Source organism: Leuresthes tenuis, unplaced genomic scaffold, assembly GCF_036924035.1.
Source record: "Leuresthes tenuis unplaced genomic scaffold, fLeuTen1.0.hap1 SCAF_9, whole genome shotgun sequence".
In the NCBI taxonomy this organism is placed as follows: domain Eukaryota; kingdom Metazoa; phylum Chordata; class Actinopteri; order Atheriniformes; family Atherinopsidae; genus Leuresthes; species Leuresthes tenuis.
The window spans coordinates 4721052-5009409 of record NW_027325363.1 but is presented as its reverse complement, the minus strand read 5'-3'; the positions used below and the strand labels follow the sequence as shown (position 1 = coordinate 5009409).

Sequence of the window (288358 nt, the reverse complement as noted above, 5' to 3'; positions counted from 1 at the left end):
GCAGAAATATTCTGGAGGGCAGGCTGCTCCACGATCAGCTCAGGAAATATATTCTTCATCTTGATGGACTGAAACAGTAGGGCTTGATCCCTGAGAGCCAAAGCAACATCAAGGTTTATCTCAGTGTTTAACTGAAGATTTTCAGAGACATTTCTGTAAAAAGTCATATCAGATTCAGAAACTGGCCATCGGTTCCACTCATGAGAGCAGCAGACCACGCTGGCAGGACAGACCTCCAAGTGTGTGGCCAGCCTGTGGCGCAGCATGGTGAGAGGACAGCCATAGTCAACATTAAGGCAAGGGACCATCTCATTGGGGCATAGGAGCTGGTGCTCCTCTTGTTTGCACATATGAAAGGCAGCACCACAGTTTTTACCACAGTTGATGACCATGCATGAAACAGAAATCTGTACCTGGACTTGACAATAGACATCATAACACTTGTTACAGTGCTCATGATGGCCCACTGGCTCCTTTGTGCCTTTTACCTTAAGAGAGAAAAGGTAGTAAAAGTATAGGCAACATTTCTTGTTTTTTTGTGGAATATTTTTAAGTAATTAATCTATTCTATCAGAAAAAGACACTTTCTGAAAAAATATATAACAAACGCACTTACCATTTTGACTTATAGACACAGAAGTATGACCATTTCAGAAGAATTCAAGCTGGACAAACTGTGAGAGAACACAACACAAATACTGCTTGGTAAACAAAGCCATTTCCAAGAAGCATGTTGTTAATATACAGACAAGTTTTGATTAGCTGTGCAGTCACGTACAAATTTGAAATATGTAATTCATATGTTGAAATGTACATTCAGGTCAAGAAAAGTTTGAGTGGACAGCTGAAACAATAGCAGTAAATATTCTCACCCTTTGTTCTTCTGTTGCCTTGTGTTCACTGGCACCTCTGAATAACCTCTGCACTGTGTCTGGACATTATAAATAGACACAATGGAGGGGCAGACAGGCAAGTGGGACGGGGCACCATTGTCACAACCATTAAAAGCAAAGGTCAAATTACAGCCTCCACCACTACTTCAGTGTGAGAGGGTGGTGATAATAACAGGTAATCCAAGTTCTCAACAGTTAAACTACTGTGAGTTCAACACAGGATCCACTTTACATTTTTAATCCATGGTACACACAACCTTTCATTCAAGCCTTTTATTCCATCCCCTTAACTTGCTTTATTTTGGTTTGATTTCCCTCTCAAATGACAATTAAAAAGCAAAATCCTTTTATAAAATCTATACAACATGATGTTGGAGATGTGCGATGTGAGATGTACTTTTTTTAAAAGCAATAAATGGTTCATTTCATGCATATTAGTGATTTATTCCTTTATTATAATGTAAGAAATATAATGTTGGACCTCAGTGTTTCAGTCTTATCAGTTCTAATCCATGTCTTCCACTAGATGTCAGTCACACACTTCCATTTAATCAACATATCCCCAGCAGCTGTTTCTGTTTTAAGAAATAAATAAATCAATATATAAGAACATGAATTAGTCAGAGACTTTACACGTATGATGTGAGATCATAAGGGTAATTTTCCTAAATGTTTACAATGGTGATTTCTAAGGCCTTAAATTCAAATTCACCCCATACCTGTTTAAACTGAGCATTGATTCAGTTTTTTTTAACATATGTGACTTTTAGAGAATTAGTGATGAGAAACTTGTGTTCATTAAGCAATCATTTGGTTCACTATGGAAACTGATAACCAGCAGACAACTCTTCCACAACAGATAAAATGGGCATGCCGATGTTCAGTCTTTGTCATAAAAAGGTCATCACACACGCATCCCCGTCATTCATTTACAGGCTGTGTTGTTCAACATAATGGGGCGCTGATCTAGTCTAACCAGCTATAACTAATTACCCTCATTTACATTAAGTCTGCCTCAAACATCCTCCCCTTCACTCTCTTCACATCACCCTGAAAACTCCCCCTGACACCAATTTTGTACCCAGTGTAAAATGCACTAGATCCACGCCTGGCATCTGGAAATCATCATGCTTTCTTTCCCCTACTGGCACAGATTACAATGAGCAGCTTATCAGTGGCAGCTGCTTTGCTCTCTATAGGCTCTGCAATCAGCATACATTACAACAACGGCGAGACAGAAAGATCAAGATGGAAATGTTAGTGAAGAAAAAACATTCAATATCAGTGGGTTGATGCTGCACAACAGTGGTACAGCTGAAGCTGGCTGAGTCTCGTTGTGAGATTGGATTCATCCAGTGAAAGTTTTTTTAAAGCACTTCAAAATATATGTAAAGAAAAGGATTAGTTCTGTAAAACCACTTCTAAACATCAACTATTTAATTAACTGCTTTTGTTAAAAGTTAACTTTAGCTGACCAAAGATTATAAACTTAACAAGCAAGCCAAACACTCCACAAACTACTTAGAACTAAGGAAGGCATTTCGCTGAGAAGTGAAATGTCTTCCAAGGACCAAGAAAAAAGCCCAGTTGCCATTTATTCAAGCTGTTTGGATTTGGACACCCTTTAGTCATTCATATTCGCATGCAAAGATAGTTCAGCATTTGCAAGAAGCCGATGTGAGCCCTTTCCTGGCACAGAGCAAGACAAAGAATGTCCATCATAAAAACTGTTTGCATACGGACTACAGCTGCTTACTGTAAGTGTAACTGGAAACAGGGAAACTGCTACGTTTGGCACATTGCAACAACATTTACATTCGAGCAGCTTTGAAGTTCAATTATTAAGTCATTATTTTAATTTAATTTGTTTGCATATGCAAAAACCAAACCGTGAGAACAATACAGCAATTTTACAGTGTTCGAGGGGTGCGCTATTTTTTCTAACCATACATCTTGTGGACACATAATCAAATTACTGCAAATAATCAAGCACACAATTCCACTGTTGAGTGGTAGTTTTTCACATTTTCTCTGCTTCTTGAACATACCAAACAAATCAAGTGTAACATGTTCCTATATTAATTGGAATATTTATAAAAATGTTGCTTGAGACTGGAGGAATTGTGCAAATGGATCATGGTGTTTGTCTAACTTGTCATCACTGGCTGTGTGCAACATGTGCATAATGTACAATATGGACCGTGTCCAACATGTGTAATTGGTATTGTAAGTAGGGATGGGAACTGTTAAGAATTTAGCAATTTGCGTCCCATTATCGATATCGCTTATCGATTTGGTTCCATATCGGTTCTCTTATTGATTCTCATCCAGTTATATATAGTACAAATATAGTACAAATGGCTTTGGTTGCAGTAACACTTTAATTTCAAGTATGCGCCAACATTTGAACTATTTTCGCCTCTGTCATTTTACTTTTCCCTGCCTCGATGAAAGGGGTAGCTACAGGTATGCGGGAGCCTGCCTCTGAGCCTGTCTCACTCTTGCAGTCCTCGTCAACTAAATGTTAATGTCAGATGGAAATTATTCATACAATCAACAAGACCTAGAAGTTTTACATTACAGGGCTCTCAAGTTTTGAATGCAGGCAAGAGTGGCATCTGTCCTGCAACAGCTAAAACTGCTCTGCTCAGACTCATGGGAGACTTGTTTCCTGTCGTTACCATAGCGGCGAGCCAGATAAATTTATAGTTTTTTTTTTCCAGCGTGAGAAATACCATGTGTGGCAGGAGTGCGTGATAAAAGACAGAGGCGTGACTGCCACGCACAATGCATGGGTCTTGAGAGCTCTGTCACAATCAACAGCACCTGGAAGTTTTACTTACCTGGGACTTTTGAGACGGAAGACGCTTTGCCACAGGCTCCCCGCGAGAGTCGCAGCCATCGCTTAGCAGCGTGTCAGTGACTTTACATTCGTGCAAAGTAATTGCATGTTGTGTGGTCAAATGTTTTGGCATGTTGGAGGTATTTCCCTCCTCTGATGTGATCAAAGCTCTGCAACTGGCCCTAGTATTGTCCTTTTTTGGTGAAGTATAACCAAACTTTGGAGGGCTTCTGCTTCGCCGCCATGTTGGAAACATTCTGAGACAAAATACGAAGCGTGCAAATGACGTCATCGCGCAAATGCGTCAGACAGTAACGGAACCTAACAACGGGATCAGTCGGCAGGCGGATTAACGATTCCACGGAATCAAACTACTGGGAGACGGTTCTCAAATCCCATCCCTAATTGTAAATGCTACTACTTTGTATGTTGTTGTGCTTTAACTTTTTTAATTAATTAATTAATTTACAAAATATATTGTATATCTGGGTGAAAGATATATTGTACTTGTGCAGTTACAAATGTGAGTCCAATACAAATTTTGATAACACATTATCATCACAACATTATTGTTAGCACTAGTCTGGCAATCTGAGTTAAAATAAACTCTCACGTGAGCAGTAATCCAGCTGCCAACAGTGTTATTAGATGTTGATTTTTGGCTTAATGTAGGTTTTGTGATGATTTTTAATTAACTTTCACCTGAATTTAGAAGAAAGCTGGATTTCTGCAATGTTGTTAAAATCATAATCATAAGAGAATCCATCTATTCAGTGGAAGAGTTTAGAATAACAAAGAGTTCTGAAGGACTCGCGTCGACAGGATCGTTGTTCTGCAGTTATTGTGTATTCTTTCTTATAAGTACAGCAATAGACACCCTCAACACTTACATCAGTCTAAAACTTATACATTTGTGGCAACAACAAAGTAGTTCAGATCAGCCAGCATCTTAATTACAGCTATGGAAAGACTTTAAGTATAACAGTTGTCCATTGCGGTGGCTCCTTTTCAAGAGTGTAGCTCTATTTGTTGAAGTATGGAAAGTGCTCTAACCTTGCAGTGATGTAAGCACTGAGTCTCCAGTAGCAAGTTTACATAAATCAGTGTAACTCTTCTGGTAATATCTGGCACAAAAATAAGAAAATCCATTTAAGGGCCAATGGCTTAATATATAATAAAATAGCTTCTCCTGCATCTCCTACGGCCCACTCCGTAGCTGGCCCTGTGTTTTCCCTTTTTTTTCCTTTTGGCCGGGGTCTCCATCTCTTTTTGGTTCATAACTTTATGGGTTAACCATTAACTTTTTTTCCCTTTTTCCTTTTCAGTGGCAACTTTTTAATAAATTATTTTTTCTTTTTGCAAATATTGTGTGGCGTCCTTATATGCTATGGTCTCATTGAGCATATTTTAATTTAAGGCCGTAACAGTCAACTAACAAGTGTCCAACAAGAAAAAAAAAAAGCAATAGTATCAAATGGTAATTGTTCCGTGGTGACTCTGAACATGTCATTATTATTTAAATGAAGCATAGGCTAATGTCACCAGCTCCACTTGAACCAGTTAAATGGCACCCAACATTTCGTTGATATTGGTGAGCTGCAAATGTTTATACATTTGTGGATGTGTTGTGTGTTTATTAGCAATGCTATATGCAGAAATAAGGCCACAAAAACGCTCCCATAAAGTCCTTGTTTATCATTATGCTATGGGTGTTGATATGAGAGTTTTTAATAGCCAAATCATGTGGATAGTGCTTCATGAACAGTTTAGAATGGGGGGGTTATGATGATGGTTCCTTCCCAAACCATGGTCTGTTGTCAAACACTGTCTAAAGATGGATTTCTTTAAAGAAACTGCCATCTGTCACCTGGCAAGAACCTGAAACTGAATTTTATAGTTGTGTTTTCAGTCAAAACCTCTCCAAAAGGAGGTGAGCTCCTCTTGCTGGTTACTAGTTGGCTGCTTGGGTGGGAGCTGGGGTTTGGTGTGGCTCTATCTTTAAAATAAAAAATAAAAAAAGGCTCAGTGGAAATCTCTGTTCTTTCAGTTGATTCAATTTGCTCCCAGTTTTGCAGTTCAAAAATACAAGTTTGTAACCAATGCTCTCAGGTTGATGAACCACGCTTGTGGATTTTAATTAATTTCAAGGAGTTTTTCTAAACTGTGTGCATGTGTCGGCATTCCTTTCTCTCTGGTAGGAAGAAGTCATTTGGTAATTTAGTGAGCATAATCTACCAACTCGATCACACAGTTTGGAAAATCTAGGGCATGGATTATAAATCTGGGCCCAAGGATTAGGAAACTGAGCACAATTTATAAACTGAGAGATAAGAATCCACTTGTTCTGTTTCTTCTTCTTTTTTTCAGAGGTGGCACTGGACAAGCTTCACTTCATGCATTCTGTAAAAGAAACTGTATGCACTGGATTTAGGAATCCATCTTGAAGCAAAACATCAACATTAAGTTGTGAACTTTAACTGGAATCCAGTTCCAGCAGCAGAAACAGGAACATAGCCTAAGGCAGTGTTTCTCACTACACTGGCCTAAGGTTTCTTTAAAAATCTTTTTTTGTAACTCTCCTCAAGTGTGTTTTCTGTGAATGTGAAAAAATGACGAACACAGCTTCATAATATGCTTAAGTTTTTTTAATTTAATGCATACCTACTTGGTCAAAAATATGATTATAAACTTCATAGTTTAATCATAAAGAAGCTCAAAATGCTGATAATTATAATAATCTATTTGTAAACTTTGGAATAGGTAAAAAAACATTTGAAATTTCACACTTGACTTGACTTTTATGCAAAAATGGAGATGATAATTACAACGTGTCCATTTTCTGTAGCATGAATTTGAACAGTTCTGAGACTGTGAGGTTAATGAATCTTTAAAGCTCTGTGTCATTAAACTCCAATTAATGTTCTGAAATATAAGTGGACATCATTAGATGTCAGAGAGAAAACTTGATTAATATTCAAGCCTTTCCAAAGCTCCCACACACAGCAGGACTAATGAAAGTATCACCGGTTTTAAGTTGAACGCTTGGCTATTTCCACCAACACACTAATGTCTCCTTTTCTTTTAAATCTCAAGACATTTCTTGAGAAATTCTCTCTTATTTCTCCTCCCTTTTAACATATTAATAAGCTGAAACCACTAAGACAAAATGTGCTACTGCTGAATTGTAGAAAATTAAGGAAACTACATTGACTGTGATTATTACTGATCCCCGCCAAACAGATGCCCATTAAAAAAATCTTCAGGCAGCTATTAAAAGGTGCTATTAAAATGAAAATACAAAAACTCTTGCAATATCTGGACTGGATATCTGGACAAAATTTGATATAAATCTACAATATACTGCTTGGAATGCTTATAACTGAATGCATATTTCAGTTCATATGAAATGTCAATTGGTGCTGAGCAGGAATAGAAAACTGTTCTCTTAAAGCAAGCCACATATCTGCATTTAATCCCAAACAATCAGTTACAGCTCAACAGGGCCGTTTAACTGGATCATCGTCCTTGTAACTGTTGCAGCAGCATACACAGGTTGTGGAATTGAGCTACTGACTCAAGTATGTCTGATACTGCAATGCTGTGGACTGTGTGAGATAATGTTTAGGATATTCTGCTGCTTCTAATTTTCTCTGTTGGTGATCATTTTACATAATTGAATTCACTGCACAAATGTTGTCTTTGAATTGCTTGAATGCTGATGTTGTCAGTTGATCCTGCAGTTAATAAACACAGGATATTTATAAAGCTGAGTGACAGTCTGGAAATACTTTAAACTACCATGAGCTGATGGTAAAAGGGAAAGAGCTGTTCTGTTCTTTTAAAGATAGGAAGAAAAATGAACAGCCACCATAATAAAAACCATCACTCCAGCTCTGAAGACAGCTCTGTACGCATTTTATCATTTTCTAATTTAGATCACTACTGGCTGACAAAGAGGCTGTTTCGAGGTCCATCCTACACCTAAGGGCCAAGTAGTCAGTGTCCCACTTGGCTTTGTTTTGCAAGGGGAAAACACCTCCACTCCAGTGACAGGTTAGATCAGTGTTTCTCAATTCTGGTCCTCATGACCCACCGCCCTGCATGTTTTCGATGTTTCCCTCCTCCACCACACCTGATTCAAATGAATGGCTCCTTATCAGGCCACTGACGAGCTGATCATTTTAATCAGGTGTGGTGGAGGAGGGAAACATCTAAAACATGCAGGGCAGTGGGTCACGAGGACCAGAATTGAGAAACACTGGGTTAGATACTTTCAGTTCCCTTATTGCTCCCTGCTCCACAACATCACAGCAGGCTTTATTTAAAAAAAAAAATAAAGGAATCTTCCTAGCATTATAAAACGTGAGACTTAAAGGACAGTTCAGCCACATTATCTCTGTTTGCCAAGCCACAGCCTCTCCCCTTTGTTCCTGTGGTGCAGCTCATTCGTCGTGCCCTCTTCACTGACAGTGCTTCATCCTTCTCTTTGAAGGGTGTAAAAAAGAAGGCCTACCTTTTGGCTTCTCACTGTCTTTATATGAAGACAACCCAGCAGTTATCCAATCAGTTGCCATCAATCATCAAGTCCAGATGGCTGTCAGCTGGACAGGAAGTGCAATCTGCCTCTCACATGGACGAGGTTTACTCACACAGCATTTTAATCAACTAAAACGTGAAGAAAAAAAATGACGAAACTAAACCCAGCCCAGCGTCTAGTGAAATACCCTGAAATACGAAACAAAATGGCTCTCAGTAAAGTATTCCCCCCGCAGGCAGGAGGAGGGATGTGGGAGGGAAACAGGAGCTAAAGGAAGATTTTCAACATTGGAGCAGATGTCATTCTCAAGATTTTGGTTTAAGAAGATGCAAAATCTTTGGAATATTGAGTGATGGCAGATAGAATAGGGGCTGAATTACATTCAGTCCATGACAATACAACACTGTGCTAAGACATTTCTGTCACTACTTGGTTTGGTGCATCCGATGATGTCTCTGGGTTATGGTGCAAAAAACAACCATGGTTACATCGGGCCTCATTCACCAATATCTTCTTAAGTGTTTTCCTAAATTCTTTCTTAAGTTGTTCTTAAATATATTCTTTAGAAAGCTTCACATCAGATTCTTAAACCGTAAAATTGTTTACATTTTTACTCTTAGATCGATGTCATAAATTAAAAGAACATGCCAGCTGTTTCTAATTTGCATAGGTGAAAGCTAAAAATGCCCACTAAAGGGCTGCGTGCAGGCACAAGCAGAATCTTTTAAAGATGCCTATGGTGCAGTCGATTGTGGAGCAGGTGCATCCATGCATCTGATTAAATTAAACCTCCTGGTGAGTCAGAGGGCCGGGTCAGAGGAGTTATAAACCAGGGGGCCAGGCCATATCCTCGATCTCCTGAAAAAACAAATCACAAAAAAAAGACACTTTTGAAGAAAATTTCAATGATTAAAAGATATGTACCAATGAGCCACGTGTCACCAGCTGCTTCTTGTTCAGTAAATATGCCTGGAATGAAGAAAGGCCATGTTTGGTGCATGAAAAAGCTGGAACCAATAGCTGATGTTTCCATTTAATTTAATGTAAATTAAAGTGTTGCTCTACAAAATGTTTTGTATATTTCCAAAAGTTATTTTGAAAACTCTGACTCACTTGGTTAAGTAAGGTTACGCTTAAATATCAAGACTACTTGGGTTAGGGTTTGGAAAACGAACCTGTTTAGGACTAAAGTCATTTATGTTGACAATGTGACCGTCACCATCATGAAGGACACTTTCTACGCTTGCATGAACATGGAAAATAAGACAGACTCAATAAAACTTGCGGTTTAGAGCTTGCTGTCCCTTTAAGAACCTTTTCCAGAATGTCAAACATACAGCACCATGCGCTTTTTTTTTAAGTTTCCACTCATTAAAACCTAAACTACTTACATCAACTTGAAGGACTAAAGTCTTTTAAACCTGACACTGCAAATTGTTTAACAGCTGGGGGAAACATTTGTATAATGGTATAGTGTTTAATGGTATATGGCTTTGGGTAAGTATTATACCATGAATCCCTTCTGGTTGGCATATGGTCAGGGAGAAAAAATATCAATACCCAACTTCACAAGCAGTTTTTTTGTATTTTCTCATTACCCAGCTCCCCATTTCCCTCTGCAGGTAATAAAGATGGTGTCAAGCATGTTTTCTTTGAAATCCTTCATTTGTTCAACTCTCCTGCCTCATGAACCTGCCTGAAAAACAAGGAGATGGTTTGCTAGCCCAGACCAGTGAACACGTTAATGTTTATAACCATTTTAATTTAGCTTTAAGCCTATCTTCACCCAATATTTTGCTTTTAATTACTAAGACTAATTAAAAGTACCTTGTAATGACGTCTGTGTAGGTCCTCCCTGCAGGACTGCACACCTCGTCTCATTTTGTATCATGAAAGCAGAATACACTGAAGACTGACAAAATCTCAAAAGATGTAAACGAGACATATCACTCCACTTGTTCTGCTCAAATCAGGAGCTAGTAACGGTAAAGAGAGGGAGAACACAGTGTCGGAAGTTTTCAGCACCAAATCATTTCATGCCCAATATACAGCCATCATAAATGATATTCATAAAAAAATCATGAAAGAAGTAAAGCAGCATGTTGTAGACACGTTGAATAATAAAGTTTTGTGAAGCCATTTATCAGCTCTGTCTTGCACCTGTAGACTAGAATTTATAAGGCATATGGTCAAAACTTTCATTTTCACATGCACAATTGGTCTGAAATGAGGTGTCAAAGGTGTCAAGTGAAATATCTTCTGTTCCACCTCTATTATGTTAAATAACACTAGAACAACTTCTGCCTTTGTGGCTGTGTGGATACTCTCAAATTTTACTGTATCTCAAGCAAAATAGGGTCCAGTTTTAAAAATCTACTTCTTGATTTTATTTGCAACAGTTGATTTGATCTCCTGTCATACTTTTATTTGTTCAAGGATAATTGGAAAATGTCATTTCAATAAATATCCATCACACCTCTTCCTGTGTTAGTTATGTCAGTAACTTCATTCCTTGGGACACCTTCTCACCTGCAGGTTTATCAGAAGACCGTCTGAGAGGTTGATGGGAACAGTGCAACTCAAAGCTGCTGCAGCTGCACTCTGCCTATAATCTGTAAACATGGATATATCCCTTTTATAACTTTTTTCGATTTGACTATTCATTAGTGGAGCAAATTAAGGACCGAATAGACTATTTTTTGACTCAATACTGTTAATGGCTGCATTATAGTCTGCACTGATGTTTCTATTGTTTACTTGGCTTAAACCAAAGAGCAATCAAAATTCAATAATATGGTAATAACACAAGCAGTTGCTGTAAGTATATTCAACTTAAAAGATAGAAAACAGTTAGATATCCAAACCTAAACCGGCAACAGGTAAGAAAAAGAAAAATCATCTGAACTGTGGGGTTGCATTTTTATATAAGAAACTGTGCAGAAATATTTCTACTTTATCAACTTCCCTCTTGGTTTGTTCAGTGATGCATATGTTTATCTGAGATGCAAAGAAAAAAATGAATGAAATGTCATGCAACATATGTTGATACAGATAATGTCCTCTCAGGTTAATCTATAATAGTTTCTGTATGTCTCTGCTGCTGTGGGGCTGAGTGATAAGCAGCAGCCACTGATAAGAGACCTCAGCCAAACCACAGGTTGTGACTCCCACCGTTAAACGTTTACTTTCCCAACAAGTTCAGTAATACTGTCTACAGGTGTGTTCACATGTGTCCAGAGATACAGCACATGCTTCGATGTTATCATCACCAAAACACAAAGGTTTTGAATGTTGATTTGCAGCATTTGTTGTTGCAGTTATACACATGTATCGTACTGTAAGGGTTGTGTTTCCCCCCCGTTGTGTTCCCCCCCACACACACAAAATTAAACAAACACAGCAATAACAACATCTCTGTGAAAAAGTTTGAACCTAAAATTAACTTTAAAAACCTGATAACAGTAGTTTTTCTGATTTATTTATATGCATACTGCAACTTTTTTGTTTTCTCTTTTAAAGCCTAGAAAAGACATACTGGTAATGCAAAAAGAAGACAGGAGAAAAAAACGACTGCAGATTAGTTCTTTAAACACCTGTAGCGAATTACTAATTATGCTAATTCAATCAAATTACAAACACAGTCTTAATAGATCCACTGGAACTCTGCTAAATTAGAGAAAGTGATGGACAACAACAGCTTGTTGTGTTAGCAGCCAAACAAGTTCTTCGTAGGTTCAGAGTTTACTCAATCAATCAAGTAAATTGTGACCTATAAAATACACGACTGTACATGCTGCCTGTGTAACAACGGCACCTCAGGCAACTCTGTGCAGAAACTGGAAAAAACTTTGGCATACAGATACTCCTTTCTTGTCACCTGAAAAAGTCAGTATATTCTCGAATGAGAACAAAAATATGTGAAATTCCCTGCTGCGCCGTTCGCCAATTACTGTCATCGATGTTTACCCCTGAATTGGCCCAGGCTCTCACAGCATGCCCTGTTGGTCTCAGGCTCATACAACGGTTGCCTGCAGCTCTTCTCCAAACGGGGGCGTGACTCAGCCACATATCTCCAAGGGAAATGCCACTCTCATGCTCCATTAGCCTGTGCGTCCCCAGTGGTATGAAGAAAAATGTATTCACTGCTGAGATACTGGTGGCACAGACATCTAAATAGCAGCCATTTGTCCTTTCTGCTTTGTCCTCGATGTCTGGGATGACCACATAACTGGATCCATGCTTGTGGTCAAGTCAGTGGAGGGGAAAGTACGTTTATAATCACAGGATGTGGAGACCTGGAGGTTGGCAACGATTGTTTTATGCTGAGGATGTGTTTGGTATCTAAATGTGCACCAGTCCTTTGCATATAAAGATGATTATTTCAGCAAAGCAGTGAAGTGACTTTCAGTCACGACTTCAAGGATTTACCAGAAGAGATGGGATGGTGGCTTTAGAGATCAGTCGTATGTGCATGCTGAAGTCGCCATGTGTCCATGGGTCTATCCACAGGGAAATCATGAAATTGTCTGTGTCAGACAGCCAACCCTGTAGCTCTAAATGGGACGAATTACAGAGCAAATGCTCAGGTCACTGCAGCAGTATTGATTATCAATGGAAGATGTCTGATTCTCTTTCTCAAGTCTCAGTCTTTTACAGTGCCACACACTCACGCTCAGCCACACACAAGCACACGACTGAATTAAACTTTGCTCTAAGTTTGAACTCATTTACAGTCTGACAGCATTTTCAAAATGTTTATGCACAAGCTGGAAAATCTGCAGTCAACAGCACATACTGTACATGGTGAACTCAATTTCCAATTTACAGTGAAAGTCCTTTGCAGCGGATGTTTGTTGAACATTGAACAGTATCATTCATTGGGCAGACATTAAATTTGAAAGCTTGGTGGGGTGTTTATTGAAGTCCTGACCTCGTCCCTTGCTCATTAAATTGATTCATGGATTCAATAAGTGGGGCACGGGGGCAGGTGTGCATGTCAGTGTGCACACAAGGCTCACAGGCATCCATCACACTGATCAGGTATCTTCAGCTTTTCTCCATCCAGCACTCTCTCAAGACCCCTGCAGATGTTGCTGGCTTACAGCCCAGCCTGACCTGAGGCTAAACAGAGTGTAGACACAAATACACACACACGCGTTTCTGCATACAGAAATGCAAAAAAAGATGCAAGAGCAGACACAGACATCTACATACGCATAATTGTTTTAGTAAACAAACTATACAAATGCAAAATGAGGTCAAGCTGCCCTCTAAAAGGAGACTATTCATTTTACCCTGGACATCCTGGCCTGATATTAATGAAACCCCTAAAAACTCATTTCTGTTTATCAAAATGTTTCTTAAGAATGTTTTTATGAAGTTGCTTTCCAGGGAATTAACCCTTTCATGAATTAGAATGACTTAATTCTACACCATTGCCTCATTAAGTATGCACAGGACTATGAGAATGCAAATTGGCTCCTGCTCATCTTCCCTGCTTGCCTGCAGCTGCTCACACTCAACTCTGCTGAAACACTGTGAAGCTACTCTGGTACTTTAACAGCGACTTTCAGTCATACCATGCATAAGAGTATCAAGGTATGTACTGCTATGGATCATTAGAAATGTAGATTCTGATGGTGTAGAGCTTTGGTTTGATGACATTATCAAACAGCAACTAATGTCAGAAATGTTCAGTCATGGTGCTAACTTCTTCATTTGCTCATGATATGCCTTCTAGCATGTAAAGATGCTCTAAGAACTTATCAACAAGGTTTAAACTTGATTTTCATTTAAATGATCCGTCAGTCGCCTTTATTCTGGTGCCATTGACTCTTTGGGGTTTGATGAAGCCTTCAGAGGTAAACTCACATCTAACATTCAGAGTGTGCCAAAAACAAACAGCCTGAAGTCAGCTGTCACTTGACATAGTCGTAACATCTGTGGCCAGCGTCTGCTTGCCTGTAAAACTGTTGCATTTTCTCTGCTAATAAGGACGACGTGCCTATTCACAGAACCACATCCCTATTAAAGCTCATCATCGCAGTATACTCACATTATTCTGTGAAACAAAGTGATCTAAATCAGAGGCATCTTCACATATTCTCATGTTTGGTCTGGTGATAATGAGATAGGAGATGCTATGGGACTTCATATGGTATTCTGTGGTGAGGAAATAATGACCTGCAGCATTTCCAGCTCAAGCTCCAATAATCCAACTGTACTGAGTGACTAATGAAAATATTCCATTACAACTTGCTCGTTAGGGGCTCATTCGCTTTTCAAAAATAGCTTCTTATAAAGAGCATTCTGCTACCTGAGATTTTGACTCATACCTACGCAAATAAATCAGATCCCATAATTGATGCAAGATTCATGCTTTGCTTGTTACTGGTAAACAGTCCTATTTACAGGCTGCCATCCATTAAGATGATTTTATTCAAAAAGTCTCCATGCAGCAGTGTTCTGACAGAATTACCAAAAGCAGCAGTAATAGGAATAACTTTTAAATACTGATGGAAATAATGTACTGAGGAGCGACAGAGGACTGCATGAACATTGGTTACCAGTAGGTATTATTGGCATTAATATTTGGTTCCATTCCTTTATTTATTCATTTATTTATTTAGTACTTATCTATTTAACTGAAGCTAGATGGAGATGGAGCCCTACTTATACAACAGTGTGTAGTACCATAAGTACACATGCTAAACATATAATGTGACAAAAGAAGCTTATAAAACAGTGTGTACACACATCTTTACACAGTAAATCCTAACTTTCTTCTCATTTTTTACTTTCCTGGTCTTTTTTCTTGTGCCTCAGTCCTTCCCACCTAAGATGAGGGTGAAAGAAGTAAGGAAAAGACAAGGAGAGAAGAGTTAAAGCAACATACATTTTACAAAATGCTATATCTTTGCTTCTGACCATGATTTTAAAGCAGCACCAGAGAAGTGGGTGAATCTAAAACCAGGTGTATCTACTCGTTTGGGGTACGCTGACATTAATTATGTTCACTCCCGGGCCAGAAACTGCATGGGAGCACCTGGGAGCTGAGATATTACACTTCACAACTTCGGTTTCCAGCCCAGTAACTATTTCTCAACAATTGCATTTTGCTTCACTTCACACCATAAAGACACTTTCAGCATGAACTTCTATTCAAGTAAAAAAAACTGGGAAAAACACTTTTGCCAAAAGGGGCACACACCAGGGTGAAGAGACCCAAAATAAAGACAGCAAGAAACAGAAGAAGAGTAAACATGAGGCTGGCTTTCATTCGCTTGGGAGCTTGGAGAAAAAACAGCGTGTAAGAAAGGTGACATATTATCAGTTGCATGTTCTTGTGCCCGGCTCTGCTGGTAAAACTGTCGATAGGTTTATGAAAAGGTTCTGATCATTTTGACAGCATTTGTTGAATTGTAGGTTTACAATGTGGCATCATATGCTATTTTATGTCTCAGCTACTGAAAAGACCGCTGAAAAGATCCATCTATGCATCCTCGCTCATAGTCCTTCTGATGAGCCCCCTCTCTCCTTGATCTTTTCCACTCCAGGTGCATTTTAGCAACTGATGCATCCTTCAAGATGTTGTGCTGAGATTGATGTCTGTGTCATGGCTCAGTTATTGGCCAGAAAATCTTTGAAGTCCCTGAACACACATTTCCTGCAAATTCTTCTTTCATGCAGTCCTCAGGTTGTGACAGTGTAACCATGTAGTGTTACACACAAGAGTCACAGCAGAATCTGCATTTTGCTGATTAAGGTACACCTTGTCCAAAATGACTGTAACAATCAGGCGTATCAGCCACCCAGGACACAGCTTTGTTAACTTGGTCTGCAGTTTGAAAAGAACTTTAGCTGGGATATGAGGCGTACTGACTGAGAGCAAGCGGTCACAGGCTTTATTTCAAGAATTTGTTAATTTATACAATCAGTGAGAGCAGATGGTGATGAAGTGCCAGGTGAGATGACTGGGGAGGTCAGAGTGTGTGCAGCAGTGACTGTGGCGTCTCCAGTGTGCTCTGTGTTGATGCCACGGCTGTACTGCGTGTTCATGCAGTGTTTTCTTACCTGGTGATACAAGGGGAACATAAGCACTCTGTTCTGCTATGATTTTAAGCTATTTGATGCTTGCTGGATTTGTACAACTTCTAATGATAGTTATTAGATAGATAGCTTCAGTTATCCACCAAAATGTGGTTTGCATCCCCAACTTGCCCTGTCTTGAAAATATCCATAAGCATGGATCAGAGTGGTGGGACATAGTGTACACCCCTTTCAGGTCCTATTTTGTGCACATGTTCGTCTGTAAGTAACCAGCCAGAGTTGTAAAATACTTAGAGTATTTGCACCATCACAGATTTCCATGAAGCTGCATTATGTTTGGTTGCACTGGATTTGCAGCTCTTACTTGGCATGATATGTAGGAGCCTACAAGCTTTGCTTGCTGTAGCTGCTAAGTTTACAGTTCAGCCTGTAAGAAAGCTTTTGGGATTTTACCAAAAAGAACCACTGTGACGCCTAAGCTTCAGACCTCAGACAAAAGACATAAAAGATTCCTATTCTTCTCTGATGCCCCAAGAAAAATTAATTCTGAGTCCATAGAAGGCCTCAGAGATAAAGTTTATTTACAGTCCCAGGAACAATGATATCAAACTGTACAGGAGGGCTGCAAAGATTTGCTCATCTTTAGCACTGAAGAATTTTTCACATTGAGGTTTGAGAGTCTTATCTACTGTATGCTGGACTACTGCTGTCACTACAGTTCAGTCAGTTCTTTGCCGCAGGCTCACCATGCTCCTTTGCTAAAAAGGGCTGAAGACAGGAGAACCCAGTGGTGTCTTCATCAATGCGAGACACTTACAGGGTCTGGAGCTTTAGGCCTAAAACCACAATTAAAAGGACATGCACAACCTCAGGTTTCCTTTGAACATTGCATCTTCCTCTTACTGCCTTGCCTGTCTCTGTGGACAAATGTTAACACAGCACTCTGCTTGGAGCTTTGTGCACTCAGCATGACAGCCTCCTTATACTTCTAGTTAGAGGCAAGGGTCACGCCAGCCTCCTTACTGTCCTCCTGCTCAGCTCAAAGACTGGCTCTCACCACTGTCAAAGTTCAGCAAGTCAGCTGTCAAGCTTCTGAGCATCTCCAGCCTATGCAAATATACCATTTTAGTACTTTGGGAACTACGTGGAAATAAAGAAAAACATGCTTGGAAGACATGAAACATTTTAACTTTAAGTTGTTTTCACAACCAGATTGAAAAGGCAACTATTAAATGTAACACCTTCTCCTTTACGGTAAAGTTGGGGTTACTCTGCTAATTCCTGCCTAACATACATGACATTTAGAAAAATAAATGTGCTCAATGTGAAATTTTCTTTGAGTTGCTGAACAGGTAAGTGTTAAAAAAAAGAGCGACATTCAGAAATTGTACTTAATCTAGAGAGACATGAGAATCAATTTAGTTTAAATAATATTACACTTAAGGTGTATGATTTAACTTGCAATAACTGCAGTATTTGGTTTAAAATTGACTTGCTGGAACCAACGGGGGTTCATATCTAATTATGCAGGGCTGGTGTATCCCCCAGCAGTGATGACGGCTCAATCTACGTCTTTACTTGCCAATGTAAAATATGTAAAAGAAATTCACAGTGGAGTAGAGATACACACACACACACACACACACACATAAACAGCAGCGGCCTAGTATCAACTGAGACACTATGTCCAGAATATGACAGGCCTAAATTCTGTGGTGAAGGAGACAGCCTAAGGCTCTATTTTTGGAATATAATAACCTCATCCCAATTACTTTCTTTGGCAACAAGTTCTAAATCTAGATTAAAGTAGCTCTGGAAAGGGTGTCTGTTTTCTCTCAGGCAACTGAAGTTAGCAGTGCTCAAGTAGAAAATGTCTAAGCAAGTATGTTTCAACACCTTTGGCAGCCAGTGCAAAACCTTTAAGTAAGATATTATAAGCTGAGGGGAAAAGAATTAATAAAAGATATCTGTGACTTATTTTTCCATTATTTGCTCAGTTTTTTCCCCGTAATTGAAGTTCTTTCTTAAGTTATTCATGTCTTGCCTTAGACAAGGACGGAGGTCTGAAAACTGACCTCACCTTGATTTCTCGTGTAACTTTAACCTGGTGGTAAATGCTGAAATGCAGCGAGAACCACTGCCTCCTTTTAAATTTGAGTCATTTTTACAAGCACCAAAAGAATTTCATGGTGAATTACTGTACAGGCAAACAGCTGAGTGGTATTTCTGAGAAAGATTTGATTGGACAGCAAAAAGAAACATGTTTTACTACAAATTATTATAAAAAAAAGTGTCTCCAAATGAAAGTGCAAAGACTGAAATGTATTCATAACAAAAGCATCTCAAAGTTATACTGAAATAAATATGCGGGTATATTTTCACTTTTTATACACCTTAAAAACTTGAACTAAAGAAAAAAATCAGGAGAAACAGCTCAGCTTTCCAACATGAGCTGTTTAATCTATAGATTTCCTGTTTCTTCTATTCATTAGTTGTTAATTAAATATATTTTGTTGTTGCACTTTATGTCCTGATCAACAGAAAAACTTGTTTCATTGAAGTTTCATAAACTCAGTACATTACAAATAGTATGTGTGCCCTGGCTGAGGACATCTCTAATCATGCCTTAAAACAAATGACGTGTGATTGAGGAGTCAGCTCTCACCTGCACATAAAGATCTGCAACTACAGCCATCTTGACTCGTATGCTTCTCACCATGCAAAGAGCACCTCCTCCAAATCAGACTGGCTAGCTTCCTGGTCTTGTTGGTGTTGGTCACTGTTGCCTACCAGTTATCGTGCTGCCTGTGGAGTGCTGCTTTATGATCTTCATTCTGGTGAAGGGCTTTCATGTCTCACCATGAGTACCAAGCTAAAGCTCCCCAAAAAATCTTCTGTTTGCCCATGTCTTTAAACTTGTGGCTGTTTGGCTATTTGACGAGGACTAGCACGAAGCATGCCTGTCTGTCTGGTGATTGGCAATGCCAGGAGAGTATTGATGGAGCCCAAGGCTATATGTTCTGATGCCAGTTCCAGAGCTCAACCACGGAAAGGCAAATCCAACAGGGCCAGAGATACTTCATCTATCCCAAAACTAAGGCAGCTGTTGTATTCTATGCTAATTCAGCCTTGTCCCTCATTAGATTCTGAAAGCTATCTGTCCAGATGACAGCGGCAGGTGTGTCCTTTTACCTTAGGATGTGAGCACTCTTTCTACCAGGGGCATGGCAATGTGTCTGTGTTGTGTAAAGTTGGTCATCAACACACACTCTTGTTAAGTTCCACCATTTGGATGTCAAAGCCCCTCAGGTAGCTTATTTTATTGTTTCTGCTGGTTCTCTGTTGCATTACGGTGCCAAATTTGTCCCAAGTTCAGTCGCTGCTCCGTGGGGCGTGTGTCCATGTCCCATAAACTGGGTGAAAACATCACCATATTCATCATATTCATAGCAGGAAATAATTCAAATCAAGGCAGGCATGTATACAGCTGTATCTGGGATTTAAAACTTCAGATTCTTGTCTTTCTGCTGTAAGGAGCAATTCCCTAATGTGATAGAAAGGCTCTGCATACTTCAGATTAGCGCACTGCGATGGTGATCAGAATGTTTTAATCCTATATACTGCTGAAAACGGGGCTGTCTTCATCTGGAGCACAGTTGGTTTGTGAACATGAACCAAGAGTTCTCCTACACAGACACGGACGCTTTCACCCAGCGATACTATAGTCGTTAGGATGAAGGCTGCTGAATTACTTGTCGTTCAAATAAGTCATTTAAAACCCAGAAAAGAGAGAAATGCATCATTAGTGTAAAAATGTCACACAAGATTTAGTGTCAAGGTCAAATCATTAAAAGAATATATCAGAAACTTTATAACTTCCATATGAGCGTGGTGTACATGGACTTTTGCAACAAGCTGTTGGAAATTAGTTTTCAAATGTATTAACTTTTAAACTGTGTGCAGTTTATGTGAACATGAAATACTGTTAGATCAAAGATGGTTAATCAAAATCGAATGTATCTTACAGAAAAGCAGCTGAAAAACCAGATTTGAGGAGCTACTGCTTGTAAATGTATTCCAGACCAATACTGAGACTGTGATTGCCTTTTATTTTACTGATAAGTTACTAATCTACTCATTGTCATTTTTACACATTAACTAAATATTATTGCTGCTTTTTGGACATATTTGGCATTTGATCATAAAACCAGGAAAACTAAATAGGGTGTTTCTAAAATACGTTTGCCCCCAATAAATTGCCTCATTCCTCATCTTAGTAACTGTTACATGAATGTCTGGGTGAACATTATGGTTATTGATGGCTATGATGGATGTCATTATACATGCTGTGTGCAGCATATGCTCCTTCAGTGCTCTTGAAACTCCCTATGGGTTGAAAAAATAAAAAACACACTCCTGAAAGGACAGAGATGTTGGCACCTTACGTTAAGTTCCCTCTAATTTTGAGGCGACTGGAAGTATGTGCGTCTTTGAATATTCTTTTGCTCATTATGCTGCTGTTAAATTTACAGAGCATGAAAGATGCTTCACAATATTAATAGAATTATCGCAAGTGAGAAGGTTTTTTTCCAGTAGAAACTGGCTTAGCACAATTTTAACATGACAGCATAAGTGTAAAACTCAACAGTTAATGTTCTTCGAACTGAGATGAAACATGTGCCCTTGTTATATGTCACACACTGACATTACACTCTGGTGTGCTGTGAACTATGTCTTTGAGCAAATGTCTCACTGTTAAAGGTTACCTGATTAAGTCAGCTATGGTATAATGAATCTCATGTCTGTATATAGCAAGAATTTGTTTAACTCTAAACAAAGTCTAACAAAGTCAAAGAAGAGATTGAGCAGAATAAATCTGTATCCTGTCATACAAACGCTCTCTATGTTATTTGCTGAAATGGGAAAACAACAATATGTCATAATGCCTGTCAGTCATTACTGGATAATATGTCTGTATCTACTTTCATGGTTGTTGATTTTCAAACACTTGTTCCATTGGGGAGGAACAGACAAAGCAATTTCAAGCTACATTTCTTGCACACAACTTAAAAAAGCTGTGATGCTGTCAGGAGGGATGACTGAAAACAGAGAACATGCTGCTGAGCACCAAGAATTGTTTCACTCTTCTTTCAGAGCAATATCTCCAACTTTGATTGAGATGTCAGAGGTGAGCAGTCGACTGCAGATTAATGGATGCAGCTTGAGTTGTGGGGAATTTCAAGCCGAACTACAACAGAGGGGAACAAGAAGGCATGCTTGGTCTAAAAGTTTTGGAATAATGTGCTTTCCCATTACAGTGAGCCACATGGAGCCATTATTTTCATATACATTTATTCATAGACCTCTTCACAGATACATTGGCTGGATAAAAAAAGTATTTTGGATTTAATTAATTTTTCCTCCTAACCTTGGAACAAAGACTTTTTTGTTTTTCCATTCAGTTTTGATTGCAACATATATATATGTACATATATACAAGTTACTTGCATCTAAAAGTAATGTTTCTTTACAAAATTACCTTTTGTTTAGAGTAATAAATTAGTCATTACTTTTTAGTTATTTTTACCGAAATAAACATTTAGGACAAGGCATTACAAAATGAAGGTGCGCAATATTTTGTGATGGCGAATTGTCCTCAATTAACTGTAGTTTCTCTATAATATGGGGGGGGGTATTGCATCTGCAAGTAGTGTTTACCATGAATAGCTGAATTACAATAATGTAATGATATAGAAGAATTAAACAACCAAAACTTTTACATAACATGACACAAACTCTTTTCCAACGCCCCATTTATGTTCATTACCGCCCACAGTCTCATTGTAAAACATGGAGATGTATTGTTTTACTATTCACCTCTGGTCTGGAGAAATCCAACTTTCGTTGTTTAGATTTGCTCGCGCCGTCATCTTCCGTCTGTTTGCTAGCAAGAGGTTGTTTAGCGTCTAGCTGAAGGTTGCTGTGCACTCTCTCCAGGTGTTTCTTGAGGTGACTTGTACTATTTTTAGCCGTAAACAGTTCCCTCGGCCTCTCACCAGCACATACAGTGCACCTTACTGTGAGGTTCTTATCCATTTCTGTGTCAAATTCAAAATAATACAAGTAAAACCACTTGGAAAACGTTGAAAATCAGTTGCTGTTGCCATCCTGCTGTCTTCTTCTTCTTCTTCTGTTGATGTAAAACCGCCTTCTTCTCCTCTTTATTTACGGCTGTTACACCTGAGTTGTTTTTTCGAAACCTCCGCCTGTGCAACATCTCAGATTGTAACGCGTTACCGGACTTAGTAACTGTAATAATATTACCAAAATAGAGTTAGCAACGCGTTATATTACTCCGTTACTGCCTAAACGTAATGGATTATGCGTTACCCCCAACACTGTATATATATATGTGTGTGTGTGTGTGTGTGTGTGTATGAACACATATTAAATTTATGTACAAGCTCATTTATTTTTAGGTCTTCTGGAGTAGGTGTACATGTTACCTTTGTCTAAAATTCTCAGTTTTTGCGATTGCCCTTTTAAAGGGATACTTTGTCGTAAATTATATTTTGAACATTGAAATCTAAAGTCAAAATCATAAAAAAAAAAAAAATAGACGTTTCTAATGCCATATGTAGTGAATTTTAAATAGTTTACTCTGTCACTATTTCTCAACCGAAGAACATAAAAGAATGGAAGGTGGCAGCCATACTTATCCTCCTGCTTATCTGTGACTCAAGTCCACTGGTCTAATTCTTAAATACCAACTACGGGACAGTAAGGATTAATTGAATGCCTGGAAAAGTCATAGTGCTTACCATCTTTTTAATCTTAGCAAAAGTAATGCCTGGCAGTAAGCTACTGAGAGAGACTCTGATCTGATCAGTGTCAGGAAACATTTACTATCCACAGTGCATGCAAAAACCTGGAGCAACACAGACATTCTTAGTTGTGAAAACAGTGATAAAGTAACTACAATCTGATGGACAACACTGAAAGTTTTTAGCTTTGAGTTGTTGTGGATAGAGAAAATGAGCTTTTCTGTGGACCCCTTGTGAGCAGCTCTTAGTTTAGCTCCCTGTCAGACTTTCTCTCTGATTCATCAAACTGAGAGCAAACTGACAACTGCAAGCAAGTCAGTGGCTACTCACAAGTATTTCCCACTATGCTACTTTTAGGAAAAAAGAAAACAATCCCTTTCAGGCCACCCTCCTCAGGGGCCAAACTGCTCAGATTGGTCAGCGACTGATAAAACATGTCTTACTTTGAGGTATACCAAACTGACCAGCAGTGAGGTATGATGTAAATATGTTCCACAGTGTTACAGGTAAGTAAAGCATGGAAGGCCTTGACTACAAACATTTCAGAATCAGCATTTTGGTTTGAAAGGGTAAATCCCTCTCATTTTGGATTTTAGGCATTGCAACTTTGTACATGTACTAAAACATATTGAAGGAAATGGGGAAGCCAAAAGACCATGAAATAGTCCCTATAATACATGTGATACAAGTATATTTTTTATTAGCCTTGAAATATGTGTAGTTATTGATTTGAATACCAGCAGTGATCACACAATTCCCGGGCCTTTACATAGCTGCAGATGTATCATGCCAATTTAGAACCCATACTGGGCTGATTTAATTATGATTTAACAGTGCTTGATTTTGTACAAACTACTGCCAACCAATGATCTGGCGTTATTTCACATACCTGCTGAGGATAATGTTCCAAGAAAGGCAGCAATGCATCAACCAAGGCAAGACAGGAAGAAATGTTTTAGTGAGTGTAAATAAACCTTGGCTTCATTAGAAATTCAAATGAAATTTACTGACAACAATGAGGCATCATTCTAATCAGTTTGGGTCTGTGGTGAGTTGAAAATAACTAAAAACATCTGACTTTGAGCAAGTCTTTTTAGGATTAGCCTCACAGGTGATTGAAGCATTAAGGATGTAAGATGAGATGATATTAGGCACTGCGGCTTCTCTGTGTAAGAAAAGAGAAGGCAGCGTGTATAATTGTCAAAACGAACACCCACACAGGCCACCTGCTCTCTGGCGTCAGGCCAGCTCAGTGTTCAGCTTGAGACAGAGATGTGAAGAGATCTATGGTTTGTTTGTATTAGCGATGCATCAACCCCATGGACTGTATGCTCAAAGCAGACAGTCTTTATTGAAGTGGCTTATTGTATGCACTTTGAACAGTGAAATGTGGCATGCCGTTTCAGTAATAATCTTTCTGCCAGTTTACCACTTTGGTGGCAAACTAAATCTTTCAATAACCATCGGGTGGATTGCCATGAAATTTTATTGACATGCTTTTGGATCCCAGAGGATGAGTTTCACTGAACAGGGCTGTTCCACAGTTGTGGTGTAAAACATTACAGCATGTAGAAACTTAAATGACAAGGTGACAGAATAAAGATTTGTATGAATTCCATCTTTATTACCCTCACTTTTCTGTTTTGAGAGAGTTATTTGTGAATCTGCTGGTGATCCTTTGACATTTCATCAGTTGATATTATTGGATGAAAATTCTTCTCTGATAATAAGCAGATAAAAGCAAGTGACATCCTCATGCAGAGCCGGTGCTTGTGAAACTGTGAATGTAAATAAAATATGTAATTTCTGCTGAATAAAAAGATTACCAAAGATTAAAACGTCTACTTTCTGACCCTGTTGCTGCTGGTGGAACCTATGCCAGGGGGGAATTTTTTCAGTTGAAAAACCTTGTGTTCTCACCATTAACATTGATTTGACTGAGATTACCACAATAACATTGGCATTTTTTATGACTTGTTGAACCTACAAGTCCAGAAATATATGCACACTGACAACATTTTTATTCTGATGTTGTGTAAGATATAAAAAATTTACAGAATGCAATTATTCTGCAAATTTCATAATCCAATATTTTGTTCAGAAAGGGACCTTTCATATCAGATGCTGAAAGTGAGACATTTTACAATCATTTGGATGTTTTTACATGTTTGTGAGTTTATGCAGTCACTTCCAACATGGAATCAGTCTGTTTTTATTGCTGTGCCACCTGCGGAGCCTTAGATCACAAGCGTCCAGTATTTTTCAGCCAAACGGTTTTTCTTTGAAGCATTATTTGAAATTTGATGACAATACTTACTGTAGACGATAAAATCTTCAACATCATTCTGTAATTGCTTAACTGTTTGTACATGCATGTTTCTTTTTCAGAAATCTAACTATTGCCCATCTTTACTCCTGAGAGACTCTGCCTGATGCTCTTTTTAAACTCAATCTTGTCACTGACCTGTTGCCAAATAAACTAAGTAGTTGAAACTTTTAGTACCACTTACTATGCCAGCCTTTCGTTGCTTTGTCATAGCTTTTTGAGATGTGTCGCTGCCATCAAATTGAAGATGAGCAAAAATTTCTCATGAAATAGTACAATATGTCACTTTAAACATATATTTCTTCTATGTTTTATGTGCATAATGTGCATAAAACCATCAGCCATTTATGTGCATTGGCTGATCATTGGATTATATCTATTTAGATTTTACACAGAATTCCAACTTTTCAGGAATTGGGGTTTTATTAAATACGAACTCAAAGTGAAGACACTGCTCTTTTTGGATCCTATGACTCCTAAAAGGATTTAGGAGCTCTTTAATATGTAGGACCCTTTTTAGAGTGCATCAGGGGCAGGTGTTGACTATTCCTTCATTCTTTTATCATGACGTTTTGCATTGCTGGTCGCCTGTTGACTATTTGTTTTTGATTGTCACTTTATCAACAAAACGTCACAGTGACAATGACAGTTAAACACATGCACTGACTGCACACAATTTCAGTTATGTAACCTCTATGCCAAGTAAAAGCCTACTTATGTTAATTAGTTATTATCAACAACTGTCCTGACAACAAAGGTCTCTCCAACCACATAAATTGGTTTGAGATTTGATCTTTTTTCTTCAATAACAACATCCAAATACAAGAGAAGTTTTCGACTGCTGTTAGTATGCACAGTCTGGGTGCTCATAGTCTGCTGTGTTTAGTCATAGGCTGCTTGTGAGTATGAGCACAATTTTCCCTCAGGTGGAAGAACAAAAAGATGTCATTTGAAATATATCAGAAAGCACGTAAATGTAAAAAACAGAAAAGAATAACTTTCCATAAATCAGATCTTGAATGCAGTTTATTTCTTAACTAGTTTACTTGTTTTATCTCATACTTTTTAAGGAAGTCTTTTTGTATTAGATTTGGCTTGCTGTTGTTTTTTTTTGCTTTTAAATGCTTTTAATGTATCTCTGCTTTTAGTTTTAGTTTTTGTTTCTTGTCTGTTTTATGTTCTGTACAGCTCCACAGTGGATGTTTTAAAGAGGCTTCATGAACATATTAGATTTGACTTGATATGATTTGATTACAGATGATGTATCTGAACTCATCTGTATCAATGAATGCAACACATTTCTCAGCCCTGGAATCACGGAGGGCAACATGGAGAACAATATTACGGACAAAAGGTGACAAAAATTCTCTGCTTGTGCTTTTAGAGAATGTATCTTTACAGAAAAAGCACCAAGTTACCAAGACTGCTACCACAGCAGCCAGTATACAGAGCTTAGTGATGTCTCCACACACAAATCCAATCTGATCAGTTGCAAATAACTGGAAATGTATCAGCTTGGCCAGAAATCTGAACGCAGCTACATGATAAATGATAAATACATGGATTTGAACCATTCCAACATTGGTTTAATAAGTAGTCTCAAAATAAGTTTATATGAGTCCCAAAAAAAACATCTAAAATACTTCAATATGAGTATATCTGTTGTTTTTGAGCTAATTCAGTTCTTTCTCTAGCAAAAATAAAATAATAAATGAAACAATTTCACTTTATCTACAACTATGAAACAACTGCACTACTCAGTTCCCTCTTTGATAGTATTGTTCAAAAGAAAGATGATGCAACACAGATGTAAAGACTCTCCTGCCGCAACATATTGCAAAACAACTAAGTGAGTTTTTTTTGTTTTAACATTTAACATGTTGTCCGTGGACCATTTTCAATTAAATGTTGTGTGTAAATATTCAGCAGATCATTAGAGTATTTGTTTTTGCTTTCATTTTACACCGTGTACCAATATTCAGCTTTTAGGGAAACAGGTTTTTCAAAGAAATTAGTTCTATTGATTTAATTTGAAATTTTATATCACTGATGTCCTCTTTAAGTGATGATTTACTGACAACATAAAAGAAAGTTCGTATGCTGTGGTCCCAGATGCTTTGCCCAGACCTTGAAATATTATTTTCCCTTTGAAATATCACTTCCAGCAATGAGTCCAATGAGTCAAGTCCCTATCTGCAGCATGAGCAAACATGAGTTTGCAGGTGCATGAACATACAGTGTTTAAAGTAACAGCTATCTCAAAGTAGTTATTGGAATATAGAGTGCTCCTTTGATAGTGTGTTTGCTCTTGTGCTTACATTTGCTGTCCAGTAGAGGTTTGATTGTTCTCAAGCAGTGGCAGATTTATCCTCTCCTGCCAACATAACAGAAGCCCTATTTTCTTGTTCAGTGAAGTAGAAGTGGGTGTTTCAGCACTGTTTGCCAATGTAATACTAAGCAGATCCTATACAAACACAATTAGAGCAATGGGTGAATCTGTTGTGCGGAAAATTGATTGACAATTGGGAAGCAGTATTAGTGAGAAGCACTCTGCAATTCTATGAGCTATTATTTTTTGGGAAGCGGCTGAAAAAGGTATGCCGACTGTGAAGTTGAAAACCTTTCATCAAAGCTTCAACCTATTATGCAAAAAAAAATCTACTCACCTCCAAGATTATTAGAATTGCAGAGCTGCTTTGGCCAAGCTTGACATCCTACTTTTACTGAACTCTCGCTATATAATCTCACCACATAAAATAAGGGAGAAATATGTTAAAATATGGTCAATTCGACAAGCAATTTGTGCAAAGACATGAAAAAATACACATTCCCAGAGACGCAAGCATAATGTTGAACAAACTGAGTATTGTTTTCTCGTTTGTCCATTTCTGCTCTGCTTCATGCCTTGTTCACCGAACAATCTGCATTGCGTGAGACAGGAAGCCCCAACCGATTGTCTGTTTAATGCTGGTCAGCAGATGGAGCTTACTGATATATACTATATTGATTGCTGTGAACCACAAGCATACCTCCTGCTGATCTGGGTTTCTTTCCTCTTTTTATTTTCTACTTCTTTTACAATTTCATTGACAATATTGATGCATTAAAAACAAACAATTTTGGCAACAAATATCAGACAGCAAAATTAAGACTCTTTCTTTTCATCTTTTTTGAAAGAATTGTTTCCCAAAAATAAGTGGATTCGACGCTGTAGGTGGCTGTCTTTGTGCTTTTATTTTGTTCCAATTCAAATCCTCATGAGTTGACACTTTTTTATATACTCCAACCTTAATTATTCCACATAGAAATGCATATTTTTGAAGTTGTTTTTCATATAAAATTCAAGTTAATGACTTATTAAGTCATGTAAGAGCTTAGACGTTTCTCCACCAAACAGCCTTATTAACACTTTACACTGTTAGTGTGTTTTCCTCTTGCTTCAGCGACTCTGCTTCAGAGCCCAATCAAACTCTTATTTTAGTTTCCCTCTTGAGCTTCGGTCAGATTGCTATCCAGTGAGAGCTGAACTGAAATTTGCAGCCACAGGTGTAATAAATATTCACTGCTTAGATGATTAATTGTGCTTCAGGTGTAAATTACATGCCAATGGTTTCAGTGATAATTTGAAGAAAACAAGGTATTGTCTTCACTGAAGAAGTATGAATCAAATATTCTATGAATGTGTGAGCCAGTAGAAATTTACACACAACCACTGCAAAACTGAACAATAAATGTTTCAGTTCAGTTTCAGCTTTGAACTGAAGACGGTGGCTGTGCCATTTCTGCCAACAAATTTTGATCTCCCGGTAATGTGAAACTTATCTCAAGTCAAATATTTGCTTGCAGATGCTGTTGAGGAGAGTAAAGAGCCAGAAGATGATGAGAGACAGCTCTCTGCAGGCCACTCTGTTTGCTCAATACTCATGGGAAGTCCTGATACACACAAGTCAATAATGGAGGAGGCACCAAAGCAAAGAATGTCTGCTTGAGGCAGTACTTTAGAATACCTCTCAAAGGGCCATGCCATCCAAATTAAAAATAGTTTTCCTGACATGTTCTACTTCAAACACGATAAAGGATATGACATGAAATAACAGAAAAATAGTAACACGAGTAATTATCTGTTATTTTAAAGTGCACTTGAAATTATCTATCATTTTCTAGTATTTTCTGTATTTTGAATTATCGTAAATAATAAAATAATCATAAAAGTATAACAGTAGGTTTTATGTAATCTACCATCATCTTTTACATACATCATTTATGTATCTACCATCACTCTAAAGGTAAATAACTCATCTTTTTATTTTTCTAATAAATCCCCATAAATTTGAACATACTAGAGTACTATGTCACAAAATATAAATGTAGCTTTATTCATAATTTTAAAATAGAGTATTAAAATAGAGTAATACACAGCATTGAAAATCCACTCTATATCTAAACCAGCACTGTACAGCATAGCAGTATAGTATTTCAGATAATACTATTTATAAAAACATTTTTAAAAAGTCTTGTTAAATCAGTTGTATTGATTTCTGCAATGACCGTAAACACAACAGGATGTGTGGACATGCACAATGACAAGATACATCAGGCAGAAACAGCACAAGACAAGAAAATTCCCACAATGAAACTTAACTGGTTCTCTATTTCCACACAGTTTAACATAACATAAACTCTGTGTTTTGCTGCTGATTGCACAAAAAGAATGCACACCTGGGCAGTTATCGCCTCGTATAAGCTGTCAGTCAGTGAGCTCTCGGCCCTAAATACGACTATTTCCAGGTCTCTCTTCACCACCAGTGGAAATGATAAAGGGTGACTGTAGCTTTGTGTTCAACATTTAGAAAATGTAACTCTTTGAGAAATATGATGTTGTTCTGTCGTGGGCGTTTAAAATAATTCATCTTCAACAAAAAAAATATTTTTTCGATTTGCATTTGCATTTAAGAATGGGATCAAATTTAAACATGTTTCCCTGTTCTGCTCTCCCATTAAATTGTAATGTTATATATTGTGTTTTTTTCAACAGCCTGTGGAAACATCTTCCAGGGAAGTACACAAAGAAGTTATAGGGAGAAATTCTCGTAATCGGTTTAATGGATGTGACAGTTATGTGGGTTCCCAGTGCCTCTTCTTCTGCTCCTGTTGATGTGTTTTTATGCATCTTTGCCAACTTCATTGTGCTGTGTAAACTTCTCAGCTACTCCCTTAGTGAGTGATATCAGAGTCTTGTTTTACTAACAGACTAAGTCACACAGAGATGCATCCATTCACATGAGTGCGAAACAAAAAGGAAAAAGAAATCTGCAAAGCAGCAGCTGAGACTCTCACACAGAGATGAAAATAAACACAAGACTTTGGTCTGACTGTGATAGAACTCAGCTAATAAAGTGTTGCCAAATGGCAAACGCTAACGTAAGATAGACTGTGTTCCAGATCACCAGCCTTAAAACGCTATCCCCACCAAAGTTACTGGCAGAACTTTGGTTTGTTCAGGCTGGTTTCACAGAAACACTTTAAATGAGCACAACTTGTGAGTCCCCATTATGTGATGAGGCCTTGTTATGTGTTGAAATTACATGCATACACTATGACAAAGGACAAGCTTGTCCCCCATTTTTCTCTACATTGTTAAACAGTCATGCTAGTTTAATATATGCATGTCAGACCAGCCTGTTTGATTGTCCGGGTGATGAGCACAGCACAGGCGTTAGTGATGATACCATGGCTTCTGTTAAAGGGTAAGAGATTTTCTCAGTCACAATTAATTCCACTCAAGAGTCAAAGCAGGGTGTCTTGTTGTAAGTCTTTTATAAATACCTCTCCTTCACTCATTTTTGGTGTTGAAAAACCAAGTAAAATATTTAAATTGACTGGTTAGCACCGTCACCTCACAGCAAGAGGGTTCCAGGTTCGATCCCTGCCTAGGGCCTTTCTGTGTGGAGTTTGCATGTTCTCCCTGTGTGTGCGTGGGTTCTCCGGGTTCCTCCCACCATCCAAAAACATGCATGTCAGGTTAACTGGTGATTCCAAATTGTCCTTAGGAGTGAGTGTGAGCATGCATGGTTGTTTGTCTCTGTGTGGCCCTGTGATGGACTGGCAACCTGCTCAGGGTGTACCCTGCCTTTCGCCCGATGACTGCTGGGATAGGCTCCAGCCCACCCGCTACCCGATTAACGGACTGTCGGTATAGAAGACTATAGATGACGAACTGACAAAAAGCTTTCAGAACAAAGTGTAAAGATAAAGTGGGTGCGTTTGTATTTGAATTAATCTGTTTATCCCTTCCAAAGGAGTACTCGATTTAGAGTACAAGCTGATGAAAGAGTCTGCCTTAAGTCTGCCACATAATAGTGGCTCCGACATAGTGGATAGAAGCTCTGCTAAAAATCATCCTATTCACTGTTTTTAGTGCCCAAATAAACTTGAGCTACGAGTGCATACTTGTATTGATGATAAATATGGCACATAACACACTACAAATTATATTAAGTAATATTTAGCATGGATATACAAATGTATAATGTTCCATACATGGAAATATGTTTGCACATGTTGGCACACTTTGTTCTTGATTTTCTTACTCATGTACATTGTAGCTTTATCTCACCTTCAAAGACAGATTTTTCTGTTTTTTTCTGTTGCATTATGCAGGGGGGCATTGAGCAGGAGAGGTCTTGGATCTGGTGACTCACAGGCTCTTTGTCCTCCATTTTATTTATTCTGCTTTTATTCATTTCACTGAGCATAAAGCACTTACTTGATTCAAGTGTGATTTATTTATGTATACACAGACACAATGATCCAGTACCAGTGCACAGAATTTATTTTTATTTCTTATAAACCCTTGAAAAAGATAAACCTATTTGAAAAGATTGTCTAAATTCAAGGGAGATTAAAACCACAAGAGCTGACCTGTGCTTTTTATTGATGCCAATATTTTACCTAAACTGTCCTTCCTGACATACAAAACGATTGCTAAAGGGGTCAGTGTATTTGTCTCTAATCTGTAATACGCAGCAGCTTGACATTACAACCCGGATGTTTCCAGATGATGACCTGATGGTAAGTGCTTGCAATTGGTTCCTATGGGTCACTGACCACTGACATTACTGGTCTGCTGAGCCAAACACAGAATATCTGCATGAAGACATTGAAGTTCCATGGGAACCCTCCATCTAAGACATGGGACTGAGATACACTTAATATGAGAGAGATGCTGATTATGAAAACAGTAGATCTGAAATGCAGGATGAACTATAAGGATGCATGGAATGGTGAAAACATCAACTACATACCAGGATAACATCTGAATGATCTCCTCTATAGAAACTGTTACTTGTTAAAAGTTGTCTGCATTCTCGTAGCTAATATTATTCATCCCACTCCTGTCATCTGTTTCTTCTCAACTCACTGTTTGACCCACTTTGTCATATTCTGTAGTAGAGGAGGACTCAAACACAGAAAACAGTAGGCAGCTGGTAGATGAAGCAATAGAGCGTTTTAATAACATACTGACTGAACAAAACTGAAAGTGCTGCAGGGCAGGGCTTCCAGGAGATATAGATCCACAAAGACCAACTCCCCAAACAGCTACACAGACACAATAGAAGGAGGATTGAAACAACCCTGAGATAAGACGATGATCTGGCAACAAGCAAACAAAACCTGGCAGGGAGGCAATGACTAACACGAAACAGCTGAATGGCAATCAGTGAAACCTGATTGGACTTGAAAGCAGGAAGCCAAACCAACTGAAATGAACAAGGGAAGCTTAGGATCCGGTCGAAAAGTCTTTTTTTGCTTAGAAAGGTTTCTAACTGAAAGAAATGACCCAGAATACCAGGGAGGGGGTGCTTCTTTTATTATTCACTTCAGCATAGGTAATAAAGAAGCAACTTTCATGAAAAAGGAGAAATTCTGTCCAACAATTTCTTTTTCAATGCTTGATTGTGTTCATCCAGTCACACATACTGTGATGTGTGTAGATAAATCTGAGGGCAGGAAAGTGAGTGTGAGAAGAATATGACTACAATTACTCGCACTGTTGTGCCATTTTCTTTTTATATCACCGACATCAATGGGAAAGTGATACTTTGCATGTCTTGATACGATAAGGTTGGATTAAACAAAGTATCTAAAGCGCTTTTTGTCTAATATTTTCTGATCATTGGTAGTTTCAGTGCCGCGGACCCACATCAAAGCTTCCTGTAAGTGTGGTCGGATTCTCATTGCAGCGCAGTCATTCACTCATTGAGAATTGTTGAGAAATTCTCCTGCCATCTATCCTTAACCTCATTATGTTTTCCAAGGTAGTCACGGAAAAGGCACTATAGAAATAAACTGAATTATATTGAATCTGAATTGAGCATAGAAAAACAGAAGAGTTTTTTTTTTTATGCAGGCTGAAAGGACGCAACATGTAAGCGAGGAGGCTGAAATGAGAACAATTTTCCTTCATCCTTCATCAACCAATCCTTCATCTGACCAGTACAACACATTATATATAAGCAAAATGCTTCATGATCACATTCAAAGACAGTCCCTGCACATACAACAGATAGTTTATGGTGTGTTGTGATCTGTGGATTTATGGTATGCTTTTCATCCTGTTTTGGCCTTATTCCATTGTACTAGTTTCCTTTATTTATGTGTTAATCTTTGTTAAGATCATATTTGAGTTTTCTGTTTTATTCTGTGACTCGTATTGCTTCAGCCTGAAGGGTATACTACAAAGCAAGATCTACACAACAAGGCTTTTCTTTTGTTAGCTGGCTTGACAAAAGCAAAACCTCCACTTTGGCATAACAGGAATTACTACAGTGGTGATGATTCTTCTTTGTTAACTCAGGCTTTCCTCTTCAGAATCTGTGCACGCTCACATGAAGTGGGTGTTTTAGATGCACTGTCCACACAAAATACTCCAATAACCTGACATATCATTGATTGAAAAAACAAAACAGCAGGTTTTATAAATGGAGAAAAGTAAAAAACTTAAAAACTATTACAGAAAAAACACACTTGATGCAATTAAAACAATAGAGAACTACTGACAATTGTTAGTTTTGCAAATTAGTACATTTATACATAAGTAGTACATTTAACTCTGTTAGTGTCCAATGACAATAATAATAATCTGTGAAAATCCAATAAGTCAGTGAAGAAATCAAAGGGACATTTAATGTGATCCAAACCCACTCTGCTTCACAATCTGAATACATGGTTCCCAAGGTAACAAGAGGCACAGCCTACATGTTGTTTTACTGTTTGTTAACAAGTTTACATATTTAACATATATCTTCATCTGAATATCTATTTCAGGAGTTGTTCATTTGATACTGAGTTATATCCAAAAGGGCTGATGATTACTTTGGGTTAAAATCCACAGTGAGTCAAATATTTCTTGGAATTAGATACTGAAAATATGTCATTGTAACAGCTTTGAGTTGTGGTTAAATTTGGCGATAAAATGCTGAAATTTGATCAACATTCGTTTGTTAAAATGTCACGCATAAAGTTCCAGTATTCTGCCTGATAACATTCAAATGTTGCTTTCAGTCCAAGTTTGCTGTGTGGGATATCATCAAGACAAGAATCAATGAAAGTCTGCTGTTTTTTTCATATAATTACGTCTGAAACTCTGAACACAAACTACTCCAACCAGATTCGAACGTCAGTTACCATGGTGATCTTGCCAGGTTAAAAGAGAGGCCCCTTTGTGACTCAAAGAACTCAACACTTCTCTGTCTTTTTTCTGCTCTCCCAGCACACTCGGACTCTATTTCACAATTATCACACCTGCCTTAAGTTATTCATTGTCTCCCTCAGTGCTGATACTCCCAGGAGTCCTTTGTTCAGTGCCAGATCTCCATCAACATTATCACTGTCATCATCGTTGTTGCTGTCATGCCAGCCTTTGGACAATAAAGTTTTTGATTCCGATACCTTGCTGGCCTCTGCCTGTTTGTTACTGTATTTAGGTCCTTTACTTCCTCACAACATTTTTCATGCCAGTGTGCATAATCACACATCTCTAATGGTGGTTGATTTGCTTTTCAGATTTATACTATTGTAGAAAGAAACCATGGATGAGGATGGGATTAATGTTTTTAGTCTTTGTAGCAGCTTTAAAATGATCTACATTTTATAGCTCATTCACTGAGTCAGGCCAGTGCTTTTAGCAATAGAATGACTTACCTAATGATGACTGAATTTGTTTAGATAGGTATTGCTTGGAATCTGCAATATACTACACAAAGAGCTGTTTAGGGAACATAATGCAAAACAGTTAACAGCTGCCCAGGGGTCAGGTTCATGGATATCACTGAGTTAGTTCAGGGTGTTCCTCTATCATCTTTGAAATAAGACAGGACATGAAGACATGTAAGAAAGTAACCATCTTAAAAGAGAGATGAGAAGAGACGATATTGATTTATGGCCTCCCGCAGCTTTCCTCCCTCATTCATCATGCTGTCCGTGAGCACACTGCCATCACTCCCCTGTAGGGAGCTTGTCTTCCTCACCATGCAGCCGACCACTCATCCTCATGTCTGGGTAACAAGCTGTGTACTCTGCTCAGACCCCCGGCATCCGCATCCAACCTCTTTTCATCCCTGCTTTGCAGTCACACTCCTATACCCAGAGACTCACCATGACAGGATTACTCACAATGCATGGAGCTCTGAATGTGACAGAGCCAGATATGTGCAGACAAAAACCTTCTGTCGTGACCCAACAGCCATATCATTAGATATTTCATTTCAGATCAATCGGAGAAAATTATTTGTCAATTTGTTTTATTTTTAAAGCAAGATTTGATGTAACAACAAAGACCTGTTTTTAATACTTTTAATTGTCACTTAGCGATAAATATCAGTCAGTATGAGCATGGTAAACGGGTGCTGACATGTGAAACATAAACAGCATTTATTTCAAAATTTGAGGTCAGTTGCACACACTTTGCAGTTAACCAGGTCAGTCATACACACTCAAAATGGGTCCTTTCCAACCAGGAGGCAGTGTGTGTCAGACAGTTCTATAAGGACATGAATGGGAAGAAAATTTCTGTCTGACTACACCCTGAGTGTATGGCATAAAGGGATTTCAAATTTGCAGTGAGCCATGACAGACCGGTGAGCCACACAACTTAAAATTCACTGGGTCAGTTGGATGTCTCCTCATTCTTTGTTCACATGCAGTACATTCTTTGACCACCCATACTTACTATTTGTGATGTCGTTGTTACATTTTGTTATTTTTGTGAGGTTATCCCAAGTAATCATATCAGGCCAATCCTCGTATGTGTCTCTGTATTCAGATGGAGGTCCGTGGTGCTAAGGCAGTCAGGCTTTGAAGACAACGGCAAGACCAGTTCATGGTGGTACTTAAGTGAGGAATACCATCAGGGGAAATATTACTTTGTCAGACAGACTGAAGAGGCAATCAGCTTGTGGCACATCAGGCCTTTGGCTTTACAAAGGGAGAGCAATAGAGCAGGTGCCCTATTTTGCCATCTCTTCTTGCTAGTCAATCTATTGACAAGAAGAAAATGGTCCCATTTCACGTTTGGGCCAAAAACAGCCAAATTGTCTCTCCCACCTTGTCACACAGTCAATTTGTAAGCAACATGCAAAGTTCTGAAAGTTGTTTGAGTGCCTAAACTTAAAATGTTGTTGGGCCTCACATCTGATGAGAACGATGTGAGACTCACAAAAGAATAAACAGAAGGTTTAAGAATACTGTGCGGTTTGGTAATATAGGCAAGTCATTTTCAAATGTAATCTTCATTATAAATGTGTAAGTCTATTGCAATCACACATATAGTAATAGGTGTTTGGCTTTTGGATTCCGCTACATCTAAATCCAAACTGACATGTGCAGGCACAGAGGCATCTACTTCTGTGCACTAAATATGAAAAGTGATCTGGTTATGCCTGTCTGTAGGCACAACTAGACTGTTAGCTGACTGTATTTGCTAATGTGGGGTATGTGTGTACATGCAGACAGATGTGGCATATGTAACACTAAAGGTGTGGCACACATACCCAGCCAACCTGTGAAAAAAAGATCACTAGTGCATAACCCTCACCATGTGTGATGCCTTTGTCTTAGATGTTATTTTTCAGATATTTCCGAGGCACTCAGAGGTTTAAAAGCACTCATCACATGTTTGGCATTAATTTGCTGACTTATTTGACGCCTCATTGAATGTCCTTCAGATTCTACGGCCATTCCTGCAACCCTCTCTATGTGGACCTGTTTGATGCTATATAGGACACACTATTGTGCACAGGCATTGCTTTACAAAGCATGTGCTTGTGCATCTATGGTCATGCGCTAATACTGAGAAACATTGAGATTATATGTACCCATGGATGAGAAATGTTGGAATTGTACTTTTTATGTAATATGACACCATTTCTTTCTGCTGAATGGGTTGTGTTAGAAGGATAGACTAATTGCCATCTTTTTAACCCTGAGAGTTATTAACGGCTCCCCAACTGTATGGCCAACTGTAACAGTTTTTGGTTCAAGGGTTAAGAGACAATGAAATGTTCTGAAACACTTTCCATAATTATCATCAAGCCAAAGGGAGATTTTAAAAAGTTCTCCTTATTCAAAACTATACCAATGTAAATACCAGCCTTATGACTGTATTATTTCCCTTCAAGATATTTCACTTTGAATACAATAATAAACTAAACTGTTACATTTTCCTTTCTAATCTGTTTTTAGGCTCCCTGTTGTTGTAGGTTTGTTACTCAGGAACTGACTTGCCCAGTGCAAAGTACTGCAGTGGATATTACAAAGATATGTGCACGTTTTCCCTGACAAAGAGTAAATTTGACTCTCCTGCACAGATCTTTACAAGCTTTTTAAGCAAGTATCACTTCCTTGATTATTCAGCAAAGCAAAGTGACAAATGCACCTATGTGATACTGGCTCACCTCATCACACTGCAGCAGTCTGATGCTAATTAGCACCATTTCTCACTGTGGGAGGTCTAAATAATTTAATTGTGCAACTTCATCGCTACATGCAGTATGCAAAGACTCTAAAAGGTTTTATTATTCTCTCAAATTTAATGACCCCCTTTAGAAAGTCTTATAATTTCATTGTATTGTTGCTGCTACTTTTGTTTATAAAAACATTTTGTGTTTCATTCGAACACAGAGGTCCACAGAAAGTGCTGTTCATGAATATTCAAATCTGGTTTTGCCCTTTTAAGATGAAAAAAGACGGCACAGCCTTCAGAGATGCGCTGTCAAGGAAGAGAACATTTTTCTCCAGGATTGTAACAACACTGAGCTACATGCTATTTTTTACTTCTTTCTTTGTCTAGCTCCTGTTTTGCATCTTCAAAAAAAACAACATAATGACATGAACCAAGCTCACACTATTTTTTTCTCTCAGTTCACTGATGAAAATGAAAGTGTTTCCACCATTTGATTAATATTTTCTTTTCTTCAACATTGATGTATATGGTTGGGGTTATCTGCCTTTCACCTGTTCAAGGGTTTTATGAAGTTTTGCAGCCTTCTCCATTTACCATTGCCTCCCATCTTCCATGAATATAATCTTGCAACGAAAGAAACAGCACATTCTCATTCTATCCCCTTTCCCGTCCTCAAGGCCCTCACAAAGTCAACCTCAATTTATTTGCAAAGGATGGACTCATCTTCTCTCTGGCCGGCCTCTCTAAGCTGCTCTCTGCATGGGGATAGCAGAGCCATGCTGCTCATTCACATGCAGCTGTTAGTTCTGTATTTCATATATCTTCAACTCCTTGTCACAATGATCCCAGGTCAGCCAGACGAAAATTAAAACGGCAGCTGCATTCAGATGAAGGGGCAATTAATAATTTGAATGATACAACAGGGTTACCGTATATGTCTGCAGATCAACAGTATATCATATAATTCATGTTTTATTCTGTATGGTGCTTCACTTAATCATCCTGGCTTCAGGACAACATTTACAGTTCTGTATCTATTGCATTAATAATCTATAATTATCCATCTATGTTGATAGTATAGTGTTATGCCCCTCTGAGTCTATTTGTTACAATATGCTTGCAGGCCTCACATAAAATAGACAATTGTATTTGGCTGTCTAAATAATAGTTTCTTTTGAATAATAGACAAGTGGTGTTGAAATCTGAGTGTTGCAATGAAAAGTCATCAGTTCAGACAGTTCAAATAATAAAGCTCATGCACCTCCCAAAGTCTCTTAAACTGTCACTGCAAATCCAGTGGGGATAGACAATGGGGTGTAACTCCCCACTTAAAAGGATTCCTCCAGGAATTTTTAAATTAAGATGAATACCCTCTGCATCCTTGTCCTGTCTGAGCTGTCAAATCCACAAGACAAAGAGGAAATGGGGAAACAAGCCTGGAGTGCAGCAGCCACGGACTAACAGATAGACCACGCATAGTCCTCCCATTTACCTGATGAAGCCAAACAAAGTTGTGAGCCATTCATAAATATGCTATTTGACTTTGTAAAGAATGCCAAAATACTGAGCTCCTGCACGTTACTTACATATTAACAGTGTACTATTTTAACAGGAGCTGCCCAAACATAAATGCATGCACTTAATTTATAAGGATCTAAAGACACAATGTTACCATACCAAAGACTCAAAATGGACCTTAGCTGGAGTATTTAAAAAAAATAAATTAGCTTTACATGTATGAACTGGATTCATTTTGAATTTAATGAATTAGATTTCATTAGATTACGATTCTATTACAGTGAATTGAACTGTGTCTTTGAAGTGGCTTGAGATGACATTTGTTGTAATTCAGCACTAAATGAATAAGATTGAATTGATTTGAATTGAACATCTTTTTTCTGATTCTTGTCATGACATTCAAAACAAGTGCAAAATAAGACAGAAATATCTACAGGACATAGCTGCGAACTGCTGGGAGTAAGTGAGGAAATATGTTGTTTGAGTCTGAATCAATCAGTCTTCGTTCTACTTTCAATTTGCAATTTGCAGCTGTAAGAGGCTTCTCATGCTGAGTAAAACAACAGGTGTTTAAAACTGTGAATAAAGTCAAATGGTTTATGCCAAAGAACAGTTGAAGCACTGAGAATACTATGGCTATTTTCCTCCTGACTACTGAGTGGAATGTAAAGCCACCAGAGAGCTGATCATCCATCTCCCTGTTTTTTTTCCCTCTGATTTTTATGAATAAACAATCCATGCAGGGATAAGGATGAAATGCAGCCCCATGCTCAATGTTTTTCATTTCAACTATCCTCTTATGTTGAACAAGTGAGATTCTCCACACCATCTTCAAAATCTCCCCAGAAACATCATGAGAGACCAGAAATGTCAAATCTTTTCAATGGCTAAAAAATGCATTTCATATGCACAGACTGGATTTTGTGCTTGTTCACACAGTGAGCATTGTCAGTTTTTATGATTGTTGTCTGAATGGTATCAACGTGGGCCAGTAACTGCTGCCTCTGGTGTGTTGACTGACTTTCAGTGCAGAGAAAAAAGAATGAAAAACATTGAGATCTTCTAAGAGATTTTAGTGTACCCAGATACAGTCTATCTATGTCAGTTTGGTGAGTTTTCTGTCCTACAATAATCCCAGGCAGGCCAAGCAAAGCCAAGCTGATTCAGAGCCACCCAAGCTGCACAAACTGAGATCAGCATTCTTTCCAGTCCATCTCATAATGTTCTTTTTGGGATTTATTTGTAAGATTTTCTTGCATTAATGTGTGACTGGATGCTCTACTTTTATGGGCTCCGGATGCCAAAAGCAAGGTTTTCTTTTCAAATGAAAATCTTCGTATTTTTTTATTGTGCATCAGGTCAAACTTTTCTACCATTGCAGTTCAAAACAAGGGAAATTTGAACATCTTGCTGCTAAACCTAATTGTGAGCGGATACATTTCAAGGTAGAGTTCATGCTGCCCGCGCCACAGTTGTCTCTGGGTGATGGAAAGCATGTGTCTGTGTCCACGCGCACTGTTGAGTGTTCCAGATCACCCACTGCAGGCGTGACCTTCCTTCTCTTGCTGCTTAACCTAATCAATTATGGTTCAGGACAGAAGCCAAGAGAGTGGGGAGACAGAAAGCCCACGACCTTGTCAGAGTCCTGAGGAGACTGTGAATAATTCCCTTTGAGCCCCATAAAGATGGTTTCCATGGCAGGAGGGGAAGAGTAAAGGTAGCTTGTTAAGGAAGCTGAAAAATAAATAACGTGTAAAATACAAAGATAAGATCAGGAGCAGCTTGATAATCTGAGGGAAATGAAAACCTGAATCAGTTTGAGTCATGTGTTGTCAGGCCATGGCAAACAGTTAAATTACCTGAAATATAATGTTTTCACGGCAGCCATCACAAACCTGCACCAAGTGAGTAAAAGAAGAAACAAAGAAGATGAGAAATTAGTTTCAACATTCGAATTTGTTTGAGGCTTGTAATAAAGGCTGATGTAAAAAGCAAAAGTGCATAACAAAAACAAACTAATATAAATGTAATATTTAAAAGAGAAATCTTGACAAATCTACATGACGTGCTTTATTCATTTATACCAAAGGTGTAACATTAAACTTCTGTAACTATGCCAATTCCTAAAACTTCATCAAATAAAATCTATCCACACAATTTCTTAATCTATTTCACTTACAAATCATAAAAAATTATCTGGTGTATTTTTAATCGCCCTATTTTCACACAGCTTTCTATTTGTGCCTGTAATTCTGCATGATAAACAGTCTATATATATATATATATATAGAAGGACTGAAAAGTGCTGCATGCTGGGAGTGAGGCCAATTCCAGTTATATGAAACACTTGCAAGGAGCATTACAGCAACAGAAATAATAATGCACAGAGAGAAATAAGTGTAGAGCTGGCCTGATAGGTTTGCATTTAGTCCAGTAGAAAACACTGATAAAAGATGTATGCACCACTAAAACTTGGATTTCTCAGTTGTGATTGAGATTGTGCTCAATTTGACATTTCACAATCAATCAGATAGCCTGTTAGCCTGTTAGATCATTTTCCAACTTATGACACACTCTACTGTCTCGCTGAACTCCACCACAAATATTCACATTTTTCTACGTTCTTCAGACAAAGTCTGGACTGAAATAAACAGGTGTGTCTCACAATTACAGGAGATAACTGAGGTACCTATGAACTGAATGGACTGCTGGCTAATTTACATACATAATACAGAGGTTTCAGAGGTCAAATTATTGCTTATGGTTCCTAACTGAGTTAAATAACCTCAAACTATCAAGAAAGCAGCCATGATAAGAGCTGTTTGAATTATCTAAATACTTAGGAAATGAGCTTCAGTGCTTTCTTTATCATCTCCTTTGGCATAGGAAACACTGGGACGTCCTTTATGAAAAACAGGAGAAAATTCTTTGAAAGCGACGCTCAAATATTTACATACTAACTGTGATTTGTGGGGATAAATATGAGGACAACACGGTGTGTGTGAGCAGCCTGCAACAACAATATCTTTCACTTCTGTGCCTTTTTCTTTTTTTTTTCTATAGTCCCACTCCAGCAGTTATTACTCCCCTGAAAACCAAACTCACTTCCTAAAATTATATATATAAAAAAAGAAGCTGTCTTGGATATAAATTTAAACGTTTCCTTATTCAGTGACTGGGAAAATACTGTACTCTGGATATACAGATCTGCACCCCCCCCCCCCCCCCCCCCCTCCCCTCCTCGTTTCCAATCAGCAATAAATAAAAGAGTGATTCTTAAGAAACGAAACCTAAATTATACAAGGGCATATGCAACTGCAAGTATTGATATGATGAGAGCAGGGGAAGGGAAAAAGATTAACTTAGTACTACTGCTTGAACCTGCTGTGTCTCCTGGCTGAAAGATTTCAAAATTTGTGAAGCAATTAAAATAGAATAGAATAGAATAGAAAAATACTTTACTCATCCCTCAGTGGGGGAAATTCAAATTAGTCGAGAAGCTCAAAAAATTATAAATATTTACAATGATTGCATACTAGACAAATTGCCCCAAGAAATTAAGACTGGTTTGTGTCCACGCTTGCATTTTTGATGGGTCAGTGTGAAGTCTCTATCTTCTGTCTTTGTTTAACATCTTTTGGTAGGACAGGCAGGCTGACAGAACCTAATTTTGTGCTATCACTAAGTTCTCAACCTAACTTGTGCTAACTTCCTCGTCCTAGCTTGAACTAGTTTTGTAATTTTATTAGTACCTCACATCATATGCAAATTAGCCACAGAGCTTTCCCCAGCAAGTGATCAGGGTCACTTGGTTCATTCTTCCAAAAGGAAGGTACCGGTAGACTGACATCTCCTTTGTGGGACTGCAGATTTAGAGCTGAAATCCCCAGCCATAGTGTTGTTGGCTGACTTTGCTCATACATCCTAAAGAACATCTTATGTACATTTAATTGTACGTTTAATTTTATGTGAAGGAGTCAGGGCGGCAACCAACCATTTTATTACCTCCCAAAACACTCCAACCTAATCTGCAAAAGCCTTGGAACAAACTCCAGCAGTGAGTTCATAAAGTGGTAAAGAAACTAGAACTAGAAGTTCCAGTATACCATATGTTAAATCTTAATTAAACAACAACAAAATAAATTACCTTGTGGAATATAAATGACTGCAACATGCACAAACATACACAAGTATCCTCCTCAGATGAAGTAAAGTTATAGCTTTTCCTGCCTGAATGATGGATACTCTTTGGTTAGGAGGTCTCCCACAAACTTTAGGCTAGTTTTAGTCTAGATAGATTTGTTAGCTGTTTTAATTTTTAAATTTTTTATTCTAACCTTTATTTAACCAGGAAGATCCAATTGAGATTAAGAACCTCTTTTTCAAGGGAGACCTGTCCAAGATAGGCAGCAGCAAATACAAAACACAGTTACAAATTACACAGATAAAAACACAAACAAATGAAAGAAAAAGTATTTAATTTACAAGCAGATTATGAAAAACAAGTACATGTAATGGAGTCAGCCTTAAGTGTTCTCAGTTTGGATTTGAAGGCACTCAAAGAGATTAACCCTGTTAGTTTCCAGTCATTCTTCCATGCTAGAGGTGTAGAGTAGCCAAAAGCCTTTTTACTCAATTCATATGAAACAGAAAGCAACACGAAGTCTTGAGAACGGAAGAATAGAATAGAATAGAAATACTTTATTCATCCCAAACTGGGAAACTTCTTTGCAGTAGCAGCATATGCACTCGAGACGATGAAATAAACATAGAAAGCACAACCAACCTAGATAAATAAAAAAAGCACCTACTATTAAGTAGTAGTATAAATAAAAGTGTAAAATTCAACCTTTAAGGACCGGCACCTCTCTGTGAAATTAAGGAACAAATATAGGAAGGCAGTAGACCAAGTAATGCCTGATATATAAAAGTATATCAATGACTGAGTCTTCGGGTGGCCAAAGCAGCCCATCCAACTCGAGTGTATAACTCTGAATGGCTGTACCTTTGATTTAACTTTCTGCTCAGTCATTTTCCAGGGCAAAATATTGCCCCTTTCAAATGTTTAGACCAGCTCTTGGAATGCAGAAGGGCTTTAGAAGAACAGGATTCTATTTTACTGAAGTCTGACAGCTTTACCTTAAGTCATTTATCGTTTCACTCCCCCTAGACCACCTGGATACAGTTTGTCATTGTTTATGGGTTTTAGTTGTCTTTATTGTGTTCTGATTTCCAGATTTTCTATGTTAGGTTTTGTTAAGTTCCTCTTCTGTTTCACTGGCTCCTGTTTAATGTCCTTAGTCTGTTCTTTCATTTTATTAGGTTAGTCTTGCTTTCTGCTCCCTCACACACCAGGTCCCAGTTTAATCATTTCCACACCTGCCCTGTGACTGTCATTAGCCTCCTCATCTGTATAAATACTCCAGGTTTTTCTTTGTTCAGTGTCTGATCCTTTTTGTTACCTCATGTCTCCTTAGTTTGACTTGTAAGTTGGTTTTCAGTTTCTGGTTTTCCTGCATTTTTTGTGCCTTAGGTTGATGAAGAAAGTCTGCTTTGTCTTTCAAATGGGTCCTTCTACAACACTCTTCAAGGGTTTTCTATGTTTCCCTGACTGACAAACTAACTAGTCCTGGTTTCACGTTTTATTTTATATCTTTTTAACAGAAATTACTTTGGATATTTTCCACGTTGACAGTGCTTGGCATTCACTGCTTAAAAAAAGAAAAAAGTGACATACTTTCATATTTATTTGCACCATATTTTGCTTTGCTTAAGACAAACATACTCCATGGGATAGTTTTGATAAGTTTTGAGTGTAACAACATTTCTTTTTTTATCCAAAGTTGCTCTAACTTTTCACCAAGACCTAGAACTGAAGATGGGAGAGCTGGACCGCTGAATAGAGTAGTGTCTTTGGCACATCCCAAAAATTCTCAGTGGAGTGAAGATCTGCACTCTGCAGTGGCCAATTCATGTGTTGATATGATGTCTCATGCTCCCTGAACCCCTCTTTCACAATTTTGTAACAAGCCCATGTCATTAGAAAGAAAAATTAATCTATTATTGGAAAATTCAGTATATTCAGACAGATAGCTGACCTGGTTTGTTAATATCAAATGTCTAAAACAAGGTGCTTTTTATAAAGATAACCTATATTTAAATCTAAAATAAAACTAATAAATAAATTGTAAAATTCGGCTCATTTGGAAACTTCAGATATCGCCACCTATGACAGAGTTTTGCTTTGATTTATTTCTAAATAAGCTATTACTTGTTCAGACAATGTTTTCTGAGTGTGCAGGCACATTTTCTGCAATGCTTATTTCACACTCGGCCAGCTCCACACACAGTTACATCTGGAAGCTGTCCAGTACAACCACAGTCGGTGCTGAGATTAGCATTCAGGGCTCAAGGGGGTCATTTTTAAAAGATACAAAGGTGGTTTGTGTTGCAAGAATTTGTTTGGGGATTTCAGCCAGCAACCTTTAACATCTTGTTTTACCCACATTACTCAGGTTAAACATAATAATCTGGGATGACTGCAGAGCACTACACAAGATTTTAATATGACACTTTAAAAAGCCTGGGCAGAATTTTATGAGTTTATGTTTTACACAGCAGTTATTCATTTGAAATTGTTTCGCTGAAGGGTCGAGTGGTAATGCAACTAAGAGCTATTTCAACAGCTTGTCTCTGCATGAATTCTTGTCTTTAGAGCAGCTTATTACCTTTCGCTGCTGTATTATAGCCTCGGGAGGGCAAAATGTTGAGTTTGCATTACTGTAAAACACGTTTCTAGAAGGTTTTCACATCCCCCACAGTCCAGTGGGTATTTTAAATCACCAAAGCATTTTTTAATAGTCAAATACAATAGCAAAACATGCAGTGAAAGTGAATATGGAATGTGTTTTCAAACATGCAAAAATACACTTTCAAATGAATTATGTCCTGCCCCTGTTCATCTTCTCCTCTCTGCGTTTTTTTCTTTGTTTGGTGCTTTGCAGCTCAGTGAGCCAAAGGCCTAATGCAACCTGATCCAGTGTCAGATCTAAACTTAGGACACTGAACCGATAAAGTATTCATCTTTCTCTAAACACCCCGACCTGAAGAGCTGCAAACCGTTGATTTAAACCTTTCATTTTCTAAATGTTTCTTTGAAAGTCCTTGCTGTCAAAAAGAACAATTCTCAGAGGAGCTCTGAATTAATAAAAATAGAACCTGGTACAGATGGTTTCTGCTTATTTCACTTCATCCTAAGCTCTTAATATGACTTTGTGCTGCAGATTTTGTTTTTCCCATCTTGCTTTTTCTATTTTGCCCTGTGTGTCCAGACACCAGTTCAAGTTTGCACTGGCTGACACTACTCTTCAGAGCACTGCTGCAGGTCCTTTAACCAGCTGAGTGAGCATGGCAACATGCTGCCTGTTACATATTAATTGGTGAAATCCATGAAATGGTCAGGGGTACTTATTCTGACAGAATAACCATTTGAGCACTAAGCATAACTTCTTTTAAAATGATGTACTTGAGATTCTATGAAGCAAAAAACTTTTATTTTCACTTGCATGTGTCATTAAATGACCCCCCCTCAGTTGTAAGGAAAAAAAAGCATGTTTAAAAAGCAACCCATATGAATAGTCTGTCATGCCTGCAGACAATGCACATATGGTGAAATCATTGCACCGTCTGCAGTTGGTTCACCTGCAGTTTGCAGTCTGGTCTCCACACTGATTCCAGTAGCAGCTGATGGTAGTGTGTTTGTTTCTAACACATCAATCACAGTCACCTCCTAATGACTTATTCATTAACTCTGCCAAAACACACATATTGTTGATGACACTGGAAGGAGCGTGTTTCAAGACACGCAGTTGCAGAGTTTGCAATCAGCATTCTGTGGAATTAAAGCCACTATTAATCAGTTTTCGTCGAGATTGAGGATTTCCCAGATGCATGATCCTCTGTGTAAAACATTTAGAAATGTGTTGATGAAGATTTCCAGTCATCCAGGTCATGGTAATAATAAGAGCTTGAATGTGGGCAACTGGACTTCTTGGATCTTGAAGAGGTTTTAACTCTCATTATGAGCACTGATAAGCATTTGAGGCATGAAATAAATACTCTACATTTCTATGAACACACAAAACAGAATCTAATTAACTGTCCAACATAATTTCCTACAATTTGTGCTGCTTAGTTAGCATTTTTCTGCCATCTTTCTGCCCCCCCCACCTTCTTTCGTCTTGCTATCTTTCCTGCTCTCTCTCTTCTTCTTCTCTCTCCTGTGCGATGTGAACCAAGAGGCAAACAAATAAATTAAAGTCTGACCACAGATATAAACCGATCCATACCAGTTTAGGAATTTTTTGTGATTTTTGTGATTGAATTGAATAAAATTAGCTCAGTCCGAGGTAATCAGTTGGGTAACGTCAGTTGACTTTACTCTTTCATTAACTTGGTGGTTTGTTAAGAAAAAATAAAACAAAACAAAAAAAAATCCCAAAGAGCCAACACTTCCATTCGTTCTCTCTTTTGTTAATTGAATACCAAAGAATATATAGAGTAGTTCTGCTTGAGTGTGGGAGCAGTTGAAGCAAAGACAGCCCATACTAACCATCATCACCACCTTTTCTGAACCTCGCTTGTAGTTTACAAATCACATTTATCATTTTCCCATTGCATGAGCAGATGTGCACAGTTCTGCACACGAGCGTTGCTCCACAGATCCAGATAGTTTAACTTCAAGCTTGTAATTGGAGTTAAACACTCCCCATGTGTGTTTCACACAGCAGAATGTGTTCTGTGCTGATACAGTGGGCTGCTGCAGTGCAGTGCAGTGTTGTTGTGCTTCAACAACGTGTCCACTGACACTCATGATGCGTAAAACTATGAAAACCCAGGGCAGCTTGCTTTTTTAGAACTAAACAATTAACAACAAAACAGGATGGCAAAGACTAGGATCTGGCACTGCCTTTTGCCAGAGGCAAGATGTTGGGGATTTGAAAAATCAGTCCAGGTGTGCAAGGTGAGCAAAAACTAAACCTCACTAAGAACACACTGAGGAAATTAAACAATACAGGACGTGAAGCAGAGATGAAACAGGAATTAAACCAAACTAACACAAACAAAAAAGGAAATCTTAATGACACAGTAGCACAACCATGAAAGTGGTATACAGAGAAAATACTGGTTGCACACTAAATATTTCCAAAACTTTCATAGCCTGTCTGAGAAAAAAAAGTATGTAGTAAAGCACTTTGTTTATAGGTGGTGAAATAAAGACCAGGAGGAAAGGATTCTGAGCTGCTGCTTCTAGTACAAAAGGAACTGAGTGTATCAAAGAAAAATATAAAAAAATGGATGTTTTGCAAGTAATTTTATCATGAAATGTGTCATTCAGAGTCAAAAATTATGAAGGCCTTGGGCCTCGGGACAACCCAAAGTGCAAATCTAACAGCAAAATTGGATGATTGAAAATGAAAAGATGAAGTTTCTAAAAGATATCAGCAAGTCATGAAATAAACCCCTTTGACAGCCTTTGGAAACATCTTAAATCTACAATATAAACCTTAGAGCCTGAATACATAGAACTGGAACAGCAGCTAACTTTATGTGCACACAGGTGCAGGAAAAAAAGGTGGCCACAAGAAAGATTTAGAGGCTCTCATTGCTGCCAACGATTCGAATCAGTTTCCATGAAGGCTGCCAATTATTGCTCTCGGGGTGCATTTTGTTATAGTTTTTTTTTTTTGTTCTAATTCTTGTACATTAAACCCTCTTTGTTGTTGTTCAATAACTTTGGATGTTTGACGAAATTATTTTACAGAATTAATTAATTTGCATTCATTTCTGAAGATATTCCAAATGAAGTGAGTAGAATACAAAGCAGGGCAAAATCCTGTATCTAATTTTTTTTCATTTGGTGAAGAAGAGCATATTCCACAGTTACATTCACGAAAATTCTGATTAAATAACGGTGAAAGTCACACGCCTCAAATATATCGTGATTGGCATCGCAGGCGGCTTCATGCTCAAGGCTTTTATGTTTATCCATCTTCGGTAAATGGTTACTACTGTGATTAAGGATGGATTTTATTCAAAATGTAGGTCTGGGGTAGAGAGAGAATTTCCTGAGCTTACTGCAGGGACGGGACAATAGCATGTGTCCAGCTGTCAGACACAGCTGCCGGTCTCTGAAGCGATACCCTGGCTAGGTGTAGTGGGTGGCTGCAACACAGCTCCTAAGGTGGCCCCATCAGTTGGGTTGTGACAGTGCAGTAGCCTTGTTAAATAAGTGTCCGTGGACTGTCCTGCTGTGCTACTGTTATTGCTCTTGCATAATGGAAACACTAAGGCTTCAGTATTTTTTCTTTTGATGTAATCCATGTCATTTGGTATAAAATTGCATATAGCTCCCACAGAACTGAATGAATACATTTGGACTCCAGGGTAAAATACTTCTTTTAGGAGAGTTATTTTAGAACAGGACAATTCAAAGAAGCCTTTATTGAAGTGGCTAGCATGCTTTTCTCAACCCTGTGGGAAAAGTGTTCAGTTTTCTCTAAACCAAGTTTTATTGTATAGGTCTTCACTGCAGAACCAATTTTGCCATAACAGACCTGCAATATCTTGACTATAACAATTTGTGATGTGAGATGCTGTCAGTGGCTGTCCTATATTCCTGGTCCTACGCTTGGTTTATCATCTGTGATCTGGAATGGAGTCACAGGTGGAGTGAGCACTGTTTCTCTCATTTAAGATGCTCTTGGCTGTGCTGTGACACATGGATAATCCAACAAAGAATCAATCATTACATAGTTATTGAGGTAATAGGTGAGCAAATATGTTTCCTGGTGGCTGTCCTTATTATTCTGGGGCTAGTGGGCCCCCAGGAGAACGCAGAGCCAGATGGAATTGAGGTGTTGTCACTACTGAGTGAACAGGTAATGAATTACTCCAGGACAAATGGGCCGCCACATGGGAGATGAGGAATCTTCCTTCAGAGAGAGAGAGGGTGCGTGGTAGCATCCACCAACACTCTTTCCCTCAACTTCTATCCTGGATGTATGTATTGGTTCTATTTCACATTGACACAGAGTCAGTGAACAGTGGAGCGAGTGAATTGCTGGAAGAATTAATTCAAGAAGCCCTTTGAGATGAAGAAATGGCTCAAAACAAATATCTTCCAACCAATTTGACATCAATTTTAGATCCAACCAAAGGGATTACAACTCTACTTTTCATAATTGCATGAAATTACATGATAAATGTTACTGAATCTTTTCGATAATAAAGTCCAACACTACCTATTTTTTTTCTGGCATCTCCTCCTGAAACCAGCAGATTCGTTATGACATTAGCGGAATTGTTTTTCATTGGTGACAGTCATTGGTAAGGGATATGATTATACTCTGGTAATTATGATTGTTATTTCCAATCACAACTGAATGGAGTCGGAGTGTGTTATTTCAGAGCACCAGAATGACTGCACTGGATGATTCTGATGGGGGAGATTTTAGCTGCAAGCTCTGCTGACATGAGCACCAACAAATGCATTCTGTATTTCTGCAGGGAGACAGTAGACAATCTCCCATCCTCTGCAGGTGGATCTCAAGGTTTCAGAGCTCCTGTATGACACAGCACCTCAGCGAAGAGAGGGTACCATGTGACCTCATATTGAAAATAAATCCAAAAATGTATGCCAGATTCTTTTTATTCTGTCTCTGAAATAGATTAGCTGCATGACAACTACTTATATTGCCTTAGTAATCTGAAATTGTGGCATATTGGATAAATTCTTGGTTAAGAAAAATCTAAACGGAGGTCATTTTTAAAAATGACTTAATTATTTTCAATCGAAGTCCATTTGGTGAACATGTCAAGGTTAACGCTGGCATTCATTTGAAATCCTGTGCCTACCCAGTGGATGCAACTCCTTTATTCTTCCAGGTTTGACTCTGTGTTTGTCCTCCACCAAGGACTGAGGTGAAATATCTGGCTGTTTTTCTGCTGAATACTCAACCCCTGACATAGTTTATTCACCTTTTCATTAAGCTACATACATATGTCCAACATGCAGCAATAATTCAAACTGCTGTCAGTTCAGTAACAAGCTCAGTCAGTTGCTTGCAGCTTTAACAGATTAAAAGTGAATCTCAGTTGAGCTGACAACGACTCAGGTGAATGGAGCTCCACTGCTTGAAGGTACTGAAAGACTGTGATTTGGTTTAGTTAAGCCAAAATGGAATGGAAAATTAATTGAGAAAAATGTGTTCGTACTTATATTGAACACACTGAATGTTAACCAGCTAGCTGTTAATTTTGATTATCTGATGTTTATTTAAAACTTAATTTTCAGCTTGATATGGATTTATAGGACTTCATAGATGAAAACAGGGGCCTGCTTCAACAGACAGTGAAATTCTTACCCAGACAGTTGAACAATAAGCTGAATAAGCTCTGTTGAGCTGAAATGGTGTTTACATTACATACAATCACACATCTGATTAGTTAATATTCTCACCATTTATTTAAATTGATACATTTTAGGCAGAATGATTTACTTTCTTCTTATTGTAGTGAGGGTCCTTCTAATCCATCCAGTTTTCTCTGTTGGGATCCAGCGTGGGCTGTCAGAACAACTGGCTGCAACTGACAGGTGGAAGAGGCCAAAGGTACTTCTATGTAGGGATGAAGACTGCTGCTCACGATTCTGACACACTGTCCATATGTCGACACGTTATTTTCCTTTGCTGATTGCATTCACTAAATTTGCATTTATATCCTGTGTTACCTCTGACCCACAAGTCTGACCCACTTGGTGACTCCAACAGATGGAAATTAGCATTGCTTTCACACAGTAGTTATGTTCTATCGTCACTGGGATCAATTTTCATTGGTCATTTATATCACAAACATCACATCTCATCTTTTTGTTTTCTTTTCTTCTTGTCCCTGAGCGCAGGTACATTTAATTTAATGAAACCAGCCATGCCTGTAGTCTTGCCTCTATAGTTTTTGACTTGTCAGCTCAGTCATATGGGATACAGGAAGAAGTAATTATTGGCTGAGGAAGTGTGCTGAACAGTCAAACCTGCCTGTATCCATCCTGCTCTTTTCTATGAAAGAATGATCCAACTCCCACGGTTTATGTAAGTAACATAAACTGTTACAGCATTACAATTTGCAAACATCATCCAGCTTCCCTGAACATTATTCTTTGTTTTTGCATCATAGATTTATATCCTGTTATGTTTTGAAAGAGCTTTTCATTTGTGCTTTTATATCAGTTTCGTTCCCTGCATTGGTCAAACTGCTGTTCACTTATCCCATTAGTCATCACCTCTGTGCTGTACTCCAAAGTATCTCTGTTCTCCGCCAGCTCCTTGTCTTTATTACTGGTGTTGCCCTGCTCTGCCCTGTTACGCACAACTTGTTTTATCTATATTTGATTGCTCTTTTGGGTTACTTGCCAGTTCCTGTACTTGCAGTACCTTATTTTCCAATAAGTTGTATAAAGGTTTTTGTGTTTCTACTCCTGCAGAATTCCCTCACATCTCTGCTTACTCCCTTTGACACACAACAATGAGCTTCCATACTGGAATAACAGCTTATGACAATAATTTAACCTCTAAGTTTGAAAAGCAATGTTAATACAGACTATTTGCGATTTCCTTCCAAGATAATGTGATATCCACAATGTTCTCTAAAGCAAAACCAAAATGCACCGTAGTTGTATCCTACAAAATTCATTGTTCTCCAGCTTTTGTTACCTCAGTTGTTAAGACTTTCCTGTTGAAGACATAGTCTCTCTTAGTTATGCCAACTTGTCAGCCTGCTGGCAGGTTTTAAATCTGTATTAAATCAAAACTCTTCTCAGATTTTTTATTTCCTATCGCATTCTCTAAACAGGCTCTAAATCTTTCATCCCTCTGTGGGAGGTTATGCAGCCACTTGCATGCAGTAACGTTTTACCCAGCAGATGTTGATACTGCCGGTAATGAAAAGAATCAGTCTACCAACCAAATTATAATCAACCACCTCTATCTAGTCAGCATCTGCCGAGCAATGAATACAAATTGCTGAAATTTGCTGGATATGTAACTCACCATCTGTACTACTATCCCTTTATATTTTCCCTGAAGTTGATAAGCAAGATAACTGTAAACAGACGGATGCAAGACTTCCATTTAGCCAATAAAACATGCACACATGTGCTCACATGAAGATAAACATACACACAAAACAGTAAAAGACTACTTGTCTAACTCACTGTTTGTACTAGTACACCTGAATGTTTTTCCTAAAGTTGACTGTATGGGAAGAGACTGTGAACAGACAGAGCAAGACTTACATTCAGCAAATAAAACACACACAAAGATGTTCATAGACTCAAATTCAGTGTAAATAAATCACAATAACCTCTCATCACACCAGCACTTTTGCCAATTTAGAATAAACAAACAGTGATTAGACACATTTCCTGGATTTCTCAAAACTATGTGCTATATTTCATGTTGGAACATAAATTCTTGCAGCATTTTGATTGGTAGTGCAGTGAAAAGCAGCGTGGCACAACAGGGTTCTCAGTGTGCAATGAAGATAAATTAAGACGTTTAGTTTGGGGATACTGCTGTGCTAGCTCAGATGCTGAGGATAGCCATCTCTTTAGCCCTTTCTTGGGAAATTAAGAGTCAGTCAGCTGCAACATCACATACCACCCTCCAAACCACAGATGTAACACACTTGGGTTGTTAGAAGTGTAAAAGTGCTCATTCGCAAGCTGACAGAAAGAGACACAGATTTGAATGATGGAAGATTATGTAAAGAACAGGTTCTGCCAAGCGTTATGACTGATCAGAGACGTACGTGTTCCAGCCAAGACGTTGATTTAAAAAAGACAAAGCTACAGCGGCTCATATGACTGACTGACTGCTGCAAGCACAATTCTTGCTTCTTGATCACAAAAGAGAAGAGTTAAAACAGTTCCACTCTGGTCTCATCCCAGACATACATAACCCTCATTTTCCAGCATACCCACATCAAATTTAAGAATTAGCTTTGAACTGGTGAACATTTTATTTCTGATGGTTTCCAATACTCTGACAGCAACTCACAAATTGTACCTGCCAATATCAGCCCCGCTTAGCAGTTCTGAGGTTTGCACTGTGTCATACATGTCATGCCACCATTTGACACTTGTCAGGCCCTAATTTATTGTGTCTTTCTTACTGCAACGGACCACCTCTCTAATTATATCTGACAGCTGTCTTCCTAGAAACATGTTGTCATGTTTTCCTTCTTAGCTAAAATTGCATTTCATAAGTATATGCAGTTGGTTTCAAGTCTGGGAGCTAATGCTTGAGAGAAAACACCATAAAGGGGGATAAAACTGTTTAATGTCAGCATGGGAATTAAAAAAGGAAACAAAAGTCCCTTGTTTACACGAACACTTCAACTTTGCTTTATCTCCCATGTTTTTAAGATGGTGTGTTTGGCCCACTGGTCCTTAAAGTAACTGCAAAAGATTTAATATAAAAACTATGTGAAACTATGTAATTGTCCAATAGAATTATACATACTTGAAATTACGCTGCACCAAGTCACTGGGTCTCTGCTTTTTGCGGATGATGTGGTTCTGTTAGCGTCGTCAGGCCGTGACCTTCAGCTCTCACTGGAGCGATTCGCAGCCGAGTGTGAAGCGGCTGGGATGAGAATCAGCACCTCCAAATCCGAGACTATGGTTCTCAGCTGGAAGAGGGTGGAATGCTCTCTCCGCGTCGGGAATGAGTACCTTCCCCAAGTGGAGGAGTTCAAGTATCTCGGGGTCTTGTTCATGAGTGAGGGACGAATGGAGCGTGAGATTGACGGGCGGATCGGTGCGGCGTCTGCAGTGTTGCTCTGCACCGACCCGTCGTTGTGAAGAAGGAGCTGAGCCAGAAGGCGAAGCTCTCTATTTACTGGTCAATCTACGTTCTCATCCTCACCTATGGTCACGAGTTGTGGGTAGTGACCGAAAGAACGAGATCGCGAATACAAGCGGCCGAAATGGGTTTCCTCCGCAGGGTGTCTGGGCTCTCCCTTAGAGATAGGGTGAGAAGCTCAGTCATCCGGGAGGGGCTCGGAGTAGAACCGCTGCTCCTCTGCATTGAGAGGAGCCAGATGAGGTGGCTCGGGCATCTGGTTAGAATGCCTCCTGGACGCCTCCCTGGGGAGGTGTTCCGGGCACGTCCCACTGGGAGGAGACCCCGGGGGAGACCCAGGACACGTTGGAGAGACTATGTCTCTCGGCTGGCCTGGGAACGCCTCGGGGTCCCCCCGGATGAGCTGGAGGAAGTGGCCGGGGACAGGGACGTCTGGGTTTCTCTGCCCAAGCTGCTGCCCCCGCGACCCGACCCCCGGATAAGCGGCAGATAATGGATGGATGGATGGATACTTGAAATTACATAAACATGTGACAAACAAAAGTCAAAATTGTGTGAAAATACAATATTTTTAGTCATCAGCTGCAGAACCTTGATCTATCATCAGTTGGTTATAGGATAGGAAATCAATTGGTTCCTATCGGCTGTAGCTCAGGAGGAAGAGCAGTCGCCCGGAAGGTCGGTGGTTCGACTCTGGCTTCCCTAGGATACATGTCGAAGCGTCCTTGGGCAAGACACTGAACCCCACGTTGCTCCCCCAGTGTATCATTGGGGGTATGAATGTGTGTGAATGCTTAGAAAGCACATAGTTATGTGTGTCTTAAGACGTGCTGTATGAATGTGTGTGATTGGGGTGAATGCGGCATGTAGTGAAGCGCTTTGAGTGGTCAGTTAGACTAGAAAAGCGCTATACAAGTACAAGTCCATTTACCATTTATCATTTAATGTCTGAATCTGACCACAGAGAATTTGAGTTCGGAAAGCTCACCTGCCATACACTCTGGGTAGGATTAGGTATGGACTCATTATCCACTCTAAAATGTAGACATGGTTCTAAGTTTCCCATTTCTTGACCATTTTGGTGAAATGTTTCTGTGGTGCCAAATGATTTCTTCTTGGAAGACAACATCAGACAATTGCAAAAATACTTGGCCTTGGGTAGCAAGGCAATAATAATTGGCTCAGTAAGAGCCAAACCTCATTCCTTGAAAGAGTCTGAAAAGGAAACCAAAAAAATAGAGAGATGGCAAGAAAAGACTTTCAGTGTCAAAGACTGAGACTGTTGCCAATGAGCGATCCTCCAGAAATCCTGATATAGACATTTATAAACTTTCTACAAAAAAACTCTAAAAAACTGCTTTGTTATTGATTGCTGGAAAAAGAACAATATTAGACAGTATAAAATTGTACAAGAAACATTATTTCCATCTGTGACACTGTATCTTAACTTTGTCAGTTACTTAACTTTTACAGCTAGAAGACAAAAAAACTTATTTTTATTCTTATTATGAAAACTTATTTCATGAAACAAGATGGTTTCTCTGTCAGTAGTAGCTACTGTACATTCACTGCTGGAAGAGTAAACATAGAACAGTTCTCTTTATAATATATCTGAAGTACTTTTAATATAAAAGATTATGTACTCAAGAGCCCTTGAACTACAAACCCAGTTCTAAAAAAAATTGAATACTATGTGAAATGTGAATAAAAAACAGAATTTCACTTTAGATGATTTGCAAATCTCATATACTAATGCCTTATTCACAGAAGAATGTATTAAACATACTGAATGTTGAGAAATGACATTTTAATGTTTTATGAAAAACATTAGCTTAATTCGAGTTTGATGGCAGCAGCACTGCTAAAAATTGGGACTGGGGCAACAAAATGATGTGAAAATGACACCAATAAAAATAGGCTGCAGCTGGAAGCTGGAGGTTTGCAAAAAGAGCACCTGAGAGAGGCAGAGTCTCTCAGATAAAAGATTGGTAGAGGTTCAGAGAACTTAATTTACAAATTGTGGAGAAATTTCTTCAACTTAGAATTGTAAAGACTTTGAATACTCAACTCTCTAGAGTGCATAATGTCATCAAAGATTAGGATGTGTGCAAGGTGCACGGCCAAAAATCAACGTTAGACTGATTTTGTGGCCCTCATGCAGCCCTGCACTGATAAAAAGCATGATTCTGTAATGGAAATCACAGCATGGACTCAGCAACACTTAGAGAAATCATCATCTGTGAACACAGTTTACCGTACCATCAACAAATGTAGGTTAAAGCTCTGTCATGCAAAGAAGAAGCCATGCGTTACACGATCCAGAAACGCTGCTGTCTTCTCTGGGCCCCTGTTTTTTTTAATGATTTGAGGCAAAGTGGAAAACTGTTCTGTGGTGTAAGGAATCCATTTAAGATTATTTTTTTAAATCACAGAGGCTTTGTCCTTTGAACAATAAGGAGAGGGACCATCCAGCTTGTTATCTGACGGTATGGGGGTACATTAGCACCTACTGATTTTATTAATCTGAGATTATGTCTTTTTCAGGGAAAGATGCATGTATCAACAAAATATGCTAAACCACATACTGCATCTATTCCAACAGCATGATAGTAGAAGAGTCTGCTGGACTGACCTGCCTGCAGTGCAGACCTTCAACCAACTGAAAACATTTGCTGCATTATGAATCAGAATATACAACTAAGAAGGCCCAGAACTGCTGAGTCGCTAGAGTCCAACAACTGTCACATCAGTTCCCATATGTTGACAGACTACTGCAAGAGGGGATGCTTCACAGTGGTAAACATGGACTTCTCCCAACTTTTTGAGCCATCAAATCTAAGATGAAAAAGTAAAATGTCTCACTGTCAACATTTTATATGTTCTCTATGTTTTGTTGTGAATAAAGAATTGTTATTTGTAGACTATTTAATTATATCTTTATTCAAATTTTACACAGCGCCCCAACTTTTTTGGAATTGGGATTGTACAAAGTTTTAGGTAACAGATATCAACAACAACTTGCCTGTCCTGTGGAATACATCTCGTACTAAACATGATCAGCAAAGCTCTCCAGATTATATAATTGTCAATGAGTAAGGCTGGAAAGAGGACTCTTAAAATGCTACTTTCCAAAAGATGTAATCTAAGAGCTGATAAGAGCTACAAGCGCTGGGATGGATCAATCGCGCAATACGAAGAGCACTCAGTCATGGGTACTGTTTAATTAATGATGGAGGACAGAGATAGGCTGTTAGCTCCATGTTGTCAAAGACTCAGAGCAGAGGGTGGCAATATGAGCTATGTAACTGATATGAGAAACAGAAGGAACTAATCTATACTTTCAAGTCTAGAGCCATTAATGTTCTGTTAAGAGTGCAAAGATGCTGCTGCACGACACATTTATCCAAACTCTGTCTACATATTAACGAAACTAGAGTTAAAGTTAGAATTTTTTTACCAAAGATTTGAAAAACAAAGCAAAACAAAAATGGAATAATTTGAATTTTTTTTGTATATGTCAACACATATAAACTCACACTTAACGAGGTACGATTAAATCTTTAATAACTGCTGTAGAACAAGGACATGTGTACGTTGTCTCAAGCTTCAAACAAGTCCCTTCTATTTTATGAACCCCCTGATGTGACTTTTATACTCCACTGGCCAGTAAAGTGGCTTATTGATTATTATTATTAGTCTACTATCAATAAGCACTAATGAAAGGTTAAATGGCTAATTATGTAATGCATAAATAGACTAACTTAAAACAGTATTACATTTAATACCATATATGAGCATACATCTATAATCTGTAAAGGGAATCTGTTAAGAAAAGAGATTTCTCAAGTGAGACTCAAATCAGCCTCGGTGCTGATTCGGCAAATGCTCCAAAGTTCCATCTTTATACAGTGGAAATGTATGTTAACAGCCAATTAAGTTGCTCTCATTCACATATTTCTATTTGTTTTGTCAGAAATTGTGATTGAAAATCAGCTCATAAAGAATATGTGTCAACCAATAAACTAATAAAATCCTGATTAGATAACCACAGCATCATTCTACAAAAACCATATATACAAAAATTTTATATAACTTATATAAAAGACAACATCAGAGCACAAAGTGAATGAATCTTCAATGTTTTCTTGCACAGTCCACAGTATCACAGCATATTCCTCAAGCATTCTAAACACCGATGCATCAGACACTTTGTCTGTTATTTCTAAGGCAAAACTAAATCACATTTTCACAAACACTGGAGCTCACAGGGAATGAGCAAAGAACTGATTCCAGGCTTTTGTTGCAGTTGCACTAATACATGCACTTCATGAGAAATATTCTCCACAGCAGCGCCTGGGTGGTGCGCAGAGGGTGCAGAACATAATGCGAAACATGGAAATTGTTGTGTGTTTTTTAAAGTGCAATAAATGGTGGGATGATGTCAATAACCTGTGTATGGACATATTCCACAATATTGCTGAGTCATGTGGCAGGAACTCAAATGTCAGAAGAAATTAAAATGAATCAATAAGTCTTATCATCACACACTGCAGCTGTATTCATATTTTCCCGACTTCTTACAAGGTACTGTAAGTGGCTGGGTTTTCTTTTCAAGAAGTTGAAAGTAGCGTCACAGACCTTTGTCCTCTCATATGCAGTTCACCTCAAACATGTTTAGACAATTTCAGGGCTGCAGTGCATCTGTGAAAACAGATTAAATGAAGAATGCTCATTTTTTTATGTGTGCCAAAACAACTTCAAAGAAAGCTTTATGCAAATGCATTTCATGATATCATTGAAAAGTGACCCGCACAACAAGTTAGGCATATCTGACAGTGTAAGTGTCCCCGTTGGTGAGGACTATAATTTTGTAGACCTACGAAACCTTTTAATGCGCTTAAGGGAAGGGGAACATCGAAGCATTATAAAATATCTTTAAATAAAATACCCCTGAACTATTCCATCACCACCCTTTCCACCTCTTGATGATAAACATTGCCTAACACCACTTAAGCCAAAGGACAACAAGTTAATCTCAGAAGGAGTTTAACACCCTGGGCATGAGGACAGGTTGGTAATCTTGCACTGCCCAGACAGCAAAGACAGTTTGGTCCAAACATTGACCAAATCACCAAATCTGCTGTTTCTTTTGGCCCATCTTTGGCCCTCACAACATTTGCTGTAATACACACAAATGCTGACTTTTAAAGTTTGGGCCTTATGTGACCCATCACACACATGTCATATATTCCAAGTTAAAGGCCCACTGTGATCTAAATTTCAGCTCCAACCGTGTGCAGCCAGAACATGTGCTGACTGATCGTATCAACTACCCATACACCTAGAATCATTTCCACTCAAACGAAGCAAAAATCCTTGACAAAAGCCTTGAGCTCAGTCTATGTCTTTTGAGTCACATCTTACCCGTATAACACTTGTCAGTGATGTGTCTGAGACATAAGTGCCAAAAGAAGCCAATTTAATGCAAAAATGTTAGCTAACTGGGTGTCAATTAACAAAAGTGGGTTGACAAGCTAACTAGTCCAAAAAGCATGCCACAAGAAATTTGACAACCAGGATTCTATTTGTATTTGTATCTATTTGTATGTATTTCTAATATTAAATATTTTTTTCTACAACAATGATTTCTTTAAATACTGCCCTCTGGTGGTCACATTACAGTAAAACTAAATACCGAAGTTATTCAAAAACGTTGTTGCAGCTTGTAATCACCGGATGACAGTTTTACATTTATTACTATTATCATTGTTATTATTATTATGATTATTATTATTTTCAAAGTGAGTCCGTTATACCTTCTTGCACTTGAAATAAATCGAAAAATAAGTGATAGGCAGCGATTTTTGTCGCATTTAATTAGATAGCAACCAGAATCCTTCTCAAGTCTATCATTATTTTTAAAATAAGGGGCACTAATCTCAGAAAACCCATTGGAAAGTATAACATTAATTTAGGAAACATGTTCAGTTGATTTCTCCAACTGAACATGACTATGTGTAAACCCGAGCTGTAGGTTGATATAACTGCAATGTCCATCTGTTTCAGCACAGCGTTTTCACATAAATTGCTTTCACTAAATAGAAATAGACTCTGATAAAGATTGCTCTGCATGAGCGGAGAAACCAAATCACTGCCACTCCTTACAACTAACTAGGGGCCACCTTTTTTGCCTCAGCACCAGTGAGGTGGGATGCTGCGCTGCAGAGACAGCCTTAGTCGGCTGCAGCGGTGGAGCGGCTTGAAGGAGAGCAAAACAAAACAGACCTCGGTCCACCACGACGTGCGGTACAGACGTAGAGCTTTCCAAAGTGGAGCGAAAGGGCTGGCTTTGGCACACGAGTAGGAAATAGGCTGACATAGAAAGAAACCTACCTGCTAATTTAGTATAATTTTAAGTGAGGATGTGCTGCCTGCGTTGGCTAACCACATAGAGCGACAGAGGGGAGGACCCGGACTTCACTGGATACTGGTGAAGCCGCTGCCATTCTGCGTTTTGGGTCGGGGGAAGGAGAGGCTGTACAGCGGTCTCAGCAACCAGTATCATTCAGGAAGGGAAAGAAAACGTGAGCCGAGAAAGGACTTTTTCCATTTCTGTGAGTACAGTGTGTTACTTTTCTTCTGTTTTTTTTTTTTTTTTTGTCTTCCCTCCAGGTTGTAGTGAGCGCAGCTTGCTTTAACCACAAGTTCTGCTGACGAAAGGTTTGTAATAATCCCCAATAAATCAAACGGAGGCAGTTTTAGTCGGGCTCCTCTCGCTTGATAACAGTAATCAATTATCTTGATCTGGAATTATAATGGTCATAGTTGATTAATTATATATGACTGTTCTCCTCATATTGTTTGAATAAGTTCCCTCTTTTCCCTAAGAGTGAACGGAGAATGAAGCATGTGGGTGATGGAGCTGGTGAGTGTCCAGATGTGCACACTGCAAAGTGTCCAAATGAAACATCTCTGCTATTTATCACGCCTCGAGCGAGTTCAAGTATTCTTTTCAGTTTTAAGCGCAAATCAAAGGTGGCCTGCTCTAAATCCCCAACTGCCTTGAAAACAGATACACTTTGAAATGTACTTTAGACAGAAGCGGGGTCGAAGTGTAGCTGCTTTCAAAAGGAGGTTCAAGGGATCATGGAAATGTTTAGTGGAAGAGAAAAAGCTCTGCTGTGAGGGCAGATGCAAGTCCTTTTGTTTGCAGGAGTGCATATTTTGGTTTGCTGAGCAGGAGGCATCTAATACACCACTTACCACACAAGTAGACCCACAGGAATGTTCTAATCAGAGATATGCAAATTACCAAACTCTAATCTTGTGGTGTTGCTGCGGTTGAATGTTTAGTGTAATGCTATCATCTGACAGTGCTGGTGACAGTTGGATTCTGCATTGTGGCTTGGGGGCTCACAGACTTTTGTTTGATCTTATTGATTCATTTTTTTTCAGAGCTTTGTGTGGAGACTGCACAGAGAGTTGGAGGTATTACTTAACCATTTCCCAAATGGGATATTATTTTCAGTTTTTCTTGAAGTTTGTGTGACTTTCTTTCCAGTGACACCAATTAGCGAAGCAATGCTAGATCCAATTAAGTCTGACAATATGAACATACAGCCTTTAAAGATCGGTCTGCTGTCAGGAAATCCTCCTGCTCCTTTGGGTCTTCTTCATTTTTTATGTACTGTATGTCCACTCGGACACCACTTAAAGCAACGTTTCTAATTTAAAGTTGCTAAGTATGTCACTACAGTATTCAAGACTCCTGAAGGTTTAAATAACGAACCTTTGAACCAGTTTCGCATTCTAAAAATACAGATGCTGGTTAGTGGTCTTCATGCTTCAGTCAGAGCAGAATGTGACACTGCAGTATGTGCAGATCAAGTGGCACTTGAGAAACAGCAATGATAAAACGTTACAGGTACAGTGTCAGAGAAAGGGGAAAGAGCAGATGTACTCTACAGTTCCAGTTGCTGTGTGGAAGCTTTAGTTTCACAAGAAAACAAAATTTCCTAAAATTAAGTAGGAAGTGTATTGAAGTAAGAAAAAAACATTTCCTCTGTGCAGGAAATTGCCATTAATGGTGATGTTCAAAATTCTCTTGTAACACGTCCTGACCCAGGACTCCGCAACAGGCATTGTTCGAGGGTTTGTGAGTTCAGCACATTGATCTTACTGTTACTCTCTGCTGTATTTACTGTGATATACTGCTCACAGAATGGACCGTCAATAATTAAATTTGCTATTAAGTCAAGAAATTCTAGCCGGCTCAGCAAAGTAATCTTTTTTATGGCTTACAACCCGTAACTACTTTACTTTCTTAATTTCACAATGAGACAAACTGTTAGATAATTTTTGCTTTAGATGCTTGCACAAGAATTTTGATTAATGACATGTCGTTTGAGTCAATACAAGAATAGCTTTATCTTTGACCCGTGGAACTGGAATCATGTATTATATTAGTTTAAATTCTGAGAGTTAAATTCTCTAAGATTATGTGAAATTGGCTCCTCGCACCTATGGATTTATTGTTGAAATCACCAGATGCAGTAATCCATGGGCGATTCAGCTGCATATCAGGAGAAAAGCTGGTGGAAAAGCACAGCTGTGCTGGTTTCTCTTGGCATAAAATGAGTTTACTCCTGTCCTTATCTGATGTAAATCACTTATTTGCTTGCAATGCATGTTTTAAAATGTTTGTAAATCCATGAAGGGACAGGTGTGAGATGAAATGCAAATTAGCATATCTACTAACCTTGATTTAAATTAAATAAATCTTGAAGTTCCAGCTGCCTCATCCTCTTAAATGAAATTATTATTGACACGGGCCAACAGGCGGGCATTTAGAGTACAGCTAATTGAAAATGACAACTCTGATGAAGGCGAGCCTTTGGGGCACTGGGAAAAAAATGCATCTATAGTGACAAGAGAAGCCAGAGATAGAAACTGTCTCACGTAGACAACGGCACCCAAGGGAGCCCTGTTTCACTAAGAAATATGCAACATCTATGATAAAGGGAAAATAAACAAAAGTGTTTTGGAGATATGCTGGCATTCAACATGTCCCTGAAGAATTTTGAAAGAAAATTAAATGGTATCACACAAAAGCCCAGCACGCTAGTTATTCTTCCATGGAGACAAGATTGAAAAGGAAAACAAGAAGAGGAAATTACTGGGCATTGTGGAATATGTAAAAAAAAACTGGGTCCAGAAGATGCAAGTTCTGCTCTCAAAACACAGCAGTGACTAAAAATGTGTGCCCTGGTAATATTTCCCTTCTAAGATTTGAGATGACATGCATTTGTTGGATTAAAGAAATTCCTTTTAAGCAGTGTTGGTAATCTTGACAGAGGCAAACCCTTTCTCCGCAGCATTTTCATCAAGCATTTTGTTTGTAAGGGAGGCCCACTGGTCTAGCAGAGCCTGGAAGACAAACGTCCCTCATGACCCATCTGACAGCTTAATTTATATAATTGCCTTGAAACATCTGCCTAAGAAAGACTGACTTTCAGCACCCTCCTTCACTTGTCACAGTTATAAATGACTTGGATTTGATGTCCAATGAGTCAAACAGGCTATCTGAAGTCACACTAATGTCATGCTAAAGCATGTGTGAGCAAAATAAAGCACTGTTAATCCTTCTTTTAGTTCAGGATCATATTGTTATCTTGGAGTCTTGTCAATGTTCTGATCTTAGTCTTGTCAGATTGTTGTACAACGAGTCCTTGCACCGTGTCAAATGTGTGCATCTGTTAAGCAGCAACACAAGTGGCATGACAGCATCGCTGTTTGGCCTTTCTCTCTTGTTTTTTCACAGCTTTTAGCATCTGATCCGAACGGCTGAAATTACTTATTTTTGGTGAGCACACATATCCCACTGCCTCAGGTTGTCTAATTATGCAGCCCCTTCAACTGTTTGTCTTTGTGCTGTCCTCATTGTGTTAACTTTGAGCAAGTCATTTGTAGATAGCCGCAGGCATCCCCTGGGCCACCATTTAAATGGCTGGTTTGAAAGTGTGAAAGTGTTAACAGCATGCATGAAAACAGGCAAGAGACAAAAGCAAATCCCTGATTGAAATAGTTGAGCTGATTTTTGAAGCGTCGAGATTTGGTAGTTAACGGGGCAACGAGACAGATCTTTTGCCTATATTAATAAAATCTACCCAGAAGCAGCCTTTACTTAAATACATTTAAGTATTTAATATTTAAAATGTGTTGAAATAGGTGGTAGTTGGTTGGATTGCTGTGGAAACAGTTTGTCAGTATTTGTAGAGATGGTATGGTGAGACTTGAGATGATGGTGATGGTAGGGAATCGCCTTAGGGCGGAGTGTTTTTCACGAGGCAGCTCCTGATTTTATGTGACAGTAAAGGGCCTTATCTAGCATGACCATGATGAAGCACAACACTCTTTGATTTTTTATCTTCCAAAAGTCTAACAATCTCATGCTCAAGTAAGATTAGTGAGATGAAGGTGTGAAATCAGGCTATGCAGTTTCAGGGGAGTCAAATACAGCGTCTAAGGCTATATCTGCATCGTGCTGATAGTACAAAATGAAAGATTAGTTGAAATCAGTGACACACATTTGACCTTCAGAATGAAGAATGTCAGAAAATACGATTAATCTTTCAGTTTTTGTGTTCGTAAAGACTTGGTGTTGAAGAGGATGGCTGTTGAGAAAGAGGATAGAATGCAAAGGTTGTGCATAATATCCCTGTCCCCTAATCTATGCCTTTTGAGACATTTGTAATGCAATCTAGTTCTCATTGTCTTTTGTAATCTGCACATAATTTCTCTTTCTCATCTACTCTGACAGGTGAATTGACTAAAGCCCAAATCTCTGTTTCTATGAATGGATAAAACCTCAAAATGAAGTACAATTTCAGTGTTGACAAAAATAAAAGGAAATGATATGCAAATGAAAAAAAATATGGATTTATTTAACATTTGGTATTCTTCATAAAAATTAAGAATGAGCTTTTCTGGCCTCTATAGGCCTTTGCAATAGGTTGCTTAACAGCGTGTTTCAAAGTGACTGTAAAGCCGACGTCATTCATCAGTTTGTTTCGACGCCATTTTGTTTCATACTTTTGTCTGCACAGACACTAAATTCTGACTTGTCTTTCAAACTTTTGGATCAATTTAGAAATTCCAGGCTCAGTCCTTTTCTGCTTCTCATAACCAAATGCAACCATATGTCCACTGCTTGTTAGAAAATATTATCAGTGTATCTTTATTATCAGTGTATTGCACTGTTCTATGCTGTTGCCTGCTGGGGAGTTGCACTACAGACAAAACCTGCAGGCGCCTGGACAAACTGGTGAAAAAGGCTGGCTCTGTAGTAGGCAGAAGGCTAGACCCTCTCAGTGCTGTAGTGGAGCAACGGATGAGGAGGAAATTACATTCTGTTTTGGAGAACAATAAACATTCTCTCCACAGCATCCTGGCAGGACAGAGGAGCAGCTGCAGTGAGAGGCTCATCTCTCTGCGCTGCAGGACTGAGAGGTTCAGGAGGTCCTTTGTCCTCACAGCCATCAGGCTTTTTAACAGTGACTGCTGACATGTTCTTCTCAAATTTATTTGAGATAGGAAGATTAGATTTTGAAACACCACTAGCTTGTTAAAAGCAGCTGCATTTAGCAGTAGTGTTGAAATTCTTTTGGAAAGGTCCATCTTCTCAAGACCCCGAACTCATAAATAAGTCATCTCACAATGCTTTACATTGACAGAAACCCCTCAGTTCCAGCTTTCACCCAACTAGCAACTTATCAAAAGGAACCCTAAGCACATGGCTAATTAACATATCATTACATGTGCCAGTTTCTCAACCTACTTTCACACACTAGTAACTGAATTGAGCTAATGTACTTGTAGTTAGCCACAGCGATCCCTCCCTCCATTGTCCATCAGTTGTCTTCATGACTATGCAGTGATGTTTGCACTTAAACTTTATACTGGATCCACTGTAGCACTACGGACCTCGACTTTGTGCAACACTTTCAGGGTTTCATATGCCATAAATTGCACATGCACTGTCTCTTCCCTCTGCTACTGCCTAGCAATCAGTGTACTTATTCTTGTAATTTAATTGTTTCTTAGCATAATTGAACATCAATGTCATTAATTCGTCTTTATATTTTGGATGCACTGCACCTAAAAAATTGGAACATCAGTTTTAGATAAACTTTACAACATTTACTTCAGATAATTGAACACTGAATGTAAGCCAGCTTAATTACTAAATTATGGGGTATAAGGGTCTTGATGTGTGGTATTTATTGTGTATTACACTGAAGACCTGCTGCTCTGTCAAAAGCTTTTTTACAATAAAAAACCTCAATTAAATAACGTTGCATGTTTTAAATTTCTGACAGTAACAATTATAGTTATCATACCAGCTGACCTCTATCATGCTACATTATTCATGTAATTTAGAAATGACTCACAGGTCTTTTATAATGCAAACATTTATTTAACCTTATAAGTCATTTTGTACAAGAGTGTCCTATGTAAATATGTCAACTGAGGAAAAAGCACCAATGCTGTATATTAAAAGACTATCAACAAGGTTCTAGGGTCACCTGTGCTAAGGATGCTAAGTCGTGCATCCTCAGGGCTCACAATGATTTGCAAGGTTCCACTCTCACGCCTGCTTTCTCCCAAGAGATGAAATATGCACAGAGAAATCTATCAAAATACAACCAAGAGGGTTGCTATCCTTAGCTCTACTTGTGCAGTACCTTCCTGTTCACTGTTGTGTGACAAACACAGAATTTATTCTACCCATATGAGGAAGATGTATTAATCTTCAGTATCATTTTGTTATGCAGTGATGGAAGAGATGTCACCTCAGTGGATAATGACTGATGGGTTTTGGTTTGCATGTTATTGTCAAGTATCTTAAAAATATAATAAAATATAATAAAAAACAGTTGAGAGACATTTGTTTAATACAAATGACTGACCATTTCCTGTGTACTAACTGGCATCAGTACACAGAAAAATGATTGATATTTAAAAGGATATATTAGTATACAGAATGCATGATTTAATAAATGTAGAACTTAATACCAGTAAATGTCCTCCAGATATTAGGATGATGTGAAGCTTCATTAAACATTGCAACAGGACAGATGCATTGATGCATTTTACTGGAAATAAAGGCAAGAAAACTGTGCTTTCAAGCTTTTCCTCAATGCTACCATTGCATGCTGAATGCTGATGTGTAGGTTTACACCATTTCTTCATTTCAGCTGTCAGCTTGCTATGGGTATAACATTATGACTGCACTGATGATCCTGAAAAACAAAACAAAACAGAAGAATGTTACATTATTGGGCTCCGAAAACATTAGTGTGAATGTTTTTCTGATATGAATTATTTTTGTTCAGCATATTAAGCTTTCGGTGCCATTACTTCAATAATGCAATCATTTATTCCCATTCCCACATTTTGATTTACAAGTCAAAGCTTGTCACAGCTTTCCTTTAAACGTCTCTTCAAATGATTAGCTCTTGATAAAATGATTAAATAAGCAATCTTTGAGTAATGGGTGAGTAGATGCTGAATTCTAACATTTACCAGCATTCCTGTTGATTAGTACAGAGCAAAAACACTTTTATTTATGTTCAAATACTGAAATGTATCAAAATAGCAAAAACAAAGACAAAGACCTTAGCTGACTTTGAAAAAGTTCCCCACGTTCACTTAACAATGCAGCTGTGGAATTACTGAGATGAATTCTCATTTGAGCGTTTGATAAGCACTTTCAAATTGCTCAGCAACAGGAGGTTTATAATTAATCAGCAAAGTAAAACATCTGCTGCACAGGAGAGTATTTTCTGATCTTCTCTGTTTCTGAGCACATACACATACACCTACAGTATCTGGGTAATTTAATTAGTAAAGCTTCAAAGAGGGAACATTTCTGAAATGGTTTCAAAAGGACAACTCTTTTTTTTCCTGTCATATTCCTGACAACTATTAATAGTTCATAATTTATCCATAATTGCCCACCATTTATCAACCATTTCCAAGTGTTACTTGGGTTTTGTTACTGAAATGTGAACATAAACTGATGATTTCAGTAACGAGAGCTGTGAACGCACCCATTTTTTTGAGCCAGTGTGCATTCAGTTAACTTCACTCAGGCTTAAGTTGATGAATATGATGTCAACTGATTGGTCCAAATCTGTAAACATGGTTGTTTGTCATTGTGGAGGCATTGATGAAAATATGCAAACGACATAAAGTCAAGAATCAGTGTATATCAGTATCAGTGTGCTCTCCATCAGTCAGAGCCAAATAAATGCATTCTAAAATGAACTAATTTGATTTGGAATGATAAGAAATGCTGGATGTGGTAGTCAATTAGAAAAAGAATTAAATGTGAAGTACACATTTCAAACAAAAACTGGAATTCAAATTGAAATGAGCAGTTACCGGCATTGCCTGTTGTTTCTCTATGAATGCTAAATAGGAAATATTATTTTTATCACTTTTGTTTCATCCACTCAAAGAAATAATCATGCCTATTATTGTTGTTGTTGTTATTAATGTTATACATGCTTTGAATATTTTGTCAGATCTACTGTGTTAGATACTTAAAACATACCGATGTGGCATTCATTCACACAGGCAGAAACAGTCAATAATTATGTTAAAAACATATATGATCTCTAATGGATGTGAGCGCTGTTCTTGTGAACAGTAGGTAGAATTGGGTTAGCCGAACGGTTTGAAATGTTTTCGCAGTGATCAGACAAATGTATTTCATGCAGAATTTTCATGACGTCTAAAGAATGTTTTCATGTGTCTTGAATTTTATCTTGCAGTGCCACTATAGCGCACCTGTGAGCGACCTTATGAGCTGCTTTGGTGTCACACAAGTCAAATGAGGAGTTAAATCTTTAAGCCATATTGATTGTTTGTATAATGATGGTGCTCCATATTCATAATATCATCACATTTGCCTTAACTGTTATCTGTAATTAGTCAATTACAATTAATGATGAAGGATTAAAGAAATTATGTCAAATGAAAATCCTCAGACTGAATTACTAATGATAAGCAGCAAGTAGCGTCACTGTCATTTGACATTTTATTACCTATGACAGCAGGCTTTGGTGATCATTCACAAATAAACTAAGGATTAATTAGATTTAAGTGTCAATGCCACAAAGACTGCACAGAATTGCAAAGTGGATGAGCATATGGCATAGAGCCACATTTCAGTGGATGTTGGACTCCAATTTCCAGCCGTGCATTTTCAGACCTGGCAACTCATTAAAGATAGTCATCACTGTTGCAACCTTATCACATTTCTATGAAACCAGGGTTTTCTGCATGCATCTTTACAACCAGCTTCAATTCTATACACTACATTCTAGTTACCATAGCAACATCTGCCCCTTGATTTGAACAGTGAAAGGAGGTCAGATTTTTGCAACATTAGATCTGACCTATACTTCATTTTAGAATCTAATAACAGGTTTCCATCTTCCTGACCACTATCATATGTGCATATTCAAACATAGAACCATCTTCGCTTCTTACATCATCACGTCTTGCATCGTTAGATAAGCTGTAAAAACACCTTCTCTTGCTGTTTCTGAAGTATTTGAGTGAATGCTTGATTTTGGCCCCTGTGAATGGGGACAAATCATTCATTTTTATCGCACCAGATTTTTAAAACATTTTTTAAAAAACTAAGAATTTATTTCTTATTTTTACAGGTTTCAATAGATAACTATTGTTACGACCTATTAGCAGAATTTGATCTTTCTAAATGTTTCTAACTCACACTCACACACATATTATGGTATATCTAAAGTTATGTCCAGGCGTCTCTCACTTGGTCAGTCCGAGAACTTTGGTAACTGCATTCACATTTTTAGGATTAAACAGTTTAATTCACTTGTTAGAAAAAATTAAGCCTAAATATTTGGTTTAGTTTTTGCTGTTATGCCATGTGTATATATAAAAAAATTGAGGATAAAATTGGGGATAAAAATTGAGGATATACAGCTACCCAGCCAAAAAGCATGCTGTTGTTTTCTTGACTTTCGCGGTCTGTCAGATGTGTTTGTGATTAGTAAGATTGTAACTGCATCAGTCTGTTCATTGAAGGTGAGACACAGGCTCCCCCCTTTAATGCAGACTCTCTTTGGAAACTGTCGCCCATAGATAAGAAATGAAGGCTAAAGTGTGGTGTTAATCAAATGCTAATGTTGCTTCTTTTTTGAGATGGCGGTATCAGAGATATGCAAATGTAGCTAAAGCAGAGAATACGTGAACGACTGGGCACTGCTGGGGTCAGAATCTATTGATTTGATGTTTTTCTGCAGGTCTTTTAACTAGATTGTATGGTCTAGATTTCTACTATTGTAACAAGACTGTTTTTGTTGGAATTGCATCAATCAGTTGATTACCAGGCAACTTCAGTGGGGACATTCTTCAATTTTGTAATTTTCTGTTTGATTGTTGTTGACTTTGATTGCACCTGCTTTGAATTCTGAGAATCTTGCCCTTCGAGTGGTATATCGATTGCAAACCCATTTATACACAGTAGTTGTGTATCCTAAACTGGATTTAGGCTAAATTACAGAGCTTGAATAATAAAGATCTATAAATAACGATCTGAACTTAGTTTTTTTTCTTTTCACTTCTTGCTTTGCTATCAGGTAAATCTCAGAATGTAACACAGTGTCCCACTTTATATGCTTTGTTTGTTTTATTTGCTTTCTTCATATAATAAAATGTCATGGGAACCTTGGCTCGGTTGCTCGGTTCCAGATACATTATGTTTTTGTCATTGCTTGTCATTTTGTTGTTAACTGTGCAAATGGGTGTTTTAATTGTGCTGACTGGCTCAGTAGAGATACAACAATGGGCCTCCAGACAGTCCCCTCATGTGCCACATCACTCTCATTAAATCTCAATTTCCAGCAGAGCTTGTGTGAAGCATAATTGTGTGGCACATGGAAACTGTTCGGCCAGGGATAGACTGAAGTTCGAACTTTTAGGTGCTTGAAACTGGGGTGGGTGTACTCTTGTACAAATATCGTTCTAATGACCACCTTTAGTTTAAAATAGTTGTGTTCATCTATCCATCCTATCAGTACAAGCGCACATTCATTTTCTGCAGCTGATCCCGGACCAGGTCGCAGCGGCAGTCTAAGTAGATATCTCCCTCTCCCCAGCCACCTCCTCCAGCTCTTCCGGAGGCGTGCCGAGATGTTCTCAAGCCATCTGAGAGATCTCATCTCTCCAGCTAGTCCCGGGTTTTCCCTTAGGTCTCCTCCCCATAAGGCGTAGTCTCCCACACCTGTCACGGGAGACGCTCAGAAGGCATTCTGATCATATGCTTAAACCGCCTTAACTGTTCCTTTTGATTTGTGCAAGCAGTGACTCGTACTTTCAGCATCCCCAAATGACCGAGCAATGCAAACTCATTTCTGCCACTTGTATTCACTCATCTTTTCGGTCACTTCCCACATTTTGGCCTGCCCTAACATTCTCACAAACCTTTAAAGGATCTTCGACAGTTTTTGGGGTAAAGATTAGAATTATGTTAAGGTCATGTTAAGGCTCTTAGGGGGTATGGGTTCTGTGTAAGTCAATAAATTAATGTCCTCACAAAGACACCAATACAAACGTGTGTGTGTGCTGCAGCCTCACATTTGTTTTTATCTGCAAAATTGTGTAGAGGGTACACAAATGTGAATGATTAAGATAATGATAAATGTTAATGCAATCTTTATGATGCTCCATATATCATATATTAATGTTTGTTGGATCCAAACACAACTTCTTCCTAAAAATGAGGGATTTTACACAGGCAGACTTCCACTTAATGACTTGTTTAATATGTGTCAGCCACTGCCTGTGGCACAGCAGTGTTTTGTTACTGTTTTAGGTTAGAATATATTGATTAATTCATCATGTATCCACCATGGAAATTAACTATCCTTACAATCGTATAACCAGATGCTTTTTAGGGATTGTGCCTTCAGGCAGACTTTGGTGTCACGCTGTAAATGTTTTTAATTTATGGTGTGAGAAAAGATTTTAATTACAACAATTAAGCAATAGTAAAATGTAATTTATAATGAGCTTACACTGCATAATCTACAAATCATGCTTTGGGTTTGATTGAGTATAGGCAGATATATCTCAGCAAGCCATTTTAGATGCAGTTAATTCTCCACAATCCAAGATGTCTCAGCCCCTCTAATCTGTTAGGAATGTAACAGAACCTTTTCATACGCCTCATTCAGGAATACCTGGAGAGATTTCTTTCAAATATGGCACAAACTTTGACTTTTTCCAAAGGATGATCTTGTTAGATTGTTGTGGTCAGAGGTCCAAACAGTTGTGACCTCACAAAACATATTTTTTACTCCTGTGTATCTGTGTTGTGCCTGTGACGGACTGGCAACCTGTCCAGGCTGAATATTTAATAGAATGAAATTAGAAAGTGACAATATTTTAAAATCAAACTGCAAGTTGTCAAGATTTGACAAACCTGGCTGTACACTGCAACTTGATTGGGAGGCATCTGCGAGGAAGGAATTCTGGTTTGGTTTTTATTAACACAACAGCTGGAATCTTTATATTGAAATGACACTATTATGTGTGAACTTGAAATCTGTAAAGTATACTTTTTGCATTCAACTATGACAGGCGTTGCAGATTATACAATTGAACAGCCACATTACAGTTTACTTGCTTACTTACTCAGGATAAGATGTAGAGACCAGTGTTGCTCAAGTTATTTGGAAATAGTAATTAGTTACTGATTACTTCTCCAAGAAAGTAATCCAGTTACTCTACTGATTACTTATTTTCAAAAGTAATTACTTATTTTAATAATCACTTTACTTAGTTACTTTTCAAAAACAGAATGCACAACCTGAGTAGCTATAAAGCAATAGACCTTTCAGCCTAATTCTATTCTTTCCGCATATTCCATTGTATAGAATTGAATCAAATAAAAAAAAATTCTCTTTTTCACCTTCAGTCTATTTCCAGCTGTTTAGCAGGAGAGGGGCCGTCGAAGGTTTACCCGGTGGAATCGGATGTGGTACCGCAGCGGCCATGTCAGTGGGGGGGTTTGGGGGTAACCGGGGGTTTCTCAGTGAGTTTCACATTCTTGTGCCAGCTTGCTGGGTGCTTGCTCAGATTTGAGGTGGAATTTTTCGCTGTAGATAAAAAATTTTCTTCCAACGCAGAGTGTACAGCGGACGCTAATGTTTTTGTCACTTTTTACAGAGTCAAAGTCAAAGTAATGTCGATACTTCCAAATATTAAACACTGCACGGTCCAGCGTTCCATGTCGATGTCACACCGCTCATAGGTGACTGTCACGAGACACTCTCACAAACAAAATCACGGTTTAGTAACGCAGTAATGCAGCCTGCTTGCGGGAAAGTAACAGTAATCTAATTACTGTTTTTGCAATTTGTAATCTCTTTCTTTACTTGTTATTTGAAAAAAGGATTACATTAAGGCGTTACTTCTAAGGCGCTACTGCCCATCACTGGTAGAGACATAACTAAATAGCATTGCCTTCATGTGAAGCCCTGAATGAGCCGGCCTTTCTCTGGGATGTAGGTGCTGGAAATGTTTCATTTTGTAAATTTCATTGACAACATGCAATCATAACAGCAGGTCGGCCATCAACTGTAGCACGTTCACTCACCAGTTTCTTCAGACACCATCCGGAGAAACAGGTTTTTCGCTTCATGTTTTATTTTGGAGTATTTTTTATTTATTTTTTCTCAAAGGCGCTCAATACCGAATTATTACTCAATACTGAATACTGGATTGAGAACTTCAGTTATGACCAGATGACAGATTTTCATGCTGCTTTATTTACTAAATATGTTGCATTTGTGAAGTTATATCTATTTATGTGTCTTTGTTTCAGTGTTTTTAAGAAGACTAGAGATTAGAATAATTTTACCAGTGTTTCATTCATAAAAGTAATTCAGTGTGTTAGACACAACTTGCATGACTTTCAGAGTATGGATTGATTTTTTTTGCTTTTCACAGACTATACAAACTATACACGAGCTACTAGATAAAATTAACTGACTTTTTGTTTATGCTTCATCGCTACAACATGGTGTGATGACGCCACACTTCGACAAATTCCAACAAAAAGAGCTTTAATCAGTTTCTGATTTAGTTTTTCAACTCAGTCCAAAGCACAGTTTGCACCGAGGCAAGCATTTCACCAGAATTTGCTTCTATTGGGTTTAAAATACAAAGATAAACAGAAGACGAGCACTCATCTTGCTAAAACGAGTAAATATGGCATATTCGAGGATCCCAAGGGAAATGTGTAGTGTTCAGAGAAGTGGGGGAAAAGGCTCATAAATAACAAACAAGCGTGAGTGGAGTCTCCTCCCAGGGGATCATGTTTTACACAACTAATTCGTAGGTGAATGGAGACACAGATTTTTGGAAAAAATGGAAAATAAATGCAAATTATCTTCAACGTGACCGGTTTTTCATATATTTCGATGATAGGTTTACCATACTGCTATAAAAAGTGATGGAACATCTTTCATGAGCAGCAAACCTTTTTAAACCAAATTCTTTCCTGAATCCCACTCATTGATAATGAAGGGGTTGAGTGATACACAGTCATAATTAAGGTTAATATGATGTGACATCATGCAATTTGGAAAGATATCAGGAAATCAAAATTTGTAGGATTAACAACCAGTTTGTGCTGACATGCTAAAAACAGCCACATCAATAAAACCACTGATTTGAAGTGAGTGATGTTGATCATCTCGTCAGGATGCAACATCCTGCAGGGAAATCTCGGGCCCTGACATTCATGTGTGACCTTGCAAAACATTGCAGCAGATCAGGCACATATCTCCTTTCCATCAGCACTCCTTTCTGAATCAACTGCTCTGAAACAACTCAAGGAACAAAAACGGTGTCCAAGGCATTGAGCTGGCCTCTGAACTCCCTGGATCCTAATCAGATCCAGTGTCAGCAGGATGCATCTGATGCATGTCAGATCCACAGAGGCTGCCAAAACAGCTCTGACCTGTCGGGGCGTGGACACAGCATCTTTGAGGGTGTCCTGTGGTGTCTGGGACCTGGAACAAGGACATTGACAGCAGATTTTTTGGGTCAAATCAGGCTTGTTCCAGTGTAGTCAGAATGTCAAGGATATCCAGCTCACTGAGTGCTGTAGGGAAGAGATGGAGTTGCACTATAAGTGAGAGAAGAGAGATACACATGCGGATTCAGTTTTATCAGAGAAGTTTTCAAATGCAATACTGATGTAAACAATATCCTCTCATTTTGTCTCTCTCTTGAGAAATATCAATATATCTTTAAAAGTCAAGATAAAGCGCAGCCCTGTCACAGAATGGGAACACTGCTGAAAGCCGCTGACATGCTGAGCCCACACTGATACAAAACGGTGTTAAACAACATGATGCCCTACCACCGGCCATGACAGCTGCATCCACTGAGCTGAGGATGAAAATAAAGGCCTGAATAAACACAGTCAGCCCTGGGCTATGACTCCCCTGGCTCACTGACAAAGTTCCATCTGAATAGATACTTGCATTAACACAACTCTATTCACTATCCCCTCATCACTGTCATAGAAACCAACAGAATAAACTTGTGTACTTTACTGAGGCAGTAATCTTGGATACTGGGACATAAGATCAAGAACGCAACATGCCGAGGGTGACCTCCATGGAGGTGAAAGAAGCCCAGAGGAATGTTTGTCAGCTAACTGAGGTGCAGTACAATGAGAACTGTTGAAATGAAATTGGAACATAGAAAAGACAGAGCAATGCCAACAAATCACCAGATGCTCATTGGAACCAATGACGCAGAGCAGCGTTATCTCCTTGATTAAGCTCAGGTGTGTGTATTCAGGCTGTTGCTGCAGGTTAACACGTGTCATTCATAACTCTGAGTGCTTTCTGGTGCCCTTGCCACGCAACAGTCTGCTTTTGCAGTGTCACAGATGGCAATCCAGAAATATAATCTGCCAAGCACAAAAATAACAACTCAAAAGAAATAAGGCCACTTGAGATGGACTCATGCTAATCACTGGTCACTCCTACATTTTCCCATAATGGTTTGGCTTTATTTGATGTAGTACTTGATTATTGAAAGAACAATAATATCTAACAGAAAATGACTGGTCAGTCATTTCGCAGTGCATTTTTTGAGTATAACTACTGAACAGAAGCAATAGCATTTCAGTAAGAAGCACCAATCTCTCGTGTACATCTTCTGCTTCTTTTCCACTTGTTGGAGTAAATTGTTGTGCCAAAGTAATGGTTTCTCTTTGCCTCTCACTGGGCATATTGTGCTGCCTGTTGGGGGCTTTTAAGCACTTACAGCAGGTGAGTAAGAAAGATAACATGTTTTTAATTTGTTTGTTTAATGTCACGCAGGGTCTGCTTTTATTGAAATACCAACAACTGTGTAAAGTGTCCTCTGGATAATTTCCTGTTTTTCAGCGGAAATATCGGGCAGGTGGGGTAATGCTAATGCTAGGTGAGTAAGACCAAAATTAGGCAATCTGCTCTGTTTAGCCTCAGTTTGGAATGACATCATTTATTATATTTAATGTGGGAACCACAAAAATACATGATTTTTGTTGTCCTTGTTCACTAAAACTAGACAAAAACTAATAAATTAATCAGTTAATTAATAGGAAAAACATTGAAAAGTATACTGACACTGAATCAAGAAAGATCAGTGTCAGTATATTTACTAAATGTAAATATGCTTGAGTAACTTTAAAATAGATATTTTATATATACTTTTATATATACATGCGTTAGATTCTTATGATTCTATACTAGAACTTCCCTTCAGGATAAATAAATTTGTTTTTCAAATTTTGATTTAATTTGATAACATAACATTTTTGAGTTTGTTACACGATTCATTCTTGTTGGTTGTAAATCAAGCATTTGAAATAAAATACCTTGTCGAATTAAATTGAACAAATTTCCATACAATTATGTTTTCTTTTTCAGCATTAAGCAGTATAGTTGAAACTAATTAATGTGATTGTGTCCCCGTTTAACTGGGTGGGCAGAACTAATTTTATATTAGTTGTTAATGAACCACTGTAGGTTTTTATATGGTTTACTCATCTCAGTTGTTTCAGTTAAATCTGTCTCACACAAGTAACATAAAAGATGTTAAATGTTGAAAAAAAACGACAACATGAAATTGTGAGCAAATTTGTTCCATGACTTTACGATCATTGAACAAGTACATTTCTAAGTATACTCAGTATTTTTTTCAAAAGACTAAATCTCTGTCATCATTGGGTGCCAACATGAACACAGTACCCACTTAATGTAGCTGGCTGCAACATGCATGAACCATTCACCATCCAGGCAGGTCCGGGACTGTAACACTATCCCTCCCTCTAGAGAAGGGATGTCCAAAGTCGGTCATCAAGGGCCGGTGTCCTGCAGGTTTTAGATGTTTCCCTGCTTCAACACACCTGATTCAGATGAAATGGATCTCTTCAAAAGATTAAGTTCTGCTCAAGCCTGCTAATGATGCATTGATCTGAATCAGGTATGTTGAAGCAGGGAACCATCTTACACCTGCAGGACAGCGGTCCTCAGGGACCGGATGTGGACATCCCTGCTCTAGAGACCTATTCACAATGGTCAAAAAACAACCAACATCTTCCTTTTCAGAGTAAAAAGAAAGTGTTTTCCCTGCATTCTGTTCCGCATCAAATGACTCTGTACTAGTCATTTATCAGCTCTGGCTCATGGGATTTTGAAGGGAACACAACACCTGGTTGCCCGTGCTAATTTACATTGAGGAACCTGCAATTGGGGCTACAGATCTGGGCACCTCTTGCATTTTCTTCACACAAATAAATGTTGACCAGCATTCCCACTGACAGCAATGACTCCCAGACAAAGAGAGACAAGATTCATGAATTTTCAATAATCTATCATTAAAACAAATGACAGATAATTCTTTTTTTTTGCTGTGTGGGCCTAATGTTTGCTGTTCAGCTACCAGCCAGTCTTCAGTCACAGCCACAGAGCCGATAGGGAATAATCTGGAATACCGAACATTTTAAGTGGCGCAATCTCTGAATTAGCATACCAAACTACTGACATGTATGGTATACTGCCTTTGTGACGTTTGTACGATTTAATTAAACTATCTAGATTCATCAGCTCTCAAACTTTTTACCCTTAATATAAATATTTCAAACATGGATCCTTTACTGTATGTCAGCTTCATTCATTTTCTCCCAAAACAGTCATCTGTGCAGCCAATCTCTGGAGTTTTCAGTTTGAATCACATGTAATTGTCATGATTTATTGACAATGAGAGATCAGTGTTGAAAAGTATGAAGTATGAAATGTCTTTAGACATGTTTATCTATTAAAAACACAAATGTTTTTTTATTTTCTAAGTTCGACTTTCAATTAAAAAGATGTCTCCTGTACACCACTGGAAACCCACTCTCATCTTAGACTGTTGACTTACAACTGATACATGATCACACTTGCTTAAGTTGCCAGTTAAATCAAACATGGTCGTGATGTTGCAGATCATATTACCTCGAACTCAGATTAAGATGAGCACATATAAAATGTCCTCTTGGAGTAGATTAAACAGAAAAGAACCTTTTAGTTTCAAACTAAAGGACAAAACATAAATAATGGCTAACATCTTGTGAGCTTTCTCTAAGCTGCTGTTTATTCTGTTGACAAAAAACTGTTTTGTAGAGAATAAATCCCTGTGTATGAATGAGGAAAATACACAATATTGCCTTGACACATTAGAATTGAAGAGATTAAGTTGCAGCTGCATGACTCCTCCTAGTCGGTTCCAATATGTTTTAATCTAAGTGGCTTTTTGTTCCAGTTCAGGATTTTTTCTGATTGATTGTTGAAGATAATGTACTATTACTTGGTGTTGTCAGTAACTCTAAATAACATTTTGCTCCCTGTTGGTGCTTAAGTCTTGTACTACTTATAGTACCATACCATTACCACTAATAGTACTTTTACAGTGAATTCCCTGTTAACACACAAAGTAGCTGCTTACTGGTGCCAGTAAGTTTTAGTGTGTCTTGATCAGCAGAGCAGTTTGGCATTTTGACTTTTCTGGGACTGTGGTTTTGGTACTTGAGACTGAAGTGCTCATTAAACTGCACATCAAAACTGTATGGTTCAACATAGTAACAAAAGAAAGAAAAATGTGTTCACCACAACACTGGGATCCAGAAGCCTCGGTCAGTTAGTTTGACTTACAGGCTTAAAGGCTTTGTGATTGTGTGTGGTCCCCCTTGGCAACCATACTAGCCTTAGATCATCGTGATTCCCAAGGTTTACCCTGCAGTGACCCCAACATTAAAATGACTTGACATTCTGTTTAATACAAGTTTCATGTTCAAGTGTGAGTGAAAAAATGTTGATCAGATGTAAGATGGAGGATATAGTTTTAGGTTATTGTCATATTAATGACTGTGTGACTTTAAGACAAGGCAAATGGTGCCTAAAAGTGACTTGTTATGTTACTGTTTTATACACTGACTTGGCTCACTTGGTGTGTTACGATGCATCATGATTATGATCTGCCACTGAATACAGTTTGCACAGTCTCAAATATATTATCCCAAACTTAAATGTGCTTTTTTTAAATTCATATTCAAAATGGACTGTTTGTATCTTCATAAATATACAAAATACCACTTTGCCCTTCCCGTGATCCCCAACAGCTGCAGCGATGATAAACACTTCTGTAGCTTACTCCTCCCTCAGTGCAAGAAATGACTGTCATTTCACCAGCCTCAGTGCTGCATTGATTCTAAGAGCGATGATGGATTTTACACAGTCAGACAATGCATTTCATGATGATATAGATTTGTGGAATACACCTCATTTCTGCTGCAGTAACAATGTGCACAATCAGTATTCATCAGACTCCTATATTCTGCAGGAATGCTTTTATTTACTTACAGAATAGTAATGTTTAAGTGAATATTGTCTGTATGCTTTCAGTCTCTCTTAACCTATTTTCCAACTCATCTCAGCTTGCCCTGAATTCCTCCACAAAGCTTCATACAACCTTGCTGGTTTGGCTTTGAAGTGTCAGTGTCTTCTCAAACTCTGTCTTTGCTAAGGACACACAAGCATTTCAGGCACACACTTAATGCTCACTTTGTCTTCCCGACAGCCAGGCAGCACATGTAATTTTATCACTGTGAAAAGAAGTAGCTCCATTCAGGTGTGCTCCATCTCATAGTGAAGACAATAATTGCCTGTGCTGCTATTCCCTTTGGTAATTGTCTTTTGATTGAGGTCATCAGGACAATTAAAACCATTGAGGGGTGAAAAGTCATAGCGTGAGACTTCAGACAGCTACGCTAGGTGGTAGAGAGGATGAACAATGTGTACAGAGAAGATCATTGTGTATGGAGAGACCGAGGGAAGTCAGGAGAAGACACTGTACAGAGTGATGTCTACTGCTTTATCACAGTCAATTAGTTGTATGCGTCTTTCAAAAATCTGTTGAAGGTGGCACGGTGTGTCATCACTGACTTAAGGAAGTGTGAGGAAGTGTGAGTGTTATTAATGTTCTATGTTTGTTTCGTAATGAATGCATTTAGAAATAAGATCAAATTTTACACGTGTTTCACATTATAGGAACGTACACTCAGTACAAAAACGTACAAAAAGCTAATTCTATATATGGGGATCTATCCAGCATGGAGTCTAAGAAAGGGAATGTGAAAATAACAGTGCTGTCTCCCAGGAGCTCAGGTAACATCCACTTTCTAAAATCCAGAAACAGCGGTTATTATGAGAAAAATTGCAAGTGATTAATTACTTAATTCATGCTGGGATCCACACAGAGCAGGTGATATGGTTTTTCTTATTTGCTGTTGGCGTCTTGGGCAAATCACTGTAATTCTGTGAGATAGTTTATGTTGAGACCAAGACGCATCACTCAGACAAGCTGTGTCAAAATTGGGTCAGTAGTTTCTGGGATGTCACTCGTGACGAAGGAGATAGAAATGGATAAGCTGTTCAGATAATGAATAGAAAGCTGTTTCTTAGCATTCACACATCATTTGCCTCAACTGGAACAGTCCTGTGAATGTCAGGTACGAAGCCAGAGTAAGAAAATATGCACTCATCCCAGAAAACTTCTCCTGTGTTCTGTGACAGTGACATTTTCCTCTTTTTCTTTCCTTTTTTAAAAAAAAAATCCACGGCAACTATTGGATGTGTGTCAGTGAAGAGCCAACAGAACTAAGCTGTCTTTTCTTTTTCTTTGTGGGTGAGTTAAAGTAGTTGTTCTCTCTTGAAAGGGTCAGGATGAGGCAGTAATTCTTCAGCTCCTTCCTGCAGCATTATTATTATTATCATTTTTGTCCTATACAAAACCGTTCTGATTAATGTAAATTATTATCACTAAATTTAATGTCTTAATAATTAGCTTTGTAAGATAACAAGAGAAGTGTTTCATTCTATTGTTTTCATTTAAGTAGAATTCCACATGAATGCATGAAACAAAACCTAAACTACGAGTGGTGATTCATTTGCAGCTCAGATGGCAGCCGACAGGAGTAAATGTTTTTAACATTTAGGATACTAAAGTTAAAGCTTCCTCCTTTTTCTTTTTAATAAAGAACTATTTTGAATCTAGACTTGATTCAGATCTAATCAGGACAACAAGAATGGGAACCAATATTATTCCTAAGCGTTTTGCTTATATTCACCCTTATCTATTAATTACTAATCATCAACGTGTTTGTCCTATTTCCCTTAAAATTACACTGAACGTTATTTAAAAGGAAGAATTTAATGAAAGATGTTTTCTCTTAGTAATGCTGATGCTTCTAATTCTCATAAAAAAAGGTAATTCTGAGTAGGAGCACAGATTTTGCTCTTTTACACTTGAATGTTGTTACATCTTTCTGAATCAGCGTCTGAACAGGAACTGAGACTGAAGAGGGTGTAAAGTAAATTTCTGTTTGAAAGCAACTGTTTTGTGTTACCTGCAAAGAATGGTTGCAGAAGTATGCAAGTTCTCATGACGGAAATCCTTGAAGGAAAATCCCTCTCTTAACAGAACACTAAGCAGTGTTATGGCATTCAGGTTATTATCAGCACATTGAGTATCTGCCTAACTAAACCGTAAAGCATCAAGACTTAAATCATGATGTCATCCAGTAACCTTTTTGGAGCTAATCCAGCAAGGCTGAAATGATGAATAATGCTGTGGGCTCAGAGGATTTTAGTCTTAAACAATGCAAACAAATTAGTTGCATTTGAGGGCAGTGTTGTGAATCAAAAACATTCTCTGTGTCTCTGTAAAATCAATGTGTGAAGTGCAATTCAGCAAAAACTTCCTTCTCAGTGGTCAGTAAATGAAATTCAGATTAGTTCTGCTTAACATTCAGCTACAGGTTTTACTTTGTTAGTAATTAAACTGAATGCTTCTCTTACAAATTCACACAAAAGCCAATACACACTCAGCCTTGTTTTGGTATTTCTTTACCAATCCCTCAGCATAAGGTTGGGCATCACACCGTGCATTTGCCTTAAATTTATTCACAACTCTTTTGTCATTCTTTATCTGAACACCAGAAGTCAGTTCAGCGCAGGCTTAATGACAGAAGTGGTTCGGCTCAGTTTCCTGTTTCACTGTACAGGTGCATGTTGCATCATCTGGACTATTTTTTGCACAAAAAGCTCACCGCTGTGTATCACTTGTGTTATGGTGTGAGAGAGTCCTGCGAGTCAGGGTCAAAGAGGAAGCAGAATACTCACTAATCAGTGTGTTACACAGAAATGCTATAATATTTTCCATTTTATTAGTTATTAGCACAATTAAAGGGCACAAACCAGCCTTCCTATGTGGTTAATTCATTTTGCCAAAAATACAATTTACCTAAATCCATTTGTTATCCGTATTATATTATTGGTTATACGTCATGAGTGAAGTTTAAGGCTCATGAATTATCTATCTTTATTTAATAAGGGCGTCATATAAAAATTTAGATAACTTTTTCAAGTGACATCACAAGAGAAGAGTCATCTAACAAACATTTTAACAAACAATATTGACATAAATGGCATTAGTATGAAAGAATTAACAAGAATCTAAGTTAATTCCATTTAAAAGACACGTGGGGCTTGTATCCTTTAATGATGTTAATGTGCTTTTCTGTGCGAACAAAGCTGTTTAATCAGAAATTCTATAAACATTGTTGTCAGTCAAAATATTTTTAAGACTGGTGTACGAATATAAAGATAACAAAACATACAGATATCCATTTGTAAGATCATACATTTGAACAATCTTCTTATTCATTTTCAATCCATCCATCCATCTTCTATACCGACAGTCCGTTAATCGGGTAGCGGGTGGGCTGGAGCCTATCCCAGCAGTCATCGGGCGGGGTACACCCTGGACAGGTCGCCAGTCCATCACAGGGCCAAACAGAGACAAACAACCATGCATGCTCACACTCACTCCTAAGGACAATTTGGAATCACCAGTTAACCTGACATGCATGTTTTTGGATGGTGGGAGGAAGCCAGAGTACCTGGAGAGAACCCACACATACACAGGGAGAACATGCAAACTCCACACAGAAAGGCCCCAGGCAGGGATCAAACCTGGAACCCTCTTGCTGTGAGGTGATGGTGCTAACCACCACCCCACACCAATCATTCATTTTTTGTACCTATAATTTTTCCATTCATTTATGCCATATATTTTAAAGCATGGCAGCACAATTGTGCTCACAGCAAAAAGCAAATGTCTTTTGGTTTAGCTGTTAGAACTGAGTTTGTATTCTTTAGAAGAGGTTGCACTGATATAAGACTCCCACAGGACTTTATCGTCCCAGTGCATTCATGTGTACTTTAATAGCTGCAGGCGATGATGTTGGAATGTTCTAAATGTACATAAAAATAATGAATGTAGCTGACAAGAAGATTGAGATGATATTCAATTGATAGGTTGGATCCCAGTCCCAATGTTGAGATGACCGAGAACTGAAAACCAGTGATGGATTCTTTGTTTATAGACATCTCATCAAACCCCACTTTATGAAGTGCTTCACAGAAGCTACAAAATAAAATAAGCAAGTGATAAAATCATTGAAACATAACGGCTAATTGGTTATGTAAAAGTTAGGGAGATATCCAAAGGAAATAAAAGACAGCTCACATTAGATAAAAACTCAGATAAAATATGGAAAAGGTTTTTGGATAAGGTTATGCTTAAATTAGACACTTGAAGGACATCACTGACCCAGTAAACCTGATTTCCTCAGGCAGATCATTCAAGTGCCTCAGGGCCCTGATTATTAGTGCTCTGTTTCCTTTGGAAATGACAGAGTACCTCTGCCCGAGGATGTCAAAGTACATACAGCTTTGTATAGTACTATAGGGTCAGAAATACAGCTGAGAGAAAGCATACGTAAGTCAATCCTGCTGAAGCTGCAGTATTTAACCTTTTTTAAACAAATAAATCAACAGCAAGTCTTTGTTTGCATGAAATTAATTTTGCAGGATTTTTTTTGTTTCTGTTCAAGAAGGAACATCTCTAAAAGAAACACCACATCAGAACAACTGAAGCACCATTTTAAAACCACATGAACAGTGACAATGCTCGCATATGAGTTGCATTTGCTGCTTTCAACACCTTCTTCACCTTTGATGACTTTATTGATGCCATTCAACTCACCCTGAGGGTACATACATAGTACTTCTAAGCAGACATCTCTTTGTGATCAGTGACAAGTGAAAGAGAGATCTTGACCAGCTGAGGGGGTGGATAGTGGGACGAACAATGTACTGCATTCCTCAAAGCACAGAAATTGCTCGATATAGCTTTCGTTCCATTTTTAAACCTTATTTACTCCAGCAGGAATGCTCATTTTTAGCACTTCCTACCAAGCTGCTTTACGGCTCCTTGGTCATTTTCAAGTATTAGAAAGATTTAATTGCTAGTCATTATGTGAACCCCTACAAGTACAAATTCAGGCAATGTACCTCGCTTGAGGTTATGATCAATGATTTTAACAGTTGGAAAAGAAAACTCAATGGAAGATACTCATCTACAATGCTAACTTCATTTTTGCTCTCAGTACATGAACAGGCAAAAGAGTTGCATGAAGAACCCACTTCTCTGCCATTCACTTAATCCCCCTCTGCACCTGGTCCCTTATTAGTTGTCTGTGAGACTTTGCTTTGGCTTTAATGTAACTTAACGACAGGCTTATCTTTAAAAAAAAGATGTGCCATTAACAAAGGGCCTGTCTTGGTCAAAGGAGTGAAACTGCGGCGAGATTAATCCTGCCATTATCAAGTTATAACTTCCACCCTGGCATTCAGATTAAAACCTCCAAGATGTGGAAAACACTTAGTGCAAAGAGCTTAATAGCTTGCACTGACTGAAATACAAACATATCTCTAAGCAGGGTTTTCTGGAGCACACACTCTTTAAAGTAACAATCACTTTCAGTTTCAGGACAAATTTTGTACATGTAAAATATATCACTTATATAATCGATGTCTTTAAATCTTTTTGATGTTTTTTAAAGAGGTTCATTCATATATATATATATATATATATATATATAGTACACTATGATAAAAAAGACAAAAACAATCACGATATTGTCACAATATTTCTAATTTTACAGAAATTTAGTGCAGTAACTTGGGATTGCGTGTAACAACCCTTTCAAAGCTTGTGCAGACGTCTCTGTGACAGATGGCTGTTGCGTTGCATGTGCCATGTAACCTTTACTTTTTGTTCACGTCACAGCTGTGAAGAAACAGTTACATGGGTTGAAACAGGACTGAGATCAAGAGAATAACTTCAAGGTAAAATCTTAATTTACAAAGGAAACTGTAGGGGGAAAAGGATGGAGAGACGGTGTTGGTTTGAGTGTCAATGTGAAATTAATTTTCTGAAGCTGCTTAAGCTGAATAAATACTTCCAGGCACTGATCTCTTTTAGTGTGGCTGCGCTTCGTGCTTCTGTGCCTGGTTTGTTCCAGGTCTGTTTCCACTTTAAATGTGTCCTAATGTATCTTTAGGCTTGCCTCGTTCACTATAATGTTTCAGCTATTTATTACATGAAATATATGGCATCTATATGAAAAGTGTTTACACTGAACTATACACAAATCAGTGAGCGACCTCAGTGAGGATAGAATTGGAGCATATTTTTAGCATGACTATATAAAGAACTTGTTGTTGACAATATCGTTGATATTTACTGGTTGTGTTGTTATTACTGACACAGTTGCTTTAGCAATTCTCTGTTATTACCACAATGCTAATCATTAATCTTTACTTTGGATTTTCCTTCGCAAAGATTACACATTGAGGGAAAAAAGAACCGAAAGCACAAAATATGTTGCACACACTCCATCAGAGTCATTGCTTTTTATGTTAGATTTGTTAATTTTAGGAAAAAAAACAACTAAATGAGAGTTGTTGTCCACATCCTCCACAAGGTAGTTCACAGTCTAGATGAAATTAAAACAGTATTTTTATTTAATTTTGAATTTATTTGCTGTCATATTTAATTAGTTTTCCATGCCATTATGTGCACTGGTCTTTGTAACTTGTAATTTGAATTTGAATACATGTGAATTTCTTGGTACAAAAACTCTCAAAAGCTAAATGTACATGGCATTTTAAATGTTCTTATCTGAACTGCTCATATTTTGATGTCTTTTTTTTAAATGTCACTTGTTTTATCAAATTATTAATAGCATCAGTGTTTCAGGAGCAGCCTTTGTTTATTGCCACGAGTTACTAGTAGTTCTTGATTTTATGAAGAAGCAGTGATTACATTTGGCTCCACATGGGCTTCAGGAGGAGGAGTTTGAAAACAATAATTACAATGAATCTGAATATATATATTAGCCATTCATTTATCATCAGGTCCCAACATGCCTTCACGACTCAACATTTGCTGTACTGAAATCTTTGTTGAATAATTTAGACTTTAACTTTACAACATGATTGATATACTGAATAAAATAAGAGGCAACCAAACTATTGAAATATTCAAAAAACAAATTGGCCCAGAGATGAGCAAAATGTCGATTCTGATGAACATCGTACATGTAGAATGTTGCAACAGTGCATGTGAACATATATAGGTGAAAATAAACCTGTGCATTTTGTGTTCCACTGCGCTGTAAGTGAAAAGTAAAGTCATGCAATATTTTAAAGATACTTTAAAATACTTTGTCCCTGCCTGGTATTATCTTGAAAGTACACATTACCTGTTAGCAAGTGGTTATTGAGAACATAGTTATTGTGGGAATATTTTTCAGGAGGTATTTGTGGCTTGGTAAATCATGTCTGCATTTTTTTAATGTGTAACACATCTTGTGGAAATGCTATAATAAGAAGAATAACAATAAGGGCTTTGAGTTGACTTTGTCCTCTCAGATCTACATCATTATTAGTTGTGAGGCTGAGCTGTGATCAGAACCGTGGAGGAATCCAGCCCCACAGCATCTCAATGTATACAACACACTTGGAAAGGTTGCAGGGAACTGTGGAGTCGTGAAACCTATTCTGGCTTTTTTGACAACATGTCTCAAGATATTAAGTCCTGTCACACATGATTTCATTAAAACAGCTTGTATCTTTTAGTTAAAACAGAAGAATATTTCAAGATTCAATGTATTCCTCTAAATCTGTCATACACAACAACTGCTGATGGAGTCCCATGCCCACCACAAAATAAATTGATTGGAAAAAAAACAAAAAACTTTTGTCTTACATGCCAAGAGTAAGTGGATGGGAGAATCAAGGAAATAAACATGAATAAATTACTTTGCTGCTTGTCTCCTATTAAATCTGTTCTCACAACGTATTCCTAATTACTGGAGCCCAGTTTGGCATGCAGATATACTTTAAAGCCAACACAGTTTGTGTTGTCATATGTGTTTCTCTATTGTAAATCAAAGATGAAGTCACCATTTTACTGGTGTGTAAGATCCACGGCTGGGTAATTGGAAGCCAAGTCCACAAATTACATTTTTTTGCAGATTGTCTGCCTGGAAAGATGCACACATTTGTTTGATGTACACAAAGAACCACTGTTCTCTCAAAATTGTGTAAAATTTTTTTTTTTAAAAAAGCTAACTGTATATTTTCAATCTGTGTGACTATGAACTAAATTTCACGATTAAGTTATGTGATGTAATTTTTCAGGGACCAAAATGAACCCCATTAACTGGATTTTAATTATGAACTAGAAAGTTTAGATGTATTTAAAAAAATATTCAATTAAAAGAAAAGCATAAATATAAGGAGACATGCTTTGAATTTATTCATTTTTAACTTTTTCAATAAAAAAAAAAAACTATCATGAACTGAGTTGTGGGCTGCACATTGATGTGATGGTTAGCACTGTCGCCTCACAGCAAAAAGGTTCCTACTTTGAATCTCAGCTGGGGCCTTTCTGTGTGGAGTTTACATGTTTTCCCCGTGCATGCATTAATTCTCTGCTGGCACTCCAATTTCCTCCCACCGTCCACAATCATGCATGTTAGGTGACAATTAGCTGACAATTCTGAATTGACCCTGCGAGTGAGTGTGAGTGTGCATGGCCCTGCAATGGACTGGTGACCAGGATGCACCTTGCATTTTGCCTGATAGCAGCTGGGGTAGCTTCCAGTCTCCCCATGATACTGATTTGGATTAAGCAGTATGGAAAATGGATGGATGGAATCAAGCTGTTTCACTTCAACTGTTATTCTTGCCATATTAAGAACACTGACAGACATTGATAGTGCCAAATAGTAGTATCATATCACTGTGCATGATCAACAATTAAATTCACATTAAAAAAAGTCAAATAAATTGAAAATTTTCAAATTTTTAAAGTTGTGCCCCAGCATCTGACCTCCAACAACTCAATTGCTTTCCATTTAGTTCGTTTAGCTTTGCGTTACCACATCACACACCAGCAGCAAGACAGATGAGGTAAAAAAGAAAAAAATGACACAGGATTCTTTAAAAATATCTGGCAGATACAGCGACTAGACCCAAACACAACACTATGAGAGGAAGTAAAGAAGAAGAGATAAAGTGCACAAGCAAGAAATGGGACAAGAACAAACATCAGATTGGATTTTACTGCCAGAGAGAGCACAGAGAAAAAACAGGATAGGCGAATGCAAAATTAGCTTCGTTGTTGCTATCGTTAAGTAATAACTGATTAGCTCTCTTGTTCTGTCATGTTTGTTTTGCTTGGTTCTGTCAGTGAAGCTGCAGACGTGCAGGTTTAAACTCATGAAAAAAAAAACAATCTTGATCTTTTCTCCCTCTGCTCTATGTGGGCTGTAAATCCGAGGAGATTGAAGCTGAGGTTGATTCCTTTAATAACACTAATGAAACATCTTTATATACTCTAGACATTTACTTTAGTGCTCTGTATCATGATTAATGAGACATACAGAATATTACAACAACTGTGTGTTCAATTGAAAATTGAAACAAATTGAAACAGAAGTTATAACTTTACATTACTAAGTTCTCATGTAAAAATGTTTCACACGTGCCACATTCAAATCCTTCTAAAAATGTAAACCAAAAAACAAACTATCACAGATGAACTTGTATCTCATAGTATGTGAAATATGCAATCTTATTCTTGTTAGGAACTGTGACATTATTGTAGCGACTAAGTCCTATACAGTAGCACTACTGGCTGCTAATTGTTTGCTGGTAGGCATTGATTTTACATGAACTCAGGTATAAATCACGATGAGATTCCTCTTTTGTTTTTGAGATCATGTCAATGATTTCTTTTTTTTCAATGTCAGTTTATCTTTCCATTTCCATTAAATAAAGCAAAAGAAACTTAAACCGAGCACAGTAGAAAACTGTTTGCCCCTTCCGATTAGCAACACCTGAATAACATGACAGTTGACCATTGTTAAATAACCATCTTAAATAACCCAGCATGACCCTGGGCCAGAATACAAGAAATTATATACAACCCTCCAGTGGTTTGGGGGGAAAATTTCACAAAAGCTCTTACAATTATCCTGTCTTGTCTCTTGACATTTTCGGGTCCTTTTTCTTTTCTGGCTGTACAGCATGACAACAAATTTATGTGTACAGTTGTGCACATGCAGGGCTCAGACAGATGTCTGTTGTTACTATGGTGGCTGTAACGAACTGCAGGGGGAGACAAAGTGCAAAAAAAATTGCCAAACGTTTTAGCAATGCTTTAAGGACTGTCTGCCTAGGGAAGAGAGACAGTCTCACAGGCATTTGTAGTTCTAGAGGGAGCTTTGTGAGAAGTCTGGCATGGTATGCAGCAACTTCCCCCGGAAAAACCTGCTTTTCCAAAGGCTTTTTGTGCTGTGTGCCACGGACATACTTTAGTGTGTTTTTCAGGGGAAACGGCAAACACAGCCTGGTAATACAGCCGGTTTGCGGCTGGGCTGCTAGCGGCATTGCTCGTGGCTTTTCCCCTGTGGCGTGAACTGCAAATGAGAATAGGACAGGGAGAAAACACATTAGAAAAATACACTTAGGTGCCCTCTCATATTTGCTGGGCCTCACAGATAAATGGCTGGAACTGCAGTTTCAATTTGAAGTTTAGTATTAAACTTAGCTGTTTTTGGGTCAGATTTTTTAAATGGCTTTTTCTGCAGACTATAGACTGGTGTTCTTCCTGGTATTTTTGATGGGATGCTGTGCAAAGAGAGAGTTCAAATCTGGAAAAGAAAGCAATGAATCAACTTAATTTACGGATTTATCGATTTACTCTGTATGTTAGTCTTCAGTGGAATTGGAAAAGACACAATAATCAAATAGTTCTTTAGCTTGTTGAAAAGTGCTTTAGGTAAAAAAAAGGTCAGTGCTTGTACTAGCATTTTTTTTCTTATCCATCTTCCTAAACCATGAAAAAGAATGTATGTGTAACTTTCATCCTGCTTTTTTGCAAGATCTATTTTGCCTCACTATAGTTGGCACTTGATTATATTTTTAAAACATACAACACATGTTGGGCTGCACAGTGGTGCAGTGGTTAACACTGATCTAACAGCAAGAGGATTCCTGGTACAAATCCCAACTGGGGCCTTTCTGTGTGAGGTTTGCATGTTCTCCCCAGGTACCCCCACCACCCAAAACCAGGCATATCAGGTTAATTGGTGTCTCTGTGATAGACTGGCTACCTGTCCAGGGTGTACCGTGCCTCTAGCCTGATGACAGCTGGGATAGCTTCAGCCATGACCCTGATGGATGGATGGATGGATGGATGGATGGATGGATGGTTTGACAACATATGTTTGGTCTGAGATGCTATGCAGAAATATCCTCCACTTACTAATGGTACAGCCCACCCAACACCCCGATGTATGCAAGCAATACAGAAATATTTTGTAATACCAGTGTGATTGTGTGGTTTGGCATTATTTTGATCCAGAAGATGACAGAGAAACAATAAACTGGCTTAAAACTGCTCAACTGAAGCAATGTGTGATTACATTATTAAAGCCATTTGAATGTTGATCTGTGAGTTAATAGGGCCACTAATGCTGGCAACGCTAATGTTAGCCGCACTGTGCATGCCAGTGTATCAGGGTTTACAATTTGATTTTAATCAACAGAGTTAATTAAAGTTGAATCAAATTTAGATTTCTGTTAAACAGACTACAAATGAGTTATATCTGTCAGCTCAACAGAGTATCTAATAAAAGACAGAACCACTCTGTTTGAAGGGTAGGCTGCTGCTGCTGATACAAAAATGTCCAATTGTGCTTCTGATGTGCACAAACTCAAAACTGTCAAAGTTCTCAGTTGAATACAGAATAAGAAACGTCAGCCAGAGTAAAGCAGACTTTGTGCTTTGCATGGCTTCGCTAAATTATCATAAGTAAGAAAAAAAACAGGACTAAATGGCTCAAGCATTTAATTTATACTAATAGCTGCAGAACAAGTGGTTTCGCATCCCACACTATAGAAGTAAGAGAAAACTTCATGATACATATCATGTGCAAAAAAATTGTATGAAGTTCTTACCTTGTAGATTCTTCTTGATAACTGTACGTTGTCAGCTGGTGATAAAACATATGATCCTCTGAGATTCTAGCCATAAGCACATCACAGATGCTGAAGCTGGTGCAAGAGTCTCCTATCAGCTTAACTGTGCATTGGACCAATGTAAAATTTACTCCCCAGTAAATTGACATGCCAGCCAAATTATATTTGGTGAATTCTTCAAAAGTATAGCATTTGATGGTAACCAATTTCTATGATAGAAATGTTAGATTAGTTTCTGCTTCAACTAGTGCTTCATGTTTGTAAATATGCTAGTATTTATACCATGTATGGCTGTATCTATAGTACCTTAGACAAAACAGCACAGATGTCTCTGCAAAACATGCTTCAAGTATGTCAACTAAACAGAGAAGCTGCTTGTGGATTACAGCAGAAAATTACCACAGAGATGGGCCACTGATTTACTTTACCATCTGCGGGCTGATGTTGAAGACCCTCAAACCAACAAGATTCCTGGAGTTTGTAGATAACCAAGACTGCAACAATTCATTGGTTATTACAGTGGCAGCAAGTGTAATCATTGGTGAAACTGGTGATAAACAGAAAAATGGGCAGAGGCTTGTTTTGTTACAGTGGAAGGTAAAGGCTATGAACACAGGAAACTTCTGTATGTTTTCTGTCAAGGTGTTTTCACGCATGCACTAGAGTCCTGAAATGTTCAAGAGATGTTCCAGTGCTTTGACATGTGCAAATGCAAATTTCTGCAAGATTCAACTTTGACTCCGTGCAGAGATTTCCACCCAACCTTATAGTAAAGTCTACAGAGCATCAGCAGGGTGAGACAATGTGTAAAAATAACACATGTAATGTGCATGTTGACGAGCATTGTTTCCATTCTCCTTTCTGCTTAACTGTTTACTGCTTTCCACCTGCTATTGTCTATAGCTCTGACACATGCTGTGTTAATATCTACACAACAATGGTCATCAAGGAGTCTCACCTCCTATTTCTGACCAATTAGAGAGAAAAGCATTGTTTAAGCATTTCCAAAGTGTACTTACATTTACATTACACTTCCAGTTTTGAGAGTGCTTCTATTCCAGAAAGTCTCCCACTGTGAATTGTTTTTGTGATCAGCAACTGCGGGAATAGAATGGACCAAACCGTCTGCACATTCTCCTGAAGATCTCTGGTGTTCATGAGCTTTACTTTAGTAAAGAATCAATGTTGAAAAGGCTCCAGTAAAGCTTTTTTGAAGATTTATGATGCTAATTTTAGCTACTGCAAGCTTTTATCAGGCACCTGTCTACATCTCACAAGTCAGTGAGGTAAAGAGATGGGAGGTATTTCTCTTTGTAGTTTTTATTACATTTAATTGTTGTTTGCGTTCTCAAACTGATCTTTGGTTTAGCAGCTTTTTTTTTAATTTCATGCCAATAGTCCTAGACGGTTTGATAAGAATTTTCCCACAAGAGAAACTTGAGCAAAATCTGTCAAAATCCTCATATAATTTATTTTTTTGTGGTGCATTTCCCTGTGCTGTTATTTTATATAAATAGTAAGAAACAGTAAGAAACAAAAACAACTAGGCAGTTATTGAGTTGTTTTAAAGAGCTCTTTACAAGACCAGTTAAACAAATGTAGATGTTTTCTTTTCATCTTGTTTTATGACAAAAGACAGAATACTTAGTGCTTGAGTTTTTAACTTTCTTTGTTTTTGTATCCTTAAAAAACAATACAGCAATCTCAACCATATACTCAATAACAATGTAAAGGGAATGAGACACTTCTTTTCCCTCGATGAATTTTGGGTTTTAATGTATGTGTTAGGTTTCTGCTAATGGTCTCACACAGCTGTTGCAAGTTATATGCTTAGAGTTGTAAAGGACTATGACAACCATTTCCAAACCAAGAGTTATACTGTGAGACAAACAGACAGCAAAAATTAGATATATTACAAGGAAGAAACAACTATGTTAATCATCTTATTCTATTAATTTATTTTTGCTTCTCTTACTTTTTATTTATATATAGCAGACAGCCTTATTTCTTAGCCATTCTTTTTTTTTAAACCATGTTGTACTACTGCTGGTGCATTTAGCATTGTGGGTCAGCACATGAGGTGAGGCTAACAGACGGAAGCATAAATGATGAATGTGCAGTGACTGCCATAGCTGACTGTGCTACTGTATCCAAGTGGCACAGACTACTTGGATGAAGATGGGAGACAGTGGCAATGAGATGTGTTAGATAGAGAACAAAACAGAGTTCAAATTAAACGCATCCCATTCTCAGATGAATGGAATGAAACAGCACGTATTTCATGGAGATGAATCATGCTGAAATGGAATAATAAGGTCAGCACAACTCCCTTCATGATGTTGGCCTACAAAAACAGCAAAGTAGCATCAGCATAGTCTCCATGGCTTTGAGTCCATATGTATAGGTGCAGTATACATTATTATCTCCTTAAAAAAAACATTTATTTTGTTACAATAAACTATTATATTATTGTGGCCTTGAAGATTATATCAGTCAAGTATGATGAAAACTTATCAAATTTAAGAATTTAAATATTATTTGTAATGAACGGTCTCAGATTTATCTTTTGTGGGTGCTGCACATATTCCTAACCATTACATTGTAAATCATAGATAAGTAAAATGTGATTCTTAATCAGAGGAGACTCATTTCGAATACTTCTAAAATGGTATGCACTATATATATGTGTTATAAAGATTTATAGCAGGTAATACGATAAATCCTCTGATCTCTATCTATCATCAGCTAAATTTAACCAGTTTAACCGCTTCAGGTGAATCCTGCCAGAAAATTGGAGCCATCATTCCAGACAGGTTTCCAGTTTGACAACTTTTGTGTTTTGGACAAAAATTGATAGCTTGGAGCTCGAAGACAGTGTTTCAGCACATCTCCCGAGAATCCAACTGCCTTGTGAGGCAAATAAATGAATAAATAAATAAATAAATTCTCTATACAGGGTTTTTTTTCTAGGTTTAAAAAATGATTGACAGCATATGTGGAGTCAATAAGAAATAGGATCTTCGTCACTTCAAAATCAACTCCTGCTGTTGTCAGTTTATTTCCGTGGAGGGGAGAATCTGGTGGGGATAAGTGTGCCTCCTGAAGAGTCTCGCTTGGAGGTGAAAAGAAGTTTAACCAGTTTTTCAAATTCACTGTTTAAGGTGCATTAAGATTCAACTAAACATAGGTTTATTTCAGTGAATATCAGCTGTTAAGCATAAGATAAATACACTGTTTGTTCAGTGTCCTTAATGCATAGCTGCGATATAAAATCTCTTACCCTGCAATCCCGGACCATACTGCCAGTCACAAGCTGTTCACATACATGCATACAAGCATACATGTGTCACTTCAATGGCTCTGTTAGTGATGTGACTGTCAGTTGCAGTTTGACTGATTCCATGATGCATGTTTGATTTTTCTCAACTCACGATGTGCTGGGAATGGGAATTTAAGAGCTGTGTAGGCTGCATGTGATTAGAAAGGCATGTGGAGAAGCCAGAAAGGGAGAGTAGAGTGTAACTCACTGTATAATTTTAAATGATCTGTGAAGTGGGAGCTGTCGTGTCATGCGTAACTCTCCTGTGGGCCAGATCTTTAGGTGTGAACATCTTTCTGATTATGAGACAAGAAAGGTAGATGCAGTGATTTAGATGAACAACTATGGGGATCTACAGTGTGCTTCCAGATGTATGTTAGAAGCAGAGGTACATCTTCCCACCGACTGATTTTTCTCTCACTCTGTTGGTAGGCGCAGCTTTAATGAAGGAGCTGACTTGCTAACATTCTCGCAGAAGGGACCCTCTTCAACAAGGATGGGGTCACCATGGAAACCATTTCTTCTCCTGTCTGTCATCAGTGGCCTCTCAGGTAAGGAATTCAAAATGTTGTGCCAGAGATATAAGTAATAAATCATTTCAGTGAATATTTTAAACACCATTGAAAGAAAATGTATAGTATTCATTGACATCTACTGCAAATACATGACAGTTGGGCTGGGCTGGGCTCAGTTGGTGGTACTGTCCTTTCCATGGATAGAGTACGGGGAAAACTTTGGAGAGGAGGAATCCATATCTATGGATTCTTAGTTTTGCTTTGACTGAAAGGTTTTCTCACTACTGCAGTTGTATTTTGTAATTCTCATTCCTAACTATTGTCTTGACATAGTTTAACTCGTACATTTATTGTTTGCCAAATATTATTTGAGAAAGACTATTTTCTGCCTCACACCTAAGAAAGAGAAAACAGAACTCACTTAGAAGAAAAATAACCTTCAGATTATCTTTTTATTTTTTGTGGTCTAGCAGCAATCAAACCTTTAACTCCATTTTTAGAGATCTCTGGTATCATATCTTTGCCAGTGTGATGAGCAGTGAGCGCATCAATTTAAGCTCAAGTGTCTCTCTTGGTCAGTCTGGAGCCTGCGTTTGCTGATCAACCCTTTAATCACCTGCTTTACTGTTATGTAAATCTCATTTCTCAGGTGCCGTATATACTATATAATATACAATATAAAGCAACAATAAAGTAATATTTAATTTCTTATTAAAAAGCACTCTTATTATTATTACAACACTTATTATTTTGGCCCTAGGGAAATTAAAACCTGTGAATAAATATTTTCCCATTGCTTTTTTTATCACAGTGTTAATGGATTCTGCCCTTTTGATGGCTCTTTCAGCCCACAAGTAGGGGGGTCAAACAATCTGTGGCTCTCTGCAAACTTTTTTGAGGGAGTTAAAGAAACAGTTCTGACCTCACTTGTCTGCTTGTTAAACCATACTATTAGATAGCAACAAATGTTTCTTAACTTTTGGATCTCAAATGAATTGTGGTTATTTTTAGTGGAGAGAACCTATATAATGCTGTACTCAAGCAAACTGAGGCTTATGCAACACTCGTTATTCCTTTTTCATTTGCTGATCTGTTCATAGCCATAGAAAAAATACATTTGATGAGCAAGTTGTTGAGGAAATAGCAGAAGCAACTCTGTTTTTTGTTATTTCTGTTTCTAAAGGATAGATTACTTGATTGGAAATGCTCCAACTGCTGCTCCATCATTAGTAACTCTGATGATTTTGTCAGTCACGTCGTTGTTGTTCAGAGAACTATGTCTCTAGTCTGCTTTGTGTTTTAATTGTTTTTGAATCATGAAACTTTCATGTCTCGTAGTCAGATATGTTCATGTTATTTATAACAACTATTAAGAAAATATTGGGATACTCTATGAAATGTAACTTAAAACAGAATTAAATGATTTGCAAATAATTTCAATCAGTATTTTATTCACAAAAGAATAGAGTAGACATCAAATACTGAGAGTGGAGCCTTTTAGTATTTTATTGAAAAATATTATTTTTATCTTGAACAAATCTCAAGACAAACACTAGTTCATACTTCACAAGAACTAGCTTAAAGGTCAATTCACATGGATTAAAACTGAATGAGTTCATGTTCACCATCTGAACTATGTTCAGAATCTCAAAATACACCAGTTCACATTTATCTCTCACTTTATATGGGCTTCATAAATGCTATGGAGTAGAGGAACATGGGTCCACAGCCATCTGAACAGAAAAGACACACATCTCTCAATTTATCTGTTACTAACCATCCTAATAACTCAAAATCAATTTGCCTCGCCTACTTATTTGGTCATTTTCACACACCGATGAAATAGGGCTGGACAATGAAACAAAGAAATTTTATTATAGTGATAATACTTTTTGCAATGTCCTACAATGAAAGCATTATTGGCCAGCAGAGGCCCAGTGACAAATGCTTCAGTCACACATTTAATATCACTCAACTTAAGGTAACTTTAGTAGGTGTAAAAACAGCTATTTGAAAAAGAACCAGCAACATCATGTGAAAGGCCTAAAATAAAGTAAGGAAACAGACCAGCAGCTGTGTGACTGATCATGCCCCCAAGTCTAATGTGAGAGCACAGCAGCAGATAAAATCAGACTTAGTGACAGTGCTGGACTGAAATGATGAGTTGATGAACACGCAGCTGCCTGCACCAAGGCAAAAACTAAAGTCTAACTTACATTACAGGTGCTCTCCTCTGGCTTTCTGCTGTGCAAAGTTATCCGTTACATCCCTCAGATTTAGCTGGCAGGCCTCACTCTTTTCATGCCCATTTACAGTTGTGTTCTGACATCTCCTTTTGTCGTGGTAGGTCATGGTTTGTCAATTTCTGTTGAACTGTCCACTGTGTGAAAGTTGCTGCATAGCTCTACAAATCTACTTTTTAACTACACATATCTGTAATGATTATATTGCAGTTGCATTAATTGTATATGTGGTATTTATGCCTGTGACTGGTGTAGAAATCATTGTGTGGTTTGTGGCTCCTGCTGAAGCATGCACCTGGAGGATGCGTGCAGGTACAATTTATTATGACACGTTCACTGTTGACAAGAACGTTGCTCAATGCCACAAGGGAAGGCTGCATTCACCTCACGTTTGTCAGTTTAAAACTGCTTTATTCCATTCAAAATCATGGAAAATATGGACGTTGCTCAAGAATTCCCTCATTTTTACATGTTCATGCACAAAATTGTTTGCCACTGTGTAGCGCCCCTTCTTTTTTAAAGGAAAGTTCACAGACAACTGGTAACTGCAGGAGACCTTTGGGGGAAAAACATCTTATTTATGTCTGATTCAGGATTCCAACTGCTCAACATTTCATGCGTCATATGCCACATTTATTCAATTGGTGAAAGGTCTGAACAACAAGCAGTTCAGCATGGACCCTCTGAAGTCGTACTGTTGTCATAGATGTTGTCCCTGAAAAAGAAATCATCTAGACGGGAGCACATGTTGCTTTAAAACCTGCATATACCTTTCAGTATTGATGGTTCCTTTCAAGATGTGTAACTTGCCAGTTCCATAGGCTCTAATGCACTGCTGTACCATCAAAGATGCTGGGTTTTTCTGTACTTAGCACAGATAGCAAGCTGCTTCCTTTCCTCTCCAGTCTGGAGGATGGGGTGAGCATGATTTCAAAAATTAATTTCATATTTGGATTCTTCTGACCTCAGAACAGTTTTCTACTTTGCCTTAATCCATTGTGAATGAGCATGGGCCCTGAGAAGATGGTGGCATTCCATATGGCTTCCTCCCATCCCACGATAGAGCTTTAACCTTCATTTATAAATGTATATGCAGACAATGAATTTTGGAAGTGTTCCTGAGCCCATGCAGTGATTTCCATTGTAGAATCATGTCTGTTTTAATGCTGCTCTGCCTGTGGGCTTGAAAATCACGGGCATTAAATGTTGATTTCCGGCTTTGTCTCCTGTGCAAAGAGATGTCTCCAGATCCTCTGAATTTTATGACCATATTATGTATTGTGGATGGTGGAATTTTCAAAGCAATTTTAAATCATTCTGAAAATGCTCCAAGTTGCAGACAGTTTTATGCAGATTGCTGAACTCTGCCCATCTTTACTCCTGAGTGACTCTGCCCTTCTAAAGTCTTTTTATGCTGAGTCATGTTACTGCCTTGGTGTCAGTTAACCTAATTAGTAGCAACATGTTCCTCAAGTTGTTTAATTTTAGAATCACCTAATTTCCCAGCAATTTGTTTCCCTGTTTCAACTTCTTGAAATGTGCTGCAGCCATCAATTTCCAGATGGGCTAATGAATTTCACAAAATACCTCAATTGAAACACTTGACATGTTTCGTTTTTGGCTCTATTGTGAAGAAGAAATTTAAGTTAATCATTTTTTTCTAAAGCGCAGCTTTTGACATTGTATTGTAACAATTCAGGTTGTTAATTCAATAAATTTAAGACAAAGCAACAAGTAAACATAACAATAAAACTGGACTAAATGCTATTATTCAAGGGAAGGAGCAGTATAAGGGATAGAGATAACCAGTTGTATGATGTCTGTCATTGGAAATGCAAAACCAATAAGTCATTATAGTATCCTGTGGGGCCAGATGATTAGCACTCTCAGTAATTATTACAAGAATACTCTCAAAATAACAAAGACAAACCAAGTAATGAGTCATTTATGATAAATTTCTATTTGGGTCAGCCTTTATCCTCACAGTCAGCCTGTAAAGCTTCAGCAGCACAAATATGTTGCAGACAAATTGCGATACAACAAGGAAAGAAAGCAGAAACTCTCTGAAAAAGAAAATACGAGCAGTCCAATGGGAGCAAATAATCACACAGAGCAGTTTTACCATTTGAAGCTGACAATCTTCATAGCAGGGTAAACAGCAGAGTGGTATATGGAGCAAGATAAGCTCACAACCTTTGTAGACAGAGACGAGACACATACCTTTTACAACTCCTGAAAATATGTGAACATTACTATTTTAAAACACAGCAACCTTTTCTAACATTGGAAAACTTTAACCTCCCACCAAGTGTACAAAGAATCAAAGTCTTGGAGGAAGGCTAGCTAAATAAGGTTCTTGTCGTAATGTCACTTTAAAACAGCGGGCCAATGCATTTATTTGTGAAAGCACACGAAGAGATGTTGTAGTTGAATCATGAACAGTTTAAACTACTAACTGCAAAGTGTAATGAGTGGCTCCCCAGTGATTATGTTAGATATTCATGGGTGTGTGGGAATATGTGAAAAGAAAGAGTAAAGCTAAATCAACTACATGCTTATCACTACTACTGTGTTGCAGTTTATAATCAAACCTTTTCTTCATTAGAAGTAGCATACCCCAAAAACCTTAATGCAGTTTCAAGAACTCATATCTTCTTAGCCTCAACACAGTGCTCAGTACTATACTCAGCAAAGCTTTTACTATAGATCTAAAAAGCTGGAAAAAGATTCTGATATATTGTTACCGGTGATGAACTTTTCTAATTACACAAATGGAAACTTAAACAACTAGATTTATAGCTGTGTTAATTAATGCTCTGTACAATATTATTCTATTCTCTCCTTGTTTTACTAGTCTATCTTACTTAAAGTACTCCAACTTAGTAGATGCATTTGGCTCAACCGGTGAACACACTTCACCTAAAATTGATACAAATTCCGTAAGTATTGATGCTTGAGAAGATACTGCTGGAGATAAAGGAGTATGGTGGTTACAGGCACAGGTTCATCTGTTGTGGGTGTCTGTTGCTGCTTTTTGTGACGTAACAGGAAGGGCATTGCTGCTAGAGCTTCTGATGTTCCAAAGATTAACACTGAAAGGAAAAACTTTGTTATAACAAGGCCCATATGTTCCAATGTATGGTTCCATATTTCTGGTGATTTTTTTACATCACATGCACTGGGAATGTTCATATAAAAGTATAAAAGTTGGCTAGATTAATTCTAAACTTTAATTATAAAGACAGCACAGACTCATTCAGATTCCTCAGTCATGGATGCACAAATAATATCGGTGACCTCATCTATACAGAATGTATAGCCAGTATATGACAGATAAATCCAGACTCCCACGTTCAACAAATAAAGTAACTATGAATATATAGATAAGTTGATGATATATTTCAATGAATATTTTTCAAAGGACAATTTCTATATCTTTTTTTGAGAGTACCTTTATTTCCTGATTTCATATTTATTTGTTTTACGGAGATTTTATTTTTCAGTGCCACTTTTATTTCCTCTCTGCTGTCTCACTCAACCTCCCTCAGATTCTGTAGCTTACTGTGCACATTAACTTCCTTTTCATTTTCACTACATCAACGTATCTATGCATTAATATTAACTTCATGCATTGGCTTCATTTTTAGATTTATTTTCAAGTTGGATTATTCATTAAAAAGCTCAATTTATCTATTTATTCACTGATTAAAATACAATTTTACACATTTGGTTTTGGCTGTAATTAAACCGTGACTCACACAAAAATATGACCAAGAGAATCACCTCAAATCTAATGTCCTGTTTGGTGATATTGAAAATCAGCATCAACCACTGCATCCTAAAATAACTTTTGAAAATAAAGACTTGTAATTTGTTGGGCTGGCTTCAGAGGAACTAAACTTTTTGTCGGAAATGAACTGCAGAATTAAAACTGTGGAATAGCACTTGCTGCTTTCTAAAGACTTTTTTTTTTTTTTAGCTAAGCCAATTCTGCTCATTGACTTTTGTCCTCCCCGAAAAAAAAGTTCCAGGATTTACATGGCATGGCATCTGACTGCTGCAGTCCAGTCCCAGATGAGCAGTAGAACAGCAGAAGATGGATGGATAAATACACTGATGGATCCTGTGGATGGTTTATGTTTTTGTTCATTTCACTGAAATATATTTTGACAAGTGTTGGAATAAGTAGAGTTTTTCCACAGCATTCAGAGGTGCAGTGAAATTGGCACTAGAACTATCAGAAGCATTGCCACATATTAGTACGAGTGCTCCACTTCAAACTGGTTTCCATTATCAGCAGCAGCAGGAGCCACTAGCAGCACTGACATGATGCTGTCTTTATCTATTTTAATACTTTTAACAAGATGTTTTGTGTAATGGATTATTGACCTACTGTTCACTCTAAATACTGTGAAACTGCTGACTTTGAAGACAGTATATCCTCTGTTCTATTTTCTTTTCTTTTGTAGCTTTATCCCTGTCAAGTTCTTTTTACTCTATAGATATTTAAATTGCATAGAGGCAGAGAGGGCAGTGCAATTAGATTTCTCTCATGTTTAAAAGTGGGTTGGGTAGGTATGATGTCTGGGAACAGTTTTTCTCCTCCAGAGTCATCCACTGATTGAAATAAAACGTTGCTTGGAGTGCTAAGTGTGGAATGGTAATTCAGCTGTTTCTCGGCTAACTGTGAGGTATCTAAATATTAAAAGTGGGTTGCAGGGAATATAGAAGTGTAGTGCTGTATAAGTAATGCATGAAGTCATTTTCACCAAGGGCAAAAGAGTCAGACCAGAAATATGGTTGTGAGTGGAGAAACGAATGACTATTTGCATGCATTACACAGAGCTGGACCATACAATGAATATATTGCTTCGATAGTACAACTTGGAAAATAAACATTAGAATATAAAAAAAAGAGCTTGATGGTGGAAAAAAAATCAGCTACAAGTCATAAAGGGTTTGCATTCCCCAATCTCCCATTGTCTTAAAAACCTAAATGAACAAGTGAGCAGCAGCAATAGGCATTAGACAGTAGTCACTAGTCACAAACTCTACTGAATACAAAAAGTATGGATTGTATCTTTAATCCTACCATCAGGGACTAGTGGATTTCCTCCAGCTGGCAGTGGAACCCTATTTGTTCTAGTCTCTCTGGTGTGCAAAACACAAGAGAGAGAAAGAAAGAAAGAAATTTGTCCAACTGACAACTGTCCCCTTTTTCTTAAAACACTTTAGATGCTTTTATTTTAAATGCCAGTTACAACTGGGAGAGTAATACACAGATATTCACATGAGAACCTCTAATAAGAAAGAAAGAAAGAAAGAAAGAAAGAAAGAAAGAAAGAAAGAAAGAAAGAAAGAAAGAAAGAAAGAAAGAAAGAAAGAAAGAAAGAAAGAAAGAAAGAAAGAAAGAAAGAAAGAAAGAAAGAAAGAAAGAAAGAAAGAAAGAAAGAAAGAAAGAAAGAAAGAAAGAAAGAAAGAAAGAAAGAAAGAAAGAAAGAAAGAAAGAAAGAAAGAAAGAAAGAAAGAAAGGAGCTTGTGTGCTGGTGCCAAAGATTGTAAATTGTATTGCTATCATGTGTCACATAGGCTGAGACCAGTTAGAAAAGTTTGTTGCCATGTACTGTATATAAAATAATTAATGCATTTTGATGATTTTGTGGCTTTTTAATTTAGGATTATTGTATATCCAATAAGAAAGAAAGAAAATGAGCAGCAGTAACACTGAGTGTGCTGAAGACTCCCACACTTCCCATTAGGAGGCACAGCACATTAATACCATACATTATACAACACCTCTGCGGTTTCATTGTTTCTCTACCAAGGTTGAGACAACTCATACAATCCCCTTGGTACACCAAGATACATAAAAAAGACAGGGCTTTAGCAAGTAGTCCAGTGTGATAGGAGGTGAGGTGAGGTTGCATATGATGTATGGATTGTTCTATCTGTAATGATATTCCGCTGAATAAATGGTCTCAAGCATAATCAGCTTCAGTCAATATAATCTTCCTGTGAAGGTCTTCATTAATCTTACAGGCTATGGCTAATCATGTCCGTCTACTTGAGCCCCCATGTGTGCCTCACCTACTTACTGTATGTTATTCTAATTAATTTTTCACATCACAGCCCAGAGGCTGCAGCCAAAGTCTCACAAGATTCACACATTGCAGTGTCAATCCTATAACCCAATGCAAGTATGAGTATTCCATGCTTCCCCAGGTCTTGCTTCCATTGTCTTGAAGATTGTCATCCTCCTTTAGCCTCACCTTCACTTTTATTGTATATTTGTTCCCTCGTCTGTCCATCTTCTGAAGCTATACAAGTGTCCTCAGTTGGTCATACATACTGCACGATAATGTAGTCACCACTAAAGCAAATCTGCAGTCTAATAGTCGAACACAAGTATGATAATAAGGACAAGGCAACAGGATCGTTTGGCTTTTTGTTCTTTGTGTAAAATGGCTTTTGCTGCCTTTGTTGATGTTATCGTAAAGGTGGTGTTAGGACCTGAGATGATAAGCGATGGCATTGTGGTAGAGCTTGCAGAAATGCAGCAGGTGCAGCCCTTTCAGCAACAATGAGTGCTTCAGATTTTATGCCCTCTAAAAGATAGGGATCAGTGGAACCTGCAAGGGTCATTGCTTTTATCAGATGAAGGTGACAGCTGACGAGAGCAAGTGCCTATCGGCTTCAGTAGTCAAACAAACAAAAGAGACTTTTTTTTGTATGCTCTATGTCTTTATGATTCATCCACCGAATAGAATGTTGTTTTTCTGGAGAGTGACATTTATAATCCCCTCTGATAAAACAGTAAACAAACATATATGGTCTTCTTGGCAAAATGTTTATGCATCCTTGTCATAATCCATAACAGACATAAGGAGAGATGTGTTACTGCACAGCTTTTTGATGCAAATTGCAGTAATAGGCTGTGGCTGTGTACATTTCTCTATGGCTTCTTAAAGTTAAACAAATTACAATCCATAGTCTATGTAAGTTTACAGCTTTAAAACACAGAATTCTACCAGCATATCCTCAGTGACCAGTTTCTACAATGACAGTCAACCTGGTTGTCAGGAATTGTTACTAGCATGCCAGTCAGGGACACTAAAGCAGCTGACACACATTCACTATTACACTGAGCTATTCCAGACTTCCAAAGTGGCTGCATTTGACAAAAGTCTGCATCAGATAAGCTAGACTTGAGTCATGTTCTCCACAACAGAGTGTGCACTCTTTTACCAGGGATCAACTACTTCTGTCGATCTTTTGTCACTATCCAGCATGCCTTTATTTTCAACTCAATGGCTAATACTGATAAAAACACATATTTGTTCTACCTTATTGCAGGGCGATCACATCTCTCCTGTAGGTAAATTAATATATATATTTTTTGTGTTGCTATGGTGGTCCAATTCCAGAAGTAAATTAATGTAACTTGTGTCACTAAATTCAGGTCAAAGTGATATCTAATTCGAAGCCTTTATCAGCTATAACAGATGACGTGATATCAATCTGCATCCCTAATTTGTTCTGTGATAAGCGCTCCTGTGTTATTCTATATTGCTCCGATCCAGTCTGAATTGAGAGCAGAAGACTTTGCATCAGCAATATTGTGAAAAAGATTTGCTTTTCAGATTTTTTTTGGTTTGAATTTCTATCCAAATCACTAACCTGATGCTTAGTGCTTGGATCCTGAATATTCGGTAACAAATTGAGGCATTTGCTATTGTACAATTATTAATCCTTATTTAAAGCCTGATAAATATATTTTCTTATTTATAATGTATTACCACAACAGCAGTATAACTGGCATTAACATGTAGAGTATATTGTCTGTGAGCTAAATTAGCCATTTGTGCTGACAGGGATTTGAACCTTGGCAATATGAAGACAGTGCAGCCGTCATCTTTTAACAGCATCAACCTGCTGTTTAATAATCCGTTTCCTTCTCATCACTCTCAGCTCTTCTCAACCACACTGCAAATGTCACAGCACAGCTGTCATTCAGAGAGGTGTAAAGTCACATCCATATATGTATAGAACAAATGGCATGCATGTGTGACTGAAACTATTCTAGGTTGAGTACATGCAATTAAAAGGGAATGTAGAACAATAAGGGCTAACAATGGGACAAACTGATAGAAATTGGTTAACATTCTTGGGTGTGGGTTCTTTCTTTTTTTATGTATTGTATATTACACTTTTGTTGTTTTAATCAAACTTTTTCCATTTAAAATGTAAAAAAAATGTCTGTCATGAGACCCACAACCTACCACATACTCACCACTAGCCTGCAGACTGATTAAATGTTAGAAAATCAGTTGCAAATCATTGTTCAGCTCAAAGGTTTAATGAATTTGTATTAAACATGATAAAATGTGCTGATATGGCCTCATTTCATTACCAAGATGGCACTTTTTCATACTCATGGGAGACAAAGAAGAGTGAGCTGTGGTACTCTGAGATACATTTTCTTATCCTTTCTTTTGTCTTTTTTTACTATCTAAAGCAAATTCTTAGTTTTAAAACCATCCAAGGCAATTTTTCAGCAGGAATGATAGGCTCAGCACTATAACAAGCATGAGCAGTGGGGAATGTGGTTTACATTCAACTGAGCTGATTCTCAGTATGATAAATTAATTGACAACCATGACTACAACTAACTACCAATTGCTTTGCTTTTCAATTTTCAAACTCACAATACTTTTCATTTCAAACGAAGTTCCATATCATGCTGTACCCGAGAATGTGTTACACAGTAATTGCCTCTCTCCATTTTTAGATAGCAGTATTTTTGCAGCTGACAAGTCCCCAAGGACACATAATTACTTTTCTTTTTTATTCAGTTCTTTTATTGCACTTTATCGTGTAGTGCAAAACTCTCCCATCCGCCTTTGCTGAACTGTGCTCAGACTCTTCCAGTGACTTGAGCTTTTTGTTTTTGCATTTCAGTCTGAGCATCATAACTGCATTGAAATGGCTCCAGATAATTCCCTCCATTTGTTTGTGCTGTATTCTATTGCTGCTTTCAAAATTATGCACAGCAATCTGTTTTCATAGGGAAAATTGTTTCTGTAACTTTGATTTGTTATATTTATGGCATCATAAAAGTACAACACAATGTCACATTACCCTGATAAAGTGACTATATTCCACAACATTAAGTAATAGGGAAATAGTGGCAGTAATGATGAGCGACAGCCTCAACTGTTTTTTTTTTGCATTTTCAGAGAGCACAGTATTAAGAACCGTTCCTAATTTTTACTCTTAGGGAAATATTTATTCCACTGTTGGCAAACTTCATATTTTTGTTCAATTTTAAGCCTTTGATGACAGGCTGCAGTGTATCGTGGTTTCTTGTTCTTCTATAAAGAACAATAAGGGCCTTTGTAGACTGTACATCAAATGGCTTATGAGAGCATTTAGCCCTCATGCAGTAAGAAAAAGATTAAATGCAAAAATCCCATATTGTTCTTGAAATGGAGAAAACACAAAACAATTTTTCTCATTTAAAGGTCATTTTATTTAGTTTTGGAAAAAATATTAGATGTAAAGGTTTCTTTGAAGTAGGGCTGTTTGAAGCATTCGTGAGTAGTCGGTGTCTTATCTGAAGTAGACGCATCGCTCGTAGTTTGGAGAATCATCAGGTTTCCTGATGGACGTGATACAATTAAAAGCTACTCAGAAGGGGGTCACCAGAAGAGCGACTGATTCGGTATATAAAACAACTCAAGCCTCAAACATTTCTTAGAGGTTTTAGCAAGAGCTATTTTTATGGATTTTTATACCACATCACTTTTGCAATTGTCGACAACTTTGACACTGCACTTTTTAATAGCAGAACTTCTTTGTGGTATCACTACACGCCGTGTTGCAACTTGGACTTCATTATGCAGACACACTCCATCACTGTCTAATGCAGAAGGGATACTGTAAAAATCCACAATATAGCATTCCTTTGAACTGCTTGATAGCTTTTAAAGTTTTAGTTGTTTTAGATGGCAAAATAATTTGCTCTTCTGTTATAATTAGCTTTCAGCTTGAGGTCGTCCATCAGGTTATTATCATTTTCCAAACTCAAAGTACTCTGACTGCTGCCTTCTGCGGTTAAGACCCTGACTACTCAAAATTACTTACCACAATCCAACCTTAAAATACACTGAAATATTCATTTTGAGTTGATTTATCTGTATTAATGGGCGTGGCTCAGAGGTTAGAGTGGGTCGTCCAATAACTGGAAGGTTGGCGGTTTGATTTCCACTCTCACTGCTCAAAAGATTGGTGAACTGACAGCTGGAGGGCTGGCAGTCCACCTCCTTGCCACAGCCGCACCCCCAAGCTCCCCAGGTGCTGTGAATGGCTGCCCGCCGCTCCAGTGTATAGCATCTGTCTCCATCAGTGTGTGACCCTGTGCATGTGCATGTTCAACAGGTAATTTGAACACACACGGAGGAGTCATTTTGTGTATCTACATTATTCTCTTAATTAAGACTTCAAAAATCACTAAATCTTCCCTTTTTTTCAATCTATTTCTGTGCATGTTCAAGACAGAACGATGTTTCCTTCCACCTATTTCTTTCAGAGAGCTGTGTCTGAATTGTGACACTTCTTTCCTGAGCTTCTTCGTGGTTTTTTTGTTAGTTTTTTCTTGTTCCTGTCTTGTCCTTCCTTTTTCACAGAATGGAAACCTTGTTATAGCTCATCAGTTTTATTGCACGGAGGATGGGGAAAGAAATACTGCTATTGCACTATTCTCTGTAGTATAATGTAGAATTGTGTTGTTTTTAAACAAGCTTGCATTTGCATTGCTTTCATGTTTTATAAATCAGACTTCAATGTCACTGTAGAAATGACTATAAATGTGACTCTGAGCTGTTTGTCTTCTTCTCTTTCTAGACTTTGCAAGAGCTGTTGCAGCACGGCCTATATCATATGCAGCAGTTTTACGAATGAAACAAGACAGCTCCTCATCAGTGCTCAACCCGCGCAGCAGACCTCGACAAGACCTCGGTGGTGGACTGGCGACTCCTGACTGGCCTGCTTTCTCCAGTCATCCCCTGTCAGCCCTGAGTCTGCTCAACTCTCAGGAGGACAACAGGAGTGGAGGTAAAATTAAAGTAGCAGTTGAGAATTTGCTTTGTTTGCTCTTGTCTGAACCACAGTGGAAGAGTTCTGTTTTCTGGTTGGTGAAGTTTACTTTTACTCTCAAAAAACATAGTCTACAAGGAAGGAAAAACAAGTTTAATGGTGATGTCATGTTTTTCTACAACTTTGGCCAAAGATGATGAACACAAGTGCACACTGAACAATATCATATTTAATGGTGCGTTCATTTGTTAGTTCACAGGAAAGCATGAAGAGAAAGACAGCTAAATACAAAAGCTCAGTAGGATTATTTGTTTAGAGTTGTTTGCCTTGTTCAAACTGTCAGCCTGTCTTTCTGTCTCCTTGTACCAAAAGCTGTATTGCCTGTTGTTAGTCCAGCATTAAATCCTCAGTCCTGACCATATAATCGCATTGTAAAGAACTGGGACCTGAATTTTAAAATTGTCTTGGCACAAATGAAAAGTTCTACAAGAGTTCTCATGACAGCTGTGTCTTCTGCTGAAATTAAATAAACCAAATAGATGGACACTCCAAAGTTTGACTGAACTCCTCCATATGATTGTCGTGTGCACTCAGCTAGCACTCTGCTGTACTTCTGCTCTCACTTCTTGTGTGCAGACCTCCTGTCGGTTTAGATTTGGTCTGAAAATGAATGTTACCTATCCATTATCACTGTGCATGGTCTGCAGCGAACAGGGTTATGCCCTTTGTGAAATTGAAGTGGGATCATGGCAGTATCTCGCTCTCTTTGTGTTCCTGTCAGTATAGATGGTTTGGATGTAATGGGTATCTTTGTCAAAAGGGAAGGTTTAATATCCCACACAAAAGCATACATAATATGTGCATCAGTTTTTGTTCTAATTTAAAGTTTTAATAGTTTTTGAGGATATAATGATGGATCAATGCTTTCATGTGTAATTAATCCTATCATGTTTATTGCACCTCAAGTGCTTAAATGTTGGAAATTTAAAGTGGTTCATTAACTGTCAGACAGATTGTAGAATTGAACTGAGTCACATTAAATGCAAAATGAATAGCACCTGCATTTTCTTTATTAGTGTTTGCCTTTCTTTGTCCATTTTCGCAAGTCTGTCATTCTTTTATTTGCTTTGTGATTTTATTATCACCATGGAGCTGTAAAATGACACACAACCAAGGTAAGGGTAATGCCTCTCCATTGTCAGTGATGACAAGCCCATTACACCACAGCACAGGATTGATGTTCAGTGAGTGAAATGGATGCCAAAAAGTTATGCACCCTTGGTGCCTTAACAGAGGTATTGCTTTTTTGGCTCTGTGACTGACACATAGCCACAACACTTGAAGTTGAGTGATTTGAACAACCTGTATGCTTGTGTATGTGTTTATGTTCTCTGAATTCACACATATGCTCCAAACCATTTGTCCTTAAGGACTGAAAGCTTCTTTCATGGATCTCTATTTTTAGATCAACTCAAAAATAAATTGCAGATGGACAAAGATTGTCATCAGTGCTGAAACATTTTGATGATTGTCATTTTAAGATATGAGTCAATCAAATCCTTACTCAGCTTAATCCATGGCATCTTGAAAACCTTTTTCCTTTGGCTGACTGCTTTATAATTATTATGTTCTGAATTAGATCCAGCTGTTAGAATTATACTACAAATACTATTCAGGCAAGAAAATGACAGTCTTTTGTTGTTTGGACTTTTATCTCCCACACACTGGGTCTAGAATGATTATAGGCAGAATTGTGAAGTTAAAGTGTGACTGTTAGGTTTAATTTGATAGGGGGCATTTTCATTTACTGAATATTGTGTGAATTGTGGTCCTTTTTCACCTTTAAGTCTCTAGCTTTAGGGGGAAAAACTGAGAATTGAACATATAAAGTAATCACATTTAATTATATATACTGTAATTCTTAGATATAGACTAACAGCAGCCAGAGACATCAGCAGAAAGTAGTTATCTTCCTGGCTTCGATAATATCCACAATCGCCTCCCCCTAATAACTGTGGGTCGTATATATATGTCTTACAAATGCCTATCCGTCCCATTACAGAGAGGGCAGTATCTAAAGACTTATGACTGCATGGATTTAAGGATGAACTGATTTAGTATTGGTTGTTGGTGATCACCTTGAAACTGTATAAGCATTTTTCAATCCATCAGGTTACGGATGTGAGTGAAACCCACGTTTGTGAATTTGTAGCATCTTTGCAGCAACATCCATATTCAAAGCTTCATCTGCTGCCACTGCTATAGTTGAATGGAAATCTCAGGACTTACAGAGTGTCTTTTAACCTTATCCGAGATCTACAAAGTGAATTAACTTCTGTTTTTCATTCACTCATTTGCATAAACACTCTCACAGCGCTTCTTTATTTGCACTCCATATATGCATTGCTTTTTTCTCTACTGTCACACTCTGATGAGTATATGTGGAACAATGTGGGGGCTCATTTTCTTGCCCGAGGACACTTCTGCTCCTGAAGGGTTTGAGAATCGAACTCCAGATTGGAAAACAATTACTCCCCCACCTGAGTCACAGCCTCCCCCATAGCTATAACTTTGTTGCATATCAGAGTCAAAAGTGGCCAAGCACAGATACACTTATTAACCTTTTTTTTGATTCCCTCAACACCAGTGTGTTTTCACACAAGATAGATGTGGCTGTAAACTGCAATTTGACAGTGTACAGCAGCGTGCAGCCGCAAGTCAACATCATCATTTTTAGGGTTGTTTTTCAAATAGAAATAATTGTTATCCTACTTTATGAGCCTCTCCCAAAGATAAGTGGGCTAGTGGCAGCATATTGACATAGTTGAGTGGTTCTGACTGGGCAGACAGAGAGCTGCATAAAGAGGATTTTTCCATTTATTTTTAACTGTAGTAAGTTTTGAGATGCTTGCCTTTATCAGCACAACTAAATATTGATTCATATTCTTCCATGGATTAGGATATTACTTAAAAAAAACGTCACAAATACCTAGAGTACAATGAATTGGTGACAAAGAGTTGGTAAAATTAAAAGCCATGACTTATTTTGAAATGAGATATTTTCTAAATGTTGAGATAAGTGAGATCGAGTGATTTGCACTGTTGTATTGCATGTGAGCCACATCAAATGCAAGGAGAGCCAAATCGAATGCCTCAAGAAACAGTGTTAGTGTTTTTTTTAGGCTTAGCACCTTCAAATGAATTTTTCCACAAATAAACAATTTTTCTCCAAGGCAACATTTCAGATGTCATTTGTTCAATCTGAAATTCCGAGAAGCTGCATTCCCAAAAACCTGCTTAGAGCATCACTTCTGTGAAAACAAAAGGCTACAAAGGGCAGAAAGGAGACTGATTTGCCACAAGACCTGTCAGGCTGAAAATTTAGACCAACAAGGTCATTGATAGGAGGGCACATTTGTCCAAAGGAGAGTACAGATCTAAAGAAAAACACTGCTTCCATTCAGCAGCAGAAGCAGCTGACATCAAGAAACAGCTTAGGTAATGTCCTAATAGGTTATGGAATGCCATTCAGGAAATTAATCTTTGAATATATGGTATGAAACTTGAATATATTCAAGGTTGAATCAATATATTCAAGCTTCACTCCATATATTCAAGGTTCAATCAATAGATTCAAGGTTCACTTCATATATTCAAATATCAATCAATATATTCAAGGTTCAATCAATACATTCAAGCTTCACTCCATATATTCAAGGTTGAATCAATATATTCAAGCTTAACTCCATATATTCAAGGTTCAATCAATAGATTCAAGGTTCACTTCATATATTCAAATATCAATCAATATATTCAAGGTTCAATCAATACATTCAAGCTTCACTCCATATATTCAAGGTTCAATCAATACATTCAAGCTTCACTCCATATATTCAAGGTTCAATCAATACATTCAAGGTTCACTCCATATATTCAAGGTTCAATCAATACATTCAAGGTTCACTCCATATATTCAAGGTTCACTTTATATATTCAAATATCAATCAATATATTCAAGGTTCAATCAATACATTCAAGTTTCGCTCCATATATTCAAGGATTCATTTCACATAAGATTAATTTCCTGAACGGCATGCCATAATAGGTGTATGTATATATCACCAATTCATATTCATATATATATATATATATATATATATATATGTTATAAAACTGCAACAAATTAAATGGGTTTGAACTATTGCTGGATGACTAGTTAGTTAAAAACCGTATTATTTTATTTCTTTAATCTATTTTCAAGTTTTTTCTGTAATTATTTGAACAAGTCTGGAGTGAAAATGCCATCAGTTTATATTTTACTGCATTCATTAAGGTATTAAGCATTAAGCCTATTTGACATAGATCCACTGTGCACACGCTGCTGAACTTTTAAAATGAATATTTCCTGGCAACTTATGATAATGTTCTGCATCCTATTTCTACTTGATGGAATATTGTGCTTTGTGCCTTAAAACTTTTGGGATGTCTTGTGCACAGAGTGTATGATGTGGCTAAAGCATGAATTGTTATTTTGCAATCTGTTTATTGAGGAACATAGCCTCATTTTAACTGTGTTTACCTGAGGATACATTTTAGGCTAAAAATACACATATAATAAGTGAAAGATGAAAATGATCAAAAGGCTAAAGGCTTTTTATGTGATTTCATATCTGTACTGTTTAATATTTGTACTGAATATGTTTTGAGAAGTTACTGTTGCAGGAATTCTAATTGGGATTGGGAATTTATGTGGATTGCATTATTTCCATGTAACTTGGACAATTTAAAAGACTGAGCTCTGCTCTGGTTTTACAAATATACTTAAAGTGTTGGACTACACTGATTAGTGAAAAAAAATCAGAGGAGCTGTACAGTAATATAAAGCCTGTCATACCTGACCGTGACATATTACTGCAAAGTTGGAACTCTCACTCATCTCACTCGGACCTTTAGGCAAACAGCAGTGGGTCCTAAAGTAGTAGGATGATACTGTAGCTTAAGGGTTTGACCCAAAGGTGTAATATTTCAATGTGTAGTTTTTAGTGGGTGAATCATATTCAGCAAGATTAATTGTAATTTCTTCAGGATCACTTGACAGTTAGGTTTGAGGGCTGCTTCTTAGAGTCTTTCTGGTATCAAGCAGTCAGCTCAGTTATCAGTGTATCACATGAAAAGATAAGTTTCCTGCTTCTTAATGCCATTTTGCTGTTTTTAATTCCATCACACCACGCTGCCATACATTTCACCTTTTTGTAGTCGCTTGCACTAACCAAACTGGCAAAGAATAGGAAAGATAATTGGATTGTAAAAATGAGTTGCACTCCTGTTGTGAATATTGCAATCATCCTTGCCTTGATGTTTTCTCTTTTTTTTCTTACAGAAAGTGAGGAGTTCGGGCCTGTCTTCATCCACGAGCCAGATGATGTTATTTTTCCTTTGGATTCTGATGAAAAGAAAGTGATGATGCACTGTGAGGCAAGGGGGAATCCACCACCCACATACAGGTGTGGCATTTATTTGTTTGTCTCCACCTCAGTTTTCACAGTACAATAGTTTGCTATTCATTAAGAAATATATTAGAATCTCTCTCTTCTTATGTCTTTCAGTTGGCACATCAATGGGACCGAGGTAGATTCAGAGACAGACTACCGCTACAGCTTTGTTGATGGAGACCTAATTATTACCAATGCAAGTGAAATCACTGACTACGGGAAGTACCAGTGTAAAGCAGAGAATAGTTTTGGAACCATCCTCAGTAGAGATGCTCTATTACAGTTTGCATGTGAGTAGATGTTTTATTTCATTCTTTCCACCACCTTTTACATTTCTGCCTACACACTCGGTAAAGTAACATGGAACTTATTATTAGCTTCAAACTCTCTGTCCCTTTTAGTCAAAATACACCTAAATGGCCTCAAGGGTAAATAAACATGACACTGTTTACAGTAAGGTTTGTTTCTGAATGTAGTTTCCATCGGCTCTGTCTACTACTGTATAGGTACACTGCTAACAGGGTATGTGCCCTTAAAGACTGTGTCTCAGTGTTAAATGAGAGCAAAAAGCACATTTTTTCCCCCAGTAATCCGCTGGCTTACCTCCAAAGCACCATCACAAGCTAAGCTGCACACAAAGAAAGAACAGAGGTGCTATGCTCAGAGGAAAACACATTGCTGGTGTACTCTGCAGTTTTCTCAGGAGCAATGACCATAACAGCCTTATTGGCATGTCTGGAGGGAACGTGCTACTCTCAATCACTGAGCTGTAGCTAGAAAGAAAAGTACATGTTCTTCTGAGTTGTTATGGGGATTTAAAGTTGTAATGACATTATTTAGGAAACAAATGGCCAAAGTACCCTGAAATTATACAGGCAGGAAAAAGGGATGGACTGCTCTTCTTTATTCTTTCATATACAGTATGTTAATGTATTAAAGAAAAGGAAAACAGAAATGAATACATTTGAATTTAAATATAAGCCAAACTAAACTGGCAGGCTGAAAGGCCCAGATGGTGAAGCACAGACACAAGCTTAAAATTAAAAAACAGCATTAGTTTATGAGCAACCGGACCCCTCATCTGTTCTCTCAGCGGTCCAGATCGTTTCCTCGTCCTCTCTTTGCTCCAGGGTCACGTGCGTTTGTGAAAAAGAGCAGAGCTTAATAAATTGCCTGAAAATGAGCAATGTAACATTTATGTGCTCATCTATTCGTCTCAGCCTCAAGTTAAGACATGAGAAGCTATTTACAGTTTTGCATAAATATCAGGCATCCACTTGAAACATTGTCCATTGAATTCAGTGTAGTAATAGTCAAGATAAAGTTTTGATATAATTTTGTGTTTTAAAGAGTCATTATGCCACTTCCTTATTGTGTGTTTCAATGATGAAGTTTCCTCTTCATCTGTTAAACTAAGATGATTGTAATTATGATGATTAAAGTTAAAACCTAATCCTTGTAAAGACTGCCATTACTCTGGAAGTTTTTACAGTCCAGTTCAGTGTCTGCCTGCTCGGGATAAACCAAGATGGGTGTCTAAGTGTATCATTGAGTTGGTTTATTAGGCCTCCCTGTATTTGCTTCTTGAACAAGGCTTCAATTAATCTAAATATTCTGAAGTAAATGAGAACATTGCCAAGGATATCTCTAAAATTGCAAATCTCTTTTTTTTCATCACCGTTTAATTCAGCGAGTCTCAAAGTTTTGATTACAGCATGTTCATTTACGGCTCCAGCATTTCAGAGATCCAGAAGAAATGCAGACAACTCGTACAAATTCCTCATCACTGAAACAGCTTACTGCACTTAGTAGTTTAGTGAGCTACGACTAAGCATGCCTGCTTTTCACAAGATCTGTGAAGACTGACTTTTTGGCAGATATGTCTTGCTCAAACTGCCCAACCATACATTTGCACTCACCACCCATGAACTTCAGGATTTATTAGTCTCGTAAACACATTATATGAAATTCTTTTTGCAGATAAGGCAGATCTCTATATCTTTTCCCAGAGGTCTAGACAGAATAAGAGTTCACCCATTTTTCCTGAAGTCTCCTGCTCTCTCGACCACAGTTTTTCTGTGGTGGCTTTTCCATTTGGTTTCCTTGTGAAACTGCTGAGTTATCCACTGAAATTGATAGCTTTAGCTTACGGTACTTGTAATAGTGACAGGATTGAATTGGATTCCAGTTGCCATGCAACCGATACCTTCCTGCAAGTGTCATTTACAACCTGACAGACAAATGTTAGGGGAGTGCAGTTTGAGACAGTGGATGGATAATGTGATAAATGTAGGCTGTTTTGAGAGCCCTCATTTCCCATCATGCCCATGCTGGACTGGACTAGTCACTGTCACGTTCCAATGCGAGCCACTGCCTGATCTATGTTGTGTGTATACAAGGGTAAATGACATTAACCATCCGCTATCTCTAATCTATCTTTTTAACATGTTTTACTATATGTCTGAATGTTATTTTTATTCATCATACAGTTAAGTTTCAGAAATTGCACTGTAATGCACCACACAAGTTTCCTCCCATCTGTTATATACAGTAACGACTAATTTGATATGTTTTGTGGTCTGTTCTGTTGAAAGCTTTAGCGTTTCATTCCCAGTTTTGTCTGGAAATAGCAATGTAGTTAGAATTTAAAAAGAGAAACAATCATTTTAAAGAATAAGAAAACAAACAAATAACAAACACATGAAAAATATTATGAACAAGTAAAGAATAAAAACTTTTCTAGATAAAATATATATAAAAAAAGAGGTTTGCATGGCGCTGTGGTGGTAGCACTGTTGCCCCACCTGGGGCCTTTCTGTGTGGAGTCTGCATGTTCTCCCCATGTGTGCGTGGGTTCTCAACAGCTTCCTCCCACCATCCAAAAACACGCATGTTAGGTTAATTGTTGATTCTAAATCGATATGGATGTTTGTCTCATTTGCCTCTGTGTCGGCCCTGCATTGAATCGGCAGCCTTTACAGGGTGTGGCCCGCCTCTCGCCCAATGGCAGCTGGGATAGGCTCCAGCACCCCTGTGACCCTGAATTGGATAAATCGGGTACAGAAAGGATGGAAAATGATTTCCATAAAAAAAAGACATACATAGAGATAGTTATTTACAGATAAGCATATTTTGGAATGAGCAGATGATATGTTGGAGTTCATCCTTGGTTGACTGGCAGGTGTGTCAGCTGATATGATAGCCGCTTGTCACACATCAGCTTCACCCAAGCCACCTTTACACAAAATTGGATTTTTCTAGCAGACAGGTCATTTTCTGTCAGACAGGTCAGTCAGTATCCTGTTGTTGGCGGTGTGACAAAAAGTAATGTGAGAAGGTACAGCGCAGACACTGCACCAAGTTCAAAGTGTTACAGTAGAAATTGCTTATGCAGTACTGTGGTTATTCTTCAACTCTTTTTACCAAACACATCGTTCACTTCGTGTCCAGTTCCAGATGTTCTGTGGCCTCGAGGTTCGGTTCAGCTGTAAGATATCCATCATGGAATAAACGTGTGGCTCAGCTTTAATGTTGAGTCAGCAGCACCGGACAGGAAGGTCCATGTGGGGGAATTGGTTATTCTTTTCTTGTTGTGGCGCTACAGAATTATTGTAGCGTTAAAGAAACTGAAACCATTATTTAGGGTCAGTAAAAATAACAGATGTTTATCTGTGTTTTGTGCCATTATGATAATAAATAACCATATGAACAAGAAAATGTAGATCATATAAAATATGCAACGTTACTTAAAATCTATAAACTTTGCTGTCTAGGCAGTGTTTCACAGAAAAACTGTCCAACAGCTGAATGGTGTCATTCAACCTCATCATCCTCACATTTCTGCTGTTTCAATAAGACAGCTCTGCAGGTTCTGTTTTTGAGTAGGATACATGACTGGAGCTCATTCAGCTCCGTCATATAATTGGTACTCCTCCTAGACTCATTCATATTTATGTGTCAAACAATGTGGTTGTGGATGCTGAGGGAGCAGTGGGTTGACAGCAGAAGGAGCATCGGGTTTGTGTTTCGCATGTTCAACAGTTGTCTGATAGATCTTCCTGTTGAGTTCTGTTGAATTAAGGGATAACAAGCACTGCCTGCTTCAACTCGAGTGAAGCATACCTGAGACAGAGCCTAATGTCAGTTTCACTGTCGCAGTTGTGTCCTCCAGCCTGTTTGTTTGTGGGAAGCAGAAAAATCGCTTTCCAGTAGGATCCATTGTCCACAGTCATATCCTGAATTATTAGATGAATTATTGGCTAACCTTACACTGTTGGAAAATTAACATTAATGCAGATATCTAATTTATTTGCCAACATTATATTTTCCCCTCATATATCAAGCTGTCCTGGAGTGTATATACGTATATAAAATGTAAAAATTTACATAAACAAATAAAATCTGACGATGGTGGGAGACAGAATCAGTAGAGAAAAGCCACTGAATATTTTGCAAAGATGCAAGAAAATTTTTTTAATACTAAATGAGTAGCAAGTTTTCAATATACATTCATTTCTTTTGTTTAACAATCACATAGGGGTTGTTTCTTAAATAAGGTTAGGTTGAGACCTCAGTAATCAGGTTTGTTTTTAGCACTATTTAGCACTTGGATTGACTCACTTGTGTCATTCTTTCTTTAGCTTTATGCTGTACAAAAAAATGTAGCAGCATCGATGTGCTATGGTCTACATACCCTAAAAATACGACTCTTCAAAGGGTCCACTGAAACAAAGAAAGCTGCCCTGCAGCACACATTTGAATGCAGGACCTTCATTCGCTCTTTCCACATATCAAATGGTGGGTATTTATCACTCAGCATGGAGCCCAAGTTTTCTTTCCCCCTTTTATGTTAGCGCTGCACATATCCATGCAGTGGCCCAGTGGTTGAGCTCTTTACCTCACTCAGATACATATGAACAGTACTTTTCCTCTGAATGTTTTAAAGCAGTAATTGCATGCTGCTTTGAATTGAAAAAAGTTTTGTCTTGTGTTTTGCAGTGAATCTAAATTAAGATATCATGCAGAGTTAGCAGTCTTCTGGTTACGTCTCTTATCTGGTGAGCTTTATTGTCCTAATTAAAAAGTGTAACTACTATAAATTCAAGCAGAAAATACTAAATCCTTGTCTGCAACTCGACCCCAATGGAGTTTCCAGTTTTCACATACATACTTAAATTTCAAATTTGATTTAGGCTTGGAAGTTAACGCTAATGCAAATGATGTTCTCCTCAAGTTTGGTGGCACCCTGCAGAATATGCAGGTGAATTTGGAGTCTTTTTTTATTCTGAATTTTGTTGGGTTCATACAAATACTGAAAGGGCATGAGAATGTACTTCAATATAACACCTGGTCCACAGGTTTTATTATATCAAGGTAGCACACTGAACACAGTCCTGGAGAAAGGTTCAGTCAAGGCTCTTCATTTTATATCCAGGAAACCTTCTGGGTCATGGACTTCGTTCCAAAGGTGTTTCAGTGGGATGCTTTTTTTCCCTTTTTGTTTTGAAATTCTGAGCTGCTGGACTCACACTTGGGCTGCTTTTCAGCCGTGACTTTGAAGGCAGCAGGCAGAAAGGAGGGCCTCTGATCTTTTTCCCCAAAGACTTCTTCTCTCTGCAGATGTGAGCCTGGTGAAGGCTTAGGTATCGAGCCACTCTGAGCAGTACAGTAGTAATAAAATTAATGTGATGCTATGTCTCGAGCATTGATAAATCCACACACACACACCACTTCAAAGTGTTCTAGTGTATCATTTGTTCATGTCCACTGATTGAATTCAGACCCTAAAATGAGTGATTTGCATCGAGCTTGAATGCTTGCTGCAAATTTTCCTCCACTGAAATTCTGGATTTTAAACATTTAGATGGACATATGTTTATTTGAAATTTTGGGGGAGGCTTCAATGATTATGCAGGTTTTGCATTATTTCTAAAGTTATTTGCATACATTACTGTGGTGTGCTTAAAAATGCTGCTGATAGGATAGTATAGGAATGCCTTTAACATTTATGTCTTGTTTTTCATTGCTGAAACACCCACTTAGCTTTTATTTTTCTTAAAGATTTCACATGCTAAATAATCCTTGCATCTATATTGTGTTGCTTACATGGCAATCAAACTATTATGTCTATTTGAGGTACCTCTGATTTCTTTCTGATTACTAATGTTGTTGCTGACTCAAATGCAAAATGCTTAATTTCCAGCTGCGTGGAAATGTTTCCCAGTGGAGACGTCAGCCATTACCGGCTGTTTGATGAGACTCTTAAACTGGATGTTCTGTACCATTGTCAGAATTCTTATCATGTTATAACAGCTAAGGAGGAAACATTCAATGTTTTTGAAATAAAGCAACGTGTCTAAGAAGATTCTTGTTTACTATGCAAAATAAAAGCAGGGAAGTGAATATCTGCAGCAAAACAGACTCACAGCTCGTTGCTGCCACGTACAGCTGTTGTTGTTGCAGTTACTCATTTGTTACTTTCTGATTTCATGTTTTACACAATGAAAAATCTGTGTAGTGCACCTACTGTCTGTTTTATAATTTAAGATATTGATAATACATAGTCTCTGTTTCAATTAAAAGGGGGAAGGAGGTATAGAAGAAGGAATTCCCACTGACATGAAAGACAGAGTGCTGACAGCTAATGTTGAATCAATAGCAAGCACAGTGACAATCATTTGCTTTCCAGCTCTACTCTGGCAGCAAGTTGTCAGGCACAAATAAATTAACTCTTGTCACACATACCAAATGGGCCAACATGATGGGAAGCAGCTACAGGATAGCGGTCTAAGATAGCCTTGTTAAAAAGGGAACGGCAGGCAAAACTGGAGCATGCATTTTATAATATTACAGGGTAACTGCTCCTAATTTAAGATGTAACACCTGATGCTGAATTGACAGCCAAGTATGAAGGGAATCAATCATGACTAAAAGGTTCAACCCATCATAGTTAATGTCAAATGACTCGGGGCACCAACAGAAGCTGCAGTTTGTGTTTTTTTTCAGTTTTCAGCTGTTGTGTTTTGCAACTTGAACATTGTTCCCTGTCAGGAGCTGATAAACTGTCGGCTCAGTGGTGGCTTGTTTTAGGCACAGAAAGTGATGTGCATGGCAGATAGATTTGTGTTCAGATTGATTGCTTGCAAAAATCCAGGTTGCAAAAAAAGATGATACACTGACAGAAATTTAGCTCAACTTCAAGATAAAGCGAAACTGCCCATTTCATGAGTTGTTCATGAATATCTGCCTACTGGATCAGAGATGATGGTAAATACTGCCGTTCAAAGTGATGGAAGCATCAGCCCATACTTTGGGCTTTCTTCAACAAATACCTAAACTGCATTTTGATTTTAGGAACCATTTCAACCTGACAGGTCAATTATAGTGATTATTTCTGTGTTTTGTTCAATTTCATGTCGATGTTTTTCCCTGACAATAAAAAGAAGAAAAAAACGGGAAATTGTATTATATCTGCCACAAGTTTGGACCCAAATGCTGTCTAACGTACAGAAAGCGACAGGCTGAGACAGTAATAAACCTTTATTTAGATAAAAACCTAAAATGCCTTAAAGTCCAAAGCAAAGCAAGGCAGGAACAGAAAAATTAAAGCTGCTGCACATAATGACAAACAATGACAGTGATCTGACAATAAAACTTGGGGGAGGTGATGAGCCACTTAGTGACTAAATTAAACTTATGTGAAGCAAGAGCAGGAGGCAACCTAAATGGAATGAACAATGGAAAATGGGAAATAAAGTTATCGATGACCCAGAAGGAGAAGCAATATCAAAATAAAAGAGAATGAGATAAACCAAAGAACAGCACATGAAAATCCAAATAACAAGGACAACTCTGCATCCAACAAAAGAAGCACACAGTCAGACGTCCTTACCGCGACAGTCGCAGCTCCAGTATTTCCATAAATAATTACATCCGACAATTCTGGAGAACATTATTCAAATCCAAATACATGCAGCAGAATTCATTCAAGGGCTTCGGAGCAGCGAATGGACATGAAAACTGAAAAGAACACCTGCTGTTAGCTTTTAACATGATCAGGGACTCTGTTTTCCCAATGATTTGACAAACAAAAATTAATCAGCGACTACTTTCATAGAATCTCAATTGTTCACATCTTCTGTTGGTCAAATCATGTGCAAAAACTCTTTCTCTGTTTCAAACACGCATCCCTGTTAGTTTACATTCCTCCTGTAACCATTCCGAAGGCAAAGCTAATAAACATTCAACCTCTGTACGGGATTTCTCAGAACAGAGTAGAATTATTCGTTATCACTAAAGAAAGATTGTCTTTTCACATTGTTTCAGATCTTGGTGCTTTCAGCACGAGGACCCGGGGTGGGGTTTCTGTGCGTGAAGGTCAAGGTGTGGTGCTCATGTGCACCTCTCCTCCTCATTCACCAGGTAAGAGTTTAGATATTGAATCACAGGCTTCCTTTTTCATTTCTGTTGATTCTAATTTCTACCACAGCACACATTTCTTTTTATTACAGTGCCAAGGTGAATGATTACCCTCTTTATTTATTTATTCATTGCTTTCTATTTTGATGATTAGGTTTTGGAGCTGTCCATTCTCCTGTCCATCCATCCATGCCGCACAGATGTTAAGTGTGATAATTTATGGCAAGAACAGAGCCAGAATACAGATTCTCAGAGATCAAATTTCCTGGATCATTAGAACTGGAAAGAAATGTTACACAGACAATTATTTCACAAAGACAGAGCATAGGGACATCTTTATTGGCACATCTTGAATATCCCTCTCTACAGTTGTCCTCTAGCAGCTCTTATGTGAGCCAAGACGCATCCAGGTTTCCTGTTTGTAAGCATAGACTTTGGAGTGTTTGCAAAGGGCTCCTCAGCACATACAGGTCCCACTTCATCTTCATATATCCTGTCAATCACTTTACCACATCAGACAGGACCCCACGTACGGCGTAATCAAGTGTCGGGAACATCAACAGTGTACAGGAACATCTATAATGAGCATGGGTTGGTTGCCTTCAAAGGTTATGGAGAATCCCAGCGCTAAGACTTCCAGATCAGGACTGATAAACTGTCGATGGCTAAACAACCAGACACAAAAGGGGGCATTCGTGATAAATGACAAACACTTCAAGAACACAAGCAGTTCAAATACCAGGGGCCTAAAAAGGACATTAAAAAGATGTGGGAGGTGAAAGTAACAGTAGTGTCAGAGATAATCTGAGCAGTCAGAGTAACTCAAACAGATTACACGATCGACATCTCTGATTACCGTTCATGGAGCAACTAAGATTCTGCATAAAACCCTCCAGCTCCCAGGCCTCTGGTAGAGGACCCCAGCTGGAAATTTCAACCACCCACATGGAGTGAGTGTGGAGGGCTTCTCTTTTTCCTCATGAGCTAAATGTTCACTGTGGGTCTCATCATGTAGTGTCCTGAAGACTCTTCATGCAGAATTGTAGACTTTAAAAATCAAACCACCATACATAAAATGAAAAAGTGAAAGCAGACTGAAGGATGGTTTGCTGCAACCCTGCCAGTTCTAAACCATCACCCAGATTTCAGTCCCAATCACAACGTTGAATACACTCCGGTTACACTGCTTACATTAGGCTGACCATCACTGAACAGTTTAAAGTGCTTTTGATTTGAATTTAGTCCCTGCATTTCTGTTTTTCACATTAATGGGCTGAAAAGCGCTACATGTGCTTCTTTAAACACAGCTCAGCTCTTCCATCTTTGATATTTAAGTGAAACAAAGTTTGATTTCATACCAATTACTGTGCTCATAAAGGTACATGTGTGAAGTTGCACTGTTAGCATAGTAGCTGCTTTTGTAGTAAAAGTAAAGCTTTCATTTTTTGTGCTCATGTTTCCATTTTTATAGACAATGCTTAAATACAGGCAACATTATGATTTAACTTCTCAACATTACTTACATGAGATGAGAAACTTGAGATATATTTTTAAATGCCACAAGACTCTGTTACGGTAATGAACGCCTTGCTGAGTCTGAGCGTGTCACGACTGAAATTCATATTATAAAGAGAGTTCAGACTGTGTTTGTGTTAAATTGGCTGTCGAAGGACTCAAAGACATTAAAATGACACTTAAATTAGATATGTCTCATGAGTGGAAATGATCTGAAATCACTGAGATGTAAAAAGTTTATTATTTTTTCATTTCATGGCTCTGATCAGTTGTGTGTGTGTGTCTCTGGTAAACAGTGTTGCACTTTTATAAAGATGAAATATAATGAGCTTTGAACAAAACTGATAGACCTATGATATCTTTTTCCAAAGATTCTTGTCATTTTTGTGGTGTGCAGTCAGTGTCGTAGTACCAACTCTGGAGTGCAGCTACTCTGTCTCAGGATTACCTCCTCTGCAGATTCAGGATGCTAACTTTGTGAACAATCTTGGGTTTTGGTATTTGAAATAACTTAAGAATAGCTTATCTGGTTGACAGTGTGGCTTTGTGGACAACAGTCTCAAAGCAAACAGCTTAATATTGTTGTCAGTTCTATGCTCTGTGTAATCATATTTCTTAGATATATTCAGTCTTAATTTGTGTCTCAGCATGGTTTGTAAAGAATACAAAACATGTAACCTAATTTGTACTTGCAGGGATCAGCATGTATACCACACGCATACAAACAGATACTCATGAATAAAATACAAAAGTTTCACCCTGGATCCAAATACCTTGATAATTATTCAAAGATTAATAGGTACGAAGTCAAATAATCCCTTTTTGTGCACTTTCCTTTCAGCTGTATTACCTGCTCCTGTTGTTTAATAAGCCTAAATAAATTCATAAAGACATCCATACACAGGCATGCTGTCTGGAATCAGTCCATCACTTTCTCTGGCAGTTTTACCTTCTGATGCTATCAACAGTTGATTGAATTAACCTCGCAGCAAATAACAAGGCCGTGTTTAATCCTTGTTCTTTTATTTTAAGGACCTCAGCATCATCTTCGAAGACTTTGTAAAGACAAACAAGATATTTTGTTTCTCCACCTTTACTGTGAAATATATTTCAGAGAGTAAGACCAGTCGATATATCCAGTAAGAACAGAGGACAATTTTGGATTATTCAGTAATTATTAATCATCTTTTCACAGAAACTGAATCAACAACTGCCTATTTATATTTTACAAGGCTTTTTCTATGTGAAAACGAGCTTTCCCAGCTTTCTCCAATGATATAGCTCAGTGGAGACATTCTACTTCCACAGAGCATATGATTTTATAAGTAGGTTACTTAGACATAAAAAGCAGCTCAATAATGAAACCACTTTTTAAAGTGTATCTGTCTTCTCCTTTCTTTCACAGAGATCATCTACAGCTGGGTATTTAATGAGTTTCCCTCCTTTGTTGCTGAGGACAGTAGGCGCTTCATCTCCCAGGAAACGGGCAACCTGTATATCTCGAAGGTGCAGCCCTCAGATGTTGGAAGTTACATCTGTCTGGTGAAGAACACTGTGACGAATGCCAGGGTTCTCAGCCCTCCAACTCCTCTAACCCTGAAAACTGACGGTGAGGATTTCATCGGTTAAATCATACACAGAATATCTCAGAGGCCTGATTGCATTGCAGATTTTGTTAGATTTATTGCAGTGTCTGCATTTTCCAGCTAAAAACATTTAGGCACAGATGAAAATCTAGAAGTAGATCTTAAATGTTGCATTATGGGGCAGACTTTTGCTTTTTCTGAGCTTCATGATGGTAGAAGGCATTCTGAATACCATACACACCATAAATAGTGAGCGATGCTTTAATGTTAGTGTGGGGGGCCTTCTTTGCTCACAATGCGTTTGGTAAAACCGGCCATCAGGGAAATCATTTTCCTGCATAAAATTAACTGAATCAATGGCCCTTGCTGTGGATGGGAGTATTCTCTTTTATACTTGCCTCTCAGGAGCCATGCTGCAGAGCTGGTTGTCAGATTCAGGGGTGGATTTTACCTACAGCCTTTTAAAATGAGACTTCAGAGTGTCCATCACACAGGTGCCTGTCATTGTCAAGGTTTTGGAAAACCACTGAGATTACATCCACTGTGAAGTTGTGAAAGGGTCTTTGTTCCTCAGAATATTTTATTTTTCCAAAATGTTTTCACACAACTTAACCTCTTTATGATTTCATTCCTTCCTGCAAGATTCTTGCTCTATGATTGCATAATGCTGTATGAAGTTGCCCTCTGAGACATACATATTACTTAGCACATAACCCTGCTAAATTACTTTGCGTCTCACTAAAAGTGATGCAAAATGCAGTGAAAGGCTCGTGGTCAGTCTCTATCAGCACTTTAACATGCAGAAAGACTCTTTGTTGTTATTTTTCAACATCAAGTGAAGGAAGAGAAATCAATTTGTTGCATCAAAAGGATCCTTTTGTGAACAAACACTTAGCCTGTGATAGTTTTTTCATATGTTTGGAAGAGCAAACATTGGAAAATCACCTTAAAAGTGCTTAGATTCCAAATGACCCAGGGCTGGTCGCCCCCAGTAAATTCTGCCCAAGAGCAGATGCTTTAATGCGAAAACAAGTTGGTGTCAAAGTGTATGTATCTACAATCAGAAAGAAACTGGATCTATATTTGAGACATGCTATGAAAAGTGCCTCAAGAGAAAATCAGAGCAAAGCTACACTTTGCTGATGAACATTCAGTCCAATGCCTGGCATTTTGGTTTAAAGTATTCTGAAAAGACGAGGGAAAAAATGGAGTGGTCTGGCCACAGTTGGTGTAGAAATTAGATTCTTAGGACAAGAATCTCAACACCAGCTGCCAAGCATTGTAGTAGAAATGAATGGTTTTGGGTTTCTTTGCTGCCTCAAGGACTGGATGCAGCTGGCACCGATTTAACTCTGAATTCTTCATAATATGAAAGAGCACTTCAAAATGATAGTCTGGAAGTTTAAGCTTAACCCTGAAGTGAAACTTTCAACAGGATAATTATCTTAAACTAAGATTCATTGGGGAATGGCACAAAAAGCAGCAATGGAAGGTTATGGAGTGGGCAAGTCAAAGCACGGTTTGGAATCCCAGAGAAAATCTTGTGTGGGAATAACAAACACTGCACATAAAAGAACACCCTCAAGCATTTGCAACTGAGGGAATAGTGCATGGAATACATGCTCAAAAACTACAAAAAGCTGATTTCTGAGACTGGTGGACAATTATTCTAGAGGGCTTAGAAGAAGGAGCTCCACGTGCTTCTGGTGCCAAGAGTTGGTTCATGTTTTACCCAGCAGAACATTACATTAGGAGTATTACATATTCCTTGTAGTTTTGTTCAAGTCCTTTATTTGTAGGCAGTGGTTCAAAGATAATGAAATCAGAGCTGCACGGTTGCTTGTTTCAGCACTGACACATCATGGTGCGCATGTGGAATGCTCATACTGCAGTGCATGCATTTTCAACCATAGCAAGTTTTACTCAAACATATACTGCTAGAATTTTCTTTTGCTGCTCGGTATCTGAGGAAACTCACACCACTTCTCATTTTCTTAAAACATTAGATGCGGACACTTTTCTTTTTTTTAGATTGACAACACATTGAACTAAATGAGGATGGAGCATGAAAAACGAATAAAAGGAAGATATCAATGCAAAAATAAATCATCCACATTAGTCCAGAAATACCATGTACTGGCTGCAAAATAAAGCAAAATCATGCAAAGTTCTGCATGGGTATAAATGCCAGATTTGAATGTCAAGAAAAAGAACTAATACGACATGTCGGATTAGCAGGAGAATATGATCTGAGCACAGTGGTATTCACCTGCTTTGTGTGAGGAATGTCGGGAACAGGTCTAAAAACTGAATGCATATTAAAAGAAAGAGCAAAAAATGTTCTTCATTTTCAAGGCAGCTGTTCTCCCCACACAATCACTACAATTATTCCAGAGTGGTTCCTTTTTCCTGAATAGATCTGTTCAAGTCAGTCATCTATTTTCTTCCAATCGCAGTATTTTCTCATTTTTCTTTACGAATGCATGTTGCAGAAAAATGACATATCACAAAGCCAGTTTTTTCTGCTATTCTGTGGCCATATATCATGCTTATTTGTGCAAATGTGTCAAAAAACCAAGAGTTCCCATGGAGTGTAGCATGTTTTTTGTTTTCCTGTCGGGCTGTGATGCGTGTTGAAGGACAGCTCCATCACCTGCAACACAAGACGGCCAAATGAGATTATGCCAAATACTGTCAATTTTTGTGTTCCAAGTCCTGTGAAGCTCTGTAGTCTTCTATATTGTGAATTTGGATGTGAAAAAAATGAAAATTATATTGGCACACCTCACTGCAATAACCCAAATGCTGCTGCGCCTTCAGTCGTTGGAGTCTGACCAATTAGACACTGCAATCTGCGATTATTACACAACAGACAGTTGAAGCTGGATCTGTGCTCGACTCGTTGCTGTCAGCTCCAACCCTGACGCTCTTAATCAAAACAAGCATCTGGGCTCCATTATACCCAGCTGGAGGCCATCGATCCTCAAATCGCAATCCTGGGCAGAATGAGGCTAAACACGGAGCTCCAGACCAATGCGCTGTTTTTAAAACGGAGTTAATCTCAGAAACAATATCTCTGATGTGTTGCCTCTGTATAATTACAAGCAACTGCAGAATATTACAGGTAGTGGCAGCAATTTCGATGCGATTATGATGCTAAATATAGAAAAACCACTGGCAAAATAAAATCAAATGAAATGATAATGATCATTTAACTGCAGGAGGAACTCAGGTTTTGAGTTATTTTTGTGAAAACTGTCACTGTTTCCGGTGATTTACTCAACTGCAATGAAGATAAAATGCTTTTATTGGGCAGTACAGCTGGATATGAGTATTTTAAATATGGATTTACCGTTGATAAAGTGTGCATAAATAATGATCATAATGATTTAATAAGCTTTGTATGGAGCAGTAATTTTGGTAAATGCAGGAAGTAATATAGACATTATCCACTGATAATTACCGGTCGTAATAGTATATTACGAGGTGTGAGTATGTACCTGACGAATAGCAGAATCTACCCTGTCATTTATGTTACTATGCTAACAGATAATGTAAATGATCAACTTTTCATCGCCAGTACTCTTGGTGTTGTTCTCTCAATGCCAGCAGTAACATCCGTGAAATATCGTGTTTGCAGGCATCTCCACGTGAGCATGTTAAAAAGATCTGTAAATCCCAATGTAACGGTAAAGAATAATATAGGACTTCAATATCTGGTCGTTGCAATGGCTTTTCAAAAAATTATTTTTGATATATTGCTTTTAATGAGAACAGGCAGCAGTGTTAGAGGTGTCATTTTCTCTGCCCCTCCAAATCTAATTATAGGATTAGACAAAAATCAATAAAAGTAAAATCAATTAAAGTCATATTACCAGAGATTTATCGGACCATTTTCTGTGGTATTAATCATTCTCCTTGTATAAACCATGACTGCATCACTGATGCAGTATAGGTGGAGTACCATTGTTTTGAGCAACCTCCCAATGGATGTGACAGTAGAACTGCAGTTAAAGCGACCGGTCGAGATGTCCAGGAAGTGACTGACCAATTACATTCAGATTAAAACGTACAAAATTAGTCATGTCAAAATGTTAGGTTTATTTTCTGTATCAAAGTTTTACTATTTATCCTGCTTCAGAGCTTTTGCTAAGCATGTTAAAACACAGATCTCATGGAGCTTTGCTATCAGTTTGGGATTAACGCTGGTTTGGAAATGAACAAAGCACAGCAGAAAAACATCATTTTCATGCGATTAATAAAAGAAATTGAAACTTGAAATAGATAGCTATGCTGCCAGGGATGGCGGGTAATGTTTTAGCACATCGAGTCGAAACCTTATTTTTTACGGTTCTATCAAGTCCAACCACTGAGACCGAGTATCACATTGAATATACTATGGCAAGAACCAATGACATATTGCAAATTCATTATATGTGAAGGGCTGCTTTGGAGCCATAAATGTTAGAAATGAGATTGAAATTGAAAAGTTCTTTGGAACAAATATCATAAAACTACTTTTTCATACATAGAGGGCCCAAATACAATAACTCTACCCCTCTACTGCATTCATTTTATCACATAAAAAATGTCAGGTACACGTAAAAAAAGTGTAATCATGGTTTCTCAAATGTCAAGCTGGCAATTTGTCTTACTGATCATGTGCTTTATAATGCATGTGGAGCAGCTCTATCAGCCATGTGTCACCATGCGTTTTCACATGCACACATGCAGGAAGCAGCATTTCCACTGATGCCGTTCACGAGTCAGAAAAAGTGAAACCCTCATGTTGTAAACTCCAGATAAGTAAGACAATATTAACTGGATCCCAGATGATGCCATTTGCCTTTGTTACTACATTTCCTCAGTGCCATCTGACACGTCATTCTGTCTCACTGAAATAAATGGTCAACCTAACATACAGAAGAATAAACAAAGAGAACATGTCCTCTGGCTACAACTTAGAATGAAGGTGTTAACAAGACTGATAAGGCATTATCACTTGTGTCCTTCACAATGTGTTTGCAAACTGTCGAGTGGATTACTAATTCTTCAGGATCCTGTTCTCTGTTGTAACTGAGTATTTGTCAATTGACTGTTTTTCTGCTTCTTCTTTTATACATCAGTGTGCTGCCTGTAAAGTATTTAACATCCATACATGTTTGTTCCAACAGCAAACAATTAAAGAGTTGACTTTGAAATGTAATTACTACAATCTAAATCAGTTTTTTTTTCATGTTAAATATGAGAAGTGTGCTCAGTTGCATGCTTTGAAGTTGGTCTAAACTGCCATTACGAGTTAGGCTAATGAACAGCGTAAAAAATGAAGATGGATAGCTAAAAAGATACGCCAGATGGTGTGCTTAATGTGCTTTTCACACCTGTACTGTGCATGATTTAATGTACCACATGTATTTGGAGTGATTTAAATATCAGGAGTCTTCAGGAAAATTAGATTTAGTGTTGCCTATTCTTCTGCCATCATCACATAAATACTCATTAAATAGATACAGCTGGAATAGGAAACAGGTATCCCTATCTTCTGAAAGCACTATATTCAGTGTATGTGTAGCACACTGCGAGGAAACAAGAGAATGATGGGAAATTGGAGATGCGGTAAGTTACTGCAGTAATTCACTGGTTTTTAATGTCTTCTATCCCTCTTTCTTAACCTTTTCCAGGTGTCATGGGTGAATATGAGCCCAAAATTGAAGTACATTTTCCTACGTCTGTTCTGGCTGCCAAAGGAGTGACTGTCAGGCTGGAGTGCTTTGCTCTAGGGAAGTAAGTAAACAAGGACATATTGCACAAACACAGATAGCTGTTTATTACAGCAGTATCATCTTAATCACCAGGAGCAGTAAGCTACACACCGCCATTGCTCTGTTGCTGAGAGATCCTTTAGTTTATGCTGCCTGTGTTCTTCCCTCTTCTTTAAATCTCATTATTCCATTACCTGAATAGAAAGCAGGCATATCTTGTCTTGAGGCAGTATGTTAAGTGAGTGTAGAGAAGTGCAGCATTGCAGCTCTGCTGTTAGATGGCATGTTAGTGCATGGGGGGAAGACCGAATGGGGAATACAGCCCTAGGGAGCCATGTGTTCTTATAATTGAGAGCCCTAATGTATCTGTGTTCCTTGGTCGCTTTCAGTGTCTGTTATGAATGTAGAAGGCCAAGGTTGTAGACTTGGAAAAAAAAAAAAGAAATTGATAATAGCTGTCTACCAGGAGGGAAAGCACTCTTTCTTCCAAAGAGATTCAGACCACTTCAGTTGGCTAAGAGTTAGTGTTGCTTTATGGTTTCCAAGCTATTTACTATACACACACATATATATGTGTGTGTGTATGTAATAATCATCCTCAAAAGAAATTGCTGTTTGACATTATATATATAAAAATCTACTTTTTTTTTTTAAATCATCCCAGCTGTTTACAATTATTCCTCATTAATTATTCTCAAATCTACAGATGACTAAGGGCCACACAAGTCCTTATCTTCACTTTAGTTAATTATCAATATATTAAGTAATTTCCTGAATCTATAGGGAGTGCATAATAATCTCCTACCCCTTAGTGTTCCGCATTCAGCTAAGCAGGAGTTCCTGGATTCTTGTTAAACGACCAAATAGCTTCAGTTCTCGCCCTGTGCTTCCTCTATTAAAGTAATTTGTGCATGATGGCTTTCAGTAAGACAGTGATCCCATCGACTCCCCCTTTTACGCGGAGATGAATGATTTATCAGTGTACCCTATTAAGACATGCCAGTCTTTATATAGTGGTGAAAATGAAGTTAAAATGGGTTTTGTACTGCCGTTGATCAATATGAATGATGGCACCACTATCTAATAAGGGTCAGAAAAGCTCTTTGTTTGTTTTGGCCTAAGCTCATTTGTGACATGGTCGACTAAAAGTGATGATGCTCTTGGAGGCCACATACAGAAGTTCTTAAACGGTATCCCATGTTAGGACATTACCAAGGTGTCAAATCTGTTGGTGTGCACTTTGGCATTTGTTCCTAATGCACCAGCATTGGTAATAGATGCCAACAATAAATGTAGCAAACATCATTCTGGACTAATTACTTCTGAAGAAGTGACAAGTATCACATAGATGGCTGAAGGGATGATGGAAGATCAGAAGGTTCTGATTGTTTTTCCTGTTTATTTTCCATTTCAAATGGTGTTTTACTCGCCGTTTGGCTTGGTTACGGCTACATAGGTAACCAAGGATGAAGTAATTCAACTCTTTGGTTGGATTTTGGAAACAAAACAGTAAGCTTAAAAAAAATATTGAACTGAAAAGCACCTCTTTGTCATGTTTATCCAGCATGTCAGATTATGAAGCAGAAATACTCAGTTTCATTACATTCACCTGAAATCCTGCACAAAAGGTTACCTTTTAGCCTAAGATCCATAGACATTGTAATAATGCTTGTGTGACTGATGGGGATTGATGATGATTTTTAAACCACAGCTGGTGAGTTAGGGCTTCACTTTGGCTCTGGTCTTTCAGATCAGTCCAGTCATAAAAAAGTCCAACCCGCATAATAATCACTTTAACTTTTTAATTACAACAGGACTTAAGTTTAAAGTTCAATAGCTCAGGGTTTTGGCAATCAGTGCTCTCTAATGGTCGCAAAGCCAGCTCACCCATCATGACATTTTGCTATCAGTTCATTTATTTACCAGTTAACTGATTCTTTAAAGCAGTCCAGGCTGAAAACCAAATATGGCACTTAGTTTCAAACTAATTATATTACTGTCGACTACCATTATCTGAGCTGCTGGTGTTCTGGTTTGAATTTAAGTATTTTTTTATATAACAAAATATCACAAATCACATTTTTCTCAAGGGATATACAGCTTATGACATCCCTTTGTAAGCCATCACCCAACACCTTTAATTGAAAAAAATAGAATAAACGTCTGGGAGTATCTGAGGAACAGTCACTCCTTTGACAGGTTGAAATGATTTAATGTGGATATCAGGTGCACAGAGAAGCATCGTGGTAGATTTTTTATATACACGATCAACAGGAAAGGCCTGACCTCTACCATCATTGATACATAAGCACTAAGCCATTTGTGGATTTGCACGTTTTATAAGATCTGTTGGATTCCAGGTCCTATAGAATGACTCCTTAATGACGATAAAGTGTGTCAATATCGCACAGTGCTGCGGGGTTTATAGTCTTGTGTGGTTGACGACCTTTTTCATGCTGGCATTAATGTAGCTAAGCAATCTATTTCAGCCAGCAATGACTGGTTTACAAGACCTCCAGAAGGAGCAACTTTGACTCAAACTCTGTCAATTAAAATCAAATCGCATGCTTTCGCGTATAAATTCTGGTCTGGCTCTTTAGTGCCAGTTTATCACTCAGCTCACTTCTACTTTTTTATTGTGAAGTCAGGATAGTAACTATGCATTCTAATTTTCACCGATAAATAATGGCATGCTTCCTATAAACTGTCAAACAACACATATTTACTTTGAAATCCTGTCTTCACAGTCTGATCTAAAAGCAACTTTGAAAACTGCAATCCTGTTTCCATTTCAAGGGATATTGGAGTGTGAAGTTCATTGTAGTTCAAAAAGCCTTATTCATTTGATGGGTTATGCATTCAACCCACTCGTTTCCACTTAAAATATGATATACGGCATGTGCGTGGGGCTTTCATCCAAATAGCCATAGAGTAGTGGATATACTTTTAGCTTGAGTGACCTGAGCAGGAATCAAACTCTTGAATTCATGCAGCCAATTTCCTCATTGAGCAGTACCGCACCACATTATCAGCAGCATCAGAAAGTGCCTCTTAACATAGTCCATTTTATACTCTTGGTGCAGTGCTTAATGTGTTTGAAAGAGTTGTTTGTGCTCAGATTATACAGGTAAAATGAGTATTTGGGTTTTAGTTGGCTACTTTTTTTCTGAAAAGTTTCAAATTTCCTAAAGGGACCAAGAAATAGAGAACTTAACAAATGAGTTACATGGTAGAGTATTATCTAAATCTTAATTATATAAAGGAAGCCAACTTTCCATTATATTTTGGTATTAGATTTAATTTTGAACCTTTATTATGGGGCAAGACCAGATGAGGGCACAGGGATTGTATGAGACACTAATTAAGATGTAATCTTCAGAGGCTGCCCATGGGCACACACTTAAATTGAAAACTGCAACACCTTATATGAACCCTATTGTGTAAGACATTCACATTGTGTGGGTATGAAAGGCTTACTTTAAATATGTTAGTGTAGCAGTGCCAACACCACACTTAAGACAATCCAGCCTCTTTTCATGTGTCGTTCCACGATGGTGGAATGACCTACCGAGCGCTACAAGAACAGGGGCGTCCCTGTCTATCTTCAAGAAACTTTTGAGGTCCCAGCTCTTCAGAAAGCATCTCCTGTCCTAGCTCTTACCCTGTACTTCCCTCTAAGCCTGAGCTCTATCTCTACACTGTCACCCCTGTCACCTCTGACAGAGTCTGACTGGTGGTTTCCTTCTATGTAGCTTATAGTTGGCTTTGATGTTAGCTGTAATGTTATATCCTCATTTGTAAGTCACTTTGGATAAAAGTGTCTGCTAAATGCTAACAGAAACAAACATATTGATAACAAATAGCCAGAATGTCCGAGTTCAGGATTGTATACCAGCAGCTTTGGAGCACACAGACATGAAGAGTTTCTCATTTTGAAACAAGGGAGCCTATTCCCTTCTGGATGCTCCCCAGTCCTGCAAGCATTTTTAGTCCCAGCACTCATTACTCAGCCTCCAAAGAGAATCCTGCCGTGGACTCTCAAAGACTCGCCGTCATGTTCCAGCCCCTTCAAGGACTCTATAGATTTTCTTTGTTCTCTGGCTTGTTGAAAGTTTAGTCAGGGCAAAGGGCTCCAGAATTCTCTGTTAGTAACTTATAAGTTCTTCACAGCACTAAATCTGTGTGCTTCCTGTTAGTTCTTATTAGTTTTTATGCTATATTTCTATCCAATAATGACCATGGCCATTTGCATTGCTTTCTTAGCTCACTTTTATAATAGATAGCTCTCTGTCCTACCGGTGGGACGATACCAGTGGCAGCAGAGACCTCGTTTAGAAATTTGAAGTTCTAATAATTTACATTAATTTGAAACTTCTGTTTTTCACAGCATTGCTTGACGTTCTAATGTAACAAACATATATGGCAGCTGAGTAATTGGATAAAATGAAACTGAAAAGAAAAACATTAATATTCCACCTAACCGGAGTCAGAAAAAAAAAATAAGACTGTGTTCAGTATGAAACAAAGTGTGAATCCTAATTCCACTCTATTCCCAAAATGGGCAAGTCAGTGTCCTTGTGAAAGGATAGAAAAGCTCACGGATGAAACATCCCCATCTTGGCTAAATGATTGATGGATTCACTAGAGGTTTGCTTGGTGTCACATTTCCATCTTTCAGAGACCTGTCAAATCTAGTTGTCATACAAGAACCGACTGATACTGAGCACATTATAGGACGTTCTCCTTCTGCGTGTCCAAGTCATCTGTCATATAAATCTACATGGAAAGGTCTTAATAAAAACGTATTGATGTGGATTGGTTGAATACTAATTCTACAAACATATCAGGCCTATTGACAACATGATTTGAACATTGTGCATGTGAAACTGGATTATGTAGGCATCGGATGCGAGGTGGTTGGTGCCATTAATATACAAGGAGTGGTCAAACAGTCAGTGATTAACATGTAAAGCAAGAGCAACATGAGTCTTCATCACAATGTTCCAGTACTTGAGAATTGGAAACATTTCTGCAGTCTCTGACAGCAAATGAAAGGCGATATTAATATTAAGATGTTAATAGTTTATGTCACAGTTATTGTGTTCTTGGTTGCAACTATATGTCCAAAATTTAGATCACTTGATCAATCATGCAACTGGATATAGATACAGCTGGATATAGATACAGCTGGATACAGATGCTGCTGGATACAGATGCAGTTGGATACAGATGCAGTTGGATACAGATGCAGTTGGATACAGATGCAACTGGATATAGATACAGCTGGATATAGATACAGCTGGATATAGATACAGCTGGATATAGATGCTGCTGGACATAGATGCTGCTGGACATAGATGCTGCTGGATATAGATGCTGCTGGATATAGATACAGCTGGATATAGATGCTGCTGGACATAGATGCTGCTGGACATAGATGCTGCTGGATATAGATGCTGCTGGATACAGATGCTGCTGGATATAGATGCAGCTGGATATAGATGCAGCTGGATACAGATGCAGTTGGATACAGATGCAACTGGATATAGATACAGCTGGATATAGATACAGCTGGATATAGATGCTGCTGGACATAGATGCTGCTGGACATAGATGCAGCTGGATATAGATGCAGCTGGATATAGATGCAGTTGGATACAGATGCAGCTGGACATAGATGCTGCTGGGTATAGATGCAGTTGGATACAGATGCAGCTGGGTATAGATGCAGCTGGGTATAGATGCAGCTGGGTATAGATGCAGCTGGATATAGATGCAGCTGGATACAGATGCAGTTGGACATAGATGCTGCTGGGTATGGATGCAGCTGGGTATAGATGCAGCTGGATACAGATGCAGTTGGACATAGATGCTGCTGGATATAGATGCAGCTGGATATAGATGCAGCTGGATACAGATGTAGTTGGACATAGATGCTACTGGACATAGATGTTGCTGGACATAGATGCTGCTGGACATAGATGCTGCTGGATACAGCTTATGCTCCTGTTCCACTGTTATGCATTATCATTTACAACATTGTCATTCTTCTCACAGTCCAGTGCCAACAATCACATGGCGGAAGATAAATGGCAACATCCCTAAAAAAGCAAGACTGCGGAAATCCCAGGCAGTACTAGAGATTCCCAATATCCAGCTGGAAGACTCTGGAACTTATGAATGCAAAGCTGAGAATCCGAGAGGAGGCACTGCTTTCAAAGGGCATCTACAGGTCTACAGTGAGTCTAAATATAATATAATTTACATTCTTCTTTTCTTTATCTGCATTTTTTAGAGAACAAAATGTGCCTTTTTTTATGCAGTAAGTGACATGCATACAACGTGACTGCTGGGCGATTCAAGCACTCATATGTTCCTATTCCCCGCTGGTCTTTCTGGAACCTTTTTCCTTTGTACAGCCATCATACATTATCCAACAGAAAGCATACATTATAGTGTTGATATAGTTATTCCAGGAATATCTGTCCACATAACTGTTCTACTTTAAGTTTCCAAGCCATTATCATAATATAATCTTTGCTAGTTACAGTGTTGTCAAACTCAAAGCAAAGGACTGTCAGCAGTCCTTTGAAATTCTCTGAATCGGCCAAGAACTAATTATAAATCCAGCTCATTAACCAAGAGCAAGTTTTTTTTTATCAAATTCAAGGGCTAGTTTGAGCTGAAAGACATGCAAGTGTAAAACAAGAAACAAGGTCTGCTGTGTTTTGTGTTTAAGGAAATCTCTCGTCCAAAAGTTTTGATAGACTAATGTGATTGTCAGAACAGGATTTGACTTGAATAATACATGCATTTGCAATTAAACCGCAGTGAGAAATATCTTTCTAATATTATTTCTTACATGAAGTACTAATAATAAAGAAAAAGTGCATTATTTATAAAGAGATCAATTACTGGGAATGCTAATAGTTAGGCCCAAAGCTTATAACACTTATTTTTTTCAGTTTAAATATAATTCAGATTATCAAACTAAATATTAAGCTCAAATATGCAAATTTGAATAAACATGTTCAAAATATGCAATATCTACTAATATATTAGTTTTAAAAGGAACGCAAGGATTTAAGTTTTGAGATCGACATCAGTTAAGACCAGTTTCAAACCTGACAATAAAAGGAACAAAAGAGTGTCCCTGCATTACTGCCTTTATCACTTATCTAAGCTTGTGCACAGAACCAAGGTAATGGACTGCCTCAACCTTGGTGGGACACTTTTCCAAGGCCTTGTACTTCTTTGCAACCTCCATTCTGTTGACATCACAAGGAGAATAGGGGACCTAATTTGTAGCAGCCTCACACTAAATGTAATTTACACAGGTCATCTGGTAGTTTGAACTTTCATTGTGAGGGAGACCTCCCTGACCATAATCATTCAATCAAACCACACAAAGAGTGTTCTACTGAAGGTGGCATATGCATGGAATAGAAAAAAGCATGCCTGCTGTGTTGTATGGAAGAAACAGCTCAATAGTGAGTGTATTCTCCTCTCTGCACTCCAGACAATAAATTCATCACAGTGCAAAGTGTCCTGGGTCCTCAGGTCTGGAAGATGTCATTCTATACACTAACTTGCATTGATTCATTTTGATAGTATTTTATAGGAGAGAAAACCAAGAGAGGCCAAAACATGTAAGAAATTTATGTGAAGCCTTGTCAAAGTGACTTCAAGGTTCCTCCTAAATGCTTTGTTTATAAAGTTGTTAGGATTGATACATGTATTAGTGATATCACATTATCCTTCATCTATAATGAGTTTTCCTAGAATTTGAGCCTATTTCAAGGTATTTTGAGTACTGGTTGAACATGTAATTGTAAAGTTATAGAAAGTATTCCATTTTCATCAAAGCCTTACAACTGCTTATATCGACATACAGTACAGATTGGTGTTGCCGTGTATATTTCTACATGTCTACGTCAAGCACAAAAACATCAGAGCAAACATCACAAATAAAAGGGATTAGAATAGCAAAGAAAAACAACACTGAAGGAGAGACACTACCCCTTTGATTGGTCATGTAAATTTCATAATCTTGTAAATGTGAAAGAAGTGAAAAATATTCACTACAGATAAGAGCATCTATATGAAAAGAGACTAGAAGATAAAAAGAAAAAACCTACACCCTGCATGGTGTTCAGAGTTCGGGTTGGGATAGAGATTTTCTGCAGTATGTGGAATTGAACAGGACATGTGAAGGAGCCTTGAAAGCACAGCAAGTGTGAAGGCTACGTGAAGAAGAGAGAGAGGGAAAGTTTGATGTTAAAAAAGCTGAAAGGCAGTTGTCTAGTTTGCATGGATCATGGAGCAGCCATACAGTGGAAGGGAAAAAAGGTTCTCACAGACGAATAACTTTAGGAAACAAACAAGCAAAAGTACTGCAGTGGTTATTCAACTAGGACTGATTTTTGCATGTTCATTTTCTCCAGTTAATATTACATCCATACAGTGTTGAGCATGCAAGCTACTCAATGACACGAAAACATGAAAGTGTCTGCAGCAGAGAGAAAGCTTTTCCATGTTTAACATATACGCCACTCTTCCAGAAGAGCATCAGCTTAGTTTTTATGTGTATGATACATGCTTATACTTTAAATACACAATAGCTGAATATATACAGTGAATAGGGATGGGAATAGTTAAGAATTTAGCAATTCCAGTTCCATTATCAATATTGCTTATCGATTTGGTTCCTAATCAGTTCTCCTATCAAGTCACATCCAGTTATAAAGTACAATATATAGCTCTAAATATATAACTCTTTCTCACTTTTGCAGTCCTCGTCAACGAACTGTTAATATCGGTACCAGTATGCCGCTAACATTATTACAAAAGAGCTCTCAAGCTTTGAATGAAGGCCAGAGTGACCCCCATACACCCCCCACAGGAATGGTGGTCTTTCATTAATAATATTATTAGTAACTGCTCTGCTCAAACTCATGGGACACGTGCTTGTTTCCTGTCGTTTCCACAGTGGCGCGCCACAAAAATTTATCTTTTTTTTTTCAGCGTGAGAAATACAATGTGTGGCGGGAGTGCGTGACAAAAGACCCAAATGCGTGAGACTTGAGAGCCCTTTACATTCAACAGAACCTGTAAGTTTTACCTTACCTGGGACTTTGGAAGACGCTGTGCCACAGGCTCCCTGCGAGAGTTGCCGCCATCGCTTAGCAGCATGTCAAAGACTTTACATTCGTGCAAAGTAATTGCATGCTGTGTGGTCAAATGTTTCAGCATGTTGGAGGTATTTCCCTCCTCTGATGTGATCAAAGCTCTGAGCTGTTGTAGCTGGCCCTAGTATTGTTTTGTTTTTTTTGGTGAAATATAACCAAGCTTTGGGGCGCTTCTACCTGGACGCCATGTTGGAAAGATCCTGAGCCAAAATACGAAGCGTGCACATAACGTCATCGCGCAAATGCGTCAGACGTTAGCAGAACCTATAAACGGGGTCGTTAGGCAGGCGGTTTAACGATTCCACGGAATCGAACTAATGGGAGCAGTTCTCGATTTCCATCCTTAACAGTGAGTTCCTTTTCTTGGGAGCATCTGTCTTATACATTGTGCTTTAATGTTGTGTTTGTACACATCTATTAGCTTAGATTAGCAGTGTATAAAAGAAAAACAGGACATTAAAAAAAATGTTAGGTGTTTGGGCCGGATGATAAGGAATCAAAATAATTGAAGAATAATGTTTTATTCTGTTTAATCAATTAATCAACTAATATTTGCAGCTCTGTTATTCCAACCTCTTAAATTGTTGATTTGTAGGCATTTTTTCTCCTGTGTAAGTACAGACAACCATACTTGTGCCTTGTATGTGTTTCAATGATATATTACTTATTCTTATGTCTTTTTTTCTATCCTCAAGCCCTCCCTCAGTGGGTCAGAATGATTAATGACACTCAGATGGATAGTGGAGAGAAGCTCCAGTGGGAGTGCAAGGCCATCGGGAGGCCCCGGCCCACCTATCGCTGGCTTCGTAATGGTTTGCCCTTGACATCCCAGGTAACTTTAATGCACAGTACCCTCTTCTTCAGTGATTGCACAACAAAACATCTGAATGCATTCTTAAACTACATGTCCACTTTATTCAGTAGTATCATGTAAAGTATGTTCACATTCAGATTTGACGTTTGTTCATACTGTTTTCTTGTCACAGGGTCGTGCTGAAATTGTGAACGGAGAGCTGATCATTCACAAAGTGCAGCAGACGGATTCAGGAATGTACCAATGTGTTGCAGAAAATAAATATGGTGCCATCTACTCCAATGCTGAGCTCAAGATTTTAGGTAGTTACTCTTGGTTTATCAAATGGGACAACATTTAAGATTACCTTTCCTTTCAGCAATTTCCTGATGCTCCAAGCATCCAAACCAAGCATCGTGACATCTGAAGAAAGATCTGACATGATAGGTTAGGGAGATTGAAATTCAAGTGGGGACCGCTGAGCTGTGAGATATGCTGATTGCCAATCAATGGTCCCTGATTTAACCCAGGCAGTGAAAAGCATGAATAAAAGAGGGCGCTCATGGTTATATTCACTGAGGTGTCTGCAAGCATCAAGTTGAGGAGAGTCTGGTACATTTTGGCATTACTCTGAGGAGAATCAAAACCAGTGACTTGTAGATATGGATTAATCATACCCGAGGAGAGAGACATGTGGTCTCTTAGATGGATTTTAATGACTCCATTAAGATCTTATCTGTTTGTCATCACAGTATAATACCCATTACAAAAAAAAAAGCTTCACTCTGCTTTACTTTCATTGATATTTATTAGACAGTGATTGCTATTATCATTTTATAATCAGCTGTAATTATTCATTGTCTACTCACAAACTGCACTGTTTTATTATACTTTTTGAATAAGTATTTTTTTAAACAAAACCAGCGTGTTCACTTGGAAATTTAGGGTCAATAAAAAGCAGGGAAACTGTCTTCTTCATACCTACATCTTCAGGCTAAAACATTACAGTGAAACTGAATAGCTGCCTGTCATCTTCTATACTAGGACACATCGAGTGATACCCATTCCCCTTTCATGTTTCCCAGAGGGAAAGCGTGATTTACTGTCTTTATGACTTGCCCTTTTTTGAAGAGGGATCTGGCATTTCGAAAACCTTACTGTAAATGAATACTTTTTTCTCCAGTTTAAACCATCAGTTTAAGCTCAGTGTAAAACAACCACAGCTAAGTTGAGTTAAAGTCAAGGTGTTTGTCTACAAAAATTAAAAGTTGGAGATTTTTAACGAGCTTGATTGTAAGTGACAGTTAAATACTTCTACCCTCCTTAGATTCACAGTCACATTGGGGATATTTGGAAGCAGTTGATGAATGTTTTCATAACTTAACCCTCTGGGCACGTCTTCCCAATGACCTGTGCTCTGCGTAGATGTCCAGAGGCAAACACTATCAGGACAGATTACATGACTAATAACAGCCTGCAGATGAGCGATCACTGGGGGCTACATGGGGGCAGCAGCTGCCCTCACATCTGTGATCTCGGCCAGATCCAGTTCTTCTGGGAGAGTGGCGGATGAGGCTGTTCGGGTGCTGCCACCAGCTTTGATTAAAACAAATACACATAGCAACTGGTCTGATTTCTGCTCCTTTTGGAGTCTAGAGAGATTTCCGCCATTCAGGCAACAACTCAGGCTCAAACACACAAGTGTTACAGGGAGAGGGTCAGCCTGTAGCTACAGAGGGGATTGAATTGTCATTGTGTATAATGTCACCTATGAAACATCATTCAAGATTTTAATAATGAAAGTCGACAAAGCCCTACAGGCTGTAGATGCCCTTGATGTGTGGCATGATGTGCATCAAATTAAGTGCCCAGAGTGTTTGTCAGACATTTACTGGTTAATGCGTTCTCTTCAGCAACTCATAATTGTTGCAGTGTTTATGTGATTCATTTATTATCTGCTCAAGCAGTGTGGTTAAATATTGTTTCGAAACAACATACATAAAAGCTGTGCAAATCATTCAACCATGTCACAAGACATTTAGTCACTAATTAGGTGTAAAAACACATTCTATATTTCTATATTTGTCGTGGAAACTGAAGTAGGGCAGTTTATTTAAGCAAAAAACATGCTTAGCAGCACTCCACATGAAAATCTTTGTTACTTGAAAGATATACGGTAGATGTTTTCATCAAGCAGTGCTTTGAATAGCGTCAGTCATTTTTAACTAAAAAAGGCAGGACTAGTATTTTCTGTGTAATTATTATTAACATTGTGGTATTTTAGCAACTACTCATTGATTAAAACTGCAGTTCATTAAGCTTTTCGCTGTGTTGCAAAAAGGAAGGACTGAATAAAATGTTCTTTTAATTTTCTACTGTGGAGGTCGTATGCATCTTTGTTTTTTTTTGCTGGTCCACATTTTATAGATAGCAGTATTGTTTTAGTTCATGTCACTTTGCTTAACTAAACTGAAAAGCAAAAAAGGTAATACACATATCACTGGGTTGTCACTGCGCCAGTGTGTACAACACAACAGTGCACCACCTTTTTCTGAAACGCAGCTGCTGTGACAAAGTGATGATCTTACAACACGATCTTAGCTGTTGGTTATTCTTTTGACCGTGTCAGACCTGCTCATAATACTAACACAATAAATAGCATTCTACCAGTACAGTTCCATGCTATTTTCATGAGATCTGCTCTGATGTGCTCCCTCTGCTCTATGTTACAGTGATTTGAGTAAAATAGACTTTTATGTAGTTATTTATTTAGTCCAGTGTGGGGTGTACTAACGTACACGTGTTGTATGTTTTCACTAATAATAGTTTGAACCAGTTACAGAAAACCTGCACAGTGATGTATGGACACCAGCATGCTGGCATGAATTGTCATAGTCCATTGATGTTATCTAGATTAATTTCATTATATGTCACAAAGAATGTCCAATGTTATGAAACTGTGCATGATTTTAAGAATTGTGTTGATATGCATAATAAATCCTAAAAACTGCTGTGAGAATTATGTCAGCATACAAGAGTATAACATAGTATTTATGATTGTTTATTTCTTTTTCTTATTCATATTAAAATGTTGTATGTTTGTCCTACACAGCGTCAGCACCTGTCTTTGTCCCCAATCCCATACGAGTCATAGCCACCCTTGGAAAAGATGTGTCCTTAGAATGCAAACCACGGGCGTCACCTAAACCGAGGATAACCTGGAAGAGAGGAGACAGACGGATACAACCAAATAAAAGGTACAGCACATGTGGGATTCACTGCAAAACGTTTTTACATTCTACGTTCCTCATGTTGATTGTCCGAGTGTAAAGAAAATTAGCCTGTGTACTGGTACAGCTTTTGTACAACATGTTAACTTATATTCTATCTTAATCCCTTTAATGTGCACTTAAACAGTAATAGGTTGGATTTTCTGCCTCTGTGTCTGGAATTAGACATTTTAGACTTTGAGTAAGGATTCATTTCTTCTGCCATCAGTAGGATAAAAGGTGTCTGTTTTCTTAGAAGGCAGGGATTGAATGTCAGTACTGAGTTCAAACAGTATCAAAATGTTTTTTTCTCTGTATAGCTTTCAATAGAATATTATCAAACTTAATTGCCTATTAAAGTGTGAATTAAGTTTGTCTCCCTCAGTATTCTTATACGTTATTCTTCATAGTTTAACAGTGTTAATTCAACTGTTATCATTTTGGGCCAGACTATGAGGTATTGTATACATGTCTTGTTGTAACACATCACTGTTTCATTACTGTTACTGAAACTAAGTGTCAGTGCTAAAATAAAACACCTTAGGTACTGGCAGGGCTCTGGAGACGCTTGTTCAGTTCCACCTCCCTGTCAAGGGTGCTGACAATTTATACCCTGCAATTGCATTTGGAATTGGCGTGCAGTTTGATGCATCATCTTTTATGAAAAAGCATCTCTTCAGTGCACCTGGAGGGGGCTGAGCAGGGCAAGGGTCCATCAATCAAACTGAGCGACGCTGCTGAAATTATCACTCACTGCTGAGCATCACAAGTTTCCAGCGAGAGAACGGGACGTTTGTTTATCAGCCAAGATTAAGCAGTCTGTTCAACAGCTGCACAGCAAGGGCAGTGACTTGATTATCAGATCCTCATTGTGCTGCTCCATCAAACAGGCAGTGTCATATATTGAATCCTCCAACAGGTGAGTGGTAGGTTTTAGTTCAACATTGTAATCTCATGGAACAGTGAAAATTAGCAAATTGTTGAATATTCCAGATAAATCTTATATTTCCTTAAGTGGAACTGATAGATGGTTTGTGAGTGTCTTGCACTCAAACTGTGATTAATGACCCTAGCTGCTCTTGATCAGATAAAGTCTTTGAGGTATTTGTCAAACTCCTGAAAATCGATTTTTCCAGTGTTGATGTTGTATAAAGTGTGGAGATTCACACCTGTTTGACCGCCTTTATCTTTTTATTTTATCTGGCATCAAACAAAGTTTGTCAAAAGAGGGCTCAAAAGTGTGACCAAAATATATTGGCCAAACAGCTGGTTAATCTCTCCTCTCAGAGCAATCCATCTTTCACTATTAAGTGCTGGCACTACAGATGTGTTAGGCTCATTTTCTTTATAATCTCTCAGTAAGTAATCCTAACTTGAGAAGCTGTACAAAGTGCTTTTATCATCTGAAACTGAAATCCAATTAGAATTTGACACTCCTAATAGGCTGTCCTTTGCAACTTAAGAGCACCATAGTGAGTTAATGAAGTGTATGACACTGTGTTTAGGGGAGTCACTGTTTAAATGGAGATCAACCTTGTGTAAGGGTGATTGCTATCTGAAATGGCTGAAACAAAGAAGAGGAGCAGTGCATTTTCAGGCCTTGGCAGGGTGACTCCTGCAAGGATTTTCTGCCATTATCTATAGTAAAGAGTCTATGGGTGGAGGGACGTTCTATTCTTGGATGGGAAGAAATCGAAACGGATACACGTTTATCTGGCATTGACAGCTGTGCCGACTTAATGAAGGTTTGTAATTAACATGGATTTCCAGTAATGTTTAAGGCTTTTGTCTCTTAAATAGAAGGTATTAATCCCATTAGTTTGAAAGTATGCAGCAGACACATTTGAAATACGCAGCCTCTTTGTTTCAGACAATAGGTGAATAATTTGGCAATATTCATTAGATTTGCCAAACGTTTAAAAGTATGAAATAGTTTACTAATTTATCATATAATTATTCTGCAGTCCGTTTGATTTCACCTCCAAAACCTTGCTTCAGATGAAAAGATATGTTTTCAAATTATCTAAATTCTCTGTGATCACCTGCTGTTTCCTCCAGATTTCCGCAGGTTGAACTGATTTGCATATTCTGTATACCCAGCAGTCCCTATCTTGTCCTTTCTGCCTCAGTGTCCTTGTCGGATGCGAATTTTCTCCCTAATTTGAAAAATGTCTCCTGGCTGTGGATTGCTGCTGAATTGTCTACATGTAGGTGGATTTTGTCACGCCCTCATGGGCTTCTCGTAGCCAATTTCAATCACCTTGCACATGACGAAAGAGCTAGGTGTTATATGTATAAATGCCCAAAAAAATTAGTTTAATTAATAAAGCATTACACCCCATGTTACTTTCATTGTTTTGTTGTTTGACTTTAAATTAAACTGATTAAAAATAATCTTTGTGGGGGGAAAAGCTAATTTGACATATAACTGAAATGCCTGTCATTTGATTCCAGTCAGATGCCTGTGTTTAGCATACCCCCCACTGTGACCCCATGTTTTCTGTCCCTGCTCTATCCAACACAGAGAAAAAGGCCAAAAACATACTAATTACTTGCAACATTTTCAAAAATGTGATACAAGCATAGTTTCTGAATAAATGGACACTTGGGGAATGATCCTGATGCTATACATTTTAGCTGTTCCTGCTCTACAGCCATCTGCTCACACAGCTGCATCCAGGCTTGTTGGATATAGTTACATCCTTTGCTATCTTATGTCAAGCACTTAATTCCCCAGCTGTTACAAGTCAGAGCGAAATGTTACTACCAAATTGTTTGTGTCCCTCAGCTGGATAAGGGTCTACTTATGAATGCAGAAGTGGTGTTTGCAAGTTTGTTTTTCCTCTCCGCTACAGTGTGCTTCCCCAGAGGACAGCTAGCTGATGTGCACATCAGAATTTGACAGTTTTTCCTTTAAAAATCATTGAATGCAGCAACATTTAGGGTTTGTCAGGTGGTTTCATGGGTGCTATGAAAGATGAAAGCCCTGTTTATTTAGATTTATGGAAAAACTGATGCAAAGGAACAAAGAATCCCAACATCTATTTTATTTCCCATTGTGTATCGTCTCCACAAATGTTGCACTGAACATTTCTTTGATGAATTTTAAATCATACAATTATTATTCAGATTGCAGCCTATTGTGCTGTTTCAAAAGCACACGATCAGATATGGTGCTGCATTGTGCTCTGCTTATTAAAAGTCAGAAAAATGGATGTTTGTGATTATTACGTCAAAACCTTGATGGAGTTATTACAGCCACTGAAGCTGTCCTTGTTACAGGTGTAAACTATTTCATGAGCATCTATATCTATTTTATGTGTATTTGTGTTTAGTCCTGTTCAAGACGTCCTGCAACTTAGTGGTATCTGCAAATTAAACCTTTAGTTTCTGGCAGAGCAGAAGATCTCTCAAATGGTTTTGTCCCAAATGTTTCATGAAACATCTAAACACATGTGTCTGTCTGCAAAAGGTAGAATCTCACCCAAAACATATCATTCAGGCTTCAAACCTGGAGTAAATGATCATAATTCTTTTCTATGGTTATATTATTCATTTGTTATTCGATTAACTTTCTGGTTTGTGTTCTTCGTTGGTATTTTGTTTGAACTTGATTCTTTTGGATTGTGCTTCATATTCTTGTTCAGGTCACTACTTTCAGTATCCTGTGTTCCCCTGTTTGGTCCTCAGCTCCACTTTCACACCTGTCTCCATTCTTTCGGCCACAGCTGTCGTCACTTCCTCAGTTCCCCTGGTATATCTACTCCTTCGTGAAGCTCTACTCCTTGTCAGATCCTTGTCGTTACTGCCGTTTCTTCGTCTTTCACAGTCTTTGTTTTCCGCTTCCTCTGGTTTTTCCCTTTGTCTGGTTGTTTATTTAATTAGATTTTTTTGTACCCCCTTGTGAAGTTCATGGTTATCCGACTCAGCAGTGTAAATAAAGATCTCAGTTAATCATCTGTCGCCTCCGAACTGCATTTGGGTCTACCACTATCATTCATCTCTGATGTTGTGACACAAATTGGATTGATTTATCATCATGTGAGCGGCTTTGTTTAGAATGTTAAGAAGTTATTTGACAATTAGAAATTGTCTTATGTACAAATGTCTTCAGTTCCACTTTCTGCAGAATAAAAGACTTAGATAAGTCACAACTGAATGGTGCCGTGCATCACAGTACCGATCCTACTGTCGTACACTAAAAAATATATGTTTTAAGTTTTTGACAATGAACAGAGAAAGACATCTAAAAAAAAGCAACAATAAAAAAAGGAACTTAAGGTTGAAAATCCTGTTGCTGTCGCTGGTCTGTCCAGAGACTTTAATCGACACCACATCTCATGTTTTCCTTTGGGTTTCACCAGGGGAACAATCTGCTTGTGTAGTCGCAGCCACCCCCTGCAATGATCTCCTGTGATGTCCTCAGAAGCAGCATTCATGACATCTGACAGAGACATCTGTTCTTGTGGCCAGTGGCCATATACTGTCCATGTCCACACTTCATACATAATACAGTTAGAGGATTCAGTGTATTGTAGAAGCACAACACTGATATTATTCTGTGTGCAGCAGATCATTCCTTAACAATGTTGGCTCACTGAAAGCTGACATGATCCACAAGAGTACACAGTACAGTGTCTGTAGTGTATTTAGGAGGGCCAGGTGGAGTGGGTTGTTATAGGACCCAATTTGTGGAAAATTTGGGCTTATGCCAAAATAAGAAATGGCAGCTCACACTATGATATTCGCCTCACTTTGGTCTGGTGTGCTATTTGTGGATTATTTCTTGCCTCACTTGAAGCCAGTGTTGTCTACAGAAACAGGGATGTGTGTTTCTTGTTCTTCCAGGTCAAGAGATTCTTGTTTGAGTACTCTATCTTTGGCAGGTATTTGCCAACTAAGCACACATTGAAAATACTCCATATTAATGGGAACACACGAATGTCTGAGACATTTTGATTACTAAAGTATTCATTTAGCATGTGAAGACTTGGATGATGAAAGAATTCGTGAAGAGGTAGACAATTTCGTTGGCAATCAACATATCAGTTTTGATCAGCAAGGCATATGCAAGTTATTATGCAAATCATAGACAATCGTTACTCTTTTGTACCCCTGTGCCAGATCTCCTACAGTTATCTTGAATGAATGAGAAATTCAAATCTGCTGTGATCAACAAATTGATAAGAGATTTGAACATTCTGTTTAAAACAAAAATCAAACAAGAATCGAGACGATTCAAATGAGAAAAGCTGGAAGGCAATAAAGAAAAAGACTCTAAATGTAGCTGTAAACAGAACTTTTTTCAGATATCTAACAGGAAACACTATGGGATGGTTGCGTGAAAAATTCTCTCTGGAGATGGTTTTAACTTTTGTGTTCTCATCCCAAGATAATATTGCTCTTCCTGTAACCCTACACAACCAAACATATGACCTCATGCTTGAACTTTAAGCGCAATAGTTGGTATGTGAATTTGTTTGTCATAACAATATTGATTTTTGTGTCCTTTCTTATAGGATTATGTTGTTACGAAACAACACTCTGAAAATTGTTAACTCCAGCCGAGCAGATGAAGGGAACTATGTGTGCCGGGCAGAGAATCAGTTGGGCTCGGCAGAGATGACAGCCATACTGTGGGTAAAAGGTAAGCGATGCCCCGGAGGCCTTTATTTTCTGCCAAATTAGCACAAGTCAGCCTCCAGTAAGCAGTCCCCAATGTCATTTTTTCCCCCACCTTTGCTTGGGTGCCAGGAAATTTATTGTGCTTGCTCAGGCGTGAAGAAGGACTTTCACATTCAAGAATCATATTACAAGGACAGACTTTAACAGTGTAACAGTCTGTCTGAAAGATGCAATTCACACAGTCTAGATCAGAGCCAGCCAGGTTGTTTAACTGACAAAAATGAGCATCTCTACCCAAGGTAAACCTAGTTTCCTTTGACCCTAACGTTGCAGTGAAATGCAGCTGCTTGATGCTAGCTTTGGGTTATCCTGAGGTGACAGTGCAGCAGTTTTGTGCTTCCAGAGGCTATGCGTGTGGTGCTTAGCCCGAGCAGAGTGGAAGTGACCGTGGGAGAGAGCGTGGTCCTGAGCTGCAAAGCAACGCATGATACATCGCTGGATGTGGCTTTCCAGTGGTTCTTCAACCAGAAACCTATCAACTTTGAACAAGACGGTGGCCACTTTGAATACATCCAAACAGTAAGAGCAAGAGTAAGAGCAAATCTAAGACTAAGAGTAACTTCATCATATTGGTTATCCTCCTGTCAATCTCTTGAATAATTTGCCTCTGACATCCTTTAAAGATCCACAGAAATTCATACCATTGGTGTAAAAAGATTAATTTATGTTGCTCTTTTTTCAGTTTTTTTATTTTATTTGTTCTCAAATTTGTTGTTAATCTTGGTCAACCTAATGCTTTTTTTCTTGTTTCCATTTATACAGTTTATCTAATATCATGACGCTGTGGTAAATTTAACTTTTTGATACAAAGAAAGTGTGTTCTTGTATGACACTAACTGGTGGTGAATGCTTCGTAAAGGACAGACACCCACTGTTATCATCAACGATTTCCCCTGGATTTTTATTTTTTTTTATCATGGTTGCTGTTTGGTTGCATCTTTTTTATGTGAAAATAAGAAAAAACTATCGGGAATTACTGACAAAAGCTCTAAAGGACAACTAGAGTGATTTTTAGATCAGCAGTGGAATAATTCCTCTTACTAATAAAAAAAAAGTGTTTCAGAGAGTTTAATTTGATGCAGTTAAAAAAGCAGAAACTTCAGTAGCTAAGGTGAACTGACACCTAAGTTAGAAAACAAAAATGTATCAATGTATAAACTGAGCTGTGAATACAACGCTTCATTTAGTTTTGGACTTGAAGAACTGTATAACTCCATATGAGCTTTGTTGCTCTGTTGCTCTACATAGGCTAGAAATGCTGACACTGAAATTTGACAAAATCAGACGAATCACAGTTGAGACAGTAATCAGGAAGTATACAAGGAGCCATGATACTGCTAATCGGAGCTGCTGAGCGGTGGCCATTCTCCTAAAATGATACAATCGACAAAGGCGCTTCTGTTTCTATCATGGTTGTGACTCTGTATCAACCTCTATAAACAATGGAAGAAATGATAAAAAAAAACCTGCAGGATCACATTTTGATAAAGAATATAAATGGAAGCTTGGTGAACATTGGGGAAAATGTCAGATATAGTCAATTCAGATGCATTCCTGCTTTTTTGCTTATATTCTGACCTGTAAATGTATAATCCAGACAAGATCCCGTAACTCCCAGCCTCCAGAAGCTTGGCAGAAGAGGACAATTATAATGATCCATGGCACAGTCGCACAATGACATGGGAGTCTCTTAAAAAGATCAAAGTGAAAACTATGACCTGTGCAAGTGTGTCACCTGGCTTGAATCCAAAAGCATGTTGTAAGGGTAGAGTAACAGAAAGTCTCTGAGAGTAGTGCAATAGGCAAGTCAAGTTTATTTGTAGAGCACAATTCACATACTTTCAATTAAAAAATTGTATTGATTTATAAATGTATTGATTTATTTTTATATTAATTTAAATTGAATTGCATTTCAAAGTGCTTTACAGCTACATACAATCACAAGAAGGCAAATAACATCCTTAAATTATCATTAATTAATCATCAATCAATCAAATCGAATACTTTCAGTTGTCATATGTACAGCTAAAAATAACTGTTTTCAGCCTGGATTTAAACATTGTCAGAGCTGAGGTCTGTCTCGTATCTTCTGGAAGACTGCTCCAGATTTTACGAGCATAAAACTGAAACACAGCCTCACCTTGTTTAGTCCTGACTCTGGGCACCATCAGGAGACCCCTCCCTGAGGTTCTCAGAGTCCCAGTTGGTTTGTATGGCTCTAACATGTCAGAGATGTACTTTGGCTCTCCAAGAACAGACTTGTAATCGAGCAGAGCTGTTTTAAAGTCTATTCTTTGAGCGACAGGAAGCCAGTGCAGAGACTTGAGCACCGGACTAATATGTTCGTATTTCCTGGTTCTAGTCAGGACTCGAGCAGCAGCATTCTGGATGTACTGCAGCTGTCTTACAGCCCGTTTAGAGCCCAGTGAGCAGGCCGGTACTGGTATCTGATATCCCTGGTATCCCACATGCCAAGCAGGGTTAAGTCAGTTATCAAATAATGAATATGAACATGTGCATTATTTAATCATCTAGTCAGGCTTTTGTCCTAAAACTGGGAATACTTTCTGTCTTGGAGGCTATAGAAGTCAACAAAAAATAAATAAAGAATAGATTAATGCAGCTAAACATCTCACAAAATTTAAAATAAAATGGATGATATCACATTTTTTATGAATTCTCCCAATAAGAGCAAAATATGAATAGAAAGGCATTTAGAATTCCCTCCTTTGCCTTAAAACAGCAAACTAGCAAAAAAGCCGGAAGTCCTGTTTATGTCACTGTCAACAGAAGATGTTAAAATCACATCTATCCTGGGGTGTCTGCTGCCACAACTGTGCTCTGGAGAGAGCGTATCTGCAGTGACAATCTTTCACAGGCACAACAGAGGCCAAGCTGAAGCATGGTTTGTAATTTTAATCAGGTTTTGTGCTAAACAGCTGCCTGTAGACCTTGGATTATTCTCAGTCTTGCCTTAGGCGTTTCTCATTTCAGTAACAAGAAAATGCAAGTAGCTGAAGCAAGCAATCACCTGAATTAAACAGGAATTGCTCAAGCCACATGAGCCTCTACACGATGTAATGGAATCACACTTCTTGTGTCACTCTCATTTAAACTTGCCTTGATACCTGATTTTTGTATGCTTTCCTTTCCCAATTGCAGCAGTCTTCAACAGTGGATCTGATGATAAGGAGCATTTTACTGAAGCATGCTGGGAAGTATGGATGCAGAGCCCAGACTAGTGCTGACACTGTATTTGCAGAGGCTGAGCTTCTTGTGCGAGGTAAGCTTGTTATCTGTCAATGCACCAGTAGACTGTGATATCTTGTACACTTCACTGGACACTCACAGCCCCCCCATGAAGTGATCCATGACTGTGGAACAGAACTAACTCATTAGTCTCATACTGATTTCCTATTGGACAGTTTAGTCCAAGACACAGTGAAAATGGCTAGATTCTAGCTAAACTAGAAGGATGAATGAAAATGAAAAAAGTGTACATATGAGCACCTAACTATGATCCTTGTCAATTCTGTAAAAAATACTTTTTTACTAAATTACTACAGTAATTCTGTTCTGTACAATAACTGCCATATTACAGCCTCTTTTTTATTTTATTAAATATTATCATCATGATCATGCTCTACAGATGGTCTGTCTGTGTGACTACATTTATATGCTGCACAACCGATTGGCTAAAATGTCTAGTAATACAATAACTTGGTTATTTCTAAATGTTGTTGACATTTTAAATAATGATTATTGTCCACGCAGGTGGTTTTTGACTGAGTTGTAACCATCATTTCAGGAATGAGAATCTACTCAAACCTATGGCCTCAACAGGGTTCAATAAAGAATGCTATATTGACCATTAATCCAAGATTGTTTAGTTTTGTGTTGCTTTGTAAATACCTTTGGTGTGGCAAAGCAGTCATTTCTCACATTGCTTCAGGTATTGCTGTTTTCAGTACAGCAGTTGAAACAAAACGATTGTAAAAATGATTTGTATTAAGTATCGAACTTGCCAAATTCATCATGCACTGCTTTTTGACCTTCTACAAAGTGGTGGTTCTAAAGTGTAAACCACACCCTTATCCTGAGCCCCAGCCACCAATTCAAAGTGACCTCCATGTTGCTTGTTAGAGACTCAGAATACGAGCAAAAACTAATTAAACCCATTCATTTGTGTTGCAGATTGGCATCACTTTCACTAAAACTGTTCAATTCTCTCATTGACCTCAGTGGAACAAGAACTTCAGGAGTCCTCTAGTTCTTATTGTCAAAGTGAAGCTACTGTACAGTAAAACTGTGCTAAATGTAACTGCGTGTTACACGGTTAACTAAATTTGCACAGTAAGAATGTTTGCATGACAAGAAAAAAACTATGTATGGCATTAGTGCCATCAAAACTGGACTTTAAAATGCTATAAACATGTAAACTGACCAAAATTATGCAAAATGAAGGTTCTCTTAACCAGCATAACACACCCAGGAAATGGGTTGGAATCACTCAGCATGTAAATGGTATATGACTACAGCCACATATTTCTTCTGTTACTTTTGTTAGATTGAAAATCAGTGTATCCAGGCTGTGAATTTGGTTATATTTTCATTTACAATGATCTCCCACAGAGAAAGTTCAAGTTTAGAAAATTCGTCATGTTCATTTGTATGTTTTTTTCTTAGAAACATTTTTTCCACACAGTCCACAGTGTTCTGGTGTCAGGGACAGTGACAAGGACTGAAGCTCGACTTAACTGTGTGCATAACTGTTCTGACTGTCTCTCTAGCTATCAAGGCTTAAGAGCTAGCATGCTATACTGGACTAACAATAACAAGTATAGTGTTAAAATGTTCCACCTGGAACCCTCAAATATACAAAGTACACAGATGAATTCACTATTTTAACTGTTTTTCTGGATCGAAATTCCAAATGCCCCTTTTATTTCTACTTTAGAATTAGGGTAGGCATCTTTTGAGGGCACAGTACAGTGATTCTCACTGAGGATATCACCTGCCAGCTTTTCAATCACAGCTTTTTATTCAGGAGTACTTAGATTCACTTCTAGATTGCATTTACCACTGAAGACCACATAAACATATGGTCAGCTTTATTAAAACACAAGAATACTCAGTAGAACTGCTTCTCAAAACAGCTGTAGACTCTTAACCTCCAATTCAAACAGCAGCAGGTTTATTCTTTTCCTTCTGTCTGGACATTTCGGAAGCATTTGTGGTCCAGCTATTCACACCTGTAATTTGATCTGTTTTTCCTAATCACTCCAGGGCCTCCGGGACCTCCGGGAGTGGTGATAGTGGAAGAGATCACAGACACCACGGCCACTCTGTCCTGGACACGTGGCCTGGATAACCACAGCCCCATCAGCACCTATAATTTACAGGCCCGGAGCCCATTTTCATTAGGATGGCAAACTGTCAAAACAGGTAATCATTAAGGAGCGAATTGTACCCTTTATATCTCGAAGGTTATTGCCACCTAAAATGTATTTTGGATAATTTACTTTTTTAGTATTCAAACTATTTAAAAGTTATTCTTTCTACACCTTATGCTGTTGATACAAAGCAAATAATGACAAGGATTTACTTAAAGGATTTATTTAAAGTAATATGGGTCTGTTTCAAATTTCACTGGTGCAAATTGCATTTGTGTCAGATCAGCGCTTAGAGGGAAATTAACCTTTTGGACTTGAATTACAAGACCTATCCATGTTCGCTTAGAAACAAATTAGATTCTTTTTTCTGTAACTTTACAGAATAACCATCAATTATCATTACTTAGCATTAACAGACGAGGTCTTGCTGAGCATTGTGTGTAATCCATCTTAATATGCCGTGTGATAATAATAGCAGAGTCTAAGGTGTGATAATGATACATCCCCACAGATGTATTAATCATACTTTGTATACACTCCTCTCACATTATGTCTGTTCAACTACATTTAATTCGATAAAGCACAATTAGAACTATGTGATAAATTGTCAGCGTTGAACTTGTTCAGATTTTCAGGAAGGGTGTTGAGCTGTTACTCCTTGCAAAAGAGCTATCAGCTCATGTTTGAAGAGCAGCTGCTTGAGATGATAAGAAAGTAAGCTCCGCTGCTTCAGAGACCTTGGGTTTATTTGTAACATGGAAAGGCTTTCAATTAATACTTGTTTGTTATTGCAGGATCAATGCCAACAAAGCTTGATTACGGGGTTCTGCAGAAACCAGATTAGTTGACTTACCTCCTTTTAAATCTGTTTAAAAAGTATTCAGAAAATACCATTTTTTGTTGTGAGAATGGGATTTATTATGTAGATCAGTTGCAGAAACTGTAGGAATTTATTGAATTTGTAATGACTTGTGCTTCCATTTATGATCTGATGCTGCTACTAAGCTTGTGTTTAGTGCCTCAGCTTTAACAAAAAGGTGTGAACAAGACAAAAGCAGATTTTTTTGTGTTTCAAATACACATTGCACTTAATTAGGCTTGATAATTAGTCTTAAATCAAGGCTTTGCTGTTAATAAATGTCTGTAGCCTATACTGTGAAAATGAAACATGAAATTATGGTTGAATACTAACAACATCAACTTTTTTTAACATGTTCAGCATAAAAAAAAACATTTAAAACGAAACTGTTGATCATTCTTTAATGAAAATTTCTAAGTTCAACTTATAACAATGTGCAATATTTAATCAGTTATTTTACTGAAATCTATATAATGTCTAATAACGTCAGTGCAGTGTCCCGAATGGCCTTGTTAAAGAAGTCCCAGGTTTGTTGTAGCCAATGATGTTACTTTAATGTTGGTTTCTAATATTTAGAGCCAGTTTACTCATGTTGTATTTAATGTACACACAAGCCATGACATCATGAGTATAGTGGGTTGCTTATGAGGTATACTGCTATGTATTATGAACAGATGACATTTGAGGTGTACCTGAAGCAGTTCCCTTAATCTCTGTTAAGAATGTACTAATGTCCACCTTGTTATATTAACTGTACGATTGACTGATTGACTGATTGATTGATTGGAACATTTGCCGGATATGAGATGGAATGTTTTCCAAATGTCCCTTAATTTTCTGTGTTTTCAAGTTAAAAGTTAGATTTAATTACTTTTTAATAAGAAATTAGTGATATAATGTGATGGAAAATGTAAGATAAAATCCAACTTTTTTTGTTGTTAATTTTTGCCTTTTAAATTTTTGTGGAAATCAGTTATAATTAGCAGAAGTTTGTTTGTAAAGTGTACAATCCAGCCATTTTTGCCTTGCCAGGTCTTTGCTACTGCTCACTTGATTCAGTTTGGTCTTTAACAATAAAACAGCTATTGAGTTTCTCAGTCGTAATTGCTCCTTTGGTTGCTTTGGCTGTAAGTTTATTGCGTGCTACAGTGTTCTTGCAGGGTGGGGTCGGTGGTGCATTTAAGTGTAAATGGACTGTATTTATCCAGCCCTTTTCCAGTCTAGTCAACCACTCAAAAGGCTTTTACACCACAAGCCACAGTCACTCATTCACACACACTCATTGTCGATATAGATCTGAACACAGTTAGAAACACCCTTGCAGCGGAGAGCTTGCACTTACGTTAGTGCATCTCTTGCATGATTTACAAGATGTAAACTGCAGCAGCTAAGCGGTGCGTGTTCTGACCAAATAAACAGAAGCCATACTCCTGTTTGCAGACCCAGACCCAGTGACAGGGGACATGGAGTCATCCATGGCTGTGGAGCTCAACCCCTGGGTGGAATATGAGTTTAGAGTGGTGGCCAGCAATGCTATCGGGACCGGAGATCCCAGTGCACCTTCTAGACGAGTCAGGACTAAAGAAGCAGGTAAATCCTCAAAACGTTGCTGTCCTCTTACAAGTCAGTTTATGACAGATGTCAGTAGGAAAAGTACAGAATGCAATAAGTTCAAATTCAATTTTATTGTAGCCATAGAGCTTACCTTGTTCCCCCACACCCCACACGGTTTTCCATTGTTGAAACACTCTGTTTTAATTGGGAAGAAAATAAAAACTAAGCTGCTTATGTGAATTTCAAGTTGAGTTTTTCCATTAAAGCAGTCGGTCCTGTAATGCCCTGAGGTAATAACCCAATAGCATGCAGTATTTATAGGAAGCAGAAATTCCCTCTGCCGCTTCACTAGCTGCTCATTTCTTTTCTATAGAATATAATAATCTGAAAGGTCGGGGTCATTTTGGAGTAACTTTTATAATCTGTCCTATCTTTTCAGCATAATTAACGGACTAATCATTGTATCTGCACACCATTATCGTAATCCATCCTTGAAGATTAAAATACATTAGGCCAAATGTCAACAACATGATTCCATTTAGAAAACACTGGGCTCTTTTCTGGAAATCAATTTAACTGACATACATTTCAACAACGATACTAAACAGCAACTTAGTTCTCAGTGTGTTCTGGCACGGTTTTTATGGAAATGTTATGATCTCTGGGTTTATGAATTAATTTCTATTATTTATTCAAACTTTACAGTTTAAAACATGTTCTTTTTTTAAACTGAATTACCATCTTTTTGTCAGTTTTCAAAAGTACGTTGAAATATGTGAGATTGTTGTGTGAGATAAGTGATGCAGTGTCTTCATGTCGCGCAGTTCCATCAGTGGCACCACTGAACGTTGGAGGAGGAAATGGCCGCAGGCATGAACTGGTCATCTCATGGGAGGTAGGTCCTCTGCCAGATTCCCTCTGCAACACAAGTGTGACAGCATGTGAAACAGCCACAAAATTCAGTGTCTCTGCTGTCTCAGTTAAGAAGACTCAAACTTTTCTGGAATTAACATGCATTTAGATAAGCTTTTATTTGGTTTACTCTCATCTAAAGCTACCCAAAGTCTCCTTATGTAACTCGAAATATCAAGTCATGACATTAAAACTGTGGATGTAATGACTCTGATTCAAACTGGTTTCAAATTTATTCAGTGAGAACGTCCTAATGATATCTATGTATGTGCTGTAGAGAGGGCTCTGAAGTCCTTGAGATTCAAAATGTCTCATTTTTAAGTTTTTATCATTCTGTGCTCTAGTTTCCTGCTTAATTTTAAGTTTTTCTGTCTGTACTCATAGTGCAAAAGTTGGTTGAAGACAGTCAATAGTTGCAGGAATAAATATTAATTACAGTGAATGGAATTGTGTATTTTCCTAGTAAAGCACATTATGTACACAAAACAGTGAGAGTCTTGTAACCTTTAGAAGCGTAAGGAAACAGCTGAGTAAACCACTAAAATAAGAATCATGTCTGAAATGGTGTAAACCTCATGTCAGAAATCTGTATGATCACAGTGATGCTGCATGTCTGATGTCCTTCAGGTTGAAAAAGACAAACCAGCGCAGGTTGGTGATCGCCTGCTAAAAAGTGTTAACTTGTGTTACAAAGTGATAAGCATAACTCTTGTGTGTGTGATTTATGAGTTCATTTTTGTCAAATTAATCTATAAACTTGTGCTTTTTTAAGATATTCCCACTGGTAATGGAAGTTATTCGGGAGATATGGAAAGAAATGAAAAAGCTCTAGATGTTTGCCAGTTAAGAGGAAAAATAGTATTTCTCACCAGATAGTGAGCTTGTATGTGCTGTTAATTTGTCACAATGCAGAAGTTTCTGAACCCACAAGATGAAAATGAGTAATGTATTCAAAAAGTGATGAGAAATCAACTGCAATTAAGTTCACTTTAAACATCCACTCTGAAACTCCAGCTTTCCCATTATCAGAATTTAACACTCAATAAGTGATAATTATTGTATGTAAATGTGACTATACACTGATATACTGTTCATTAGAAAAAATATCCCTTTTCATAGCCTTGGAATACTCATCGTACATTATTAAGGGGAATAGAAGATGGTTGATGGATGATGCCACTCCTTCTGGTTCTGAGTATATGAGAAATGGAATGATGACTATGTTACACAGATGATTGCAATAGTTTGAAGCCACTTTAGGTGAGATACAGTAAGATGACTAGCGACAGTTCCATTCTGTGCTGGGGACCTGTCGCTCTATTCCCACAGCTATCAAAGATACATTTAATTAGAACATAGCAAAAAGTCTGAGCGGCTCTTAATGAGAGGAGTCAAGAGATTATCTAAAAACTGAGAATTTATAAAACAATGCTGAGCATAAAAGGCTGACAGCATCTGAAATCAGGCAACCTCTTCAGATCTCACCAGTGTACCAGATCTCTCTTAACTTTTTTCTTCTCCAGAGATTATTTTGATGTTATTTATTGATTGGATAAACAGTGATGGATAGAGAAATGTGGGAACAGAGAGTGAGGAATAATATGCAGCAAATGGTCCAACGAGACAGGAATCACCTCAGAGACACACTGCTTACAGTATTTGTGTCAATGTGATATGAACCAAAATCTCTCAGCAGCCGGGTCAGAGCGGAGCTATTCTTGATTCGACAGATATTCTTGTCATATATAACACCACACGTCTTCACCTCTGCCCTCGCATTGGTGGAGGTATGTGTGTTACCATTTCTTTCTCATCTCTGTCAAGGTGGTTATGTGGTTGAGGTTTCTTTTCAGTTTGATGCTAGCAGGATCATTCAAAAACTAACAGAGAGATTTGTGTAATGATTTTACCAAAAATACACATAACGACTTTTGATTCAGGATTTTCGTATTCAGCTGGACCATATATGCACTCACATACTGTTCTTATTTATTTATTTGCCTGTTTGATAGCGAGATACCTCTAGTATGGGCAAAGGAAGAATATATTAAAGTTTTATGAAGATTGGGAATACTTTTGATAAAACTGAAAATACAGAATTGAATCTTTTGGTGCTCTTGTTTATAATTTTGCAGATTTATATTAACTGTACAATCAAAGTCAGAAAAGTCAGCAAAGTAATGTTGTAACAACTTTCTAAAATCTAACATAGTCACAAATTCACACATTTACTCATTGTTTGGTATTTTTATTTTACATTATTCAAACAGCTGACATGATCACAAGAAAATAAATGTATTCTCACAAAATCAGATTTGTGGCAGCTTGGTATGATTAGGAATAATCAGAGGCCGTTACCTGCAGTCTGTAATCAACAGCAGTAGTTAGGTAGATGGAGCATATCTAAGATATCTAAGCATATCTAACAATAATTGTTTTCCAGTCCCTCTGCACCCTGGCTAGGATGAAGAGGGCAAGGAAAAAATGAATGAGTGAATGCTGCTGTGTTGTCTGCCTCATATTACCCTTCATTAGACCGTTTAACACTGATTCAGTGATGTGGGTGAGTTGCAGTTGTTTTATTAATGCAAGGAAAGTACATATTATCAATGACATTAATATCTTGAAAATGCATGTCCTAATTGGAATTCTAATTAGCCAGGTGCTAATTATCTTACATTGAATGCCAGCTGTTCTATCTGACCCAAAACAACAGAAATCTGAACTGAAGGGCACTCAGTGACCCCATACCACTCAATTTAAAAAAAAAGTCTTGATCGGATCAGATACTAGAGATGTGTTTGGGACATACCTATAGCAAAGATTTACAATTAAAAACAGTCAAATTAACTCTCAATTTCTGTACCTAAAGTAGGCTTCTTAAAAACTGCTCCAAGTCTGAAAATAATTTATGCACTTCCTTGTTTTGGAATGTACAACCAGTTCTTAAATACTGTAGGACCACAACAGTAGCAGTCCTTTTCAGCAAACAAACTAGTCTGTCCCACATGCCTGACTGCTCCACAGCAGTAAAAACAAAGGTAAAATAACCAGGTGGTGAGGCACAAACTCCCAGGAAGTCATGACCCTTCTGATAGAAAAAGGCATGTAAGATGCACATTATATCCCGGAGGATATCACAAAGGTTGAGGTTGTCTTTTGGGGTTCAGGTGACTGCTTATCATTAGGGCAAAGTGACCTTTTTCCATTTCAGAAGGGTTACATGGTAAACCCATCTGCTGTGTTTTGCATGATATTCTCTGACTTGCTTTTATTGAATTTGAATTTTGACTGTGAGACTCATAGCAGGTTGGAAAAGGGACTTCAACCATTCCATCAAAGAAATAATCCTTAAGGAGATATTTCTAGTCCACTGAACTTTTTTTCTTTTTACTCAATCAGTCTTTGTCTAAAGGTAGCACCTAAATGAGATGCACCAAGATATGATTATAAAATGGCATTATAGGTTTTATGGGGAATTGAGTCATGACAGTGTAAAATAACACAATTTGAGCCTCTTTTTAACAAATAGTCTGTTCTGACAAAGAAGCGGCATGGGGATAGACTCATTTCATTTTAACTCTGCAAAACAAATTCATTTGAGTTAATTTAATGACTTTTGACATATTATGGGTTGGTGTGTGATATTCGACTCTTATATCCAACACCTGTGCAGGTTGTTAAAGTGGCTATTACTGGCTCCTCATTGTGAGCTTTATAGAACATTTGTCAGAAGACTGCAAGCTGTGGAGATAATACCAGCAGGGCAGAGCTCCTGTTTTATTATTAACAACAGTGCAACAGTAGCTCAACATCATAGCTCATTGCATTTTAAACAGGGTCTCAATTTATTCAGTTGAAAACTGTTTAACCATCCAGGATCTTAACTTTAGAAGGCGATTGTGCAACTTGGTTACAATTGCAAAACCTGCTGATAAAGCTGAAAGAAGGCCAGCTGGGCTTTGTACAACACAGAGCTGCATCAGCGGTGCAAGTGATTAAGATGTAGTGAATTTAAAATTTGGTCCCACTAGAGAGGCACAATGATGATTAACCTTGACTCTTAGAATCATTCCCTCTAAGTCCAGGGTTATTTATGAATATGTGTTTGTAATCTCCAGCTATAGTGGTTGTAGAAAATGCAATAAATCTCACACCAAGTCTAGAGGATATTAGTGTGGACCATTTCCACAACTTGGCTCTTAGCCAGATTCGGGGCAATGCATGTTCAGAATTATTATGAGCAAAGCTGATAATTTGCAATTGAGATTGGTTGAAGGATATATTAACAGGGGAGCAGTGAACAGATGTGGAGGCAACTGACAGTTATTCTTGTAGTTATTAAGTATAGCTGCCCAACTGCCACTGGGAAGATAACCTTCACATCAGGAGAAGTGCACCATAGTGGCACATTTTGGGAGATAATATCCATTCCAGATGGGATGGTGTTTGCAAGTAGATCATTTCCCATTTATAACTCACAAGTGTGATTACCTTGGCCTGTATAATACAATGACAACCTCCTTATGAGTAATAGAGGGCCCCTTGTTGAAATAAGTGCCAATAGAAACCAAAAGATACATCAGCCAAAACCATGACTGGTGCTGGGTTAAACATGAAAGGCAAATCAAGAGTCCTTTTAAGTCCTGCATAAATTTAAGTAACAAAGCAAAGTAATTTATGGTAAAACATTTCTTGCACAGATTTATTGAGGTTTATGAATTTAGTTTTTTTGTTAAATTTCCGTAACTGGAAGAATTCATTTTTTTAATGCTAAGTGCTTTCACTTAAAACAGACTGTAAATATTCTCCATAAACTGTATTTATTTGTTTTACTCAGATAGTTTTGCACTTAGAAGAAGTGATTTAAGAAGCACCATTATTGACAATCTTCAATAATGATGTTTTGTCTCTTGCTCTATTTGGTTGCAAGAATTAAACTGTCAGTTTAAGGAGTTTCACAGCAAAAATGCTGACACACTCCACTAAGATGCAGTAGCCTTCTTTGGTATGTGGCATTTCAAATTGTTTTTGCTCTGCCCTATTTATTCTGTTTCTGCTAAATGCTTTTTGAAATAAATCAGGACTCCGTCAGTGATCAATGCAGATGGATATTAAAGGAGACGGAGCAAGAATGTTAGCCCTTTTTGGCAGTCGAGGCATGTGAGAGTTCTGCCTTTCCAATCATCTGTGGAGAGTTGTCAGAGCCTAGACGGTCATGGTGGGCAAGGTTATTAAGCAGGATGAATGACTAAACAGTCTCTGCAGCTTCATTCAGCCGTCTCATTAGAGTCGACTGTTTGACTGCTTTTTCTCAAGGAGCCATAGGGAGAACCATTAGCGATGCCCCCATAGTCACCATCGTGGAGCCCAGCAGGTCCAGTAATTTCATTCAGAAGACTTACCTTACTGCCCTTTCACACTCTGTCTACACTTATCTTTGACTATCTCTATCTCCAAATCAGCATGTTTCTAATCTCTTGCTTATTTGTTGATGCAGATCTGTAAAGCCCCATATTTCTTCGCATCACCTTAACAACAATACCAGAACTGATAATAATTTTGATGGGAGCTAATTTATTTTCACTCATTATCCTTGTAATTAGGCAGTCATGGTGATTGGTCTTTGTTGAATGAAATGTGAACTTCATCTCCATCCAGCAGCAATTCCCCTGTAAACTAGATGGCTAATATGGGTGATGCCTTCAGGGGACAACGTAACTATGTAGCTTATGCAAATCAACACATTACAGCATTTGCAGCACACTTGCCAAATGCAGGTGTACAGGTGTTTGTCATTTATTAAATCTCGCCAAAGATTGAATCCCTGCAGCTCATATTTTAATTAGATTCTAGCTCAGTTAATAAATTGGCATTTGATTTGATTAAGCACAGAGCAGCTGTGGAAGACAGCCACCAGTTTCACCACTTCAGGAAAACCAGAGATAATCATCAAAGCCAAAGAAAAAACCTGTGTCTCAAAAATCCAAGATAAAAGATAAATAGCTACATAATGGGCACAACCGAGCCAAATATGATTTGTTTCCATTACTCAAGGCTGACTGCATCTTTATTAACTCTGACAGGCAGTTACAGTAGAGAGTTATCACAGTGGAAAGTATTTTTCTATTTTAATTTTTTTGGTTGGTAAGATCTGAACTTGTACTAAACAAGCTGTCTGAGTGACAAAAATATGCACTGTAAGTCAGAGAGATTCCGCACTGGTAGGTCAGTTTTGCTCATAAACTCTCCTTGATAATGTTTTTCATCCTATCTATGTTTTAAGCCTGTGTCTGAGGAGTTCCAAAATGGGGAAGGCTTCGGGTATATTGTTGCATTCCGTGCCAATGGGACCAGGGGCTGGAAGGAGAAGATGGTGACTTCAGCAGACGCCACCATGTACAAATACAGGGATGAGACCTTCCCTCCTCTTACACCATTTGAAGTGAAAGTTGGTGTGTACAACAATAAGGGAGATGGACCATTCAGCGATGTGGTCATCATTCACTCTGCAGAGGGGGGTGCGTTAATATTCATAGTTGGCTGTAATAAGAAGGTCCAATGCGGAGGTTTTTTTTCAGCATTTTATGTTTGAAACCATTTTGCTTTGTTTCACAGAGCCGAGGGAAGCACCATCTGATGTGAAAGCTTACAGCATTTCTTCCTCAGAAATTAGGATGACCTGGAAACCACCAAGTCCCGGCCCTGGAAAACCAAGAGGATATGAGGTTTTTATAGATTACCTGTGCTCATTTGTGTGTACACATATATATTTACAGAAACTGTGTTCCTTTATGCATTAGTTATGGCTTGAGAACAGCAATTTTTCAATCTTATTTTCTTTTAACAGGTCAGCTACTGGAAAGAGATGGAACAGGAGGAGTCTGGAAAAAAACAATGTACAGTAAAAAATGAAACATCCATGGTCTTGACAGGACTAGAAGGGAACAGTCTGTATCTCATCACAGTTAAAGGCTTCAATAGCATCGGCCAGGGTCCTGCCAGTGCTGCTGTCACAGTCAAGACCAGGAAATCCCGTGAGTGCAGCACTGACACTAATCATGTAATGCTGTATATGGAATACATGCCACCTGTAACATCTGTTCCAAATCCCCTTCTGAGAAGTGAAGTAATTGACCTAGTTGGGTGAAATTCTTGTTAAAAGTCTGTTTTAATGTGCACTCTGGGTGTTATGTTCTCTACATAGCTCCCGCTCAGCCTCCAAGCAACCTCATGTGGATTCAAGAGGGCAACAATGTTTCATTAAGCTGGGATCCAGTGAAGGCAAAAGACAATGAATCTGATGTAATCGGGTACATGGTAAAGATCCATAGCTCAATCTGTTTTATAAACTGAAACACAAGTTCCAAAAGTATTTCTTGTGAAACGTTCCACTTGAAATTCTCTTGAATTGTTTGTCCTTGATTTCCCTCAACATACATCAACAAGTTTACTAAATCAGTATTAGTGTTTATATTTAACTTGGTTTCTTGTAAATGATTTTCATATTGTAAAATCATATTGTATTGACCCATAATGCAATGACCTGCAAGTAAATAAGTACGAACGGTTAAATGTAATATCAGGTTTTAAGTTGTTCTAACAAAATGCAGACATCTTTTATCGTCTTTTTCGTTCTATTTCACAACTCTGCTTTTTGAGAGTAAATTGTAATATTATACAAAGCAAGTACAATGTAAGCCTGAAATGAGTATGTGCATATGTCCTGCAGGTGTTACTCAAACAGGAGGGCCGGAGCTACAACCAGGTGACAAGAACCATTAACCCGTCCACTGTGCTGTCACTGCCAGAGGGAGGCACTTACATCATTGAGGTGCGCGCACTCAGTGAAGGGGGAGAGGGAGCCATCAGCTCCCAAGTTCGACTTGTTACCTCCTCTGGTACGCTCAAAGCTGGTTAGCAACCTTTCACATCAGTCACACACTCCACTGCATGACCTCTAAAATCAAATCTCTAAGCACAAGCTGTTTACTGTTTTTACCAATCTTACTGCTCGCCCATAACTGAGTCAACACATCTGTTGTGCGAGCCAGGTCTTCTTTGGTTAATACTGCTCTAATTATAGCGCCCACACAAACGTTCGTAGTCCTGCAAAGCCAATTAACTTCTAAGCAACAGGATGAACAGAAAGTTTGCGATTCTGTGTGTGATACGGAAGCTTGTCAGGCCAATAGGTTGCTATTTTCTTCCAATTTTCTGTTTTCTTTCAACATTCTTTTAGGAAAATAACACCTCCAGACTTTCTCAGATCAATTCATTCAAAAGATCACTGGCATTACTTGGCGTTAAAAATTCATTTGTCTTTGTGTTTATCTGTATCTGGCTGACTTCTCTTCCCCTCTCATTTCTTAGGGGTTCGAGCTAAAAGCAACCAGTGCTCAGTTCACTGTCTGCCACAGAGCCTAAAATGGACAGCGCTTCTCCTGGTTCTACTGGTGCCTTCAGCTTCCTGGTGAGGCCACTGTGCCATCCTTGCTTTTCCAAAGGGAGCCTCCAGTATTCTCCTCCCTTACACCCTCTGACTGCCTGCTTGCTATGGCCTTAACCATCTCAAAGGGCCTGAGGTGTGCCGACGGGGGATGAGTCTGCCAGTTAACATGCAGCTCTGCAGTGTTCATACTTTTCAGTTTCCTTGTACTTTTGAGGCCCTGGACGTTTGATTTGCACAGTTCTGAACATCGCTGTGGTGTTGTACTGTAGTGTATTTTGTGTGGAAAGATTTGTTTTATCGCTTACTTTAACATTTTGCGTTCCTCTCACTGACATGGCATCTAAGCATCTCCAGATGGCTCCTTCAACTTTGGGGATCTTCAGAGCATGAACAATTCCTTGAAAGCTGAGGTGGTAGTTATACAGGGATCGGCCAGGCTGTTTCTTTTCATTATTTATCTGCATCGGTTTACCCCTTGGCTGCCTAAAAAGCAACGCAGCAGAAGCTCAGTAGAGATAAGTGCATTGTTTTCTTATTCACACAATGAGGAGAAAAAAATGTTTTATATGGAACCAAGAATCTTACTATTTCCAGACTTGCTTTTTGTACATTGTGTTACCTTTAGACAAATAACAGTGGTGTGTGTCAGCCATGTCAACTCTGTTTTTTGGTAGCGATTAAGCAATGCTTGGTGATACAGTTTATTGACTGTTGGATGTATGGAAGTAGAAAAACAGGTACCTGTTGTGCCCGAACACAGATAATAGAAAGACGACTTCTGGTGTCAGTACAAATAAATGTGATGTATATTTTTTAAATGCTTGCTGTTTGTAATTTATAAAGTTGAGCAAAGAAATATCTATGATGAAACATAAAGGTTACATTGAACAAGATTTTATAAGGGCACAATTAATCATTTTGCCTTTAGAAAACAGGAAAAACGCCTATAACAGTTTGCCAGACCTCCAGATGACATCTTCAGATTTCTTGTTTTCTTTGACCAGCTATCTGATATATCTAAGACAAATTAAATAAAATGATTAATCTAATTCATTTTGAAAGAAAACATCTCATATTTTATATATACTACTGTTTTTAAACAATTTTTGGACAACTCATCCACACCTAAAAAAAAAAAACTAAAAAAAAAACGCCTGTGACTTTAAAATGTCATTGGTCCATCAGACAGTTCTGCATGTTCAAGTGTTTTGGAAAATCTAGATAAATTGAATTCCACATAGATAGTCAGTAAACTTTTCAGTTATTAAGAAACCATTGCAGAGCCAAAACGGCCAGCATCAAGGGTATCTCTTTTTCCTCTCAGGCTCCTCTCTTCCCCTGTCTGCGGTACAACCTTATCTTTTCCTGGACAGAACTCCAAATGAATTTGCCTGAAGTGTAATTAATGTTAGTATGGAAATCTGGAGACCTGAAGTCTTTTTGCTTAGCAGACCTTTCGCTTGCTCTGCCTCCAGCTCTGTGGACTCCATTACTCAATCAGAGTAACCTGTATCCCCAGTATAGGTTCAGACGAGCATACCAGCTAAACCACGAGAGATAATACCTCGCAGCAGAACACTGCTCCAAGCAGTGCCTGTCCAGTAATGACTTCCTTCAGACCTCTGTGCTTTGGTTACATTTAGAGAGGGAGGATGTTGAGGTTGGTTTTCCCTTTCTCACTTGTAGATCATTTCCGTATGCGGCACAAAACATTAAGCTGTTAAATGCAGAAGGAGAGGTTTTGCTGTGCTTTTAGCTTGTTCAATGACACTGGCTCAAACAGATGCCTCCACGTAAGTGCTAATGTACCAACCTTTAATTATTCATGCAGCACCTGTCTGTGTTGGTGCATCTGATTTATGGTAATGGATTATGTATCTAGCAAGGGAACCTATTTGGTTCAGAAAGCCCGGAGCTATAGTGTCAGCAATTAAAACACAAACTACCCCAGGGTTAATGTCAGTGTGGGTCAGTGTGTGCATGTGTGTGTGTGCCATGATATATATCGTTCTTTTTATTTCATACAGTTTGATGATTTTAGGGCTAATATACAGGGTCAGACGATGAACAAAAGTCAGCCCAGGCAATTTCATCTGGACCATCCCCATTCTCCCCAACTTACGTACCGCTATGTAAAGCAATTCAGAATGTAAAGGAAAAGAAACACTATTTATCCTGAACAGGCAGTTGGCGTTTTAGAAACACAAACGGTGCTGTTTTCTGTAAAAGACTGAAAGAGAATGGATAGAAAAAATGTTTTTTTTCCAAAGCAAAGGGGTTGGACAGAGTGGTTGAATGCTGCAGAGTATCCACATGTGAAATTCTCATGCTTCTCCTCAGTAGCAGCCAACTTTGCTCTCGACTAGAACCCGCTTCCATCCAGGTTATTTTCTCCACCTCCAGTTAACTAACTTTTTCTTTATCGCTCAGATCTGTTTCATTGCACCTTCTGTTTTTTCTTTCAGGGGACTTTTATCCATTCTTTGATGCAATTGGTTGGCTCTGATTACTTGCTGACCTCTGACTTTATTGTTGACAGATCCTCTTAAAGGGGTGGGTGTAAGTGACAAAACACTTCCTGCCTCTACCCAACATTATAGGTAAGCCTTAGAAGCTATATAACCCCCTATTTGATGGGCTGTTTCGGTATCCAGTATCTGGTAGCCTTTTCTTCTACTGTGTTGATTGGCCAGAACTAGCAGATTGCCGATTGTCTTAGCCTGCTAACGTATATTGCTTTGTATACACACATTGTCCACAGCATTTAAATGATTTTAAATGACTTTGGTATGTAATTAGGTCTGCAAAAATTTGAAACTGGCAACATTTTTTTACATTTCTGTTTATCAAAATATATTCAAGCATTCAAATTCAAACATTTATATAATGAATATGAGCTTACAGAGTAGACTCAGCTGTCATTTAGAGCATTGATATCCAAATTGGAAAAGGAGCTTAGGAATTACCACATCCCCTCACACTTCAGTTGTCTTGTGTGACAACATCAATATAGACATGTGACCCAGTTCCATTGAAAGTCATGTATATCCATCCCATCATATTATTTCTATGTGTTTTACATATGACATTGAACACATCAGATCATAAGCTGTTGCAAGCCTCTCAATTATTTTTTACCTCCTATCCTGGATCAGGTTGATCTTGCTTTCATCTGTTTCAGAACAGCTCTGGTTTTTTAAGATGTATTGTTGTTTTATGTTTAATCTGCCCTTTCTAATCCTGAAGTATATGAATGGCTTGCACCCTGCAGTGAACCCTCTGTATTTGCTCCTGTGAATTCTTCTCTTTATGGAAGACTTGGAGGATCATTTGTCTACCCCCTGGGGAGCGTTCTTCACTTGGCTTGATGTTGTGAAGGGGTTTTCTTTGCCATGGAAAGGATCCTGTGATCATCCACTGCTCTCTTGCTCAGACATCCAAGTCTTTTTATGTTATCAGGCTCTTGTTTTTTCTCTTTTTTCCTCTCAGAATTTAACAAACTGTTTATTTAGCTGCTCCTAATGTTCCTGCCATGTCTCTGATGGATTTATTTTGCTTTGGCAGCCCATTTCACTTGTACTCAGGGTGTTTCATTAGCATGTTTCATGAAGATATTCAATTATCTTAGCATCTGAAAAAGTGACTATTTGTATGAAAAAAAAATAATATGGATTTTAAATTAAGCTAAGAGTCTACACAGTAATCACATTTGTAATGTATTCTTTTACCTTCTACATTTTGGTTAACAGTTTAAATTGCACAAATTTGCATTACTGTCCACATATTTCTAGATTCTGAAGATGGACCTTAAAATGCTGCTTATTCTCTGTGTCACCTCACTTTTCTTTCTTTGAGTTTTCACAGTTAAAGCTCCAGATAATCAGATGTCATGAATGTCTTGGTGCGATTTGGTGAGCAATACACACCATCTATCAGGAAGCCAAAAGATGAAGCGTTCATTTTTGGGCTCAAAGGAATATTTCTTTTGACTCTTTGAAAACTACAATAGCATATGTTCAGTAAAGTTCTCTCCAGTCTAACTGGCACATCACTGTAACGATCGTCTTGAAATTACCAGAAAAGTAGGGCTCTCCAAGAGGCTCTGCAAAAACAGTAATATCATACAGTAAGAGACTTTCTGTTCAGTGTGTAATCTTACATTTGATTTCCTGTTTCATGAGAAAAAATAGCTAACCTTCCTAAAAACCTCACAATCCATTCAAATCAAACCAATTTTATTCAAATAGCGCCAAATCATAACAAAGGTCATCTAAAGGCACTTCAAAGAGACAGTCTAAATCAAGGCAATTAAAGCCATTTTAATACAATCATGATCCAATAAAATCCAATTAATTAAAGTCCAAGTAGTCCAATTCAAAACTAACCAATTGCATACCATATCCAAAGTGTGCACGAGGCAACAGTGAAGAGGAAAACAAATTCCCTTACAGGCTTTTTAGAAAATAATCCATTTGTAAAATTCCTTTTTCAGGATCACAGCTATATGCTTTAGAAATTAAAAAAAGGAAAATGTTGTTATTTTGTTATTATTTACAGCGTTATTTTAGGACGCATTTCAAGGTTTATGTGTGATCAAAATCTTCAGTGGAAATGAAACATTCTTAAGATAAAAGCACGCCGAAGCCTCTGAGACTTCACTACTGTGCGCGGCATTCAGTATATCTTGGCATCTAAATGTGAAAGAATTACTGTTGGGAATTCTGATAAAGCAGGCTAATTCATGTTTGCTGTTGGAGGGTTCTGTGATGCTGGGATTTGCAGCCTTTTAGTCCCCCTCGGTAGTGGCAGCAATGGCAGAGAATGAGAATTAGGGAAGTGTGCCATATTCTGTTGAAGACTGTGAACAGAGGGATTAGAAAGGGCAGCTTTGTAGAGAGTCAACATCAAGCATTGTCTTGCACCAGTTCAGTAATCACTGTAGTTATAATTGAAGTTGTCTTCTGACCTCTAGAACCAGCTCTGCTGCTTGAAAAATGCAGTGCACATGGTCAGCTGTTGAGATGTGCCTGACATAAATTGTTTTATTATGCCAACATCACTAAATCTTTACTTTACCTAATTATCAACCAGGTTTTTTGTCACTCAAATGATCAGTTCATCAAGTCCACAAGATATTGAACATTAATATATCTTTTTTTATATTTTTGTTCTTTGGTGTGGTGGTTTGTCCTGCTGTTTATGTCTGTGAATCACTACAGTGGAATCTGCATTTAGACTGACATGACACTTCAGATTTTCCTCTGCTGAATAAACCTAAACTAAAAAGGCCTCCATCAAAGGTTTTCATTCCTTTTTTTTCAGTCTGAGGTGGTATTGCTCTAGAACAACATCCAGTGTCTTCGTCTAGCTCTGTGATAGAATGGTGACTTATACTGGGTGCAGCCCAGCTTTTGTCACATGGCAGATGGGTCACGCCTCAGACTTTGCAACCGTGAACAAGATAAAGCACGAACAAAACACAAATGGATGACCCAAAAGAACCTGAAGTGCCTTGCTTTTGAAAATGAAGCCTATGGTTTAAAAGTTAAATGTTAAAACTAACCTCCAGTATGGAATCATAAGTGTCAGCCATGAAACGAATAAGGTGCCAAACAAAGGTTTCACCCTACAGCTCTTGAGACTGGCATTGGTTCCAGATGACAAGGAGGAAAGATGATGAAGAGTTAAAAAGGTAGAAATATCGCAGGTGTATGTATAGCTTTGATGCTTGACATCCTCATTTAAAAATCTAATGAGCTGTTCTATGATCAAAGTTGAACTCATGTACTAAAGCTTCGCAGAGGTTTTCCCCCTAGCTTCACATTTCATACAGGTCCACTTCTCACATAGACATATTATATGTTATCATGACAAAAATGGGTTGCTGTTTTCCAGGTTGAACATATAATGGATATAATAGATGCTGGTATGAGCTGCATCTCTTTTTCTACCCTTTCTATATGTTTTGCCTGTATTTGTTACATATGTTCTCACATGAAATCCTTTTCATGTGAGACTTTTTGTCTTAGGATTCCCTTGAAGAACAGACTTTGTTTTTATAGGAAATAGGAGCTTAATAAAAAGAAAAATGAATAAGATGATAAAGTTTCCTGTAAAATGATAAAGTAAATTTCCTGGCGTTGTTCATGCTGCCTCAGGAAAAATAGAATTGTGATTGAAATGACTTAATGGCCTTTCCTGGCACCGCTCTCCAAACAAGCTTCTTATTTTAGATCTGCAACACAAAGGCTCTACTTTGTGGTAACTTTGCATGTCTATTGTTGTCTCTGAAATATAACAATAGACACTGAAATATATATTTAAAAGAAAAGAGGCAAGTACATAATTGCATCATCAGGTAGTGCCACAATTTAAGGGCATTCGCATGCAAGGATGCTTTAATCAGAAACAGAATTTCAGTTGGACTCAAAATTTAAAGCCAAGTACAGATTCTTAACTAGTGGAATAATTTTTGCCTGTGGCAGATGGTGCACCATTGGAGGGAAAATTAAGAAAAATGCCAACTAATTTGATTTAATGTGAATCCTTTCTCATAACAAATCTGAGCACAAGCGTCCTGCTCTGAAGTCTAATTAGGAAAGCAAATTTGAGGGCAAATCTGGGGGAAAAATACAGAAATCCATTTTTTTAAATAAAATTCTAAATAAAATTGATTTCTCCAACATAAAATTAAAATGTAGTTATGCAATACATTGCACTGCTGTACATACACATAGCTCTAAATCTGTTAAAATAATGAAAGAGTCCAATGACAACCAGAAACTTATGAAAGGATGTGGAACATTGTAATGTGTTCTTGTATTGATATAGTACTGCAGTTTTTGTTTGCCTTTGTTGGAAGACGTGGAATAAGACCAGGAATAGTTTCCAAATTATGTAATATGTCATGCTGCTCAGAAGAACATTTAATTCCTGTTAGGAAGTAAAACTCACATATTGTGATTTGTTTGTACAGATCTTGGAATTCAGCCAAATCCCTTCAGATTGGAGAAGGTGGCGATTCAATTTAGAGATTCAGGCTACTTTTCTCAAGACCCATTGTGTGAGGAAATATAATGAGATGGATGTGTAAATCTGGGGATTAGGAGGGACGGTGCTGCAGAGGGAGATTTAAAGTTCAAGCAAGGGAGCAGTCGGCTCATTGCAGACCTCTTCCAAGACCTTATAATCTTCCCAGTTAGCAGATATTGTCATATTCGGTCATATTGTTCCTTGCAGGTAACTGAATGTATCAAACTGGTTCAGATTTGACTCGATGGTGCCACAGAGACTCATCACAGTTTGTGAAACTGACATGATCATTTTATACACTCATGATCTGGGGCACAAGTTTATCTCTTCTTTCTTCATGTTCATGGGCATGAAAAAGATTAAAGTTACTCCCACGATATTTGTGAAAGTGTAACAAAAGGAGTGTTATGAGGAGTTGGGAGGCTGAAGGGTGTGAAGAAGGAGTTACACATAACACAAACTGTTTAGGTATTGATTAAAAACAACTACTTTTTTCAGGCTTTGGAAAATATCATGGTTAACACAACTTCCACCACATATTACTGTTAAATGGCAAGTCACACGTGCAAAAGCAAGAATGAAAGAAATCTCTTACTGTTGTATATTAGTTCTCAATTCAACTGCATCTACTGTGAATAACATGAACATCACCAACACCAGAGGAACTCTTAGCCTTGGAAGCAGTCACTTACACAACCTGTATGTATAAATCGTGCTTGCTAGGAATAATCTGTATCAAATGTGTAGAGAAATTTAACGATATAATTTTCTATCAAAAGTCTAGCAGCCCTCTGTATTCAATTAGACAGGAGAAAAAAGCAATTTAAAAGGAGGGTGACATTTAGCGGGACAGCATGTTAATCTTTGTATTTAATGGTCAGCTTTTAGCCAGACAACTTAGAAGATAACCACTAAAGCTGCTGCTGTTGTTCAAACAGCATGCTCGCTACTGAATTACCCCCACAGGAACCAGAATCCACATGTCATCATCTCTATGTCCTAAAAAGCTGAATATATTATTCCTCCAAATCATCAATAAACCATAGACTCTGCATTAAAGATGAAAGTAACCATCGTTACATCATCCATGAGTTTGTAGAATACATTTTAGAGGCCTTGAGTTTGTCATCTGGCTGTCATCCTCTTGGGTTTTTGATGCAGAGATGACATGAAATGGATGGATCTGCTGAAGATGCAGCACTGCACTCACCTGTAACTTAAAAAAGCCATGTCCTTAATTTTGCATAAGCGTAAGCCTACAATTCTAATAGTGGGCTGTATAAATATGTACCCCAATGGAGCTGTGATGAAGGGGGATCCTAATTTTGTTCTTACCAGGCTGAGAAGTTGAATATTTCTTCTGTAAATGTTTTGCATCTTTACATGGAAGTCTGTGTGGACTGACCTCCAAATTGACTGCATTTTTAAGCAACTTTTTTTTATTTCTGTGGGGTAGAAACTGTCATAGGATCATATATTTCTGGGTAGTCTTTATTCAGTGTATCATCATCCCCATTTCCATGATCACGTCATCTCATGAACCTTTTTAGGGAATTTCTCCTCGTGTGACATGAATTTTCACTTGGACTCCAGGATGAGGAGATTACATTTTATTAAAGGTCAATGGAAAGGTCACTGTGACCTCACATCGAAGCCATTCTCAAGAACAAGATATCTCAGGGACCCCCAAAGGGAATTTCATTTCATCTGGCTCAAACGTCTTCTTGGACTCAAGGAGGAACTGATTAGAATTTGGTGGTGAAAGGTCGAAGTCACTGTGACCTCATAATTCAAGAATTCATCGGAAGATTGTGACAAAATTTCACACAGATGTCTCATGGGATCAATGATGAGTTGACATTGCGACATCGTGCTGTTTTAAAAAAAAAATTGATTTGGCCTGCACATCTGTGAGTTTGTTACTTCTTTGCAACAACATGTATATGTGGAGCACTGTCTACTGTCCTGATGTCAGAATCATCTTTACTGGCAAATCTAAATGCACTTTATTCTTCTTGTTAGATCTTCACCACGTGTTATCTATCTGGATTGATATGGATATAAACTGCTACGTGACTCTTGTCAGAAGCATACAACTACAAGTTGATCATTTTACTTTGTTACAGTTACACAAGATTGTTCTTGTCCCTCCACTAGCTGAAAAGTGAACTCTGAAAACTAAATGACTCTAAATGGAGTCCTGGCATTAATATTGGACAGTAAAATGTTAACATTCACAGGGGAATATAGCTGAACTTAATGGGAATTAGACCATTCATTCTCAGAGGGAATCCGCAATTAAATTTGCACCTGCTATTTGATGGAGCATTAACATATATATATCTACACCAAATTTGAATGTAATCAGTCCAGTAAGTCTGGATCAAAGAGCTAAACTTATAGCCCGAACAGTGTTTTCACCCTCGTCTAAAATCTTTTAAGTGTGCTATAATTGTCTATGGTGAGAGTTCAGTGACATACACCTTCTTTAAATTCCAGAAGAGTCATGTGTTTTGGCTTTGACTTAATTCCTTGGTCTCTTGGTTTTCCTTTGTCCTCAGTTCAGTTCCCACTGTTTAGTTTCGTTGTACCCTGTTTTATTTTGAGGAGACAGCTCTCATGTGTATTCTGGTCTGTATCACACCTCGTTTTCACTTACTGATTGCTTCACATGCTCATTGATTGAAATCACCTCCCTCGGTGTATATTCTCCAGGTTTTCCTTTGTTGAATGCGAGCTTGTTGTCTGCCCCCCCGCCCTGTCAGCCAGTCAGTCCGTCCTGTACTTTCTCCTGGGTTTTGTTTCTTGTTAGTTTTCAGTTTAATACTTTGTTATGTCTGCCTTGGCATTGCCTTTTTGTTTATTGATAATAAAGTCTCATTACTTTTTTTCAGCTGCCTGTCTTCAGCGGGTGGCTTTCATTTGTTTGCAGATTTTAGTTCAAAGCTCAGAGATATTATTTCTTACTGGTGAGGAGATAAAAAGTTTAGCACATATAAACACACACACACACAGTAGATTGTAAGAATGACACATTTGCTTTTGAAATGTTTCTACTAATATGAGAAAACACTTTTCAGAGGTCTTATAAGGCTATATCTTGGCTGCCAAGTGTATTACAGAAGAACAGAGAAATATGCTGCCTTGTTTGTTGTGGATATGTAGCGACGCGACCACAACAATGTTTTAGAATTTTCTTTCTTTTGTCAATAATTTGTACTCAATTATTCCAGTGTTATTACTCCTTTGTTGAGGGCATATTCAGTTTTTTTTTTCTTTTTTAAGATCTTAGTAGCAAGTGGATCTGGAGATAATACCCAATGTTTTATTCATTGCTTTTAGATTCAGATGAATCACAGTCTCATCCGTGTCTTTAATGCACTGCCTTCTCCCAGATTGAACTGTCTTGCCCTGTCACTAAGACCTTGCTGCAGCCACTATTTTCCATTTTCCACGGTAAAGAAGGGAAAGGTAAATGCGGAATTTATCCTTGGTCTGGGGTCTGGCTGTGCAAGAGAGCATCCAGTTAATTTCTTGGCCTTTTACAGCATCATTGCCTACTTTCTATTAAAGCCAGGTGCAGCGAACCCTGGGTGGAGCTGACATATTGGCTGATTTAAACATTCCCTGGGTGGCAGACCTCTGTAAAACCTGGATCAGTTGAGGCAATCTTCAGGTTCCCTCAAAGTGAAACTCGGTGATGAAACTACGGATACCACACTCAGATAATCAGTCTGCCTCTTTTCGGTATTTTTTTTTTCTTTCCCATTTAAATTTGCAGGATCAGAAGAGCAACATATTTGCCCAGTCAGACTCTGCACTGAAAGAGATGTGAGGATTTCTGGGATTGACGTAATAAAGTTAAATCCCTTTCTGGCAGCATAAGTTGTGCTCCTAATTTGGTATGACTGAAATGTGCCTGATTTTCATTGTACAAAGTTACAACAGATGTAATCTGTTAATAACAGAAAAACAACTGACTAACAATGTGTTTGAAGAATCTCAAATAATTCACTCTTGCTTCATGTAATAGGTTGCCACTGATTGTCCTCTGATATGTGCATTTGGAAAGAATTATTGTAAGGAAACAAACAACACATTCAATGTTAGAAACAAAACATTTGTTTAAATCAAACATTGTTAATTTCTTTGCTGACAGATTTGAAATATTTGTCTCTGAGATTTCTGATTTCTCTAAAAATTCGCTGAAGCTATTCAACATTTTGTTTAATGTGCTCATAATATTTCTAATTTCATTATACACTGAACTGGTTTATCTGGATTTGTTTGGCAGCAAAGGAGAAAAGACAGAAATCTTCAAACTATAGCAAGAAAATATTAGCAAGACGCTTGGTATTTGAAATAATCAAAGATCCATCATGCTATCTACGAACTTTTGCTGAGAAAATGCTACACAGAATAAAGCAGTTGGCAATAGCAGGTGATACAACTCAACTGCCCTGCAGGTTACCACCATCTAAAGGGTGGATACAACGATGATACTTGTAGAATCGATGTTTGCATCAATAACATACAGGCTGCCAAACCGCTCAGGGCTTAAATCATTCACTTCTGATGTCTTACACAATGAGCTGTCAGTGTGTCTCTCCTGTTTGATAGCTGCATATCATTAAAACTCTATCCCAGTCGAGGTCCAAAACCCTTTCACACTCGTGAGCGAAATGTGCCAGGGAATCAATATACGAGAGGGCAGGAGCTGTAAGTAAGACCACGATGAATGAGACAGACCTAGAGGTGATTGAGCATGTCTGCTCCGATGGTGGTGCATTTAAATTGGACTGTGCATGTAAATGTTTTCCTTTAATTGGTAGCCAGAGGAGGTTTATTACACGAGGTGAATGCAGATCTGCAACACAGGCAACTGAAAAGAACATTCAATTCAGTTTTAATGAGCTGTAGGCTGAAATTCTAGGTTTACGCACACAGGCTGAGCAGAGTGCCACTTCTTTTCTTTTTTTTACAGAGACATAGAGGTTTTCTCTTTTTTTTTAACTCTGGTGATTAATGTTCCGTGCTTGACCTTATTGACTCAAAGCTCGAATGAGGAAATTGCTCTCAAGAGCAGTGCTCTTTACCCTGCATTCAGACCAGTGTGTCTCAAGTGTGGATCATGATTCCTTGGAGGGTAGATTTGTCAGACTGATTTCTCCTCCTCCTGAAAGCAGGCATCAAGTTTGAAAACAGCTGGGGTGGGCCACAGATAGCAGCAATGTCTGTTCAGGTGGACTGAACACCAAGGTCTTCAGTTCTGACAAGCCTGCTTAATTACCATGTTTTTACAGACAGATGAGTACATTAGACAGCTCTTTTATAGTTTTGGCAAAGCGCATGCAAGACTACTTGAAAGGAAAGAGCCACAGGGAGCTGGAAAGAAGAAATCTGAAAACAAAGCAGATGCCCACTGTGAGAGAACTACACAAATAATCAAATGATGGTGGAATCTGTCAGAGTTATCGTCCTCACACATCACAGCATGTAAACTACTCAAATTAGATGAGTTCCACTCACTATAAAGGGGCCTTGCACATGATAAACATATCATCGAGACACGGTTTGTCCATTTCAACAAGTAAAAACATATTTTGGATGGAACAACTTAAGTCCTTAGAGAAAAATGAGGAATGGATGTTCTCTGTATGTTAGCAAAATCTATATAATCTGATACTGTTGTGAAAGTGAAATCATTGTTAAAGCACTGCATGGGAACACCAATGACAACCTCATCTTCTGATGGATGACTGTAATAAAGTGCAGCAACTATGTGGCATTTTTCAACCTGTGTTAAGGATTGTGAGGGTTGTAAATACAATGGAGATTTTCAGATGAACATATTTGAAATCAAGAAGACCGCTTGTACAACAATAACATAACCACTGAGACCAAGACAACCAATAATAAGTTTACTGTATTGTTCACTGGCACAAAATCAATATAATATGGGCTTCATAATATCCTGCTGAATTTCTTTAGTGGTGCAATTGGTGGATAAACTTCAAAGATATCCTTTGGGTTTCTTTTTGAGCAGCTGGACAGTTTGTCTTAAGCGATTCGGTTATGAGGTTTTCCATGCCATCAGAGCAACCGAGTGAATACCGCTCTCTCCTTAGGCTCCATGCAGCCTGCTTGGCTGCTGGAGTTAATCTCAGTTTAGCATTTCCAACACAAAAGCTGTCTTTGTGGTTACTCAAATAATAACAGACCACTAGAAGCCTTGGATCAGGCCATTTGTGAAAACAATGAGATGTAGTTCTTAGTCTGAATCTTTATGAAATTAAAGTTTGTATGTGTAAGCTGCAGCTCAAGTGGTTTCCCACTGGATTATCCCTGGGGTCTTGATCCTTTGGCCTGAACACTTCCATGTTTATGAATTACCTTGCTCAGACAACTGGTGAGAGCTACATATGTTTTTATTTTCTGAGTGTATCTCTGTTTTACAATGAAGCACAAAAAGTAATGAAATATTCACAAAAAAAGGGGGAAGAGAAGGTTATTATGATACTGTGCATAATAATGAACTTTATGCTTACTAAAAATTCTCCTTACCAGCTATTTATAAGTTGTATGAAATCATAAAAGCTGAAATCTTTCAAGGAAATGTATCGACAAGATGCAGAGTTCCGAATCTGAAAAATACAACTGAACAATTAATGATTTTTTTTTAGTATAGATAATATATAATAATCCAGTATTTACTTAAGGAAAAGCACCAATACAGCAAGTAACCGTTAATGAGAAAGCGTACATAAGTATAAGCCATAAAATGTTAAAATATTAAGGTAGACATGATAAGTTCTGCTAAGAATTAACAGGAGAATTCCAGGATAGAGCTTCAAATTCTTCTCCTCACATACAAAGCTCTTAATGACCAACCTGCATTATGTCCTACAATGGACTCCAATTGGCTAAAAACCTGGGTGTGATTTTTGACAGCACATTTAACTTTGAGTAACAGATTAGTCGACTGTTGGCCTGTTGGCCTAAGTGAAGCCATACTCATCCTATAACGATTTGGAAAGAGTTATACATGCTTTCATAACTCTTATTCTTTGTATGTTTGTTTGGATCAGTCATCTCTTTGTCGCTCGTCCCTTAACTGGGATCATATTACCCCCATTCTGGCATCACTCCACTGGTTTCCTGTGCATTTTAGAACAGATTTTAAGATGTCATTTCTAGTTTGAAAGGTTTTGAACAGACATCTTTGTATCCCTGTCAGAATGCTTAGATCACCCACTCAGGTGGTCTTTGTGGTTCACAGGTCCAAACTCAAAAAGAGGTGGTAATCGGGCTATTTCAGTTGCTGGTCCCACTCTCTGGAACAACGCACCTCTACAAATAAGTTCAAACTGTTGATACATTGAAAACTGCTGAAAACCCATTTTTACTTGCTGGCCTTTCATTGTGATGAGTGTTAGACATTATATATTATTTTAGTTGTGTTTTTACTGTTTGTTTGGATGTGCTTTACTTGTACTGTTTTAATTTTCACCTGTAAAGCACTTTGGTCAGTGTGGGTTGTTTTCAAATGTGCTATAGAAATAAACTTGACCTTGACTTTGCCGTCAGGCTTCAGTTTTCCCTGTAGCTCCCAGAGTTTCTAAAAGTAGATTGGGACACAGAGCCTTCCGTTATCAGGACTCTCTCTTGCAGAACCAGCTGTGAGTATGGGCTCAGGAAGCAGACATCCTCTCTAGCTCTGTCACTAGGTTTAAAACTTTGTTGTTTTTCACCCATCTATCCATCTTCCGTTGATCCAAGGCCGGGGTTGGAGGCAACAGGTCAAGGAGGGAAACACAAGCATCCCTTAGCACTCTCCAGTTCCTCCATTGGGATCCAGAGGCATGCCAGATGTAATATGTAATCCCACCAGCATGTTCTGGGTCTGCCCAAGTTGGACATACCTGAAAAACCTCCAAAGGGAGGCAACTAGGAGGCATCCTAATGCCAGAACCACCTCAGCTAACTCCTTTCGATGCGGAGGAGCAGCTGTTCTACTCCAAGCTCCTTCGGGATGGTCAAGCTCTTCACCCGTTCTCTAAGGTTGAGCCGTAACCCTCCCAAGGAAACTCTCTTTTTTGATAAAAACTTATAGTTTGGGCTGAATCATTTCTTAGTTATGCTGTTACACACCTAGACTGCTCGAGACCTCCCATGATGCCCTGAGCACTGTTCCTCTCTGCTGTCATTTTGATTATAGTGAATTAGACTAAAAGGCTTTATACTTGGACTGACTTCAATTATATATTTAATGCCTTGAGATTACTTTTGTAGGGAATCAGTGCTACATAAATAAAATTAATTAAACTGAAGTGCAGGGTTGTAGTGGCAAGAGGAAGAGTTATAAACACATTATATACAAAGACACCACATATAGATGCAATTATAGAGGTACGAAGGGTTAAAAAAGGTTTTGAGACACATTTGTCAATTTTTGGATTTGGTCCTTTGAACACTAACTGAAGTGGAACAATGTGAGCATTTTAGTGGGAAAAACAGTGAGCTTGAATACACGCTGTTGAAAAATTGTGTTATTTGACAGAAAATATAAAACAAATCCAATATATTGAAACTGTTTGTGGATCATCACTCAATATCTTCTCCATCTGTGTCTTCGTGTCACTAATTATCAGCTGTTTAATAAAAGAAAAGGTCGGTCAGTCAGTCATGGAACAGAAAATATTATGGAGATTTACCAAGAAGCATTCATAGTAGTAATCAAATACATAGCTTTTTTTATGCAAACTGTTATTGGTGTTCATTTTCAATGAAATATGGAACCACTGGAGTTTGTAAAATATTTGTTTACGTGTATTATCTGCTCTGAAACTAAATTGTTAAAGATACGGTAAGGGAGCCACGATTGAAGGCATTGGTTGTTGTCAGCACGGATTGGTTGTGGGTGTAGCAACGTATAGAGGAACAAAAGAGGCATTAACATTCATGCTATTTGATAGACGCTTGAGGATGGTTCTGCTGAGTTTTTATATTTACATAATATATAAGTGCGAGCAAGCTATTATGGACATCGAGCAACCAATCAAATAACTTATTTTGATGCAGTTTTTTTATTCTATTCTAGATTTATTTTACTGTTCCATCTCCCATGTTGTACAAATATATTACATATAAGAGCGTGTGTCAAAGGTGTTTCCTGAAGCCCAGAAGGGGTTGGTAATAATTTCAAATCAAACATTGATGACTGTGGGTCATTCAACTGTGTCACTCACACACCTCTCTGAGCAGTTTGTTTATAATCTGCAGCCGCTCACTGACAAATTCACAGGGGGATTTGTCACACATGAACATCCAAATATCAGCTGTTTTTTTCCCTCTGCTTCTGACAATACCTCACACTTATCAGGGAGAGATGTTTGGCAAAGCTGTACATCACATGACATGACACATGAAAGCTAAGCGCATAATCTGCTCTCCAGACATAGATAAATTCAGGCACCCATGAGCTGAAAACGAGGTAATGATAGCATGGTTACTACGATGCCGTGTGTGTGCACAGAACATCTAAACAGCAATGCAGAAGTCATAGAAAACATTTCTGAGAGGAGTTCAAAAAACAAATGTTTTATAACTGTAGTGCACATCCTCCTGTTCTGATATGCTCATAAAGCTTGACACCATGACAACAGGTGAGCTTTTAGATTAGCATAAATCTTTAAAGTGGAAGCTGTCACTCATTTGGTCTGACTGACATTACCAGTGATGTGAGGCAAACAAAAAGTGGTTAGCTAAGCTTTTTGTCTTTGTCTGTTAAGTGCCTTGACCTTGGATTATTGAGCTTCTGTCAGCTGCAGTCTCCACTCCCTGTTGCTTATTTACCAGCATTGTGCTTGTGTAAGGACATTCTAGTGAGGAGATAGATGACAGTTTTGAAGCTGCCTTTACACACACTCAAGATTGTCATTAGTCCTGACCTCACCTGACACTCAGACGTAGGCTTATATTGCAATGTTAAGCATGATGTTTGCTTGGAGTGAAAATAATGGCTTTACATTTATGAAAGAAGCCCCTGCTGCACAGCAAGGACTTAGAAATGGGTGGAATCAGGTCCTGTTTCTTCATTCCCAGAAAGAAACATTAAGAAATGACTGATCCAAATATCATTACGGCTAGTTTTACTAAAGTTGTGCTTACTTAGATCTGTTTTAACTAAAATAACATGCACACTAATATGTGGTTATACACGTTAACACTGTTGCAGATGCTTGTTGGTGTCTAATAAGATAAGTATTTAATTTAATCCTTGTTTAATATCTGGACATTATGATATCATATCTAAGCTGAATATATGGGGCAGCTGTGACCCTGTACCAAGGCGAGGTGACAAAGTACCTTGTGAAGGCAGTCAATACATGGGTGGGGCCCAGAAGGGAAGCGAAGGACAAATTAGCATCAGAGGCACTGTCCAGAACCAGGAGTACATCAGGAAGACAGCCCCTGATGCACAGTAAATTGGACAAAAAATTAAGCGTTTTTTTCAGTTTTTGACAACTAAAAAAGCACGTTTTACACTACAAGCATCTTCACCCAGTCACAATCATATTCATACTGCTTTTATTATGATGCTTTTTCCACCTATGCAGTGTATTTTTCTCTGTCATACAAACACATTAAAGAATGCATGAATAGGGCATAGTAGGGTTGAGTGCCTTGTCCTCGCACTTCGATATGTGAAAAGCCAGGGATCAAACCTCCGACCTTTCAATTAGCAGAAAACCCAAACCACAGCTAAGATGAAGATGCAAGCAGGTATACATGGAACACAGTAATTAAGTGGCTGGAATACTGAACAGGAACATCTGTGCCAAGTTCGAGTTGGAAGTTTGTCAATCAAAATCCTTCAAGCATGAACAAAAGCCCCTAACACAATGAATAAACCAAAGGAGGTGGAAAATGACAGAGCTGTTTCTGTGGGACTTCTGCACTACACATATGCCACAACAAATAATAAAATTGTAATTGAATTGTTGGAAATGTACGAAATTCTCTTTTTTATGATCCTGCAACTTGCAACTCTGGCTACATTGGCAGGTGTCAGATAAAGATTTCATAGCATATTTGGGTCTGTTCTACACATATATTCTAATTGTTATTATAGGGAGTAACAACAGCTGTAGTGTAGTGGAAAAGGGAACTACCTGCCATTAAATTCCTTATTTCCTGATCTCATTACAAAACGTCACAAACTTGATTGAAAGGCACAGCTGCAGCACATTTATCATGATCTGAGACACATCAGTCTATTGAGCGCTTCCAGAATTATGTAACTGCTGATGAGGCTGGTGCTGTCATGGACGTGCTGTCTTTCATCTGTGCCAGTGCTCAGGATTTAGCTTTGTTTCGCCTGTGTGGCTGCAGTTGACCTGTCAGATGATACTGTATGCCCCATGCCGATGGACTGTGGGAATCTTAAGGTAATTGGAATGCACTGTAAGCATGAAAGAGCAGAGTTTATATTATCAGTGCCGTGCAGAAATATCGCAGTGACCACTGTTGCTTTAAGTTATATAATGCTTTTAGTTGTGTGTTCTTCACCGGTATGACCCACACAATGACTTATTTTTCCTTTTCAATTCCCTGGCACAAAGCTATAGAGATCCCAGTGAGAGCAAACAAAGCTTCCATCAGTCAATCACCAGCAGTGAAGGCATGTACTTGTGTGCCTTTAAAATTGAAAGCTTCATAGTTATTAAGCCTTTCCTTCAAAGCACATTCCTCTTGGAGAAAAGTGATCTCTTCAAAGGGAGCTTTCCTTAACTCACACCTGAGTTAACAACACACTCAAACCTGAAATGTCCCTAATATCAATTCTTCAGCCTCTGCTCCGATGTCCTTTTGGTTTCATAACCAATGGTTAAAGCTGCCTCATTTACTGAATGTGACATGTTCCTACCATGTTTCACTCGTATCAATGCACAAATAATACAGAATATCAGATTACAATAAATGTTTATGAAAGGAAAGAACTCAGTTTCAGTAACTTTGTGCCTCTCAGTTACAGTGTAATTGCTCGCTTCTGTACTTCTTAACTGAGAAACATAAAACCCCGTCTTTGCCTCTGGGAACTTGCTGTGACACAGTGGTGCAATTATATCTTTTGTGAGGATTGTTTGTATGATTTCTTCTAAGAATACTTTGTGGACATTAATCTCCTTGGCCCCTTTTTCTCTGTCAGAAGAAAAAATATATATTGGCTTGAGAAACTTCAGGTGACGTAAATCTAATGGGCTTTAAATTCAACCATGAGAAGGAGAGATGATTGGAAAACTTTTTCGAAGGATCTGAAATTACAATCCAGCTTCCCTGAGGAGTAGTCTGGAGCATCAGAGGACCTGTGCAATTCTCTCTCTCTGATGAAAACACTTAATACTGATTTATCTGATCAAGAGTGTCTCAAAAGCTTTCTTAGGTCTGCCTAAAGAATACTAATTAAGACATTCAATAAAGAATCATTCAGCAAATAAATGAGCACGACCACGTCTTTACAAGCGACATAATTTGAGTATCACCTGTTCATCCACCATGTTGAACCATGACCTCTTCCGTGCCTCTGGCGGTGTTGAAACAAATGCTCATTTCATGGGTTCTACAAGCCTACATTTTTGCTGTTATCAGAACACAATTTCTGCAAAAGCAAAACTCTGAAAACTCCTCTCAAAACAGTAAAAGAAGCCATAACTCTAAAAAATATACAACAACACACACTAGTGGAAAAGTTTGTCTCAGAAATGTATCAAATTCCTTCTGTATCAAATCCGCCGACATAAGCTACTAATGCCCAGTATTTAATGCAAAAAAGGAAGCCATGGCATTGCTTCAAACTAGAATGGCACATAAGAAGAAAGTCTGTCTAAAAGCATTGAGTCCAGATGGAATATGCGGCAAAAGAGGGAATGATCCAGTTTTACTTGCAATCTGTTGTTTTCTGTTGGGACTGGGATATCGACTCGCTCTTATCTTATTTACCACCAGATGGATAAAATAAATTGTACAGCAGATTAAACTAATTACTAGATATGTGAAAGTTTTTGACTTTATTATTTTTCCTTAAGTTGTCATCTTTAAAACTAATGAACTAGCATTTGTTGGGTTGAACATCAACAAAAACTATTTTGATTTCAATTTTATGTTACCTTTTGAGTGATCATAAAAAGAACACTTTGAATAAAAAGAGAGGCAAGTGTAATTGAAAAGATTAGCCACAGATTTTCACATATTTTTCACATCCAGCTGTCGTTGAGAGGACTCTTTTAGATCTGTGCCGCTCCGAATTAAAGACAAAGACCCAGCAAAACCTGTTTATTTAAAAATCTGGGGAGCAGTTCCTGTAATTTATCATCCAGATTTAAATTTGTACCTGAGCTCCGCCTGGATAGGCATCACCTTATGAAGGTCAATGAGGCAAAAAATAAAAGTGCTTCACTCCTGTGAGCAACCTTTCTTTTGTGTGCTGGGAGGATTTCTCAGTCAAAAGCTACAGATACTGAGACACAGATGGGCTCTTCATGTGTGCTGGATTGCATTTACTCCACAGCTCTAAGATTTTGCAGAGGATGTGTCCTTTACCTGACACCAAGGTTTAACACATGTGTGGCCGTGGCATTTCAAACTAAAACAGCTTACCATCCCAATTTTCACTGTGCAGTGAAACGCAATAAATGGAGTCCCTGTGGACACTATGCTTTAGAGATGCCTTGTTTTGTAAGGAGGAGGTAATCATGCATAGCTGCTCGAACGTCAGCTGGACATGGGAGTCATAAATGAGAGCCAACCATTTGCCACTTTGGCAGATTGCACTGTCAGGAGATAAACAACAGAAAGAATGAGGAAGGATTCATCTGATAGGAAATGTCAGAGCATGATTGGATTAAAAAAACTGTCTAAATTAGGGTCATTAATCATGAGCATGGATAAGAGTGACAGATCTGGTTCTCTGGAACTAAGAGTGCCGTACGGAAATTATGCAATTACCTTAATACCTGATTTAAATTATGAGTATGTATGGCTGTGTCAATTGTTAATTAGGAAAACAGCTCATATAATTTAGCCGTAATTGCCATCCCAAGAAGAGTGTCTTAAATATACTTATACATGATGCTTACCTAAACTGTCCAGTTGTGGTACTGAATGTGATATCAATGTCTTCCTGTGTTGTAGCCACAGCTGCTAGCTGCAAATTATTGTACTCCATAATCCCTCAGATGGAAAACTGAGATCTGCGCATTGAGCAGAAACTTATTTTTCATAGTCCATCTAAGTCTTCATCTTTTACCCAATAACCCAGTTCAGTGCTGCAGAGTGCATACTGCAATTAACTCAAAGCAACAGGGTTTCCACTAATGTATCACATTTCTCTGAGCACCGTGTCAATTTAACAAACTACACCCCTGAGGGCTGCTGCTGCAAAATGATGGCATGCGAGCTGGAATTGATGGGGGCATGTTAGGGTCCAACAACCCCCCCCCAGCATTCCCACCACAAGAAGACCAGACATCTTTGCACGACACAGACTGCCCCACTGTGTGATGCTATGATTTAAGAAGGAAATCTAATCAGAACCTGCCTGACTTGTGCATAAATCAGTTCAGCGATAATCAATTCTTATTCTATGTAGATTATTGATATCTTTTGTGAAATCCAAGTCTTTTTTTCCATCTCTGAGCTGCTGATTTTCCACCAAGCAGGACCAGAGAAGCCCTGTTTAATGCAGTGAGAACAAGAGTTAGGACGTGGGAAGACGTGTCTCACATCTAATTTCTTCCCCCACTTGTACGGTATGTAAAAAGATGTCTCAGTCACTTAGTGTGTGTGAAATGTTGTGTGGTTGGACCTTGTGTGTATGCATGCATTTTCCTATGCTTCTTTTTAGCTCTTGGTTGGTCTCCATAGGTTCAGTCACTGACAAAGGCACGTGCATTGCTTCTCAGAAGACTTATATTTGCATGACTAATATAAATGTGGGAATGACTTAATGTGAGAGGAGTACAGGGACATCATTTTTTCAAAGAATCATCTTAATTAAACCAAATTTCCTTCAAATACTCCACAGGCAGCTATTCTTGATTGCAATTAGCCATGCTTCATACAGCTAATCATACACATATCTTTACTGGCGTGTTGCTGAGTTGCATTTTAAACTGCTGTTCTTCATAAATCATCCAAAAGCAACACGCAGCTTTGAATGTGCCACATATTTAGTTTTATTTTTGGAGAATTTCCCGTTGATTGAACAATTTATTTTCCCATGGTCATATCCCACCAAGTGCATAATGCATGCAAGGGCATTATCCCAGCTGCAATAATCACATATCTCCAGGCAAACTGGGCTCCCTGGCCAGCTTTGTCACATGCAAATTTAATGATTTTATTGGTGGACATGATGAAAGTTGCTCCTGTGAATGAATCACTCACGTCGGGTTTCCATTCAATTTCATTACCAGACATGAGATTTCATCACTGTAAATGCAAACATGTAAGGAGGCAGATACTGTTGTTGTTGCTGAGTCCTTCAGTGAGGCCAGAAGCCAATCTTTGTTCCATTTCCATGTCCTTACGGCAGTTTAACTGAAGCTCACACCTGACACACCTGAAGTATCAACATCACTCTCCATACCTTGCTCTAAACTCAGTCTAACCTATATGAAAACAACAGAGGTGAAATCAGAGGTTAGAACAGTAATAGGCGAGGTGATGGGAAATGTTATTCAATATGTGGATGCAGACAGTCCAAGTAGGCCTAAAAGCTAACATGATCTTTATTTGGTAACCAATGTGTTGTTGTGCACTGTATGTATATTGTGCTCTCAATTGCAGCCAAATGGCATTGCCCTCTACGGTTATCTGTCTCTGATGGTGTATCTGTTTGATACCTAAAGTCAAAGCAGGTATGTTGAGAGAACAAGCTGTAAGTTATCAAGGAAGAAGCACTCACAACGACCTTCCACAGAGCGAAAGCCTGTTCCTACTTACAAAGCTCCTAGTCTGCTCTTTATTACGAGGTATTAAGCTATTGATGCATTTTCATTTGTGTGTGCTGGTTCTTGCCAAAGCTGCAAGATCCACCTCTCTATGGAGATTGTTTTTTACTCTCTGCTCAGTGATAAAGCTCTTCCCAGCTCCCTTGATGCTGTAAAGTACCATAAGAATAAAGAGTCATCCAAATGACTTACTGCCACTGGTGACAGAACCTCCGCCTCATGCCTAACAAAATTCTCATTTGGAGTGTGACATTATTTTCACAATCCTTCCCTGTTGCAAGAGGGGAATGTGACAAATTCCCGACTTCAATTAGACTCTAGTTTAATTACTTCCATTTACCAAGGTATTAATTCAGATCCCTCTCCTCAAGCCCTCACTAATTCCAGTATGATGGATTCTTGCTCATAATTTCTACACAGTTCACTAGAAAGTGTCCCCCCTGGTCTCATTTACCATACGGATAAGACTGTGAAGCCAGGGCTTAAAATGTATAATAACAACATATAATAAATTAAATCACTGTACTAAAATCAGTAATAAAAAATTAAGTGAATCATTGTTACAGTGAGTTAAATAATTAATTTAAAGGGTCTTGATTTTGTGAATTTATAGGAACCTACAACAGAACCAGGTTTGCATATGAGTTTGGATGTGATGCAGCAACAAAATTTGTCCCAACATTCAGCCATGTAAAGCCTCTTTTTATAATCTGCACAGAACTAGTGCACACATGGACATCAATATATGATGTGAAAACATCATTCCTTGGCTCAAAGCTGGCCAAAGACAGCAAATTGTCTTTAGCACAGTCACAGCTCATGTTTTGAATAAAACATTAGTATGTGTTCAATGGATATTACTTCATGATTTAGTACTGTTTATTTACTGTTTACCAGCTTATTCTGGTGATGTTTTTACTTTATTGTGGCGATTTGTGGATAAGATGATTAAGTGTTAAGTAGGGTGAGAGTTATTCTGGCTAAGGACCTGAAAGACCCTAAAAAATGCCGATACTTATATTCATGTTTTATCCACTTTGATTTAAAATATCCAGCTTTGAACTCTGTATTCAAAGCTAATATGATGTATGTCACTCATATTTCAACTTGGAAGAAGCCAGGATAACATATTAATTATAGTCTTGATGTTGGAGGTGGACATTAGCCAACAGCTGTTCTTAAAATATCTAAAAGTAACCAGCAGGAGTCATACGACCACTATGTGTGTGGACAAGTAGCCGAAAAAAAAGTGGGGAAACTCAAAGCGGAAGTTAGGAACGAAGCAGAGCAGGAAAACCTCTTTTTGGGAACTTAGAAGTTGGTGTTTCATCGGAGCTACGTGATGAAAAGGAAACACTTTTCCTCGCTGAGTTACAAAGTTTGAAAGCCAGCGCTGTCGTTGAGGGACAATGGGACTCCCCACTCTGGAGTTCAGTGACTCTTTCTTGGACAGCCCGGACTTTAGAGAGCGCCTCAAATGCCATGAAATAGAGCTGGAGCGCACAAATAAATTCATCAAAGAGCTAATCAAGGATGGAAATATGCTGATCACTGCGCTCAAGAGTAAGTATTTCAACACGTCTTCTTAAACTCACATGAGTCCAGAAATAAAGACTGCAACTACCTGAGCCACAGGCGATTTGCAATCAGAGATGCATTCATTAGAGCTTACCTAAGTCTGCTGTGTGCTGCCTGAATGGCCCCTTTCTGAGCTCAAGCTACCGCGAGCTGAATATGCTTGCGGTCTCCTTTTGGGAGTCATTGATATGCTACTAAAGAGCTTAAATCTATATAAAACCCACAGATAATTCATTAAGCTGAGGTTGTTGTAGTTCCAAGACATTTGTTTGCCTTTGTGTCTGGCTCCCTGGCTACACTGCATGCATGCAAAGGCTTGTTTTACAGATCATAAAGTAAAGACCAGAGTTGGATGAACATAAGCTGCTGTAATACCCAGTCAGACGGCCACAGTCAGACATATGGATATCATTAGTCTACTGCCAGATTGTGGTTACTTCAATTCATTTATGACAGAGGTAGAGAAAAAGACACTTCAGCATCTTTAATGAGTGCATGAACTAGGGCTGAATGGCAGTTGGAATGAGGATGCTATCACTTTGTCATGGGTCATTGTCCTCTGTAATTCCAAGTCAGTTTTAAATTCCAACATGCTGATTAAACTAGACTTCCTGTCCTGCTGTATGCCTGTGGGGAAGGGAGTTAGGTCTCTTTACGTCAGAAGTGTGTCGGTGAAATGGAGAAAGATTAGAAATATAGGCCTAATAAATATGGAAAACCGCAGTGTTGGGATATAATAAGAAGGGCACAGCAGTGCCTTGAAGAGCACTCACTAACCCATCACTCAGCTTGATATTCATTTTTCCCACAGTTCATCCTGAAATGGCCAAATGGAGTCTATACTGAAAGTGTCAGCCTTTTCACACTTTCACACAGTTTTTGAAAAAAAAAATAGCCATTATCTTACACGATATAGTACATGTACTGCACATGTATTTGCTTTTTTCTGCTCTCGTGGTTGAGACAGTTAAGCAGTAATTCTACTAATCCAACAATTTACACATTATATACATAAACACACATTAACCAGAGGAGAAATGTTGCGATTTACAAACATTTCACCACACAAGAAGTTATAATATCTTATCGAAAGTAGACATTTTACATTTTGCACTATTTCTGGTTCAAATTAGTGGCATTGGCCACATTACAATCTCAAAGCATATTACCACAATGAGTTCGAGAAAGCTCAAAACTTTGCTGACTTTGGCTGTGATCATTCATTACTTATTTCTACTCCACTGTACACCCTTGGACAAATCCACTGTTAGCTTTGTTTTGCAGATATCGCAGAACAGGAACTCCCACTATACATGTAATACTTCTTACACCTGCTTGTGGCCACTTCCGGGCCCTACATTGTGAAATCCTGTTGAATGATAAACTTTATCAGTACTTGCTTGTCCTTCGTACATTTCTCTTTTTTTTACCTCTTTTATCAGTGTCACCCAAATTACGGTGCCTAATAAATATGACATCAAAGACAAGCCTCACTACAGGTGGTCTACATGTGGTTAATTATAATCTTCCTGTGACTCGGGTGGCTGTAGCTCAGGAGGAAGACCAGTTGTCTGCCAATCAGAAGGCTGGTAGTTTGACTCCTGGCTTCCCCAGGCCACATGTGAAAGTGTCCTTGGGCAAGACCATTACCGTTAACTTATATAATGAATGATTATATTCATTTTTGGACCATCATGTTTGATCTGTGTAAAGTGTGCAATGCACAATAACGCAGCCTCTCCCATGCATTTTTTTTCTGCATTTTCCTCAGTGGAGTTATGACAAGAGCTGCAAGAACACTTCAAACACAATTTAGCTAGATTTTCTGCTTTTGTAAAAAACATGAAGTTTTTGCATCTGTTATTTCCTTCTATTGCGTTTGGGTGCGTTTTTGGTTTTCACTCAGTGTGTCTTTTCTCAGCTGTATTCCTATTGGTTGTTATTGAATGTTGCTTATAAGAGCAATCACATTGTAAGATGACTTTCCTAGTGTTTCTTTTTACTCCTGTAATACTCGCATTACAATGTATGCTGATGATACAACAATTTATTGTGCAGAAGAAACCATTGATGAATTAAATAGAAATCTAAATGAAGAAATTAAGTCGGTTTCTGAATGGGTTAATTCCAATGGATTGATTTTGAACATGTTAAAAACAACTAGCATGCTTATTGGATCAAACTATTTATTACGTTCAAACACAGAGCTTCATGTTAAGATTAACAATCAAATAATTACACAGGTGAAAGAGGTAAAATTATTAGGAATTATCATAGATCACACACTATCATGGGATATGCATATTAGGAGAATAATAACCAAAATTGGAAACATGCTCTCCATGATTAGGAGATGCTATTTAACAACACAAATTTCTAAACAAGTTATTCAAGCACTGGTTTTGTCACTTATGGATTATTATACAGTTGTTTGGTACATCACCAGCCAACATAAGAAAACTGCAACTTATGCAAAACAAAGCTGCACGCGTTGCACTTACTTGTGGAAGAAGGTTGAATATTCGTAAAATGCATGCAAATCTTTGTTGGCTGGATGTTAAGCATTGATTGTTGTATCTGTTGATGGTATTTCTTAGAAACATTATAACAACAAAAATGCCATATATTTTATATAGTAAATTATCTTTTAGTTCAGACATATATAATTATGCTACTCGACATGCTGCTAGAGGTTATTTTATTTTACCAAGGGCTCTTTCTCAATGTACAGTATTATATAGAGCTATGAAGGAGTGGAATGACCTCCCGAATTATGTCACACAACAAAGAAACATGGTCAGTTTTAAAATGAAACTAAGAGATTATTATTCAGATCTTAATTTTGACCATTAGTGTAAAGTGGGTCTGCGTATCTTTGTGTAATCTTTGTATAATGATTCAATGTAGGAGCTGGTAGTGTTTAGGTTTGGTGTTTGTTGTATATGTTTTGTTTGTATGTGTATGTATTAAGTATATGTTTTCTTATTTATTTTGCTCAAATGGATTTGAAAAGACCCCAGGAAGAATATCTTTTGCTTGGATAATGGGGATCTTAACAAACAAACAAACAAACAAGCTCCAGCCAGTTTCACCTGTGAACTCTGGACAGTTTCAGGAGAACAGGTCGGGACGTTGTTCATAGATGCCAGTGTAAAATATACTGCATTCAGTCATACTGCGGTGTGTTTGTGGAGGTGGTAGGAAACTCAGACATTGATCAGGAGTTGTATAAACAGGACTATGAAGTGTTTGTGACTGGCAAACCTGTGGAGGGAGGTCTGTGGGTGCAGATGGGCCCAGAGCTGCTCGTGCAGCTCCTGAGACGTGCCCTGAAGCTACAGGGAGTAACTCTCCTCAATGTCGGGACGACAGGTTCACTTATGTGAAATTTTCTTTTAGTTGTTATGACTTTTATTTCCGCTGTACAGCTTGTTAACAAACTCCCTCTGCAGTTTGGACTTTAATGGCAAACGTGTGCCACTATGAAACGCGTGCACTGATTTATCACAAATGGTGTTTTTACACACAGTATCTTGTTTTAGTTTTCATTATTGTTAAAGACAATGATTGTAAGCTAAATTCAAATCTAAGTCACTGCAGAGCCCTCGTCTACATAAACTAACTCACTACATCTTGCAAATGTGATCGAAAGCTGTGGCTTTGCCATTCTTACTTGAGATCTTGGTTTTAAACACTGTAATAACCGTGAAATGACGTCTCCCACGTACGGATACCAACTAACAATCAGGTATAACACACAGTAATAAATGCTTATGCTGCTGGCTCTTTGTTTTGAGGCCTGAGAGCTCCAAGATGTTTCCGTTTTCGATATTTGTGTGTGGTGAGTGCAGAGCACCATATCATGAGGTCTCTGTTTAAAACGAATTCCCACAATTTGGAAGATTTGAGAGGGTATTGATGTAAGCAATGCAATGCATTGATGTATGCTATGTAAATTACCGGTAATGAAACTGAAAAAAATTACATAATCATTGGCACATTGTTGCAGCCTTAGATATAAATAACAGAAAAGAGGGCATGTAAAAATATCCAATTTAGTTTAAATGGATTGTGAGATGTATTGTCCCACAGAAGTATCTTCTTGCAGCGACGCCTCTGCGATAGATTACATTTATTTCCTCACCAGGGCTGTTGTCCAGCGATCTTGCAATGCTCATGATGATGGAGATATAGCTCATATTTCCTACTCTCTATCTGTCTTTGTTGTTTGGATCCATCTCGTTTCTATTATTTCTTCCTCTTGCCTCCGTGTGCCCTCTTCCTCATTTATGCACAGATGCATATTGTTCTTTTTCTGGTCGCCATGCTGGCCAGCTTCGACTTAATGAGGTGGTCCATGGTGTAAACACTGAGCGTGCAGTTGCTTGGCAACACCATTTCTTTTGAATCAAAGAAGTAATAATACCAAAAAAAAACAAAACCGTCTGGTTTTGGTTTCAGAGGATACACTGAAGTCTCCCACCTCCCAGAAAAGAAATCAAGGCCAAAGCTTTGGAGTGGACTAAGACTTACTAGCATTTTACAGTGGAAGGAAGTTACATTTACTGATGAATCCCAGTTTTAGATGTGTGCGAGTGACATAAGGTGCATTGAGGAGACAAACAGCAAAGAGAATGACACTGCAGAGTATCAAACCTTCGATGAAATGTGATGAGAATCTTTAAGTCTGGAGGAGTTTTGAGCTATTCTGAAGCTAGTCACATGGCCTGAACTGGCTCCCTTTGAACCAAGTAAAAGTAACACTCCATTTTTCAGAGACATTCTGCTCCCTCTTGTTTGCATCTTTGTGGAGAAAAACGTGTACAGCATCAGCATAATGAGCTTAAGTACACCTTGAAGCTTTGAAGAACTATCTGAACACCGAAGAAGACCAAGGAGTGCTGACTCATGGATTTTCCTCCTGACATTGCATCCACTAAACATTAGTTTGAGCACTGAAGAATGAGAAAGACAATCATTTATGACTTTTGAAGCTCTTCAGAACTTTGTTAAAGAATGACAGATGCACATCTTATCAGTTTACTTATTTATACAGATTATTTACTTTTCTTACTTTAAAGAACTCAACCCTGTCATGATAAGACATTGGATTGTTTCATTCACTTTTTCAGTTCTACAGGTACTTTTGATTAATAACAGAACTGAGGAGCTATTTCATATCTTTTATCGCATGGAAACAGTTCTGTCAGTGGGTGCGTCTGCTGGACAAGAATACCCTGCTGAATGTTTTATTAATGGCTGTGAGGATACTTTGTACCAGCATGTCAGAGGCCCATGCAAAGGGTTTAATACCAAATAAGACCTTAACACTCCAGGTTGTACCAACCATTTAAGTCAGTGGCAAGGGATATGAGACTTTGATAGCTTTGATTGGATTATTGATGGTGAAAAACTGCATAGGTAAAGCTCAGCTTGAATCCCTCCCATGCAGTTCATGTTTCTCTAGGTCTCTTAAAACTGAAGTTAAAATAGAGAAGTTAGATGCAATAAATGATGAATGTCCATCTATTAGTAAGTATGTTTTAGTCATTGTTTTTTATGTGCATTTTGAAGTTGCACTTTTGAAAATAATTGATAGATTTGACCTTCAAAAAGTTGTGGAGTCTGTGGTAAGATGGAAACCCTGAACACAAATCAACTCATGTGACTCATGTGACAACGGATCACATGAACGATCATTAACTCATTTCATGTTGGCATACATGAAAGAATAAAAACAACAATCTCAATTTAAAAGAATTTCTAAAAATCTCTTCATTTTCCTCTCATGTTTGGCCAAGGTGACGGGTTTTGTTTGAGTCAAATTTGGGTGCCCATGTACTTCTCTTTTATTGTAGCCAAGCACACCTTAGCCTCTACTGGCAGCTGCTGAATGAACATCACAGCATTGTTAATTCAACCTAAACAGAGTTAAGAAAATAAGTTTGACACATATGTTCTATGATGTAGCATTTCAAAAGTTAGCTTCAAATTTGCTTTGCTACTTTGTGAAGCTACTTTAAAGGTGGCTGGAGGTAATTTGGGGTTGTATTTGCATTTCACTTGTACTGATCTGCGGTTTGTTCCTTTAACTGGAAAATCCAGTCTCAATCAAGGGTTGGGAAAGGCTGCAGGAAGTGTGAAGATGGAAATAAATTATTTATGGTTTTTAGCTCAGGATGTCTTCGGGGTTTATGACCCTTTATGACCGGGCATAAGTGGGGACATTACTGGAAGATATTTAATAGACTATTTGTGTCCCATAGTAGTAATCATCCCATGTTTCAGAATTGAGCCAGCTTGTTAATACATTACTTGTAAAATAGTTCTACACATGCTGAGGCTATGTCGTGTCTAACTACGGTACTGTATTTGTACTATACTTGTGTTTGGGATGTGCATTGGTTGTCAGTCATGTATTTTAAGATATTTAGGAGATTAGAAATGCTGCTCTTTAGTAACTCTGTTGTAGAATTTATCACATAGCATAAGCAAATGTTCCAAAAGTATCATGAAATTTGACTGTACTGTCTGCAGATCGTTGCTTTATAACTTGAGTATAAAAACAGGATCAGATCTTGATTTGTTGATAAATGGTGACTGTCTTGTTTTCTGTGGCAAAGTACTGGAGGCAAATTCCAAACTATTGAACAGCTGACATAGGCCCTGTATTGTTGCTGGAGGTTTTATTAAAAAGCAGCCATTTTTTCTTATTAGGATGGCTAATTAGCTGGCTCATCTTTAATCGCATCAACAGCTTTTGTCAGGGATATAGTTTCCAGCTACATATATATAGCCAATTGCTAAATAATCGGAAATGTATCTTTTTTGCTGGGCAATACTTTTTAACAGTACTTTTGTTTTTGGCCATTTATGTGCTCAAATTCTTATCCATCTTATCAAATGGAAATAGTTTTACCTGGGGGTTAATGAAGTATATTCTACAATATGACAGCACTGCCAAACATGCAACTACAGTCAAAAAGAAACATCACCAGCTGAAGGTAGAACAAGATCGATGCAATTCATCAGCTCCCATAGAGTCCTGACCTCACATTGTGCAGTAAGTTTGAGATTACACTCAGATACTGATCACTCCAATATCATTTTTATACCAAAATCCCATTTTTAAATGTGAGTACATCATCTAAAAACAAACCAAGCCTGGTAGTAGCAGGTTTCTCATCATTGCCATCAAGGCTACATTTACCAGTCCAGTACTCCTCTACCTCCCAGAGAATGGGCATGTCACTAAGACAACATGAAAGTACGGTACTACTTTGGATCCTTTAGGGCGGTGTTTCTCTGTCTGAGATAATTGGGCTAGCTTACTAATTTTGCTTGGACCTCAGATGTCCGCCCCCAGACAGCATGACTAAATAAGATAAAAAAAGAAAGAAAAAAACAAGTCCACAAGTTGCTGCTTTCAGTTTCAGAGCTTCCAGGTGAGGCAGTCAGTGGATGTGTGTTTCAAAAGTGAGCTGTGCCCATTTTTGTGGTCATGAAGCACCCTCAGCGAAAATTAGTGTGTGCACACAGGTGTTGTGTTCTTATTGATGTCGAGTCAAGCTGGGGCCTATTAAAGCCCATGTTGACTGCAGTCATTTCACACAGGCCTGGTCGACTGGACTGCCGATTAAACATGTGCACGTTGCACTCAAAAGCCAGATGTTGGCAGGTGTTTGCAGATTTTTACACCCATTAAAAAAATAATAGAATTGTGGCAAGTTTTGCAATGCTTGAAACAACCTACCCGCGAGGCATATGTAGAACTGTTGTTAGTTTAAAAGCTGTTGCTCTTTTTCTGTTCATTGCACTTAGTAAGAAATCTGTTGTTGAGTAAAAACAACCGATCATTATTTAAAGTAACTTTTTTTTGTGATTTTTTTAAATTCCTCCAAACAAGAGAACTAACACATTTTTTGCCTCCACAATATGTGATCATGAATTTATTTGTTGGTAAGAATTTGGTTAGTAAGATCTTATCGCAGGTGCTGTAGGTATCTTCACCAGTCACTGTTCACACCTGGTGTAGATAACAACTGCTGGTTCTTTTTAAACCCTGCAGCTGACTGTGGTAATTGGACACTAAAGGCACTAATTATCCCATTTTGAGTTGGGGTGGGAGAAACCACATATAAGAGAGAAGTAATTAGGAGGTAGGACAGTTTTTCAGGAGGCATTAGGCCACAAGGTTTTACAAAAGGATGTTTTAACTATGAAATCCATATGGTGACATTTAAATTGTAAGAGAATAAGGGAATGAGAAAGGAGTCACCAAAGTCTGACACAGTTAATCACAATATGCATCTTAGAATTTTTCATTTAGTATTTCTATATAAATTAGTAAATGATGTTGATTATTTGATTACCATTGCAGAAAGGCTTCGTTATACATAGGCACTACGCTGGTGGCAGGTGTTGCTCTGGTCGTATCATCTTTGTCTTTGTTTCAATCCAAATCCAGACAAGTTCAAGAAAAGACATCGAGCATGTAGTGCCAAAGCAAAATGGAGAACAAAGAGGAAGTTAAATAAAAAGTAAATATTTTACTCTCAGTTGTCATGGGGAATTTAAGATCCTTGTCAAACAAAATGGACAAGCACGGAGTGATGCCGAGGGCATAGTGGGTTATTATGAAGGCAGTGCTTCACCAAGACATGGCTGCAGGACTCCTCACTACCTGGCATTCAGATTATTTGAGCAGTGAGTAACAACAGGCAGAGTCAAAGATAAAGGAGGAGAGATTGCAGTGTTATGTTGGAGTAATTATGGGTATCTCACTGAGAGGGAACGTCTCTATACCCAGAAGTTTTAACTATTGGCTGCCAGGTAGCTGCTGACCTCGTCAAAAGGGCAGATTTAGCACTTGCTAATTCTCCACCCCCCAAAACAGACTGTTCAAAACAAGAGCTCAAAACAGGGCGAAGACAAAACACACTGTGCTTAATCTCGCAGGCATTTTGTCTAAAGCCTGTGTCATACATCTCAAGAACGCCTCAGGAAATTGTGTCAAATTGTTAAAAATATGACACCTTTAAAACCAAAAGCAGTGTATAAGCATCTAAAGTGTCACCTGTTTTTATTCGGTCCGACCTGAATGAACCTATGACCCATTGGCACGTTTTGTGGAGATTGGTCCATTGTTACCATTCTTTTTTATTAAATCTTGAACATCTTTAAAAACAACAGAACTCATCATTGTGTTGTTAATAGCAGCTGCATGCATGCCTGCTCTAATTCACTTTCTGCTTGTCAGGTTCTATCTTTGCTGTGTTTCTGTAGCTGCTTGTGCTAAATGTCTTTTCTAACAATGGAAGCCAGTTCAGCTGCCTGTGTGCATTGTTGGTAGGATACAGTAAAGGATTCAAGTGTTTCCCCCACTGGTGACAGCACATTTATTACTCCAAAAATTAAAATATGGCACTATACATATTTTAAACATATTCAAAGCATCGCATCAACAAAATAGGGGGCGTGATAGCGGTAAGAAGGAATCTTGATGTTGTCTCAAAGTTGAAAGACTGATTTTTGATCCGTTGTTTGAGAATAGAAGTTGTGAAAAAAACTAAACATGCACATTTCATGCTCTTTTTCAAACATCAGCAAGTGCTGCCTACATAAACATGGGTAGTCGAAATCCCCTTAAACAATCAGTGCTTTTATTTTTCTGATGAGGTCAGGCTCACGAAATTAGTTTCCTTGTTTTAGCTGCTTATTTTAGCTTAATTTCTACAGTCGTTATCAATCTTTTCACTGAAGTCTCTGAAATAAAGCAAGTAAACATACTTCTCATGATGACAAACTGTTGCCCCAAGATTAATAGCTTGTACCTCATCCATTGCATTTGAGTAGCATCTCATCAAGTATTATTACTCAGATCAATCAAAGGCAGACCACTGTGGGATCCTGTTTGTAGTCTCCATCCTAACCAGTGTGTCCAATATCCGTTGGCCTTTTAAGCATAGATTGACTGCTCTGCTTTGAAGATAATTTTTTTTATTGCTGTTTGACTTGTTAAGTGTTTGACCTTTTTCTCCAGACATTGGTTTATTTGGCCTTTTTTTCCACAATGTTACTGAATTACGTAACTGGCCTGCCTTTGAGTTTGTACACTGAGGGGAAAGCTACCGATACTGGACTTTAGGAAGCCCTGATGTTCCATCCATATGTTTAAATAGTTTTTTTCTTTGATGACCAAAAGGAGAGAGACATTGTTAAAAATGAAATCATTAAATGAACCACAAATTATTATTGCGTGATCTATTAAAATCTTCCTATGATATTGATAAATGTGTACAAAGACTAGTTCCCTGTGTGGTGAGGGAATCCTTCGAGACTTGCTTAAACTCGAGCACGCAGCCTTTTGGTGATACTTGTGTCCTTCATGCATAATTTGTACAAAGAACCGACTGCCTGTTCTGTGCACATACAGTAAGCAGGGCAGGGATGCACTTTAAGGAATTTATGCAGACCTTGACTGTAATGTTGCTGTAATACTCTTAGTTTCCAAACCTCCAGAGTTTAAAAAATTTAGGCAGACATTTATTCTGCATAACTTGTAATGTTTTGTAATAATTCAGACAGTTTTCTTTGTCTAAACCAGAAGTCAACCTATCGTTATGCTACTTGACAGCGACCCTGCCACCAATACAGTGGAATGATGCTTCCTTCCTGGGATGCATGCACTAATGAATGGCTGACACGCACGGGGTCGTTACTGTAAAAACTACAGTATTTAGCAAGACTGTAAACAGCATCTTTCCTTGTTCCAAATGTGACTGCATGATTCCAGGGGATTTGTGGAATTTGATATAGATGCAGTTAGTGACATTTATTTATCAAAAATAAACATGACGTGTATTTTTTTTTTGTTTTCGAAAAGTATTTGACAATAGCGTTCAGCTTTGGGAACTCTTGTGTTTGTTTGTCTGAGGACAGATGATGCTCCCAAGGCTCAGCCACAGGAAATGTCCTGTAAACATGCTTGTATAACCATCCCCCATCCTCCCTCAGATAGCATTTGGCCTGACATCATTCTGTTTCACCGTGTGGGTGTGTGTTTGTGTCTTCTCAGAGTCTGTGCCTGTCCGACTGTGACTAAGGCCGACTGTGTGTTGTGGGATTATAGCATTTATATTGATATCTACATGTATTGATGCTTAGACTACTTTGATAAATTTTAACTCATGAAATGGAAATGAAACACAGGGGGACATTTTGTGACTTGTTAAACAATAATCCAGAGTGAAGCGGCAAGCGCAGCTCATGCAGCACTGCAAGGGGCAGACATATTTTTGTGGACAGACTTTGATAAAAGGATTAGACGTTGTATTCCTAAATACTGCTCTTCCTCAGACTGGGCAGGGAAATGTGTTAGACTTCAGTCTGAGGTCTGTTCTGAAGAGCTTTGCTTTTATTCTGTCTGTAACCATTCTGAAGCTAGCACTGTAAGGTGGCACATTTGTTGCTTTTTAAAACCGAAGGGCCATGAATTCACTTTCTTTAGCTTGACTTGTTTAGGGTTTATTATTCATGTAAATGTTGATCCTGTTTTACCTTTGTAATTTTCTGTTGCTGTTGCTCAGTGATTCTGGTTGGCCCCGAAAAACTGCTTGGTTAGGTTTTTTGGCAATATAATTGACTGCTAAGACGTCGTAGTTCTGAATAAAATGCACTCTTTGACAAAGCTACATATGTTTTAGATGGAATATTTTCCCCATCTGCAGAAAGCTGCTTTCTCATTTTCCATGTCCCAACAGCCAAGTTGCATGACAATGAAATCTTCATCAGACATAGTTTCTTCTGCGTGTCTCATGGGCTTTATGTCAGATATTGTAGATATTGACTTCTGACAGTATTGCAAACTACCTTCTATGTTGTACAGTTTTGGTAAAGGGTACCTTGTGCATGGAAATGTGTCATAAAGGTATCCTGACAAACTTTCATCTGTGCAGCCTGATCTTATTGTAGAATCTGAAATTGGCATGGGAGAAAATAAATTCATCCGTGCAAGTAAACATGCATAACGCAAAGCCCAGCACAGCTTTCAAACTAATGTATTTGCCACATTCTTTCCTTTTACAGATGGGGTGGGACTCTGATGTAGAGTAGGTGATGTGAGAAGATCTATTTAGATGCAAGCTATGATGCTTTCCTGAACCCAATCAACAAGTTTTAATGCCTAAAGCTAACCATCTGGTTTATATGTGTAAAACTAAGCAGTGACTGAAAACAAAAGGTAGAGTTCAACATTAAACCAAGAAGCCAAAGGATCAGATCAGATCAAACGTGCCCTCCTGAATTACTTTTGTAGCAAAGGTTTTTGGGAAATTTGGAGAAAGTCCTTTGCAAACTGTTGTTACTTTTTCCCCCCTTAGGGCAGTGAGTTATTTTTGGAATATGTTGTCAGTGTGTCTTCTGAAAGGAAATTTCTGAGCTCTAAAGGCTGTAGACTTGGTGATAAATGGTTGAGGCTGGCATGCCTGGCTTTTTTCATTCCGACAGACTTAAAGGGGTAATAACTCGGGTCTTTTTCTGTAGAGCTTCAGAATAGACTGTAGCATTGCATCAGCTTCATATAAAAGACCCAGTGTGAGGAACTTCTGTTTTTTCAGTTGTTTTCAGCCACTAAGCTAGCTGAAACGATATACTTTTGAGAACATAAATTTCTCCATATAATTATCTGATCACCTGTAACACATTCCTAATAGAATGTGTTCCTAATAGGATTCATTCACTTTCTCCTGAAGTTAATGTATCTTTTTAAGTCATGATTCTTAAGTATCTAAACCTCTGCTTTTGTTTTAAGCAGTGACAGTTGTTATAAAGCATCCTATGTGATCACCCATAAGCATTTTAACAGTAAAGTATTCTGCATATCAGCCCTGTACCACTTAGATGATCTTATTTTGCAATCTTTTCCATTCATGCTTTTTTTCCAGCCAAATTGATTTATGTAAGAATTTGTAAAAAGTTATTGCTAAAGAAGTGAGTGTGGAGATGTAAGGCTTTGTTTCCAGCAGTTGAAAACTTTCTGTATGCCACTTGAGTGCAAGGGTCTGTCTGCTAGCTCTCATCACACAGAAGCACTCCCTTCCCTGCTGAGCGACTGACAGGCAGTCGCAAAAGTAAGCAGGTGGAAAAGGCCTTACCTGAAGGGCCGCTCCAAAGTTACAATCCTTCCAAATGGAATCAAAGTGGCACAATGCACCCTACTGTTGCATCAAAGAGATCTCCCCATCTCTCATTAAGCTGGGGGCATTGAGGCTCTCCCCTTTGAAGGCCCTCTCATCTGAAATCAGCAGTGTATCACTGACAAGATAAAGTAGCTGTGCTGTTTCTCACTGCCTTGTGGAGGTACAGGCACACCGTGAGCTGCCTCAGACAAACAAGTGCACTTTATTTCTCATTCCCTCACTAAATAACAAAGATGAATTTTAAAGTTTGGTAATCTGTAAATGTTACACAGAACACTGTGAATTATTTTTGAGTCATTTAAACAGAAGTGTAAATGTGTGGCCAACAAAGGCTAAAGTTATATGAGTGTTGCTTTTTTTAATGAAACACATTTATGCAGGCGAAGAAAGGTTTCAAATTCTTTTGTGCTCTAATTTGAGCTAAAAGAATTCATTCAAACCAATGAGAAATATTCAGAGAAGTGGAAGATCAACAAAGATGTTGCCTTGTAATTACTTTTAAAAATGAGTGTGTTAAGTGCACCACACTGATGACACTGAAGTATTCAGAAGGATATTTTTCTAACACACTTTTTGTATTTTTCATAATAATTTAGTGGTTAACAGTGGTGGTGAAAGTTTGTGATAGTAAGCCCTTATTTCTGCAGAGCTCTAAAAGTAGAATCCATCCATCCATTTTCTGTACCCGCTTTATCCAACTCAGGGTCGCGGGTTGTCGAAACCAATCAACTAGACGTAGAAGAAAATACATTAACCTCTTTCATTTGCAAGCAGTTGAATATAGAATTGTATTTGGGTGTTTTTCAGTCAGTGGAATATATTTAGGTGCATAGGTGCCATGTTTTATTCCAAGAACCGAAGTCTACCTGAGTCTAAGCTTCACAACACACTTTTGGAAGTGTTGTGAATTATTTCCAGAGCTCAAAAAGATTTGTTGTTGCTCATCTGGCTATTAAAGGAAACCATGACATCTCCAGAGAGGTTTGACTCCACCAGTCTGCAGATTGTGCGCTAAAAAAACATGGCTACCTTCCCCAGATCAACAAATATCATTCCAAGATCAAAGTGAGTAATTGTCTAAATCGTCCCAACAAAAACAAGGGTGTCTTCTAAGAAACTAAAGGCCTCTCCTACACATTTCTAATGATTGAGTACATGATTTAATAGGTTTAAATGGCAGCATCCGGAACCCTGAAAGGTATCTGCTGTCCTTTAGGAGCATTGCTGCCTTTCTGCAGCCCATGTGGACAAGCTAAAAGGCTTGACTTTTTTTTCCTTGGTGGAAAGTTGAGAACAAAATTGACCTTCTGGTTTTAATCCAGAACTGGAAGATAGAGTTAGCTTGAAAATTCATCTATGTTTCCAGAGCTCCTCCTTGGAAAAGAAGTATTCCTGCGGGCTGGTTACCATAGCAGCTGTAAAAGTGGCACTGATTGACGGCAGTTAAAGGTTCCTCCTGGCACATTTTTGGACATTGTCTGTCTTATGCATTAGTGTCAGACCACTGTCAGAGCTTCAGCAAATATGAGATAAACTTATTTTATAGTCCAGGAACAAAGTTGTGTGTTAAATGAAAAGCATGTTTGGAGAGAGGAAAACACTGCATTCCAGCTTAATGACCTTATCCCTTTGCCCAGCACCAATAAGACATTTTACAAACTATTAGAATTCAGAATTATACCAGCCAGTTAAAGGAAAATGTCAAGATCTGATTATGAATTGAATCTCAACAGAAAGTGGGTCAAGCAGAAAGGCAAAAAGCCCACAAGTCATTCTACTGAAACCAGACTGGTTTCAGAGGAATAAAGTTAATGTACTTGAATGACCAAGTCTAAGTCATGAGACCTTAATTCAGTTGGAATTTTGTGGAAGGACGTAAAGCGAGCAGTTCATGTGTGGAAAGGCATCCATGAGCTGAAGCTGTTTGAACGGATGAGCTAAAATATGTCAAAGCCAAAGTGCGACATTGATCAACAGTAACTAGAAAGATGTAGTTTTAGTCACAGACTACACCATACACTGAAATCACAGGGCAAACTCTTCTGCTTGTTTGATAATGTTTGTACCACTATTTTTCCTTCTAAAGTGTAGTATTTGTAAAAATTTTATTATTGAATGTTATTACCTATAGTATGTCCTTTCCAAAAGGCTTTGTCCACCCTCAGAGGCATTTTCTCACGTTACAAGTAACTAAATACAATTCAGATTATTATATGCCACCTTCTCATTTGTAATGCGTTTCTGAGATAACAAAGTGATAGTATTTGATGTACCCGAGGTGATTTTAGGTGAAAACAATGATACAACACAACACAAATGAACACACAGCACAATAATAATGTCTTTATGTAACTTTTTTCAAATTTTATGAACAGTGACATGTAAATATTTGTCTAATTCTTCATGCAGGGCTTTTTTTCAACATCTATTCTGTCACAACCAGGCTGGACACAGGACGCAGATGCAGGGTTTTTCAAAGAACAGTCTTTATTGAAAGACAATGGTTAAAGTCTCCAAGACAGAAATAAATACAGGCTATGAAAATTATTCCTAACACACTTCATCCAAAAAAGGAAGAAGTGTGGCTATGAAAAATACCCAAATAATATTCGCTCCACTATAAGGAGGAAAACACAATAACTTGTAATCCCTGTCGCTACGGAGGAAAAAGTCAAACAACAAAAAACTGGAGACATTAATCTATGAAAGGTAAGCAAAGGTAAGCAAACAAAAAAAAAATTACTCCACACGGAGGAAACAAAAGGCTATGAAATCTTTAACTTTCTTAATCAAATCTACGGTATAAAACTTACAAATCAAAACCACTCTCTTGGAGGAAATGGAGCAAAACACAAATGGCTGCTATGATCAAGGCTGTGGTAAATCTATGGTAAGGCCAGAGTGGACGCATGAATACAAGGACAAAAACAAACACACTGGCACAGGACTAAGGGAGACACACACTCTTATGCACAGGGTGACAGGTAACAGGTGGAAACATTTAGCAGACAATCAGACTGGGGCACACGAGGAAGCGAAAGTGACCTGAAACGAAAGGGGAGTTACTGTTTCAAAATAAAACAGGAAATGACAAGACATGACAAAACAAACCCAGTTGACCTCACCGCAGTGGGACATATCCATAGATTTTCAATTACATTTTGGTCCAGGATAGTGGAAGCCATATCAAAACCTTGTTTGCCCCTAATGATTTTTTTTTCATCAGCTTTTTTACTAACTGTGGGATGATTGCTGATATACAATAGGTATTTAACAGGTTCTTTCTTATACCATTTAAATGCGCCTCATGTCAGTGGTTGGAAAACAAGCCCAAAGCAGTGTTAATACATCCCCTGAAGCTGTTAAACAGTTGAAGTTGTGTTCTTGTGGTGAAATGCTGCACACAGAGGTCCCTATTCCCATCACAGCCAAAATGTTCTATGACTTCAGGCTTGTTTAGATGTTGATTTGCAGTTTCATGCACTAAATTTTGTGGTGAAGATTCATGAAAGGTTGTCTTCTCACAACTTTTCTGTGAAGGTCATATTTGATAAATGATCATGTCGGTCTCCTAATTGTGGCCACTAGGCTTCAGGAGTCTGAGTACTTACAAAGCTATGCATCACCTTTCCTTTCCTGTCATTGATTATGAATAAGCCCCAGCATTAAGCCAGTAGATGTGTCCACTCCACTAAAACTGAACAAAACAGAATGGCTACATCACTGTTATTTAAGTTGTTGAAAAGAATGTTTAATCTTTGTCATTATTATGATATCCTTTGGAGATTTTCTGTTGACTTTTAAATCGTAGGAACAGAACTTTTGACCACCAGACTTTTAAATGCAACATTTAGGGCTTAATCCAATCCCAGCTGACATTCTGCAAGTTAATTGACGGGTCGCTCATGACTCCAGGGCCCAAAACAAAGAGTTAAACAACCGTGCATGGTCACACCTGCTGCTAATTTAGAATCTGTGATGCACTGATTTAGCAAACCAGTGAGAACATACAAACTCTACACAAGGAGGCCCCTGTGGACCGCTGAGGTAGAACACAGAGACCTCTTGTTACGAGGCCACATTGTTTCTTATTCATACCACTGTTCCATCGTGTCGCCATATGCTAAAATATGAATTTTTTATGTTTGTTGAGAAGGTGCAAACCTGTGAAAGTGAGTCTACTAGGAAGAATAAACCACCTCATGCATTAGAAGACGGTATAATTTTGTAATCTTACTACAAAAATGTGGCAGTGACTGCTGACAAGTTCCAAAGACATTGTATGTCTTTTTTGCTACTAAAGCAAAAAACTTTTTTTTTTTAGCTGAAATTCTCCTGCTAGCATGACAGCTAGCATTAGATTTGCTGCTTGAGAGGACGCTAGCTCTGTCTCTGTGTCTGTCTTTTAATGAGAGTGCATCTGTTTGGCTCTGTTTAATTCCATCCTTAAATTCAGCCCTTCTAGAAATCCCCACAATATTTGAGTTATAACTTGGTCCCTGTCTTCAGTTCGTGGCCTCGTAGATTCTTAAATGAGGATGCACTATGTCATCCTAAAAGACACTTGCAGACTTTCGTGTAGACTTGTCTGCGTTTTGTCTGCTGCTGTCAGTGGATGGAATCTGGTAGTATGCAGTTTCCTTGGAGATGAGATAAAGGTTGTACCCATGGGGGTTTGCTGTGAGGTGACTGACAGCCACAGTTCTCTCTCATATCGTTCTCGCTGGGCACTAACTGGGGTAACTCCTTCAAACAGTCATGCTTTTCATGGGCTGTCGGAGCTCCACTCTTTGATGAAAACCTACACAAAAGGATCGTACAACATACCGAAGTTACCTCTTTAAGCAATCATGATGGCACATCAAATACTGTTTGAAGAAAATTTCATGCAAGGTGGAGTGTTTTCTGAGGGTGATGTAGGTATTAATGAAAGATTTTGGTAGATTTTTAAAACAAAAAAGTATGTTAATGAGGCAGAAGTTAAAAAAATAATGTTTTTCTTCTTCTTTTGCTTTGGCCACTTTTGATGTATTAGCTCTTTAGATTTCTATATGTTCATGTTGCTTTTCAACGTCTACAGATTCAAAGCTTCTCATACTTTCTTCTTATTTCTCCCCTGAAGAGCAAAGCCTTTTCACCGCATATTTCACACACTGAAGACAGTATGCAACAAATCCCTGCTCTTGTCAGAGAAGAGGTATTAGAGTAAGATGAAAAGTCAGGGGTACCATGGCGACCAATTTATTCTAAAGGTACACAATTTATTTTTTGCACTATAATTAAGTTTGAACTGTATTTACAGACCAGCCTCATCCTTTAATTTATCTGGATTGATTTACTTTTGGCATGTAATAATTTGTTACTGCCAAGTCACTATAATTACAAAGCAGTAATTATAGACATATAAAGAGATAATACACCCTAAAAATAGTTTTAGGACACTTTTGTTCGAATTGTTTCCACTAAAACTTGCAAAGGCACAACCTTGAAAATGTTACTCTTGCTCTGTCTTTACGGCTTTGCCCTAAGGTTAAAAATGAAAGCCATTCATTTATCTTCCTTTATTCTGATTCTCTCTCCATTTATCTTTGCTGTTCTGCCTTGTGATCACTTAAAGTGAGGCGGTTCCTTTGTAAATGCTTCAGCAATATTTTCTGCAGTCCCAGTTAATGAGCGGAGGGCCAACATCATTTATGTCGATTCCCAATCTTAGTAAATAATGCATATAAATAGAAATTGAATACAAACTGGTTATGTCAGGTCTTTCTTATGCATTTCTCCAATTTGAATATGCTACATGGATAATGAAATGGACAATAAAATCACTATATAGTCGCAAAAGATTCTTATAAGCTAAGCTTACTTTGTGTTCTGTTGTGTAAGCTATACCAAAAATCATAGTTTTTTACTAAGCTTCAAAAATGTGTCTTTTTTTCTGATGAGGATAAAGCAAAATTAGGTTAACTAGTTTTTGCAAATGATTAGATATTATCATTATTATATAAAAGGAATAGGCGCATACAGAGGGTGCATCAGGAACAAACAACTCGGTCAGTGCTTATAATAGCAATACTGCAATAGTGTTCCATCACCATCAGCTTTCTGTTTCCAACGCAGGTGATTTAATACCTCACCAAACAGGAATTGAACAGTTACTTAGGGATCTAGAAGTTAGGTGTGCACAAGCTTGTGCTGCAGCAGCAGGGGGTTGATGTTACAGCATAATGGAAGCTGTAAATTGATAAATGCCAAAACAATTTTGTTGAAATCACAAGAATTAACCAGGAAGTATAGAAACAGGTGAGATCTAGTAAATTATCTTCCCTACTTACTGTGGCATATGAGGTGAACTGAATGAACCTGATGTTTGAAAAAGCAGATCTAGAGAGGCCACTGAAAATCTAAATGGTGTCGAGCTGATACCTGAATTTCATTATCAATAATAAAATTGCACATTTCCACAAATATTAAGCTGTCTCTTAAAAAAAAAAAAAAGAATGTTAAATGTTTCTTAAAATTAAGAAACAGTGTCTGATTTAAAGAAAGAATTATTGGGTCACCTCACGTGCCTCTCTTTTGATAACTCTAACACAAATTTTAACAATAATCAGATTATAACATTCCCTTTTGTTGAAATTTGAACTCCTATTTTCGTACACTTTTTGTGGCTATGAGGAAACAATACAGCCATTTAAATGCAGTGCAGGTTTGCTTTGTGTAGGTGCAGCCTGTCGGCCAGAGCTAAAAGATCATCCATTATTGATGATCCTGCGAGGACAGCCAGACAACAGCATCACTGTATTGATCTCAAATCTGCAGCTTATGATCGGAGCACATCAATGACACAATATATCTTCTGGAAAAGTGGCACTCTGGTTAGAGTCTGTAACATTTTCAAGTGGTCAGACATACTGAAGATAATACATCTTACCAATATAGGCCAGATGTGTCCTCAAAACCCTTATTTGTGCTCGTGGAGTAAATGTCATTTTCTTCCTAAAATACTTACAGTTAAAAGGGAAACAAAAACATTCACTGAAAAACTAGAAATGATTCTTTTTTTATCAGGTTTTCCAAGGAATCTATTGTCCTTTGCAGATAACGCCATTGATTTTGTTTGTAGGTCGCTTTGTACTTTTGAATGCCTTTGAAGAAAAACCATTGTTGTGAGCTTGATAGGTTGGAGGACTGTCAAACATCCAATTAGTCAAACAAATGGGAAATTCAGAGGTTAGTCTTTTAAGTTGATATGTAATACTCCTCCTAGTAATTTAGATTTTAATTAATTTTAATAAAAACAGTTGCATATGAGATCTCTATATGGTGACAATATGGGACAATACAGCAAAATCTATGTAATAACATCTTTATATTTGAATCTGCCTTACAAATTATAATCTACAACAGCCTCCACCTTTATTTTACTGTCACTAAAGAGTCTTCCATCACATGAACACAGTTCCCACACTGTACACTGTACCACTTTGTGCATTTCCTACTTTAAAGGCAAGGCTCTTATATATTCCACGTTGTTTTACGGGAAGATATGGGTTTTGATGAGAGGAGAGACAAAGGCAAGCAGCAATTAGTAAGTCATTGTGGGTATGAGAAAAATGCACATTTAAATTGTGATGACTAACAACTCAAATGTTAGGCTGCTTTAGTACCTCCATTTTGTTTTGTCTTTAATTCAACTGAATTATGTGACGGTAAAAGCCTTATGTTTCACCCACTATTAAAACTGTACATGGGCCACTTTCATCCCAGCAGACCATTCACTGACCTTCTGGTAATTGAGGCATGAAATGGGTTTGAATAAGTTGCAAAATGAAAGATAAAATTACTTGTGAGTAGTGCACTTGATCGGATGCAAAAACATCAGTGCAGTGTTTACTTTGGCCTTTGCTTTAAAAAGATATGCTGTACTTCCTTTTAACTGAACTGATTTTCTCTTATTTTCATGCACATCACTGGAAATCTATTGTCTATGCTTTAGTTCAGTGGTTATGACTTTATATTAAAGTTACAAAGTAGAATTCATTTTACTGTTGTATTTAGTATGGTATGAAGTCCATGACAATTTATTTTCACTTTGATTACACTTACCAACCCAGTCTCACTCCCAACTCGGCACATAAAGTCACTAGGTCAGGATCCTAGTGCATCGAACGCAGAGGTTACGTCCAAATTGTTCCTTTCAGGTGTGGATAACACAACAATTTCAGGACGGGTAACCAAAGTAACATGGAAAATCTGAGCAAAACTTTTAGCTACAAAATATTCAAAAGTACTTTCAAAGTCTAGCAAAGTAGAAGGCAACAGTTGCCATTGAAGAGAGTCGAAATAAAGACTAAACGTAACAATAAAGACAATAAAAAATAAGTGAAAAACAGCAGTGAGAACGTTGGACTTAGTTTGGTATCTCTTCCCCTTACATAATCTTACAAAAAACTTGCACTCTGTGTCACCGCTATAGAAGGGTAAGGGGGAATTTACTGTGTACTTTGATGTATGGTGTACTTTAGAGCGATTCCCTGAGAATCAGACACTGAAGGGGCTTCCTGTGCATTAAAATGTGATGCTAGGGGCTTTTGAACTAGCAGTAGTATGTGACGAGTTAGAATTGAGACAACAAGCTGTTGAACTGAAATGGTCATATTCGTAATTTGTTCAGCTGCGTCAGTACTGCTCATAAAGGCATTCCATAAAGTATTGCCCCTACAAGTGGCAGAGGGGAAATATGGCTCTTATGAGCATTTCCACATCAGAGTTCACGTCATTCTCAGTTCTCTTTGTTAGGAAGACACTAAGGCATCATAAGGAGGAAGGACGGTCGTAGCATTTGACATGAGATTTAGGCCAGCTCACTTTTTTTTATCACCTCATGGTTAGATTTAGACAATAACGATACTGTATTAGGGTTAGATCAAGGGTTGATTAAAATGGTTTGGTCTAAAATACATTCTTTTTACAAGCTACTGTTGCCTTCATGAACCCCATTTTTCTGGGTACCTTGGTTTCATGCAAACACAACATATTAAGAAGAGAAATTTCCACTTTCTGGTTGGTGTTTGGAAAACAGTGAAAAATCACTTGGTTGGAGTCAGAATTACTTGGTAAGGGTATAATCACAAATAAACAATCTATTCACAATGTCACTGACACCATTATTTTCCTTCATATACAGTGTAAACATGTGTTTAAAAGACATAAATTAGACACGTGTTGTATTTTATGCAGGTGTTGTGTCTGCAATGAAAACCAAATCTTTTTTTTGTCCTCATAGAGTTTCACACGATTAAAGCTCCTCTAATTCTTAAATGATCATGTTACACTAATTACTACCAACAATGAGTTGCTGGGCAACTTTGACGCATTGCTGTTTAGTCAAAGGTTCAGAACTGTGTACATAAAAAGCTTTCAAAGACAACTCAAGGATCTTTGCTTCAAACAGATGAGGAGCTTACAAGTCTGCTGCCAGTGGATGTAGCAGTAGGACGAGGGCAGTGGTTAAGCTTTGTTTTAGAACTTGTTAAATACAGCTTGAATCCGTTCTTTGTGAATACAGATCATATTTGCTCAGCTATTCTGCAGTGATTTGTTTGTGATTGTCATGCTGTAGTCTTGTAAATATGGTTTGACTGATAATACACTAAGCCTCCAATGATATTTGATTAAAAAAAATACACAACAGTATAAATACAGAATTGACTTCAATAGATCTATTTTTGCAGGAACTCTGCATAGAAATAAATGTTTCTTTTTATTCTCTGATTATTTTTTTGGACTGCAAACCATTGTTTCTTTAAGTGTAATGCTTTGGAAGCTCAGCATTTCAAATAGAGAAGCAGGTGAGCACTATTAGTACTAATTGAAAATTATTTTGAGTTTATATTTATTTGCTTTGAAGATCAAATTTACAACTGAAAAACAATTTCTGAGATTTCTTTCCAGTGTTTGAATTAAAGGCGGTAGTGAAGTTTTCCATCTTTTTTAAGAGGTTTTGAAAAGTCAAGCTGAGGAAAATACATTTCATCGCAACTAAACTCCTGGAATGCAATAAACATCAAAGATTTATATCGAGCAGTAGGAGTGTACAAAATTGGAATTTTTCTGAGGCTTTTCACCCTTTCACTTTTCACACTCAGGTGGGAGTGCTCATCTGGGCTTAATTGAGCTTGACAGATCTAAGAATTTCGATCAATTGACTCATGCTAAAGCCAATATTCCAGTCACTTATGTAACTGCTGTTGCATAAAAGTCAGTGGGAGTTTGACAGTCTGAAATCAGGAATATTATTCCCTTTTGTGGCCCTTTCTTCCTGAGTCATGAAACAACACTGGGTCGTCTGCATTTATTTAGCTTTTATAAAACAAAACGGAAAGAATCCACAGGGCAAAGGATCTAAAGTGCCTTTTGTAGTCTGTCTTTTGAGGAGTTATAGTGTCACAAAACTTGAATCACATCAAGACTTGATGTCGATTTCATTGAATTCTCATTACAGCACAGCTGTCTTTACCGAAGTCTTTTTAAATTCCCCCTACCAACTGACATTTTTCATCAATGTTAAGAAAAAGCACTCAAAAAAAGACAAAGGAGGTCGCTCAATCATCACCTACCCATGCATCCACGCCTTCCTTAACCTAGTAAAATATTCTGTAAAATAGAATAATTAAACTACACAATATGAATGACCAAGTCAGTGCATGTATAATCCATGAATATCAACATGCCAAGTCAGCAATTGCTATCTAATGAGCTAAGACGCTAACATTAGCAGCCTAATGTGTGAATACTGGTACCATTATGTTGCAGCACTGTGACACAGAGCTGCAGGATGGTAGAGAAGAGAACTGATTGGCAGGAAAGAGAATTGCAAACATCTCAACTTCCTGTTTCCTATTACATGACAGATCACAGGAGAACAAGCACATATCAGCCTGATCTTTCTTGAATAAACACTGCAGAGCTTGGGAAAGTAAATTTTTCAGAAGTGTGCCTTAAAAATGGGCTTTTGTGCTTCACTATAAATTGTACCTATTTGGAGAATGTTTCTTTGTGTGTGTCTCAGCTTTGTTTTCTTGTTAACTTGCATGGCTTTATGTCAGCAGGGGGATATGCTACAAAATAGCATATCTAAATGTGAAAAAGGGCATTACTAATTAAAAAAAAGTAATACATCCTATGCAATAATCCTAACAAAGGAACAGAAGAGCTCATTAAAGGTTCGACATTGATGTAATTAGTGAGTCGGTAAAACTTAATTTTGGAATGCTTTTCAATCATTTAATTAAAGTTTTTTTTATGATTTAGAAGTAATATATTTATGATGCTGTAAATAACACATATAGAACATGTTATTAAGATACCTCTAAGTTATATTAACTAACAGTGCTTTATACTGTCAAGTGTTACTAGACAAACTTCTGGAGGAGCTTGTCTAATGGGGCACAAATGTTGTGCTTTACATTATCTTTTTACAGCTTTGTTGATGCTGAAATGTGGGAAATGGTTGTCGTGTTTAGCAACTTTTGAACGTGTATCTTTTGTATCTTAGAGGAGGGGCTTTGAGACTCCGCATATTTGGCTCATGATCAGTTTGAGCTGCATGAGAGCGTGATACACAGACTGAGAGCAGGTGTTGGCAACCCACTGAATGAGTTTTTTTTTTCTCCCTGCCACTTTTGGTCTGCTTCAGTTTTACTCTCAAGGCTTGTGAACCATTTAAGTTGTTGGGTTCCAGGACTTGAGCCATGGTGAGCCCACACAGAAAATGGCAGGGGGGACAGTTTCAGCTAAAAAATCCCATGCTATCAGTTGCCTCTGTTTCTCTACAGTGTGTATATGAATTATTTTAAATTAGACCAATTTAGAGCACATTTTGTTGGCCCTACAATGACATTTATTGGAATTTTTCCATAGTTTTGGTGAAAGGAAAGCTTTAGGTTAAAAAGTAATCTGTTCCTGTAGGGGGAATGTGTCACTTGTTAATAAGTTCTTAATGATTGGCCGTAGTGTGTGTGAATAGTCCAAGGAGGTTACATTAAACTTACTATCTTCAAGACTTATGTAGAATTTTATTCTTTCTGTTTTCAGGGCCTGATGAAGATGTGCCACACTCAATCTAATGCTCTAATGATCTTATCCTCCAGGTCTTTCTGCTGCTGTCCAGAAGTTCTCCCAGTCCTTGCAGGAGTTCCAGTTTGAGTGCATAGGCGATGCAGAGACAGATGATGAGGTGAACATTGGTAAGTTTAGTTTGGCAGGACAGGAGGACATTTCTTCCTTGTTCTTTAATTTGACTAACACAGGAACTAAAATCCATCCATCTTCTATACCCGCTTAATCTGTCGATCAGGTTGTGGGGGGGCTGGAGCCTATCCCAGCTGTCTTTGGGTGAGAGGTGGGGTACACCCTGGAAAGGTCGCCAGTCCATCACAGGGCCACATAGAGACAAACAACCGCACACATGCTCACACTCACTCCTAGGGACAACTTAGAGTCACCAGTGAACCTAACATGCATGTTTTTGGACGGTGGGAGGAAGCTGGACTACCCAGAGAGAACCCATGTATATATGGGGAGAACATGCAAACTCCAGCCTGGAATTTAACCTGGAAACCTCTTGCTGCGAGACCACCACACCACCGTGCAGCCCAGGAACTAAAATACCTTCTGAAATTCTTTAAAGAATTCTGGGAGAAACAAGATGGCTGTTGTGCTGTTCTTACAGATAAATATAATCAGAGTATCTTGATAAAATGTCGAAAGTCATTCTAAAAAAAAAGACAAAAAAGCCTTTCATCTGTGAAACGAAATCAAGCATAAAATGTACCCCACAGTGTTTTCACACCTGTCCTCTTTTATTTGCTTGAATAACTTTTGTCAACAATGACAGCTCCAGGGTGTTTTTTATTGTAGCCATATAGAAACTTCTTACTACTGTCTGCTGGTAGTTTCTGCCACTCTTCCACTGCTTATCGATCAAGTTCAAAAGTTTCCTGGAGGCCTTATACCATTTAAGGTCACTTCAAAGATTTCAGTGGGATTGAGGATGGTACTTATTTTTGATCACTTAACAGCAATCCATCACTTCAAACATTCTTTTATGCTGTTGAATTTATGTTATAGGTCGCTGTTCTTCTGACCGACCTTCAACTCAAACCTAAGTTTATGACAAACTTTAAAATGCCCTGATATTTTTCTGTCATCATTCCTTTAAAACATTAAATCCCTCAAGTAGCAGAAGCAGCAAAGCAGCTCAAAATAATAACTCTACTAACATTTTATGGAGATACGGTGCTCTCTAAATCAATGTATACGTTACTTTCTTCTGGAGCTCTACTTTGGTTTCCTCTGTGCCTGGTACATTATGGCAGAATACTGGGGTTCATCTATGAAAGGCTATGAAATAATAGTATTACTTTTTGTGTCTTTTTTTCGGTATTGGTGTCCTCTTGGCCTGAGCCCAGACCCTTCAATCTTCATAAACTTGTCTCATTGACAAGTTTTAGTTTCGCACCATTTCTGGAAGCATGTTGACTGTTTTATGACTGTTAAGCATTATGATGACATTTTAAACCACTGAAACAGGGATTTCCAGATCGATGGCAGTTGCCTTGCCTCTGGAAATGTTATGTGAGTGACTGTGGCATTTCTGTCAGCTTTTTGTCATCACACAGGAACAGTAAGCAATAAGCCTTTTTTAAAGCAGAAACGTTTTTTCCTTTTTATTCTGATCATGTGATCACTGAAATTTAAGAGCAGATTTTTCTTATTAGTTTTTATTTTGACTAACGAACCCAGATTTAATTAATCAAAAGGATACCATATATGTATACATTTTATGTATGTATTTTAGTTTCTTCACTGTATGAAAGCCTTTTTTGTTGTTGTGGCTGTGTGCCCACAATTGAGAGGTGCATGTAATTACTGTGATTATTTCATTTTAACCCTAAGGTTCTACAAAGCACTTTATAAAGTGTTTCTCATTCATCTTTTAGCACACACATTAACACACCATTAGTGGTAGAGCTGCCATTCTAAGATGCTTGTTGGCCATCAGGAGCAAATTGGGGAGCAGTGGCTTGCCTGAGGACTCTGCAGTCTGTGAAGGGGTCAGGGATCAAACTGCCAGCTGTGTTATTACAGGACAGTTAGGCGTGGTTGCAGGCGGGCGCATGGCACCTCACAGAAACGTACGTGCTCTTTGTATTAGTTTGCAAATGAAGCATCGTGTTTTAAGTGGAGGACATCTACAGACAAATAAATTCCTCATGGTCGAGCAAATTGCCTGGAACACAATCGCCTGCATACCCTCTGATGTCACATATGTTATGTGCAGTGCGCCGGAGCCTTGCACACTCGCTGACACGCTGAGTATAAAAGCCCAGAAATGGATAGTCACTCTCCTGCACCTGAGCCATGAGTGTAAATGTCCTGAAGCTAAGATTTGAGTTTTCAAAATATTAACTATGTTTGAATTATTTCAAACATAGTTTTTATGATGAAAGAAAAAGCTTCATCAGAGTCATTGTTTTCAGACAAAATTCAGCATACTCTGCAAATTCACCTTGTGAATAGACCTATAGATCTTCTAGTTTGCTGGTTCTAAACATTTCTAATTCATGCTACTGATTTGCTTATGATGCCTCCTGTGTATCTTCTCAAGTCTATGTGAGATCAAAGGAACTAACTGTGATCAGTGTCAGAGATTAATGGAGGTGCGAACCTCGTAGACTCCAGAAGGGATATGAAAACAGCTGTGCAGAGGGCTGCACTGGCTCTAATGGGCAGGACTGCCAGTCTGGCCTCTTCTTTCTCATCTTGTTTAGCACTGTACTCATTATCCCCAGCTTAAGTCCTTTGCTCTGTGCTGAGCTGTAGACTGCAGAATTACTGTCCATCTGTGAGGGTAGACTGAATATCGACCTCCTCTTCATAAGGCTGTAATGTTCATTAGAATACTAAATGACTAGTCCTTTTTTTTCACAAAGCTGCAGTAACTGTAGGGTGGCTATTGGCACAGTTACTAATTATCCTTAATGGAAAAATCCACACCCAAAGCCAAGCCTCATAAGAATAAAGCACACTTTAATTTGAGATGATGCTCCTGTTCCCAGGCCTCCTCTAAAGAATGTGTTGATCACAGACTGAACAATGGATATTTTAGCTGCCCACCTGCAGATAGATCTGCTTTGTAATGCAAACCATTGGCACAATTGCAATATTTAAAATTGCAGTGGTGTATGGTAGGGGCAATTTATGGAATCGAAAATGCAAAGTTATTTAAAGCCTTCTGTCTACAGCACTGAATATACTCCAATATAATTGGACCACAAATTTAAGTGTTCCAGTATCTCTCCTTACTCTCTCAGCTGTACCACTGTGTTCACTGACCAACTCAGAATGAAAAGGCCACAATAACTATTTGAGGGGAAAAAATGAAACAGCCTGTTGAAATCAATCTAGTCATCAATGAAACTGAGCTTCCTGACTGACATAGCTAGACCCTTGAGTGAATGCCACACATGATCTTGATGCAGTATTGGCACATTTCACTTTGATGCTCCCAACCTCTCCATGTAAGACTGGATTTTTGTGTGTGCTGCCAGACGGGTTCACCTGACCTTTTATTGATTTCACTCTATGACTTACAGCACTGACATTCACATTCCATGTCAGTTATCTAGGAATCAATGGGACCAAAAGATTGATGTGGTTATAGAAATTTAAATTTTTTGGAAAGTTGAGGTCTCTTCCCGCAGAAGGTCAATTCTCCAGTCTCAAAGAGCTGTTCACAGCATTTCTGAACAGTACAAATCAGATGAGCACAAATCGAGATCAAAAGAGTTGAATATCAGTCCATAAGGCAACACTTTAGCCCACAGAATTGACAAAAAAAGTGTACAACATTTTTCTTATACAGGAAGTGTCCTTATTGTTGGACAAGCTTATCTACCTTATTCATCCATTCTTCATTTCATTCAGTGATTCATCGGTTCTATTGCCTTTCCTTCATGTAGCATTGAATTATATGCAAGCTGTAACCCACTTTGACTCCCATTTCCTTTCTAATCTTGTCCCATCAGCAGATTCTGCTGTGCCCTTTACCCCCTAAGAGGTTTGCACTGTTGATAAAGGAGCTGGTAGCATTAATAGAAAGCCAGCCCGCTTGCAGGATCACTGGCACAAAATCATTGCTCTCTGGTCTTTAAAAGCTTTGGTGTGTAAATGGACCAAAGTGTCGAAGATGATGCATGGGTCCCCATGCCAGGCTGTTGGGGCTGATAATGATGTTGCCGTGTTGGCAAGCAGAGCAGCTCGGCCACTGCTAAATGGCTGGACATGGGGTGATACAGGGGCTGACCAAAAGAGGCCAAATTGTATCTGGCCTTGCATTTAATAAAGCTGTGAAGCTATTGAGGCACAATTCTGCAGCAGATAAGGTAGGATGTATTGTATGCTAAATTCCTCTTGCCACGCAGAATGTAATATGGGATACTCAAGTACAGCCCAGATGGTGTAAACGTATCTCCACCACATCAAATCGTCTCTTTCATACATATCTATATTTGTATGTATGTAGATACAACTTGGCCTCTTTTGGTCAGCCCCTGTATCACCCCATGTCCAGCCATGTAGCAGTGGCCGAGCTGCTCTGCTTGCCAACACAGCAACATCATTATCAGCCCCTACAGCCTGGCATGGGGACCCATGCATCATCTTCGACACTTTGGTCCATTTACACAAAGCTTTTAAAGACCAGAGAGACCATGTTTATAGGCTTAATGATGAAATACATTGTGGATGTTGTACATCATACATGTAGGGCTATTATTATCAGTATTTCTGCTTTAGTACGGTGTTTCTGATATGATCTTTCTTTTTGTTCCAGCCCAGTCATTTAAAGAATTCTCCCAGCTGTTGAACACTGTTGAAGAGGAAAGAAGACGCCTGGTAAGAACGCAGTTATTTTAGTGACAGAACAAAACAAGGAGACCACAACAAAAAGTGTTGCAGCTTTTATTGTGTCCCCTGATTGGCAGAACTATTTATAGCTTGATATGCAGCAACAAATAAATTCACAAAAGCACCTTTTGAATATTATCTACTTTACTTTTCTCCAGTCTCTTTATATGCATGCTGTAAATAGAACTACTGTGTTGTGCTAAAGTCCAAATATTAGCAGCTGTTAACATGATTTCGTTTTTGGAAATTATTCTAGCCAATCAAGAACATAAACAAAAGCACAATGTTGGTGAAGGGAATGACATTAGCTTTTGCCTAAATACTCGTGATTATTTCCATGTAATTTCCAAAAAAAAAAAAAAGTCACAAGCATGAGGTGTACAAGATTGTTTACCGACCTTGTGAGGACACAGCAATGAGCATAGGCACTCACATCCCTTTACTTTGAGGCCTTTCTCTTTCAGTTCATTTCCTTACTTTCTGTTTCAGATAATTAATAGTAAATAGAGCGTAACATAATAAACACTACCCGGTGATATGAGAAAGTTTAATGTAATCACAATAAAACAGCAATGCAACAGAGAAACTTTGGCAAACCAATTAGGCCTTCACGTTTTCTATGATGGATTTTTCAGCTCAGCTGATTTTAAGGCACGGAATGTTGTTTTTCGTGTCCCACAATATGTGGTACTTACAGCTCTGGTTGGTTGGTCTAAAGGTCGGAAAACAAGCCTCCGACAAGGCTGAATGTCTGCAGACAAACCAGGCATGACTTAAAGACCAAGGGTGATGGAGGTGGGGTATATGTCCCAGTGGGTACAACAATGTAGCGGAATCCCCCAACCCCAACCGCCACACATACGTCCTATATGATAATATTTAAAAGAGATATGAATTTAGGACACCAGCTGTCCTGGCTCTTGACTTTATGATAATGACCACATTGAGTGTTCTCTGCCATATTCATGATAACTTCCTGCCGGTTCCCATCCTTCCATTTTTGTCTGTAAAGCAAACAGATGTTCTGATGGGATGTGTGGATTCTACCACTTTGTCAGAACACCAGTTACAGTCGCCTTATTCACCCAAAAAATAGTGAAGTGGAAATAGAATGAAACTAGATCTACATCCTAACTCCATAAATAAATACAAAGTCGCAGTAGCTGAATTTATGCATGGAATATGGAGTGCCTTATACCACATTGATAGACCTCTTCATTGTCTTTTCTTCTCTTGTCTTTTCTTCATTTTTGTCCTCGTTTTATATCACAGTTTTGGAAATTTGAAACTACTTTTGACTTTTAGTGCAGAGTCCGAAATAAATATTTCATTTGTAGACATCTCAGAGTGTCATACTGAAAGGAATCTCTATGCAGCAGTTAGTTTAGTCCACATGTTTAAGGTGTGCATCTGACGTTCTCTGATGTGCAAATGGGATCAGCTGCAGGTTAGCAATCAGACGTTTTGTAATTACAAGAGACATTTTTATTTGAACAGCATGCTCTGACAAGGAGCAGACTCTTTACAGCCTTTACAGAAGAATGGGTAATGTTAGGTATATAAAAGATGTTATTTGTGGATAAACACTGAAGTGTAAAGTAAATCTAACACTGAAAAAAATTATACTCTGCCTCTGCTTTACTATGCATTGTATAGACTGACTTAACTAGACTACAGCTGTAGTTGCTTCAACACAGGCATCTCATATAGTTGACATCTCAATGTAAGCATTCATCTCCTGACATTCAAAGTGCAATTTTATGATGGAAAGACTTGCCCTTTGAAGATGAGGGTCACCACTGTAATGACAGCGTAGCTCTGAGGAATATCGTGTCATGCAAATTTTTTTTACAAGCAGAAAGATGGCATTGATAAATTCATATCACCTGTGACGCTTTTTTTTTCCTTTTAATCTCTGATCCTTGAAAAGTATTCAATATCCTGGTCTGTAACACCTGTGTCACTACAATGTCAGGGTCATTTAGCAAATGATGCAGAGCTGGATATACATAAATATATATGCAGAATATCAACGAGTTGTAGACTGTGCCATTTATTTCTTCTGCATCTGTGCTAAGAATGTATGCATAATGAACTAGACTTTCATTTTTGCATATGGTATTTAACAAGCAAACAAATGGCTCTCTGATGGACTGGCGACCTGTCCAGGATGTACTCTACCTCTCCCCCAGTTGTAGTTGAGATAATCTTCTGTTCCCATGCGACCTTAAATAGGACGAAGCAGGTATGAAACATGGATAAATGACAAAAACAACAGGCTGCAATTCTGTAATTCACAAATATGTCAATAATAAGCCTTGAGGGTAGCTGTATTATGAAGCAGGAGTTGTTACTTACAAAGGTAACATGAGAGCAATTCATGTAAAAGCACAACCAACTGACCAATCAATTCTCTTTAAAAAAATCTCAATATCCTCTATGTAGAGGATAGTGAGAGGGTCTCTTCTCTTTCAGGCCCTTTGAAGAGTTAGAACAAGTCTAAACCCATTGGTGTCCCCTGATGAGTATGTGAGAGACAGCTTATGGTATTTACAACAGACACTTATTAACACACTGAAGCTCTTTACTTGTGGCCACTTATAAGACTTGCCAGTAATGTCCAGATTAATTTTTTTAAAAAGCACAAAACAATTAAGAAACGTTTAATCCTTTTTTAAAATTCTTTTTCAACTTGAGTGTCACATCAACAAGCCCTCCAACTGAAACGGTCAAATATGTAGTTTAATTACATCTCAATATGGCTCATAGCAGCATCCTGTAAAGGACACGCGCCAGAAGAAAGTAATTTGAATATTTTCACATCAGAGCAGACGTCACTTTCAAACAATTTTTGGAAGCACGAAGAGTACGGATAGATAACTGAGCCTTTATTTCCGTCACGCTTTTAGAGTTGGTGCTTCCGCTTTGCTCTAAAATGCAGTTTGTACACATTCTGGAAGTTCCTCTTCTACTCAAGGAATGAAGGAGTTTCAAACTATTTGTATAATTGTTTGTTGTTGTTGCCTCAAACAACACATATGGTTATGACTCATCTGATAGCTTTCATGGATAATGAGGGCAGATCTAGGCACACCTAGTTTTGTGTGTGTGTTTGGGGGGTATGGAGTCACGAATGTGAATGACATAAAGAGGTAACGGTGCTTTACTGTGGTTTCCTGTGTTATCAGCACTTATATGCATAAGCAAGAGAAACGGGGCAGATGCACATTAATGCATGCATCTGCTGGTTTATTTATTTCTACATTGTGTCATGGTACAACAAATAAAACGAGTCAGGACGAGAAGCAGGGAGAGCCAGAACTGAAGAGAAATTCAGTGAAGCCACACACGAGAATGAAGACCAAAACAACGAAATTCATGGTTGCTAAGTAATGAGGGGGAAAAAAAATAGATAAATCAAAGCAACCATGACGAATAATATAACCTACAGAAGGTAGCGTTTCATTCATCTTTGATAAGATTTAAAAAGTAAATTTCTATTCATAGCTCTCTGTCCCCTCATCCCTCTATACTTGCTTGAAAAGCATCCTGTTTGCATCATCTTTTTGCTCTTCACCTAGCAGTCTGCGTCTCATCAGATCTCTGGAATATGCAAGATACATGGCTGTGATCTCTGTACTCTGATCGTAATGTAGGTGATGCAGGAAGAATATCTTATTCTTGTCTCGCATGCATTTTAAATCTCTGGGGTAAAAGTGTCAGTAATTTTCCAATTTTCCAACTTTGTATCTTTTAAATCCCTCATAAAATGAAAAAAACTTTTTATAATAGTTTTCCATGAAGACTATAATGTGGTCATGGTTACTTTGAACTGAAAGCATCCTTTTATCTTTGCTCTTGCTACAAATGAACTGCACACAGCTACTGACTCACATGACTTGGGTGTGTAAAATTGTCATTGACATTGCTTATTAAGCTACAGCAGGTGTTGCACTCATTTTGAAGCTCATTTATTTAGAAAAGACTGTGTCTTCTAAGTGTGTGGATTACTTGGCACATTTCCAGGACTGCAACTAACACCAAGCATCTTTCTAGTTTTCATTTTCCAAAACTGGGTCTTTCCTTCACAGCAGTGCCACCTTGGCGTAAATTGAGATATGTGATAAATTATTAAAAATGCTCATTTATGAAGTCAAGGCAAAGTAAACATAGTTTCAGCATTGGAAGCTGTATTTAACTGACCTTATTCCCACTATAGCAGTTTAAGCGTCCATTAAAGTAGAAGTGAGCAACTCTATCCAAAGGGACAGCCGAGCTCTGTCCCCCTGCTGTAAGCGAAGATGGCCGTCTGTAATATGGATGGGAAGTGAGAACTGGTTCCACTGGAGAATTGAGAGCTGGTAAATCACCACATCCAGTCTCAGTTTATATAAGCAGACATTGCAACCTGGACATGTCATTTATTAAACTACAGATTCACCAATAAAAACATGTAATAAATGATTTGCTGGAAGACGTACGTGGCTACAATAATGTAAATCAATGTAATAGCTTTTTTTGATGTATTCAAGTTCCGTTAGCATTACATTATGCTGCAATTTACATGTAGCGTTTGGACATGCAATATCAATGTAGTTCCATATGGATAAAAAAGACCCAAAGTATTTACTTAATTCATATTCTAAAAGTATTGCTCATGTTTGTGTTCTCAGATTTTTTCTATGCTGTTTAATTACAAATCCATGAACAACACAACCATCCAGGTTCAGTGAACTAATTATTGTTTACATACAGTATAATTTTCATGTTCTACAAATCATTTTTGTAAAGAGCTATTTAGTGATGTCAATTGATGTGTAATTAATCCATCAAACAGTAAAGTCAAGTCATAAAAGTTTAAAATGCTCTGGGAAAAAAAAAAGATTGTTATAGTTGTCTTTTAATTATGTCCTTTTAGAAGTAGATGAATTTGGAAATAGTCAACTCCTGTCAGATTGGTAAAAAACCTTTATCTGCACAGTAAGTCAGATATTCAAGAAAATTAACAATGACCGAAAACCTAATTCTTAAGGGAGCAGGATTTAAAACCACTGATGAAATCAAACTTCTTTATGAAGCACACATCCTCTCCCTTGCGCCATTCAGAATACACTCCCCCCCAAAATATATATATATTTATGGTATGGTATGTATACGATGGGTCAGTAGCTTGATTTTCACTCCTGTGCCTGTGTACTTGGCTAACCATGCTGATTGTCTATTGGCTTAGTGGGTAGCCAGGCCTGAAGTCTTTTTTGCTTTGTGCTTTCTGATTGGCTTGCCAACTACCCAAGTGTGTTATTCCACCTGAAAACTTCCAAATTCTATCTTTTACAAAAAAATTCCCACTATAATTCCCTCTTAGATTACCCTTTCAGCAGCATAAAAAGAGTGAAAGTGATTCAAGTTCTGCATGGTTTGAGAAGGTTCAGCACCAGTGAGCGTGGATGGCATTTAGCAGTGGAGGGCAGTGCCCTGATGTTGTGGCTTTTGGAGTGATGATCATATCCCCCTGGGATGGAGCCTTTTATGGCTACAGCGCAGCCAAGATTGAGTTTTCCTGTTGTTCTTTCTAAAGGGGCAGGGAAAAAATTTAATAAAAATCCCAATGTAGCTTTTTATATTTTTTATATAGTTGAGACCAAATGGTTTAGAGTGTATCCTGGTACTGTTCTCAGGATTTAACAGTACAGTAACTCTGCTTTGAGAGTACCTTGTGTGCTGACCTGTGAACTGAGGAATGTCCCATTGACCGTGAAACAACACTGTGAAATACAGACAGTCATTGTTCTTAGCTACATGCATGGTGGCTTGTTTAATGAAAGTCTGAAAAGTATTTGGAAAGAACATAACCCTAACCCCACAGCTAAAGTAAACCTCATGAGCCAAAATACCATTGGTTATACTATTATTCATCTCAATCACAGATACATATACAGAGTGTCAAAATATTAACCACATCCAAAGAGCACTCTTGTTAGCACATAAACATGTACCAGTGTCCTGAATATAAACTTTGGTTGCTTTACTTTACTCAGTAAATTATGTGTGTCATACATGGCTTAAACTGAAAATGAATAAGAAAATGTTTATGAAATTATATCCAGGTTTATCAGTGAATCATTTATTTAGGTACAGAGCTCTTCGGGTTTCAGCTGCGAAATAAAAAGAGCCGAATGCTAAACCTTCCTCCAAGTTGATACACTTTGTTGTCAGATTCATAATCCATGCCTACAGTCATTGACTTTGCAAGCTACTTGTTTATTTAGAGGAAAAAGTGACGAAGCAACCACATCCATCAAGTCCAATTTACAAGCCCAGTTCTAAAAATGTTGGGATGTGGTTTAAAATATCAATAAAATGCCATTATTATCAAATATATGCAAATCTCATAAAATAACATTTCATTCATAATAGAGCATATAAAACATATCAAATGGTAAAATTGGAACATTTTACTATTTCATTAAAAAATCTTTGCTCATCTAAGATTTGATAGCAACAAAAAAGGTTGGGATGGGGCAACAAAAGTGGTCGGATCATCCAGAGGAACAGAATTAAACTAATTAGGTAACTGGCCATATGTCAGTGACATGATTGGTTATAAAAAGAGCACCTTCGAGAGCTAGAGTCTCTCAGAAGTAAAGATCATAAGAGGTTCTGAAACCTAAGAAAAGCTGTGTCTAAAAATTGTTTAGCAATTACACACATGCAGGTTACAGCTCAGTCATGCAAAGACGAAGAACTATGTGAACATGATCCAGAAACGCCACCTTCTTCATTCAACTAAAGCTCATTTAGAATTAACAGAGCTGAGATGGAAAACTGCTCTGTGGTCTGATGAATTGAAATTCTTTATGGAGATAATGGGCATTGTGTCCTCTTGACTACAGAGGAAAGAGGCCGCCTGGCTTTCTATCAGCAGTCGGTTAAAAAGCCTGCATCTCTGATGGCTTGGGTGTGCATTAGTGCCTAATGAAGTGCCACTGTGCACATCTGGTAAGGCACTATCAGTACTTAAAGGTACATAAAGGTTCTGGAGCAATGTTCATCTGTGGATTTAATGTTGTTCATTAGATTAGAAAATAACTGCACCCTGCTTTAATCTAGGTTTTAGACAACATCCCAACTTTTTTGCAGTTGTATTTCTATAAGATGTCCAATGTAAGAAAATGTTTAAGTATATCCCTTAAATAGGGATTAATTGGTCCTACTAGGGGGATGCCTTCTAAAAAGGCTCCATCTTTTGTCTCTGGAGGAAGAAGCTCTGTAAGTCGGCTCAGCCAGTTGGTGTACATTGCACAGCTTTGAGCATGGATTTCAAATCCAAGAGCATCTTTTCTAAACCTGCCAAAATAAACTTTCTATGTAAGCAAGCCTTGATTTAAAGTTGTTTTCAAAGCGATTCCATCCTTAATGCTGCTCTTGTCGTCTTTTTGCATCACTTTAGAAAAAGGTCACATATTTATCTGATGGAAAGGACTTTCTTACAGTTTAAAGACAGCTTTTTTTCAGGAAAGTGTGAAGAGCAAAGCAGACGTATAGACAGTTACAAGAAGAGTTGTTTTTCTTGTCTCTGTTAGGAAGACAAGGATACTAATAATACCTCTCCCTGGTAAGCATTTTCATTTTCAGCCTGGTAAACCTTGAGTTGAAGGTCAGGGATGCTGATCTATCTATCATTTTAGAAAGCAAACATTGTGCTGATGCTGTCAACTTTACTTACTAAAGTTAGTTAAGCCAGAGGGCCTTTTTTGTGCCCAGCTGAACATGACCTGAAACAGCTGTTGGGATGTGTTCTGAGGACATTAGGATTACACTGAGGGGACAGCAGTGCTTTTGTACTGATGTACTCTCACACCTGATTGACAGTAAAGTATTTTTATGAGTGATTTTATAATGCTAGTTTTGAAGTACTCAGATGTCATTATCCAGCCCACTGTTATTTTACCACATCAAATCATCGAACAGATGGCTTTGTTTCATTGGCAAGCACAAGCTGAGGATTATAAAGCAGTGTTGTCAAGATGTTAACAACTCATTTTACAATTAATACGTCTTCCTTCTGTTAAAGGTCCAAATGTAAATGAAAGAGTCACCGTTTCAGCAAACTGAAAAATCTGATTTATAATTTGAGTCAAGATCATTTCTTAGAAATGTTCTTTTTTATCATTTCCGGGTGGGGCTTTCCACACCATTTGGGGAAACATAAATTCCTAGAGATGAAAATAGATCTACAACATCTGCAAATTTCTACTATCAACAAACATCATAGTGTATCACAGGCAGCCAAAACTGTACTTAAAACAAATGATAAATTCTCCTCGGAGACACAAACCAGCTCCTGTCTCAGTCTCAGCAGCTTCTTCTCATCCTTACTTAACAGCTTACTCTCCAGTAAAATATGAAGGGCAAACATGTCACATCTATTCTTACACTGTTCTATTACCCCGCCTCCAAAAGGTTTGTTTTCATTTCGGAGCTCATAAAAATTGGAGGAGGACAACTCCTCAGCTTGCTGCAGATGACAGTTCTGCACCAGAAAGAGATTTAACTCTGCAATGAGATTCTTACCCCCTGCTATGCACATACCTTCATTATAACGCAAACTTCAAACAGAAATGACAGAAACACACAGTTTATGCACGCCTCCTTTTTAATAAAAGTTACATCACCACACCATCAGCATGAAATAGGATGTTTTATTCTGTCATTATGATCAGGGGAATAATGTTTTTATGCATTAAACACCTTAATTAGGCCTTGGAGACCTTGCTTACACCTACTTTAATGAGCTGGGATAGTTCCATTTCATTGATCCTTTTGTTACTGTAGTTATTGACTTAAGTGTTTTCATTTGATGCTCCTGGCTTTAACTAGCTTTGATACAACTCAAGACAAAGGGGTACTGACGTCTGGCTTTCGCTGTTTTTAATGTGAAGAAAACACTTCTGTGTTATTTGACTCACTCTGAAGCTGCTCTAGTGGCTCCTTTTAACATTCCTTCATTACACTCGATGACGTCTTACTGCTGGATTTCACACTTAAAGAAACACAAGTTTACATTAATAATCAGCTGTATTTAGATCCCCAAAGGTTTACATTAATCATTCATACATGACAGCTAAACTGATGAGAGAATCTAACTGGAAAATGTAATCATCTCCAGCAATAAAGGCCTCTTATAGGGTGCATAGTTCAATCAATAAAAAATTATATTTACCACTTGAAATTTCTTAATGATCCCAAAGTGTAAAGACAGCCTTACAGGGATTATTCTATATTAAACTGATAGTAGTATTTTATTCATAGTTATCTGAGATGAGACTTATCTGAGATGGAACACAAGCTTGTTAAACATTCGACTCAAAAATTCAAGATTTCTTTCCTTAGTGTAATGTTAGTCTATTGTCACTATACAGATCTATATCCCTTTATCCTCATCGTGTCTACTTCTGCAAACCATCAGACACTGCAACAAATCAATACTTGGCAAAAACAATTCTTTTAATTTATCATACACCTTTACACTACAAATTGAAAATGATGCAATATTGAAAGCATATATGTGGTTGATACAAATCCCAATTAGGCATTTCTCAATAGTTTTCTCCCCAAGTGTTAAAATTCTGGCCTGTTTCTGTCAAAGGCATCTTCTAAATTATCACACTTGGCAGATTGGAACTGGCAAGCACAAGCCGATAAAACATTTACTTGTCAAAGCCCAGGTGCCTTTTTCAGGGTTTTGTTTTCTGCCTGGAGCCGTGCTTGCAAGAAAAGTGTATGTGCGGGTAAAACAACAAAGCAACAAACAAAAATATGCTCTTTTATTTGAACGGCAGAACAGCACAGTGACCGAGCTGGCTCCTATGACGCCTCTTCAACCAGCAAAAATGCAAAAACTCGTGTGTAAGTTTGTGTGCACATTCATGTACCAAAGTCTTCTATTTATTTGCCATGAAGAAACTGGACTTTCCGTGCGTTAACCTGGCTGTTCATTGTCAGGACACTGTCAAGACAAAAGAATTTTACTAACCAGTTATATTAGAAGGTCACAGATTAATGCTTCAGTGATTAAAAGCACTGGCATGTATGAACAGAAACACACAAACACATCCCAAGAAATGAATGTGACATTATTCACAGAATATGCTCAGATTAGAAAGATAACATAATGGATATTTGTGTCCAGAACAAATCAAATAGAATTGTTATTATTACCATAAGGGACTCTTTATAGCTAGACAGACAAATGTTGCAAGTAAGTCAGTCATTTTCACAAACTATCGAGAATGGATATTTACATTTAAACCAACTCTTAAGTAATATTTGACAGGGGTGAATTTCAGCTGGAACACTTTGCACTATTTGATTTGATCTGGCCTTGGTGGCATTCTGATCTCGCTGCAAATTAACCTCAGAGTAGCACTTTTGATCTGCTTGATATTTGGTCTGGGAAATCCTGGAGCAGGGGAAATGCGGCACATTGACATTCCTCTCCCTATCTGGTAATGAAATTGCTTAGCGCTATTGCATCCTTTCAAGCATCACACTGTGCTCGCTCATATGGATTTAATCCTGTTGAGAGAGGCTGTTGCTGAGGGCATTCGGCACAATGCCAGCTCAAAAGTAATCCATTGAGTCTTAAATAAGTTGGCTGCTTTCGTGTATAAATATCTGAATCAACATAATGCAAATCCATAATCTAATATCTTGGGCATTTTCAATTTTGACATGCTGATTATCATTTACCTATGTACTGCATTGTTTCTTCTCCTTCTTGTAATCAATTTGAATGAAGTATTGATAATGATATCCCCTGAATCCAGAGCATACTGGTCAGCCTGTTCCTTGCCCCAAAACATACAAATGTTTTACCCAGTCAGATCTTAGGTACCACTAACTTTCAGAAACAACTCACATGAACAATATATCCTTTAGAAATATTAGATTGTAATCTCCGAAGCCAAGAGAGTTTTACACCGAATGTTCTGTCCATTTAAATGAGATTGAAAAGAGCTAATGGTATTAGAAATCTACATCTAAAACATGATGATACAATGCTCAATTAAACTAAAAGCATGGGAGATAAAACAGAGGATATGACATTACCACAATGAGTGTTATAAGTCTTGCTGTTGACACAGCAGATAACATAATGGCTTTTATATATTAATGGAGGATTATACCATCTAGATTTGATGACCATCAAATGTCCTCTACTCTTCTAATGTTTAAGTGTCACTTATAACCGAATTGCCTTGATTCATCTTACAGAAGTACCTTTTTGTTCATACTTCTAAATCCAATTTAAAGATGGACACTACCAAAGGTTGGGAGTGGTTATGGAGCAGTTTCTGCATTCAGAGTTCTAACAAGCAGCTGATTATTCACAAAGGTTACAGATTCCGGTTTAAACTTGACCTCTAATCATTTTTACTTAAAACCTTTTAGTTGGGCATGGCACATGTGCATTACACATTCTCTTCAGTGATACTGAATGTATCATCTCGTACTGATGAAAATACTGCTCTATTCCCAAATTGTAATTCTTAAATAGTAGGAGTTGGGAGTTGAGAGTAGAGTGTCAATCTATGTGTTAAAGCTTAGACTTTACAGTTTTAAGTTCCAATTAACACTCTTTTCTACAGGGTTGTGTAATCTATCTGTCTGTCTGTCTATCCAGCTGTCTGTCTATATATGTTTAGGACTGATAATATCAAAAAAGGGATAAAATGTGCTCATTTTTATTTTACTGCTGTGCAAACTCTCTGTCTTTAATAAATGTTTGACTAAATGTTATCCAGAGTTTCCTCTGCTACTAAATTCTGAAATCTTAGCTTACTACTCACTATAGAGCAACTATCCACTCCACAAACATTTTACAGTTTAGATTTTTGGCCCCAAATTAACTCTGCAGCGTCACAATAATCCCTGACAGAGGGAGTAGTAAAAAACTATTTTCACCAACAAGATTCAGCTCGCTGAACAACTAACTCTGAGTGTGCCCTGCGGCCTGTCTCGCACATAGCAGCAGAGCCTTTAAGTCCTGCAGGTTGTGAGCTGAAGCTGCCACGTATCAGACTTGTTACAGCACATCAACCTGCTCCCCACTGCCAGTTCACTCTTTGTCCTTCACATTTTGGAGATGCTCCTGCTGTTCTAGCAATAACAGTTTGACTCACGTACCCATTTCTACTACACCCACAAGTACCAAATGTTCACTACATGTCTCATATATCAGAGACCACTGTCACTGATACAACCTAATCAATGTTATTCATTGATCTGTGAATGACCATAGTGTTGTGACTCATTGGTTTGTCTCATAGGGACATGTAAATAGGCGATTGTGATGACTGCAAATATCTGGAAAGATGATACAGTGCAGCCATTCAAATATTGTGTTTTTTTGTGTGAAACATCTATTTCTGGTAGACCAAAAATATGAAATATGATGTAATTATCTTACATTATTACAACCAAGCTACATATATATAATACAAGCTTACATAATGTCTCATCACTGCATAGAGAAGGAGCAGGAAAACAATGCAGGCTCAGAGAGATTTTTGCTTCCTATTGAAGTCACTCAGTTGATTTGTGATAGGGTTTTTAAGATTGAAATGCATTTTAAATAATGGTTCCAAACAAAAACTCTGTCATGAAGAAGGGTGTGTTTAGAGGAACTGATGGCAGTGGCCGATGAACTGATAGCTTATTTAAGCTAACACTACAAAATGAGCACCAGTATCATAGATCTATTAGAGCTTGGCTCATAGTTTATCACATATGCTCACCACACTGAATCACTCCTTAAATCAACCTAAGAGCCATGTCATTTGTGACAGAACCTCCTGTAGAGTGGCTCCACCAGTCTGATGTCATCTGACCCCGATGGATGAGAGCTCCTCCACAGGAAATTCAGAAGCACCTTAATGGCACCTTTTTGAACCACTCACCCGCAAGGATTGAGCATGGACTATAATTGGCACAATATACCTCAACCCATCAGTTTCTATCTGGAATAAAAAGGCAGAGGCTCCCGGAGAGACCTTTTACTCCAGTTGTGACCGTTGAGAGGTCATATAGAGAGATGTTGAGAGATACACTACCTCAAAAATTTAAATGCATCACAGGCTGCACTTGTAAAGCTGCCTCATCTGCAGTTCTGTGTCATATTTCAGCAAGGTTTGACAATGCTGGTGCTTCACTGCTCACATAAAAATAATCCATTTTCTTCTGCCTAGCAAGATCACTGTTGAGTGCTCTATCTCTTATCTCTGCTGTACTCATTTTAGTCTCTCGTAGTAACATATTGGTAATTGTCACTGGTTTAAGAGATGCTAATGAATGTGATTGCCCTATCCTCCATATCTTTTTGGACCCATTGCATCTCTCTGCCTATCAGCCAATTTGACTTTAGCTGGGAGACTCTCAGTCATAATTTCCAGTGTGACACATTTGTAATACAACTGAATGAATACTAGATTAGGTTTTTGTTATATTTTTCTTTCTAATAGTTATTTATAATAGTCATACAGAGGGTTACAGTGACTCAGATAACATAATACAGTCAGGCTGACATCTGTCTTTCTGTTTTTCTTTCATTTCCAATTCAGATTCAGAATGCAGATGATGTCTTGATTACTCCCTTGGAAAAATTTCGGAAGGAGCAAATCGGTGCTGCAAAGGTAAGAGACCGCCTACATGTGCAATTAGCAGCTGAACAGCGCTGAAGATTGTGTGTGGTCTGACACCCTCCTCTGTTCCCATCACCCCTTTCTTCTCTCATAAAGTATGTAAATCATTAATTAAAAGCAAAAGCGTGACACTGCCAAAAGAAGAGGCCTTCTTATAATTAATCAGAGTAGCGGGGGGTATAGACAAAGACATCTGTTTGTGATTTTGATATTAAAAGATATGAAGAACTTTTAGATCTCTAAGGTAGTTTATGTTTAGTTAATTAAAGGTGGCATAATGAATTAAACATTTAACCATCTTGGATGATCTTTTTTTTCTCATTTGGGGTCTGTGTGTTATCTTGAAAAATGATTTAATCCAAATTAAAAGCGTAAGATTTTGAAAACAACACTAAGTAAAGTGTGACTCTATTTCAGTTTGATTTTTACCCTGTTCAAAGACTGTAAAACTTCACCTTTATACTATGCTCTTTCTTCAAAGACACCTCTGCAGCAAGATTGATACAATGCATTTACTATTTTTTGTAATCAGATTACTGTAATCCTGTTACATTTAGTGCAGTCTTCTTTAACTTATTGGATATAAAGGGCTGATATCAGTTGGGGTTCTGCACAGTGTTGCTTTAAGCATCCTGGTTTCACATAGGACATGTTGTTAAGGCTGGAGTAGAACAGTGTGGGTTTGTTGCTACGAGCCATGCTTTCATTTTTGGCCAACGCAAAGGCATCATATGAAAGAACAGCAGTTTGTTTGTGGTCACTCCCTTGGTGAGATCACACATGAGCTGGCTGGTAGAACTCAAGCCTTTCTCACAGCTCTCCCACTGAGTTTGTGACTCCACTGCTAACTTGGCAGTGTACTATGAATCATTTGCACATCTTTACATAGCCCTTACCGCTGTGATGGACTTCTCAGCCTCAAAGTCACTCTCCCTAGTTTTGATTTATTTCACATGGCTTGAGAGCCACTGGTCATTAAAAATAGTCATCATGCTGTAGTTCACAAGCCAACCAGAAACACAACAGAACTCTTTTTCTTCTCCGTGCTCAGGTGTTAACATGATCACTTTCCTTTTCTGGTCAGATGAAATAACCGCTGTTGCTTCATGCATGAACCATCACATATATCTACTATAATGAATTAGCACATTTTGTTGCCATTTCTTTCTTCCGCTCCACTACATCAACATGCTCAGTGTTATTGCTCTGACTATGTTTATAAAATGGTTTCTTAAAAGCCACAGCCCCATCACTCCCACTACCTATTATTTCCTCTGACCACTTCCTCTTAATGGCTCTGTCATTTTACAGCCTATCCTCTGCTAAACATTAGCCCAACTAGAGTGAGATAAAAGGCAGACATCACGAGTGGCTGAGCAACTTTCCACAATTCCGAGAATCTGGAGAGATCTGTAGGCTGTCTGACCCTTCCAGTTACCGCACTTCATGATGTCTGAGAACATCAGATGGACAAACTGGGAGATCTTGCCTAATATGGGCATGTTGGGAGGAATCCCACTGAGGCTACGTACCAGTGTATCAACTTCTTAGGCACAAGCACAACACTTGCATGGCCGTGACGCACCAGCAGATTGACTGTAGCTCTATAGGACATATTAGGCACAGTCTGCTTCACACAGGGTCGGACCAAATGTTTTGTTGTACAGCACGTCAAACTTTGCAAAGTCTACAACAAACACACATTAGAACACCATGAGAACGCAAACACATGTATTTTCACTCGGACACATATGTGCCGGCTGCCAAACTGGGATGTAGGCCTGAAATCAATGTTTCACTTCCTTTTTTCAGTTTCAGAAAGATATTTTCTGTTATCTGAAAGTCGATAACCTCCCAGGCAAAGAACTAGTACTTTCAGAAGTGGAATGAGAAGTGAAAGTGTGTTTTCATTTCAGTTTATTTGTACTGTTGTCAGCTTTCAATTGTTTATCATTTTCCTGTGTTCATCCATTAAATTCCTAAATTATATCCATAGACTGGCTGTTTTTAGTCCATACTATTCGTGTATTTATCTATTTACTTTGTCAGCCACTCAGTGAGTCAGAGAGCCTTTACAGCCTAGAAATTTAAATAGACCCCAGGGACACTTTCTCGAGAAAGAACCAGGGGGTGGCTAACTGGCTATCATTCATCCTGTCTAAAATCTTCTTGAAGAAGGATCTTCTTCAACATTAGGGACACTATAGGGGACCAACTCTAGATTAGTGTTAAGAATTATCGCAAACAGACCCAGATGGGAGTCAGATGGCCACTGAAAATTTGCACAAAGGCTCATCAGACCTCATATGATTCTTGGCTAGTTATGGTCTCCAAAGGCACACATGACGTTTGCCTTCATGCAATGAAATCCCAAAAATAAATTAACCAAGACACTGTGAAGTAAAGCTGCTTGCTACACACAAACATTTTTAGTTACATGGACATTAATATTTTTATTACTTTGCAGTAAAAATATTCATATTAGTGCAAAAACAGCAGACTAAGACGTGTATCACACCCATTCTTCTATCTATTTTCTTTAAATAGAGTTCCAAACACAGCTCTATAAAGTTTCTCCTTTTCATTTTTATTCGGCCACAATTTTCATGAGTTTATATTTTGTTACCAGTTTGCAAAACTCTGGAGGCTGATGAGGATCTCCTCCAGCCTTCTTCAAGGTACATGGCATGCTCTGCTTTAAATGAACACTTTTATTTGGTATTTTTCAAGCAACATTTTTTTAGAATGACAATGACAAGTTATGTCTTGCAGAAAAATGCATCTTTAAATAATTAGAAATGTATTAAAAATCTACCGATACCACACAAGATAGCAATGTTGTCTCGGCATCAACAATGAGCTCGATAACTTTTGTTGTTGCCCTGCTGTTATTTTGACATAATAGGATAATATATAGTATAACTCTCAAATATGACCTCTATTTATCATTATTAAACCTACTAAAAACGTTGCTAAGACATAGGAGTGGCGAGGTCCCATTAGCAGATCAGCTTATAAGCCTCGCTTAGATATTTTATTTACAACATATATACGAAACATCAGTTGTTGAAAGTGAGACATTTTACTATCTAATGAAAAATATTAGCTCATCTTCAGTTTGATGGCAGCAGCACATCTGAAGTGGGACTGGGAGCATCCCCTCTTCTTTTAACATAAACCTTCAGAATTACTCATTATATACTGTTATGTATATTTGTTATTGTATTCTCCCCTTAGCTACAAAACTGATGTTGTGTTCTTATGGATAACTAATCCCTCCTACCCTTAATTCCAGTTTAGTTAAGTTTATTACTTTGTCAGGGAGAATGCACAAAAGCAATAATCTCACTGGAGAAGAGTTGCGTTTGTTCAGATTTAGCTACTAGATAGTTTCTATCTGCATTAGTGACAATTAGTAACCTTCTGTTTGTATTCTATCAAACTGACAATATCCACACAGGGACTTCATGGAATCATTTTGAAGGATGAACCAACACATTGGCCTCTGGTCCTTTTGTATTTCCTTGTATTCTTTTTTCGGAGCTGAGAGCGACTCTGAATATTGGACAGGCTGCCTTTGTTTCCATTCCGTCTCTCGAGGTAATGGACTTTATCTGACTATCCTCATTGCCTTTAGGTTTGATAAAGCCAAATTGCTGTGAAAACAATCTTGATAAAATAAACTCACAGCTGGGCCGAAGTTAAAGTTTAAGAAATAAGGCAATCTTTAACCTTCAAAATTGGATTGAATAGCCTTTAAAACAGACACTGAAATGAAAAGCATAAAAAAACAAACTTCCTGGCCCTCATTATAAAATCTGGATCCAAAAGTCTGCCTTGATTTTGATATTGAATAAATTTGGGTGTTCTGAGTGAACTTGCTATGATTGGCACCTATTTGTGATGCAGTACAAAACAATAAACAAATCTGTCATATTACCAAGAAGTTTCAAATTCCCTCTTTTTTCCCCTCTTGTTATCTCAAGGTTAGATAGTGAGAGGAATGTATAGGCTGAGCTTGACAGGAAGAAGCCAAAGGCATCCCTTAAGGATACAGTATAGACCTATTTTCAAGCAGAACTTGTCAAAAGGCTTTTTTCACACCATAATAGTAAAGAGGCTTTGAAAGATTGATTTTTAAGAAGATAGCAGCCTCTTCTTTGTACGGCCTTACTGGGACCTTAACAATCAGTTGCAGATCAAACACACTAGAAATATTTCTATCCTCTTGTGTTGTATATTTATTATAAAAAATTTTAAATTCCCATCTCACAGCAATATAAATGTAAATTTTTAGTCTTTTTGCAGTTTTACTTCACACACTCATCTTTTTTAACTCTTCAGAAGCTGGAAGTGTTTATAATTCTTGTTAATTGGACAACTTCTTGCTGTCTGTGATGTCTCTTCAGGAAGTGGGATTTTAGGTAAGTCGGGAGACATTTTTGGCTTTTCAGCAAAGCTGCAGAATTCCGACTAAAGCCCTGTGTTCCCTCTGTCGCCCTTGTTCATCTAAGACCAGCTCATGTGTGGTGAAGCATCAAAATAGAGCAGCTATTGGTATTTAATCGCCACTCAGGACCCATACTCCAATTAGCTATCTCTAATGAGCTCAAAGAAATGGGTTACAGAGTTCTCCCTTTCAAGTCATTGCTCAGATAATGCATTTAAAATGGAAATGTGATGAAATATGCTTCATGTGATGCCTGACTAGTCAATGATGTTTGCATTTGGTGCTGAACAAAAATTAGGAAGTGTAAAATAAAAGTGTGTGATATCTTTTTCTATATATATACATGCACACTTTCAAGCTTCCCTGCAGCTTACATCTGTTGCCATGGTGATTGGAGGTTCAGCAATGATGGCCCTGAGACTCCTTGAGGCCAGTGTCAAAACTGGCGATGTACATCCAGTATCCAAATATTCTTCCTGCAGTGTTCCATGTCAGTTCTTAGCATCATGTCCTTAGAAAACCTACAGATGATGTCCGGAAGAAAAGCTGCCTTCATTTTTTTTCTTATCATTTTTCTATAGTCTTCAAATTAGCAATTAGCAAAGTAACTCGTACTAAAGCTGCCATCAAAGCACTGTTAACAGCAATATAAGTCTTCACCAGTTAGAAACTGCACTACAAAGCAATCTGCATCCGAATATTCTCCTGTTGCATCTGATTTATTCATGAGTGCGAACAAAGCAATCGGATGAGGAAATCTCCCAAGTGCTAGGTTTATGTGTGTTTTGTGCACCACAGAGTGTTGGAAAGTGCTATGACGTTGTTCATTCTTTACAGTTAGCTGATCACTCTTCAGCACTGACATTAGTTTGTGTCAAAAACACCCACCTAATGTGTACTTCAGGGTCTATATCCATCCACATTAATTTATTCTGTCTACGTATTGTGTGCTTCAAAGCCTCTTCCTTACACTACGCCAATTTTCTATAAAGTTCTTGCAATCTTATTTTCTTATATTTTACTCTGATTGCTCAAGCATAGGGTTAGGGGGGAGGTGCACTCTGCACATGAGCAAGCCATCAACACCTGGTGTTCTGCTAGGGTATCATTACAGCTCTGCCAGTTTATACACGTCCTGCTAGGATCAAAATAAAGCATTGCACTTGGGTGACTTAATCAGGCTGACTCTGCCTTACAGTTTCACTGCAACACTGAGTCACTGCCTGCTCTTTGTAAGTGTGAAAGAGTTGCTCCAGACGTACAGACATTTGTTAGGAGTTTTCTAGCATGCTCATGCTGGTCAGCAGTGCTGGGACACTCCTGCTGTGACCGTAGGGCTCAACTAAACCTAAAGCTCTTAATTCAGTGTGAATGCTAGAGTGTGTGTCTCTGTGTGTTTGTATTTTCCCGAGAGCTTTGGTTGTGTACAATCTTACAAAATAATGTCGCATCTCCAGCCCTCACAATGGCAGATCGTACAGTCAGCTCCCCTTTGTTCTTTGGTAATAACAAAAAATCCTGTTGGGAAATTGGTTTCTGATCAGAATGTTGTCATTTTTAATCGTATGCTTATTTTGCTGCCCACCTGTTTATTTTTGTCTGTGTTACAGAAAAGAAGGTGTTTACAGAATTGATTTTATTTTCTCTCACTCTTGAAAATATATTTATGGATCGGACATCATAAGATAAATAGAAACAAGATGCTTCTACATTAAATTATCTATTGATTTTTGTGCCGTAGCATGTGATAGTTACATCGACTGTGTTTTGTGGTGAATTCCTGCGTCTAACTGCTGTGGGAGTTGTTGCAACAAAACGCTGTTCTAGGCCATATCAGTAGCTGGTAGATTAGACTTGCTAAATTTCAGGGCCATGGGAATGAAAACAAACAAGCAAGATCTAGTTACAGTGGCCCTTTCCTCACACTTTCCCCAGCCCCCCACAGTTTGTCTGTCGTCTGGCTCTACTAAACATGTATGCATAGTGAGATGGGCATTAAGTAGGCAAAGCTCGGTTTAGAGGTCAGACTTGCAGATGAGACACTTGAATACCCTCACCCAGTCAGGTTCTCTCTGCTTGGGCAGAGTTTGATTAAAGCCTAAAAATTGGATCTTTTTTTTTCTTGCCGGAATGCTCAATCTCTAAGTCCGTATGCTGTATAGATGAGAATCTGGCATGGAAAGCCCATTTCCTGTGCCTTTTTCAAAGTCTTCTGAATCACTTTCCGAATCCTGACTGTTGAGCTTGACTTATCCCTGCAGGTGGATAGTAGAGCATATCAAGAAAGGAGAATGCAAACAGCATCCAGCCAGTCCTGTCTGTGACTGTGCCAGATGCATTATGCTATTTGTGATTTACAGTGTTACATATTTTTCTTTGAACTTATGTCCCCAGCTGGGACACCATGAAAGTAACTGTGCATATTTCACTGAAGCCCTATTGGTAATGCACAGTCATGCCGCCATAGTTGGCTTGTCATTACACATGTCTAATGCCACTTTTACGACCTACCATGATCTATTGACAGAATTTAAAATAAGAAGTGTCAAAAAGCACTTGGAAATGTAGTTAGACCTCCACCTAGTGGAGATTCAGTCTCTCACCTCAGATCAGGGATAAGAGACTAATTCTTAAGCCTTGTATGTGTCTTAGGAGGGGAAGAAGAAATTTGATAAGGAAACAGAGAAATACTACTCCACACTTGAGAGACACCTCAACCTGTCATCCAAAAAGAAGGAGGCATATCTGCAGGAGGTAAAACCAAAGCAAATTTCCTCGTTTTTTTACGGTATGCTGAGAGTCTTCTGAAAAATAAAGTTATTGTGTGTTTGCACTGTTCTCTGATCCTTACTTCTCTAAGCATGCACCCTTTCCATGTCGTGATGTAAACATTAACTCGCCCAGGTTGACCCGTGTCTTTGTCATGGCACTAACCCTGGTTTGTTTGTTCATTCTCAGGCTGACATGCAGATTGATAAGGAGAGACAACTCTTTTATGATGCGTCACTTGAGTATGTTTTCAAAATACAAGAAGTGCAAGAAAAGAAGAAATTTGAGTTTGTTGAACCGGTGAGAGAAGTTTCATTTTTATATATTTCTGTGGTCAGGTAGTAAATCAAAAAAGACTGAACAACTATGTTGTCTTTTTAGTATTTAGCTTTAGTTTTAAGTGGCACTGGATCTTAGAACTTACTTTTATTTGAAGTGGGTGTTTTTCTGCCTTCTTTAATGAGGGCAGTATATATTTACTTGTATATTTCACACATTTATCATCCTCACCACAAATTTTCTTTAGTACATTCCATCCACAAGAGGCATGCAAGGGTTACAGTGTGATCAAATATTTGCTCATACAAGTGCTGATCAAAGGCCTTGTAAAAGTCCTTACCTTACAAATGTGTGGAATATGTTCAGTGCAGAAATGAGCAGAAAACATTAAATTCTCTTGGTAGTAAATGTCTGAGAATGTGAGATGAGAGCAAAGTGTTTTCCTCCTCTGGCAACGTACCAACAACTCAGGCCAGAAATGCAAATCTTCAGGCCACAGGTAGTGGTGGGAAAAATGACAAGGCTCAACCTTGCCTGTGATGAATCTGGGCTCAGATAAGGTGGTTCATCCTTGAACATTTGATATAACAAGCCTCAGCCCAGAAATCAAATCAGTGGTTGTGTCTGAGGATTTGACTGAGTGCAGCTCTGTGTTTGTGGGGTCCTCAATTCCAGGAATGAGATCAGTTTTTCCTCAAGCTGCACGACTGATTCTTTATAATTCTACGGCAGTCAAGGTGTTTGTTTGTTTGTTGCTCTGAATATAAGATCCATATCTGTGAGCTATAAAGAGCGAAAACTGTCTGAATATGTGCTGCATCCTGCCATCATCTTGTGTAGTGAGTACATCAACATAAGAATCCTAGATTTAACCTAATTTACTGATAAATTATAAAAAATAAATGTTTTCTTTAACTTTTAACACATTAAAATAGCGTTTACATAGCAGTATAATGATTTAAGGCGTTGTTGAAACCTTTAAATTCTCTTTTTTTCTCTTGTTTTATTGATGAGAAATGAAAATGAATTATTTTTGTGCTCTGGGATCTTCTGTTTTTCTGTTCAAACTCTAGAATGTTTAATAACTCAACAAATCACCATTTGAACGTTATTCCTCTTCAGCTCCTGGCCTTTCTTCAGGGTTTGTTTACATTCTACCACGAAGGATATGAGCTGGCCCATGAATTTGAGCCATACAAACAGCAGCTTCAGTTCAACCTACAGAACGTAAGTCTCAACACCTCACGGGTTGTAAACAAAGGCAGCCAGCCCCGAAATCACATTCTGCAGCTTATCATACCTTAATATGAGAAGCTGAGTTTTCACAAATGGATAGCTGTGCGATTGTAAAGTCGATCGATATTTTCAGCGTGGCGTCACTGGCAGTTACCTCGGGCCATTTAATGATACAGTGTCAGAAAACACTTAAAGAGTTGGGAGTAAAACTGCTGCTGCTGCCACTATGCCCCCTGCTTCCATCACTATGACCTCAATGCTTTTAGTCTGGGGGTCCAAATTTCTCTCTGACCCAAAATGTCAGACAATTTCGACTCCATAACCCTCTCTCCATGCCTTCAGATGAAGGGAGCACAAATAGGAACTGGTGAAGGTGAGGCTGTCTCAGCACTCTACTTTGTGATATGAAACAGCCCCATGTTGACATTTTTGACTCCACGAGAATAGAGATTTACACCTGAGTGGTGGTTCTAATTTTAGCCCACCTCAGGTGCATTTATTTTATAATACTGGAACAATATATTTTTGAAATATGAAACTGCATGTAAAAATGCCAGTATTTAGGAGTATGCTGTTATTATGAAGTTAACATAATCCTGCTTTTTCCATGAAGACACGAAACAACTTTGTGAGCACCAAACAGGAAGTGGAGAAGCTGATGAAGAGGATAAGGTCAGCAGATCAGGACTATAAACCTCCAGGCCAGTGGACTATGGAGGGCTTCCTGTATGTCCAGGAGAAACGTGAGTCTTACTATCAGGACTCCCAGCCTTCCAGGCCCACTCACTCCCCCTTCAATTATAAGTGCATGGTTTTACATCCATCACCATTAACATGTCTTGAGTTCTCCCAGACCTCTTCTTAAAAGATCCTCTCACACAAAGCTTATAATTCATCCTGTTTATGGATTCACTTTGATGTGCTCTCAAATGTATGTGTGTGTGAGGGTGTTACCACAAATGGGAGATTTTTATCATCAGCAATAAACAACTTTTGATTTATCACAATGTAATTGCACATTGATTTTCAGAAGTCTTTCCAGAAGAGTGTGATTCAGAGCAAAACAGTTTTGGCTCAACTACTATTTTCTTCCTCTTTTTTTGGTCCCAGGTCCTCTGGGATGCAATTGGACACGTCACTACTGCACGTATGAGAAAGGCAGCAAGACTTTCACCATGAGCAACACTGAAAATAAGTCAGCTGGGAAACAGGTAGTTCAGCTTGGTTTATTTTACTTCAGTTCTGGTTGCAGATGCACACGATAAAGCTGACAAAATCACAGCAGATCAAACGTAATGTGTGTGGGTGAAACAATGAGCCTGCTTGGAAAACTGCCTCGGGGGGGGGGGAGTAAAACCGTCAAAGTCACTGAACTGGCACAGAAAACAAAAGACTTGTTAGCTCACAGCAGACCGAAAATTTTCAAAGATAACAATAATTTACAAATAACAAGAAAGGAAAAGGCAAGGAATGAAAATAACCTTTTAACAGAGGATTTTGGGTGAGTTCTGTACCTTCATTTGACACTTGATGAATGATTTTGAACTCTTTTTGAAATAAGATCAACAATCTTTCCCTATCCTATTAGTTTTAATTATTTTTAGACTTCTGCAGGTTTGTTTCCATTTACACAAATAAAATCACGTTTCAAATTCTTTTTGTGATGAATGACTAATGTGTGTCTTTGTCTTGTGTGTTAGAATGGCCTCGTCCTGAATCAGCCAGAGATGTTCAAGCTGAAGTCCTGCATTCGGAGGAAAACAGACTCAATCGACAAGCGTTTCTGCTTTGATATTGAAGTGGTTGAGAGGTCTGTGATCCATATTCCTAAAAATGTGTCACTTGAATCACTCGAAGGGCATAACTAAAATGTGATATTTTAAGCAATCTATATCCACAAGTAAGAGAGTTTAGTTTTACTTTTTATTTATTTCCAGCAGTTCATTATATGCTGTACAATATGCTGGCTTGTGGAAAGTAGTCAATATTAATAATTGTCATGGTTTTACTTGCAATAGCAGAGAATTGGCAAATGTTAAACTTTTTTCACATTTACAACTAACTTTCAATGTACTGCATGTGGAATGTTTGTCCTCATGCATTTTATTTTCTCTTGAACCCAACTGATACACAACATTTGAACGTGCAAGAGCCGTTCAGGTTGGATTAACATCTTCAAGACTCAATTTACCAGTGTTAGATGTCTTAAGCTCTGTTTGTGTCCTGCATGTTCCTCATGTCCCCTTCCTGTCAAGCTCTTGTTTGCTGTATGTCTGCAACATCAATATTTATTCTATTTTTGAACCCATTCCATCTTTTCTCTGTGTCCATGTCATTGTAGAAATGACATCTGTCGTGGAACTCTTTTCAGGCCGCTTCAGTTTTTCTGTAAAGTCCGGTATGTGAACTGATCAGTGCTGCCCTTTTAGAGCAGTTGCATGAGCTGCATGTGTGCTGCTAATGGTATTATTCACTCAATCTCAATTTCAAACCTAATCGTTGCTGTTTGAAATCTCTTAGGTGCATAGGAAGACTCATTATTGATTTTTCTTTATTAGGTAAATTTGTTATCCAACTTGCCAAGAGTCTTACCTTAGATCAAAAACCTTCAAGAGACTGCCAGCTCAATAACATGAGAGAAACTAACCCTGCTGTACATTATGAAAGCTTAATATAAGCTATAATGCAAACCCAGAATCTACCGTTGCTAGTTTTTGTGTATTTACTCTGCATCACAGATGTTGGCCCAGCAACGCTGGACAAAAAATGCAGTTTGTCCGCTGAATAACTCATTTATCATAAACTGCGATGCCCCAAGGTGCATGTTCCAACCACAAGGACAATGTGGGCCAAGCTCCAGCCAGCTTCAAGCTCATCCATTCATCCTCGTTATAACACAAACATGTTGTTGAACCTATAGTGCAGCCTAATCTAACCAACCATCTCATTTTCAAAGGGTTTGTTCACCCAAATTACCTAAGAGGTATTCACACCATGCAGCAACATGCCTTTGCAGAAAAAGATGCCCTTGATTCTTTTGATTAACACAGAACTCAACAGTTTTCACTGTGGCTTACTAAAAAAAATTTTAAAAAGATAATTGATAAGAGAATAGAAAAGTCGTATTTTTCAGAGGTTTTGCTGTTGGATATTTAAAATCTTTTAAATGTTGTGAGCCTCTCAAGTATGAACATAGCCTTTCACATAAAATGTATTAGGTTAGAGGCATTAACATTAGAATCAAAACTCTCCTCATGACAATGCTAAAAATATTTGAAGTCTTTTTTTTGGGTTAAAATGACCTCATTATTCTAACAAAAGCTGACACGGCTCCATGCTCGCACTAACTGCCACTAACGGGTGGGGTGACATTCTTTTTGTTTTTTTCCATCAGATTGTACTGAAAAAGTGTGAGAATTCAAGTACAAACAATAGTCAGAGCAGATTTAAACTTTTAAGCACATGGTTGGGTGAAAGATTTAAGGTGCTTGCATGTTGGGTGCAAAAGATGGATCACTCTAATATTGAGCACAATGACTTTTGATTGGGAGTGGAATGTGAAGCACAATGCCAAGCGAGGACAGTTTGAAGTCAAGCATTTGCGCACAAGCTATTTTAGTTACACTAGTTCTTTTATAGCTGTCTCGGCCTGTGTAAACATGGTGTGTCCAGGGGCCCCAGGCCAATGAGATCAGACTGAGACCAGCTTTTCTCTTAAATCTTTCCAGGCATGGCATTATGACACTGCAGGCATTGTCAGAGTCCAACAGAAGATTGTGGCTGGAGGCCATGGATGGCAAGGAGCCGGTGAGGATTTCTGCCTATTTGTCTTTCAAATATTCATTATGTGCTGGCTGTAGTTCATCCAGGATGTTTTTATTGGTTTATTTGATAAGGGAATGATACCAGAACTGACTTATTAGACTCTGGCGCCCTCTTCTGGTTGCCTGAGTTTAGGTATTAAAGAAAAAGAAAGCAAACAAAACATGACCTCACCGTTACTAATAATAGGACAAGTGGGGGAGGGATGTGTGACAATATTTTAATTTTGGAGCAAAGCAGTAAAGATTTTTCTAAACTTTCTCCAGATTTACAACTTGCCAGCCATATTAAGCAAAAAGGAGGAGAGTAAGTGTCTTTTTTTTCTTTCCAAACCTACATCCTCACTGAAATATACATATCCAGCATTGATAATAAGATAATCGAGTCACCAACTCAGAAATATCAGTCAAGTAAGCTATTTTATATCTATAGCAATCTCTCCTCATTAACCCAGTTCTTTGACATGCGCCCACTCAGCTGACATTACAGAGCCTTCCAGCACCGGGGCTGCATCTTAATAATCTCATTAGTTTAAGCACAGACATAAGGGAAGGCTGATTATTCATACATGATACGTAGTTAACCCAGCCGCTAACTGACATGTCAATCCTGTCCTTGTGTTGTATTACAGCATATCTTAATGAGGCAGGTTTTAACTTCATAAGGAAATGCATTGACCTGGTCGAGATGAGAGGTGAGGCATTAAAATCTCTCAGCTTTCATGTGTCAGGTGACCTCATTCAAAGGTCAAGACAACACAATGCAATCCTAAAAGTGTTTGTCTTTGCTCTAAGGTATTGATTGATTTAATTTTTCTTTCCACATAGGCATAAATACAATGGGACTGTACAGAATTGGAGGGGTCAACTCCAAAGTACAGAAGCTGATGAGCACAGTCTTTTGTAAGTAGCTGAAACTTAAAGGATCATCGTGGAACCTCATATGTATTGTGACATGCTTTTTTTTGTTATCCATCTTATTTTCTCTCTCTATGGCTGTCGAAGCTCTACTGTAGGAGTGACCCAGTTTTTCATCTTTGTGAATCTAGTGCTATAGCAAATGTGATGTGACCCTTCAGAGTGAAGAAAGAGCTCCTCTCTGTGGCGTGACAGTGAAACAGCCATCTGGCCTAATGTTACTTTGTCATTACCTTATTAAATTATCTAAGGTAATCTTGTTTGCATATATTTCATACGTGTGAACAGGAAATGTCAGAGTGAATTACTAGAATCACTCTTAAGCTCGAGCTCCATCTCTATGAGGTACCAGACACAAGAAGACAGGCCGTTTTAATTCTTCGTTACACTGCCTGTCTGGTTGCATCAGGTTAAACTCTGTGTCGATGTAAACATAAAATGTGTTTCTTGTAGCATCCAAGGCACCTGTGGATATGGACCTGGATCCAGAGATGTGGGACAACAAAACCATCACCAGTGGTTTGAAGAATTACCTCAGGTCAGCTCGCCCCACCAGCTGTGTGTCCTTAACTGTCATCACTGCCTTCATAATGCCTCTCTGAAACCTCCCTGCTGTTAGTTATGCACTCAGTGCCACCATTGACTCAAAAAGAAGGTGGCTGCATTCAGAGGACCCGTGTCATTTCGTAACAGCTCTTTTTTCCATCAGGTGTCTTTCTGAGCCTCTCATGACATTCAAGCTCCACAAAGATTTCATCATGGCTGTCAGTAAGTTATGAGAAAAGATCCTTATTAGTGATGTTTTTGCTTCTGTTCTTTTGCTTTTTATCATTACTTATGTATTCAGACTTATTCAATGAAAAACACCCCCTGCTGAAAACTGATTACATTTAGGGAGCCTGTGGGTCAATTGTGTTTATGCCCACAGATAACACAGATGAGCTGAAGTGAAAATTCGATGTAACATATTATTAATTGTATCTAAGAATGTGATTGTAAGAGCTACATCCAGGTCCCAATTCTAGGAAAGTCAATTAAACAGTTTCTATCTCAGAAAATGGTTCCATGCTGTGCTCATCTATTTTAACGCCATATCAAACAGAAAAGCCAATTGGTTTCATCTGTGCTCATTTGCATCTCTCTGAAGGTCTGCATAGCTTCTCAAGCTGAATGTGATTTTGGAACAGCATAAAGACTTTTTTTTTCAAAGCTAAAGAGCTATAATTACACTGAAATGTTAATTTACTCTTGTTAAAGTCATGGAAATAATTATTGGCCTCTCTATTATTATGCATTCATTCTCTTTTCTTCAGAATCTGACGACCAGAACTACAGGGTGTGTGCTGTCCATGCTTTGGTTCATAAACTGCCTGAGAAGAACAGGGAAATGCTGGAGTTACTAATAAAACACCTTGTCATGTACGTGTTTTTGTAAAGAATCAGTTAAATCACACTGTTGAAAAAATTATGAAGAGAGAAAATATAAAAAGCGATTCAACAAATTTAACTTTTCTTCACCGTTCTGGGGCACAAAGGTGCATTTTTGTAGGTGTCAATAAAGCTCTCAGTAAAAAAGATAGTAAAATGTCACTGTGTCATTAAGAGTTTGCATAAAGAGAGTATCAGCGTGTGTAGTGCAGAGATCTTGCACTAATATAACCCATGTCTTTTATACATGTAGAGTTTCTGCACAAAACCAGTCCAATCTGATGACAGTGTCAAACCTGGGCGTGATCTTTGGTCCCACTCTGATGCGGTCACAGGAGGAAACTGTGGCCGCCATGATGAATATCAAGTTCCAGAACATTGTGATGGAAATTCTCATTGAGAATTTCAACAAGGTGAAACATCTTTTGACTTCAAATGTCGATGTATCGTATACACTTTGCATATAGAGAAATTCAGCAGTTTCTTCTGAGTAACGACAAGAAAAAACAAGAAAAAAACAACAAAGGAAGAAACCTCTTGCAGAACCAGGCTCATGGAGAGCACCCATCCTCCTGGACTAGTTGAAAATGCTGAATAGAGAATCACAGGCAATATCTTTTATGAGAGAATACTGAACATTATCTCACATTATAGAGTACTTTATGTACTTGGGCAAGACGCTGCACATCAAGTTGCTCTTGAGATACTGTTTATAGAGCAAATTTTAGTGATGATATGACTGGCGTTTTTACATTCCAGCCAAAGTCAGCTAAAGCTATGTCTCTGAAAAATAATGTGCAACATTGGTGATGGTTTAAAAAATGTCTGTGTTTCATTGTATGGGTGGTATTTGTCTCACTTACTGCAAACCACATAATGTTTCTAAAAAATGTCAAAAACTCAGTTGAAATTATAACCTATATGGAGATGCATAGATTGCGTAATGGTGTTTAGTGTTCAGTGCTCCTTTCTGGACCTACAGATCTTCCACCAGCCTCCAGATCCAAACGTGCCACTGCCGCAACCACAGAGCCGGCCCGGCTCTCGCAGGAGCAGAGCCATCTGTCTGACCAAAGGGCCCCGTAAACCCCGCAGCCTTTACACCCCAACGCTGTGCCTGGCAGATGCAGAAAGTGAGTACCAAAGCAGGGATTACTGCCTCTGGCCTTTTAATATCTCTTAGAAGTCTGCTCATTATAGTCTGCTTCATATCAAAATATTAGATTTTTTAATAGAAAAATTAATGATACTTCCACAATCATTTACAAACTCAGCAGGTTTTAATGATGGCCTTGCATGCCTCTTTTCTGGTCCCTGTATAGGTGACACTTTCAGCAGCAGTCCAAGCAGCACCCCTATGGGCAGCATGGAGTCTCTGTCATCCCATTCCTCTGAACAAAATACCTCCTCCAAAGCAGCTGCTTCTGGACAGAGGGGCGTGTCCCTCACGGACCTCCGCCAGACGCCACTCCAGCTCTCAAATGACCCCAGGAGCACAGCGTGTGTCAGCAGTCCTGAGTCCAGCTCCAGGGAGGACGCAGGGCGAACAGATGGAGAGTCAGAGGATGCTCTAAGCCTATCTTCAGTCAGCACAACACCGAGACTTTCTCCTGCACCCAAAAAAGCCCCCCACAGCTACACTGACCTCAAGCCAACACAGATGAACCGCTTCATTTCTCCCTCTCTGAAGTCACTGCAACTATCCGACGGTAGGACAACTGTCAAGCAGTGCAAGTTGATGTTGTATGTTGCTGTGATAGACTGTACAAAACTCAAAAAGTGGGTAGTTGTATTGTTATGATTACATATCTCAGGGCTTTCACAGTCTGACAGTTCCCCCTTGACATAAATCAAACAGCAGAATGAAAAGATGCTTTTTGTAGCTCACTTCCTGAGTTATTATTTTCTTTTGGTGTCAGCTGTTTTAGTATCAGACTTTTGAGTCTTTGTGTCATTTACAAGAAGACACAAGTTATTCTTATTTTGTGTATGTCACCCTCAAGGCCGCAGGAGCTGCACTGGATCTGTTCAAAGTTTATCAACACTGGAGTCCAAAGAGAGACTAAATCCTACTGTGCACCCAGACCTTCCTCCAAAACAAGTGATCCGCCGCAGGATGGACACCTCAGTCAGCAACGGCTACCAAAGGCCTGGCTCAGTGTAATGAGTTTTAAAAAGCTGCTATTTTTTCTCGTTTAGATTACTGCTGTTAATACCAATGAAGATACAAAATGTAGTGTCTGCCATGGAATCTTATCCTCTCCTCGAGTTTTATTTATTACTATATTACAAACCTTGTGTTCACATGATAAGCCAACTGGAACAAAGTGGTCTACTGTTCTGTAAATTGACTCATCGTAGTTAACCAGCTTCATGTTTTAGATTGTATATCTAAGAGTTTTAGGCTGTTCGTATGAGTCAGTACATGATTTAAGATAATAAGTGGTTTCAGAACATCATGCTTTGTTGGGCATATTTTTATATCATTTGGTGCTATTGACAAACCTGATAAATAACCAGATATTTAACAGCTGATATACTGTTTTGATTGTTATTGGAATAAACAACCATGTTTTATGTATAATGTATGTAGGGACAATATGCATCATAATGTGCACCCATGAATTTATTACAGCTCAAACAGTCGAGCACAATAGCTCATGAGCATTTCTTTTAATTTCTTCCTTCCTCCCTTTCTCTGTATCTCCCCTCTGAAAAGTCAGCCTCCTCCATCGTCTGGTTTATGAGCATCGAGAGGTTTCTAGAATCAGACGAGTATGTGTTCGGAGATTTATTTCTGTTCTCCACTGGTGGGGGAGCTGGCTTTAATTACGCTCTGCCTGCTCTCGGGTTGATGTGACCCAGCAGCAGTCTGCACTTTTTCTCCTGGGACAAATAGATTGTTTGACTTGTCATGTCTGACTAGCCAGTCACACAGTATCTCAAGTAGTTTCCCTGTATGGAGCCCATCTTGCTTGCCCAAGGTTCAGTTGTGCCCTTGAGGTTGCTGTATGCAGGGTCAAGTGCAGCTGTGTCCTGTAGTTTAACTGTAGTTCGGCACCGTGTTGAACCTGAGTCTACTTGGAGGAAGGAAACCTCCCGTATTTTGTCATTTTGCGATTCTCCTCCTCCTAAACAATAAGAAATGCTGGCAAGTCTAAGTGGGTAGATGTGTGTTGTTCGAAAAAGATAAGACTGTTCTGGATTTGTCTCTGAGACTGATTTTATAGCTTGTGTCTTAGACTTTTGAAAACAAAGTGTTATTACTGACACTATATCATTTTATTTCAGTAACTATATGTCTATAATTAAACTAAATATATCAATGCTACATACTGCATGATATTGTGTATTAAAACTGCTTTTTTACTGTTTCAGGGTGGCAGCCAGGGCACAGCTTTTTGAAAGTGCCTCTTCCCAACAGTCTATTCCAGTTGGAAGGTGCTGTTAAAACATGACACCATTTAAAACAGTTGGACCTAATTAATTCCACCCTTCTCTCTTTAGATGTGCCCTGATATTTCTTTTTTTTTTTTTTTACTTTATAGAGATGCCAAGGCCATGTATTCCTGTGAGGCAGAGCACAGCCATGAGCTCAGCTTCCCCCAGGGGGCGCACTTCTCAAATGGTAGGAGCCCGGAAAAGGCTTTTTCTTTTTTACATTATATTCTTTGGATGACATTTTCTGTGTTCGAAACAGAACGTGTGCCTACTTGCATAGGCTGATTGGACATTTGACTGTGTACACAGCCTTAATTATGTATGTGTCACAAGTATAGCGACAGCTTCCAGCGAGGATTTGGTAAATTCCAAGTGTTAGCTAGAGATATGTTATAATTTAGCCCAAAGCAAGACACGCTTGAATCCAAACAGCCTCCAGATTTTTCATTGCCTCTTATTTTTATGCCTCTTTCATTGCTTTTGTCCGGGAAGAGATTACTTGGCCCATAACCAGCGCAGTCAGGTCACTGTAACCTAGTGATGGAAGGTACCAGTGCCTGTTCCCTGTTAACACTGCCAGCAGAGCCTGCAGCCAAGCACACAAACGTCAACAGATGCTCCCTACCATTTACTAGCAGGCAAACCACATTAATGGGCCATTTTCCACAATATCCTTATTCAGCACATCTGGGATAGATTGTCTTTTTTTTAAGCTGTTCCCTTTATTTTAGAGCATTTGAACAAACTGTTGCTTTTCTTTAGTTTGTTTTGACTCTCTGTGATGCTGAAGCTTTGTAAAATGCACGTCAGGAAATGACTTAAAAGAGCAGTCTAACCCCGAATCTTCAATGTGCGTCTCACCTGGTTTTGGAAATGATGTAGTTAAACAGACAATGTGATTCTAATCAGCTCATACTCTTTTCTCTCTCTTCTATCCTTTAGTCTACCCCTCTGTTGAACCAGGCTGGCTCCAAGCAACATACGAGGGAAAAACAGGCTTAATCCCAGAGAATTATGTTGTTTTCCTGTAACCGGTGGTAAATTTAACACCTTTTTCATGGTATCCATGGAAAAAAAAACTTACATTATTAATTCTTGTGATGTTTCTGTTATAACTGCCAAATTGCTGCATTTTATGTGTTTTTTCGCCGACATAAGGCATGGCACTGATTGCTCTTGCAGTACTAGAAATTTAAAAAATATACCTCCTTTTCATAAATTGTGACATTAATTGAGTTAAGTATATTACCCTCTGACTGCACTGAGTCCCACTATTAGCCTACAGAATCATGAAATAAATTCAAATCAAATCCCATTTTACTCTAAGAAATATAATCACATATATATATAAATATAGATATATCAACATAAAGCCTTCATCAAGTTAATGGAAATCCATTGTCTCATAAACATTTTTATTAACCGTAATCGAACAAGCTGTGATTTCAGATGAGGAAGGTAATCTAATCTATTAGAATATAATGGAGAAATGGGTTTGCACCTTAATGTTTATGGACTCTGATCATTGTTCATCCACTGAACCTGCTCACAGCCGCCATGCACTGGTCTGCTACATGGTACTGTACTGTTCAATACTTGCTTGGAAGCTTTTCTATAATTACTCATAAAAAATATTTACATCTCAAAAATGTTTATTACGACACACTGTCACATCAGATATATGCTATATGTAAAATGTGTTTTTATAATGTTATGAATGAACCGTTCATAAGCCTTTTGTGTCTGTTCATGTATGTACTGTAGTCACTGGTGCACCGGTGTGCTAGTAATGACAACTCAACGCGTAACAGATTAAATTGTGTAAAATATAACATTTAATAATTAATTTAGTCTTTCTGTTACAACAGTTTCATAGTACAGAGTCAAAAATGATCTAAAAAGTTAACTTCAGCGATAATGTTTCAGAATAAAGAAAAGAAAAGAATAATCCACAACAGTTGAGCTCTTCACTTATTTCAAACTGAAAGAAAACTCCAGAGTTGAACTTTCTCCGGTGGCCGAAATGCATTTGGGAGTGTATTTGACATCTTGCTCTTGCCAAGATCAGGGTGTTCTTTTCTATTTGCATCTCTAAGAATGTGCAGTGGCCTTGAACAGTGATGCTGGACTCGCACTCTCTTACGGTCTGAAAATGCGGGGGCATGTTAAGGAAATCATATTCATATCCTGAATATGTCAAACTTGGCATCCTTTTTTTTATACGGACAGTTTAAACATTTTGAATTGTCAGCTGTATCTTTACATAAACAGAGTGATTTCTTTACTTTCTTTCGTTACTGAGTGATCATTCACAGTAGCTCTCTGAGCGGTAGCTCCGAGCACCCTACTTTTTTAGAAAAAAGTCTCATAAAAAAAAAGTCTGTTTAACTTTAAATCCTCCTCATTGACTGGATAACCTTATCAATCAGCTTAAATGCAGTCTGTTGTAAACATGGCACTATGGGACAATGATCGTGTTGTTTTCTCAGTGTAAATGGATGAATGCAACATTTTGCTAGTTTTTTCATAAGCTACACAATTTTGATTAACATCTGTCACATAAATGTAATTCATATCTGCCACTGATAGAGATCTGGATGCAGCTTAAGATTTATAAACCGTGCTCTGTTTTGAAAATAAAACTTTTAAGGTAACTCGCAGTCTCGCTGCAGATTGAGTTGTTTCTCATATGCTTGTTTTTTCCTCTTAAGATATTTTTTAAGATAAATATCTTGCCAGTTTCACCTGCTGAGAGTAGAAGCAGCGAGTCATTGAATTGAAGGGGCAGGTTTCAATGTATTTTGCATTTCTCCTTCTCTGGGATTGTTTAATTTCTTTATCTTTTACATTTTTTTTGTAACTTCAGTACAAAAATATCAGTATCTCTGATGGTGTATCTGTGGGTAAGTAACATATGTACACGTGTTTCAGGATGGGAAATGTTTGATAAATAGAGGAGCTTTACTGACAGATGCCCCTAAATTTATAATCTTCATAAATTTTGTGATATGTCTCTTCTAAAATATTTTTCAGTAATGTAGTGCTCATTCTTTTTTACTTCAAGAGAGTTGGAGGAATTTAGCAAAGTTTAGATGTCTGAATACACACACATCACAAAGATATGAAGAATCCAGTAATTTGTAGTGAAAAATCCAGTCAAACGCAGTCTCCACAGAGTTGTGATGTCTGTGCACACATAATCACTTTGTGTGGAATAACAGGGGCCTCACCATGCCAGCAAGAACCTTGGGGAGTTGGGAGGCAATGACCTCTGACATCATCTCTGGAAACTCCACTTTCATGGCATCTGCTTGGATGAAGGTACTCAGACAGAACAAATTGACCTTCTTCACTATCTGTCAAAACAAAGGGAGACATTTATAATTGGTTTGGTGCTCAATAAAAGCTGAAACAAACCGATGCTGCTGTATCCCACTCTTAAAAGGAGCCTACATCATGCATGGCGTCCATCAGTTTGGTAAGGTGGTAGAATCGCTGGGAGCTTGCCACCAAGCCCTTCTCCTTCAAGTGAATAGCCTTGGACAGCTCCCGGATGTAGTTTTGCCTCATTTCCTCAAATGCTGCCTGACTTTTGAGTCCTTCAAGGGGCACTGAGAAAAGACAGGACTCTTAAACATACAGCTAAAAGCATTATGCAAATGTAGAAAGAGTGTTATTCCATTATAAAAGCTTAACTAGAAGAATGTTACAGAAGTGCCAGTCAATAATTAACTCTTTAAAAGCATGCACCTATTAAAAGAAAAAAACTAAGTCAGTGCAGAAACAGAACTTGATACGAGTTGCTACATAAATCTTGTCAAGGTCCACTGATCTTGAACAACACTCCCATATTTCATCAGTTCTACAGCTAATGGTCATCAAAGCCTTACATTTCGGTTTGCAACGCTGTGTAATCACAGCGGTTCATTTAAAATATAAAATGAACATAAGGGAACAAGTGGGTCTTACCGGTGTTGAGTAATATTATGGCTTTCATGCAAAGAAATTCTTCACGGGTAACTTGAAGATTTGCAAACTCTTGAGGAATAAACTGTATCGCCAGGCAGAGGTCATAAATGGGAGATCTCCTCATTTGCTCCCTGACAGAAAAACACACGATACAGCTCATGTTTCTGAGCTATCGAGCACCTCTTTCCCAAAATCACTGATTTATGAATGAATGTATCACTCTCATGTCTTCATCATAAATAATCTTACTTACTGGTTACTGGTTACTTACTGACTAAGAATCAGATCAGGTGCAAAGTATAGATATTCACTGGAGACATTCTGAAAGGAACGCCACCCGAGAGAGAACACCATCAGGTTCATCCAGGAGTACTGTATTAGGGTCATCTGGTCATTGATGTGAAGGTTCCTAAAACCTTTGACAGAAAACATAAACTATTTGTCAGCTTCTCCCTCCCTTGTGTATCTTTTTTCAGAGTAGATCCTCTGCCCCATCCTAATAGCTTGTGGAAGGACATTCATTTCCCAGTCATTTTCTTTTTTTTTTGGCCTCTAGGTTTTGTTCTAAAAGTCTTTAATTTAAACATTTCCCATGTCTAATGGTAAATACTTTTATCCAAATCTTGCTGCTTCACAAAGCCTTTAATCTCAGTCAGTGTTTCAGTGTTTAAGGCTGAGACCATCAGGAAGGTCTGCCAGTTGATCCCCATGGCAACAAATGTTGTGACCCTGAGACGCAGAGAGCTGTTACCTGGCAGGGATTTGGACCACTTAACGATCCACAGCAGCTGTTTCTCACACAGCCTGTTGAGACTGTTGAGCAGAAGATGGTGAATCTCTGGCTGGGAGTTGTCAAAACCTGAGTGCATAGTCTCTGGCTCTATGTTCTCCAGGATGTTAATAATTTGTTGGGAGAGTTGCATGTCATGGATGCCTGGTATGCAAGACATGGAGGTCAAAGCCTGGCTTTCACCAGACATGGTCAAGTGGGACTGAAACATCAGGGACGGGGCCAAACCCAAGACTTTCAAGGCTCCAAAACGCTTCAGTTTCCTGCCTGTGACACAGATACACGGCCTGGTTAGATCTGATCTGTCACACAGTGCTTTTTTCTTCACATGCAAAAAAAGTCATAGTTTGGTAACATAGCTAGAAAAAAATTCTAAACGAGTTCCATACTTGTGCTTGTAGATGGCTACTGCTTAATTTTGATTCACGACTTATCTTTTCAATCCAAGCGCTTTGAATATTTCCTCTGACATTAAGAAGGATTTAATAGCATTACTTAGTACTACACAACAAATCATTTTCACGTCTGCCACATGGAAGCTTTACTGCTGGTCTGTTCAAAAGGAAATCCAAGCAAATGGTACCTCCAAGCATCATTCCTGCTTGATAGCACTTTCGGAGTCGACACGCGGGGCAATTTTTCCTCCGAATTTTGTCCACAATGCAGTCATTTCGCCCAGCGCAGAGATAGCTGTGATGGCCTGTTGAGTACAGACAATGTACAATTTTAACAGCACTTGATTTCCAAATATGTAGGACCCTGGGGAGAAAGATTGTGAAGAGAAAAGTGTTGAAGGGTTCTTGACTATTAGCATGGTTACTCCAGTGCACACTGAGGCAGCATTCTAAAAGATCTAAAAAGGTAAATTAGATATTGGCAAGGCTGTGAGGGCAGAGTGACATGGACATGGTGAGACATAGTGACTCTAATATATCTCACATTGCAAGATAACACACACAAAAAAGAAGAAAAAAAACAAGTCCAACATGAAGAACATGGTGTACACTGGTCAATGTGATACTGTAACTAATAACCTATAACACTACCATAGAAGGTCAGAGAGCGTTTTGTGTGTGTCTGTGTGGGTGTTTGCACTAATTTTCTTCTTTGAAGTTATTTGTTGGAAACAATGTCCACAGATTAACAGAAAAAGGTTTTTTATACTTTTTTGTTGCATGTTTGATGGAAAATACCGTCATTACAGCCCAGACTATGATACACTGTACAGCTGAGTATTAGAGTGAGGGACGGACGGGGCCCCACTAAGGGTAAGGCCCTGGAGTTGGTTTTGTCTGTATTTTTTTAGATTCCTCTGTGTACTTCCATAACATTTTTTTTTTATGTGAATCACTTGACAATCTGAACTTCATGGAGGATCTTCAGGCCCTCTTATCCATTGCAAAACATTTAAATGTGTTTGTTAATAAGACAAACTACTCATTAAGAAAAAAAATGTACTAAGAAAGGGGACAATTAAAGAGAAAGATAACAAAGAACAACTGCCAACCAATCTCTCTTACAATAAATGTGTGCTGGCATGAATGAGTCTGGGAACAATTAATACTTTAAGGTAATCGTAAAGGCAAATTAAATAGATTGAAGTATATATCTTTGCAGCAATTGTATTGTATAACACAGATCACAGAACATGCTATACAACATCAGATGAATGTAGTTCACCTAACACATAGCAGTTTTTGACACAGTAACCCAGAGTGGAGGAGCAGCAGGTCCTGTTATCTGTTACTTAGTTTCATGAACACTGCTTGTTTCACTTGCTAAACAGCTTAGCCTGCTACATCCTTCTAAAGACAGTTATGTTACCAAATGACCCACTATCATCTTCAGATCGTTAAAACTAGGTAATTGAACCAAAGAAACTGAGAGGAAATAAAACTGCAAATTTAAGATCACAGAATAAAGTACAATCTTGGGTTTGTTTGCTTTTTTTCTCTCTTTCTCTTTTATATGGTTAATTTTTGTTAGAAATAACTCTACCAATGGGCTGCAGATTAATCATTGACCTATTGAGTTTCATATAAAATATGTCATCATACATTTTTCTTTCAGAAAAAGGGCTTCATCGACATCATCATTGTGGTCAGTATTAGACCTTTATCAAATTAATATAGATGACCCAAGCAAATACTGTCTAACTATAGTAAATAGTAAAAGTATCCCACAGTAACTGTTGGCTATAGTATGTGAAAGGAAACATTTCTTGGGTAAGATTTTAAACTAAAGCACATACTGTTTTAGGGCACAGGATTTTGTGCCTCGTCCCTGCTGTCTAGTAGCAAGAAGGGTGTCAAAAAACAAAGCAGGATGAGCAATTTAACAGTGTGTCCCTACATCCTAAGCCCCTTACAGGGTAGTAGGCCTCATTTTCAAAGCAGGGGAAAAAACTCAACAGATACCATGGCTCTCCGTTTTATAACAATTCCAATACTAACACACGGACTGGTCAACATTTGACTGAAAGACAATCGGAACAAAATCAAAAGCAAAATGAGAACGAATCCTTAAACAGATCTGGAAATGAGTGATTATAGAATTATTTGCTCACCTTCGACTGCCCTTTTGAAAAAGACTTTACAGCTCCCACAGGTCAAGACTCCATAGTGGCACCCAGATGCCTCATCGCCACAGATCACACACAGTCTCTGGGGCTGCATACTGTCGAAAAAAAGACAAAATAGAAGTTTAATGGACTCATCTGAGGAACAGAATTGAGTTCTCTAAAGTTCTCTACTGTTTAATCCTAATTTTGTGTAAGTCTGCGATTCAGTCACAGAGTAAATTTGCGTTCAAAGTGTATGTATTACACAGTTTAAATTAAAAATAGGGTATAATTTCGCTGTAATTACTGGTTGATCTGCGCTAAGAAACTAATTACCCGGGAAATCCAGAGAACTGCGATGGATTCCTCTGAGAGAGGGTCTGGTTCTGGATCCCATCGTAGTTGCTGGCTGTGAACGGTTCCTGGGTCACACCTGTTGACTGGCACCAGAACTGAGGCTCAGTCGGGGAAGTTTGCATCTGCCAACGAGAAGCTTCAATCTTGAACATCGTCTGTTGCCCCGCTGACTGCGTGTTGGCATCAAAGTTGATGAGAGTCTTCCCCGACAAAGCACATCTGGAGTCAGTCATTACTGGGTTCACCAGCTGCTCTGACTGGTTCAGATCCATGGCGTAGTTTGGAGAACCCTCCAGCCCCGGTCGAGGAACCGCGATGATTTGAGGGAAGCTTGTCGATTCACCCTCTCCAAGCCCCAGGTGCTGCTTGCTATCGGTGTTGCAGCAGGTCCCCAGAGCAGATATCTCAGGAGATGGATTGAAGCTTGAACAGGGGGTGTCCATAATTACAGAGGGCTCCTTTTCATCTTTGATGAATTTACAAGCCGCTGAAGTTGAAGACAGACTAGAACTTGCGCCACTTTCGGATGTAGCCACATTCGTCCTCCGAACTTTAACATAATCCTCCCACGGCACATTATCATTCTTTAAATATTCGCTGTCGTGGTCATAAAATTGTTTTGCAGCAAGTGAAGCGTCGGTTAAGTTGCAATCTTTAAAAACTGCGCAATCGCCGCTTGAATTTAGACCTTGCATCAGTGTGCGAACGTTTCCAAAATTACGCACGGAGGACATGCCACTTAAGGACCGCGACTCAACTGATAATTTCGAATTAGACCTGTAGCCAGCATCAATCAAGTCACTTACTCCCGAATCGGTAGAATCAGCAGTCGAAGTGTTACTGTTGGAGCTCATCTTACCGTTTATCTTATTTTCTATGTAGGTTCGAAGCGCAAGCAGTGACTGGGGAGGACCCGCCGGCTGGAAGGTGTGTGATAAATTTCAGCTCTGAGACCTTCCTGTAATCCACCTTCCTGTCTAGATGGTCTGGGACTTGCCTGTCTCTCGCATTGAACACGGTTTCCAGTGCATACAATCTTTGGTATTTTATTATTAAATTAAATAAAGCAAACTTTTAGTCTAAATCGTCTGTAAATTGGTGCGCAAGCTTGTTCTCTTCTCAAAAGTAAACCAGACAGATACACAGAAGCTATTTGTCCTTCTTTTGGTTGAAATCTTCTAATGTTGAATAAAACTTATTTCCCGTTAACAGATTCCTCATATTCCTCATTCTTACTAAATATCCAATCCCCCAAAAAGATGTCAGCGGAAGAATCAAAGCAGAGTTGCCTTAGTGATATGTATAGAGTAACACTGCCCTCACTGCAGCCCTGCAGAGTAGCCTTCCAAAGAGGAGGATTTCATTGTCAAGGGCCATTAGTCTCCACCCTACAGTTCATGAATAAATACAAGGCAAAGAATCTGGATCAAATTGGAAAGTAATGGAAACTAGTGCAGTAACAGTAACTGCAGATGTTTACACCAGTTTATAGATGACAGAGTCACCCTTGCCAGTCCTATCTTTAGACAGGAAAATGTCAGTTCTGCTCTATCTGTGTTTGCAGCTTTGCTATTTTGAAGAATCTGAGAAAGTGTGATGTTTAGATGCTACAAGAGTGTTTATGAATAGCTCAGTTAATAAATTAGTCAAAGCAGTAATAAATTAAACTATTTTAGTTTCATTCAAAAGATGATTATGATTTTTTGTTGTTTAAATCTTAAGATCCTCTTTTATTTATACTTTTACGTTTATGCATTCTATCCTATTTATCTTTGTTTATTTTGCACTTGCATCTCTTTAAGGATGCTTAAAATGAAAAAATGCCAATTTAAGCTAAATATTTTGACTGTATATTTGACACAGTAGACAGGAAGAGACTTTATTCATTCAGTCATTTATTGTATATTTCTTAAAATCATTGTGTTGGAGTGCCACTTACCTTATTTGACTCATCTTACTTTTCTGTTATCCTAGTTAGATACGAGAACAGCTTTTACTATTCAAATTAATCAGTCAAGTATGGATGTTGCTGATGCATGTAGTCATGATGCACACACAGTCCTTGGCCATATCTTCTGCGTCATGTTTTCAACAACATCAGTGGGGATTCTCATGCTGTGGCATTAGTCTTGGATAACAGTGACACATTCATATCTACATGATGTGTTCTTCAAATGATGCAATGACCTACTTTTCTCACAAGATTTTAATTTGCAAATGTGGCTCAAAGTGACAACCTTCAAATTCTTGTGTAACACATTCTTATACTTTTTTAGATCACTGTGGCAGGGGATACATGCTCTTTTTCAGGCTCTGCACTATATTATAATATTCAGTGTAAAAGAATAAGATTTTCATACAGTATATATTTATATATATTATTTTTTAATCTAGTTTGTTGTTCTAATAGGAGTTAAGTGTGTCATTTTTCTTTGTCTCAGCCTTGCTTCACTGAGGAGCTTGAAAGATGGAATGCGATAGCTTTTATTCCTCTCTGACTATATGGAGGTGAGCTGTTTGTCTACACAAGAGGTCAGAGTGTTCTCAGACGTGCTTCTCACAGCAGGCATGAGAGAGCATAGCAGCATCTGTGTCAATAGTTTTAAAACACATTAAACCTACAAACCAACACTGATTTTAATTACATTTATTAAACATTATGCAGCTCAGTTCATCAACATTTTAATGAGGCATACTATTTCATCTTGTTTGAATATGTAGCCAAAAGTCCATTTTATCAACTTCAGGATCACATTACAGGAAAAAAAAAAAGTAACGTTCAGTTATAGCCAAAAAGCTTTCATTTCACATCTGGACAGACTAAACAACAAACCTACCACGGACATATTAAAACACATGTTCTACCTGAACTACTTTTAACTTCTCTTCTCTACATACATACAGAGAAATCATCTCAAACATTATAACCAGGTGACAGGTGGTCGCGTAATCATATGTTAACAATGAGTAGTGCTTATTAGTGTAACAGGGACAGAGCAACAAGAAGGAAAAACATAGTGCCACCATGTGGTTAACTGTTCCATTACAGGCTCAGGATAAAGATGAGTTCTCAATCAAAAACACGTTTTTGTAACATATTATCCGTATTTAATTAAATATATTTCCTAATGTTGGCTTTAGGACCTTTTATCCTTGACTAAATGCTTCATTAAGGAGAGGATGTGTGCAATAACTGCCTCCCTAATGTTTCCATTTTTTATGACAGTACATCCAGGTCTTGCTGCTGCTGCTGCTCTTCTGTCTGGTTAACATGGACAACCTCTCCCAGCTGCCTGATAAGCTCTGCCAGTGTCTTCATATCATGGTTCCCCCTTTCCAGGAGCTCATACCGAAGACTGGAGATGTCCTGTTTGATCTCTTTCAGTTCTCCTGTGAGACAGTAAGTGAGCAGCATAAAAAAAATTAATTTTTTTCTCTAATTTGGTGATTCAGACATGAAATGCAATACATCCAGGAAACCTGCCGAGCTTACCTTCATTTACTTCGTCATTGTCTTTATCTGTCTGTGCTTTTAAGATGTATCTTTTGATGAGGCAGTTCATTATTTTCTGTAATTAAGAATGGATTATTTGACTGTATAAACTGATGAGCCCACAGTTCCTCCAAAAGGTGGGGAGGGGGTGACCATCTTTGATAAAACTCTTCTGTACATAGACTTTACATATTACAAATTAAGTGCTTACATGTACCGTGTACAGCAGTTTTGGTAAGGTACTAAAATCATTTATCTTCAAATGTGTATGTGTGTAATACTTTCCACAGGAAAGACAATTTTCAGTCAGTTAAACAGTTCAGTTACAATGCAGCTGATCACCAAAAGAAAATTAAATCTGCTTTACTTGGTGACGAGTTGGCAGATGAGAGGATTCCCCTTTCAGTCCTTCCTGTTGCCTTAACTGAATAACAAATGCAAATTAGAGAAGGGGAGCTGTTCATGCAGCACATTTCTATATTTAGAGGGTATTATCATCATCATTAACATTATTATTGTATTGCCTAAAATTAATTTTTTTTTAAAAATCTTAAATTACCATTTCATACTATTTAATGCACAACAAAATATATTAATGATATTAGTTTCATTGTCTGATGCCTCACCTTGTTTAGCTCCACTTCCTCATTTGAATTTTCACAGCTTTTGTCAGAAGGTGCATGCCAGAGAAATTCCTTGATTCCCAGCAAGAGGGAAACCATAGACCTGGGGCTGGGTACGAGGTTGAAGGGCACAGGCAGTGTGCTACCATGCTCAAAGTAAGAGAACCACAGCTTAGCTCTGGCAAATTTCCACTCAACATCAGCGTCATCCTGCACAATAGATAAGAGCCGGTGATGAGGGGTAAAATATAGGTGAAATATTCAGAATAGATAAGATATGAGAAACATAAATTAACAGTAATTTAGAAATGTGGATGATTAAGCGTACCTCGATTTCTTGGAAGGAGCTGTTAAACATTGCTATGAGCATATTCAGCAAGACAATCACCATGATGATGTTGTACACTCCGTACAAAACGTAGCCTATATTCTCAATGAACTTATGGTTGATGTTAATGACCACTGATTTTACTTCCGACAGTCCAAAAATTGCCCAAAATAATGTTTTAAAGCTTTCTTCCACACTAGAGGAGTGAAAATAGAGGGGAAAAAAACAGTGCACGTAAACCAATGTTTTAGTGTTTCATTAGGTTCTAACATGAAATATTTCATAGTTTTCCGAAAAATTCTGTAATTGCAACTATGTAAATTGTGGTTGACACTTACGTTGTGAAGGCATTGTTGTGTTTGGCTCCAAGGTAGTATGAGTACAGATTGAACATTCCCACCATGAATGCCACAAACACTGTTATAAAAATCACCATGAATTTAAAGATATCCTTCACTGTTCTTCCCAGAGAGATCTGCAGAGGCCCAAACCTCTCATTGGCAGGCAGGATGTATGCAATACGAGAAAAACTCAGCACCACAGCAATTGCATAGAGGCCCTCAGAAATAAGCTGCGGGTCTGACGGCATCCAGTGAATTCTTGCTGAAAATAGAGAAATGCTGCATGTGAGGACAGTAAACTTCTTTGAACATCACGACCCATATTAGGTTTTCTTATTTAAAAGAACAAAACAACCTGGATGTTTTTTTGGATAATGAACAAACCAAGTAACCAAAATATCTATTTATAAATTAATAGTTCTGGGTATAATAATTGAGACAAATGAAAGGTGTTGAAGGGTTACTTTGTACTTTGTAAAAAGGTTGTACTTTTCATTAGCGCATTTCCATGTAATACTTCTTATATGTATCATCCCCATCTCACAGAGTCAGTTTTAAGTGTAAAAATTATCTAACCTAAAACCTGAGCCCGACCCCCTTTAATAGCAGCATTCACATTTGAGATCCCAATTAACTAATATTTCAGTTACTACAGCATAACTGAATTCCTTGGGCCACACTTACCAAGTTGGAAATACTGAATCTCGAAGGGCAAGGTCGTGTTTGACGGGTCATCGGAGTGCTTGTCAATATAACACTGAGCAGAATGTGCATGCCAGAAAGCCATTAATCTGGCAATGAAAGAGGTCATAAAAATGGTCAAAATACTGAAGTCAAGCAGATTCCAGGGTTCTGAGATGTATTCCCGAATATCTTGTGACCAAATATCTTTACATTCTTCCCAGATTTTCCCTGTTTGGAAAATAAAGGGGGGGTGGGGAGACAAATGTATTACATTATATGGTTGATAGTAACACTGATTTTTTTTTAAATCAATAGTTAATGTACAAAAATTGTTTGAAAAAACTTGAATTGATGGTCAAAGCATTTGGGATATACCTAAAAAGTTTCACCTCCAGAACAAAGTTCAAGTTTTATCTATCCTTTTTATATCTGGGAAATCATTTCCATGCAACTCTTTTATAGTGCACGAGCTAAGTGGAATTTACAACGATATGTGAGTAATTCCTGATCTAATAAGAAATTACTCTTGATAGAGTGGACATAACCCAAGCAGGAATTATGACATCATTGCCCCTACATGTCATTTTAAATGTAGGAACCTGAAGTAAATCATGACATAAAGATTAAAAGGAAGAACAAAGTAACATAATGTAAGCATTTACAAACTAAATGAAACAAAGTTTGACAGGTAATTGTTATTGAATGAGAGAAAACACTGGTTGGGATGGAAAGTATGTTTACACTCCTGACCTATAACCCAAGAAATGATGAGAATCTCCATCCAGGTGAAGGAGGTGGTCTTCACCCGAAACAGCTGTGAGGGGTAATCATGGGTGGTCATGTTGGGCAGCAGAGATGTTCCTGCAAAGCGGTCTGCTGCGTTCAGCACCAGAAGACTCAAAAATATCACGAAGGAGGCTGCATGCGCCACAAACTTCAGGAAGGGTCCACACAAAAGTTTCCCTAACTGAAGTGAAAAAGTATTCAAGATAAACTTCTTATCAAGCTGACAAACCCACAGTCCACGTATATTATTGGCATGATGTATAGTGTGTTCAGTGCATTGGTTTATTTAAACTACAAACACGGATTTACACTGAATCAATATTAAATGTGACTAGAATAGATCAACATCTTTGTTACTAACCTTACTTGATGGTGCTATCCAGTAAATAAAAGCCAGAACAGGAAGCCCAGCAGCTACACCAAGGACAAGAAGAATTTTAAATGCTATTGTCTGCTGGCGTAGTCCAGACACGTTCTCGTACCAGATAGAGCGGAGCTGCTGTTGGCAGTTTGGATGCGCAACAAACTGCTCCGTGGGAAATACAAGTTTTTGGGGGGGTATTTGTGAGAAAGAGAGGCCAAGAGAGGAAGTTGGGGAGGCTTACAGTCAACAATGGGTTTAATGATAAAACAATTATTATCTAAAAAAAACTGTATCTGTGCTCTCATGCTTACCTTTTTGACTTCATATTTTATTGCAAGTTTTAACCTGATAAGATTTTGTCTACCAAAGACTTCGGAGCTAGGACACGATTCAGTGTCCCCATTTAAGATGGCCTCCACTTCCTCTGTGTTCCGACACAAATCCAGGAGTCCCACCACAAAGTCTTTACACTGCATGGACAGTTTCTTATAATCATTCTGCAACACAGGGAGGCAAAATAAAACATACAACAGGACATTAGTGTTTAATAACTTACAAAAAAACTCACGAAACCTGTCCAGGTGAAGGCTACATATCTTATTTATTTAAAATACACTGTAGAGCTAAAGAAAATACTGTACCTTGAATTCCTTCTCAATGTTGGCCATAACTGCAAGCTCATTGCTCAGGTCCAGAGCTGCCATCACAGGGTCTTCGTTAGAAAGGCAAAGATATGGTGGACTGGCCAGACCTTTATAAGCATTGATGCGGGACTGTGAATGGCTAAAAGCGTCACGCCACTGATCGTCACTACATGTCCCGCACTGACAGAAGTAGTCATGGGGTCGCTCTATGCGAGCCCCCCTTGAAAGGAGTATATGCACTATTTCGTACTGGTGGCACTGTGAAGCCAGGATGATGGGAGTGATGTCATGAGAGAAACGTGTGCCATCCTCATCATAAGAAAAAAAGTCATCATGTGTCTCCGTCTGGCTGGGGCTGTTCGTCAGTCTCTGACCGTCTGCAAAGGCCTCGTGGCTCAAGATGGCCTCTACTATGCGGATGTAACCTTTACTGATGGCTAGCAGCAAAGCATCCCCAATTCTAGCAAGGTCTTTCTTCTTAAGAAGAAGCTTAGTGACATCTAAATGCTCGTTGGCAACAGCGAGCTGTAGTGCATTTTGGCCCATGTAGTTTACACAGTTGATGTTGAGGTGAGGAAACTCCTCTACAATCCGCCTCACTTCAGGAATATTGCCATACTCAGCAGCTTCTAGAAAAACTTCCTCAGTCATAGAAAGACAGGAGGAAGACTGAGCTTGAAACAGGTAACCAGCTCCCCGTAAAGCTTGTCTTCGGGGTTTAGCCACAACCTGCCCCTGCATCATGGTTTTCCTTTCACTGCTCAATCTAAACACAGATAAACCTGTTTTAGTCACATGATGCAATTATCAGATAATTAAATAATCACTTCATAAGTCAGGACAGGTAAGATTTCTTATGAAATTCTCACACAGCAGACATTGATTGCACACAAATAAATAGTAAAATGTATGTCTGTCATTTGTTGAACCTTTATTCTCCAGTCCACAGAAATGGTTAATCCTCACTGACCAATTCCATTTTATCTGTAAAAGATAAACAAATCAAAGAGTGAAATTAATCTGGCTGTCTGAAGGAATCTCAGTGATTGAGACTGAAACCACAACCAGATCAATGTGATCTTTGAGCCTTCGGGGAGCACTGCATGAGAAGCTGCCACGCTAACATGATCATTATACCCACCTGAGCTCAGGAGTACCCTGGAAAACTGTTTTTACTCAACACAGTCTGTTACTGCATCCAGAAATTGAACCTGTATTACTCAAGGAGGAAGCCGTATGCTGACTCTGGGCAACACTGCTGAGTTCTCTGGGAAAAAGTTCAACTCAGATGGACAGAAATTCAGTAGACAGGTGTTCTTTGGTCAGATGAGTCCAGATTTCAGCTGCTGTTGGAAAAAAACTGACAAAACGTTCTATTTGACAAAGATCAGAAAGACCATCCAGGCAGTAATTAGAGAAAGGTGTTAAAGTCAGCATCTGTAAAGGTATAGGGCGGCATCAGTGTCCATTACATACATGTGGAGGTACCATTGATGCACTGACTACTGAACTTTTGGAGAGACATATGCAACTATTAAGGCAAAGTCTTTTCCTGGGAGGTGTTTTTTTAAGCAATGCCAGGACTTGTGTATGACTTAAAACAGCTTGTCTGACACGCTTGATCTGTATCCTACTGAAAGCGTGTTGTGCATCATGAAGAGGAGAATCAGACAACAACACTCGTGAACTGTTTTGCAGTTGAAATAATGTGTTCTGCACGACTGGAAGATTTATGGGAGAAACTCCAACAATTATTATTCTGAATCCCAAAACCAGTAAAAAGAGTAATTTAAAGAAAGAGTGATTTAAAAAGATTATGGTAAACCTACTTCTCTCCCAAGTTTTATTTTTTATATTTCTATCTTTCTTTATTGTGTTGCTGGCATAAAATTCTAGATTTGTTTACATTATATAATTGCAGCGGAGCTGGTCAGAGGACACATGGAATAAAGGTTTAAAAACAAATTAACATTTCTGTTGCAAGTTTTAAAAAACTTTCATTTGCGAAAACTGTAGCTACCAGATTGATAATTCCAGAATTGACTGTAGAGACTAAATAGCAGCAACCCAAACACTGAATGTGTTTTCACACATCAATGTGCAACGCGCACTTGGTCTCAGCTGACTTATAACTCACACTAGGCGACATGTGTGACACCACCCACAGATTCATCATCTGCTCTCTCTATCCACTGAGCTTCTGCCTGTTCTCGCCCAAATATGTTTTACTTTTCTGGAATATTACACGGAAATGCTGTCTAAGACATAAATAAGTGCTACTGTTTCATCATATAAATCCTTTAAAGCGTGACATTAAAAACAAACATTAAACTGGAATCATACTAATAACAGTGACTATTCTTAATGCTAATTGTATCTTGTGTTACTGCCAAACAAGTAAATCCACTTTCTGTTTAGTAATTTCATTTGAATAACTTTGTTATCTCAGGGGCTAATTGCTTCAGCACAGATGACTCATGATGATTAGAAATGATGACAACGCCCCTTTATTCAGACACAATTAGTATCAACCAAATCTTACTCATCATAATACACAATTTGTAATACAGAATTTGTTCGAGTACACAGCCAAATTATTCATCTGTAGCATTATCTGAGACCATCTAAACTGAAAATGGTGCCCTGCTGTTCATCCAGGGAAGGTGAGAAAATCCCAAATCCTTAATTAAAATGGAGTTAACAGGATGAAGCTGACCTTAAAACAAAATGCTCTGGTTTCTTTGTGTTTTAAAAGATAAAAGTACCTGCCTGGATTTCAGAGAATTCCTTGATGTATTTGTTCTGTTGCACTTCTGTGTCATGACAAGCAGCCAGGATGCAAATCAAAGAAAGTGATGAATCGGTGATAACTGAAAAAGTAGAGGAAATCTTGGTGTTGCAGAACTGTTTTATTTGTTTTGGTAAATAAGAACATAATTTCACAGATATAGCCTAATAATGAATGCAACAGATTGTTACACTTACCTCGGAGAGGAGTGATCCGCTACATAACTTTACAGTCATTGCAGCACAGGCTACTAAAAAGATAAGAAACAAAACTGCGTCCAAACAAGGTCAGCTGCTCCTCGTGGAGTGGCACACCCGGCTCTTGTTGCTTCAGGAGCACCTGTCAGACTGACTACCAGTTCATCCCACCTTAGGTCTTCATGCTTGATGCGTTTGGGTACAAATGGGCGGTTTTCAAGCGGATTTTACGGTGACTCCTGGAATGGGGATTATTATATTTAATTTCCTTGCTTTTTCAATAACTGTGCCGGTAAGTCCCTTAGCCAAGATATTAAAACACTTTGTAGAATTAAAACAAGGATTCAGTCCGAGTAAATTTGTGGCTAAACTAAAAGTCTGTACCATAAGGGGATTATTTTCTGAAAGGTGTTTGTAATAGTAAAAACAGTTGGCTGAAACTAATGGCACCTCTATCATACTATGTATTGAATAGTTTATCACTGCGAAGACAGATTATGCTGCTTCTCTGATCCAGTGACAGCAAACAATTACGAAAAAGCGGATTTTCTCAAATCCTCTTAACTCATGGTGCAATCAAATCTAAAAGGTAAAGGCAGCCAACAATCTTTCGTGTTCTGCGAGGATTTTCCCCTTTAAACAAGTTAATGATCCCTATGAACGGTTTAAAATGAAGGTGTGTGTTGTTAGTGAGTATTTGGAAACAGTTTTACGAACCAATTCCCACACAAAGTATAGGAAAACTCCTGAAATGTGTTAACACTGGTAAAGAATTTTTTTAATGAAAAATATACTATTTTTGCTGTAGTTTCATTAACCTAAGATTCTAAATATTTAAAAGTGAATTAAAACTCTCAGTCTTGTTCCAACTTCCACCAAAACGTTATCTGGTTAATCTGTACTATGTAAAATCTCACCAAATATAATTTTTCCATGTATCAGTCGTGGTGAACTAAAAAAAAAAGGATAATAATTCATTTTTGTTTACTTTGTTTTTTCCAAAACTGTTGTCCTAAAGAAAGTGTTATCTTTCTGTTGATGTTGATTTCATGTATTACCACACTTTGAGATGCATTTGAAAGCAGCATGACGCTCTGCAGGACGTAGCGGACTCTGGCTACGAAACCGTCCTGGTTGTCAAGGGACTGCGTCCTCGGTTGCTATCACGGATGGACTGTACACAGACTGAGCTCAAGTGAGAAGCCGAACAGTATTAAATGCGTTTTTCTTACTCTTTTAAAAACCTAAAGAGACTGCCTTTGCTCGACAATAGTTGCTGCGATGTGGAATCGAAAATTACAGTTACAAGTTTCTCGACGTCCTGAGAATGGATGAATGAGTTAAGGTTCCACGGAGTGACGTTAACCAAACGGTACAACGTACAAGCAGCAGCTTGTAGCCTTGCTCAGAGCTGGACTTGCATGTTTGCTGCTGTCATCAGGAATCAACAGTCTCGGAGGATGCAAGTTCTTCGGGACAACTTCTTCTTCCATTCGTATCCTCTACGCATTTAGTTTACAATCAGCTAAAATTACAGAATGTTTTTCCTTGCATCTACACCTGTTTTGATATAACTAAAGCTTCGTTAGAGATTATGAGATCACTAAGGTCCAAACCCGCCACTCTGTATCATTAGATGAATTATCATTTACCATTAAATGACGCGTTTCCGCAACGTTTCTGTCCTTAGCAGTTTACTTCCAGGAAATCGAGGTTGGGAAATGATGGAGATCTCGAAAACGACAGACAATATTTGGTTGACGAGCAGAAGTTATGCAAAGTCCGGGCTCGCAAATTTTCAGTGGAAACCAACAGACGCAGAAAGTCAGTTTAATAAATTACTATCTATCTATCTATCTATCTATCTATCTATCTATCTATCTATCTATCTATCTGTCTGTCTGTCTGTCTGTCTGTCTGTCTATCTATCTATCTATCTATCTGTCTATCTATCTATCTATCTGTCTGTCTGTCTGTCTGTCTATCTATCTATCTGTCTGTCTATCTATCTATCTATCTGTCTGTCTGTCTGTCTGTCTATCTATCTATCTATCTATCTATCTATCTATCTATCTATCTATCTATCTATCTATCTATCTATCTATCTATCTGTCTGTCTGTCTGTCTGTCTGTCTGTCTGTCTATCTATCTATCTATCTGTCTATCTATCTATCTATCTGTCTGTCTGTCTGTCTATCTATCTATCTATCTATCTATCTATCTATCTGTCTGTCTATCTATCTATCTATCTATCTATCTATCTATCTATCTATCTATCTATCTATCTATCTATCTATCTATCTATCTATCTATCTATCTATCTATCTATCTATCTATCTATCTATCTATCTATCTATCTGTCTGTCTGTCTGTCTGTCTGTCTGTCTGTCTGTCTGTCTGTCTATCTATCTATCTATCTATCTGTCTGTCTATCTGTCTGTCTGCAACATCAACTTTTGCTTAGCAGCCCCTTTCATTTCCTCTGGAAACATGCTGTTGTACAGAGTTCATTGTTTGGCCTGACAGCTTATTGCATGTTTTTCGAGTGGATTTTGAGGTCTAGGCCTAGTTATAGATCTATTGTGAGAAAGCAGTCACTCTGATTACTAAATCTGGAACGCTCATCCCTCTTTGAGGCTTAATCCCTTACAGATACTAATACCCTTCTAATTGTGTGTTTGATTGTCGGTAGAGGCTAAAAAGTGAGTGGTCTTTAGCTTTAGCTGTATATTTTCCTAAAGAAAGTGCAGCTAAAGAATATATCTGTGCAAGGTAAAGCAACAAACAAAACAATGAATCATATTGAATGGACATTTTCTTTTAAAATACATAAATATTCATGTTAAGTAACAAAGATCTGTGCATTTTTAACTCAGCACATACATGTTAACTAACACTGTGTTGCTCCGGTAGAAAAAGCTCTTAAATAAATGCATACTGCTCTTGTTTACAATGATTTTTATTCTGTGTATTTAACTTCATGCTGAACTTCACTGACCCTGTTCTTATTAACTGTTCACTTGCAGCTTGGCTATCTCAGCTAAACCCTCAGTGACTGGTTGCTGTTATTTATTAATGACCGTACTGAAAACATATATCAAAGATCCGACTCAGGTTTCTGTTGTCAAAACGTAGCCAGACTATATTTAATCAGTAAATACGTGCCTCGGGGTCATGCTCTGCTCTTTTTTTCATGGCTCAGGGCTTTGGATGAAAGACGGAAGCAGTGGGACATGCAGGAGCAACGCCTGAGAGAAAACATCCTACAGCAACGTAGACAGCAAGTACAGGATGCAACTGAGCGCTTCCAGAGAGCACATCTGCCTCTCAGAGATACAGACAGTGTTAGTCTAAAGTTTTACACCCACTGGGGACAACTGAGAAATTATGTCACACTGCAGTTTGTTGACGTTCTCCTTCGTGGTGTTCTAGCTTTAAGAAGAACTGCTGCAAATATTGAGGATGCACTCAGTGAAATTCAAGGCACCAGCTGGCAGCCCTCTTTCTTGTCCAGCAACACAAACATTAGCAGGTGAAACATGCACAGCATAAAACCAACATTAGATCCAATAGATTAACATCTCAAACTGTTAGTTAGAATTTCATTCGGTTTCCTCTGAGATATTTTTCATTCTTACTGGATGGAGAATTCATACATGTTATTTATATCTTATCTCTTTGTCTTGAAGAAGCTGCACTTCGTCTCCTAAGCCTCCCACAGTTTCTAAATCCTCTCATCGCCAAGCCCTCTCTGCTGTGGAGGCCTACACTAAACTGCTTCAGGAGCAGAGCAGAACAGGGAAGTATCAAGATCACAGTCCACAGGTATTCATTTTGGTTATTTCTTTTAAATGTGTCACAAGATGTTGACATTAGAATTTTAATTTAAATATTATTTCTGGTTATATCGTCTCACTTCATTTTTATGGGAGAACCTTCTGTTGTCAGATGCTGTTTTGTGTCTGTTTTCCAAGCACTGAACCAAAGACAGTTTGCTGTCCTCTGCTAAAAGATCACTTATTGTTCTAAGTATTTTTAAGTATTTGTAATGTATCAGTCAGTCTTTGTTTTGTACGATGTTAAGATAACCTCTTTTTAAACATTAAAGTTTCAGTTTAGAAATTGTCTAAAAGTTGCAGAGAATGACAGTAGGGGAGAGGAAAGGCCTGAAAGGAACCCAACATGACTTAGGAACTCAAATTAAGCATTCATTTTGAAATCTTAACGCTAACTGTCTGTTCATACTGTGCACTCACAGTCACCCTTACTACAGGATTGTTTCTGTATCTAAGTAGCTTTCAATGTTTTTGTACTATTTGAAAAAAAAAGTTCATAGTAAGAAACTTATTTTGTTTGCTAATCCACACATTTTCAACATGCTTGCGGTAATCTTAAACTACTCCATACTCTTACTCTGCAGTATACATGATATTGATATATAAGGGATTGCACTTTGAAAATGGGGCTTGAGTATTAAACCCACGGGTGTGGTGAGTGGGAATAAATGTCAACATAGAAAGGCCCCTAGGGGGCAGCACTGTGACATAAACCTAATCTGGCATCAGTATCACCAATCTTGATCCCACAAGTTTCCACTTCCTCTGATCAAATCTGTGTTTGAAAATAGAAATTCGTGACTTGTTTTTATGGGAAACTTCTGTCTTCATTAGTTACAGAAAGGACATAAAAGAAGAACCTGTTAGAACAAGACATGGAATCTTATTTTTCAACATGTCTCTTTATAACATATATACAAAAAGTAATTATGTCCACATAGAGTATCACACAACTTCGTAGACCAGATTCAGTGCCATTCCAAGACACCAATACATTTTATTTATGCAATATAAGCCAAGTTTATGCAGTCCTTCTTCGTATAGTAAGTTATCAAGTGCTTTGAAATTCCACGTTCAGCTCAAATGTTTTCCTTTTTATACTTTTGGGAATAAAGTGTACTTTTTATGCTTTTTATGCAAAGAAAATAAAAATTAAAGTAAAACAAAAAAGTGAAATGGGGCTTGTGATCAAAAATCAAATCATTTAAAGTCTGTTATTTTAGTTTATTTACCGACTGAAATAAATTTGTTTTCATGTAAATTTCAGCTCCACAAATGTCCAAAAACACATCATCCCATTTATTTAGTTTGTCTCTCACATGTTAGAATTTCCACTGTAGGCCTAAATGTTGTGCAGTTTATGACTGCTCACTGTCAGGTAAAGCTGAATGTATAATTTGATGAATTTGGAATGAGCTAACCTGCAGATCCATTTTATTCAGAGGAGTAGAAGTAGAAGTATTTGCCCAGTATAAAGTAGAATATGTGGACACACCAGTACCACTACAACAACATCCACATAAATCAACACAACGCCCCACCCCTCCTTTTTTTCTTTCTGAGATAACTATTATTTTGCTTCTGTGTTTTCACCATAGATATGCAAAGAGTTGTAAACTGTCATTAGCTTTTCACTTATCAGCTCCTTTTGGCATCCATATTTTAGGGCAGCCACCTGTCTGAGTGCTGTAATTCTGAAAGCCTTTCAAGCAAGGATAGCTTGGAGACTGAGGACTTAAACCGAAGCACAATGAATCCACAGTGTTCCTACTCATCATTTTTTCTTGACTGTGAGAAGGTCCCTCCAGATCTGAGAAAGCAAAACGATTTGTGTCCAACGTCAAGTCTAACTTCTGCCCCAGCGATGATGCTTCCTGATGAAAATGTTGCCCAGTCAAGAAAACTGCATGGACCCAAGGAAGAAAAACAAGAGGACTCTGAATGGCCTAATAACATCATGCTTGTTTCTAAAACTTCTTGGGGGTTCACATCTAAAGAGCAAAAACCTAAAACAGAGAGCTGGCCTTCTCTGCGCAACTGTGACATATTGGCTATTTGTGAAGTCACTGGTGGAGACCCAGAACACTTAGAGGTAAAATCCTTCCAAGATAGTCTAAGTGACAACATCACTGTTCCAAACCAAGTTATTCATGGACACACAGCAGCTAATTCATCATATCCCAAGCAAGAGGATTTGTTGGATCTCAAACAACAGAGGATCCATGATGAAAATCAGTTTAGATATCCATCAGATGCAGATATTCCTTTCCCTCACAAAAATAGCACCTGCAAAGGCATTTTGTTTGCCCCCCCGCAAAAGCCAGATGATTATTTGAAGGATAGCACAACAGACAATTTGTCAAACAATGGCCTTGTACAAATGCAAAAAGAAAGATACAATCTGCCACCCCAGAAAGATCCCTGTACTTCCATAAATAATCTTAATAAGATTTCAAACTCTGAGTGTGACATTGAGAAGCCCGTAAATGCAGCATCGCTGCTACATGCAAGCCTGAATAACATTCAGTCAGACAGGCTTAAGTGTCCCCACTGTCCTGATGAGGAAGAACAAAGATTACCAGTGTCAGTGGCAACATCTCAGTCAGTGTGTGCAGTTAAAGGAATCCTTAAAAAGCAGTCCAAATATGTGTCAGGAGATGCCGCACGTATGTGTGGCTCACAGCGTTTGATTTTTGCAGATCATGTAGCATTAGCAATAAGAGATAGTGTTGAATTATCAAGAACAAAAACGAAGGAAATGGGGGTCAGCAACACCGTAAAAAAGAAGCTACGTTGGTTTGATGAGGTCCATTTGGAAAAAGAGGCCAAAGAACAGAACACATTGAAACAGGTGAAAAGCAAGTCTTCCTGTCTATCTCAACCAAAAACCAACTCAGAGGACCACCAACTAAGTCTCATTACAGACTCTGGGTCTCCCAAGCCTGCACCCAGCTTGGCTGCTACAGACTCTGATGGTTATCATTTTACAAAAGAAGCATGGACAGATGTTGGGGTTCAAGTCAACTTGCTGCAAGAACAAGCAAACGAGGTCAAGGTGCCCCGGAGCAGCACCAGGACCAGTGGCCCCAAAGTCCCACGGAGAGAGCGTCCAGCCAGAGTTGGAGCGGGTCCTGTTTCGTTGCGAACAAGAAAGGGCACTGTTATACGACCTCAATCTGCCACCGCGGTGAGTCAGATTGCTAAAACCCAAGGGAAGATCATGGTACCCCGCCCACCTCCTCGGATAGAATCTGTGGAAAAAAAGACACCTTACATCACCAAGACTCCATATGGCAGGGATTGTGCCAGCATCAACTATAAACAGGCTCTGCTTATAGAGCAGGCCCTGCGCAAGAACGACTCCGAGGGATTTTTCTCACCAAACACACATCCTGTAATTACAACAGACAGTGCTGTTATGTACACAACTCTGCCACACTCGTTTGCAAGCCATTTCCCAGAGGACAACATAAAAAGCATGCTCATTTCAGGTCAGCAAGAGACTCACAACAACAGAAGAAGAGGCACAGTGTACAGTGAGAAAGGACTCACTTTGAATTGCACTCCCACAGATGAAGAGATTTCACAGCTCTGGCACGGTGTCCGCTGTGCTTTAAACACAAAGGATGGTAATGTACATTTTGTCTGACAACTCCTCACACAGCTTAGGCTTGAGCTAAATGTAGCCTTTTTATACTGTTTTTCTCAGGCTTGTTTGATTCCAATCACTGGAAATCAAATGATAGATCATGCAGTGTGACTATCTGCTAAAGTGGAGCTGATTCACAGTTCTTTATCCTAAAAACAAATAGGTTGCTGTGAATTTTCTCATTTGGGTCTAAAAACCCTCACATAAAATCTAACTAAAGGGGAAATGCAGTGATAAAGCAGCATGATGTCAGTGGGACATCACAGTAGTGATATAGTTTTCCCTTCTACCGCAGAGCTACTTTTCATGATTTTTCTTAATCTGCTTTGTTTTGTCTGATATTTAGTGTTTACTGCTGTTTGTGTTTTTTTAACTAACTGAATTTATGGCATTATTGTGTTATTGGTCAAGCTCATTTCTTGTTAATGAAAAGTGAAAAAGAAAGAACCTCTTTCAGTTCTATGGTTTTACATATCAGCACATGAAAAATCCTCCGATCCTTATCAGGCCATAAAACTAAGTATACACGAACAGCCTCAGACGAACAACAACACATGGCACATTACACCATGTCATTAATTATTTAAAATGAACAAAGCGAAAAATGCAGCAGCAGTCTGTGAAAACTCAGCATAGCCTCCATAGGAATTAAGTAGTCTCAGCAACTTTACCCCAAGGTCAGACCATATAATGCTTAAAAAAATGCAAAAAGCCCAAGAGCTACATCTCAGACTCTTCAGTTTGCATGCTAAATGTTAAATTTCATGACAGTGCAATTAGAAAAAGACTGAGTAAATATGCTTTTTCGAAAAAGAACATGGCAGCACAGCTTAGGTTTGCAAAGTTGCATCTGAACAAAGCACAAGACTTCTGGAACAATGTCCTTTGGATAAACGGAAAGTGGAGCTGTTTGACACTGCAAATCAGCACCTCATACCAGCTGTCAAGCCCAATGGTAGATGGGTGATGATTTGTGCTTGTTCTGCAGCCACAGGGCCTGGACACCTTGCAGTCATTGAGTCCACCATGAACTCCTCTAAAAACCAAATATAAGGCCATCTGTCTGAGAGCTAAAGCTTGGACGAAATTGGGTCATGCACGAGGACAATGATCAAAAACACACCTGCAACTCCACAGCAGAACTGACAGAGGGTGTACTTTCTTTTTCACATGACTGTATATGATGTGTCAGCTTTTTCTGTATTCCCTTTCTCCAATTTGGTTATTTACGTAGTTACGAGCTAAATGTCTTCTCTCAGTGAAAATGCATAAAAGGCAAAGCGTGGAGAGTCGGCGAGCTGTAGGGAAAGCCTGTGTTGAGCAGAGCAGAGAGACTCCTGTCTCAGGGTGCGGGAGACTTCCTCTCACCTCTCAGGTAAGCACATGTGCACAGTTGTGCAGGTGGGGGGACAGAGTGAGCATGATTACTGAGGATCACTCAAGGGATTTGTTTGAACTTGTTTGCAGTCACTTTCATGCCGTCCATAGTCTTGATAAAATTGAGTGGCTGCAGCAATTTATTTATTTATTTAACTTGAGCTTTACTAAAGATTGATGAACATATTTTTAAGCAGCTTTCTCTCTACTGTTCTTCATCGTTGTCACCTAAATGTTTTCTGCTTAAACTGCATAAACATAATGTAAAGTCAATCTAAAGTGTTTAACACGACATGCTTGTTTTATTTTGTGTAGCCTACGAGGCAGACCGCTGAGCTGGTCAAAACATGCTCAGGTACTTGTGACTTGGCCTTTGCAAAAGAAGGTAATGTGATTTCTGTCACAGTTAAAACAAACCTTTCCCTTGTTAAATTGACAGAATTACACTAATGTCAGCCCTGGATCATTTAGCACATACACTCTGCTGTTTGCATGTTATTTAACACAGGCACTTTCAAAGTCTAACACCGTAACCTACAGATGTGTATTTTTTCTTTTAAAGACACCAGACTCAAGTCATCTTTTCACTTAGTTTTGCTAAATTCCTGAATCCATATAGGATCTTGAATATGTTGTCTAGTTCCATAAACAGACTGCCCTGAATACATTATACATGGTCTGTCCGAGGATATTTATTAGTTTCTTACTTTTGGAAAAACAGTCAAATTCCACCAGAGTGAATGAGTCTGAGCTCTTCGACCACACCAAAACATTTGTTTACCTTTCTGATGATGTAATATTTTCTCACCTTCAAAAGCAACTACATTGAAGTGGAAACCAGTAAAAGTGTCTACCTTTCATGTAACCTTGCATGGACTGCAGGTTTGGAGAGTGCTGCCCAATTAGACCTGGGTGAAACACATGCTGAAAACCTACAAGAGGAGAAGCGTGTTGTGGCTGCCATGGAGACGGCCCAAACACAGAGGCCCGGAACAGTGCGACAGCACAGCCAACAGCAGGGGCTCACCGCCATATCCTTTGAGGAGAAGAAAATCCTTCTCTCTCTAGACAGACTCAACCACCAGCTGCACTGTGAGTATTTTGTTAAGGCTGTTTGCATTAGACTACTGATGGACTGACATGTGTGTGATCTGTGTTTAACAGAAACATATTGACATGATGTTATGTCGGTGCAGGATAACAATGCCTCTCCGTCTACTGTAGGTTTGCAGGAACATGTGGGAGTTCATTCTGGCACACATGCTCTTGCAGTTATTGACACACCCGTTGTAAGTATATGTAAAGGATTGCTTTCTTCAACACATAAAGTTACTTTGTTCAAAGTGTTTTATTCCCCACTGTGTTCCTGTATTTTCAGACAAGAGAAGTGAAAGTCGCAGACAAAAACAAGTACCGTGCATCCTCAGCTAACCGCCTCCCATACCAGAAGAGGTTCTGACTTCTAAAGCTTGTTGGTCCACAGTGGCCTTCACTCTCATCACTGCTTTCTTTCCATACATCATATATCTCCATCCAAGCTCTTAATTCCAAAAATAGGATTTTACCAAACGTGCCTTCTATAGTCCCTTAAATATTAGACGAATGGTTAGCAAAGGGACTGCACAACCAATTAACATCAGCAAAATGGGACCAAAGTGAATTTTGAAATTGGTGTGTTGAAATGAGTTCAGTATTTTCACCCAGTGCGTGGGCAATGACACACTGCCACAAACATATTTTTGGTTTTGCAAAGCCACTCACTGTTAAGCAATCAAACTGTAAGTGCCTATGACAGTGATTCAGTTAGTTTTTATTCAACAAATGCAAATACTGTTTCTCTTGTCCTGTTCATGACCAGTATTGCTTGCTGAATATACTTACATTCTCTGTATGTTTCCAAGGTTTCTCATTCCGTATTTATGTTTTCAAGGTAAAACTATTATTTGGTAGAAACCATTTTTCGACTCCTGAATAAAACTTGTCAACATGTTGTAAACTGATTTGCTTGTTTGTTTGGCTGCAGCAGCACTTCTTTAGTTAATCAAATGGCAGCCAATGAATCGGCTGAAGCCTGGTTTCTGTTGAAACGCGGTACAGTGCTGAAGGTGTGTTTGTCTTTCTGTCTGTCTGTAAAACATGATTATAGTGGACCTACAGGCTCAGCAAGCTGAGCCTCTGCCACATCTTACCAGAGCTTCATTTATTGTGAACCTCTTTTTTTTAGTTATATACCTTTAAATGATTTAAGATTCAAATAAAAAATAGACTATATTTATTTAATTTTATTTGCTGGCTGGTGCATATTTAGTATTTTTCATTGAAAGCTTCCCTGTCAACTTTGCCAAACAACGGCTGCATTAGGGGTAGGGGGTGTTATTGATGTGAGTTCAGTTGCCCCTCCTTCAACAGCGTGTCTGGTTTTGCCCCTTAGTGAGCCTGCTGGGACTTGCTTCAAGAGGTGGAAGAAGTCCACGCTCATTCCAACTGTGATGAAACTTTTCTCTAGATTAACTGCAGGTTTCCTGATAGCTTCAAGAAAAAGCCATAAATAATGGCGTTATGGTCATTTCACCGTCATGTAGAGTCATGCTTGCTCTCCTTTGTATCTTCCGCCAGAGCTGAGAATAGTCAGCAGCAGTAGAAGTTGAGTTTAACAAGTTGTGTGCAAAGAGATTAGCAAAAGGGATAGATGGTATTTGTTGTGGTTATTTGAGAGGGGACATTGATATTATTTCCAATGTAGAAGCAGCATGTGATTAGAAAGAGAACCAGATCAAACCAAATGATCAGGCCACATCACTTCTTTTGTTTTCATTGATTGAATTTCTCAAGAAATCCACTGTATTTAAAGGAAAAGAACAACATTTACAAAGCAGAATACTTTAAATTCACCCTTTTCATTTTTAGTGAGTGAATGAATCTTAATAAACATGTTACATGCTCAACTGAAACAATAAAACTGGAACCAATGACTGTCTGAAGGAGAACTCTACAGCAGGTCTGCCCTTAAACTAGATGCTATTGGCCTGCTATCATTAATGTTCTGAGTCATCAAGGTGCATATAATGACATTTAAGCCTTAACCAGTGCAACACCCAGAAACTCAACAAGAAAGGGCAAGAGAGCTGAAAATAAGGGAAGAGATTTTAACAGATACATGTCCAAGCTTGAGCTGTGGTCTGTTTTGAAGCTTAATCCCACAAGTCTTCTGTTACATGTAACACACAATGAAGGGTGACTGTGGTGGCAATATTTCATATGAAGGCAATTGAGATGAATTGTAACTTCTTCAGTTTGATCAATTTGTTTTTAGTCTGTCACAAAGCAACGAGCATGTCAAAATAAAAGACTAAAACTGAAACTACAGCTATGGGTCTACAGGAGTGGAGGTAATGGAGGACAAATACTTTTATGCATAACATTGAAAAAGGATGTGATGAAAACACTAAAAGCTCACATATCCAGAGTTATTTCTCTGCAACTGACAGTGTTGTCGTCGATTAATGCATTTTGAATGGAACGCACAAAGAAGAGAAAGAAAAAGCTAAAGAAGAGACACAGTCTGAGTTTGTTTATCAAAAAGATTACTTACAAATTGTATTTACCCGTTAAACACAGTAGGGGGCACTCAAACTCACATCTGTTTAGGTGCCATAAGTGCAGCAACGCTGTGCGTCACCATATCCGATAATAACACCAGACTAAAGCACTTTAAACAAAGTTGACTGAAACAGCCACATTGCCTGTCTGGGTTACAAAATGATTCTAGTAAGAAGAGCTCAGAAACGTGGTTTGCTGACATCCTGCAACATCTTAGAGAGAGTGAGACCCGTCTGGGGGGAGGAAGAGATGTTGACCACAAGTGGCCAAACTCTGCAGAGTGGGTGGTCCCTTTGGATCTGCTGGGACACTGCAGACCATCTCCTAATGTGTCTAAGTGCAGCACAATTACGTGAAAATGACCACTCTCACCCATACAATGGAAATGTCTTGACTGGCAGCATGTGTGCACAGAATATTTCATTCATTTACTGAAATATGAGGGTCTGTGGTCCTGTCATTAAGTTCAGATTAATTTCGCTGTGCATTGAATAGGCACAAAAATAACAGAATATATCTATGAAAACTCACATTGCTTTTTTTAATGGGAACAAATGTTGGAGTGGATTATTATAAAGAAATAATTGCACTGCTGTCTAAGGTGTGGGTTCAGATTTTTCAATGTTCTAGTTCTAGTAGAAATATATCAAGCAACTGGTGGGCTAAATTAACCAATTAAACTCGAGCTGTAGAAAGATGACCATGTAACCTAAATTATATTGGACAAGGGGAGCTTTTTAATCTCTTGGGGGCTTTAACGTGCATGTAAGGCTTCATAATCATTTATTCAGTGAATGTATGGGAAAAGATGAAACAGAGCCTCTGTATCCAGAGAGGGAGGATCTTGACAAAATGATTTCTCAATGGAAGAGGGGTCTCATTAGCATGACAATTGTGGGAACTGCATGGGTCTACTTTTCATGAGCACTGTATGAAAATGTGTGAAAGAATAAATAGTTTCATTACACATACTGATGAGAAAATAGTTTGGAATTGATGTTTGGATTCTTGAGAAAAAGGAAAATAGTTTGCTGTATTTTTATTCTGAGCCAGAATCCAGTACATGCGGAGAAGACATTCACTTACTTCTCTGTCAGTGTT

The 288358-nt window shown here is 38.2% G+C and overlaps 6 protein-coding genes across 8 annotated transcripts in view; 3 read left to right on the top strand and 3 right to left on the bottom strand.

Annotated features, from left to right (window-relative positions):
- LOC140313982 (F-box only protein 40) overlaps positions 1-903 on the bottom strand; it is a 4272-nt gene extending 3369 nt beyond the window's left edge. Inside the window, exons 1-3 of the mRNA XM_072391984.1 lie at positions 873-903; positions 617-674; positions 1-488 (exon numbers count right to left, since the gene is read on the bottom strand). The exon at positions 1-488 is cut by the window's left edge and continues 1402 nt beyond it. Of these exons, the coding sequence (XP_072248085.1) occupies positions 1-488; positions 617-619 (491 nt within the window). The 5' untranslated portion in view covers positions 620-674; positions 873-903. The remainder of the gene's footprint in view (positions 489-616; positions 675-872) is intronic.
- A 61280-nt stretch (positions 904-62183) lies between these two features.
- On the top strand, positions 62184-171049 carry cntn5 (contactin 5). Of its 2 annotated transcripts, none has more exons than XM_072391979.1 (24): positions 62184-62484; positions 97736-97854; positions 110964-111173; positions 116536-116659; positions 116762-116937; positions 124973-125068; positions 127986-128189; positions 133848-133950; positions 139986-140167; positions 143812-143948; positions 144103-144232; positions 147022-147166; positions 152698-152825; positions 153207-153382; positions 156026-156146; positions 158150-158308; positions 160556-160705; positions 161494-161564; positions 167868-168102; positions 168200-168309; positions 168432-168618; positions 168789-168901; positions 169314-169482; positions 169955-171049. In XM_072391979.1, the coding sequence occupies exons 2-24, from the start codon at positions 97800-97802 to the stop codon at positions 170056-170058; spliced, it is 3285 nt and encodes a 1094-aa protein (XP_072248080.1). In that variant the 5' UTR covers positions 62184-62484; positions 97736-97799; the 3' UTR covers positions 170059-171049. The 2 variants fall into 2 exon arrangements, with proteins under 2 accessions (XP_072248080.1, XP_072248079.1); XM_072391978.1 differs by having other exon boundaries at positions 153207-153394.
- Positions 171050-194324: 23275 nt separating this feature from the next.
- LOC140313973 (rho GTPase-activating protein 42) lies at positions 194325-259525 on the top strand. 2 transcript variants are annotated; one of them, XM_072391973.1, is made up of 25 exons: positions 194325-194641; positions 220008-220103; positions 224753-224814; positions 238449-238520; positions 245632-245733; positions 245938-246048; positions 247150-247254; positions 247877-248006; positions 248374-248474; positions 248964-249073; positions 249605-249661; positions 250992-251070; positions 251352-251391; positions 251717-251779; positions 251913-251987; positions 252456-252540; positions 252712-252770; positions 253316-253421; positions 253684-253843; positions 254413-254563; positions 254753-255139; positions 255434-255590; positions 256809-256871; positions 256979-257058; positions 257814-259525. In XM_072391973.1, exons 1-25 carry the CDS (start codon positions 194488-194490, stop codon positions 257900-257902), a joined length of 2694 nt encoding a protein of 897 aa, XP_072248074.1. In that variant the 5' UTR covers positions 194325-194487; the 3' UTR covers positions 257903-259525. The 2 variants fall into 2 exon arrangements, with proteins under 2 accessions (XP_072248074.1, XP_072248075.1); XM_072391974.1 differs by lacking the exon at positions 249605-249661.
- On the bottom strand, positions 259251-265645 carry pgr (progesterone receptor). The gene is made up of 8 exons (XM_072391975.1): positions 264527-265645; positions 264197-264306; positions 262214-262330; positions 261592-261897; positions 261112-261256; positions 260841-260971; positions 260325-260482; positions 259251-260227 (listed from the first exon to the last, which is right to left on the bottom strand). The coding sequence occupies exons 1-8, from the start codon at positions 265399-265401 to the stop codon at positions 260072-260074; spliced, it is 1998 nt and encodes a 665-aa protein (XP_072248076.1). The 5' UTR covers positions 265402-265645; the 3' UTR covers positions 259251-260071.
- Positions 265646-267217: 1572 nt separating this feature from the next.
- Positions 267218-272841, bottom strand: trpc6b (transient receptor potential cation channel, subfamily C, member 6b). The gene is made up of 12 exons (XM_072391977.1): positions 272740-272841; positions 271808-272576; positions 271478-271663; positions 271164-271328; positions 270767-270983; positions 270017-270244; positions 269330-269594; positions 268992-269187; positions 268667-268873; positions 268408-268464; positions 268041-268116; positions 267218-267937 (listed from the first exon to the last, which is right to left on the bottom strand). Exons 2-12 carry the CDS (start codon positions 272552-272554, stop codon positions 267765-267767), a joined length of 2517 nt encoding a protein of 838 aa, XP_072248078.1. The 5' UTR covers positions 272555-272576; positions 272740-272841; the 3' UTR covers positions 267218-267764.
- A 3156-nt stretch (positions 272842-275997) lies between these two features.
- Positions 275998-285633, top strand: cep126 (centrosomal protein 126). The gene is made up of 10 exons (XM_072391976.1): positions 275998-276290; positions 276500-276619; positions 277998-278327; positions 278485-278620; positions 280298-282260; positions 283540-283655; positions 283973-284042; positions 284540-284749; positions 284882-284946; positions 285036-285633. The coding sequence occupies exons 1-10, from the start codon at positions 276127-276129 to the stop codon at positions 285114-285116; spliced, it is 3255 nt and encodes a 1084-aa protein (XP_072248077.1). The 5' UTR covers positions 275998-276126; the 3' UTR covers positions 285117-285633.
- Positions 285634-288358: the final 2725 nt, after the last annotated feature.

Coding starts and splice junctions, on each gene's coding strand:
- cntn5 (XM_072391978.1), top strand. CDS start 97,800: ATGGGGTCACCATGGAAACCATTTCTTCTCCTGTCTGTCATCAGTGGC. Junction 116,938..124,972: donor TGCTCTATTACAGTTTGCAT/GTGAGTAGATGT, acceptor ACATTGTTTCAG/ATCTTGGTGCTTTCAGCACG. Junction 168,103..168,199: donor CATTCACTCTGCAGAGGGGG/GTGCGTTAATAT, acceptor TTTGTTTCACAG/AGCCGAGGGAAGCACCATCT.
- LOC140313973 (XM_072391973.1), top strand. CDS start 194,488: ATGGGACTCCCCACTCTGGAGTTCAGTGACTCTTTCTTGGACAGCCCG. Junction 249,662..250,991: donor CAGTTTTTCTGTAAAGTCCG/GTATGTGAACTG, acceptor AAATCTTTCCAG/GCATGGCATTATGACACTGC. Junction 255,591..256,808: donor TACCAAAGGCCTGGCTCAGT/GTAATGAGTTTT, acceptor TTACTGTTTCAG/GGTGGCAGCCAGGGCACAGC.
- pgr (XM_072391975.1), bottom strand. CDS start 265,401: ATGAGCTCCAACAGTAACACTTCGACTGCTGATTCTACCGATTCGGGA. Junction 261,898..262,213: donor AGCAGGAATGATGCTTGGAG/GTACCATTTGCT, acceptor TCTGTGTCACAG/GCAGGAAACTGAAGCGTTTT. Junction 260,228..260,324: donor TGATGGACGCCATGCATGAT/GTAGGCTCCTTT, acceptor TTGTTTTGACAG/ATAGTGAAGAAGGTCAATTT.
- trpc6b (XM_072391977.1), bottom strand. CDS start 272,554: ATGATGCAGGGGCAGGTTGTGGCTAAACCCCGAAGACAAGCTTTACGG. Junction 270,984..271,163: donor GGATAGCACCATCAAGTAAG/GTTAGTAACAAA, acceptor TTTTCACTTCAG/TTAGGGAAACTTTTGTGTGG. Junction 269,188..269,329: donor CACAACAATGCCTTCACAAC/GTAAGTGTCAAC, acceptor TCACTCCTCTAG/TGTGGAAGAAAGCTTTAAAA.
- cep126 (XM_072391976.1), top strand. CDS start 276,127: ATGAATGAGTTAAGGTTCCACGGAGTGACGTTAACCAAACGGTACAAC. Junction 278,328..278,484: donor AGCAACACAAACATTAGCAG/GTGAAACATGCA, acceptor TTTGTCTTGAAG/AAGCTGCACTTCGTCTCCTA. Junction 283,656..283,972: donor GACTTCCTCTCACCTCTCAG/GTAAGCACATGT, acceptor TATTTTGTGTAG/CCTACGAGGCAGACCGCTGA.